The 273,089-nt window shown below is 44.6% G+C and overlaps 6 protein-coding genes and 1 long non-coding RNA gene across 19 annotated transcripts in view; 2 read left to right on the forward strand and 5 right to left on the reverse strand.

Moving 5' to 3' along the window:
- LOC144509333 (mediator of RNA polymerase II transcription subunit 30) overlaps positions 1 to 23,208 on the reverse strand; it is a 34,519-nt gene extending 11,311 nt beyond the window's left edge. The window contains exons 1-2 of the mRNA XM_078238012.1: positions 23,079 to 23,208; positions 14,256 to 14,485 (exon numbers count right to left, since the gene is read on the reverse strand). Coding sequence (XP_078094138.1) covers positions 14,256 to 14,468 — 213 coding nt within the window. The 5' untranslated portion in view covers positions 14,469 to 14,485; positions 23,079 to 23,208. The remainder of the gene's footprint in view (positions 1 to 14,255; positions 14,486 to 23,078) is intronic.
- A 3,535-nt stretch (positions 23,209 to 26,743) lies between these two features.
- LOC144509325 (proton-coupled zinc antiporter SLC30A2-like) lies at positions 26,744 to 52,276 on the reverse strand. 3 transcript variants are annotated; one of them, XM_078237995.1, is made up of 10 exons: positions 52,072 to 52,083; positions 49,152 to 49,288; positions 46,990 to 47,172; positions 42,730 to 42,938; positions 37,454 to 37,600; positions 34,306 to 34,459; positions 33,836 to 34,043; positions 32,819 to 32,924; positions 31,280 to 31,414; positions 26,744 to 27,440 (listed from the first exon to the last, which is right to left on the reverse strand). In XM_078237995.1, exons 3-10 carry the CDS (start codon positions 47,058 to 47,060, stop codon positions 27,295 to 27,297), a joined length of 1,176 nt encoding a protein of 391 aa, XP_078094121.1. In that variant the 5' UTR covers positions 47,061 to 47,172; positions 49,152 to 49,288; positions 52,072 to 52,083; the 3' UTR covers positions 26,744 to 27,294. The 3 variants fall into 3 exon arrangements, with proteins under 3 accessions (XP_078094121.1, XP_078094120.1, XP_078094119.1); XM_078237994.1 differs by lacking the exon at positions 49,152 to 49,288 and having other exon boundaries at positions 52,072 to 52,276; XM_078237993.1 differs by lacking the exons at positions 49,152 to 49,288; positions 52,072 to 52,083 and adding an exon at positions 51,691 to 51,869.
- A 1,087-nt stretch (positions 52,277 to 53,363) lies between these two features.
- LOC144509326 (E3 ubiquitin-protein ligase TRIM63-like) lies at positions 53,364 to 69,682 on the reverse strand. Of its 2 annotated transcripts, none has more exons than XR_013500450.1 (9): positions 69,239 to 69,583; positions 67,572 to 67,738; positions 64,599 to 64,767; positions 61,644 to 61,739; positions 60,447 to 60,680; positions 59,176 to 59,198; positions 57,834 to 57,958; positions 56,055 to 56,869; positions 53,364 to 55,661 (listed from the first exon to the last, which is right to left on the reverse strand). XR_013500450.1 is itself a non-coding variant. In XM_078237996.1 (9 exons), the coding sequence occupies exons 1-9, from the start codon at positions 69,395 to 69,397 to the stop codon at positions 54,744 to 54,746; spliced, it is 1,047 nt and encodes a 348-aa protein (XP_078094122.1). In that variant the 5' UTR covers positions 69,398 to 69,682; the 3' UTR covers positions 53,364 to 54,743. The 2 variants fall into 2 exon arrangements, 1 of the variants encoding a protein (XP_078094122.1); XM_078237996.1 differs by having other exon boundaries at positions 53,364 to 54,754; positions 56,807 to 56,869; positions 69,239 to 69,682.
- A 9,917-nt stretch (positions 69,683 to 79,599) lies between these two features.
- On the forward strand, positions 79,600 to 215,416 carry LOC144509334 (uncharacterized). Its single transcript, XR_013500452.1, has 3 exons — positions 79,600 to 80,089; positions 179,420 to 179,567; positions 212,545 to 215,416. It is a non-coding gene; the product is annotated as an uncharacterized LOC144509334 (long non-coding RNA).
- On the reverse strand, positions 107,370 to 142,265 carry LOC144509331 (dnaJ homolog subfamily C member 5-like). Of its 4 annotated transcripts, none has more exons than XM_078238004.1 (6): positions 141,867 to 142,265; positions 138,328 to 138,479; positions 121,983 to 122,100; positions 117,021 to 117,225; positions 114,948 to 115,059; positions 107,370 to 112,312 (listed from the first exon to the last, which is right to left on the reverse strand). In XM_078238004.1, exons 2-6 carry the CDS (start codon positions 138,368 to 138,370, stop codon positions 112,221 to 112,223), a joined length of 570 nt encoding a protein of 189 aa, XP_078094130.1. In that variant the 5' UTR covers positions 138,371 to 138,479; positions 141,867 to 142,265; the 3' UTR covers positions 107,370 to 112,220. The 4 variants fall into 4 exon arrangements, with proteins under 4 accessions (XP_078094130.1, XP_078094128.1, XP_078094129.1 ...); XM_078238002.1 differs by having other exon boundaries at positions 138,274 to 138,479; XM_078238003.1 differs by having other exon boundaries at positions 138,274 to 138,479; positions 140,962 to 142,265.
- Positions 179,756 to 207,469, reverse strand: LOC144509332 (dnaJ homolog subfamily C member 5 homolog). Of its 6 annotated transcripts, XM_078238009.1 has the most exons (6): positions 207,414 to 207,469; positions 207,086 to 207,215; positions 198,031 to 198,147; positions 188,950 to 189,163; positions 186,105 to 186,228; positions 179,756 to 183,949 (listed from the first exon to the last, which is right to left on the reverse strand). In XM_078238009.1, exons 3-6 carry the CDS (start codon positions 198,135 to 198,137, stop codon positions 183,852 to 183,854), a joined length of 543 nt encoding a protein of 180 aa, XP_078094135.1. In that variant the 5' UTR covers positions 198,138 to 198,147; positions 207,086 to 207,215; positions 207,414 to 207,469; the 3' UTR covers positions 179,756 to 183,851. The 6 variants fall into 6 exon arrangements, with proteins under 6 accessions (XP_078094135.1, XP_078094134.1, XP_078094132.1 ...); XM_078238008.1 differs by lacking the exon at positions 207,414 to 207,469 and having other exon boundaries at positions 207,086 to 207,226; XM_078238006.1 differs by lacking the exons at positions 207,086 to 207,215; positions 207,414 to 207,469 and adding an exon at positions 205,436 to 205,604.
- A 923-nt stretch (positions 215,417 to 216,339) lies between the features above and the next one.
- LOC144509328 (glucocorticoid modulatory element-binding protein 1-like) lies at positions 216,340 to 252,036 on the forward strand. Of its 2 annotated transcripts, none has more exons than XM_078237997.1 (9): positions 216,340 to 216,660; positions 222,799 to 222,887; positions 232,384 to 232,505; positions 233,040 to 233,143; positions 236,285 to 236,442; positions 241,040 to 241,165; positions 242,865 to 243,002; positions 247,014 to 247,136; positions 250,193 to 252,036. In XM_078237997.1, exons 1-9 carry the CDS (start codon positions 216,521 to 216,523, stop codon positions 250,912 to 250,914), a joined length of 1,722 nt encoding a protein of 573 aa, XP_078094123.1. In that variant the 5' UTR covers positions 216,340 to 216,520; the 3' UTR covers positions 250,915 to 252,036. The 2 variants fall into 2 exon arrangements, with proteins under 2 accessions (XP_078094123.1, XP_078094124.1); XM_078237998.1 differs by having other exon boundaries at positions 216,536 to 216,660; positions 222,747 to 222,887.
- The last annotated feature ends 21,053 nt before the right edge of the window (positions 252,037 to 273,089 follow it).

The following is a 273,089-nucleotide window of genomic DNA, read 5'->3' on the forward strand; positions in this document are numbered from 1 at the left end:
CTTTCATACAATGAGGTACGTTCTGAAGTGCAGTACCGGTTGTTACATCGGAAAACACGAGGCCTTCATGTCAGCCCGGGGACAACTGGCTCCTTCAGTTAAAACTGTCAGCTCAGTGGAGTGGAAGCCGGAGGGGGATCATCACGTGGTATCTCCTATTATTTGGACCTTCTCCTGAACCCTGCAGCTTGCAAAGTTTGGAGTCATAATTTGTTGGCAGTGTGAGTGGAGAGAGATATAGAAACATAGAAAATGGAAGCAGGAGTAGGCCATTCAGCCCTTCGAGCCTGCTCCACTATTCATTATCAAATTCAATATCCAGATCCCCCATTCCCCAGATTCCTTTAGCCCAAAGAGCTGTATCTAATTCCTTCTTGAAATCACACCATGTTTTGGCCTCAACTACTTTCTGTGGTAGTGAATTCCACACATTCACCATTCTCTGAGTGAAGAAATTTCTCCCCACCTCAGTTCTAAAAGGTTTACCCCTTATCCTCAAACTATGACCCCCTAGTTCTGGATCTTGCACCTTGGTGAATGATGGGACCAACCATGTACCTTGTTCAGCAGTGGGATTTAGTAATTGAGAAAGAAACAGAGAATAACAGAGAATGAATTAGAATCAAGCCAGATATAGAAAGAGAAATAAAAAGAAGGAAAGGAAGTTAGATTAAGCATGGGAGAGAGAGAGAGAGAGAGAAAAGACAAGAAATATTTATAATTGAAAATTTTAACTCCAATTTACCACCTTCAGGAATGAGAGTTTGCAGTTTTAGTTGTTCCCTTTCTGAGCTGGAGAGTTGGAGTGGCATCGCAGAAACATAAATCTTTTCATTTAAAGCATCCTTACGCCAGTGAGTACCAGCTCCAACTGTCTGCGCCCGCTTAGTGGGTAATTAACGTGAAAATGCAGCAATATCTTGAAGCTCCGCAAAGTGGGTGAGATGCGATGCCCCGTTTCTATGAAGCTAAAGGCAGAGTTGGTACAAATCATCCAGCAGCTCGTGCCAATTCGAAAGTCAAGCGACGTCTCGCCCTCTCTGCAAATTGCTGAACCATTGCTGGGCGGCACGGTGGCACAGTGGCTAGCACTGCTGCCTCCCAGCACTAGTGACCCAGGTTCAATTCCGGCCTTGGCCATGTGGAGTTTGCACATTCTCCCCGTGTCGGCGTGGGTTTCCTCCGGGTGCTCCGGTTTCCTCCCACAGTCCAAAGATGTGCAGGTTAGGTTGATTGGCCATGCTAAATAGTGTCAGCAGGGTTAGCAGGGTAAATGCGTGGGGTTACGGGGATGGGTCCTGGATGGGATTGTTGTCAGTGCAGTATCGATGGGCCGAATGACCTCCGTCTGCACTGTAAATCCCTTGATTTACACAAGGCGATCACAATGAATTTCACTGTTATTTTCCCAGTGAATTCAGTGCCCTTATTTCAGTTTCCAACTCACCAGTAGCTGTGCTTAATTACATAACTTAGGATGGTGCAAGGCCTCAAATACCGGCTGTACTAGCATATTACTGGCTGCACTGGAATGTTTCCTGCCGCACTGGAATGTTTCCTGCCGCACTGGAATGTTTCCTGCCGCACTGGAATAAGTAGGAATGGAACCAAGCAAAAGATACACACAGAGAAGACAGTTGAAGAGGATTCAGTTATAAAGGAAAACCTGGCTCCACATCCTTAGAGGAAAGCAGCTGAGAGGTAATCTGATAGAAGCAAAGAGAAGTGAATGGGATAGAAATAGTTGCTCTGAATTATTGCCTTAGATTAAACAGTAACATGAATACAAGTTCAACCTCAGGAGACAATTTTGAGATGGATTTAAGATGTACACAGCCAACATGCAAAATTAACAACGGACTAGAATAATACAATTGAAAACTATAAAGAATTAAATGCCTCGGAGGGAGACAGTTCAGCGGGTCAATGTGTAGATTCTATCCGGATAGATAAAATAGGCTGGGTTGAATTGGCTTCCATTTTTGCTTACCTATCTGCGGATTATAAGAACATTAAGAACTTTGAGCAGGAGTAGACAGTTTAGTCTTCAAACCTGCTCCGCCATTCAATATGATTGTGATAACCCCATGAGGTCCATGGGGAAATCACAGATTGATCTCTCTATGGGGCTCATTGAGTACGAGTTCCCCTATTTTAGTGTCACCTGCAAATTTGGCAATGGCATTTACAATTCCTGCATCCAAATCCTTAGTATAGATTGTAAACAGTTGGGGCCTAAGGACCAAAACCTGAGGCACCTCACTAATTACATCTGGCCCACCAGAAAGACCCATTTATCCTGACTCTCTGCTTTCTGTTGGTTAACCAATCCTCCATCCAAGCTAATAAATTAACCCTAACCCCATGTGAACTAACCTTGTGTATTAATCTTTCGTGTGGCACCTTATCAAATGTCTTCTGGAAGGCTAGATATGCTACATATACAGGATCCCTATTATCCACTTTATTGTTACATCTTTGAAGAACAAAGCAAATTAGTCAAACACGATTTGCCTTTCATGAAACCATGCGGACTCTGATGTATTGCATTTTGACTTTCCAAATGTTCTGTTATCACTTCCTTAACAATGGATTCGACCAATTTCCCAAGAACAGATATTAAACTAGTCTGTAGTTTCCTACATTTTGCCTCCCTCCCTTTTTGAATAAGGATGTCCTGTTAGCATTTTCCCAATCCACTGGAATCTTTCCTGCATCCAGAGAATTTTGGAATATTGCAACCAATGGATCCAATATCTCCAATGCACTTCCTTTAAGACCCTAGGATGTAGGCCATCAGGCCCTGGGGATTTGCCTGCCTTCAATCCCAATAGTTTGCTCAGTACTTTTTCCCTCGTGACGATGATAGTTCTAAGTTCCTCCCTTCCTATAACCTCTGCATTTTCTGTTACTAGTGGGATGGTACTCATATCCTCCGCTGTGAAAACTGAGGCAAAATATTGATTTCGCGTGTCAGCCATTTCTGCATTCCCCACTATTAACTCCCCAGTCTCATTTTCCAAGGGACCAACATTCACCTTAGCTACTCTCTTCCTCTTTACATGCTTACAGAAGCTTTTGCTGTCCATTTTCATATTTTGCACTATTTTTCTTTCATAATTTACCTTTGCTCTTTTTATTACTTTTTTAGTGACACTTTGTTGATCATTAAAAGCTTCCCAATCTTCCAGTTTGCAACTAGCCTTTGCAACAAGTGTTAGTTAAATTCCTTGCTTAGCCACGGAAGTCTTTCACCCCCCTCCCTCATCACCTTTCTTCCTTCCTGGAATATATTTTAGTTGGGAGGAATTGACTATCGCCTCAAGTATCTGCCACTGTTCATCAATTTGGGCGGCATGAGTGGCACAATGGTTAGCTCTGCTGCCTCACAACACCAGAGACCCGGGTTCAATTCCGGCCTTCGCTCACTGTTTGTGTGGAGTTTGCACATTCTCCCCGTGTCTGTGTGGGTTTCCTCCAGGGGATCCGGTTTCCTCCCACAGTCCACAGATGTGCAAGTTAGGTTGATTGGCCATGCTAAATTGACTCTTGTGGCAGGGGGACTAGGAGGATAAATTTGTGGGTTTACGGGCCTGGGTGGGATTGTGGTCGGTGCAGACTTGATGGGCCTTCTGCACTGTAGGCATTCGATGGAACTGTCCTACCTTTTAGTCAACTCGGGCCAAATCTGTCCTCATGCCTATGTAACTACCTTTGTTTAACTCCAGAATGTTAGTATGGGACTCCAGTTTTTCACACACAAAGTGAGTTTGAAATTCTGGCATGTTATGATCACTCTTCCCTAGAGGATCTTTAACTACGAGATCATTTATTAGCCCTAACTCATTACATAATACCAGATCTAGAATAGCCTGCCCCTGGTTGGTTCCACAACATGTTGCTCCAAAAAACAATCTCGGTAACACGTTCAATGAATTCTCCTTCAAGGCTACCCAATTTGATTTTTCCAGTCAATATGCACGTTAAAATCACCCACAATTCTTGCTGAACCTTTCTTTCAAGCCCTCAGAAGTTTTTGGTTTATACTGTGTGCCACTATGAAACTACTGTTTGGGGACCTATAGATGACACCACCAAGGACTTCTTCCCTTTGCTACTTCATATTTCTATCCAGACTGATTCCACATCTTGGATTCCAGTACCATAAAACATTTCTCACCACAGCACCGTTTTAAAAATCTCAATTGTTTTCAAATCCATTTATGCCACACCCCCTCCCTATTTCTGTAACCTCCTCCAGTCCCACAACCCTCCGCAATCTCGATATTCCTCTAATTCTGACCCCTTGCGCATCACCAATTTTCATCACTTCAGCTGCCAGGACTTCAGGCATTAGAATTTCATCCCTCTCGGCCATTTTCTCTCTTTCCCCCTATAAGTCTCTTCTTAAATTCTACCTCTTGGACCAAGCTTTTGTTCACCTGTCCTAATATCTGTGCTTGGATTTGTGTCAAACTTTGTTCGAACAGCACCTTTGTGAAGTGCCTTTAGGACCTTTCAATAAGTTAAAGGAACTACGTCAAATAACACAATTGACAGTCTTCAATACCAAAGCATTTACTTCGGCTCTCAATAGTTAAAAGGTAAAGGTAGATCTTGCACAATAAAATATAAAAATATAAAATATAAAACACTATATAAAAATACACAATAAATATACAAAGCGCAAACACCACAGCTGCTGGAAATCTAAATTTAAAACGAAAAAAGAATTGCAGACACTCTGGAAGAACGGAGAGAAATGAAATGTCACAAACTCAAAACTTTAACTCTGTTTTTCTCTCTGCAGATGCTACCAGACATGCTGGTTGTTCCCAGGATTTTTTGTTTTTATTTTAAGCTGGATCTGAACATGTTCATATGAGAAAGTAAAGTAAAGTGTATTTATTAGTCACAAGTAAGGCTTACATTAACGCTGCAATGAAGTTACTGTGAAATTCCCCAAGTCGCCACAGTCCGGCACCTGTTTGGGTCAATGCACCTAACCAGCACATCTTTCAGAATGTGGGAGGAAACCGGAGCACCCGGAGGAAACCCACGCAGACACGGGGAGAATGTGCAAAGTCCACACAGACAGTGACCCAAGCCGGGAATCGAACCCGGGTCCCTGGCGCCGTGAAGCAGCAGTGCTAACATACCAGGAGGAGCTTTCGCACCCGAGTGGTGACATTCTGCACCAATCTAAAATGTTCCACGTGTTCGAGACCGTTATGGAATGTTCTTCCCAGATTTCCACCTCTTTATCACGAGGGTGGAATTAACCATCTCTTCCTGAACCATATCGGGATGAGGGATTTTATTTATGTGGAGAGACTGCAGAAGTTGGACTTGTTCCCTTTAGAGCAGGGATGGTTAAGGAGGAGATTTGACAGCGATTTTCAAAATTATGAAGTGTTTTGATAGAGTAAATAAAGAAAAACACCAGGACACTTGGGGACCAGAGGACACAGAGATGAAGCAATTGGGAAAAGAACCAGAACAAGAGTAAAGAGAAGGTTTTTAAAAAACACAGCAAGTTCTGATGATCTGGAGGGCATTGCCTGAAAAGGGAGGTGGAAGCAGACGTGATAACTTTCAAAAGGACTGGATAAATACTAGATTGGTAAAATCTTTGCAATGCCAAGCAATGGAGTGGGAACAATTGGATAGCTCTCTCAAAGAGCTGGAACAGGCTCAGTGGGCCAAATGGTCTCCTTCTGTGCTGCATTATTCGAAAATTCTAAAGTCTTAAAGATGTGCTGGTTAGATGCATTGGCCATGCTAAATTCTCCCTCAGTGTACCCGAACAGGCGCCGGAGTGTGATGACTAGGGGATTTTCACAGTAACTTCATTGCAGTGTTAATGTAAGCCTACTAGTGACACTAATAAACAAACTTCTAGGGACACTTAGGAACACAAAACTTGTCTGCTGTCCTTCAGTACCACTCTTCAAAGTCTTTGTCCTACACCCATTAACAAAGGTTCAGATTCAGAGCCTGTGCTCATTGCTCCCGTCACCCACCAACAGATGATACAAACATTGTAAGCTAAACTACAGCCAGGATTGTTCATAAAGAGCAACTGCGTCCTCTGGTGGTTGAGGTACCATACTGCAAAAAACACAATGAAATATCGGCTGATTGGAACATCAGATCGCCTATCTTGGCATCATGTAACTGGGCACAGGGTGGGCATCTAGCTGTGAGGGCACATCCCTTTATATCCTATTTCTCTCCTAACAATAAGAAGTCTCACAACGCCAGGTTAAAGTCCAACAGGTTTATTTAGAATCACAAGCTTTTAGAGCGCTGCTCCTTCTCCACTCAACTGAGGAAGGAGCAGCGCTCCGAAAGCTCGTGATTCCAAATAAACCGGCTGGGCTTTAACCTGGTGTTGAGAGACTTCTTACTGTGCCCACCCCAGTCCAATGCCAGCATCTCCACATTATGGCTTTCCTAACAGAGAATGCATTTTGTCTCTTCTCAGAAGCTCTTCTCGCTGTGGGTTTGTTAAAAAAAAATCTTCTTTGAATTTTTACATTTTTTAGTTATAAACACAATGAAAAGTTGCTCGACTGGGGAAGTTAGCTGAAGGCAGAAGGTTCTGTAATTAAACCTCCAATGGAATGTATCCAAATTTGGCAGCCCGAGAATACAATGGATATGCTGCATTATGGGACCAGTAATACAAAGAGTGCAGGTTAAAAGCACACCATGGCAATTTGAGAACTTGAACTCAGTTTTAAAAACCTATACATAAGAAGCTGGTATCAGCAGTAAAAGTCACCCTGAAGCTGTCAGGTTGTCGTGAAAACCTAATACAAAAAGCAAAATACTGCGGATGCTGGAAATCTGAAATCGAAACAAAACTGCTGGAAATACTCAGCAGGTCAGGCAGCATCTGTGGAGAAAGAAACAGAGTTAACGGGTGGGATTTTACAGCCTCATTGGGGCGAGACCGGAAATTCCCACCCAAGGTCAATGGAGATTTCCGTTGTCGGACCCTCGCCCGCTCTGATTCCGTGGCGGGCAAGGTGGTAGAGTTACGGCCAACGTTTCAGATTGAGGCGACCTTTCACCAGATCATCGGAAACGTTAACTCTTTCTTTCCACAGATGCTGCCTGATCTGCCGAGCATGCCTTAGGAACCTGATTAGTTCACATTATCACCTTTAGGGAAGGAAATCTGCAGTCTTTACTCAGTCTGGTCTGCAACTCCAGTCCTACGTCAGTGTGTTTTACTTTTAACAAAGTGGCCCAGCAACCCTTTGAGTCATCTCTGGGGTAACTAGTGATGCCCACATGTTGAGAATAAACCTGGGGAAGAGTGCCAACAAGCACTATAACGTGGTTCTGAAGAGGAGTCAGATTCCACTTGAAATGTTAACTCGGTTTCTCTCTCTGACACTGCCACCAAACCTTCCAAATATTTCCTGCACTGTATGTATTTATTATCACCTTTGATAATGGGGCGGCACGATGGCACAGCGGTTAGCACTGCTGCCTCACAGCTCCAGGGACCTGGGTTCGATTCCCGGCATGGGTCACTGTCTGTGTGGAATTTGCATGTTCTCCCCGTGTCTGTGTGGGTTTCCTCCCGGTGCTCCGGTTTCCTCCCACAGTCCTCTCAAGAGGGTCGTGAGTCTTTGGAACTCTCTTCCTCAAATGGCAGTGGAAGCAGATGGCAGAATTTTTCCGTCCCACCTGCCATGGGAATCGTAGCGGGCGGGACACGGGCCAGGTTAAGGTCGGTTGACCTTGGGCAGGATTTTCCGATATTGGGGCGAGCGCGGCTGAAAAATCCTGCCCAGGATCTTTGAATATTTTCAAGGCAGGGTTGGATAGATTCTGGATAAGCAAGGGGTGAAAGGTTATGGGAGGTAGGCAGGAATGTGGAGTTGAGGTTATAAGAAGATCAGCCATGATCGTATTGAATGGTGAAGCAAGTTCGAGGGACCGAGTGGCCTACTCCTGCTCCTAATTTCTATGCTCTTATGTAATGAATGGCTCACGGATCCCCAATGTCGTCAATTTGTGATTCTCATCCTCGGATTCAAACAGATCCAGACACAAGGAGAGGGAAACCCCAGTGGAAGAGAACTTTGTGAACCATAGGCCCAAAATCTCCTCTGCTCCTGCAGGCATGCTGCACTTGTCTGTAATTATTCACGCACTGTATCCCAACATGTTAATTTCAGAAAGAAATCTAATTTGAATTGACCAATATGAGTAGCTCCTGCCGTCTCATAGAATCCCTATAGTGCAGGAGAAGGCCATTCAGCCCATCGAGTCTGCACCACCTCTCCGGCAGAGTATCCCACCTAGGCCCTATCCCTGTAACCCCAAGTATTCACCCCGCTAATCCCCCAACCTACACATCTTGGGATACTAAGGGGCAATTTAGCATGGCCTATCCACCTAACCTGCACATCTTTGGACTGTGGGAGGAAACCGGAGAACCCGGAGGAAACCCACGTAGACACGGAATGTGCAAATTCTACACAGACAGTGACCCAAGGCTGGAGTTGAACCCAGGTTCCTGGCACAGTGAGGCAACAGTGCCACCATTCCGTGCTCTCCCTAAGGAGCCTCACTTAAATTTCAGTTGCACAGTTCAGTTTTGTCCTCTGGTTCTACTGTTCTGGAGTGTTGAGCAGCAAGGACTTTGATGAGGCTTTGCTTGGCCACTAACAGGCCCTCAATGTTGAGTTGGAAGTTTCAGTGAGAGGGCCCGACTGTAACATAATCTTGAAGCAGTTTTTCATTTTTCCTTTCTGCTCTGGGTCTTTGACTAGGATTCTTTGTGTAATTTAATTTGATTTGTCACATGTATTAACATACAGTGAAAAGTATTGTTTCTTGCGCACTATACAAAGTATACCGTTCATAGAGAAGGAAATGAGAGAGTGCAGAATGTAGTGTTACAGTCATAGCTAGGGTGTAGAGAAAGATCAACTTAATGCAAAGTAGGTCCATTCAAAAGTCTGACGGCAGCAGGGAAGAGGCTGTTCTTGAGTCGGTTGGTACGTGACCTCAGACTTTTGTATCTTTTTCCCAACAGAAGGTGGAAGAGAAAATGTCCGGGTTACGTGGGGTCCTTAATTATGCTGGCTGCTTTGCCGAGGCAACGGGAAGTGTAGACAGAGTCAATGGATGGGAGGCTGGTTTGCATGATGGATTGGGCTACATTCACGACGTTTTGTAGTTCCTATTCATGTCGTGTTCCTATTTCATGTCAAGTGTGGACTCTTCTCATGAAGTTTGCTTTGGAATTTAATCAGCTGGTAGGATCATTAGCTTCCCCGGGCAAGCCTGGGTACTGGCGGGCAGGCACAGTTCATTCCAATGGGAGTCATTGGACACGACAAACAAGTACCTGATCTCATACCCAACCCAACAGCTGCCTGGTTTCAACCGTCCAAGAGTGGTCCACACTCAACAGGTTTAGGACTGGCCACGGCCCCTGCTTGGCCAACCTCCACAGATGGGGCATTAGCGCCAGCCCCCTATGTGCCAGTTGGAGAGAGCAAACTGCAACACATCATAGAAGAGTGTCGAACCCACGAGACTCCACCAGGCCGATCTACACTCAACACAGCAGGACTGGAGGAAACTGCTTGGCTTAGGGACTTTACATTCGCTAAATAAATAAATGAACTGTTCTGGACAATGGGGAAATAGCTCATCTTAGTTGACACTATCCAGGATCTTTGTGGTTTGTGTTGCTCAGTCACTGCACCGTTATGGGAGCTTGTTTCATGTCAAGTGCAGACACCTTGGGCACATATTTCCTGTTTTTTTCAATTGCAGCCAAAAGCTTAGAACTCACATTTGTGGCTTTCAAATGTCATTGCAATAATAAAGGCACAAATGTGCTGGCTGTGTCTCAATGGCCAGCACACTCACTTCACAGACAAAAGATTGTCGTTCCAAGTCCCACTCCAAAGCAATGAGCACATACTCAAGACTGACACTTGCACTACTGAAGCAATGCTCCATTGTCAGAGGTGCCACCTTTTGGATGAGATATTAAACAAAGTTGCTAAGGTCGCATGCGGCAAGATTCCCAGTCTCTGAGCTGCTCTTGCAGTCACAGTATCGATGCGGCTGGGCTAGTTAAGCTTCAGTTAACGGTGACCCCACTTCACCCAGGATGTTGATGGTTTCAGCGATTGCAAGTAATATCACAGAACGTGAATAGAAGATGCTTACACTATCCTCTTGAAGATGTTATTGCTCGGCATTTATTTGGCGAATAGCAATCACACAGTACACAATGGTGCTGGTAGTGCCACATCAGTGCCTGGCACCATGTGAAAAGGTGGCAGGTGGTAAGCATTTCCAAAGGGAGGGAACATGGCCATCAACCCTTGGTATTTGGTGGTACCCCCATTGCTGGGTCCACCGCTGTCAGTGTCCCGGGGTTGCTATTGGCCGGAGGCTGAACTGGACCAGCCATGTCAATGCTGCGGCTGCGGAAGCGGGTTGGGAGAGTTGGCTCACTTTCTGGCTCCTCCCAGGACCTGTCCATCATCCATGGGATGCGGGTCAAGGGTGTGGAGGAATGCTCTGTACTTGCCTGGATGGGTGTGGTTCTGGCGGCGATCCCGGGGCTGCTGTCCGGAGTGGAGTGGCCACTCCTTGGTTGGCATGCTGACTGTTGCCTTTGATGTTTGCTCACTCTGCAGTTCGGCGGTGTGCGCTGTGGCAGCTGGCCAGGGCTCCTACTGTAGCCCCACCCGAACCCTTTACGCTGTCCCCATCAAATACTTCCAGTACAGGTACAGCACACACGGTGGCAGTGGTTAGCACTACTGCCTCAGAGCACCAGGGACCCGGGTTCAATTCCAGCCTCAGGTGACTGTCTGTGTGGAGTTTGTATGTTCTCCCCGTGTCTGCATGGGTTTCCTCCGGGTGCGCCGGTTTCCTCCCACAGTCCAAAGATTGCAGGTTAGGTAGACTGGCCATAATAAATGCATAGAGGATAGTGCAGGGGGGAGGGCCTGCGTGGGATTCTCTTTTGGGGAGTTGGTACAGACTTAATGGGCCAAATTGCCTCTTTCTGCGCTGTAGGGATTCGATGGTACATCAGTCTAAGCCTGCATGTTGTCCAGGTCTTGTTGCATGTGGGCATGGACTGCTTCATCATGTGATTCATTCAGTTGAATATACATGTGGTACATTTTGTTGCAAAAACAGTTTGGATATGTTTAAATGAGTTTATAATCAGCTTTATTTTTCTCAATAATAAATCTAATTCCTAAAGCCCTCCGGAGTTCATGAGTAGGTGATATTCTTAAAGAGATCTCAAATCTAAGAATTCACAGAGCTTGAATAAATAACTGGTGTATTTAGACTGCTGTGCAGAAACTAAAATAGGGAGATTTAACAGAATTTGCCCTCCTGAACTCTTTAGAATTTACTGTTATAAAACCATTAGAGTGAAATAAATTCATGTATTTAAGACTATGGGATATATTTTAATCTTAACTACCCAGTTGATAAATCATGCCGTTTATAGACTAGGCCACTAGCAGTGATTTTAAATTGAAGGTGTTCTATGAAAGGCATAAGATCCACTTCACCAGACAACAACCCAGGTAGGGAAGATGAAAATCTGCCCTCTTTTGTGGCTAATATAAATATCAATCACATTTACTCAGACATTGAGGAAATGTGCCAGCTTAAGCCAGTGGTATCACATGGTTCAAAGTCAGTAGAACGTGACTTCAAGTCCTATTCCAACCTGGCAAATCCAACCCGGCCATTACTGCCCTGTCGGTCTACTCTCCATCATCAGTAAAGTGATGAAAAGTTTCATCTACGGCGACACTTACTCAGCAATAACCTGCTCACTGGCACTCAGTGTGGGTTTTGCCAGGGCCACACAGCTCCTGACTATAGTACGGCCTTTGGTTCAAACATGGACTAAAGAGCTGAACTCCAGAGATGAGTTGAGAGTAACTACCCTTAACGTCAAGGCAGCATTTGACCGAGAATGGCATCAAGGAGCCCTAGCAAAACTGGCGTCAATGGGAATCGGGGAAACCTCTCCTGCTCGTGAGAGTCACACATAGCACAAAGCATAAACTGTTGTTGCTGGAGGTCAATTATCTCAGTCATGGGATGTCACCACAGTAGTGTCCTAGGCCCAACCATCTTCAGCTGCTTCATTAATGGCCTTCCCTCCATCATAGGGTCAGAAGTGGGGATGTTCGCTAATGATTGCACAAAGTTCAGCACCATTCGTGACTCTCAGATACTGAAGCAGCCCTTGTCCAAAAGCGGCAACACTTGGACAACATTCAGGCTTGGGCCGATAAGTGGCAAGTAACATTTGTGCCACACAAATGCCAGGCAATGAGCATCTCCAACAAGAGAGAATCTAACCATTGTCCCTTGATATTCAATGGCATTACCATTGCTGAATCTCCCCCAAAATCAACATCCTGTGTGTGTGGGGTGGGGGGATTGCCATTGACCAGAATCTGAACTGGACCAGCCATATAAATACTGTGGCTTCCTTGGGCATGTTGAAGGCTGGGTATTCAGAGGACAGTAATTCATCTCCCGAATCCGAAAAGACTGTCCGCAAGTCAGGTGTGTAATGGAATACTCTCCACTTACCTGGATGAGTACATCTCCACAACACTTAAGGAGCTTGAAACCATCCAGCCTACTTGATTAGCACCCCATCCACTACCTTAAGTATTCAGTTCCTACACCACTGACGCACAGTAGCAGCAGCATTTATCATCTACAAGATACACTGCAGGAACTCACCAAGGCTCCTTCAAAAGCACCGTCCAAATCAGTGATCTACGAACTAGGACAGGGGTAGCAGGTGCATGGGTATACCACCATCACCAAGTTCCCCTCCAAGTCCCACAAGATCCTGACTTGAAACTATACCTACATTCCTTCACTGACACTGGGTCAAAATCCTGGAACTCCCTTCTTTCCAGCACTGTGGTGTTCCTACAAAACATGAACTGCAGCAGTTCAAGGGATAGGCAATAAATGCTGGCTTAGCCGGAGACACCCATGTCCTGTGAATAGTTTTTTTTTTTTTAAAGTGATTCTTGGATGCCTACTCCTCAGTTGCAAGATTTGTTCTGAATCCGTCCCATTGGCGATAGTGCCCTTTGTGATGGAGGTTGTCCACAGTTTGAATACCAGAATTCCTCTCCACAAGGAGAGTGAGGTGGGCATTCCTACATCGCCAACAAGTAGATTGGTGATGACTAATAAGTTTTTTCCTCACCACAGCCACAGGTGCAGTCTGGCAGACATGTCCTTCATGACGTGGCCAGCTTGATCAGTACTGAGTCACTCTTCAGCACTGAGTGATGTCCTTCATCCAAGGTAGATTCTGTGCTTTTGCTACCCTCAAGTGCTTCATCCAAATGATATTCGTCGTGAGAGACAGTGAGAGCAGGAGATGATAATCGTGGAAGATTCCTTTCTCCATGCATGACATGATGCTATGAGACTCCATTAGGGCTGAACTTAATGTTGAGGACCCCGAGCGCTACTCCTGAGTATTTACCACTGTGCTGGCACCTCTTCTGAGTCTCTTCAGCCAGTGGGACAGGACATGCCCAAGGATGCTGACAGAGGAAACTGGGATGTAATCTAAAAAGGTATAATTGTTTAAGTCTAGCTTTGTCAAGTTGCTGGTTGGATTGTCTGTGGGACAGCTCTTCCAGCTGTTAAAACTTAGCTATGTATCGCCATTTGATACAGCTGAGTGGCTCACTAGATTATTTCAGAAGGTAGTTAAGGGCACGTGTCTTCCCAGACGGATGTAAAGGGTCCCGTGACATTATTTAAAGAACATAGACGTTCTCTCAGGTGTTCTGGTCAATGTTTATCCCTTAATCAACAACGCCAATCAGATTTTTTTAGTCCTTTATGTTGTAGCTTTTGGTGGGAGCTTGATAGGTTTTTCCTACATTACAACAGTGACTATATTTCAAATGTATTTCATTGGCTGCAACACTCTTTGGGATGTCCTGAAGTTGTGAAAGGTGCTACGTGAATGCAAGTCTTCCTGAAACAAGTGCAAGTCTCATTAAAGTGTACAAATCAGGTTCCGGTGATGTCCTGGGGATCATTCACATACTCCATATATCTAATCCATGCTGTAACTTGGTGCGAATATTTTGTGCCTGAAATGGAAAGTATCCTATTGTTCAACACAACATCCCTCATTTTGCTGAGCAATAAATTAAGGGAAGGGAGAGACCAGTCACCTGCGTTGCCCGGAGCATGTGGAAGATGTCCATTGTACGCGCCACAATGTCCTGAACAGTTTCCTGGCCAACCTTGCAGAGGGTGACGCACGTGATCTCACGCAGGGCACTCTGCGGCTGCTGCGGGGGGACTGGCGCTGTGGGGTGGACGGGCGCTGTGGTCTGTGAATGCAGGCCGGGAATCCTCGGCCCAGCCCCTGGTAGAGTTGTCATGACCTGCTGAGGCAAACCTGCAAAATACAGAACCAGGAGACACAAATAAGCAGGTGATTACTCAGAGGGGTTTGGAGTTCAGAAGATTGAGGGGTGATCTGATCAGGGTGTTTAAAATGATTCAAAGGCTTGGCATTCCATTTGGTAGGGGAATCAAAGAAACAATTCTTAAAATTTGGACTCGGCTGATCTGGCAGCACAGTGGCACAGTGGTTAGCACTGCTGCCTCACAGCACCAGGGACCCGGGTTCGATTCCCGGCTTGGGTCACTGTCTGTGTGGAGTTTGCACATTGTCCCCGTGTCTGCGTGGGTTTCCTCTGGGTGCTCCGGTTTCCTCCCACATTCTGAAAAACGTGATGGTTAGGTGCATTGACCCAAATGGGTGCCCGACTGTGACAACTAGGAGAATTTCACAGTAACTGCAGTGTTAGTGTAAGCCTTACTTGTGACTACTAAATAAACTTTAACTTGCATTCATACAGCACCTCTAATTAGGTGAAATGTTCCAAGATAATTGAAAGACATGTTAACAAATATAACACCAAGATACAAGGAGATATTAGGACAGTTGTCCAAAAGCTTGGTGAAATGGTAGATTTTAAGGAGCATTTTAAAAGGAGAGAGAGGTGGAGGGTTTTAGGGTTGAGGAGCTAGGCATCTGAAGGCATGGCAGCCAACGGCAAAGCAATAAAAATCAGGAATGCACAAAAAATCAGAACTGGGAGTCAGAAATTTCAGTGGGTTAGAGGAGGATAGAGTCAGACCAGAAACAAAATCAATACTTTTTCACCACATTTCTTTCAACAGATAGGAAGATTCTGGAAATCCATTCATCAAAAGATTGTGGATTCTGAGGGGTCATTCGGAACTGGCATAATGTCCATTTATATTTACTGTGTAAAGCGTCAAGGAATATGTAGTAAAAGGTTGCAATAGACTTGAGGCACATTCAGCCATTATCTAATGAATGATGGAACTCCTATTCTTGTGCAATATCTGGTACCTTGCTCTGGCAGGCTGTGAGAAGACTGTGTACCCGTCCTTCCAACTGAATAGGCAGCAATCATGGTGAATGAAGAAATGGGGAATAACTCATCAAGGAAGATAATAAAAGAAGATTAAAGAAGTTCTCTAGATTTGGAGACGGTTCCATTAGATTGGAAAATAGTGAATGTAACTTCTTTATTCAACAAAGGAGGGAAACAGAAAGCTGCTAACTATAGACCAGTTAGCTTAACATCTGTCATGGGGAAAACATTATAAACTATTATTAAAGATGTCATAACAGGGCACTTGGAAAAATTATCAGGCAGAGTCAACATGTTCTTTTTGAAATGGAAATCATGTTTTACCAATTTATTGAAGTTATTTGAAAAGGCAACCTATGCTATGGATAAAGGGGAACCAGTGGGTGTACTGAACTTAGATTTCTAGAAGGCATTTCGTCAGGTGCCACATCAATGGCTATTGTAAAAAACTAAAAGTTCATGGTGTGGTGGAGGGGTAACATACTGGCATGAGTAGAAGATTGGCTAGCTAACAGAAAGGCGGCATAAATAGATCATTTTCTGGATGGTAAGATGTGATGAGTGGCGTGCCGCAGGGATCAGTGTTGGGCCACAACCTTTTCCAATTTATATCAATGATTTGGGTGAAGGGACTGATGGAGTGGTTCTTAAAGGTTCTGACAACACAAAGATAGGTAGGAAAGGTAAGTTGTGAAAAGGATGAAAAGGACATAAGGAGGCTACAAAGGGATATGGATAAGTTAAGTGAGTGGGCGAAGTTCAGGCAAATGGAGTACAATGTGGGAAAATGTGAAATTGACCATTTTGATAGGAAAAATAAAAAAGCATAATAAGGCATAAAGCATATTTTAACATGGCCCAATCCACCTAACCTGCACATCTTTGGACTGTGGGAGGAAACCGGAGCACCCGGAGGAAACCCACGCTTACACTGGGAGAATGTGCAAACTCCACACAGACAGCGACTCAAGCCGGAATTGAACCCAGGTTTCTGGTGCTGTGAGGCAGCAGTGCTAACCAATGTGCCACCGTGACATCCCAACTGTGCTGCCAAGCATGGTGGCACAGTGGTTAGCACTGCTGCCTCACAGTGCCAGGGACCTGGGTCTGATTCCCAGCTTGGGTCACTGTCTGTGTGGAGTTTGCACATTCTCCCTGTGTCTGCGTGGGTTTCCTCTGGGTGCTCCAGTTTCCTCCCACAGTCCAAACATATGCAGGCTAGGTGGGTTGACCATGGTAAAATTGCCCTTTAGTGTCAGGGGGACTAGTTAGGGTAAATGCATGGGATTGTGGGGGTAAGGTCTGGATGGGATTGTGGTCGCCGTAGACTCGATGGGCCGAATGGCCTCCTTCTGCTTCTGGTGAGAGATTGCAGCACCCTGAGACACAGAGGGATCTGGTTGTTCTAACGCCCAAATCCCCAAAGGTTGGCATGCAGGTAATTAGAAAAGCTAACAGAACGTTATTGTCATCGTGAGGGGAACTGAATACAAAAGTAGTGAGGTTATGTTTCAGTTATACAGGGCATTGGTGAGGCTACATCTGGAGTACCGCATATGGTGGTGGTCTCCTTATTGAAGGAAAGATGAAAACGCACTGGAAGCAGTTCAGAGAAAGTTTACTAAATCAGTACCTGGAATGGATGTGTTGTTTTATGAGGAAAGGTTGGATAGTCCAGGCTTGTATCAGCTGGAGTTTAGAAGAGCACGAGATGGCTTGATTGAAACGTATAGGGCGGGATTCTTCTATGTCTTTTACCCCGCAACCGCTGCCAGTGAGAACAGAGAATTTGGCGATCTGCCAAAACTCCATTCACTGCAGTGGGACTGGAAAATCCCAGCCACGGAAGAGGCCGGAGAATTCTGGCCATAGGGTCCTGGAGGGGTATAACACAGTGGACATGGAAAAAAATGTTTCCTCCTGTGGAAGAATCAAGAACGAGGGATCACGGTTTAAAAATAGGAGGTCACTCATTTAAAACAGAGGAGAAGAATTTTTTTTCTGAGGTTTGTGAGACTTTGGGACTCTTCTTGAAAAGATGGTGGAAGTAGAGTCTGAATATTTTTAAGGCAGAGGTAGATAGAGTCTTGATAAGCAAGGGGGTGAAAGGTTATAAGGGGTAGGTGGGACTTGAGTTTACATTCACATCAGTCATGGTCTTATTAAATGACAGTGCAGGCTCAAGGGGCCGAATGGCCTGCTCCTGTTTTACGTACATATTCAAAGATTAATAATCTTCACCTCAAAAGTTTCATAAGATAAAACCTCTGTAGCAATAATGATAGAGTAACAGATCCCATTTACCAACAGCTGTGGCTCAGTTAGTAGCACTCTCACCTCAGAGTCCAGGACTGGAGCAGAGGGATGAAGGCTAGCATTCCACTCCAGTACTGAATGGGTGCTGCACTGTCAGTGGTGCTTTTTTATCCCCGAACGAGACATTAAAAGGGTCTCCTATCTGCCATCTCAGGTGGATATGTGAGGTCCCATGGCACCATTTTGAAGTGGAGATGCCGGTGTTGGACTGGGGTAAGCACAGTAAGACGTCTCACAACAAGAGAGGCGATCAGGGAAGAGCGCTTCAAGGAAGGAGTTTTGGCAAAAGCCACGGCTGCCAATGGTGGAGTGAAATTGGGAATGTGCAAAAGACCAGAATTGGAGGAGTGGCAAGGTCTTGGAAGTTTGTAAGGCTGGAGGAGTTGAGAGATAGAGGGGTTGAGGTAACGGAAGGAGATAAAACACAAAGCGAAGATAACTTTAAAATGGAGTTGCTGCCAGAACGGGATACTGTGAACACCGGGATGATGAATGAATTGGACATTGGTCAGAGCTAGAATATGAGCAGCAGATTCCAGTTGATAGAGGGTGCAGAGAGGGAGGCTGGTCAGGAGTGTAGCAAAGCTGGAGATGAAGTTAACAACAGTAGCTGAGCTGAGGCAGGAATGGAATTGTTACTGTCATGTGCTATTGCCGTTTGGATGAAATCTTGTTCAAATAAGATGGCTGCTGTTTGTCTGCGACATGTGATTTGTTGCATGAAGTTTCAAGATTTTGACATGGGGAGAAGCTAAGTTTGTGCAGGTTTTGTTTGAATTTGTTTCTGATTAATTGTCCCGTGCTCTTTGGGATAGAATCTGTAAAATCTGTACAGTGCAGAAGGAGGTCATTCGACCCATCTACTGACTCTCTGAAAGAGCATCTTACTCAGGCTCCCTCCCCACCCTGCCGACATCTCCATAACCCAGCATATTTATCATGGCTAATTCACCTAACCTACACACATTTTGGGACACTAAGGGGCAATTCAGCATGGCCAATCCACCTAACCTGCACATGTTTGGACTGTGGGAAGAAAGCAGAGCATTCGGAGAAAAACCCCGCAGAGACGGAGAGAATGTGCAAACTCCACATAGACAGTCACCCAAGGCTGGAATCGAACCCGGGTCCCTGGTGCTGTGAGGCAGCAGTGCTAACCACCCTGCACTGTGATGCCCCTTTATATTTAGGCAAAGATAATTAATATTTAAGGTGCCTCTGAAAGGCAGCGTGTGCTGCTGTGAATTTCCAGATCACAGAATCAGCAGATAGTGCAGCATCAGAATGGAACCCTGCTGTTTATAGCGGCACAGAACCAGCAAGCATCTTGAATCATTAAAATACACGTGACCATAATCTGCCCCTTTTATTCTTTGTGCATTATTTGCATGGAATTCCAGAGTTCCCCCTGCCCCTCCCCTTTATTCTTCTTTAGTGGTTTTACATATTTCCTTTATTTGGATCTGGATGTCAGAGGCAAGACCATCCCTAGTTGTTCTGTCAATTGCTCTGACAAAAAGTCATCCAGATTTGAAACTTTAGCTCTGTTCTTTCTCCACAGATGTGGTCAGACCTGCTGAGATTTTCCAGCATTTTCTGTTTTAGTTTCAGATTCCAGCATGCGCAATAATTTGACTTTATGCCCTATTGATTGTGCTGCTATGTGTAGTGATTTGTGTGTCTATGCCCCCAGATTCCTCTCTTACCCTATCCCATTTAGATAAGTGTTGCAAGAAAAATGTAGCCTCCCAATTCTTCCTGCCAAGATGTTAAATTACCATTGACATATGCTGTCTGCGAGATTATGAACGTATTTCTACATTTTGTCACAATCCTCTAATAACTATACCCTCAGTTTGGCAAATTTTGAGAGACCCAATAGAAGTGTGTCCATTGATCCTGTACCAAAGGAAAGCCAGGCAGCGTGCCTTAATGACTATTGCCTAGTGGCTCTGACATCCATCATTATGAAGTGCTTTAAAATGTTAGTCATGGCACGAATCAGTTCCAACCTCCCAGATTGCCTGGATCCACTACAGTTCACCTATTGCCGCAAAAGGGCCACAGCAGACGCCATCTCCCTGGCCCTACACGCAACCATGGAACACCTGGATAACAAAGACACTTACGTCAGAGTCCTATTTATTGACTACTGCTCTGCCTTCAACACCATTATTCCTACAAAACTCATCTCCAAACTCTATGGCCTGGGGCTCAGCTCCTCCCTCTGTGACTGGATCCTAGACTTCCTAACCCACAGACTGCAATCAGTAACGATAGGCAACAACATCTTCTCCACGATCATTCTCAACATCAGTGCCCAACAAGGCTGTGTCCTCAGCTCCTTACTATACTCCTTATACACCTATGACTGTGTGGCCAAATTTCCTTCCAACTCAATTTTCAAGTTTTCTGATGACACCACTATAATGGGTCGGATCTCAAACAATGATGAGACGGAGTATAGGAAAGAAATAGAGAATCTGGTGAACTGGTGACACAACTATAATCTCTTCTTCAATGTCAACTTCAGGAAGCGCAGTGGAGAACATGCCCTTGTCTACATCAACGGGGAAGAAATGGAAATGGTCGACAGCTTCAAGTTTCTAGGTATCCAGATCACCAAAAACCTGTCCTGGTCCCTCCAAGCTGATGCTATAGTTAAGAAATCCCACCAATGCCTCTACTTTCTCAGGAGGCCAAGGAAATTTGGCATATTCACTATGACACTCACCAACTTTTACAGATGCACCATAGAAAGCATTCTTTCTGGTTTCATCACAGCTTGGTATGGCTCCCGCTCTGCCCAAGACCGCAAAAAACTACAAAGGGTCATGAACGAAGCTCAGTCCATCACGTAAACCAGCCTCCCACCCATCAACTCCATCTACACTTACCGCAGCCTTGGAAAAGCAGCCAGCATAATCAAGGGCCCCATGCACCCCGGACGTAATCTCTTCCACATTCTTTCATCAGGAAAAAAATACAAAACTCTGAGGACACATACCAACTGACTCAAGAACAGCTTCTTCCCTGCTGTGATCAGATTTTTGAATGGACCTACCTCGTATTAAGTTGATCTTTCTCTACGCCCTCGTTATGACTGTAACACTACATTCTGCACGTTTTCCTTTCCTCTCTATGAATGGTATGCTTTGTCTGCAGAGCGCAAGAATATTTCTCACTGTATACCAATACATGTGACAATAATAAATCAAGTCAAATGGACAGCTTCTTTCCTGCTGCCATCAGACTTTGAATGGACCTACCTTATATTAAGTTATTCGTTCTCTACACCCTAGCTATGACTGTCACACTACATTCTGCACCCTTTCCTTTCCTTCTCTATGTGCGGTATGCTTTGTCTGTATCGCGCGCAAGTAACAATACTTTTCACTGTATACTAATATATGTGACAATAATAAATCAAATCAAATCTTAGTCTTAAAACTTTCAGATAACACCCCCCCCCCCGCCAAAACAAACATGCACAGGGAATTCTGGATTTCACCTTGGCTTGGGTGAAACGGAAGTTCCCCTATTTCATTGCTAAACGACTGTGAAACGGATGCCTCCTTGTTCTGGAATCTTCAGCACTGTAGAGAACACAAGCCAGCTTTACGCGACCTGACCAGGTGTTTTAAGCCTTTCAAACCAGAGGCCAATTTCAACAACTCCTGCCCAAGGGCGGAATACATAAGAGAGTGATCTGTTTTTGTTACAAAGTGGTGACAAGACAAGGATGGGATGAAACTGCAGGGTCAGAGATGAGAGAAAAGGAAGCTAGGAACGGAGAGTGAAATGGAACAAACCTTATATACCAGTTCAAAACCACGAGCAAATATATTTAGTGGTCAAAAGAGCCAGTCAAATAATTCTACTTTCCTCTCCCTAGGCTGGGAAGTGCATCACTGGCCTAGGTCAAGGTAGCAGTGGTGGATTAACTACCACCCGGACCCCTAGGCTGAGCTTTAGTAAGGCCCCCTGACCTTGCCCCCTGACCCACCCTTCGTTGAATAGAATAAAGTGACAATAAGTGACGTGAGATAACTTATATCGTTGTACTATGTATAATGTACTACATGTATAATATCATAAAGTTATATGAATCAATTACAGCCCTTTTATTCATTTATTTTTCATTTTCTTTACATTTGTACTTTAAAAAGCTTCCGTGTTTTTTGGTTTACACAAGTGTCGATAACAGCATGTAAATCAACAGATCGAAGCATGTCTGATTCAATGTGCATGAATGCCAGATGACTAAGTTTCTCATCGCTCATTGTTGAGCAATAGATTTTGATCCTCTTCAGTGCCGAAAATGAACACTCACCTGAACAGTTAGTGATTTTTTTTGCTCTCGGGCCCCCTCCCTTGCGGGCCCCTAGGCTTAAGCCTACTCAGCCTAATGGTTAATCCGCCACTGCAAGGTAGTGGAGGAGTTTTCTTGTTTGGATAAGCCCCATATCACAACAACAGTGTCTTAACCCACGTGCGGAAGTGGAGAGGAAATTAGGGAGGGGGGGCAATTCTGACAATGCCTTAAATTGCAAACTCCCAATAACAAGACAATGCAGCCTCCCCCCTCCCCGAGGAAGTGTCCCCATTCCTCCCGCCCGCCGCGACAGAGGCAGCGACCACTCAGTGCTTCCCCAAGTGAAATGGGGATTCGCGCGCGTCCAGATAATTCGATCAAATCAATCCAATTCAATATGGTGTGTAAAAAAAAATGTCCTCGTGTGACTGCGCAGAGGAGTGAAGAGGAAGATAGGATGTTCTCAGGATACTGAGGATTGGAAAGGGCAACGAATTTGCCTCTGGCGGGGGAGAGAGACTGCGCCGATGGCCAGTGGAGTGGGTGGGATAGAAAGGCCAGGTCAGTTTCACCGCACTTGTCAATTTCAGGCGCGGCGCTGTAACAAACATTCGAACGCTGATGTAACAAATATTCGAACATTGGTTAAATCAACATTCCGAGGCAATGTTGCAACGTTCTAAACAAGTTGCTACAATGTATCGCAGCCTGTCCGACATTCCACAAAGCACCCTCCCCTCCCCAAAGTAGGAACACAATAAGCACCTCCCAGCCTTTTAATTCAGAATTCAAATCAAAGTCAAGGAACGATCGTGTCAGCGCGACATTGACTGGCACCAGAAATAAAACAGGACCGAATCTTTTTGTCTGCGAAAAGTTAGCACGTTTGCGGCTTAGGAAAGAATCGTGCCTTCTCTCCCCAAACAGATTGAAAGAATAAAACCTTTCACCTCTTTAAACTTCTAATCCCAAATCCGCTAGGTCTTCCCCAACTCCTCGTTTGATCTCCAGCCTTTCGGATGTAGAAAACAGAAACTTTCAACATTGTAACAGGAAACGGTCTTGTTGTTCGGGAACAAATCAGAGATCGAGGGTGGATGACTTCACTTCCGCATCGCGAAACATACTGTGTGTGTGATTGAATGAATTTTTGGATTGAGGGAGTTGGGGAATTAAATTGAGAGAATTGCTGTCTGTCCGCCTTTTTTTTTATTACAACGAAAAATAGCTTTTATCCAGAGAAGCTTTTGTTTTTATTTGGTCAAAAAATATCCTCTTTCTAAAGGGGCAGAGCTGTATCATAAACAAAGGAAAGTTATCAAATGAATGTCTGATACGTCTTCCACGCTCTCCAGTGCCCACCGTGCATGGAAATCTGTGGGTGTACGGGCAGGGTGGTACTCCTCCATCAGACATTGAGAAGACCACAGAGGAGTCAAGTGGACCCCCCTCCCCACGGGCTGGTGTCCAACTTGTGGAAGGTCACCTTGGTCAGTAGCAGACCCATGAGCAAATCGTAGAAAGAAACATAGAAAATAGGAGGACTAGGCCAGTCGCCCTTCGAGCCTGCTCCACCATTCATTATGATCGTGGCTGATCATCCAATTCAATAAGACACAGTGGTTAGCACTGCTGCCTCACTGCACCCGGGTTCAATTCCAGCCTCGGGCCACTGTCTGTGTGGAGTTTGCACATTCTCCCCGTGTCTGCATGGTTTTCGCCCGGGTGCACCAGTTTCCTCCCACACTCCAAAGATGTGCTGATTAGGTTGATTAGCTATGCTAAATTGCCCCTTAGTGTCATGGGGAACTCACTAGGCTAAACAAGTGGGGCTACGGGGATAGGGCTTGGGTGGGATTGTGGTTGGTGCAGGCTCGGTGGGCTGAATGGTCTCCTTATGCACTGGTCGGGATTCTATGAATAGTCTGATCCCACCTTCCTCTCCCCCATACCCTTCACCTCAAGTGCTATATCCAACAGCTTCTCGAAAACATTCAATGTTTTTGCCTCAACTACTTTCTGTGGTAGTGAATTCCACAGGCTGACAACAATCGGTGAAGAAATTTCTCCTATTTCTGTCCTAAAAATCTGACCTTCCCACTCACTCTTGCCTCTCGTTGGCCAAAAATCAGGAATGTGGGAAGAAAAGTGAAGCCGGGTGTCAAAGAGCATCCGCCTTTAAATAACAGAAGGCCTGCATCCTCAGTTATCATGGTGACACAGGCCACATGAAAGTTACAGGTAGGCTGAGGGTCCATGAAGGGACTTTTTAAAAACCCATAGGGTGATGGTAACTGCATCCCCAGTGGTGCAGGTTCCTCCATAGTAAGATCCCCATCACATCCCCCTAGATGGAACAACAGTTTGAATGGAAGATGAAGTGAGGGATTGTAGGATGGTTAGTGTGCAGCCAATCTCTTCACACACAGGCATTTCCTGAGGGATGGTTAGGGTGGCACAGTGGTTAACACTCTTGCCTCACAGCGCCAGGGATCTGGGTTTGATTCCCAGCTTGGGCCACTATTTGTGTGGAGTTTGCACGTTCTCCCCGTGTCTGCGTGAGTTTCCTCCGGGTGCTCCAGTTTCCTCCCACAGTCCAAAGATGTGCAGGTTAGGTTGATGTGGCAGTTTAGCATTGCCATTAGTGTCAGGAGACTAGCAGGGTAAATAATGGGTTTACAGGGATAGGGGCTGGGTGGGATTGTGGTCGGTGCAGACTTCATGGGACAATGGTCTCCTTCTGCACTGTATGGTTCTAAGATTCAGAAATCCAGGAGTTACATTTTCACTTTATAATTCAGTGAGGTTATACCACATACATAAAGCTGCATCTCCACTGCCAGACAAGGATACAGAGGATTGAGCATTTAATAGTAACTGACAAAGAATCATAAGGGAGTTGAGATTATTTTAAAAGTAAACACAGCTATGATGGTCAGGATTGCACTGTCTGCGAGGGTGAGTGGAAGCAGATTCAGTAGCTCTCAACAGGAAATTGGATAGATTACTTGGAGGGGAAAAGACCAGAGACAATGGAAGTGGGATTAAGTGGATGAATCTTTCAAAGAGCTGGCACAGGCATGATAAGCTCCTTCTGTACTGTACGATTCTAGAAATCTGGTCTGGTACACGCATGTTGCGTCCAGCTCAATATCATGAGTAGGATATTTATCAGAGTCCACAGGGAGTATAAAGGCTGTCACTTAAAGTACATGATGGTTATTGTAAACTAAGTTTCTGAGAAGGGTGAAAGTATTCTAAAAAAATACAACATTTCAATAAGACCTGCACAAACTTAGCTTCTCCCCATGTCAAAATCTTGAAACTTCATGCAACAAATCACATGTCGCAGACAAACAGCAGCCATCTTATTTGAACAACATTTCACCCAAACAGCAATAGCACATGACAGTAACAATTCCATTCCTGCCTCAGCTCAGCTACTGTTGTTAACTTCATCTCCAGCTTTGCTACACTCCTGACCAGCCTCCCTCTCTGCACCCTCTATCAACTGGAATCGTCTACTCATATTCTTGGTCTGATCAATGTCCAATTCACTCATCATCCCGGTGTTCAGTGTCCCGATCTGGCAGCAACTCCATTTTAAAGTTCTCTTCGCTTTGTGTTTTATCTCCTTCCATTGCCTCAACCCCTCTATCTCTAAACTCCTCCAGCCTTACAAACTTCCAAGATCTCGCAACTCCTCCAATTCTGGTCTTTTGCACATTCCCAATTTCGCTCCACCATTAGCAGCCATGGCTTTCGCCAAAACTCCTTCCTTGATCACCCCTCTTTGAAGGGGCTCCTCAAAACCTACCTCTTTGACCAAGCTTCTGGTCACCTATGGTAATAAATTACATGGTTCAGTCTCAGATTTTTCTTAAAAGTCACTCCCAACGTACACCAGAAAAGGATCTCACATCGACTTAGACCACATTGAGGTACAAGAGAGATGGATTGTCAATCCAGGTTATGTCTTGAACTCGGATTCATGCTCTGCATCTCCTGATTGAGAGATGCCAATTGTCATCAACTAGATTCAGAGAGATGCACTACAGAAATAGGCCATTAACCCTTAGAATCATATCATAGAATCCCTACAGTGCAGAAGGGCCTGCACCAACAACAATCCCACTCAGGCCTTATTCCCTTAACCCCACGTATTTACCATCCTAATCCCCCTGATACTAAGGGGCAATTTAGCATGGCCAATCTAACTAACCTGCACATCTTTGGACGGTGGGAGTTAACTGGAGCACCTGGAGGAAATCCATGCAGACACGGAGAGAACATAAACTCCAGAGTCATCCGAGGCTAGAATTGAACCCAGATCCCTGGAGCCGAGAGGCAGCAGTGCTAATCATTGTCACCCCTTAGTGCTGGCTCTTTGAAAGCATTGTCAAATTAGTTCCACTCTCCTCTTTCCGGACAGCCTTGCAAAATTTACTCCCAAGTATTTGTCCAATTTAATTTTGAAACTTATTACTGAATCTGCTTCCACCACCCTTTTAGGGCAGTGAATTCCAGATCATAACTCGCTATGCAAAATATTATTTCTTCAGGCTGCCTCTAGCTCTGTTCAAAAGATAATTGGCAAATCTAACACACAGATTTTGAGGTTACAAAATTTTATTTAGGTTCAGAACAATGTTTTTTTTTCTTTTAAACAGAATAAATATGAAAAGCCTGAACACAGGCAACAATGCAATGACATGGAATGATAAATGGATCTTAACCAGTGTCCACCTCAGTCTCCCATCACCAAGATTCAATTACGTTGATGGGAAAAAGCCAGCAGAACAGTCAGGTCTAAAACACATTACATCCATGTTCAAATCAACACAAAAGCTTTGTTCTCTCCCCCAGAAGACACCGACATACACAGAGAATGACTTTCCTCGTGAGAATTGAATGCTCATATTCAAATATCATTTTGATGTCTTATTACAGCAGGGCTCAATATGGACACAAAGACTTAAAATCCTTGATCTTGATGTGTGCTAAAAAAGTGGTCACTGCAGCCCACTCTCCCCACAGTGCTTGGTCAGTCAGCAGCAACACACACCATCTACTCAACTTATTCAGGTGCAATTCCCCGAGACATGATCTCAAGTGATGTCTCTTTCAGACATACGCACTTAAAGAAACGACATGCCCCGGTGAAAACTAGTCTCTAGGCTCCTGGCACTCCCGGCAATTAATCATATCAGCAGAGTAATTTTCGACTTGGATAGTGATGGAGTGGAAGTCAAACTTCCTCTGGAGCCTCTGGTTAGCTTCAGCCAATATAACCTGGGCATTCGCGTCGTCATCTGCAAGAAACACAACCAAAATAAATTAAGGCGGCAAATGAAACCTTGGGTCTTTATCTCGAGCAGATATTAGAATATAAAGGGTTGCAAATTATAGTACAGTTACATAAAGCTCTGGTTTGAACACACAAGTAGTTCAGGACATTGGACCTCAGGATGGGTGGATGGACATATTCACCAAGGAAAATTGTGCAAATTCATCAGAATACCAGGACTAAATGGGTTAATTACAGGGATATATCGCACGGACCAGGTTTGAATTGCCTTCAGTATAGAAGATTAAAGGTTGATTAAGGTATTTTTTAAAGTTTATTTATTGGTCACTAGTAAGGCTTACATTAACACTGCAATGAAGTTACTGTGAAATTCACCTCGTCTCCACAGTCCGGTGCCTGTTCATGTCAATGCACCTAACCAGCACATCTTTCAGACTGTGGGAGAAAACCCACACAGACACGAGGGCGGCGGAGGGGGTGGGGGGGTGATGCAGGGATGTGCAAACTCCGCACAGACAGCGACCAAACCTGGGAATCGAACCCAGATCCCTGGCGCTGTGAGGCAGCAGTGCTAACCAAAATTAATAAAATGGTTTCTTCTCCATCTACCCCATTTCCTCTAGTAAGGGAGCCCAAAACAAGGGGTCAAGGGGTAAGCATATCTAAATGCAGAGAGTAATGAAAATCTGGAATTCTCAACCCAAACAATCCAGGCCAAGGATTAAATGAATGTTTCAAATGGATATTTTGTTAGTCCAGGGTATTAAACAACCCAACAGAACCAAGGCAGATAGATAGAATTAAAATACGGAACAACCATGATCTAATTGAATGGCAGGACTGGCCAGAAAGACTGAAATATATCCTCCTGTTCCTATATTCCTGGATCACAACTTGCTCATAATGAGGAATAAATAAATGAGCGTAAACTAACTCAGAGCTGGGGGTCTCAATTGCATTGTTGTGTTGGTTATATGGGACGACCCAATAACACCTCATAAAATGCAAATTTGTTTCAGATAGTTTTGATCCAGTTTTAAATTACATTTATTATCAGCAGCCTCTCACACTGGTATAAGACCAAATGTTGGGCACACTAAAAGCTCTAAAGGTTAGCAGCTCTGGACATATTCCTAAAGGTTTGATCATATTTAAAAAAGTGATCAAAGAATTCATCCATTATAAAACTAACAGACTTGGGGAAATGGCTGTTTGACCAACAGTCAGGAATCATCCAATCAGGTAATGAAGAGTTTTTCTAACAGGTCATGGGGCACCACGAGGATGACGAAAGGCAAGAGTGTGGGGGTGGGGTGATTGGGGCAGCACAGTAGTTAGCACTGCTGTCTCTCAGCGCCAGGGATCTGGGTTCGATTCCTGGCTTGGGTTGCTGTCTATGTGGAGTTTGCACATTCTCCCCATGTCTGCATGGGTTTCCTCTGGGTGCTCCAGTTTCCTCCCACAGTCTGAAAGATGTGCTGGTTAGGTACATTGACCCGAACAGGCGCCGGAGTGTGCCGACTAGGGGAATTTTACAGTAACTTCATTGTAAGCCTTACTTGTGACTAATAAATAAACTACATTTACTGAAGATTGGAGATAATACAATCAAATTTTCAGGAATATACACAGAACTACTAACCTTAGCCAGAGGTTTTAGTGTGCCCAATCATCTGGTCTTAAACCAGTGTGGCTGCTGATAACAAATGTAATTTAAAACTGGATCAAAACTAACGGAAAGAAGTTTGCATTTATATAGCACCTTTGAACCCCTACAGTACAGGAAGTGGCCATTTGGTCCATCAAGCGTGCTCCAACAACAATCCCATTCAGACCCTATCCCCATAACCTCATGTACTAACCCTGTTAATCCCCCTTTAAGTGGGGAAAAATTATAAAAATGGTTACCTGACACACAAAATGGTTGCCTGAGAAGAGACATTAAGCAGGCACTGGCTTTTAGCACAGACAGCTACTTAAAGTTAAAACATGCAGCACAGACAGTTATTTAAAGTTAAAACATGCAGGAACCAAATGCTGCAGGAAGCCAGTCAGAGCTTGAGGCACTTTAAGATAAGGACAGGCCCAGGACAACAAGATCTGATAAGATGATCAGCCGTAGATGGGAACGTAAATGCAACAAAAACCAATCACTGTATGTATAGACCGAAACCAGTCATTGATAGAGGAAATGTATCCATTCTATGAACAATGCGATGTTAACTGCCCATGTCTGTACCTGTCTGATTGTAACGATGGGTTAACTATCAATCACCATGATCTGTCTACTCAACTATAACGATGTGTTAAATGTCTAATGTCCAGACTATCCATTATCTGAAAAGGTAAAAAAATGATCAACTGCTATTGTATGATTGAGAAGGTAGCTGCCAAGTACTGCGGAGTACCAGTGCTTTCTCCCCGAAGCTTCGTGTCCGAAATAAAACTGTGTTATTGAACCTCCAGTCTGACTCAGGTGGCAATTTCCCACAACACCCTGACAAAGTGACAATTTAGCATGGCCAATCAACTTAGCCCACACATCTTTGGAATGTGGGAGGAAACCAGAGCACCCAGAGGAAACCCACGCAGACACGGAGAATACATGTAAATTCCACACAGTCACCCGAAGCTGGAATTGAACCTGGGACTGTGAGGCAGCAGTGCTAACCATTGTGCACACCTTCAGCACCTCCCAAAAGTGCTTTATGCTAACTGAAGTGTAGTCAATTTTATGCAAGCAAATGTGAGGCAGCAGCATAGTGGTATTGTTTCAGGATTAGCAATCCAGAGGCCAGAGATAGCAATGCTCTGGGGACCCAGGTTCAAGTCTCATCACAGCAAATGGTAGAATTTGAATTCAATAAAAGCTAGAATTTAAAAAAACCTTTTGATAATGAAACCATTGTCAATTGTCATAGAAAAATATCTGGTTGTCTTAATTGCCATCCTTACATGCGACTCAAAACCTGCAGCAATATGGTTGACACTTAAATGCCCTCAAATGGCCTAGCAAGCCACTCAGTTCAAGGGCAATTAGGGATGGGCAATAAATGCTGGCCCAGCCAGCAACATGCACATCCCATTAATGAAGAAATTAGTTTAAAATTTTTAATTTAAACAAAAGAGTCAGGTTTGGGAATTTCCTCTGATTACTGCCACCCTGGCAGTTTCGCTGGAACAAGCTACATGAGGTGCTTAGGTAGAGTTTCAAAATTAGGTCAGTAGAATGGCTGAAATTCCCATCCTGAAATATTTTCTAATATGAATTGAACAGACACATGTTGGAGAGAGTATGGTATTGTTCCCTTTAAGTTTAAACAAAAAGAAAAACAAGTAACATTTATATAGAATCTCACAAACTCAGGATGTCCCAGGACATTTTACATTTTAAAAAGTACATTTTTGAGGTGCAGTTACTGTTGCAATGCAGGAAATGGAGCAACTAGTTTGTATACAGCAAGGTTTGACAACAGCACTTCTGATAACGACTAGATAATCTGTTTTAGTGATGTTGCTGGAGGGATAAATATTGGCCAGGGCACCAAAGACTCCCCTTCTCTTCTTTTAATAGCCTTGACATCTTTTACATTCACCCAAGAGGAGATGATGAGTCCCCACTTCAACCTTCCAGCCAATAGATGGTAACCATGACAGTGCAGCACTCTCTTAGTTCTACACCGACACCATCAACTTGAAATGTGTTCAGACCCCTGGAGTCGATCTCTCAACCATCTCACTTTGGAGAATGAAATACCACCAAGTCATGGCTGATAGTTTCAAAACACAGCTGAACAAACTTACAGCAATTGGTGCCAACAAGAAAACCGCACTTGTACTTACTGATGGCGATGTGAACAGATAGCACTGGCTGGTTGATAGTCAGTGCCCACATGTGGAGGCTGTGCATTGCCTTCACCCCATCAATTAACAGGAGTGTCTCTTTTACCTGATTAAAATCCATACCTCTTGGAGTTCCTAGATCAAAATACAGACCGCAGTTTCAGTGGGAATAATGCATGCAGGTGAATATACCCTGATCCCATGTCCTGATTCTTGTGCCTTGTTTCCCCTAATCACAGGTGAAAATGCCCACATCTCTTGCTTTCTTGTAACCGTCTTGGCTCCTTCCCTTGTATCAAACACTTCTCCTTAGCTTGTTTTAACTCCATATACAACCCAAATTCTGCCAAGACTCAAACCGCTCTCTTACCTGAAGAGGCTGTGCAACCTCTCCCACATTTATAAGCAGAACGTGAAAAGGAAAAGCATCCTCCCAATCGGGGATCCTTCATCTTTAACATGTCTTTCACCTGTCCCCTACCCCTCTTATAACTCTTTAGAATGATCCAATGCTCCTTCTAACTACATTTTGCTGTGAACAACCAACTTGTTTCACTGTGAGATGCCATTAAGGACGACAGGTAGTTGAACATGTGCATCTTAAAGCAAATGTTCCTTTATGAGCAGCCTATTTGCCCTCTGCTACACACCCACTCACTCACAGAGCCCAGACAGAATATTACAATATTTCCCTCCACTGTTATAAATACTCTCTACTAGTTGCTCTTCCCATTGAAATCCAAGACTTACTACATTATCTCCAACTCATCACTGAATCCCCCACCATCAACATCCTGGGGGTATCATTGATCAGAAACTGAAGTGGACTAGCCATGTAAATACTGTGGCTACAAGAGCAAGTCACAGGCTGGGAATTCTGTGGAGTAGCAGCTCACCACCCGAATCCACAAAGTCTGTCCACCTTCAGGAGTGTGAAGGAATACGCTCCACTTGCCTGGAGTCCAGCTCCAACAACACTCAAAACTTGACATAATCCAGAACTAAGCAACCCACCTGATTGACACACCATCAACATTCACTCCTTCCGCCACCAGTAGCAGCAGTGTGTACCATCTACAAGAAGCACTGCAGCAAGCTCACCGAGACAGCATCTTCCAAACCCTGAACCTCTACCAACTATGATGGATAAGAACACCACCACCTGCAAGTTCCCCTCCAAGTCACACATCATCCTGACTTGGAATGATAATCACTGTTCATTCACTGTCACTGGGTCAAAATCCTGAAACTCCCTTCTCAACCGCATTTTGGGTATTCCTACAAGACACAACTGGATTGGGTCAAGGTGGAGGCTCACCACCAGCAATCTGGGATGGGCATTAAACACTGGCCTGGCCAGTGACACCCACATCCCATGAACAAATAAATACATTAAAAACTTCTGAACCCACTTATCAATAATCACACCTTTCCCAAATCCATAGGCTTTAAAAAGCCAATCCCCTACTCTTTTCACTCTGATCTCCTTCATTTTTACCTGTTAATCAGAAATGTTAAATGTTCAATCTCTGGACTTGCCTTCCATTAAAATGCAGAGAACGTCCCTCAAAATGGATAAGGTGGTCCCCAGAACCAACACAGAGAAGAGGAAGGTACAGATTGGATCCACAATTTTATATTCAGGCTGTACACAAAATTAAAAGACAATTATTCAAATGCTGTGCACAAGCATTCAAGTCTTCCGATACATTAGGAGATTAAAAATAAACGGTCAACTGTATGTTCACAGGCCCCTGTTTGACTTCTGTGCCAAACAGGACCTGGTCAGTCCAGTCAGAGTGCTGGCCTGGCCATTCAAGCATGATTTTAAAAAAACTAAGGGCGAGATTCTCTGGCCTCCCCTCAGTGTTGCCGTTCACTGGAAGATCCCACTACTGTCAATGCAAGGAATTCCCATTGAAACCACTCCACACTGTCAGGAAGCCCACAGCAAGGGGTGCGCTGCCAGTGGGACCAGGGAATACTGCTGGTGTATACAACGAGAGAATTCCGGCCCAAGTGTTTTAAGAGGAAATCCAGTGTTTAGTGCAGTACATCCCAAATTCTTTCACCGTACAATTGGCAGCTGTGCCTCCAGCTGTCCAAATGTCAAGCTCAGGAATTCCCTTGCGATATAATTTATCTCTTTGACCAAGCTTTTGATCATTTGCTCTAATATGATTTTGATACTCACTCCTGAAGCACCTTGGATATTTCAGTAGGACTCCCCCCACCACCAGACAGTGGATGCCAATCCTCCAGCCATTATCCTGGAGTATCCATGAATTAAAAAGTTTCCCTAACACTGCTAGGAGCAATCTGGGAGAAAAGCATAGGAGCATAAAAATAATCTTTTTTTTAATGCTTTCATTTATTTGTTCTATAGTGTTGAAGATTTGTTTCTAAAGCAAAAAGACTTTCACTGTTGGCAGAGCTTATGTTACAAAGCCTCCAGGAGTATAGCCAACTAGAGTCGGTAACCCGACTCCAAACCCCCTTTGCAAAGTTACCAGTACCCCCTTTAAAAGACAAGTCACTCAAGTGTTGCCCTTGTACCTTAAAATAGATGACATAAGCAGCAATCAGGACACTGATGCTTTGTAACAGGTCTCCCACGACATGGATGAAGGCAGCTCGTACACTCGGGTTCACGTTGCCATTAAACTGTGATCCGTGGGTGTTCGACTCAGAGTCATGTACTCTGACCTCTCCTGCACTGCTGTGGCTGTGGTTGTGGCCAGACTGATGAAGGATGATGCCCATTCTGTGGGTGGATAGTATTAGTACTGAGTGTATAGCAAAGTCTTACGCTTTCAATATGCGCAGTAATACATTCAGACAATAGAATTGGTTGATGGCCCAAGTCTTCATATTTACACAGATGGGAAAAGATTGGGGGAAGTGGGGTGTCAGCAGGAAAAGTGACGTGTCGCCACCTGCTGAGTTTTCCCACCATATTTTTTAATCGAGCTGACAAAGCTCCAATTAAGTAACAAAACGCTACTTACACACAAGAGGATACTCACACAATATTGACAGCGACAGCACAGCCTGAGGTGATCAGCATAGCGCCACCCTCAATTTCATACTGTCCAGAAATTAGTCGCTCCACCGCCAAATACACAAGCACACCTGTCACCACCCAGATGGACAGCACAGAGATCAGAGCTCCTAGAATCTCTTTAGGACACCAGAGGAAAGAAGAGAGTGTTCATTTGTATAAAATAATTGGGAATGATAAGAACAAACATCTATAAATAAATACCATTAGATAACTATTTCCCTGCCCCAATTATAATGCACGAGATTACAAACATCGCTGATTTGACCAAATCTATGCAGTAACTTGACTGAATTTAATGTACCAGCGTGCCTTTAGAAACTGAGGGCCATGTTTCGAAGATAACTTGTTAAGATGGGATTGTTATGGTTTCAAGGTTCTTTTTTTTTCCCCTCTGCAAAAATATACTTTATTCATAAAATCTATGAAAGAAACATTACAAAACATTTCAAATTGTGATAACAGTAAAGTGTAATGATATTCACATTTTCTCCAGAGATCAAGATGCTCTCTGAGGTGCTTCAGTTTAGTAATGAGAACATTTCATTCTTTTCAATATTTTCATTACAGAGAACACAATTCAGTTCAAACTACATACAAATCAGTCACACAGTGCTTCAATACAGTTACATACATACAGTTACGATTGAGCACAGTCTGGGGGGTTTACATGGTTACCAGCCCCTTGGTGTACATTTGCTGAAATACCTCCCATTCAAAGTTTTTTTTAAATGTTTTACTCCATTCTTAAAAGCTATGAAGCCAATGCTCACAGTGGATTAGGCAAGGCTGAATCCATCTCCTTGCTTGCTCCAAAAACCAAATTCAAATTGAATCCAATTCATGGTCCCCACAAGAGCGAGACAAACTGATAAGACAAGATATTGCATCCCATCTTGGGCTTGATCTTAGCCAATCCCTTTCAAGGTATTATTCTTAATTGTAACAGTTTCTTCAGCAATCTAGATTTGAGCTGACTGAGCAACTGCCACTGTCTGTGGCAAGCTCAGTCAAGCTGATTGGAACTGGACAATGATATCAGACTAGAAAACCACAAGCTACAGTAGAAACATTTGCATCTCATGTAAGGGAGTGGTCTCAGAAATTCTGCAAGACAACCCTTCAAGTCGTTGCAAAATGAGGAACTTCAGCAACCACTGCAGAAATGATGTCAAGGCCCATTAGCTATAGATAAAGAGTCGAGATACCAAAGGGGGACTTTCACTAACAAGCTCTGTGACATGTATGTATAAAAAGATTGGCCAATGTACAAGAACAACAGTCCACAGACACTTATGGCTGGTGCAGTGAATCAGGCAACATGATCACAGAAAGAACCTCCTACTGCCAAATGGATCACTTGCTGGTGTTTATTTGTAATCATTATTGATGTAATTAATGAAACGGTTACCAAACATTTTGTCCCAGTTTGTCTGTTCCAACAAGGAGCTGAACTCAAGACCGTTTGATGAAAGTAAAGATAGCTATGTCTTAAAGTGAAGGTGGAAGGGTAACAAGAAAGAACTAAGATTATGAAAAGGTTTAATCAAGAAGACATCACCGTTTTTGGGGAAGAGTGAAAACTGCAAGTTAGAAATAAAAGATAGCAATCAATAAATCCAGTTAGGAATCTTACCCAAAGACTGGTTATGAGATAGAGCTCATTACCACAGGAACAATTGAGGGGAGTAGCACAGATTCATTAAGGGGAAGATTATGCCAAGAGAGGTAGGAGTAGGTCCATGTGGAGCATTAACATGGACCAATTGGCCCATTTTTGTGCTCAAGTTTTCTATCTCATTCCTTAGCTAAGTGACTGGCGACTAAACTTTTGAACACAGGAGGCGACCATTCAAACCCCTGTGTCAGTTCAGCCATTCAATTAGATCAAGTTCAGTCTGCACCTCAAGCGCTTATTTCCCCACATTTCTTACCAAACATCCAAGTTTCCAACTAGAACCAGCAGAGAGCAAAAGAAAATCAGACTTGTCTTCGCCAGCTCCCAATCCAAACAAGTGAAGCAAGTCACAGGCCAACTGTTGACACAGCTGGGAACATCTGGTGCATTTATCACCCATGGCATTGACTGGGCTGAAGCCTTAAACAAATTGTCCTGTAATTAATTCACTTTAGGATGCAACAGCTAGAAACCATCTCTTCAGCACTTCTAAAACCAAGTTGGGAAAACCAACAATTTGACTAGAGTCCCCACTCCCACTAAGCAACTACTTATTCCAAGACAAAAAAGGGCAAATATCTAAACAGCACAGTGGAGCTCCGAATCACCTTGCTACAGGGAGCAAGTCCACAAGGGGACCCACAGTCAGGGCTTGGTGGGATCTGGCCAACTGGAATCCACGGTCCTCCTCATGAGAGGTAAGCAAAAGGGATCAGTGATGACAGATGTGATACTCTAAGCTGCTCTCAAAACTACAAACTACAGAAAATGCACACGCAACTGACAGGACCTATCCGGAGGTAATGAAACCACATTACTGATCCCAGCTGTACAAGTATCTTGTTAAACCTTCAGGAGAAAGATTGGCTTTGACAAACAATGTCAGCCAGAAAAATATAACCAGGTGGGGTGTAAAATGGGTGGATAATTCACTGATTCCTGCAATCAATATCAACATCTCCATAATTTTACCCATTTAGGATTCACCTTTCAATACCTATCCAATGGCAATCTCCACTTGCTTTGCAAACCGATTCATTTTGTCATTTAATCTCTATTGCCTTTCGCCCTATCACAGACATTTTTTGTTCTATCCTACTTTCTTCCCCATCACATTTTCTGCATCGACTTAAAACAGGTTACATCTCTTTCAGTTCTGGCAAGGAATCATCAACCTGAAACCCTCTTTTCACAGATTTTGCCCAACCTTTTAAACGTTTCCTGCATTTACAGCATCCACAATGTTTTGCTTTTGAATTAATGATAACAAGGCCTGATTATCCCAGAGTAATCACAACCATTTTTGAAAGGAAAAGAACCGATTACAAATCGATTTACCCAGATTATCTCAAACAGAGGAATATATAACCGGTCACATTGTTGAGATGTCTCTCACCAGATCTAAATACAAACACCAGATCTGATCTAATCTCACCTGAACGATACCAGCCAAAGTTCATGGTTTTAGTTGCAGGTCGAGAAGAAATCCACAGAGAGAATAAACTGACGAGCATGGTGGCAAAATCGGTCAACAGATGAGCAGCATCTGTCATGATAGCCAGACTGTGCGCCAAGTAACCCCCTAAAAGAGGAAGATAGACGGTTAGCAAGGCTCAGAATTTGAAGTTTCAATATTCTCATGAATTATTACAAAATTCCTTATATCAAGGATTTCTACATTATCCATGTGGCTCATTTGTTCATCTTTCCTAAAGGTGATACCTCTTTCTGGGTCAGTTCCAGCACCAACTGCCCTCCCAAGTTATCATTCTGTAGTGTCAGGGTATTTGGGATTAAGGATTAATGTGGGACTAGGGAAACAGTACAGCCCACATTATGATGGAGCAAGTCACATGGGAATAGTAGAGTGTAGTAGCAACTCTGTTAGAGGACAGCATGAAGATAATACCTAGTTATGACTATCCTGTATACAAGTATATAGGTGTGCGTTATTAATGAGCAGTTATTGCTGAGCCATACAAGCCTCTAGACCTCTTCATGAGGGGAACATACAACCTTACAATACCGTGGCAACTTAATTCCCCAAGAATAAAGGAGTAAAGAAATTGCAGTCTGATCTGAAAGAGGTATTCCTAACTTGAAGACCTTGGGATACACAGGTGGAAATCACCCAAAATGCTCCATCACAGGCATGGAAGCTGTAATTCACGATCGAAAGCAGAGTCAAAGTAATCATGGGGGTGACTTCAATCTGCACATGGACTGGTTAAACCAAGTGAACACTAAAGCTGAGGAAGAAGAGTTTCTGGAGTGTGTTAGGGAAGGATTTCCACAGCAATATGTTGAGGAGCCAACTAGAGGACCAGCTATTCTAGATCTAGTAATTATGTAATGAAAAAAGGTTAATTAATAATCTAGTCGCAAAAGAAGCTTTAAGGATGAGTTACCACAATATGATTGAAAGTGAGGAAGTTCAATCTGAAGCTAGGATTTTGCAACTGAATTAAGGAAATTATGAAGGATTGAGGGACAAATTAGTTGAGGTAGATTGGGAAAATACATTAAAGTAGTATGACTGTGCATAGGCAATGGAGAGTCCTCAAAAAACTATTGCATAGATTATAGCATCTATACATTCCTTCAAGGTGCAAAACCCAAAAAAAGACAGTCAACCATGGCTGACAAAGGAAGTTAGGGATTGTATAAGATTAAAAGAAAAGAAAAGGCTTCTAACGTGGCCAGAAATTAGTAAATCTGAGGGTTGGGAGGTTTTGAAGAATACAGCAAAGGAAGGTCAAGAAAGTGATAAAAGGGAGAACAGAATTGGAATGCAATCTAGCAAAAACAACCACGTTCTGCCAAAGCTTCTATAGCTATGTATCAAGGATACATTTAGCTAAGCAAAATGTGGTTCCATTACAGGCAGAGTCAGGAGAATTCATATTAGAGATCCAAATGACTAGGGAGAAAGCAGAGTTGAAGGAAATTAATACAAGATTATATTGGAGAAATGAATGAGACTTAAAGTTGATAAATCCCCAGGACCTGATATTATGCATCCCAGAGTGTTGAAAGAGGTAGCTATAGAGATAGCGGATGCATTGGTGACCATCTTCCAGACTGGTACCTGAAGATTGGAAGGTAGCAAATGTGGAAAGAAAACAGGGAACTAGAGTCCAGTTAACCTATCAGTGATAGGGAAGTTGCTACAATCCAAAGGATGAAATGAATGGTAAATCTATGATTGTCCAAGTGTCCAATGGGAAATCGTGTTTGTCGAACTTGGAGCTTGTCGAAGATGTTACTAACAAAATTAGTAAGCAGAGTTGATGGATGTAGTATATTTAGACTTTCAGAAGGGTCTTGATAAAGTCCCCCACAGGAAGTTGATTAGCAAAATCAAAGCACATAGGATAGGAGGCAATATACTGGCATGGATTAAGAATTGACTAACAGGCAGGAAACCGTAGGCAATTCTCACATTGGTAGACTGTGGCTAGTGGTGTACTGAAATGATAGGTACTTGGGCCTCAGCTGTTCACAATTTATATCAGTGATTTGGATGCAAGGACCAAATGTAATATTTCCAAATTTGCAAATGACACAATGCTAGGCAGGAATAAATGTTGTCAGGAAGATTAAAATGGCAACAGGAGGATTTGGACAGTTTTAATGAGCAGGTAAGATGATGGCAGATGCAATGTAAAGTGGAAAAGTGTGAAGTAATCCACTTTGGTAGAAGGAACTGATGTGCAGAGCATTTCGGAAATGATAAATTAGAAAGTGTGGATGTATAAAGGGGCCTGGATGACCTTATCCACAAGTCACTGAAGACAAACATGCAGGTACACAAGCTATTAGGAAGGCTAATGGAATGCTAGTCTTTACTCAAATCCTCTTGTGATACAGGAGTAGGGAAATCTTGCTTCAATTGTATAGCAGCTTGGTTAGACAGCACCTGGAATATTGCGTACAGTTTTGACCCCCTTACCTCAGAAAAGAATATTATTGCCATTGTGGGAGTGGAACAAAGGTTCACCAGACTTGTTCCAGGGTTGTCGGGACTGTCTTCTGAAGGGGAATTGGACAAACTGATAGAATCCTACAGTGGAGAAGGGGCATTTGGCCCATCGAGCCTGCACTGACAACAATCCCACCTAGGCCCTATCCCCACGTATTTACCCTGCTAACCCCCCTGACATTAAAGGGGCAATTTAGCATGGTCAATCCACCTAACCCACACATCTTTGGACTGTGGGAGGAAACCGGAGCACCCGGAGGAAACCGATGCAGACACGGGGCAAACGCACAAACTCCTCACAGTCACCCAAAGCCGGAATTGAACCCAGGTCCCAGGCACTGTTGTGGAAGTTAGGTTACAAACAATTGTGAAAATTAAAGTTCCATAATTGTCAAAAAACTGTCAAGTAATGGAAAAGGATTATTAGTCAAACAAGGTCTTCAGTGAAGCCTTCAGTAATGCTGTCAGTAAGGCCAACGCTTACGTACTCAAGATAAGCAACCAAATCCAAAAACCTTGTTCCATAAACACTGCATTCCAAGACTAGGACACAGGATAAAAACAAAGAACACGTTTCCATGACAATTACCAAATAGCATGGTATGGACACATATTATGCCAAGGAAGGATTGGCAGGAGATAGTTTTCTATTGGATGAAAAAGGGCAAAAGGCTAAGAACAAAGAACAATACAGCACAGGAACAAGCCCTTTGGTCCTCTAAGCCCGCGTTGATCACATTATCTTATCTAGACCAACCACTTATATCTCTCTAATCCCCATTTGTTCATATGCTATCAAGATAAATCTTAAATGTGGCTAACGTATCTGCCTCAACCACCTCACTTGGCAGTGCATTCCAGGCTCCCACCACATTGTGTAAAAAAACTTGCTCCGCACATCTCCACTGAATCTTCCCCCCCCCCCCCCTTATAATTGTCATTTCTGCCCTGGGAAAAAGCTTCCACACCCTATCTATACCTCTCAATTTTATAAACTTTTATCAGGTCGCCCCTCAGCCTTTCCAGGGAGAACAATCCCAGTCTATTCAATCTCTCCTCATAGCTAATACTCTCCATACCAGGCAACATCCTGGTAAACCTTTTCTGTACTCTCTCCAAAGTCTCCACGTCTTTCTGGTAGTGTAGTGGAGGTGGATATGTATGCAAATGAAAGATTAGAAAAATTGCTCATTTCTCATTTGCTGTAATTAACTATAACTGCTAAATGTTCTGTATGAATCAACAGAGCACCCGGCAATACTTTGCTTGCCTCGTGTTTTCACTTGTGCACAAGTTATTAAAGCTTGGAAATTGAGTACTCTGGGCTTAAGTGTTGTCTGTACCCAAAGTCTACAACATTATGAGGCACAGTGCTAACCACTGTGCCACCCACAAACTTGACCTGTATCCTCTAGAGTTTCAAAGAATGAAGGGTGATCTCATTGAAACCTGCAAAATATAGGGTCGATGCAGGCAAGATTGGTTGGGGAGTCTAGAAGCACAATTTCAAAATAAGAGGAAAACCACCTAGGATGGAGATGAGAAAAAAATTATTTACACAGAAGATTGTGAATCTATGGAATTCTCTACCCCAGAGGGCTGCGGAAGCTCAGTCATCGAGTATGATTAAACCAGAGATTGATAGATTCCTCATCAACAATAATGTAGACAGTTATGGGGAAGTGCAAGTAAAAGGCATTAACTGTCCAATCAGCCTTGATCTTATTGATTAGTGGTGCAGACTTACTGGGCTGGTGGCTCACTCCTGTTCCTACCCAAGCCCAAAGGACCAAAGCCAGATCGTAAAAGGTTAAAAAACAAAAAGGCTGAAATAAACTTTTAAATTTAGGGCAATACTCAGGCAGCCCTGGCAGACATTGTTTTAACATACACAGTCTGAGGAACATCCCGGATGCAGAGTTGCCATCAGAACACACAGCAGCCGGGTGCAAATGAAAAATTAAAGAGAAGTCAGAACCAACAAAATGCTTCAAATAATTTCTCCAAGCTCAGGAAGGTAACTAGCTAGCCAACATGATCTGTTTAAAAGATTTTCTGTAGTGTAGTAGTGAGTCTGATAGAATTCAGCATGAAGATAACATCTGTATATAGTTATGTGTTTGTTGAACCATACAAGCCTCCAGACCTCAATGAGACAACTTGCAACATATTCCACAAGGATGAAGCAGTTTAAATAGAATAATCAATCCTACTAGATCCTATAATCTCACCTGATGCCTGAACACAGGTCAGTAGCCTAACCAGGAGTTAGAATCCTGGATAATTTCTATCATCTAACATTGTGGACAGCACTGTGGCTAGCACTGCTGCCTCTCCATGCCAGGGACCCATCGAGCCTTCATCGACAAATCCCACCCAGGCCCTATCTCCACGTATTTACCCTGCTAATCCCCCTGACACTGAGGGGCAATTTAGCATGGTCAATCCACCTAACCCGCACACCTTTGGCGTGTGGGAGGAAACTGGAGCACCCAGGAAGAAGCCCATGCAGACACGGGGCAAACGCACAAACTCCACACAGACAGTCACCCAAGGCCAGAATTGAACTCGAGTCCCTGGCACCGAGGCAGCAGTGCTAACCACTTTTTCTAAACTTACTATGCATAACTTGTCTGCCACATTTCCCACATTATGACACTAGCTACAGTGCTTTGCGACATCCTGAGGTTGGCAAACATACTATAAAAACAAGTTATTTCCTTCTTTACCTATCACTTCACCAATTATAAAGACTAAGCAGACAGCAGAAGCTAGATACAGCCTCCGACGGGCATTCTCTTTATCCACTTCCTTATGGTCTCCAGATGATTGGTTGGAATGGCAGTGCCGAGGCTCCAGTTGCTCTAGGGCAGTGTCCACATGGGTCAGACTGCCGTACAACTCATTTGAAAAGGTTTCACGTTGCTCCAGAGAAGTGCTACAAACCAAAAGAGGACAAAATGTAAGATTACATACAAACCGGAATAGATCATTCAACCCTTCGAACCCCTTCCGCCATTTGATCCATCTCTTTCCTGCTTTTTCTCCATATTCATAGAATCCCTACAGTGCAGAAGGAGGCCATTTAGCCCATCGAGTCTGCACTGACTCTCTGGCAGAGTATCTTACCTAGGCCCACCACCCCATTCTATCCCTGTAACTTCAACATACTTACTTCCCAGTCAGCGTTTTCTCTCTCTAGTACAGATTCAATTTGCCAATATGGTCCTCTGAGACCCAGATTCACTCTGCAAAGGGCTCTATCATCCAGTCTCCAAAACCATCTACTTGGCTCAAGCTATAGGCCAGGGTCCTATAATGTGAACAGTATGCTAATTGTCACTTTAGGTCAGAGTTTATTGCATTTGGTTAGAACTTGCAGAGCGCCCAAGGGCAATAAAACCAAAAGCAAATGTCTGATTATCTTGTGGGGGCAACCAACCTTGTTGATGTCACCCCCAGTCCTCCCTGCACTGGGGATGTCCCACAGTTTTAAATCAATTATTGGGGCCTTTATGTGGCCAGCCAATTAGTACACTCTGCCAGTTGTCTTCCAAAGATCAACCCCATTCTTACTCCCCATGGTGTTGAGACTCATTCTTTAGATTTCAACATTCTTGGATCCCACACTTGTGAGCCTTGGTTCAATGGGTAGCACTCTCACCTCTAAGACAGAAAGTTGTAGGTTCAAATCTCACTCAAGATGTGGGCATTAAGTCCTGACTAACGCTCCAATGCATTCTCAGAGGTGCTGTTCTTCATTAAACCAAGGCCCAGTCTGGCCTCTTAGATGGAGGGGAAAATATCCCATTGCACTAATCTGAAGCAGAGAAGTTCTTCTTGCTATCCTAAGCATTATTTGTCCTTCAATCAAAAAAAGAACACATGGCTTAACGTGTTTTACAGTGGGATCTTGCTGTGATATAAGAAACACAGCAGTCAGCAATTACACTTCAAAAGTAATTCTTTGGTTGTTCAGCACTTTGGGACATTTGATTGTCACACGAGGCACTAACTAAATGCAAATCTTTCATTCTTTTCCCTCCTATCAGATGCTAGCTTTTGAAAGCAAAATTTGTATCACCTGAGATCTGTTTCCTGATTTATTTTGTTTCATCCCTATTTCCCCAATCCTTTTTGTGAAAGGCGTTTGATAAGGTCCCCCATGGTCGGCTTATGATGAAAGTAAGGAGGTGTGGGATAGAGGGAAAGTTGGCCGATTGGATAGGTAACTGGCTATCTGATCGAAGACAGAGGGTGGTGGTGGTGGATGGAAAATTTTCAGACTGGAGGCAGGTTGCTAGCGGAGTGCCACAGGGATCAGTGCTTGGTCCTCTGCTCTTTGTGATTTTTATTAATGACTTAGAGGAGGGGGCTGAAGGGTGGATCAGTAAATTTGCTGATGACACCAAGATTGGTGGAGTAGTGGATGAGGTGGAGGGCTGTTGTAGGCTGCAAAGAGACATAGATAGGATGCAAAGCTGGGCTGAAAAATGGCAAATGGAGTTTAACCCTGATAAATGTGAGGTGATTCATTTTGGTAGGACTAATTTAAATGTGGATTACAGGGTCAAAGGTAGGGTTCTGAAGACTGTGGAGGAACAGAGAGATCTTGGGGTCAATATCCACAGATCCCTAAAGGTTGCCACTCAAGTGGATAGAGCTGTGAAGGAGGCCTATAGTGTGTTAGCTTTTATTAACAGGGGGTTGGAGTTTAAGAGCCGTGGGGTTATGCTGCAACTGTACGGGACCTTGGTGAGACCACATTTGGAATATTGTGTGCAGTTCTGGTCACCTCACTATAGGAAGGATGTGGAAGCGCTGGAAAGAGTGCAGAGGAGATTTACCAGGATGCTGCCTGGTTTGGAGGGTAGGTCTTATGAGGAAAGGTTGAGGGAGCTAGGGCTGTTCTCTCTGGAGCGGAGGAGGCTGAGGGGAGACTTAATAGAGGTTTATAAAATGATGAAGGGGATAGATAGAGTGAACGTTCAAAGACTATTTCCTCGGGTGGATGGAGCTATTACAAGGGGGCATAACTATAGGGTTCGTGGTGGGAGATATAGGAAGGATATCAGAGGTAGGTAGGTTCTTTACGCAGAGAGTGGTTGGGATGTGGAATGGACTGCCTGCAGTGATAGTGGAGTCAGACACTTTAGGAACATTTAAGCGGTTATTGGATAGGCACATGGAGCACACCAGGATGATAGGGAGTGGGATAGCTTGATCTTGGTTTCAGATAAAGCTCGGCACAACATCGTGGGCCGAAGGGCCTGTTCTGTGCTGTACTGTTCTATGTTGTACTGTTCTATGAATTTATTTCCTCCCCCTCATCTCCTTAGTCTGGTTCCTCAAGTTTGCATATCTGTGCCTCACTCAAGCGACCATTCTTCAGCAGCAAGTTGAGAAAGGAAAATATTTGACTGCCAGGAGCATCACAAATCTGTTTTACATTAGAGTCATAGAACCATAGAATCCCTACAGTGCAGACTGAGGCCATTTAGTCCATTTGAGTCTGCACCGACATCTGACCCATTTTCCCATAAGCTCATACTTTTACCATTGCTAACCTACACATCCTTAGACACTAAGGGGCAATTCAGCATGGCCAATCCATCTAACCTGCACATTTTAGGAGGAAACCGGAGCATCCGGAGGAAACCCATGCAGACATGGAGAGAATGTGCAAGCTCCACACAGACAGATAGTCATCCGAGGCCGGGAATCGAACCCGAGACCCTGGCACTGTAAGGCAGCAGTGCTAACCACTGTGCCACTGTGTGGTTTGGTCCATAATGTCCACAGCATTCAAGCACTGATCTATCCCAATCTTGTTTTCCAACACTTGGTCTATAGTGTTGTATGCTATTGAATTTCAAGTGTTCACCTAAATGCTTCTTAAATGTTGTGAGGGTTTCCGCCTCTACCCTTTCAGGCAGTGAGTTCCAGATTCCCAACACCTTCTGGGTAGAAAAGTGTTTCCTCACATCTCCTATAAACCTCCTGCCCCTTTAAATCCATCTTCTTATCCAACCACCCACTAACTGACATACACACGATTCCAACAGGGATGGCTGGTGAGCAACCCGGAGTTCAACTCTCTAATCATAGAGTCAGAGGTTTACAGCATGGTAACAAGCCCTTCGGCCCAACTTGTCCATACCACCCTTTTTAAGCCATGAAGCTAGTCCCAATTGCCCACATTTGGCTCTTATCCCTCTATACCCCTCCTAGCTATGTAACTGTCTAAATGCTTTTTCCATAGAATGAATCCTAGAATCCCTACAGTACAGAATTAGGCCATTTGACCCATCAAGTCTGTACTGACCACAGTTCCACCCAGGCCCTATTTCCGTAACCCCACACATTTATCCTGCTAATCCCCTGACACTAGGGTCAATTTAGCATGGCCAATCAATTTAACCCGCACATCTTTGAAATTTGGGAGGAAACCAGAGCACCCGAAGGAAACCCACAAAGACACGGGGAAAACGTGTAGACTCCGCACAGACAGTGACCCAAGGCCAAGATTGAACCTGGGACCCTGGCGCTGAGGCAGCAGTGCTAACCACTTTGCCACCTTTGTCTTTTAAAAGACAAAATTGTAACCACCTTTACTACTACCTCTGGCAGCTCGTTCCAGACACTCACCACCCTTTGTGTGAAAAAATTGCCCCTCTGGACCCTTTTGTATCTCTCCCCTCTTACCGTAAACCTATACCAATCGATTGTATTGTCCCCACACGGCCCTCAAACTGCTGAGCAGACCAGGAATGAATTGAACAAGCGTCCTATCACGCACCCAAGCAGTGAAATTTACTGAAAGGATCAGAAAAGTTTCCGAATTTAACAGTGAACCTTTCAGTAAATTTCACAAAGGGGTGATGCCGGTGGCTAGTCTGAAAAGTAGGGGCCCCGGTTGTTGCAGCTCTGGGAGTGAGAGGGGGAGGGAGAGAGGATCGCCTCCGATACATCCATCTATCACCACTCACCCGGCGGAGGGACGGCTTCCCGGGGGCAACGAATCTTTCAGAAGCGGCGAGGTCTCGCTCATCTCATCCATTGATTTCCAATTCCTTAGGAGGTAGAAACTTGTAGCAAGTTCCGAATATCACTTGGGGCGGTTCCCCCCAAAAAACAGGAAATCTCCTCCTGGATAAAGGCTGCAGAGTTCCCTGGGGGAGGGAAGGAATGATCAGGAGACCCGGGGACGTGTGATCTGGGTTATTTTATCAGTAGTTTAGGACCGTGTGGAAGAACTGAACTCGGCTCTCTCTATATATATATATGTCGTGTGCAATGGGGAAAAGATGTTCGCAAACTATTTTTGAAAGCATTTTAAAACAAAATAGGGGGCGAGCTGTTTAAATACCACAATTAGCCTGAAAATTGGGATCTTGCCGATACTCGTGTTACAAAAGAAGTTTTTTTTTAAATTGACTAATATGGTGGTGGGTGCGAAATTTAAATTGAAACTAACACGCTTACTCCCGGCTTCCTGGGATTAAAGTGAGGCGAGGAAAGGGTCAGGTAATTAATTCATCAATGCTGCTTCTTGTGTGGAGGCCACCCAGCCAGGAAAAGTTTCTCAAAACTTCTCGCATTGCGATGGCAATTTGCATGTAAATAGCGTTTTTAACATAATGAAATGTCCCGGACCTTTCACAGGGACAGTATTAAACAAAGTTTGACATGCTGCCATATGAAGTTGGGACTGTTTTCCCCGCGAGAAAGTTGAGATTTTAAAGGAAGTTTTGAAAATCATGATCCAGACAGAGTACATCGGGAGAGGGCGCAAATTAGAAACAATTGGCAAAAATGCACCATAGAAAACATTCTTTCTGGTTGTATCACAGCTTGGTGTAGCTCTTGCTCTGTCCAAGACCGCAAGAAGCTACAAAAGGTCATGAGTGTAGCCCAATCCATCAGGCAAACCAGCCTCCCATCCATTGACTGTGTCTACACTTCCCGTTGCCTCGGGAAAAACAGCCGGCATAATCAAGGACCCCACGCACCCTGGACATTCTCTCTTCCACCTTCCATCGGGAAAAAGATACAAAAGTCTGAGGTCACGTACCAACCAACTCAAGAACAGCTTCTTCCCTGCTGCTGTCAGACTTTTGAATGGACTTGCCTTGCATTAAGTTGATCTTTCTCTACATCCTAGCTATGACTGTAACACTACATTCTGCACTCTCTTGTTTTCTTCTCTATGAACGGTATGCTTTGTCTGTATAGCGCGCAAGAAACAATACTTTTCACTGTATACTAATACATGTGACAATAAATCAAATCAAAAAAGCAACAATGGTGACATGAGGGTGGTGCTGTGGCACAGTGGTTAGCACTGCTGCCTCACAGCTCCAAGGACCTGGGTTCGATTCCCTGCTTGGGTCACTGTCTGTGTGGAGTTTGCACATTCTCCCCATGTCTGTGTGGGTTTCCTCTGGGTGCTCTGGTTTCCTTCCACAGTCCAAAGATCTGCAGATTAGGTTGATTGGCTATGCTAAATGGCCCCTTAATGTCCCGGGATGTGTATGTTAGAGGGATTAGCAGGGTAAATATGTGGGGTTTCAGGGATAGGGCCTGGGTGAGATTGTTGTTGGTGCAGACTCGATGGGCCGAATGACCTCCTTCTGCATTGTAGGGTTTCTATGATTCTATGACAAAGGTTTTGACCAGCCAGTGAGAATGATAATCTGGCAAACCTCCAAGGGCATTGTTAATGCCTTCCGTGCCCGTTGGGCACTGTAGGGACTGGGGTGCATTATTGACCCCTTTAATCGCATTTTGATTTGATGTTTTAAGTTTCTTTTCCACTTTGTCCTTTGTTTCGGGCGGTTCCCCTCCTTTTGGGAGCTGCCTCTTTTAATTTGACCCCTCGTTAATTTGATTTAATTTATTTGGTTGGCCAAAAAAATTGTTAATCCGATAAACCGAGGCTGATGCTTTGGGGACAGGGGTTCAAATTGCATCCCGGCTGATGGAATTTAAATTCAATTGATGCAACTGAATGTAAAGCTAGTCTCAGTCATGGTGACTATTCATTGCCACAGAAGGCTGTGGAGGCCAGGTCATTGAGTGCATTTAAGACAGAGATAGATAGGTTCTTGATTGGTAAGGGGATCAAGAGTAATGGGGTTGCGAAACTTACCAGCCATGATTGAATGGTGGAGCAGACTCAATGGGCCGAATGGCCTAATTCTGCTCCTATATTTAAGGCCAACTATCATTGATTGGTGTTAGAAACTCATCCCACCTGGTTCGTTAATGCCGACAAGGCAAAAAAATCTGAAACAAAAACAGAAAGTGATAGTCATCCTGAATCCAAACATTGGCTCTATTGAAACTCCACAGGTGCTGTCAGACTTGCTGCGATCTGTTTTTGTTTCAGATTCCAGCATCTGCAGTATTTTACCTTTAGGCAAAGAAATCTGTCGGCCTTACCTGGTCTGGCCTCCATGTGACTCCAGACTCACACGGCAAGCCTGAAATGGCGGAGCAAGTCACACGGTTCAAGGAATGAGCAATTCTGGCCTTGCCAGCAATGTCTGCACCTCATAAAAGCATTAAAAACAAGAAAGAGTGGTTACGATCTGGAATGCGCTGCATGAGGGAGTGGCGGAGATAGAGGACTTTCAAAAGGGAATTGGATCATTATTCGGAAAGAAAAAATTTGCAGAGCTACAAAGATGAGGCAGAAAGGGAAAGTAGGTGAATTGCTCTTTCACAGAATGGACATGACAGGCTCAATGGCCTCCTTCTGCACTGCAACCATTCTACGATATCACCACTACTGAACAAAAGCTTGATAGTTGTAAGGAGTGCTGGAAAGGAAGAGAGTGGTGTGTAGAAGGAATTCCAAAGTTTAATATCTAGGCAATGGAAGGCACAAAGGCCAAAGCGGAGTGATTAAAATCAAGGAAGTGCCAAGGATCAGAATTGGAGGAGTGTAGACAGAGATCTCGATGAATAAAAGGCTTGCATTTGTATAGCACCTTTCACAACTTCCAGACATCTCAATGTGCATTATAGCCAGGGGAGTACTTTTTGAAGTATAGCCACTGGTTTAATGTAAATCTCAGAGGACTGCAGGACTGTAGAAGTTACAAAGATAGGGACGGGTGAGGCAATGAAGAGATTTGAAAACAAGGATGAGCATTTTAAAATCTAGCCAGGTCAGCCAACATAGGTCAGCAGTTGCAGGAATAATAACTGAATGCGACTTGGTGCAAGTTAGAAGTTTTGGATAAGCTCATATTTGCTAAGGGTGCCAGGTGCACAGCGTGCCAAAAAAGCATTGTATTAGTCATGTCTAAAGGTAATAAAAACATGAATGACGGTTCCAGCAGTGGATGACTGCTACAGAACTGACAATGCAGAAACAGGCCATTTGGCCCAAGTCATCTATACTAGTATTCACACAAGCTCCTCCCACCCTATTTCACCTCACCCTATCAGCATATTGTTCTAGTTTTGTCTCCCTCATGCAACCTCTCCCCAATCTAACTTTCTCCTTAATGCATCTAAGCTATTCATCTTAACCACTTGTGGTAGCAAGTTCCCCATTTTTATCAACTCCTTGGGTAAAACATTCCTCCTGAATTCTTCATTTGCGACTATCTTATATTTGTGGCCCCTAGTTTAGGACTCCCCTAATTTTCCCACCCTCCACCTTTTCAAACTATTTCACAATTTAAAAGATCTCTATTAGGGGGACTAGCTAGGGTAAATGCATGGGGTAGTGGGGATAGGGCCTGGGTGGGCTTGTGGTCGGTGCAGACTCAATGGGCCAAATGGCCTCCTTCTGCACTGTAGGATTCTATGAGGTCACGTCTGTTTGTTAGAGAAAAGAGCCTCAGCATGTTCAATCTTTCCTGTTGAATTTGAAAGCTCCACAAGGTGCAAATTATCAAAAAATGTTGAAACATATTCCCTCGTGACCCCCTGAGACAGCAGTCGAACCCCTCAGGCCACATTATCAATGCATTGCACACAATGCAAAGCATCAAATTCAAAGAATACTTCATGTTGAAATATAAAGTTTTGTAAATATTAATTGCTCAACATTCAGAGTTTGCAAACATACCACCTTATTTCTGTTTCTTTTATCTGACCACTCCTTCTGAAAGAATGCACTTGACATTATTGATAAGAAGTTTTTAAGTTTATTTATTAGTGTCACAAGTTAACACTGCATGTTAACACTGCAATGAAGTTACTGTGAAAATCCCCTAGTCGCCACACTCCGGCAACTGTTCGGGTACACTGAGGGAGAATTTAGCCTGGCCAATGCACCTAACCAGCACGTCTTTCGGACTGTGGGAGGAAACTGGAGCACCCGGAGGAAACTTACGCAGACATGAGGAGAACATGCAAACTCCACACAGACAGTGACCCAAGCTGGGAATCGAACCCGGGTCTCTGGGCTGTGAGGCAGCAGTGCTAACCACCCTGCCACCCTTAGAAACAGGAACAACAACTGTTCTGCCAGTGTTGGTCAGTTGTGCAGTTTGTCCTGTGAATACCAAAAGTTAGTCTTTGATTCTTTATGTTCGTGGAGCTATTGTGCTAAATACACCTGGATAAACCCTAGGATTTGTTCCTCAAACCTTTCCAACTCTTTTAAAAAGACGCTTAAAAACTTACCTTTTTGACCAAGCTTTTTGGTCGCCTGCTGTAATATATCTTACCTGATTTGATGTGAAATTTAGTTTGATAATGTTCCTGTGAAGCACCTTGGGGTGTGTTACAATGTTAACACACAATATGAATGTACATTCTTGAATAGCAGTGAAGTTACTGATAGATTCATATCATGCTCTAGAACTTATGTCTGCCGAAACCGATATTTTCTTTTCATTTGCTTTATAAGTTAATGGAATAATTCTTGTGGAAATTCTATGTGATTAGATCTTTTGAAGTAGTTTTACCCAGTGTGGCAAACCCATTGGCAAACACCCCTTCTTGTGACACTAAGAGTCAAATAAACAAATGCAATATTCAAACAAAGACCAGATAAAAACATAGGTACTCAGAGGAGCTGGCAACTGAAAGACCATTTGTTTCACTACCTTCTTTGCCTCTGCCCTTTGCACCTTGTGACAGCTTTGGGTCAGTTGGTTGCCCTCTTGCTCTGATTTTGAAAGTTCCTGGTTCAAGCCGGGTGAATGGAAGAGATCCCATGGTACTGTTGTGAAGAAGAGCCAGTGATGTATCCCCAGAGTACTGACAAATATTTCTTGCTCAATCAAGGGCAAAAGAAATGGATTATCCAGTCATTGTCAGATTGCTGTTTGTAGGACCTTGCTGTCTGCAAATTGACAGTTCCGATTCCTGCAGTTCAACAGAAACTGCACTTCAAAGTTCTTCACTGGGCATAAGGTGCTTTAAGATATCTGGCAGTCTTGGAAGATGCCATATAAATGCAAATCATTCCTTCTTTTCTACTGGCCTGTGTTCAGCTTTTGAATATCATGAGTTCTCCTCGTTACATCACCATGCTTTCTTCTTTGTTTCTTCTGGCCCTCCAACTCTGTCATGATCAACTATGTTCCCTCTGATCTCTTTTGCGGTTTGCTGGCCAAATAGGTGAGGCTTTGAAATCTCGTAGGCTGGCAAGAAGTTTCATTCAGCCCATTGCAACTGCGCCGCCATTCAACAAGATCATGGCTGAACTTCCGCCTCAACTCCCTTTTCCTATCCAATCCCCACATCTCTTGATTGTCTCTCAGGCAGGAATTTTACTGGCATGCCCGCCCCAGAATAGGGGTGAGTGAGGCTTGCAGAATGGCATTCTCAGTTGGCCTCGGGCAGGATCGTATGAACCTCGGGTGGGCAAGGCAGTAAAATACCAGCATCAGCGTTCATAAATCTACTAATTTCATTCTTAAGAATAATCAACGATGGAATATCCACAGCCCTCTGAGATAGGGAATTCCAAAGATTCACAATTCTCTTGAACAAAGAAATTTCTCCTCCTCTCAGTCCCAGGTGATAAGCTTTTCATTATGAGATTATGATCCCTTGTCCTAGACTCTGATGCTGGAGGAAATAATCCCTTAGCATCAATACAACCTGCCCTTGTAGTTTAACTCTAAGATCTGGGATCTTTATGGGGTGAATCTGCATTGTATCTTGTCCAAAACTAACATGATCTTCCTGAGGTGAGCTGTCCAGCACTGAACACAACATCAAATAAGGCCAAATCTTACATATTTATCAAAAGAAAGTTGCGGACAGTGCCCAGTGGATATTTTCCACGTCGGAAGTTCGCCTCATCAGAAGAGAGGAGAGAACTGATAAAGGAAATAACCCTCATTTACCAAAGACAAAAAAACACAAGAAATGTAGGTAACCTGGAGAATGTCATTTATAGATCAGTTTATTTATACTCAATAATTTCAAACAACGTACAGGCATGAAAATGAAGTAACTATCATAATGGAGCTTAAAGGCCATTTAAAACAGAGGTCTCAGGAATCATCTACAACCAAAAACCTCTTTTACTTTCAGATACTAGCCGCAGCATTTCTTATTTCTATTTCAGGTTTCATTTTATTTTAAGAACAATTTCCTGATTAGTTTAATCTTTCCTTCTTGTTTCCTTGCTCTACACTTGCCACCTCTAGTGCATTAAACTTCAGCTAAGTGCTCTGAGGGCAGTGGTCCTCAAACTGATCCTCTGATCTGAGGGGTCTTGGATTGACTGAGAGCAGGCAAGAGGCCAAAGATGCTGAGAATGGATTTGGGAGGCTGGGGAAGGGGGTATGAAAGAGCTGCTATGTCCAGGGGACATGGAAGGATGATCAAGCTCAGCTTTGTTTACTGAGTACAGCAACAGGGCCTTTAACAGACCTGGATTAAAGTCATGATGTAGTTACTGGCAGTATCCCATTGGCCGAAATGCTGCACAACAGGCATTGTGTCAGTGATAGTTGAGCACAGACAGGCCAGTAAACAAGAGAGGAGGAAGAGCAATGTCCTTAAACGCTCAGCAGTCGTGCAGCAAGTAGCCGGTGCCGGAGGATTACACCTGAAATGGTGCCAGTGCACTTAGTAGGAGCCACAGAGCCCTTCCTCGATGCAGGAAGAGCAATGACATGTTGTGTGGTGTACCAGGCACGTAGCTGAACCTGTAGGATTACCTTCCAAGTGATGGGAAGGTCCAAGTTCACTTTATCAGAAAGCGTTGGCAAAATTTCATGCAAGTCCCTTTAACGGGGATACTAATAGGTTTATTTTCAAAAATGCAAATTTTGAAGCAAGAATTTGTTAGAATTTAGTTGGGGTGAGGGTGGTCTGTGATTAATAACCTATTGCAAAGGATCCTACAATCCAAAAAGTTTGAGAACCATGCACTTCGGGAAGCTTTTGGTACAAGCATTTTGCCCTGGACTATATCGCAATGTAACAATGCTCAAACTAAAAAGCTTAATGGAAAAGCAGACATATTGCGAAAGGTGGATTTAAGCTATGCTGGCTGCTAAGTCTCAAATTGTTTTAAAAAAGTACAATGAATTGTTACTCCATTGCATTATATACAAAAATATATAAAATGTACAAAACCATTAATTTTGCACCATATAAAAACATTTTTTTTGCTTTTTTTTTCAAAACAGTTCTATGAACAAAATGAAACTTGTTGAACAAATTTGCCGCCTTCCTGTAATTTTGGGGCCAGGACAATCCCAAGGATTCACAAGAGACTTTCCACGTCAAAGGTTGTCAATTCGCAAAGGCAACATCACTGCAGATCTGTGGGAGGGGAAAAAGAAGAAAAACCATCACTTTGCTGATCCCCTTGCTTGCATTCTCTCAATCTTTTCCACTGACCCTCTGCTGAAGGTGCCAACCAAACGCCGGCTAGAAATATTCAAGGAGGTTTCATCAGATGCCCAGTCACCACTGGGGAAATGGGGAACACTGACAAACTTTCCCACTTCTGCTCCCCGTGATACCACCATACTTTTACAGTTTCTTTGGATTGATGGCCAGCTTCCTTGCACCCCAACTGGCCTGGCTATTGATGTCAAAGCAACATAAAGAGCCTCCCCTCAAATTGCTAAGCCCATCGTTGGCAGTGATCGAAGTTCCCAGTAGTTTGTGAAAGTGCTTATGCCAGGAGTGCTCCCCCACGCACCCTGCAGAGTTTCCAGCTCATAGATTGTTACTGTGGCTGACTAACATAGCGTTACAACCAAAACCCATGTTGCAATGTGATCTCGATGTCTGTCACACCACATTATCAATGTCATTGAGCTGGACAGCTATTGATATTTTTGTACAAGAGAACTGCAAAATTCTTTGACAGGGCCATTTGTCAACAATAACCAAAATCATATCAGCAACTTTTAGATGTTAAACCAGGGCCAATAACAGATGCACTATAAAACTTGGGATGAGGTTAAAGATTAACCAGTCAATAGTTTTATCTAAACAATTGGCAAGTGCAGAATGGGATTTCAACAGGAGTTAGTGAAATGAACCTAGACCAGTCGGATGATAACCTAATAATAATAACTCTCCGGCTAACCCAATGTATAATAAGGTCATGTATACCAAGGAGGTCCCCTGGTGTGGCCTGAGTTAACTGATGCCTGACTGAGCAACGTAAGAAGTCTCACAACACCAGGTTAAAGTCCAACAGGTTTATTTGGCAGCACTAGCTTTCGGAGCCCCAAGCCCCTTCTTCAGGTGAGCCCCCAGAAGGGGCTTGGGGCTCCGAAAGCTAGTGCTGCCAAATAAACCTGTTGGACTTTAACCTGGTGTTGTGAGACTTCTTACTGTGCTTACCCCAGTCCAATGCCGGCATCTCCACATCATGACTGAGCAACAGCTGGGAGCCTTATATTGGACATATTAGCCCCATACTAAAGGAGAGGGTTGGGGTTGCCATCAAAGTTCACCCATGGAAAATAGCCACTATATTAAACCACTCTCCCTGGCCACTTCTTCAAACTGAAGCAGACTATTTGTGACCTCAAAGGGATGGGGTTGGAAGTGGTTAGAGAAATAAGGAATCTGAACACAAACTTGGGAATTTTATAATGGAGACTTTGCCAGCCCTGGAGCTAATGTAGATTAGTGAGCAGGTGGGTGAAGGGTGAACATTATATAGAGTGTGAGTTAAGACACAGGCAGTAGAGTTTTAGGATGTGCTCCAGTTTGCAGAGATGCAAAGTAGAAGGCTGGTCAGGAGATGTTGCCCACTAAATAGCCTTTTTTTTGGTGCTTTTCGGTACTTTATTTCTAATCAAAAAAGCCAATTCAAATTCAGTCCAATCATGGTCCCCACATGAGGGACAAACAAGATTCAGGCCGACAAGACAAGACATTGCATGCCAACTTGGGATTCAATCCAACAAGATCCAAGCTGATAGGGTGAGACATTGCACCCCCTCCTGGGCTTGATCTAATGCTTCATCTTAACCAAAAGGCCAAGATGTCTTTGAAAGATTGCATCAAGTAAAGTCTCGGTTTAACATCATTGGCTGTGCTGATCCTTTACCCTTGCTCGGGAAAACCATGATCACTGAAGTCAGCACACCCCAAGTGCAATGGACTAGCCTCGTCCCCAGTCTGATCATGGTCTCACCCCCGGGAGATCAACCTTCTTGATTATTGACTCTCCCCACCCACTAAATAGCCATCTGTAACATTTAGCTGTAATGGTAATCTCATTAATCCCACTCGATAAAATACTGAGGGTGGCCTCTTTCTATGATGCCTACTGGATGTGCTAAGGTGCGCTTCAGTGAGACAGAGGCAGCCCCAAGTCTGATCTGACTAGAATGTTCTTTTTCTCACCTTCAGCTTGATCTTCTGCTTCATCTTCTCCCTCGGTCTCCACTTCTTCTAACTCCTCTCCATCTGGAGAGAGAACATGCAGATCCGTCACTCAACTTTCTGACTGGAGTATTTCCAAATCAGCATTTTGCATTATTTGCTTTGAACTATTATTGCTTTAAGTTGGTTGAAGGACAGTTTCTGGAAGATTTAGTGTTGTTCTTGAATAGAAAGTTTGCACAGTAGCACTACAGCATTTTTGACTTAAGTTTTAGATTAAAATCAAACCACTTAAATACCACAAATGTTGTTGGTGGGTACACCTGACCTCAGTTGGTAATTCCACTGGGAAAGTAGGAATGATTCTAATTGAACAGTTCTTACCTATAATGGGCCAAACAGCCTTCTAGTGCTGTATCATCCTATGATTCTATAAAAAACCCTTTAATTTATCTAGTACTATAATACATCTCTCAGAAATGCTTCAATTGTTTACTTATTATCCCTCATACAGATGAAATAGGCACAGCACAATGGGCCAAATGGTCTGCTTCTGTTCTGTATCATACTATGAGAAAATAGGCTCAGTCTCAAGGTCTGTGCTGAGTTAGCTACTCTTAGCCAAGGACCATAGTAGAAATGTAACAATTGTTTTCCAGATCCCTGGGTTATGGAGGGGGGAGAAAATCAGACTGGGTTCCCAACTGCTGGTTACTAGTCAGTGCCAAAACACGTCCCATAAGACAGCCAGTTTGGTCTTAGTCATCAGGCCCAACCCACATTCAAATAAACTGCTGACATTTACTATTGGATTGTATCAAGGGTTATGGAACCAATGCAGGTAGATAGAATGAAGATAATGATCAGCTGTGGTAAAACTTAATGGTGGCACAGGCTAAATGGGGTGAATGACCTCCATCTGTTCCTATGTTCTCTCCAATGGAATTTGCTGATATCCCATCATTGTGCCCACTCTGAATAGCATTGAATTATGGGGCATCTATTATACTTGGCCACAACATAACGCCAATAGCTACAATGATTGTACCTATTCCAAATGTTATATTTTTCAGGGCTTCCTCAGCTTGTTCCAGATCCACTGTAAACTGATCCATATTATCGTAGCCGTCTTCGTGTTTCGGTATGTGAGGCATCCTGCAGGCTTCAATAATCCTAGAATTTCAATTAAAGAAAATAATTTAGATGAGTTTGGACAGTAAGGGGCGGGGGGGGGGGGGGGGGGGGAGGTCAAAGGATATAGGGATAGAGTGAGAAAGTGAAGCTGAGGGGGAAGATCAGCCAGGATCTTGTTGAACATCAGAGTGGAATGGAAGGGTTCTATGGCCTCCTCTTGTTCCTTTATTTTTAATGGTCCCTGCACAATTCATTTATCAAATACTGCTCTTTGTTCAAATGAAAGAACTAATTGGTCATCATTGATAAAAAATGCAGGGAGGGAAAATGAGGAGATGTTTCCTTTGTTGTTATGATCTGGTGTGAAGGGATGGTGGGAGCAGATTCAATAATGACTTCCAAAAAAACAAATTGGGTAACTACTTTGTGGAGATTGCTGGGCTAAGGGGAAAGAGCAGTGCAAGTGGGACCAATTGGAGAGCTTTTTCGAACCGTAGATTGCAGGCATGATGGGCCAAATGGCCTCCTTCAATCCTGCATCATTCTCTGAATGTGCAGTCATATACATAGGATTTTCCAGCCGCGCTCACGCCAAGGCTGGAAATTTCCACCCGAGATCAACGGACCTTTGCATGGTCCACCTAATATTCTGTCCCGCCCATTATGATTCCCATGGCGGGCAGGACGGGAAAATTCCGCCCAAGATGTCTAAACGATAAGTGATCAGAAACTGTTTTTTGATGGTGTTGGTTAAAAAGAAAGAAAACCCTGCCTTTATTTAACACTTGTCATGACCACCAGACATCTCAAAGCACTTGCAGCCAATTGCTTTTGAATGCATTCACTGTTGTAAAGTAGGAAACGCTGCATCCAAAATAGTGCTAGATCGATGCGAGGTCTTTTCATTATCGAAGAGACTTTCATTGGAAAGCAAATGCAAGTGTGGACAGGGTTGGGTTCAGTTGTGATGCCTGCCCCTCGTCAATCAGCTGTCTGATTTTCACTGTTTTGACTCACTGAGCATGGTACCAGAGATTGACCAGTGCCCGTAATGGTTCATGTTCCAGACAGTGTTTAGGAAAGAAAAGGAAGAAGCTTGGCACTGCTCAGTTAATCCAATAATTCACTATGTTCAATGCTTTCCCTCAGAAAGTGGAAGGGACAATTGGGTTAAATGTGCTGGATAATTAACAATCTATTGTTTTAAATTAGGAAATAGTGAGGTGGAAGCTTGTTAACACTCAGATAACACTTACTTTTCCAGGAGCTTCTTTGCATTCTGTGGAAAGGAATAGAACATTGATTAGGTATTTGAATATTTTATCATTTAATGCAAAGAAAATCTTTCTCAATAAGCAATAAATCTAATAGTGCATTTGACAAAGTGCAGGAGAATATCAGTTTGTATGTATTGATTGTGTTCACTCCCTCTCTCTCCTGTTGTGCAAATAACAGGATGACCTTTATATGTTTACCAGGTTTATTGGTAGTTGGTAGCATCAGGACAAAGATGGGTGGCACAGTGGCAAGCACTGCTGCCTCATAGCTCCAGGGACCTGGGTTTGATTCCCCGCTTGGGTCACTGTGCGGAGTCTGCACGTTCTCCCCGTGTCTGCGCGGGTTTCCTCCCACAGTCCAAAGATGTGCGGGTTAGGTTGTTTGGCCACACTAAATTGCTCCTTAGTGTCCTGGGATGCGTAGGTTAGAGGGATTGGGGTAAATATGTGCGGTTATGGGGTTGGAGCCTGGGTGGGACTCTTATCGGTGCAGACTTGATGGGCTGAATGGTCTCCTTCTGCACTCTAGGATTTCTAAAATGGGATTATAAATATGAAGCACAACTTCCCCAAGAGCTTTAGTGGGTGCATCCAGGATGGTACTGAACTATATCTGGATAGGGGAAATAAAATTGGTTCCTCTCTGTCTGGATGTAAGCAGGGGATTTGAATTAAACTCAACTCTCCAGGGTTATCAAGAGGGATTTTTTCATTCATGTCTCTAGAGTGGAACTCAAGCAAAAATGCTACCCCCTAAACCACAGCTAACATGGTACGATGAGCTGCATGGACTTTTGTGAAGGGCTCTGTGTTGGCAAGGAACCCATTCCTTTTTTTGTCCATCACAAGAGGAATGGTCTTACTAATTTCGGAATGGAGAGAATTTACTGATGAGCCTAGGCTCTTTATGGTTGAGGTCAAGGACTGTGTAGGATTGAGTTTGGCTGTGTGGGCTGGCATTGAGTGTGATGTTGTGCATCTGGGTCGGTACTCCAGTGCAGCTGAGAGATGCCACATCTGTGGGGGGCTGCAGCATCAGAAGCGCAGTATGATCCCAAAGAGGAGGATGGGGAGATAAGTGGGGGTGGGAAGTGGGGACAGTACTAAGCATGTCAATGTTTCAATGTGTGTTACTAGTGCACAACATAACTCACAACAATATCCCTGCATGGAACTGTGCATTACTGGGTCTAAGATTATAGCAATGGATGTATTCAGGGAAGGGAATAAACAGTACAAGTGTCTCTTACAACGAGGAAAGTAGCAACTCCAGGCTCCTCCATGGATTGAATGGCATTTTCCACCAGCCCAGAGGAGACCTCTAGATGTTCTTTGTGTTGCCTGACCAGTTCCTTGGTGAATGCTACTCTCTCTTCCTGTTCCTTTGTAATTGATTGCAGCATATCATCTTTCCTTTGCTCCAGAATGGTGTATAACTTGTCAAACTGTTCCATGAGCACGTGTTTCTGGTGTCTGCTGTTCTCCTGAGGAAAAAAAAAATAAACCTTCACCATACAGCAGGCACTGTCCAGCAGCTGTCACCAGTTTGTATCAGATGTTAACACTGAAGTTATTTTTTCCTGAGGGACAGAGAACCCTGATTAGATTGTGTATGGATGGGGAATGCCTCATTGATTGATCAGTTATTAACGGGGAGGCGGAGACTCAAGATTTCACCAAAAGTGAGAGTTTTTGACACAGAGGATCGCCACACCACAAAGTGTCACTCAGTGACAAAGGCAGAATGATGGTTGATGTCAACCAGCCTGTAACAGCCATCCTCCTTACTGCGGGAGAGACTTGTGCAATGCTTTGCCAGGTATCAAATTATTGTCATCCATGCTTTTTAAATTTGTAGTCCCGTACACAACGAAATCGTATACAGTATTGTTTTACTTTTTGAATGAATTGCTCTGACTGGCAATTAATTCCTTACACTCACTCTTTTTCTGTCCCATTTTGAGGCATATTCCATTTACACTCACAGTTAACAATATCATTCATTTAGCTCCTTTATAGTAATAAAATGTCCCAAGGCATTTCTTGGGAGCACTGACAGTAAAATCTAATGAGATATTTAAACAGGTGGCCAAAGGCTTGGTCGAAGTGGGACATTTTAAGAAGCGCTTTAAAGGGAGAAAACTTTAGGGAGGGAATTTCAGGGTTTAGGGTTTCCTGAGCTAAGAAACCACTTAACTCTCTTTGTCTCAGCATTCTGAAGGAGTCATGAAAGAAAATTGGATTACACGCTGAAGGTACGTTCCCAATCCCTGAGACTTTTTAAAAACTGGTTTATTTTACATGAGCTGTTTTAAGAGAGGCACAAGGAACTCCACTCAATGTCAATGGTACTGATGAGATTAACCGTTGCCACAAAAGTGAGGGAAGAATGCAAGCATCTGTTTAAGGGACCCACTGCTCAGAACTTTTTGTCAGTTATACTATACCTCGATGTTTTTGCAAGTCTCTTCCAACTGGTCAACAATGACCTGGACCCTGTCGTTGCCAGCCACAAGCATGGCAATCCCATCAGTCAGTTCTGTCTGTGGAAATACAGCAGAGAAACATCCATGTTAGAAGGAGTGACTGTGAAATAAAATCTTGTCATTGACAGGAAGCATAAGGTTTGAAATAGGAAATCGTCATTCTTTTCTGCAAGCTTTTCTGCAATTGTTAAAAGCTGATTGTAAAGTGAGGTTGTGCTCCATTTTAATAATACAATTTAGGCCATTCACACTATATGTGAATTGATTTCAGTTCTGAGTTGAAACAAGTTGTATGGTGACACACAGATTTGAAACCCTCTTAGCCGAATTGAAACATCTAGAAGTGGCACATTATAAAAATCTTCGGAGTTCCTTTTTAAGCTGTTACAGACAGCTGGCTTTTTAAAACTTTATCACATTCATATTAAAAGTGCACTTCAGTGTAGTGTATTTATTGATCTAGAACAGTGTGATCCACTGTACAGTATTAGATCAACCTAGAGCATTAAATTATTCTGTATCCTATTGTGTGGTTTTAGAACAGAGAAGCTTCTGTGCAGATACTTAAGATGTGATGCTTTTAAAGATAACTGGGTTATGCATTACTGAACTCTGTTTTCTTGAACCAAGAGGATAAATTCAGATTCATGGAAAGTGTTGGCTTATTCAAAGAAAGGCAACCATTAGTTGATTTTTTTTTTCATCTGAAAATAAGTTTAACAGCAACAACTTTCAATTGGTTGTGCCTAGTGTCAGCCATGGCTCAGTGGGTAGCATTCTGAATTAGAAAGTTATGGGTTCAAGTCCTGGAGGAGGGACTGGAGCATAAAATCTAGCACTGAGGGAGTGCAGCACTGAGGGAGTGCAGCACTGAGGGAGTGCAGCACTGTCAGAAGCGCTGTCTTCCAGTTAAGATATTAAACTGAAGCCCCACCCCCTCCCCCTCAAAAGATGAACAATAGGGTGGTTGGCCTCAAGATCCTGGCCATTATTGACCCCCAATCAATATCACCAAAAAACAGATTATTTGGTGATGGCATTTCTATTTCTGGGAGGTTGTTATGCATAATGACTGTCACGCTTCCTGTGATATAACAATGATTGCACTGCAAAAGCATCCCATTAGCTGTAAAGCATTTTGGGATGTTCTGGGGTCATGAAAGCTGCTTTAGAAATACAGGTTTATTTTTAATGGCCCAATGATTTACAGCAATTAAATGATTAACATACTAAATGTTCCGCCTTAGCAATAGACTAATGCTTGGTATAATGCCCCTTCGTTTACAGGATAATGTAGACTCTGTTATTGCTTGGCAACACTAAGTTATATTTTGAAAATATCATGATAATGGGAATGACAATTGTGATGCATTCCTGAATGAAATCCTGGTAAATTTGGGTTGTTGATCAAGGTTATTTTGATGGGCCGAAGGGCCTCTTCTGTGCTATATGATTCTATATGGAAGGCCCCATTCCTGGAAGTGAAATTGGCAGAAAATTCTGCCCTGTAGGAGCAATAAGCCAACACTTTCCATGAATTGGACAATAAAGCAGCTCTGGTGCTCCCCCAGTGGCTGGGAAGCCAAGTGCACTGTTTGCCTGCAGGTCAGGAAGTCCCTAGGTTCCACCATGGTTTGTGTTGAGTTGGCTGACACAACCACTTGAGGGCGATACATTCTGTCTGGCTGCTCTCGACTTCAGGGGAGGGAAGGTCAGACAGAATCCCTGCTCCTGAACATTTTCCATTGAGTCCAACTGGAAACCAGGTGTCTTTGGACAAGTTTGGGTGCCACTGTGGCGACCTTCAAGGTCAAAAACAGCAACCAGCATTTAGTGCCAATCTCCCACGTGAAGTATATTTATTTGCATGAGATATGGTATTGGCCACACATACTCCAGTGACGACGGATGGCACCTTCTGGAGGGGCACAAGTCAAGGAGACACGAGTATGTTTTAAAAAGCACAATGCAGATTCAATTTCTCAGAGTAAGCAAGCAGACAAGCTGAAATGTGGGACGCCGTAGAATTCCCTCCTCCTTCCCACCATCCCACCAGCTGTCGCACTGCGACACTCTTGCACTAAAATTAGCCAGAACTTCAAGAGGGTTAATGCACAAGTTATTTTAACCCCTCATTGCCCAGGCATTTCTGAAGTGCTTTACACTTGTCGACCACATTGAATTTACAGGGCAGAATCAGCTCCAAAAGCTCCATTCTGGTGTTTATGCTCCACACAAGCTTTCTCTTGTCCTTTACCTCAACTCCCCCAACAACATTTCCTCTATTCCTTTCTCTCTCTCTCTCTCTCTCATGTTACAAACTGGCACAGAAGACCATTCGACCCATTGTGTCCATGCTTCTACCTTCCTTTTGTTCTGTGGAGATCAGAACTGTGCACAGTACTCCTATGTATGGTCTAACCAAAGCTCTATGCAAGTTTAATATCATTTTATTTAATTCATTTGTGGGACATGGGCGTCACTGACTGGTCCGCATTTATTGCCCATCCCTAGTTACCTGATTAGTTGAGAGTTAACCACATTGCTGTGGCTCTGGAGTCACATGCAGACCAAACCAGGTCAGGATATTAGTGAACCAGATGGGTTTTTCTGACAATTGACAATGGTTTTATTTATGGTCAACAGTAGATTCTTAATTCAAGATTTTTAAAAATTAGTTTCACATTCCACTGCCTGCCATGGTGGGACTAGAACCCGGGTCCCCAGAGCATCAGCTGAGTTTCTGGATTAATAGTCTAGCGATAATACCACGAGACCATCGCCTCCCTGTTTTTTGAATTCCATTCCTCCAGAAATGAGCCCCAGCGCTTTGCTTGTACTTTTTAATAGCTTTGTTAACTTGCCTTGATACCTTTAATGATTGTGCAACCCCCAAACCCCTCCTCCGAACCTTACCTTTTGCTGCTCAAATACGTTCTGTAGAGGGGCCACCTCACAATCCTTGTGAGCCCCGAAGACTTTGCACATTGAGCAGGTGGGAACTTGGCAAGTGATGCAGTAAATGTTGATCTTTTCATCCTCGTGCTCTTCACACATGGGCTGGTTGCCTTTTTTCAAAGGCTTGCTGGATATCAACAGAATAAATTTACTTTCATCAGTTAGCCAATCATTAAAAAGAACAGCTAGGAATAATGTCAATTACATAAACTTTGCAGCACAGAAACAGACTATTCGGCCAATCTGATCTACAGTGTTTGTATTCCACACAACCCTTTTCTCACCCTCTTCATCTAACCCTATCAGTATATCCTTTTATCCCTTTCTCCCTCATGAGCTTATCCAGCTTCCCCTTCGATGTAATTCAATGGAAAACTATGGATTTGTGGGCACCAATCAGAGCGAAAAGACAACTGTCTACACCCAAAATGTCTTTTTCCTTCCAGATGCCAATGTTGTGCTTTCCCACCACTCGGGGTTCTTTGTTTTGGTACCTCCAGAGTGATTGTGCCTATTTTTCAACCATGAGGATAGACTGACCACTACCTCAAACATCATTCCGCCACCTGTGGACACTGAAGTCTGCATCGACATTGCACATTCGACATACTAAAACATTAGAGGGGAACAGATCATGGGAAAACTGGAAACGTGGTTGAAAAGAATACGTTTTTGAGGAGGTAATCAAAGGTGTCGTTGGCGGTGGTGAGGGGGAATAGGGTAGGATCAAGATGGCTGAAAGCTCCTGTAGCAAGTGATGAGTGCATGAGGTGGAAGAATGGTGTTGTGATAAGGAGTGAGCAGTGGAGAGATGAGTAGCAGGCCAAGGTTGGAGGGACCAAAAGAGAAAATGCTGGAAAATCTCAGCAGGCCTGGCAGCATCTGTAAGGAGAGAAAAGAGCTGACGTTTCGAGTCCAGGTGACCCTTTGTCAGCTTTGATGGAGAGTTCCATAATTTTGATCAAACAACCATGAAAGAATGGTGATACTTGTCCAAGTCAGGACGAAGTGTGACTCGGAGAGAGACTTACAGGTGGCATTCCCATGTGACTGCTGCCCTTGTCCTTCTAGGTGGTGGAATTGTTGGGATGGAAGACCCATCCTCACACTGCCAGTCCTTTCTTATGAAGGCATCTCATTGGGCATATGTCTTATGGTCTTATGAGTGTCTTTAAGACAGAGATAGATAGGTTCTTGATTAATAAGGGGATCAGGGATTATGGGGAAAAGGCAGAAGAATGGGGATGAGAAAAAAATCAGCCATGATTGAATGGCGGAGCAGATTCGATGGGCCGAGTGGCCTAATTATGCTCCTATGCCTTATGGATGGCATTTTTGAAAATTGAAGTAATCCTTTGATACGATTTATTCCCTCTGCAACTGAATCTCAGAGACAATAATTGCTCATAAAGTTAAATCTCTCAAGATAACAGTTTTTGACATGTTGTTTCTTTTATATCAACGTATTATGACATTTGTGTGTGGATAAATTGTTCATTTCAAATCTAACAACTAGCAGCAATAAATAAGGTCAGGATTTCTTAAAGGCATAGCTCAGCAAACTTGGTTAGTTACTGGGCAACTATTTTTAAACACTTAGAAATAGCTGGGCTAAATAAAGTTTGTGTCATCGTTACCACTTGAAACATTGGCCAGATGACTTTGCAGACATTGATGCAGTGGAAAGTGACAATAACTAAACATGTTGCCAGGGAGTGAAAAGCATTCCTGAAGATGCTTTTGATCTGACTTTAATCTGAAATATGTGCCATGTAGGTCAACGTGCTGCTTTCTTTCCACCAGTGAAATATGAGAATGAAAGAAAGAAACTAATTATTTCATTTAGATGGCATCTGATCCTACTCTCAGGTATTCCCCAGTGCTCGAGACTCAACTAGTTACTTTTGAAGAGTAGCTACTGTTCTCCTTCAGTCTAATTAATATAGTCTATCCTTTGTTCACCCAAGAAATATTTCAGTCTGAAGGCACCACTTATATATTATCTTATCCTAATCTGTACTCAAAAATATCACGAAATGGAGAAAGGCTTTAAGGTTCTTTAATTTGTAATATCAGCACCTATACCATATCAAAATTCTTACACCTGCTCCTTCTTACATTCACATTTATAATGCTTATTATAATTTATAATACTTATTTAAACTCGTTTTTTTTTAAATTCATTCGTGAGACATGGGCATCGCTGGCTGGCCAGCATTTATTGCCCATCCCTAGTTGTCCGAGGGCAGTTGAAAGTCAAACACACACTGCTGTGGCTCTGGAGTCACATGTAGACCAGACCAGGTAAGAGCGGCAGATTTCCTCCCCTATGAGACACTCGTGGTTTTTCCAACAATCGACAATGGTTTTATTGTCATCAATAGATTCTTAATTCCAGATTTTTTTTTATTGAATTCAAATTCCACCATCTGCCGTGGTAGGATTTGAACCCAGGTCCCCAGAACATTAGCTGAGTTTCTGGATTAATAGTATAGCGCTAATACCACTAGGCCATCGTCTTCCCCATGGTCACACTGTAATTACATCCTCCTGTCAGTGGAGGCATTATAACAGTACCACAAATGAATTTATAGCACAGAAACAGAGCATTTAGTCCAAGAGGTGTTGGTGTTTCCTCCAACTCATCCAAGTTGGTGTTTATATCCCACATGAGCCTCCTTCCATCCTATTTTCTTCTCGCCAGATCAACAAGTCTGTCTATTCCTATCTATCTCTAGCTTCCTCCAAAAGGCATCCACTCTGATTGCCTCAACCACTCCATTTGGTAGCAAGTTCCTCATTCTAACTACTCGCTCAGTAAAGATATTTCTCCTGAATTCCTTACAGGATTCATTAGCAGCTGTCTTAATCTGACATCCTGTCCCTCACAACAGGCTTGATGCAGAAGGGGAAGGTGTTACCCATGCTAACCTGATGCCCTCTTCCTTGTAAATATCAATGATGTTCTCCACGAGTAGGTTTCTCTGCAGTCCGTATACCCCATGACGGTCCAGGATAACTTCATGTCGACAGGATGGGCACCTGAATCTGCCGCCAGAAATCATGGTACCTCGACCCTGCCAGTATGGATTAGCAGCCTAAAAAAGCACACATATATAAAGGTATGAACACACAAAATGTTTGGAAGCAAGCATTGCACCTAAACTGGTTACAGATGAGGTTGTATGGACTTGAAACATTAACTCTGTTTCCCTCTCCACAGATGCTGCCAGACCTGCTGAGTCTTTCCAGCATTTTCTGCTTCCATTACAGTATTAAGCCATATTAATGATATTTTTAAAATAAACAACTTTAGAAGATGTCATACAAAAGAATCATACAAAAACATTGTCTGAGAGGCCAAAAGGTTGTCTGATTTCAAGAAGAAATTAGATATAGCTCTTGGGGCTAAAGGGATATGGGGGAGGGGGAAGGGAGGATCAAGATATTAAATTCGATGATCAGCCATGGTCAAAATGAATGGTGGAGCAGGCTTGAAGGGCCGAATGGCCTAATCCTGCTTCTAGTTTCTATGTTTCTATGTTTAGTTTCTAGAAGGGACCTGCTGAGTTTATCTGGCATTTTCTGTTTTTATTTAGAAGATGTCATGCTTTTGTTTTAGAGCTACGGCTTTGAAAAGTTTTCAACAGAGTTAATTATCCAATAAAAAGTTTATTCAATTTTATATTAAAAATTCTCCCTATGCCTTAGTGAGCTTTCCTACATTTCAGTAACTATATCGGAAAAATATACTTCATTGGCTATAAAGCTCTGTGGGACATCCTGAAATCCTGCAAGGCGTTACAAAAGTACAATTCTCTCTTTCTATCCACTTTCCAATCTGGCTTTCTGGTAATAGTCCAGCTTTAATCTCAAATTTGTGTTAATTTAGCGGATTTCAAATGAGTCATCGGCTGAAGTGCTACAACTAGTTTCTGTGCCATTGGACTGAGGAAGCTGGGAGAAAAATTAGCCGTGACTTCTACTGGAAGTTGCACATTAATGGAATCAGCTCACAGCAAGACTGAGATCGGCTGCCATACTCTTGAGTATTGAACGGTCTGCTGACACTCACTGTCAAGGCTGACACATGAGTGAAGTATGAGGATGGGGGTGCGACAAACCAATAACATAAATTTGCATTTGTATAACACCTTTAGCACGGTGAAAACATCCCAAGGCACTTCACAGCAGCTGCACTGAATAATATTTGACGCATGGTGATATTCGGCCTGATGATCCAAATTGAACATCTCTGGGCTACGGTTACCCCAGTAAGAAGTTTAACAACACCAGGTTAAAGTCCAACAGGTTTATTTGGTAGCAAAAGCCACACAAGCTTTCGGAGCTCTAAGCCCCTTCTTCAGGTGAGTGGGAATTCTGTTCACAAACAGAGCTTATAAAGACACAGACTCAATTTACATGAATAATGGTTTACATGAATAACGGTTACCCAGCAAGGGGGGTCAGAGTTTTCCCAAAGAAACATTTCAAAGCAAAATGAGTTTGGCTTTTTCAAATGTTACTGTCTCTGGAAGTTTGGAATATTAAAAAAAAATTTACTGAATTTTCAATTAACTGAGTTTAAATGCACTGACCTGGAACACGTCATTGGCACATTTTCTGCACAGATTGTGCTGGCAAGGCAGGATCACAACTGGCTTTTCAAACATTTCAAGGCAGATTGGACAGATGAGTTGCTTCTCCAGCGTCTCCATCGTGCTGGATTCCCGAATTATACTTGACTGGAAATCCATCTCTAAGTATAGCGTACACCACTTCAAACCTGCTGAGTTGCTCTTTGCCTTTTTCCTCTCCCTGTGGCTCTCGTTCCTTTTGGTCGAATTCCTGATTAGTATCCGATGCTCCTCTTCGGTAGAGATTCAGTAGAGCTCAGGCGTTGTGATAAGATTACTCCTCGTTCCTTTTCTGTCTGGGCAGGGACAGCTCATGTCCTTTTTATAAGCAGATCCAGCGTCACATGATAGCCGGGGTCAGGGCAGTGGGGGATGGGGAACATAGCCCTCAACATAACTTTTCCCATATTAGAAACTTGCAACGTGAAACTGAGAACAAGCAGGACCCGGACATGCAATCACATGTGACTCTCAGCAAAACAACTTTCATCGAAAGAATAAATAAAAATAAAGTTGCTAAACATTTTACATAACTATAAACAGACAAAGGTGAGTTTGAGAACAGGTTGTCCAAGACGTCCAACAAAAACAATTTCAGTTTATTTATTGGTGTCACAAGTAGGCTTACATTAACACTGCCATGAAGTTACTGTGAAAATCCCCTAGTCGCCACACTCCGGTGCCTGTTTGGGTACACTGAGTGAGAATTTAGCATGGCCAATGCATCTAACCAGTATGTTTTTTGGACTGTGGGTGGAAACCGGAGCACCCAGGGGAATCCCACGCAGACACGGGGAGAACGTGCAAACGAATCCCACGCAGACACGGGGAGAACGTGCAAACTCCGCACAGATAGTCACCCAAGCTGGGAATTAAATATGGGTCCCTGGCACTACGAAGAACCAGTGCCAACCATTGTGCCACCATGCCACCCTAGAAAATTTTGAGAGCACTTTTCCATGGATTGAGGATAATCATGGACATTGGGCATGAAGGCAAAGAGCATCAGAACATTAAGAACATAAGAACATAAGAAATAGGAGCAGGAGTAGGCCATCTAGCCCCTCGAGCCTGCCCCGCCATTCAATAAGATCATGGCTGATCTGACGTGGATCAGTACCACTTACCCGCCTGATCCCCATAACCCTTAATTCCCTTACCGATCAGGAATCCATCCATCCGCGCTTTAAACATATTCAGCGAGGTAGCCTCCACCACCTCAGTGGGCAGAGAATTCCAGAGATTCACCACCCTCTGGGAGAAGAAGTTCCTCCTCAACTCTGTCTTAAACCGACCCCCCTTTATTTTGAGGCTGTGTCCTCTAGTTTTAACTTCCTTACTAAGTGGAAAGAATCTCTCCGCCTCCACCCTATCCAGCCCCCGCATTATCTTATAAGTCTCCATAAGATCCCCCCTCATCCTTCTAAACTCCAACGAGTACAAACCCAATCTCCTCAGCCTCTCCTCATAATCCAAACCCCTCATCTCCGGTATCAACCTGGTGAACCTTCTCTGCACTCCCTCCAATGCCAATATATCCTTCCTCATATAAGGGGACCAATACTGCACACAGTATTCCAGCTGCGGCCTCACCAATGCCCTGTACAGGTGCATCAAGACATCCCTGCTTTTATATTCTATCCCCCTCGCGATATAGGCCAACATCCCATTTGCCTTCTTGATCACCTGTTGTACCTGCAGACTGGGCTTTTGCGTCTCATGCACAAGGACCCCCAGGTCCCTTTGCACGGTAGCATGTTTTAATTTGTTTCCATTGAGATAGTAATCCCATTTGTTATTATTTCCTCCAAAGTGTATAACCTCGCATTTCTCAACGTTATACTCCATTTGCCATATCCTCGCCCACACACTCAGCCTGTCCAAATCTCTCTGCAGATCTTCTCCGTCCTCCACACGATTCACTTTTCCACTTATCTTTGTGTCGTCTGCAAACTTCGTTACCCTACACTCCGTCCCCTCCTCCAGATCATCTATATATTAGGGCAGGATTATTTTTTCAGGAGAATTGGAAGGCCGGAAGGGAGTTGATAATTTGTTGGACGTACTGGCTGGACCTGGGTTCGATTCCAGGCTTGGGTCACTGTCTGTGTGGAGTTTGCACATTCTCCTCGTGTCTGCGTGGGTTTCCTCCGGGTGCTCCGGTTTCCTCCCACAGTCCAAAGATGTGCGGATTAGGTTGATTGGCTATGCTAAAATTGCCCCTCAGTGTCCTGAGATGCGTAGGTTAGAGGGATTAGTGGGTAAATGTTTAGGGATATGGGGGTAGGGCCTGGGTGGGATTGTGGTCGGTGCAGACTCGATGGGCCAGATGGCCTCTTTCTGCACTGTAGGGTTTCTATGATTCTATGATAAAGAAACCAAGTTTGAGAGGGTTGGTGAATTCTCATGATGGTGAAAGAGTGGATTGAAGGGACAGGAGCCAGGAGTGAAATGGAGAAGCAGACTGTCTAGAGAGCTAGGTGTTCTTGTTTTCATTTAAAGTTCCCATTTGACATGTGACTGATATTAAAGAAAACATAAATCCCATTCACTAAATGCTTGCAAAGTTTCTGCAGCTGTCACATGTGAAATATGCAACAAATGGTGACCTTGCCAATGATACTGGCATCCCAGGAATTCATTTTTAAAAATTATAAACATAACCCCAGAATTTCCTCCTCATTTGCTTCCAGAGATAGCAACAATCTGGGGACAAGCCAATCACATGGTTTAAAAGATGGACGGGAGTGAGTTCTGAACATAACTACAATTCACCGCAAATCTCTTCAATCTTTGCATCCAGCTATCAAACTCTGTTTCCGAACAGGCTTCCACCTACAACACTGACCACCCTCTGACTCTCAACCACGAATATCCACCGATTGTAATTGTTCATCAGTCTCACCATAGTCCCAGACGACCATTGGCTGCTCTCTCCTTTGAGGGGGAGAACTGACTGGTGGTAATTTAACCTGAGGGTCACCACACCTCAGGCGATAGGCAAGATAGAGAAAGCAGGGCCTTCATGGATAATCTCAGCCGGTATGGGATTTGAACCTCCACGATTGGCGTCACTCTACATCTCTAACCAATCATCCAGCCAACTGAGCTAACCAACTCCCACATAAGAGTAGCAGGAATTGCCTAAAGATGCACTAATTCCCTTGTAACTACAGAGATCAAATCCAAAGGGGTTGTACGAAGGCCATTTACATTTCTAAGGCCTGGCCCTGACCAATGGTGACGATGAGTTGGAGAAGATAAAGGACTCCACAATCTGTTTTTATGAGATTATTAATGGTTGAAACATTAACCATGTCAATAACCTAGACAAAAGAATATGTAGCCTTTGTCAAAACCAAAGTGGCAAAATGGGAGTTATGTCATATGACTATCTGTCCACCTGCCCCATCCAAAAGCCGGTGGAACTTCTAATATTGTCTCGTGGAGCTGAAAGGCTCAGGCTGGCATCTACTATCAGCTGAGCAGCAGTAGCAAACCAGAGCTCTATTCAGGTTGAAATTACCTGGCCCTCATCTACACTTTCTACTGAAACCTCTGAACTTCTGTACCAGCACCCAGAAGACTAAGTCATCTCCACGTGTCGAGTCCATTGTGGAAGCCATCTGTACTGGAAAAGTGTCCAACATCCATCTCCAACCTGCCGACTCTGTGAAATAATTTACCATTAGTCTTAGATTCTGGACTCTGGACTTTGGTGAAACAATAATTCTTATTTTGTTAGTGGACTTTGCCATGTGCCTCCATCTGTTCTCTATCCCACCTTTATTGTATGAATTAAAAGAGGGGTGCGTTCATAGAATCATAGAAACCCCACAGTGCACAAGAAGGCCTTTCAGCCCAAGGAGTCTGCACCGACAACAATCCCACCTAGTCCCTATCCCCGTAACCCCACATATTTACCCCACTAATCCCTCTAACCTACACATCCTGGACACTAAGGGGCAATTTAACATGGCCAATGCATCTAACCTGAACATTTTTGGACTGTGGGAGGAAATTGGAGCACCCGGAGGAAACCCACGCAGACACGGGGAGAACGTGCAAACTCCACACAGACAGTGACCCAAGCCGGGAATTGAACCCAGGCCTCTGGAGCTGTGAAGCAGCAATGTTAACCACTGTGCGACCTTCCTCTCGCATTTGAGTGGCTGCAAATAAATTAACCCTTTTAGTTCATCCCATCTCCAGTTTGATGAGGAGTTATTAATAGAGAATTGGGTCACGCCAAAAGTAGTGGGTTGGGAAAAATACGCCACCACATATAAAGGGGGAAATAAAATATTAAAAAACATCTTTCTGTGTACAGACAGGTGGTGAGAGGAGAAATCAGGGCTGTTTAAGTTAAAACCCCTCTTAAAACCAACGTGAGTTTGCTGTTCTCTTGGGCCATGATAGTTTATCCTGATTTTCACCCATTTTAAGTTTGGGTGTATCCTACGGAGATCTGGAGGATGTTTGGGTGCAACTTGCCATTGAGAAAACAGCCATAACTTTAGGAGTAACTGCCGGGTCACGCCCAAAGGAAAGTTAAGCGTAAATTGATGAACCTCAAAGCTTCTGAAAAGCTCACCAATATCCCATTTGGTTCTGGTCATCGAGTTTTTTTTATTTGTTCATGGGATGTGGGCATCGCTCACTGGGCTAGCATTTATTGCCCATTCCTGAGGGCAATTAAGGGTCAACCACATTGCTGTGGGTCTGGAGTCACATGTAGGCCAGATCAAGTCAGGATGACAGATTTCCTTCCCTAGAGGACATTAGTGAACCAGATGGGTTTTTATGACAATTGACAATCGTTTCATGGTTATCATTAGATTTTTAATTCCAGATTTTTATTGAATTCAAATTTCACCATCTGCCATGGTGGGATTCAAACCCGGGTCCCCAGAACATTACTCTGGGTCTCTGGATTGCTAATCCAGTGACAGTATAACTACGCCATTGCATAATGTTTTTTAAGGGCAGTAATATTTTGCCAGGTGATGTGCAGTGCATTATTCTGTTGTAATTGCAAATTAGTGTAGTATCTGTCCCTTTAAGGCAACATAGCTTCGTGATTACATTTTGATGTCCAATCTGCTTAGACATATGTTGGGGGCAAATTGAAGGATAATGATAGTTGCTTGGCTGTGAATGGGTTAATTTTTCATCACATATTTTATTCTCACTTTTAAGGTTGTTCAGTTTTTTTAAGCATAGTATAACATTTAAGTGCAACTTCTGATGTTTGAAGTAATGCAGGCTCAAAATTGTGTTTTCTATGTATGAGCTGGTTTCTGTGTATTCAAGGTGACATCTATAACTCAGTGTGTAGCTTTCTTCCCTTTGAATCGGAAAATTATGGGATCATAGACCCACCCCAAAGCATTGGAGACCTGAACCCATGAGCTAGGCTGAAATTTCAACCCAGCACTGTGGGGGTGGGCTGGAGGTGCAGCATTGTCAGTGGTGCTGTTATCAGATGGGACATTAAACTGGAGCTCAGTGTATCCTTTCAGGTGGACATAATAGATTCCATGATGATATTTGAAGAAAAGAAGGGATATTCTCCCTGGAGTCCTGGCCAACATTCATCCCTCAGTCAATATAATTTAAAACTGCTTATCTGCTTTTTATCTCATTGCTGTTTGTGGGATCGTGCTGTGCAGAAATTGGCTTTTGCATTGCCTGCATCACAACACTTCAAAAGTGCTTAATTGCCTCTAATGCACTATGAGATATCCTGAGATTGTGAAAAGTGTAGGAGAAATGTAAACTCTTTTTCTTTCCGAAGGTTAGTGAGAGGAAATGGCTGCCTGGATGTTCCGAAATCAGGCAGGTTACCAACAGAGGAGGGAAAATGGGGCAGGAAGGCCTACGATCAAATCCCTGCTCTCGTAAGACCATAAGACCATAAGATATAGGAGCAGAATTAGGCCATTTGGCCCATCGAGTCTGCTCCGTCATTCAATCATGGCTGATACGATTCTCATCCCCATTCTCCTGCTTTCTCCCTGTAACCCTGCAGGGAATTTGTCTGTCCAAATTTAGGACATGTTAGTGGGGCCTGGGACCACAGAAACCTAGCAATTTCCTTGTCCTTGTACTAAATACCTCTGTTCCCAGGCAACATAAATGGAGGGATGTCAATAGTAGGTGATGGGACAGTGGCTGGAGTGAGAGTTTCTGGTAGTTGGCACTGCTCCCTCTATCAGCCTCACACACTTGGAGCGAAGACAAGTTGTTGTTTTAATGATGTTGTTCGAAATGGAAACACAGGAAGTCTTCCTGCTTCATTGAGGAGTGTGGTAGCTTGATGGTTATGGCACTGGGTCCAGGAAAACTGAGGTCCTGAGTTCAAATTTCCACCATGGCAAGTTGTGAAATTGAATTCAATGAATACGGTTATTTGTGGGTTAACAAAAATACACATGTTTTTAAAAACCCATTGATTCACTAATGTTCTTCAGGGAGAGGAATGCTTACCTGATCAGGTCTACATATAATTCTAGTCCCACACAATGCACTTGTCCCTTAATGCCCATTGGGTAAACTTGTCATTCATATCCTGAGAATAAATCAAAAGTAAGGTCAATAACAGATGGGGAATAAGGGAATCCCTGTCCAATGTGGAGCGGTTTTGTAGGTCAGTAGATCAGCATCTCATCAGCAACAATGAAGAAAAATCTGACAGCACCAAAAATTCAAAATACAAACACACGGATATCCGAAATAGAAGTAGACCATTCGGCCCCTTGAACCTGCTCTGCCAATCAATAAGATCATAGAACGTAGAACAGTACAGCACAGTACAGGCCCTTCGGCCCTTGATGTTGTGCCGAGCTTTGTCCGAAACCAAGATCAAGCTATCCCACTCCCTATCATCCTGGTGTGCTCCATGTGCCTATCCAATAACCGCTTAAATGTTCCTAAAGTGTCTGACTCCACTATCACTGCAGGCAGTCCATTCCACACCCCAACCACTCTCTGAGTAAAGAACCTACCTCGGACATCCCTCCTATATCTCCCACCATGAACCTTATAGTTATGCTCCCTAGTAACAACTACATCCACCCGAGGAAATAGTCTCTGAACGTCCACTCTATCTATCCCCCTCATCATCTTATAAACCTCTATTAAGTCGCCTCTCAACCTTCTCCGCTCTAAAGAGAAAACCCCAGCTCCCTCAACCTTTCCTCATAAGACCTACCCTCCAAACCAGGCAGCATCCTGGTAAATCATGGCGGACCTATTTGTGTTTCAAATTCCACATTCCAAACCATGCCCCATAATCTATGATTCCCTTGCCTAGTAAGAATCTAAATAAAATAGACCACCATGAGCAGAATAATTAGACCCCTGTGGTGCAGGCACAGAGGCAGGTGGTAACAAAACATGGCACTGCCAGCTAGCTTGCCAATTCCACAGCTGCAATCCACACTCAGACCATTTTCCCAAAGGTGGGATGTAGGGGGTATTGGGTTGTGGCCAGGCAGGAGGGCTACACCCTGTCAAGTGGCAGGTAGCTGATACAACTAATTAAAGACTTATTAAAGCCTATTGTCCTAGGTCTAGTGAAGCAATGGGGGACAGGACAGTGTCAAGAGGTGACCTTCCATTGGCAGAGAAGGGGACCCAGGCTTTCCTGTCTGCCTGGCTTCAGCCACAGCCACAGCTGAAAGTCATCTTTTGTTGGGGTTTCCACCATCCTGCGTTCCAAATCCCAGGGGAAAAATCCTGCTCCTTTCGAATTCCAAAAGATCTGACTCATTGTGCTGAAGCAGTACTGCAGTCTGCCACAAGGTGGCAAAACTCTGTTGATCCACTTCCCTTTGCTGAGTTCCTGAGGTCAGCCTTTTTGCTTTTGTTACTGTTGGCTTTATTTTCAAATTCCTTAGTAACCCTGCCTCTTCCTATCTCTGTAACCTCCTCCAGTCCTACAAACCTTTGCAACTCCCATGTTCCAGTTATGCCATTGTGCACATCCTTGTTGTTCATTGTTCCAGCACTGCTTTCATTCTGGCCCTGAGCTCTGAAATTTCCTCCTGATACTTTGCTGCCTCTCGATCTCTTTCCTCTTTAAGACGCTCCTTAATACTGACCTCACTTGTCCTAATATTTTCTTCACAAGCTTGGTGTCAAATTTTGTCTGATAATGCTCTTGGGATGTTTCACTACGCTAATGGAGATATATAAATGTGTGTTAATATTGCTATTAAATTACAGTGGTTAGCACTGCTGCCTCACAGTGCCAGGGACCTGGGTTCGATTCCTAATTTGGGTCTGTCTGTGTGGAGTTTGCACGTTCTCCCCGTGTCTGCGTGGGTTTCCTCCGGGTGCTCCAGTTTCCTCCCACAGTCCAAAGATGTGCGGGTTAGGTGGATTGGGCATGCTAAATTGCCCTTTGGTGTCGGGGACTAGCTGGGGTAAATGTATGGGGTTATGGGGATAGGGCCTGGGTGGGATTGTGGTCGGTGCAGACTCGGTGGGCCAAATGGCCTCCTTCTGCACTGTAGGGACTCTATGTTTTGTCATTAATACTCACAAGCCATGGACCTCTACAAAGGAAAGGAGATTACATGTGGGTACGCGTGTACAATGACAAGGGTTTCTGTTTAATCCAGGCTCGCTACAATTCTGCAAATATCGAGAATGTAAAAGAAAACTACCTTGGTTGAAAGAAATTCTTTGAGACCTGCATTCATTCACCTGCAGTAGCAGCTGGGATTAATTCATTGGGCACAGATTATCCTCATAAACTCAGTTCAGTTCCACACAGAGTGGTCCAAATATCAATTGATGTGAAGATCTCACTTCATGATCACTGAGTCGTGGACTCAGGCTTCTGGTCAGTTTTATTCAAGACCTACACTTGCACCATCTCATGTTCCTATGTTCAGGACCGACTCTGACTTTGCTATTGCAATATTCCCAGGAAGGGGATGGCAGTATAAGCAGAGGGTCTGCTGATCATTTAGGCATTGCAAGAGTTAATTGAGCCTCTAGATTTCTTAGAAAAAAGTCTTTCTGCAAAGTAACACACAGCCTTGGATTGCTTGTGTACAGTTTTGGATGGCATTGACATGCTAAAAGCAGACACTGGTTGTCACCAGAAAAGGACCCAGAGATATTGCAATTGTATAGGGAATTGGTGAGGCTACACCTGGAGTATTGTATGCAGTTTTGGTGTCCTTTCCTAAGGAAGGTTGTCTTTGCTATAGAGGGAGCGCAGCGAAGGTTTACCAGGCTGATTCCTGTGATGGCACGTCTGTCATATGAGGAGAGAGTAAGTCGATTAGGATTCTATTCATTGGAGCTTAGAAGAGTGAGAGGGGATCTCATAGAAACCTATAAAATTCTAACAGGGTTAGGGTAGGTTCAGAAAGAATGTGCCCAATGGTGGGGGAGTCCAGAACTAGGGGTCATAGTTTGAGGATAAGGGGTAAATCTTTTAGAACAGAGGTGAGAAGAAATTTCTTCACCCAGAAGGTGGTGAATGTGTGGAATTCATTACCACAGAAAGTTGTTGAGGCCAAAACATTGTCTGATTTCAAGAAGAAATTAGATATAGCTCTTGGGGCGAAAGGGATCAAGGGATATGGGGGGGAAGGGGGGATCAGGATATTGAATTTGATGAGCAGCCATGATCAAAATGAATGGTGGACCAAGCCCAAAGTGCCAATTGGCCTACTCCTGCTTCTAGTTTCTATGTTTCTATATCTTAGCTTTTTCTCTTAACAAAATAATGTAATCAAATATAAATCCTTTTTATTAATTTTCAGCATTAAGGTTTGCTGCAGTTAGAATTCCTGTCATCGTCAAAGCCCTGGGTTGTGTCATGTACCATGGAAGCGGAAACAAAGAACAGAAAAACTTGCGCTAATGTTGAAAAGGCAGGCTCAGCACCTGTGTCTGGAGTTAGAACTTGCATCTTGCTGTACTCTGAGCTTGGACGAACTGTGACTTCACTCTTGCAATATTTCCAGGAAGAAATAACGGTGGCAGTCAACAAGTGATCACATGACTTTGCATGTGCAACAATGGCAGCTTCTGCAACTGTTGATGAAAGATGAGAACCTTCAGTGTGCCAGCGGAACTTATCAGATGACATCCACATGAGAAATATCAGATGAAAAGGAGTGGCTAAAGGTTGTGCTGTCAACCAAAAACTTTCGCAAGGTCAGAGCTTACAAATCTTTGATTCACTATCTATTCTACCCTTCCAATCACAGTGGCCCAGAGCTAGCTGGGGTGGGGCATCACGTGGCACATCCAATAGCTTTTCCCTCACCCATCAGCTTGAACATCTTTAACTCGCTGGAAGTGTGAGATAATGCAGCGAGGGAATGGGGCACCTGGGACCTCACTGAAATACTGAACAAACTGTCGATCTCCTTAAAAAGTGAAATTTTAGAACTGAGACAGAAACGGAGGGAGAAGGAAATAACGTGAATTGGAGTCAAAGTAGTAATAAAAGTTTAAAGTTTATTTATTAGTGTCAGAAGAAGGCTTACATTAACACTGCAATGAAGTTACTGTGAAGATTTCCTGGTTGCCACACTCTGGCGCCTGTTCGGGTACACTGAGGGAGAATTTAGCTTGGCCAATGCACTTAATCAGCACGTCTTTCGGACTGTGGTTGGAAAACGAAGCCCCCGGAGGAAACCCATGCAGACACAGGGAGAACATGCAAACTCCACACAGTGACACAAGCCGGAATGAAACCAAGGTCCCTGGCGCAGTGAGGCAGCAGTGCTAACCATTGTGCTACTGTGCCGCCCCAGAGAAGAGAAATAAAGAGAAGGAAAGGTAAATTGGATTAAGAAAGAGAGAGAGAGAAAAGAAATAGAATTGGAAAGAAAAATTATAAACACTAAAAATGTGACCTTTATTCATTCTCTGAAAACAATTTAATACTTTTTGACTCCATATTTTAAATGAGTCCTTCTCTGGGCAGAAAGGCTTTGCAAGAAAATAAATCTCGTCATTAACATTTGGCGGCACGGTGGCACAGTGATTAGCATTGCTGCCTCACAGGCTAATTCAGTTCAGTTTCTGATCAATGATAACTCCCAACCAGAAGATTTTCTCCCAATTCCCATTGTCTCCAGTTTTGCTAGGGCTCCTTGATGCCACACTCTGTCAAGTGCTTTCCAGACGTCAAGGGTAATCACTCTCACCTCAACTCTAGAATTCAGTTCTTTTGTCCATGTTTGAACCAAAGCTACAATGAGATTAGGAGTTGAGTGGCCCTGGCAGAACCCAAACTGGGCATCACTGAGTTGGTTAATGCTAAGCAAGTGCCGCTTGATAGAGCAGTTGATGACCCCTTCCCTCACTTTACTGATGATCAAGATTAAACAGATAGGGTGGTGATCGAGTTAGATTTGTTCCGCTTTTTATGTACTAGATGTATCTGGGCAATTTTCCACATTGTTGGGTAGATGCCAGTGTTGTAGCTGTATTGGAAAATCTTGGCTAGGGCTGCGGCAAGTTTGGGAACACGTCTTCAGTACTATCGCCAGAATATTGTCAGGGCCCATAACATTTTTCAGTATCCAGTACCTTCGGCTGTTTCCTGTTTCACATGGAGTAAATCTAATTGGCTGAAGATTAGCATCTGTGATGCTGTGGACCTCGGAAGACTTTTCTTCTTGTTCAGAGTAGCACATCGGGGGTTTTAAACAGCAGTCTTTGGGCCAAAAGCTTGGATTCCATTGGATGTGACTGTGATCCTGGTTGCCGTCAGCTGTTTTCCTCCAGTACAGGACTACCCTGCCACAGATATATAGTTTATTCCTTTTAATCTTGTCTTATCTTATTAACTAATCATAGAATTCACTCTTTTAGCATATAAGAGCAACATCCGTTCTTATTTCCCATTTGAAATTCTACCCTCTATATCTTTAACTCCTGCAATTCTATGCCCTATCGTTCTCCACTTCACTTAAATATGTATCTGTTCACCCTGCTACTGGGCTAATCTGCACATCAAAAGCTCTCTGTGCAGCTGAATCCTTATCATTTCGTTCTAACCAATTCTTTTACCTTCATGTTATCCCAACTTCTTGACAATAGTAACCTTTAAAGGATAAATATTTGAAAAGGAGCAATGGAGACTAATTGCAATTCCCACAAAAAGCCAGTATAGACACAATAGAATCTATGTCCTCTTTCTGTGCTCTATCATTCTATGATCCTCCCTTGTCCAGAATATTGTCCTGACCCTGAAGTGTCAGGGTCATGTCCATGGTTACATACATTCGTGGAATTGTGTGGCATGTTAAAGTTGCATCATAGTTTAGCAGCTATGGGTGAGGGTGGGGTCAGTGGGGTCAGGCAGGGTGGAATGGGAGAAATGATGGAGACCTGACACCAGGCGGCAACATCAGTAGTACTGAGCCAGAGTGAAAACCATAAGGTCCCAAGAGTCGAAGTCCCTTCAATGATCGAATCAAGAATTGGGTCTGGTTCCCCGTTGAGATTACTAGCTGGTACACTCTCCCCAAGCAGCATCTCACTCACCTGGCAGATCCTGGATTGGGGCCACCTCCTCTCCAGCTATCCTTCTTCTGTCATGAGGTTCTGGATAGGAGGAATTTAGTCTTTAAGTTGGAGTTAACTAACCCATAGATGGTTAAGCCCATACAATTTACCAATGTAAGAAATCTCACAACACCAGGTTAAAGTCCAACAGGTTTATTTGGTAGCACGAGCTTTCGGAGCATTGCCCCTTCATCGGGTGAGTGATTTACCAATGTGGCAGCAGAACATTGTAACATTAATAATAGGAGGAGGCCATTCAATCCCTCGAAGCTACTCTGCCATTCAACTCGATCATGGCAAATCTGCACCTCAGATACATTTACTTGCATTTGCTCCATAACCTTTGATATCCATATCCATTTAAAATCTATTGATCTGAGTTTTGAAATCTTGGGTTGTCTCTGAGCATTGCAGCTTTCTGGGGGAGAGAGTTCCAGGTTTCCAAGACTCTCTCCCCTTGCTTCAGCTCATCGGCTGCTGAAATTCTATTCCTTACCACTCCACACCTCTAGACTTGAAGGTTCAAATGCAATCCAGGCCATCTCTGAATTTCTGTCCTCCATAAACTCAAGGTCAACTAAAACTGCCCTGGTCCTTACTCACATGAGTACCATCCACCCCTGTGTTCACTGACCGGGCGGGCAGTTTAAATTCTCATCCCTGTTTCCTAATGCCTCTATGGACCCAATCTATGTAATTTCCTCCAGTCCTACAATTCTCTGAGCCATCCACACTTAATCCAATTCTATCCTCTTAAGCCTTCTGCTTTCAATCACTCCATCATTCCATCACTCCGTGAGGCAGCACGGTGGCACAGTGGTTAGCACTGCTGCCTCACAGCAAGAAGTTTAACAACACCACGTTAATTAAATATCCTCACAGCACCAGGGACCCGGCTTCAATTCCGGCCTTGGGTGATTGTGTGGAGTTAGCACACTCTCCCTGTGTCTGCGTGTGTGTGGGTTTCCTCTGGGTGCTCCAGTTTCCTCTCACACTCCAAAGATGTGCAGGTTAGGTGGATTGGCCATGGTAAATTGCCCCTTAACGTGCAAAGATATATAGATTAGATGGATTAGCCATGGTAAATATGCACAGTTATGGGGATAGAACAGGGGAGAGGGCCTGGGTAAGATACTCTGTTACTCTGTTAAAGAGCAGGTGCAGACTCGATGGGTGTAAGGATTCTAGGATTCTATTCTATGATATCATTTCTGGTCTTCCCCTCAATTGTCTGGACCCTAAGCTCTGGAATTTCCTCCCTAACTCTTCCCCACTCCTTTCATCTCTTTCCTCATTTAAGATGCTCCTCAAGCAACAACTACAATTTTGAATGGGTTTTGAGTAATCGGCCCTGGCATCTCCATAGGGGGATGGTGGCTCCAGATCTAATTTTGTTTGATAACATTCCAATGAAGCGTCTTGGGATATTTAATTGCAGTATACAATAAATATATATATAGTATGTAGTGCTATATAAATACAGGTATTTATATTGTTAATCCTTTGCATGGAAAGGAAATATCCTTCAGCAAATACCCAAATGATGCCCACTCTCCCTGCTCCCAAACCACCCCCCCAATAAAAGATACTCATGGGTTGAACAAAATGCCCTTGCATTCCATCCCATTATGCTAGATTGTCAGTGAGCTAATTTTAATAGCATTACCTCACGTGCTCTGGAAACAAATTTTAAACCTGTGCTGTAACCCACTGTGAATCATTGAACGAAGGCACATTGCTCATTGCGTGCCATGTCAGCTGGTTGAAGAGCAGAGATAACAGGGTGACGGTTATTATTAAACATTCCTAAGGGTGCGCGACTTGATTCAGAGTCTGGAGCGATGGGTAATTTTACAGCAACTTTGCAGGAGGAACCACAGTCTGGTCATTCGGGATATATCTGGTCATTTGGGTGGCACGGTGGTTAGCACTGCTGCCTCACAGTGCCAGGGACCTGGGTTCAATTCCGGCCTCAGGTCACTGTCTGTGTGGAGTTTGCACATTCTCCCCATGTCTGCGTGGGTTTCCTCAGGTGCTCCGGTTTCCTCCCACACTCCAAAGATGTGCGGGTTAGGTTGATTGGCCATGCTAAATTGATCCTAGTGTCAGGAGGATTAGCAGGGTAAATATGTTGGGTTATGGGAATAGGAGCTGGGTGGGATTGTGGTCGGTGCAGACCTAATGGGCTGAATGGCCTCCTTCTGCACTGTCGGGATTTTATGATTCTGTGATATCAGACAGAATTTGATGATGGGGGGATTGTGGTTGGGAGCGGGGTGGGTGGGGAGACAGTGAGTGAAAATATCAGGAGATTAACATCCTTCAACCCCTTGGCTTGCAGGGACCATTTGTTTCCTGAGCGTTATGTGATTATTTTTCTCTTAGTTTTTCTCCCCTCGCTCTGAAGGCTTGAAGCTCCACCTAGAGATCATCACATGGATTACCAGCCCCCGCCCCCCCCCCCCCACACCCACCACACCCCCGCCACACCCCCTCCTCCTGCCCCGGGGTCTCACTCCTCATGGTGTTTTGCCATTGGTGAGCCTAGAGGGTGAGTTTTAGTTTTGGCAGTCGATTGGACCATGCAGTGGGATCAGGCAGGCATCACAGCTGAAGCCAGTCCTGTTCTCAATCAAAACACTCTTGGCTAGGGCTTCACTGGATGACTTTCAGAATAAGAAGTCTCACAACACCAGGTTAAAGTCCAATAGGTTTATTTGGTAGCAAAAGCCACTAGCTTTCGGAGCGCTGCTCCTTTATCAGGTAAGTGGGAGTTCTGTTCACAAATAGGGCATATAAAGACACAAACTCAATTTATAAAATAATGGTTGGAATGCGAGTCTTTACAGGTAATCAAGTCTTAAAGGTACAGACAATGAGTGGAGAGAGCATTAAGCACAGGTTAAAGAGATGTGTATTGTCTCCAGACAGGACAGTTAGTGAGATTTTGCAAGCCCAGGCAAGTCGTGGGGGTTACAGATAGTGTGGCATGAACCTTCATGAACACTTCAGCGGTCACGGGCATTCGGCCTCTGATCTTTGGGTAAGCGTTCTCCAAGGCGGCCTACACAACACACAACGCAGAGTCGCTAAGCAGAGACTGATAGCCAAGTTCCGCACCCGAGAGGACGGCCTAAACCGGGATCTTGGGTTCATGTCACACTCTCTGTAACCCCCCACGACTTGCCTGGGCTTGCAAAATCTCACTAACTGTCCTGTCTGGAGACAATACACATCTCTTTAACCTGTGCTTAACGCTCTCTCCACTCACATTGTCTGTACCTTTAAGACTTGATTACCTGTAAAGACTCGCATTCCAACCATTATTTTGTAAATTGAGTTTGTGTCTTTATATGCCCTGTTTTTTTGACAGAACTCCCACTTACCTGACGAAGGAGCAGCACTCCAAAAGCTAGTTGCTTTTGCTACCAAATAAACCTGTTGGACTTTAACCTGGTGTTGTGAGACTTCTTACTGTGTTTATCCCAGTCCAACGCCGACATCTCCACATCATGACTTTCAGAAGCCAGGACCCTGCTGAGTGCTCCCATTCATAGTCCAAGTGCACTGAGCCAATTGTAACATCCCAACTTTGGCAATCTACAGATAACTTATTTATTTATTTTTATTCATTCATGGGGCATGGGCAGCACTGGCTGGCCAGCATTTATTGCCCATCCCTAGTTGCCCGAGGGCAGTTGAGAGCCAACCACATTGCTGTGGCTCTGGAGTCACATGTAGGCCAGACCGGGTAAGGACAACAGATTTCCTTTCCTTAAGGACATTAGTGAACCAGATAGGTTTTTCTGACAATCAACAATGATTTCATGGTCATTAGTAGATTTTTTTGAGATATTTTTCATTGAATTCAAATTCCACCATCTGCCGTGGCAGGATTCGAACCCCAGTGCCCAGAACATTAGTTGAGTTTCTGGATTAATAGTCTCATGATAATACCACTAGGCCACCACCTCCCCTTTTGTAAATGTGGATATGGGAATTTTTGATGGAAATATGTATAAGGGTAATTTGGACAATGGGTAATAGTGGCAAATGATGATATTGATTCAACCACCCAGTATATATTTCCATTGTAAATCTCCATTACATATCCATCGAAGTCAATGGAAATGCAACATTTAGAGAGATTTATAATGGGCAGCCATTTAATATTGCCAATTTACAACCATCACCAAGATCTTTCAAATGCAAACTGAATTACACCTGTGTTTCCCAGTTCAATTATTTCCCCACCCTCTACCTGCACTCATGGCCTGGGATTTTATTGGGTGGCAGTAACTCTTTCCACTGGCTGGAAAGTTTGAGGGAACCACACTCATTCTTCCAGGAAGCAGCCTCTTAACTAACTGATTCCATAACTTCTCCAGAACTAATGTTCAGCTGCCAGGCTGATAGTTCACTGGTTCCTCTCTCCCACCCATCTTCAAGAATGGAGACACACCTGAAATTTTTCAATCCAAAGTTACAAGCCCTAAAACTACAGAGCTTTTGAAAAGTAAACTTAATGCATCTGAAAGCTTTATTCTGTATTTGACCCGTGCCAGCAGTGTTTCGGTAGGGTGCTGTGCCAGGCAGTTTGTGTCTATGTTTATAGAAAGTCTAGCCTTGTTTATAACAGAGTCTGTTTGTGTATGTGTGTGTGTCTGTGTGCGCGCCTGCATGCGTGTCAGATGGATATATGTGTGTGGGCAGTGCAGTGTGTGAGATGGCTGTATGGTAAGTATGTGGCTGGATCAAAGATAGGATTATGTGTGGTATGTATGTGTGTGTGTATGCTTGATGGGTGAAGTGTGGGTGTGTTTTGGGGTTTGTAGACAAGTATGTGCCTGGGGTGTTTATGGGAGTAAGTGTATCAATGTGAGCATGTGCAGGGGGTGGTATATGGGTGGGAGTATGGACAGGTGGCACAGTGGATAGCACTGCTGTCTCACAGCACCAGGGACCTGGGTTTGATTCGTGGCTTGGGTCACTGTCTGTGCGGAGTCTGCACATTCTCCCTGTGTCTGTGTGGTTTTCCTCCAGGTGCTCCGGTTTCCCCCCACAGTCCGAAAGACATGCTGGTTAGGTCCATTGGCCATGCTAAATTCTCCCTCAGTGTACCCGAACAGGCGCCGGAGTGTGGCGACAAGGGGATTTTCACAGTAACTTGGAGTGTTGACGTAAGCCTACTTGTGACACTAATAAATAAACTTTTACAACTTTAAAAAAACTTTTGGTGTGTATCTATGGCATGTGATATCAGTGTGACGGTGTGTAGGTGTGTTTGTGTGAGGGGGTTGGAAGGGGCAGGTGAGGGGTGGGGCATGTTATTTCCAGTATATGTTCAATATGTACAATTACATCAGCTGTTTATGAGTTGGTCAGGCCGTTTACTTGCTGCTGTAATGGGAACCTCAGCTAATTTAAGATATGTAGTGGAGGTCAGATCAGACTAAAATAAGAACACTTTAAATCACTCTGTCTTGGTTGTTGCAGGCTCTGGGAGTCATTTGTCATCTTAACACAGACATTGGAGTATATTTGTAAAAGCATATTCTTCTCTGGACTAAAACTAAATACTAATCAGCCTGATTGGCGATTTGGAATATTGTTACACCTTAGGGAGAGAGGATTAAGGGGAGATTTAAGGTGTTCAACACTGTGAAGGGTTTAGACAATAAATAAAGGGAAATGGTTGTAGTGACAGGAAGGTCAGTAACCAAAGGACAGAGAAATCGGCATAGGATCCAGAGGGGAAATGAGGAGAATTTGTTTTATACAGTGAGTTGTTATGAGCTGGAATGCGCTACCTAAAAGAATGCTGGCAGCAGATTCAACTTGAGCTTTCAAAAGGCAATTAGATATACACTTTAACAGGGAAAAATTGCAAGACTTTGGGACAACAAATAGAATCATAGAATCCCTACAGTACAGAAGGAGGCCATTCGGTCCATCTAGTCTGCAATGACTCTCCAACAGATCATCCCACCCAGGCCCCATCCCCGCAGCCCCACGCATCCACCCTGCCAATCCTCCCAACCTATACATCTTGGGACACAAAGGGGCACTGTAGCATGGCCAATCCACCTAACCTGCACATCTTTGGACTGTAGGGGATACCAGAGCACCCGGCGGAAACCCATATAGACATGGCAAGAACATACAAACTCTACACAGACAGTCACCCAAGGCCGGAATCAAACCCGGATCCCTGGTGCTGTGAGGCAGTTGGATAGTTCATTCAAAAAGCTAGAACAGGTACAATGGGCCAAAAGGTCTTCAATCATGCTTTATAATTAGATGATGCGACATCACTCTATATATCTGCGGACAACTGCCCGCTAATAATTAATTAACCTACCATTGAAATCCTTTCTAAAGAATCCATTCTCCTCTCACCTGTGTTTGATTCACAGAGCTGCTGGTGAATCAACATCACATTTTACAATGCTTCCAATTTCTATTTCTATTGAAATTCAGTGGAAATACTGTGCTGAAGAGGCAGCCTGCTGCGCTGAAGACCTGGAGTGGGCCTTGAACCCACAATCCTCCCATCGGAAGAAAGCAGGCCATACAGTATCTCAAACCTGTCCTTTCATCATTTAGATCATGATTGGCCTATAGCTTAACTACATTTATCCACCTTGGGTTCTGTAACACTCAATATACTGGCTCCAAGAAATAGCAGTCTCAGTTTTGAAATGAACCCCAGTCCCCACAGCTTTTTTTGGGGGAGAATTCCAGATTCTGTGAAGAGATATTTCCTTATATCACCGGTTATGCCCTTGTATTCTGGACTCCCTGCTCCCTGAGGAATTAGTTTCTCTCTACTTACCCTATCAAACTTATTAATTATCTCATGAACACCTCAGTTAGATCAATGCTTTACTCTTCTAAACAACTGCGACACTCGTGTATCTTTAAGAAATGTATTATTTTTATGTCATGTTCCCTGCAGTTAAACAGCTTTGGTTTTTGTAACTATTGCCGGGCTGTCTGGTTCGAAGTCCTTTTATTGCTGCTTCAGTGGTTTAAATGGTTTTGTTTATTCTTATTCTGGACCTCAGATACTTTCTGGGATTTGTTTTATGACCCCGCATTGTTGGGGGGGAAGACTGGGTGGCAGGTCATGTGCTTTGGACAGTTTTTTATCTTCATAGTGAATTCAAAGTTTCACTTTCCATTTGGCTGCTAGCTGCTGTTTTAGTCAGAACCTGTCCTGGTTGTCAAGTGGCAGGTAAGTTTTCTCTTTTTCTCCCTGGTTTTGTAAATTCTGCTGGCCAGCTGGAAGCAAGATTTCTTGCCTTCCTGGAGTGAAAATTCTGCTGTCGGTCGTTGACTAATTAGTTCCTCGAGTCTCCTCTTTCTCTCTCCCTGGTGTTTTGGGAAGCTGTTCTGACTTCAAGCTCTTGTGTGTGCGTGTGTGCGTGTGTGTGTGTGTGCGTGTGCGTGTGTGTCTGAAGAGAACTGCGGCATCCAACCAAAGGACTAAGTTCCAGCATCACGTGAGCATTTGTATTTTCTGTGCTAAACCTGGGTTTTGTTTCGTTGAAACATTTCATATATTTGTTAAGGCCTATGCAATATTATAGTTGTTTTTTTCTTGTTCGTAATTGGTAAAAGTCGTTGCTAATTTTCTTTCCATACATGTTAACTGTATTCTTAAATAAACTTTTTTTGATAAAAGCTCCCTGGTGGGTCATACCTGAAGTGAAACATCTCATGCTCACCCTGGCCAAATTCAAGTTGCAAAACTTATGATCCAGGCGGACTTCATAAAACACTTTGGAGTTTCTGATCTGAATTATAACACAACAAGGAAACACAAGCCTCATTTGTGCGACCTGATCTCTTAATTTAACCCTTTAGTCTCTTCTCACTTGATAACGCTAAGCACGGGAGGCGGGATGGGGGAGTGGGGCGGTGGCTGTTTACACTGAACATGGGGGTGGCACTGTTTACATTGGGCACAGGAGGGCACAGTTTAACTCTATACTAAATTGACCCTAGGGCAGGAATTGTACTGGCACGCCCGCCCCGATTCTGGGGGCGGGCAAGGCTCGGAGAATGGCATTCCTTGTGGGCCTCGGACGGGATCGTATGAACCACAGGCGGATGTGCCGGTAAAATTCCACCATTGGTGTCAGGGGGAATAGCAGGGATCAGCAGGGTTATGGGGATGTGGCCTTGATGGAGAGTGCTATAGGGGCAGGCTCGATGGGCAGAGTAGCCTCTTTCTGCACTGTAGTGTTTCTGACAATAATGGCACCAATGAAAGCTCACACTCCAATTCTGGGTTATAAATAATCAGCTTTAAATGGGCATTGTCATCGTGGCTATGTTTATTTATAAAAAGATAAAATAATAATGTGAACCAGGTGGAAGTACGTGTACTCCATCATTTCATGTCAGCTCCCTTGGATGAGGAGAAAAAAATAAGTCTCCTCCCTCCCCAAACAAAAGACAATTTGATGAACACTTTGCCAGAAAGTCACTTGACCTTTAAGATTACTTTGATTTTCCCACTTCCGCTATCCCATTAGTTTTATTGAGTTTCAAGAATATCATAAAAATCCTACAGTGCAGAAGGAGGCCATTCGGCCCATTAAGCCTGCACCGACAACAATCCCACCCAGGCCCTATCCCCGTAACCCCACTCATCTACCCTGCTTGTCCCACTGACACTAAGGGGCAATTTAGCATGGCCAATCCACCTAACCCGTACATCTTTAGACTGTGGGAGGAACCCAGATCACCCGGAGGAAACCCATGCAGACACGGGGAGAATGTACAAACTCCACACAGACAGTGACCCCAGGCCGGAATTGAACCCGGGTCCCTGGCACTGTGAGGCAGCAGTGCTGACCACTGTGCCATCGTACCACCCCATGCAGTTGAGGACCCTGTCAGGAGTATTAAGAGTGCAGGTTGCGTCAAGTTGTTAAATCCAGCAGTACAGGGAACTGCATTAGAATCAAGCCACCTATGGGAGCTGTGTCTGTACAGCCCAGAAACACCTGCTTTCAGCCCAACAATCTACGCCAGTGTTTATTCTCCACCTCAGTCTCCACCCACTTTCCTTCATTGAACCCCATCAACATATCAGATTCCATTATTTCTCATGTGTTTTTCTAACTTTCCCTTAAGTGCAACAATGCCATTTGTCTCAACTACTCCATGTGTTTGCAAATATCACATTCTCACAACTCCCCGTGCCAGCTATTACTCCCAATCAGTGAACATTGGGAGCCCTCTCGGTTAGTCAACAGGAAATATGCTGGGGTCACAGCAGACTGCAGCCTGCACAGACAGGAAACCGATCTAATTTTGTACCGATTGTTTTGAAGGACCCTCAGTTGTGGTACTCGCCCCACCACCTGCTTATCGGATGGAACTAGCCCCAACCCTGTCCTCACAAGCTGCCTCGGGTTGCCAAATGTGGTTGGGCATATTTCTGAAGATTTCATTACAAAACTTACTGCCTTGAGCTGCCCGCCCTCACACCCCCACCATTGGTTCACCCCACTGAGCACACTGCCTTCACTCGACCAATTGGAAAGTGAAGAGACACATGGGCGGATTTTCATGCCAGCAGTGCGGTTCCCGGCGGTGGACCTGGCAGTGGGCAGCATTGCCACTTGGCATTTGGGGCAGAAGCGCCTGGTCCGAACATTATTATATGGCAGTTGGCTAATTAACTATTTGGTCGTGCAGACTCGAGGAATCAAGGGTTGGGGCAATCCGGCGAGCACCGGTCCTGGTATCGGGTGAAGGGACCACAGGTCCTGGTGCTTTAGTGACAGCAGCCAGACCTGTCTGCTGTGCCTGAGAGCTTCCTGCACCCTCATGCCAGCTGCTGTGAGGACCCATCTTTTAGCATAGAGGGGAGGCGATGGCCTAATGGTATTATCATGAGACTATTAATCCAGAAACTCAGCTAATGTTCTGGGGATCTGTGCTCGAATCCCACCACGGCAGATGGTGGAATTTGAATTCAATAAAAAATATCTGGAATTAGGAATCTACTGATGATCGTGAAACTATTGTCGCTTCTTGGAAAATTTCATCTGGTTCAGTTATGTCCTTTCGGGAAGGAAATCTGCCATCCTTACTTGGTTTGGCCTACATGTGACTCCAGAGCCACAGCAATGTGGTTGACTCTCAACTGCCCTCCAAGGGCAACTAGGGAAGGGCAATAAATGCTGGTCAGCCAGCGATGCCCATATCCCACAAATGAATAAAGGAAGGAAGGAAACCTGCTGTCCTTACCTGGTCCAGCCTACCTGTGACTCCAGAGCCACAGCAATGTGGTTGACTCTCAACTGTCCTCTGAGGGCAACGAGGGATGGGCAATAAATGCTGGCCAGCCAGCGACGCCCATGTCCCACGGACAAAAAACGAACACCCTTTACCCCCAGACCATGGGCCATCAACTCAGGGTTTCACTTGTACAGTCAAAAGAACAAAGCAAGAGGCTGTAAACAGGGATGTCACAGTCAAAAGGGTGGCCCCACGATTCAGTCAAATGCTTCTCTGCAGGTTCTCAGATGGTGCTGCCCTTCCCCATGGATGGCAAGAAAAAACTCTTCAACCTGACTAAGCAAGCCTAAGCAGAGATAGCAATAGAGTGCAGCAGCTATAGGGTCCAACAGTACACCTGGGTCCAGTGGCGAAAGCGGGTCAGTGACCTTCTCCACACTGCCAGGTGTGATTGAATCCTGAGTGCACTGAGATTTACACGTGCATAACATAAGGTGGGCCTCAATGTGGAGAGGGATCAGTCAGGAGGGCTGAAGATTTGTACGCCACATCAGCAGCGGCTTCATGAGAGATGGCTGCATCTGGGTGTCAGGCAACTGCCTCTCAGTGCCAGCACCCTGCAATTCACTCACCCCTAATTTCCCTTGAAAGAATGGTGATGAGTCACATTCTTGAACCACCTGCAGTCCATCTGGTCGGGGTCCACCCAGAGTGCTGTTAGAGAGTTCCAGGAATTTGACCCAGCGACAATAAAGTAATGCTATCATAGATCCAAGTCTGATGGTGTGTGACATGGAGGGAAGTTGCAGGAATTTTTTTATTCATTCGTGGGACATGGCGTCGCTGGCTGGCCAGCATTCATTGGACATCCCTAGTTGCCTGAGGGCAGTTGAGAGTCAACCACATTGCTGTGACTCTGGAGTCACATGTAGGCCAGACCAGGTAAGGATGACAGATTTCTTTCCCTAAAGGACATTAGTGAACCAGATGAATTTTTCCGACAATCAACAATGCTTTCATGGTCATCAATAGATTCTTAATTCCAGATTTTTAAAAATTGAATTCAAATTCCACCATCTGCCGTGGCGGAATTCGAACATTGGACCCCAGAATATTAGCTGAGTTTCTGAATTAATAGTCTAGCGACAATACCACTAGGCCATCGCCTCCCAATATGGTAATATTCCCGTGCATCTGCAGCCCTTATCCTTCTGTGTGGTAGAGGTTGTGGGTTTGGAAGGTGCTGTTGAAGGTACCTTGGTGAGTTGCTGCAGTGCATCTTGTACAGGTACACATTGCTGCCACTCTGCATCAGTGTATTTAAGGTGCTGAATGGGATGCAGATCAAGCAGGTTGCTTTGTCCTTCATTGTGTTGGGCTTCTTGAGTGTTGTTGGAACCACATAAATGGTGGACAGGCTTTGGGGAGTCAGGGGATGAGTTATTCGCTGCAGCCTCTGACTGCTCTTGGAGACACAGTATTTATATGGCTAAGCAAGTTAAATTTCTGGACAATGATTATCCCCATTGTTAGTAGATTCCATGTTGGTTGGTGAAACAGAAACCAAGACACAGAGCTTTTCTTTATTGAGGGAGTTTATTGACTTGTTCAGTCTCACAGCTTTCCTCCCACACAACCCAGTGTCCCAGCTATCCCCTATTTATACTCTTTCAGTAAAACAAAAATCAATAAGTTAAACAAAAATCAGTAAATGAGAGGGGGAACAGCCCCTGGCGGGGCATTGTAACTAAAACAAAAAGGTGAAATGAAACTTGACTAAAATATCATTCTAGAGGGTAATGAAGTACCCCAGCTCCAAAGTTGCCCACCAGTTGCGAAAGCCTCAAGTGTACAGGTGGACACCACATGCCCTCTTTCCAGGGCCACCTGGCTATCAACATAACTACAGTAGAGGGGTATTCAGTCAGGTCAGGTGACCACCTCGATCACCATCGATCTTTTGATGGACACCTTGGCCAAGTCCAGGAGTAGGCTTACAAGCAGGTCCTCCTCCCTTCCTGCCCCCCTCCACACCAGGCGACCAACGATCAGGAGCGTGGGGCTGAAGTGAGACGGCTGACACTCCGCATACACATGAAACACTGGCTCCCCTTGGCCCCAGTAAACACATGCAGCCTGGGAATCTGTGAACTATTAACCATTAACCCCAAATGCTGCCTTGATGTCAAGGGCACTGACACTCAATTCACCTCTTGAGTTCAGCTCTTTTGTCCATGCTTGGACCAATGAGGTAAGGATCCCAGTGGCCTGAGTGGAACCCAAAGTGAGTGTTGGTGAGCAGTTTATTGCTGAGTAATTGCCACTTTATAACATTGTCGATGACACATTCAATCACTTTATTGACATTTGAGAACAAACCGATGGCCGGGTTGGATTTGTCCTGCCTTTTGTGGCCAGGTCATACCTGGGCAACTTTCCACATTGTTGGGTAAATGCCAGTGTTGTAGATGTATTTGAACAGCTTAGTTTAGAATGTGACTAGTTCTGGGGCACAAGTACTACTGCCAGGATGTTGTCAGCGCTTGTAACCTTTGCTGTATACAGTAGCTTCAGCCATTTCTTGATATCACATGGACTGAATTGCATTGACAATTCTGGTGTCTGTGACATGGGGGAAATCAAGAGGAGGCTGAGATGAATCATCCACTCGGCACTTCTGGTTGAAAGTTAGTTGCGTCAGCCTTGTCTTTTGCACAGATATACTGGGCATCCCCACCAATGAGGATGGGGTTGACTGTGGAGCTTCCTCCGTGAGTTAGTTTAAATGTCCACACCATTCATAACTGGATGAGGTCGTACTGCATAGGATCGCTTAGCTCTGGCCATCACATCCATGCATGTTGTTTGGCATGCAAGTAATCCTGTATTGTAGTTTCACCGTGTTGACACCTCATAGATATACCTGGTGTTGTTCCTGGCGTGCCCACCTGCAGTCTTCAATGAACCATTGTTGATCCTTACTTGATAGTAACAATAGAATGATGGATTTAAAGAACAAAGAACAAAGAAAAGTACAGCATAGGAACAGGCCCTTCGACCCTCCAATCCCGTGCCGATCGTGATGCTCTAGCTAAACGAAAACAAATCTTCTGCTCTTCCTCGATCCATATCTCTCTATTCGCTCCCTATTCATGTACCCATCCAGATGCCTCTTAAATGTTGCTAATGTGCCTGTTTCCACCACCTCCTCTGACATCATATTCCAGGCACCCACCATCCTCTGAGTGAAAAACCTCCCCCGCACATCTCCTTTAAACTTTCCCCCTCTCACCTTGAACCTGTGCCCCCTTGTAATTGACAATTTCACCCTGGGAAAAAGCCTCTGACTGTCCACCCTGTCTATGCCTCTCATAATTTTGTAGATCTCTATCAGGTCTCCCCCTCAGCCTCTGTATTTCCAATGGAAACAATCCTAGTTTATTCAACCTTTCCTCATAGTCAATGCCCTCGAGACCAGGCAACATCCTGGTGAACCACTCTCTCCAAAGCTTCCACGGTCCTTCTGGTAGTGTGGCAATTTACCTTATTATGAGGCTACACATTGTGGTTGAATACAATTTTGCTGTTACTGATGATCCATAGCAACTCATGTTTGGATCAGCCGGATCTGTTCTGAAATTATCCCATTTAACATGGCTGTTGTGCCACAAAATATGATGGGTGGTCTTCTCAGTGTTAAGGTGGGACTTGTCTCCATAAGGACTGTGCGGAGCTATGTCCTAATATTTCCTCACGTGACCCGATATCAAACTTTGAAGTTTGAAAATGCTTCCGGGAAATACATTAAAGGCACTTATATAAATATAAGTTGCTGTTGCCAGTGTAAACTAGGGTAGAAATAGCTGCATCTCTTTAATCTGAGTCCCATTCTGTGCCTCAGTAGAAAGTCTCCAGAACCTGTGACAGTGGGGACTGACGTGAAGTGCTGTTGACCTCATTCTGCGTTGGGTCCTGTTGTTTCACTGTTTGCCTCTGGTTGCTATCGGAGCACCTGTTATTTTGTGCTGTCTCTGTTTGTGTTTGCGCTATTTAAAACATCCAAATGCCCTGGTTCGAAGAAGAGGTTGACGAAGGGAGGGCAGATTAAAACAAGACACCAAATCTGCCATACCGCTGCCGTACCTCGTTACAGCCCCAGACACTAATAAGAACAATGATATTTTACTGTATTCATTCCCGTGAAATTTGAGTTTTCTTTAGGGCAGACCCAACGCAAATCCTCTACTTAACGCAGCAATTTGTACTGTTTTATTTTTTCTCCCTGTTCCCATTTTCCCCCTTTAGCTCCTTGAAAGTGCTGCCTTATATTGAGACTGTGGCTCTACAGCCTCTGACAAGTGCAAACAACTTGCATTTATATAGCTCGTGTAACATAGTAAAAATATCCCAAGGTGCTCTCCAGAAACATTATCACACAAAATTTGACACTGAGCCTTCTAAAAGAGATACTTGGACAGGTGACCATAACTTTGGCCTAACAGGTAGGTAGGAGAAACCTGTTCTGATGAAAGTTCATCCATTTGAAACAATGGCCAAGACTGTCTGGTCTCACCTATGGCAGAAAGCATCGAGGCAGCCAAAAGTCCATTGGCTTTTGGCAAGAACGGAAAATCCTGGCCATTAATTCTGTTTTTCTCCCTCCACAGATGCTGCTTGACCTGAATATCTCCAGAATCTTCTGTTTCTACTTCAAGTTTTAAGTCTTAAAGGTGGGAAAAGAAGTATTGAGATAAGGATGTTTGGAAGGAGGGAATTCCAGAGATTGAGGCTTAAGCAACTAAAAACAATAATTGTGGTAGAATTAAGGGGAGGTGGTGGCGTCGAGGTATTGTCACTGAACTAGTAATTAAGAGACCCAGGGCATGACTTGGGATCCATGGTGATGTGGTTGACTCTTGAGTCTCCTCTGTAAATTCATTAAGAAAATAAAATCAGGGATGCTAGATTTTTGGGAACACAGAAATCTTGCAGGAAGTTACAGAAATAGGCTTGGATTGCTTGAAACAAGGAAGAACTTTTTAAATTGCAGCATTGCATTGGGAACCCTCTCAAATGGCTATTGTCATCTTTGTACCGACATGATGAATATTAACCATGAAGAGACAGCATGAATCAGATTTTCCAGCGATCGGACATCTCTGAAAGCCTGGCCCCCATTAATAGCAGGTGTACGTGATTCACAAAGAAGGGAAACCTGAACTCAGCAGAACCATTTGAAATTAAAGCTAAGTTCAAACAGAACCCATTTTTGTATTTCCAAGGGCCTTAATCCACAGTATTAGAGTTGCAAGTTTATGGATGTTGTAGGGTAATTTGAGATGGCCAATTATGTTTCAATTTGAACAATGTAAAACTCATGAGGCAAGTATCTCTGCATAAAGACGTAACATTTATTTAAAACAAAAACACAACAAGCAGCTGCTCAGTGATCACAAAAAGGGCTAAGCAGTTCTGGAATAGAGCAGCAGAACATCTCTGATGATTCTACTGTCTCCAATCAAAAACAGATCAATTATAGATTTTCCTATTGATCATTCCTGCCTCATATTAGTTTAAAATCAATTACACTCAGTAAACATACATCAATAATAGTTCCTGACGTATTCCTCAGCCAGTTACATCCTACCATTTAGCATAATGATATTTCATTTGTCCATTCAACCCGGACACTAACTCCCATCTTGGCTGAACTCACTTCCCTGTTGCTAAGTAACTATAGACGCTCATCATAGAGGTCAAAGTGAACATTCCCACCAGCTCACTGCCAAGTTGAATAGACATGTGATCCTGCGTCCAGGTACGCATCTATTCTATGTCTGGGCAATGAATGTCCCTATTCATAAAGTTGCAAAGTATGTTCCATCACCAGAAACTTTCTGATATGAATTCTGTAAACTGCTAGGATTCCCAGGCCTTTGGCTCTGAACTCTTCACATTTACCATCATCCTTACAGCAACCTGCTCTTGGCTGAAGTGAACACTGATTCATACAATACTTAAAATACATTTTAAAATATCAGTAATAGCTTAAAATCATAATGACTTGTTTGATTCTCTGAATGCATTTATACATGTGTGGACCATCTGTCTCATTAGCTTATTAACTTTGTTTCAAGAATCATTTAACTCTTTACTGGTAGTACTGTCAGTGCCTTATGTATTATGTCTATAACCTTATTAGCTGATTAATAACTTCCCTCTTCAATGGAGGGGAGGTAAATGCACTTGAAGGACAGATGAGGTCTGCTTAAGTATCATGGCTTGGATTTATTTAAATTTCCAGCCATTTAAAATGAAAAAAAACTAGGTTGTATCTGTCAGTTAGAGTAAGAGAAGTCATACACTGCTGGAGCTCATTAATTGACAGGCCATTTGGTGCAACTTCAAAAAACTTACCTTATGTTCCTGCAGTTTCAATAATATCGCTGTTGATATTCCCAAGGGTTGTTTTTATAGCTGAGCCCATTATGAATGTTTGGTTAAGTTTTTAAAGCTCTGATAATGCTTAACTTAGTGGGGACCTGAGTTCACATTTTGATTGACAGTTTTAGATGACGATTAACTAATTAGCTCTCTTTGATAATGGTTCGTGAAGAGTAGTTTGTTTTTATAACACATTGACCCTTAAAGGGATTTAAAACCTTTGATGTGGTTGCATGACTGAAAGTTTTTCCTGTATCAGGTGTGTATTAGTGGTGGTGATGATGTGTTACCATTCACTCAAGAAGTCCATGTTTCTGTGACATCGTGCACATTTACATGTGGGTTGCAGTCTGGAGCTATGGATAGTGATGGTAGAGGTTCCAAGATTTTTATATCATATGGCTGACCAGGAATCTCTGCCACTCTCACTGCCTGTTGTTGGTGTGTGTTGGAACGATTTGTAGATTGCCATTGAACCTGTTTGGCCACATTATGAATGTGCCTTCTTTGACCATCAAGTCCTGAGGTAGGATTCAAAACTTCAGTTTCTGGCTCAAGAGACAGAGATGATACCTGTTGTGCCACAAGACTTCCATGTATACATGTAAGAGCTCAATTAGATTGTTTGAAGTTTATTTTGACTTTCATCCCCACATGGCTCCAGAGGTCTGCCCATAGCGGATGCTGGGTGAGTGGTATGAGGTGGCATGGGGAGTGAGAGTTGAGGGCTAGAGTACCTAACAGCCTTTAATAAAAATGGGCCAAAGTTTCAAAGAATCAAGGCAGGACTTCTAACTAGCCCACTTCAATACTTACCCACCATGACAACCCCCGACTTGCCGCTGGGGATGTCCAATTTGATTATCCGCCAGCCACCACCTCCCTGCCCCGTGGTGAAAATTGCATCTGACAAGTGCCTTCATATTGAGCTAAGTCATGCTATCCATCTCAATAGTTACAATCCATCCTCATATCCTATCCTTCTCCAACATCCACAACTGTGCACTTGCATTGGTCACTGACTGGTATCCAAGCTGATCATTTCCTGTTCACTCCAATGGTGTTGAGGCCAATTGAGGAACTGCCACAAAGACTCTCATACCAGTTGATTCATTTAACAAAAATGGATAATTGGAGCAAAGATTTCCTGGTCTATATGGCACCATAACGCAGCAGAGGATGCATTTACCCATCCAGCCATTGGGGACCAGGCTGTGATCTCAATGATAATCTGAACCCTTTTGCAACAACAGGTACATGCAATCCGACAGCTTGTCCCAGGTTGGTTCAGTCAATTATACACTCATCTTTCAGTTGGAAGGTTAACTTTGAGCCCCATACCATGGACTGAGGACATGACATAACTTTACATTCCAGTGCCACACTGAGGGACTGCTACATTTCCAGAGATGTTGTCCTTCAGATCAGATATTAAACTGAGCTCCAGGCTTTTTGGTCAAGTGGTATGATATTACTTCCCCTGGTGCCCTAACTGTGATTCCTCTCTCAATGAAAAACTGATTCATCTTGTTCTTGTTTGTGAGACCTTGCTATAGGTAAAATGGCTGACATTTTGGTGTACAAAACAACAGTCATTATACATTAATTAATTTGTTGTGTTTGAGTTGCTTTGAGACATTCCTGAGTGCTTTATGAATCCTTTTCCAATGGATATTCTTCTCTCAGTGTGATGTCACCAATGTAAGAACAGTGGTTAGCAGTGCTGCCTCACAGCGCCAGGGACCCAGGTTCAATTCCAGTCTCAGGTACTGTCTGTGTGGAGTTTGCACGTTCTCCCTGTGTCGGTATGGGTTTCCTTCGGATGTTCCAGTTTCCTCCCACAGTCCAAAGATTAGGTGGATTGGCCATGCTAAATTGCCCCTTAGTGGCCCAAGATGTACAGGTTAGGTGGATTGGCTATGCTAAATTGCCGCCTTAGTGTCCAATGATGTGTAGGCTAGGGGATTTGGTGGGGTAAATGCATGGGGTTACGGGGTTGGAGCTGAGGGAGGTTGGTGGGCCTGGGTAAGATGCTCTGTTGGAGAGTCTGTACAGCTGGGCTGAATGGCCTCCTTCTGCACTGTAGGGATTCTATGATAAGAAATAGAAGCCAGAGTAGGCCACAGAGCCCATCAAACCTGGTTTAACTTTCAATATGATCATTGCTGATCTTTGGCTTTAACTCTACTTTCCCACGCACTTCCCATATGCCTTGATTCCCTGAGAGACCAAAAATCTATCTATCCCATCCTTCAATTTAGCCAATGTTAGAGCATTCACATCCTTTCGGAGTAGAGAATCCAAACATTCCCAACTCAGTCTAGGTGTATAAGATTAGGAGGGGTATGGACAGGGTGGATAGGAAGCAGCTGTTCCCCTTATTTGAAGGGGAAATAATGAGGGGGCAAAATTTTAAGGTGAGGGGCAGGAGGTTTAGAGGTGATTTGAGGAACTATTCTTTCACCCAGAGGGTGATAGGTGTCTGGAATGCACTGCCTGAGAAACCTCACAACCCTAAAAAAAGTACATGAATGAGCACTTGAAATGTCATAACATTAAAGGCGAAAGGCCAAGTGCTGGAATGTGGGATTAGTGTAGTCTTGTCAGTGCATATTTGATGGGCCGAAGGGCCTCTTCTGTATTTTATGACTCTATCACCTTTGAATGACAATATTTCTCATCTCATTTTTAATTGATTGACCCCTTATCCAGGGTCTGTGCCCCCATCCACTAGGAGAAATAACCTCTCAGTGTCTACCCTGTCAAGATCCTTCAGAATCTTGTGCATTTCAGTGAGATCATCTCTTATTTTTCTAAACTCCAGAGAGTATAGGACCAATTTACTCCATTTCTCATCATAGGAAAACCCACTCATCCTGGCGATGAGTAGTCATGTCATGGAGTGGTTTAAGATGATTTATTAAAGACTATGAAGGGAATTTTCCTGTCCCGCTTGCCACAGAAATTGTAGCAGGTGGTGGCAGACCATGTAAAAGTCCATTGACCTTGGGCAGGATTTTGGGGTGAGCATTGCTGGAAAATCCCACTCTAAAGCTATGGGAGTCCGACTTAAGTCATCAAGGCCAGTCAGAGTACATAATTCAGAAATACACAAGCAGTTATAGTTTCAAATTCGATTACAAGTAATTTGCATCTACCAATTAAGGCATAGAAGTTATCTCTATCCACTCACAGTTATTGATTAAGGTTACATCATGCATACATAAGGGTATAGCATCCAATTATAACTTCTGCATGTGAGATCATCAAGCAATGATAGCTATATCTCTGACCAATGGTGCATCAACCTCCGTTTCCATTGTCCCTGGTTCCAGTGGGCAAACATGAGCTGCAGCTGTACATCGTTCAATTAAATGGTCCTTGACCCTTATCTGGGTCTGCTTTAAGCAAGACCTGTTATTTGCACATAGTTTTTCCTGTGTGACTGAGATTCAGCTTGCAGTTTATGTGATTTTTAAACTTGTGTGATTATTAACTCTTTCACCATCTCAGCTGAAAGACAGCACCTCCGACAATGCAACACTCTCTCAGTACTGCACTGAGACTGGCAGGTCCAGATTATGTGCTTCATTCTCTAAAAAGGGAGTTGACCCAATGACTTTCTGACTTGTGGGTTAGAGGGCTGCCCACTGAGCCAAGGCTCACCCCAAAATCCTGCTGAGGTCAATGGACTTTTACATGGTCTGCCACCGCCCACTACAATTTCTGTGGCAGACAGGACAGGAAAATTCCCCATACAGTCTTTAATAAATCATCTTAAACCACTCCATGACATGACTACTCATCAGTAAGAAGTCTAACAACACCAGGTTAAAGTCCAACAGGTTTATTTGGTAGCAAAAGCCACTAGCTTTCGGAACAGGCTGTCCCTTCGTCAGGTGGGTGGGAGTTCTGATCACAAACACAAAGACACAAACTCAATTTACATGAATAATGATTGGAATGTGAGTCTTTACAGCTAATCAAGTCTTAAGGGTACAGACAATGTGAGTGGAGGGAGCATTAAGCATAGGTTAAAGAGATGTGTATTGTCTCCAGACAGGACAGCTCGTGAGATTTTGCACATCCAGGCAGGTATATCCCTCAACCGGGATATTGGGTTCATGTCACACTATCTGTAACCCCCACAACCTGCCTGGATGTGCAAAATCTCACTAGCTGTCCTGTCTGGAGACAATACACATCTCTTTAACCTGTGCTTAATGCTCCCTCCACTCACATTGTCTGTACCCTTAAGGCTTGATTAGCTGTAAAGACTCACATTCCAATCATTATTCATGTAACTTGAGTTTGTGTCTTTGTGCCCTGTTTGTGATCAGAACTCCCACCCACCTGACGAAGGGACAGCCTGTTCCGAAAGCTAGTGGCTTTTGCTACCAAATAAACCTGTTGGACTTTAACCTGGTGTTGTTAGACTTCTTACTGTGTTTACCCCAGTCCAACGCCGGCATCTCCACATCATGACTACTCATCCCCAGGATGAGTAGGTTTTCCTAAGATGAGAAACTGAGTAAATTGGTCCTATACCCTCTGGAGTTTAAATTGTATCATCTGGCTGATGTTGCAGCTGAAGTTTTCTGAGACTCTGCACCACATCCAAAGGATGGCGTATGAGTATAAAAAAGATATCTTGTCAAAGTTTTTTGTTTTGCACTCATCAGGACAATCACAAGAATACCAATGTCAGGGGAAACAAGAACTTTATACTGTATGAGAAGAGAGTACAGATTGGTTGACAACTGGACTCTGATTGGTAGAGTGTTGTCAGAGAGAATGCACTAGTTATTAATGATTGACAGTTAACTGCCAAGCATGCTTTGAAAAAATAAACCAGCTTGACTCTGGTCAAGGCATTGTCCTGAGGAATGAACCAATGAATGGCTATCACTTATTTTGTTTTGCTGAAACAGACGCAATGTGCATATGTGTTCTTTCTGTCTGCAAAGAACAGGGCCTAGTGTATTAATAAATGTAGCTTCTAGTACACACAAATGTGCAACATTGTGAACCTTAAATTGGTTGTCAGTGAAATGTTTAGCACATTGTGGATTATTTAACAAATGTTGTCCAATGGCGGAACCACAACTAATGTTGGACACTGTGTCCTGAGTTTTGCAAGCATGGACTGGTTAGGTACAGTCTGCATCTTGGCCTTGCGAACAATGGAAGAGATGTGCAGTTTGATTTAATGCGTCATTTTTTTGGATCTACATGCCTAGCATCACACTGACACTGAAATTCACATACCACGATAGGGGCGGCATGATGGCACAGTGGTTAGCACTGCTGCCTCAGAGCGCTAGGGACCCAGGTTGATTCCCAGCTTGGGTCACAGTCTGTGCAGAGTCTGCACGTTCTCCCCGTGTTTGCGTGGGTTTCCTCTGGGTGCTCCGGTTTCCTCCCACAGTCTGAAAGACATGCTGGTTAGGTGCATTAGCCATGCTGAAATTATCCCTCAGAGTGCCCGAACAGACGCCGGAGTGTGGCGACTCGGGGATTTCCACTGTAACTTCATTGCAGTGTTAATGTAAGCCCACTTGTGACTAATAAATAAACTTTACTTGATACTCAGTTGTATGATGGGAAGAACGTCTTTTTGGCTTGACAGCAGCATCTTATTAGTGGAGAATACCACTGCTGTTACTATTGCAGCATGAAACAATTAGTTTCACTTGTTGTTCAAATTTTTCAAATGTCTTTGCCCTTCCAGGATAATTTGAGGTAGACTTGACACTTTTCAGGATAGAAAGTGATGGCCTTAGGCCCAGGCATGGGTTTGCGTGTGAAACAATTCGATTGGAGTGGCCGTTAACCAGCTGGAGAACCATGTTAAACGGACAGCAATCAGCCTGTTTTATTTTTCTGGTCCTTGACTTTGGTTGTCCAACTGCTCACTCAGGCTGTTTTTAAACAGGCTGCATAATCGGGAGAAACATAAATGGAAACAGTGTGATCTTGTCCACTGCTGCTCATGTGTCGACTGTCACTCTAATGTGGTGGGAGGGGGGGTGGGATGGGATGGGGGGGGGGGGGGGGAGGGGAGGGGGAACAGGAAGCTTGCAAGAGCTTAGGGGCTTTTTAAAACCATGTCTTCAAGAGCCATCTGCTCCAATCATACACACTCCCCCTTGGCTAAATGTCAATCTAGGTCAGAAGCTTTGCACTCTCAAAGATTGTTGCTATAAGCAGGCAACTCCATTTAAAGGGATGAGTCTCGACTAGCTCTTCGATGGCCTCATGTATTTTAAAAGCCAATTCGACTGTTACTGTAACAGCTGTAGCACTCCCTTGATTGAAAAAGATGGAGCCACAAATCTAAGAGCTGTATGTTTTTGTGACGCTGCGCACCAGTTTTGAGTATCGCACCACACGTGTGACACTTCATACCCAGTTAATGATTCTGCTGAGAGTTCTATCATTTTCATTTTTCTCTCTGGGTGTCACCCATGGTTCAGTCAGTAACATTCTTACCTCTGAGTCAGAAGTCAAGTTGCACTCGCGAAACTTGAGCACATAACCTAGGCTGAGGGAATACTGCACTGTTAAAGGTGCTGTTTTTCTGATCAGATGTTTAACCAAGGCTCCGTCTGCCCTCTCAGGTGGACATGGAAGAGTTGATGCTACTAATTTGAAGAAAAGCAGGAGACTTCTGGCCATTGTTTAACCAATATCACTGAAACAATTTGCCTGGTCAAAATCACATTGGGCGAGATCTAACGGCCCTGTTCATTGCGGGTGCAAATTCCGTGATGACCACTAAATCTCACAAGAGGGTCAAAATGGGTTTTTGCACCAGCGAGATCCCGGTTTGAGATCTTCCCCGCTCCCTGCTGGTGAAGTGGTCGGGCTTGCATCCAGTGAGGGAGTGAACCTGATTTCCATTAATTAGAATAAATTTCAGTATAGTTTAGGGCTTGACACTGCATTACCTGCTCACAATGTATCCTCCAACCTCCCCCCCCTCCCGGCCCCCAGCAGCATGATGTCACACCAGTGCGAAACACACTGGTTTTCATAGAATTCCTACAGTGCAAAAGGAGGCCATTTGGCCCATCATGTCTGCATCGACCCACAATTCTGCCCAAGCCCTATCCCGGTAACCCCATGCATTTATCCTAGCTAGTGCCCCTGACACTAAGGGGCAATTTAGCATGGCCAATGCACCTAACCTGCACATCTTTGGTCTATGGGAAGAAGCCGGAGCATCCAGAGGAAACCCGTGCAGACACGGGGAGAATGTGCAAACTCCACACAGGCAGTGACCCAAGCCAGGAATCGAATCCTGCTCCCTGTGAGGCAGCAGTCCTAACCACTGTGCCACCCCTCTCAAAAGCAAGAGGTACCTGGAGGCCCCAGGGGTTGATGGACAAGGCTAGGCGTTGCCCGCCTGGCACCCTGGCAGTGCCCCCTGATGGGGGGGCGGTGCCCCAATGTTGGCGTTGTGGTTGAGGGGGGTGCCCTGATGCTTGGAGGGGGATCCCAATCTCCGTGGGGAGGGGGGGGAGGGGGGGGGGGTTTGTGGGATCCTTATATGTAACTTTGGGATGGGGCACCCTTTAGAAATGATCTCAGAATCCCAAATCTGCCAGTGTGTTTAGGCCCTGCCACCCATAGCCAGCTGTGTGACCCTCACCTGCAGAGAGTGCTGTTTAATCAGGCAAGATAAAGTGTCTGTGAAGCCAGCAAGTTTCATGCAGTTTTTCTCGCCTGATCCAGCACTCAGTGAAATTTTGGGGAAAGTCCACCCATTCTGTTTGGGGGAGTTTGATGTGTGCAAATTGGCTTTTGTGTTTCCTGAATTGCAACAGAACTATGCAAAAAAAAACTTAATTTTCTGTGAAATGCTTCACGAAAGATGCTATAGAAATGCAAGTCTTTCTGATTTAGAATGGAAGAAAGCACAGTCCTGGTTTCGGGGACCCCCAGTGGGGATCAGTTCCACATTCACTGGTTGCCCCACTCCACCAGCAATTCTACATGAGCCGGACAATAAATGCTGAGACACAATTCAGACATGGCAGCATCGCAATGAGCTTCCGTGAAAAGTTAGCCTAATAGTTCTGGGTGCTACAATTCAGTGAGGGATTTTCAATTGCTTGTGTATAATCCTCTTGACAACAGTTTTGAATCATCAGTCTGTGTCTCTGATGAACTAAAAGCTGTGTCTTTTACACACTGCTTCACTGAGTTTGCGTAGCTTACATCTAACAATTAACCCAAAGCATGGAGGTGTCAGTTATGGTTCAGTGGGTGACACAACTGTCTTCAGTTCAAAAGGTTGCGGGTTCAAGTTCCAACTTGGAGCGTCAAACACAAAATCTAGGTTGACGCTTCTCATGCTGAGAGTGCTGCCTTTCAGAGGAGTCTTCTTTCAGGTGAAATATTATATGGAAGCTCTATCTGCCTCTTCAGGTAAAAGGACCGCAGTGCACTATTCCTTTAGATTATGGCCAATACATACCTCAGCTTTGATCCAAAGGAGAAAATGCTGGAAAACCTCAGCAGGTCTGGCAGCATCTGTAAGGAGAGAAAAGAGCTGACGTTTCGAGTCCAGGTGGCCCTTTGTCAAAGATGCTTTGGCAAAGGGTCACCTGGACTCGAAACGTCAGCTCTTTTCTCTCCTTACAGATGCTGCCAGAACTGCTGAGGTTTTCCAGCATTTTCTCTTTTGGTTACAGATTCCAGTATCCGCTTTCATTCAGCTTTGATCCATATCGCTTGTGTAAGATGTAGCCTTCTAACCGTGACAGGCTACTCTACTGTTCAGACATGAGAAATAACAAGATAATTTACAAAGTTCACCAATGCCTTTTTTAGATTGAACAATACAATACACCCATTAGCCATATACACATTAACAATACATCCGTCAGTCACAAATGCATTTCAAGAAATCATACACATGTTTACCTAACAAGTGGTTAACTTTCAGCCAATCATATTATTCATTAGCTAACCAAACTGCTTTAGCTTAAGCATTGAATCACCTTTTGCAATGATCTTTAATCCCTTTCTTCTCCAGCTGGACAGGATGGTTCATTGACAAGATCTTACTGTCCTATCAAATTCCAGTCTCCACTGCAATTGTCCAATGAGATTCCTTTGAATATATGTTTAAATTCCTTCAGTAACTTTTGATTTCTCTGGATATTGCATGATCTTATTTCACACTGTTGCTTAGAGAATCAAAGCCAGAATTTATCTGACAATGCATATATAGAATCCCTATGATGCAGAAGGAGGCCATTCGGCCCATCAAGTCTGCACCACTCTCTGACAGAGTATATTACACACGCCCTCTCCCTTGCCCCACACAGGCCCTCACCCTTGCCCTATCCCTGTAACCCCACACATTTACCATGGCTAATTATTCTAACCTACATTTCTCAAGACACTAAAGGGGCAATTTAGCATAGCCAATCCACCTAACCTATACATCTTTGAACTGTGGGAAGAAACCAGAACACCCGGAGAAAACCCACGCAGTCAACCGGAGAATGTGCAAACTCCACACAGATAGTCACCCAAGGCCGGAATTGAACCTGGGTACCTGTTGCTGTGAGGCAGCAGTGCTAACCACTGTGCTACTGTGCCGCCCACATATAGATTTCACCTGTCTTCTGGTTTCTCTGTATTTCAAAAGAAGCAAACTGACCTTACCAATCAAAATCAATTTCAAATCTCCTAAGATAACTGAATTAGCATTTTTTTAAAAACATATCAATCTCTTATCTTCATATTCCCAGGAGTTTTTCTGTGTATGTAAAATTCCTTCTGAGTTCTGCCTTGACATCAAAGTAAACATGTCAGTTTATTGGTTTCAACTTATTTTATGACATTCACCTCATTTCCTAAACATTCCATATTTTTACATGTTACAGACCAAGACCTCTGTAATGGAAAAACCAATCCTGCAGCTGTTACACCTGCTTTCTATATTTCATTTAAACCATCGTTGCTTCCCTGGGTTGAATTGCTTCCGCAAATCTTAATCACAAATTCTGATTAAAAGAATGGTTAAACCAAGTTAAAAACATTGGTTTCTTTTACTTGAAACCCTACTAATAAACATTGTGGGCGCACAGTGGCACAGGTGGATGGCACGGTGGCACAAGTGGGCGGCACGGTGGCACAGTGGTTAGCACTGCTGCCTCACAGGTTCGATCCCCGGCTTGGGTCACTGTCTGTGACCCATAGGGATGAATTTTCCCATTCTGCGCGCCACGGGAATCGGAGCAGGCGAGGGGCAGACCATGGAAAGGTCCGTTGACCTCGGGTGGTATTTTCCGGTTTTGGGTCGAGGGCGGCTGGCAAATCCCGCCCATGGTTTCGAGAGTAGGACTTTAACCCACATACTTCTGATTCAAAACTGTTACCCATTGGGCCACAGCTATTTGATATTTGTAAACTTATTACTTTATACAGTTAACAGAAAGAGGCAATAGTAATTACAGCATTAATGGTATGCATTCCTTTAATATATTTTAATGAATTAGTGCACACAATGCATGTACTGGGGGGAAATGGGGATGTGGTGAAATGAGAAATGGACTCATTCCCTACAGAACAGGAGATGTGAAACTGTAACATTTACCCCAGGATGATGAAGTAAGGGAAATAGCTGCCCACAAGTGACCAAGGGAGCGAATTGGTCTACAAGTGATTTAGTCAGCCAAGAACATTAGGTTGAAATAAATGCTGCAACACAGATGGTAGAGCTATCAACTCTAATTTCATGACTGGCGCAGATAGTTCAAATATCTCTTAAACTTGTCATTAGACTAAAATTCCCTGAGCTGCGAGGAATTGGTTTACAAGGTTTTAAGCACGGGTCAGAGATTTCAAACATGATCCCTGAATCCTTTCCCCATGATCATGGGATGATGGGCGGCTAGTTGGGCCACATTGTTTCCACTTCCCTTTCTTCATTAGCTTGGGAAAATATATTTCCTCTGTATAATGGTTCTGTCAAAATCATCCTCCAAATTCTCCGACCTCTCTGCAGCGAGACCGTGGCATGAACGGCAGGTAAGATCACACCCACAATGTTTTGGCCCCAACTACATTCTCTGGTAGTAGAGATACAAATTCATTCAAATGATGTCTGGATATACACCCGAAGTACCTTAACCTGCAGGGCTAAAGACCAAATGCCGGAAAGTGGGATTAGGTTGGGTGGCTAATCTTTCAATGGCACAGACACGATGGGCCAAGTGGCCTCTTTCTGTGCTGTAAACATCCTTTTGTTATATGAATCGATTGGAGGACACAATTCAGGTTGACACTCCATGTTCAATACTGAGGAGGTGCTACACTGTCAGAGGTGGTGTCTTACAAACACAAAGCTACATTGAGACCCTGTCTGATATCTCAGGTGAAAGCAAAAATTCACGTGGCACTTTTTGAGGAACAGCGGGGGAATTCTCACCAACATCCTGGCTGATATTTATCTCACCAAAAACAGCATGACCATTTATCACACTTGCTGTCTGTAGGATCTTGTTCATTTGCTATTAGATTTGTCAGTGTAATAAAGGTTCTTTCTATCACCTAGCAGATGTGAAAGGTGAAATATAAATGCATTACATTTTTAAAAACTTCTTTTTGCAGACCTGCCAAAATCAACTGTGAGCTATGCCCTTAGCTGCAGAGGCAACTCAAATTTAGATTTAATTCTCAGGCTGTGAAATTGTCTTTTCACAATTTTACGTGGCAATTTTATTCATTGGATCCTGTTCAGGGCAACATTGACGTACTAAAACCCCAGTCACCAGAATTGGTGCCAAATGCCTCCATGGTTACCAGGTGTACAAGCAAGATTTCATTATTTAAATAATTATTTACCCACATTCCTTAAATATCTTAATGGTTTTCTGTTTTAAAGTTTAAATAATGTCCACAATTCTATAATGCAAAAAAACCCCATTTATTCTGAGTGTTACACCCTGATAACTGGAGGCAGAGCAGACTGATCTCGGAGCAGAGACTGAGGGAAGGGTTGGGTTGGAGGTGGTGTTTGGGGGGAGCAGTGCAAATGGGGAATGTTACAAGTTCCAAAGGGGTAGTGGGCACATTTTTGGCACACGGCATTGAAGGGAAGGAGAGATAAGACACAGTTGGAAGTGTGTGACCTTTGGGACCATTCTGATGGATGGACATGACCTTCTCCAATCCTGATGTGGAGATACCGATATGGGACTGGGGTGGGCACAGTAAGAAGTCTCACAACATCTGGTATTTGGTAGCATGATCTTTTGGAGCACTGCTCCTTCATCAGGCGACTCACCTGATGAAGGAGCAGCGCTCCGAAAGCTCGTGCAACCAAATAAACATGTTGGACTTTAACCTGGTGTTGTGAGACTTCTTACTGTTCTCCAATCCTGTACAGAACTGTTTCTTTAAATCTGCCACTCATGAGACAGGGATGGAGTTGGAGATTGATTGACTGAAGGTGAGGCGGTGAGGGTCATGACCCTGCAGTGACTCTGCCACTGCTGAGAAAAGTGGGACTGAGCCAATGGTAGTTTGTGGACCGTACTTTATTCCTTAAAATCCATTGTTGATTCAGTGGACAATAATTTTATATTATCACCCTTCGTTATGCAGAGAGTGGTGAGAATCTGGAACTCCCTGTCACATAAAGTGGTTGAAACAGAGACCATTGACGTATTTAGTGGAAAGCTTAATGAGGGAAAAGTAAATAGTTGGATGGGGAGGGTGGAGAGAGTCAATTCGAGTGGGAGGAGATCTGTGTGGAGTATAAACACTGGCATAGAGCAGTTGAGTAAAATGGCCTGATTCTGTGCTTTAGATTCAACGTAATTCTATATAATATTTTGGAGGAAGGGTGTATCTATTATCCCTTCATGTTGAAGGAGATTCCTCGACATTTGCTTGATTCCCTGAGAGAACTGAGGAGCAATTTTCCACAGGTTCCTTATTCCTGAAATAGGCTCCTAGTTTGTTACTCCAGGGAAGAATGAGGTGTAAGGTCTACTGGGATAGAAACTTTTTTTCCCTACTTTTTCATTTGCAATTTAGAAAAATAATTAATGAAATAGGGAGACAAAGCAGAATGTGCTGAAAATTAAAACATGACAGATGGACGCGGTCACACAGATTCAAGTGGGGGAAAGGATAGTTCCTGAGCTCCTAGCGCAATGGACAGATCATGACCAAGCATTAATAAAGCTTTGGATTGTCTGCAGAGAAAGGAAGATGATTTTGCAATTGGGGGTTAGGGAGCGGGGGTGGAAGTGGTGCTCAGGGGTGAAGTGCAAGGGTGTTGGGGGCTGGGGTCTGATCTAGCTTTAGCACAGAAGTGGACACACAGAAAGGTAGAGGGGAGACCATCACAGGCAATTCTTGGATTGAGAGATTCAATGGAGGAATCTGTCACAGAAAGAACTTGGGATGGACAGACACGCCTCGCAGCCCAACAGAAATTGCATCTGTGGTTGATCATAGCCCAAGGTAGAATGGATTATGCATGGTCTGTGGAAGGAATGAGCTTCATGGACGAAATGGCCTTGTGTGCTTTAGGCCCTTAAGATATCTTTATCGAATGCTAGATGATGGAAAATGTTGACTTGTTTCAGAGGTTCTACCAAGTTTTAGGAGGATTGAATTGGGCCATGATCTCCACTGAAAACAAATATCTGAATTCTCCCTAATTCATTGTGCTGTAGTTCTGATCATACTCCCGGTTTAATGGACTGGTTTCCCTGGTGCCTGGCTGATGCAGGATAGGGTTTGAAGCACCTGAAACAGAAAATAAATGTAACATTAAATGTAAAGGCATTAAAATAGTAAGAATTGCGTTCTGCGGGAACTACTTTGGTCTCTGATGCATCAGGTTGTGCATTTGTGATGCCATTGTGCCTTTAAAGAATGTATTTTAATCATGTTTCTCTGCAGGTTTTTTAAGCAGGCCTGTTTTTTTAGTATTGTTGCCGTGATGTCTGTTGAAGGCAGATAGAAAGCCTTTTTGTTTATTTTTAATCTGGGCCTAATGCAATGTCCTGGAGTTCTACGACCCTTTTGAATTGTTGGGGGAAGACTGATTATGGTCAGGTTGTTCCTTCACAGAGGAATCATAGAAACTAGAAGCAGAAATAGGCCATTTGGCCCTTCGAGCCGAATCCAAGGATTCACTTTCAGTTTGGCTAGTTAGAAGCTGTTCCAGACTGCAAGCAGTGTGTTTCTGGGTCTCTCCTTGGTATTGGAAATTTAGCTCTTGGTGGCTGGTTGGCCAGTAACTAGAAGCAAGGGGTGCTTCCGCCTCTTGAAGCGTTTGCTGGCTAAAAGCTAGAGACAGTAAGAAGTCTAACAACACCAGGTTAAAGTCCAACAGGTTTATTTGGTAGCAAAAGCCACTAGCTTTCGGAACAGGCTGTTCCTTCGTCAGGTGGGTGGGAGTTCTCCCTTACTATGTTTACCCCAGTCCAACACCGGCATCTCCACATCATAAAAGCTAGAGGCCAGTAGTGGCTCTATCTCTTCTTCAAGGTGTGCTGGAAGCTATAGGACGGGGAGGTCAGAGTATCTGACTAAATCATAGCAGGTGTTGTAAAGCTGCAAGATCCAGCATCATGTGAGCATACTTAAGCCTAGAACTGGGGTGCATATTTGTAGGGGTTCTTGTGTTGGAAAAGTATTCATAGCTGTTAAGGCTTATATAATATTATGTAGTTTTTTCCTTGTTAGTAATTGGGAAAAGATATTGCTAATTGTCTTATTATATGGTAACTGGATTCTTAAATAAACGTTGTTTGATAAAAGCTCCCTAGTGGGTCACTTGAATTATACCTGGAGTGGAAAGTGCATACTGGTGCTAAAGTTCAAAGTGCAAAACTTAAGGTCTAGGCTGACTCCATAAAACAGCTTGGAGTTTCTGCCCTGGATTATAACACATTGAAAACCATCCCAAAGCCTTGAGAACATAATCCAAGCTAACACTCCGTATGCAGGTTAAGGGGAGTGAGTGCAGGACTGTCAGTGGTGGCAGCTTTCCTATGAGACATTAAACTCAGGCTGCATCATTATTATCACATTATTATACAAATTGACTGACCCATTTCCATATCTATTAAAAATGACTACACCAACTGTGTAGCACGAAGTCCAGAAGGTTGGTGTTTCAATCTTTGTTTTACACCATGTTAGCCCATCTCAATCGGGGAAGTCTTTGAAACCCAATAACATTAGAGAGCAAAAATAGCCATTTGATTCATCATCCACAGCACTCATCAGCATATCATAGAATCATAGAATCCCTACAGTGCAGAAGGAGGCCATTTGAGTCTGCACTCGAATCTCTACTTCGAGGTGTGCTGGGAGCTATAGGCCAGGGAGGTCAGAGTTTCAATTCTCCATCCAAAGGGTTAAGTCACAGCAGGTGTTGCAAAGCTGCAAGATCCAGCATCACATGAGCATTTTTAAGCCTAAAACAAGGGGTGCATGTTAATAGGGGTTCTTGTGTCGGAAAAGTATTCATAGCTGTTAAGTTTCAGCCCATTGATTCTGCACCGACCACAACCCCACCCAGGCTCTATTCCCGTAACCCCACATATTTACCCTGCTAATCCCCTGGGTCAATTTAGTATGGCCAATCCACCTAATCTGCTCATCTTTGGCATGTGGGAGGAAACTGGAGCACCCAGAGGAAACCCACACAGACATGGGGAGAATGTGCAAACTCCACACACACAGTGACCCAAGGCCGGAATTGAACTTGGGTCCCTGGTGCTGTGACGCAACAGTGCTAACCACTGTGCCAATATCTATTCTATTAACCCATTATACAACACTCTGACTCTCCCAACAAAATGTGGCCCTCTAATACCCTAATCCAAAGACTGTCATCTAGGAATGCATAAACTGCGGTTCACCTCATCATCAGCCTGTGGACAAGGGAAGTATAAGGTCAGCCAGGTTTCTAATTAGTCATGTCCTGGTCAGCTGCTGGAAAGAACAGGTTTTTGGAGAATGGGCAGGGACCAGGTCAGGCTCAGCTGAATTTGGCCGTTCAGGGGTGAAGTCAGGAAGCAGTTCTTCACACAAATGTTAGTGGAAATCTGGAACTCTCTCCCCTAAAGGCTGGAAGTGCTGGATGGACAATGGGAGTTTCAAAGTTGGAGACTGATGGAATTTTGTTGGGTAAGCGATACGGATCCCTGGTGGGTAAACAACAGTATTATGATACAGATCAGCTGCGAACTAATGCAATGTGGATCAGGTCTGAGGGGCAGAATGGCCTCCCCTGTAGCTATGCTCCATATTCCGGTGAGAATCAACACCTTTAGGAAGGCAGGGTGAAAGTCAGATGGATGGACACAGGAGTTAGCATTTTCAAACAAATCTTTAGCATGCGCCTCCATCACTGTGTGTTCCTCACCTGCAGCAATGTTGGGATTCCAATCATTAGGATCAACCTTTGGCAAACACTTGCCACAGCAGGAACAACAACTGAAGCAGCAAGTGATGATCGTACAGAAACGGGCACAAAGCTGCAAGACAAGCAAAAGCAATTCAATGCACAATTACAGAAAGAAAATTCCATAGGAACTGAGACCAGGCATTGCTTTGTTCTCCTTCTTGAACACGTGGTCCTGTATCCCAATAATAAGGCCACCAAACGCAGTGCCAGTTTTGGACCAGACATATCTTTCAGTATACCATTTTATGAGCAAGTGGTTATTTGGCTGGTACTGCAATTGATTACATTTTGTTAATTCATTCATAGGACATGGGCATCACTGGCTGGCCAGTATTTATTGTCCATCCCTAATTGCCCAATGGCAGTTCAGAGTCAACCACATTGTTGTGGCTTTGGAGTCACAAGTAAGCCAGACCAGGTAAGGATGGCAGATTTCCTTCCCAAAAGGACATTAGTGAACCAAATGGGTTTTTCTGACAACTGACAATGGGTTCATGGTCATCAGTAGATTCTTAATTCCAGTTATAGTTTTTATTAAATTCAATTTCCACCAGCTGCCGTGGCAGGATTCGAACCCAGGTACACAGAACATTAGCTGAGTTTCTAGATTAATAGTCTAGCAATAATACCAATAGGTCATCGCCTTCCCCTTTTGTATTAACATCTTTAACTATCCAGTAGCCTATCAACTGTAGCTGATCTCATTGCAATTTGACCATTTCTTTGATACAATAGGTCTTTGAGTGGTTAGAGGCCTTAGTGGATGTGTAAACCACGTGATACCTTGAAGGCTATTTTTCTTTTGATTTCACAATGCCTGCAGGGGATTTGAGCCTCTTTTTTTGATGGTTAGATGATGGTGGTAGGAAGGAGTTGTATTGATCAGAAATGGGTGTTTGCATGCAAAGCCAAATGGTGCAGAGTATTAGAGAAATAATGACAGAGGCAATTGATTGTTCGTGAATTTCTGTAACTGTCTGCTGCCTAAAGTTTGAATGGTAGTCAATGGTAGCTATGCAGACGCTGCGACAATGGATGAATGAACACCGCTCGACAATCACCAGGCAAGACTGTTCTCTTCCTGTTGGGGAGCACTTCAGCGGTCACGGGCATTCGGCCTCTGATATTCGGGTAAGTGTTCTCCAAGGCGGCCTTCGCGACACAGGACGGCGCAGAGTCGCTGAGCAGAAACTGATAGCCAAGTTCCGCACACACGAGGACGGCCTCAACCGGGATATTGGGTTCATGTCACACTATCTGTAACCCCCACAGAGTTTCACTGGCTGTCTTGTCTGGAGACAATACACATCTTTTTAGCCTGTCTTGATGCTCTCTCCACTCACATTGTTTTGTTTCTTAAAGACTTGATTCGTTGTAAGTATTCGCATTCCAACCATTATTCATGTAAATTGAGTCTGTGTCTTTATATGCTCTGTTTGTGAACAGAATTCCCACTCACCTGAAGAAGGGGCTTGCAGCTCCGAAAGCTTGTGTGGCTTTTGCTACCAAATAAACCTGTTGGACTTTAACCTGGTGTTGTTAAACTTCTTATAAAGTTTGAATGACAGATCAATCGGGATGTGTAAACCTGAAGTTATTGGTACGAGAATGAAAGTAGAGTAAGGAATGCTGAAAGATAATGAGATTGAGGAAAGGAAATGAAAGATTGGATGCAAGGGAAGAGAAATCAGAATTAATTTGAGTTTTGATCAAACTCAAATTCAGAACTGATAACATTTGTGGATTCTCCAGTGAACTTGCAGTTTTTGCTGCCAGTGTTGCTGTGTTTATTGTTGTCAATAAAGATTATTACCAGATACTTAAATCTGTTAACATCTACCTGTGCTATAAATACTAATATTTTGATCAGTAATTTGTATAAGGGCACTCATTTTCAAACATTAAATCATAGTATGATACAGCAAAGGAGGAGGCCACTTGATGACCAGTGATAGGATGATTGGAAGTGACAAAAGCTCCAAGAATGTGTCCAACCAGTGTTGGCAACAGAACACCAGCAACATAGCTCACCTTCATGCAGCAGTTATTCTGTGAGGCCAGGAAGTTATCCCCATCCTTCTCAAACATTTGCAGCCCGGCTGAACCATACGAATCATAAACTTGCTTCTTCTTTTCGTCAGACAGTATGTCTTTGGCTCTGTTTATTTCCTGGAATCGCTGGGCTGCTTCGGGGTTATCTGGATTATTATCCGGGTGATATCTCAGTGCCAACTTTCTGCATTACAACCACACACAGAATCAGTGACTGTCAAAATAATCTTTGACACGGGCACCAGCTATCCTTCCGAAACTATCCCAGTGCTCATCTAGACAGCCTTTCATCTTCCACCCTCCATAAACTTGAGCTCACACAAAACTTTGCTGCTCATAGGGCGGCACGGTGGCACAGTGGTTAGCATTGCTACCTCAGCGCCAGGGACCTAGGTCCAATTCCAGCCTTGGGTCACTGTTTGTGTGGAGTTTGCACATTCTCCTCGTGTCTGCGTGAGTTTCTTCCAGGTGCTCCGGTTTCCTCCCACAGTCCAAAGATGTGCAGGTTAGGTTGATTGGACATGCTAAATTGTCCCTTAGTGTCAGGGAGACTAGCTCGGGTAAATATGAAGGGTTACGGGAATAGGGCTTGGGTGGGATTGTGGTCAGTGCAGACTCGATGGACCAGCTGGCCTCCTTCTGCACTGTAGGAATTCTATGACTCTATATCCTAATTCACACCAAGTCCGATTCGTTCATTACCCCTGTACTCACTGAACAACATTTGCTCCAAGTAGAGCAATACCTTACTTAAAAATTCACCATCTTTCTCTTCAAAACTGCACTGACTCTCTGACAAAGTATCTTACCAAGGCCCCATCCCTGTAACCCCACATATTTACTCCTAATATGTTTATCCTGCTAATCCCCCTAACCCGCACATCTTTAGACTGTGGGAGGAATCCGGAACACCCAGAGGAAACCCACACAGACATGGAGAGAACATGCAAACTCCATACAGTCACCCAAGGCTGGAATTGAACCCAAGACCCGGGTGCTGTGAGGCAACAGTACTAACCACTGTGCCACCATATCACCCTGTGACATTGAACTATTTTAAAGATGCCATGTAAATGAAAGTTGTTGTTGACATTGATTAGCGGGTGCTGATTGTTCATTTGTTAAATATGCTGCATGATGTAGTGTAGAGTCACACAGATTGTGGCAGATCCCAGGTTTGATACTCAACTCTGTGCTGACTTAGTGATTTACCAACTAATGCAATTAGGGGGACTATTAGTGTTGTCATTTAATATGATTCATCTCAGGTAAATTATTACTGTGGTGATCTTGTTCAAGTGACAATGGAGGCAGTAATGTAGCTGGAGAAAGATTATTTCCTCTGGCGGAAGAATTCTGAACAAGGAAGCACAAACTTAAAATTAGATCTGGTTCCTTGAGAGGGTGACACCAAGAAGAACTTCTTCACACAACGAACTACTCCAAAAAAAGCCGCTGAGGCTGGGAGTAATTTAAAATTTTAAAACTGAGATCAATAGATTTTGTGGTCTGAGGGAATGAAGTGAAATTGGCGGGTGATTGAAGCTTAGATCCCTTTCTCAGAGGGTCTTTAGTCCATGGCTTTTTCTCCCCCCAAGAGAAGTGGAGGCAGGGTTGTTTCATATTTTTGAGACAGAGTTCGATAGAGTCATAGAGGTTTATAGCATGGAAACAGGCCCTTCGGCCCAACTTGTCCATGCTGTCCCTTTTTTTAAACCCCTAAGCTAGTCCCAATTGCCCATGTTTGACCCATATCCCTCTGTACCCATCTTACCCATGTAACTCTCTAAACGCTTTTTAAAAGACAAAATTGTACCCGCCTCTACTATTACCTCTGGCAGCTTGTTCCAGACACTCACCACCCTCTGTGTGAAATAATTGCCCCTTTGGACCCTTTTGTATCTCTCCCCTCTCACCTTAAACCTATGCCCTCTCGTTTTAGACTCCCCTATCTTTGGGGAGTTCTTGATTCTTGATTGACAAGGGAATCAAAGGTTATAGTGTTAAACAGGAAAGTAGAGACCACAATAGATTTTATCAAATGGCCGAGAGGCCAAATAGCCTATTCCTGCTCCCAATTCACATTTTCATGTGTATGTATTTATGACACTGTCAGGATGACAAGGGAAACCCCTCTATTACGTATGAGCTGAATTGCTCATGGGTGACACTAAGAGAGTGAGGCAATAGTATCACATTTTGTTTGCAAACAGGGATGCATCCCAAACAGGGATGCATCTAAAGCACAAAATCCATTCAGAAGCTAACTGCCATCTCCCGTGAAGATAATGGGAGCTGATTATCATCTCAGCAGCAATGATATCCTGTGAGCAATGCCCCAGGCTGTTTTGTGGATTTTCCAACCTCTAAGAATATACAAAGACTGGGACAAAAGCCAACTGCAAACCTTAGTCAATGTCAACTAGTACTAGATGTGTCAGCGTGTGACACAGGAGGAAAGCTCACAGACCCCGACAAAAGTTTTGCAAGTCACTCTCTTGCCCTCTGATTGTTGAAGCAAGCCAAGTCAGCAAAGCCACAGCTGAAAAGGAAACAGGGCAGCTTCCCAGCTAAACTGCACAACACTGGAACCTCAAAACCAACTACTTTGTCAGCACTGCTGGAATCATAAATCACAACAGCTGCAACATTACATCAGCTACTCCTCACAAATATCAAAGGCTGATTTTATTTTTTCTAAACTTATTTTGGACTGAATTCTCATTTCAAATCGTTGTGAATATATATTTATGGCAGCATGGTGACAGTGGCTAGCACTGCTGCTTCACAGCTCCAGGGATCCAAGTTCAATTCCAGCCTTGGGTGACTGTCTGTGTGGAGTTTGTACATTCTCCCCATGTCTGGGTATATTTTCTCCTGCACTTCAAGGATGTGCGGGTTAGGTTGATTGGCTATGTTAAATTGCTCCTTGTTGTCAGGGGGATTAGCAGGGTAAATACATGGGGTTACGAGGATACAGCTGGATGGGATTGTTATTGGTGCAGGCTCGATGGGCCGATTAGCCTACTTATGCACTGTAGGGATTCTATGATGTATCCATGTGCTTTATCATTTTTCTCACATTCAGTCGCTAATAAACTCACTCTTTAACTCAAGAAAGCCTGATTAAATTGGCTCCTTTTAAAGTAAATATATTGGGCTGGTTAATTGGTATCCGCAAGGGAAATTATCCTTTTTAAATTAATCTGTTGAGACTAACCAAGGGAAGTTCAATAAAGGAAGGAACCCATGGACCACAATCAGTAAGGATAGGTAATGACACCTCCTCCACGCTTATCCTCAATATCGGTGCCCTGCAAGGTTGTGTCCTCAGCCCCTTACTATACTCCTTTTACACCTATGACTGTGTGGCCAAATTCCCCTCCAACTTGATTTTCAAGTTTGCTGATGACACCGGTGCAATGAGTTGGATCTCAAACAACGAGACGGAGTACAGGAAAGAGATAGAGAATCTGTGAAACGGTGCGATGACAATAATCTCTCCCTCATTATCAGTAAAATGAAGTAGCTAGTCATTGACTTCAGGAAGCGTAGTGGAGGACATATCCCTGTCTATATCAAAGATGATGAAATGGAGATGGTTGAGAACTTCAAGTTTCTAGGTGTCCAGATCACCAACAATCTGTCCTGGACCCTTCATGCGGCGCTACAGTTAAGAAAGCCCACTAACGTCTCTACTTTCTCAAAAGGCTAAGGAAATTCAACTTGTCCACGAAGACTCTCACTAATTTTTACAGCAGCACCATAGAAAGCATGCCTTCTGGATGTATCAAAGCTTGGTATGATTCCTGCTCTGACCAAGACCGCAAGAAGCTACAAAGGGTTGTGAACGTAGCCCAGTCGATCACGCAATCCAGCCTCCTATCCATTGACTCTGTCTATACTTCCCAATGCCTCGGGAAAGCAGCCAGCATAACCAAGGACCTCACGCACCCTAGATAAACTCTTTTCCACCTTCTTCCTTTGGGAAGAAGATACAAAACTCTGAAAACATGTACCAACCAACAGACTCAAGAACAGCTTCTTCCCTGCTGTCATCAGAGTTTTGAACGGTCCTATCATATATTAAGCTGATCTTTCTCTTCACCCTACCTGTAGCTGCAACATTATATTCTGCACCCTCTCCTTTTCCTTTTTCCCTATGTACTTCATGAGTGTTATGTTTTGCTTGTATAGTGCGCAAGAAACAATATTTTTCACTGTATCCCAGTACATGTGACAATAAATCAAATCAATCAACCAATCAATCAATCAGTTCATCCTTTCTCATCTGGGGAAACTCACCTGGGGACAAACAGATCAATTCTGATACTATTTAATGGCTCAGGGGTCTTAATAGCCTCCCCTGCTCCTATGTTCTGTTGAGGGAAATAATGAATATGATTTATTACAAAAATTATTTCTGGGCAAATAACAAGTATGGGTTATTAAGGGATCTCTTTAAATGTCTCATCAGAAGAGAATAGGGAATCTATGAAAAACTGTTAGGATGTTTAAGTAAAATTCCATAATCAGAACATGTTGATGTAAACAGAGACTGCTTACGTGGGTGAACAGCTAGCTCGTATGCCTCGTGACCTCTGTAACACCTCAAGCTGGCAGTACATTGCCAAGCCTGGTAACAACAGGAGATTAGGAAGACAGATCATTCTTGGAGCAACAGACACCCTGCCTCGCGGTGTCTGTTAATTGCTTAATGTGAATCTAACATAGACAGTGCTGGAATTCAAAACAATATACTGCTTACGTGATTTTTTTTACTGTATAAATATGCCATGGTTCATCGGCTGGGCAGAGTCTGCTACAGGAATCTCTCTGAATTAGTGCGCTCGCTGCATATGTTTGAAAAATAAAGTGATCACAACCTGTTCTGAGTCTCCTGTGATTAGCTCATAAGAAACCAGCGTCAACAGTTCCTACCTATATGCTTCTTCAACATCTTCTGGCGAAGATTTCTTTGGCAAATCGAGAATCCTGTAGAGACTTTCAGCAGTTACCGACATTGTTCGTTCATGTCTGTTGGCCATTGGAACTTCCTCTGTAAAGTGAAGACAATGTGAGAGGTTAACTGGTAGTTGCCAAACCCCCTTCTCTTTGATGGGCTTTAATGAAAGGGCAATGCATGGTTCACTCCTGAGGCTGAACATAATGGAGGGAGGAAATTCAGGCCATTTATAGGCTGTCAGATTTACATTAAAGCATTGGAACAGGGGGTGAGGCAGAGATGCCTAGGTCGGGTGCATCAAAGGATTTATTTACATTTGTCCTAGGTTCAACCATCTTTAGCTGCTTCATCAATGACCTGCCATCCATCATAAGGTCAGAAGTGGGGAGGTTCACTGAATATTGTACAATATTGAGCACCATTCGTGACTGCTCATAGAGTCATAGAGGTTTACAGCATGGAAACAGGCCCTTCGGCCCAAGTTGTCCATGCTGACCTTTTTTTTTAATGATTAAGCTAGTCCCAATTGTCCGCATTTGGCCCATATCCTTCGATAGACATCTTATCCATATAACTATCAAAATGCTTTTTATAAGACAAAATTGTACCTACCTCTATTACTACCTCTGGCAGCTTGTTCCAGACGCTCACCATGCTCTGTGTGAAAAAATTGCCCCTCTGAACCCTTTTGTATCTCTCCCCGCTCATCTTAAACCTATGGCCTCTAGTTTTAGACTCCCCTACCTTTGGGAAAAGATATTGACTATCTAGCTGATCTATGCCCCTCATTATTTTATAGACTTCTATAAGATCACCCCTAAGCCTCCTACTTTCCAGAGAAAATGTCCCAGTCTCACCAGCCTCTCCTCGTAACTCAAACCATCAACTCCAGGTAGCATCCAAATAAATCTTTTCTGCACTCTTTCTAATTTAATAGTATCCAGAAACTGAAGCAGTCCATGTCATCTAAGGAGCTCTAGATTGGTTTGTCCTGCCTTTCCCCTTAGTGGAAATATACCTTGACTGTGCCTACCTATCCCTCCATTGAAGGTAGCCTGTTGTTTCTGCTGCTAACCTTTGATTCCAGTTTAATCAGGCCGGACTCATTCTTACTCCACTGAAGTTGGCTTTCCCCCCAGTCAATTCTTCTTCCATACTTAGCCTAAACTTTATGATACAATGATCACTGTTCCCCAAATGTTCTTATCCTGACATTTGGTCCACTTGGCCCAACTCATTCCCAAAAAACAGTGCCTCCTTTCTCACTGGACTGGAAACATAAGATGGAGACAATTTTCCTGAACAATTTTCCAGAACTCTCACCCTTCTCTGCCCTTCCCATTCTACTATCCCAATCTCTATTTGGACAATTAAAGTCCCCCATTATAAATACTGTACTGTTCTTGCATCTCTAATTTCCTTACAAGTTTGTTCCTCTACATCCTTTCCTCTAGTTTGTGGCCTATAGGCTACACCAAGGAATACATTGCAAATTTAATTGAAGATCCCAACACCACTGTGATGTCCAGGCCGGCGATCGGGGGGTTGGGGGGTTTGATCGGCTGGGGTGAGGGGCGGGGGGAGCCTGCCTCAAGGAGTGATCAGCAACAGGTCTTGATGTCCATGGGTGGGGGTGGGGGGGGGGGGGGGGTGGGGGGGAGGGGGGCGGACCTGACAGGAGATCTCCCAGTACACTGGGAGATCGGGGCACCTGCGCAATGGCGCCCTCGAGCTCAGCAGTTGGCTTCACCGGCAAGATTAGACTCCACCCCGCTGCCTACTGACGAGAATCACATCCTGACACTTTTTTTTTGACTAAGTGCCATAAGATTGCTTTTTTTTAACTCACCCAAAAAACAAGTCTGAAACTCCCCCTTTTCCCTCACTCATTCTGCATTTACAATTCTTTTGATATATATCATATCCAAGTTAAATCTTTCAGGAAGATTTAAGCTCAGCCAGCTCCAAAGAATAAATAATGTGTTTCACAACTGTTACAGAACAAAGAACAAAGTACAGGGACAGGCCCTTCAGCCTTCCAAGCCTGTGCCCATCATGATGCCCTAACTAAACTAAAAAAAAACCTTCTGCCATAAATACTTGTAGAACATAGAACAGTACAGCGCAGAACAGGCCCTTCTGCCCACGATGTTGTGCGGAGCTTTATCTGAAACCAAGATCAAGCTATCCCACTCCCTATCATCCTGGTGTGCTCCATGTGCCTATCCAATAACCGCTTAAATGTTCCTAAAGTGTCTGACTCTACTATCACTTCAGGCAGTCCATTCCACACCCCAACCACTCTCTGAGTAAAGAACCTACCTCGGACATCCTTCCTATATCTCCCACCATGAACCCTATAGTTATGCCCCCTTGTAATAGCTCCATCCACCCGAGGAAATAGTCTTTGAACGTTCACTCTATCTATCCCCTTCATCATTTTATAAACCTCTATTAAGTCTCCCCTCAACCGCCTCCGCTCCAGAGAGAACAGCCCTAGCTCCCTCAACCTTTCCTCATAAGACCTACCCTCCAAACCAGGCAGCATCCTGGTAAATCTCGTCTGCACTCTTTCCAGCGCTTCCACATCCTTCTTATAGTGAGGTGACCAGAATTGCACACAATATTCCAAATGTGGTCTCACCAAGGTCCTGTACAGTTGCAGCATAACCCCACGGCTCTTAAACTCAAACCCCCTGTGGTGAAGCTTTCCCTGGGATTCATCCAAGAATTTTCCATCATAGTTCTTCCAGTGAGAATCCTCAGTCGTCTTGTTTTCCCTCTGCCCATCAGTGGAAATAATCTTTCCTGTACATTGACAATATGGGCTCCAGGTTTCACTCTATTCATTGGCTGCTTCTTTATCAGGGACTCTCCTACTCATCATCTTGCCGTCTTTACTCCCTTCTCTTCGTCCCATTCCCTAGTCTCCCTCTCCTCATGATCTCCTTTTCCAAAAAAAGGCAAAGCTCCATTTTCCCTCTCTTCCCCTTTCCTCATCTCCCCTCACTGCCCCATTCACCAGTCTCCCTCTGTCCCACAACCTTTTCTCCAACCCCTAACCACCCCACCCTGAATCTTTTTTTTATTCATTCAGGGAATGTGGGCATTGTTGGCTAGGCTGGCATTCATTGCCTATCCCTAATTGCCCTGGAGGAGGTGGTGGTGAGCTGCTTTCTTGAACCACTGCAGTTCCAGTGCTGTTAGGGAAGAAGTTCCAAGATTTTGACCCGGCGACAGTGAAGCAACAGTAATATATTTCCAAGTCGGGATGGTGAGTGACTTCCAGGTTGTGGTGTCCTCATGTGCCTGCTGCCCTTGTCTTTGTCCTTCATAGTCATGGTCTTGGAAGGTGCTGCCTAAGGAGCATTGGTGAGTCCAGGATCTTGTAGATGGTTACACACTGATGCCACTCTACCCCAGCGGTGCAGGGAGTGAATGTTTGTGAATGTGGTGCCAATCAAGCGGGCTACTTTGTCCTGGATGAAGTTGAGCTTCTTAAGTGTTGTGGTAGATGCACTCATCCAGGCAAGTGGAGAGTATTCCATTACACTCCTGAACTGTGCCTTGTTAACAGTGAACAGACTTTGGGGAGTCAGGAGATGAGTTACTTGTCACAAGATTCCTAATCCCTGACCTGTTTTTATAGCCACAGTATTTATATAGAACATAGAACGTAGAACATTACAGCGCAGTACAGGCCCTTCGGCCCTCGATGTTGCGTTGACCAGTGGTACCAATCTAAAGCCCCTCTAATCTACACTATTCCAATATCATCCATATGTTTATCCAATAACCACTTGAACGCTCTCAACGTTGATGAGTCCACCACTGCTGCAGGCAGGGCATTCCACGCCCTTACTACTCTCTGAGTAAAGAACCTACCTCTAACATCTGTCCTATATCTCTCACCCCTCAGTTTAAAGCTATGTCCCCTCGTGCTAGCCAACACCATCCGAGGAAAAAGGCTCTCACTATCCACGCTATCTAATCCTCTGATCATCTTGTATGCCTCTATTAAGTCACCTCTTAACCTTCTTCTCTCTAACGAAAACAACCTCAAGCCCCTCAGCCTTTCCTCATGCGATTTTCCCACCATACCAGGCAACATCCTGGTAAATCTCCTCTGCACCCTTTCCAACACTTCCACATCTTTCCTATAATACGGCGACCAGAACTGTACGCAATACTCCAAATGCGGCCGCACCAGAGTTTTGTACAGTTGCAGCATGACCTCCTGGCTCTGAAACTCAATCCCTCTACCAATAAAAGCTAACACACCGTACGCCTTCTTAACAACCCTATCAACCTGGGTGCCAACTTTCAGGGATCTATGCACGTGGACACCCAGATCCCTCTGTTCATCCACACTACCAAGTATCTTACCATTAGCCCAGTACTCTGTATTCCTGTTACTCCTTCCAAAGTGGATCACCTCACACTTTTCCGCATTGAACTCCATTTGCCACCTCTCAGCCCAGCTCTGTAGCTTATCTATGTCCCTCTGTAACCTGCCACTTCCCTCCGCACTGTCTACAACTCCACCGACTTTAGTGTCATCCGTAAATTTACTAATCCATCCTTCCACTCACTCATCCAGGTCATCAATAAAAATGACAAACAGCAGTGGCCCCAAAACAGATCCTTGCGGTACACCACTAGTAACTGAACTCCAGGATGAATATTTCCCATCAACCACCACCCTTTGTTTTCTTACAGCTAGCCAGCTGGCTGGTCCAGCTCAGTTTCTGATTAATGGTAACCCCCAGGATGTTGATAGTGGGGGATTCAGCGATGGTAATAAATGGAAGTCAGGAGAGATGTGCAATAGACAGCCTATTGTCACTTGCTTGTTGTACATTATTAAACAAACTCAAAACTACTGTCAGGTTGTTTAAAATTGTTTTGGAAAGCAAATAAAAAAAACATTTTAAAATAACTTCAAAACTATTCACAGTAATAAAAACAGAAAATGCTGGAAAATCTCAGTAGGTCTGACAGCATATGTGGAGAGCTTGGAGGCCATTGAAGCCCTTGGGTAGACATGGCAGGGCAGTGCCCATCTGTCAGTGCCAACCTGGCATCCTGGAAGAGTCAGATGGGCACTGCCAAGGGAGTTGGGTCCAATTGGGACATGAAGGTGGTCTTGAAGGGGTGGGCATGATGGAGGTTCAGGAAGGGGGATCGTGAAGAGGATCATGAAGGGGGATCATGAAGGGAGATCATAAGGGAGACCCATTGGCAGGGCCCCAATGCCTCGATGCTGCAATCTATATTTGGGAGGTGGCTGGGGAGACATGCCTTCAATGGGGTGGGGTGGGGTGGGGGTCCCAATGTCTGTGGAGGAGGGGGGGGTCTTCACTTTCATTTTGAGATCGGGGCGCTCTTTAAAAATGACGCATAATCTCTGTGAAGCCGGGCTTGCCCGCGTGCTTAGGCCCCTCCCTCTCAGAACCAGTACAAAACTTACCCCTCTCCCAAAAAATGACTAAGGGCGCGATCTTACCAGCTGTTCACGCCACGCTCCCGCTGCAACAAGGTCAGAGAATTTGGCGCCCAGCCAAATTTCTGTTCACTGCAGTGGGATGGGAAAATCCTGCCAACGTGAGCGATGATAAGATTCTGGCCTAAGTGTGGGAAAACTGTGAGCTGATTCACACCGAACATGCGGGCATCAATAACACCGGTCTGTTCATCCAAAATGACACATTTCTGGGGAAAATTCCACCCACTGTCTTGGTGATGAGACATTGTTGGGTATTTTCTGGTCCTGCGAGTGACAGGGATCATCGCAGGCAGTTCGGGTCAATTTAGAGAGCAGCAAAAAGTCAATAGATTTTTTTCAGGTGGGCCATTGTTGAACCTGGTTCTATTCTCCTGAACTGAACAGTGGAACAAAGCAGTCAGAGGCCTTGCTCCAGATTGCTCTCCAGTGACCCCTGTGGGTCTGTATGAATAGTAAGAAGTTTAACAACACCAGGTTAAAGTCCAACAGGTTTATTTGGTAGCAAAAGCCACACAAGCTTTCGGAGCTCCAAGCCCCTTCTTCAGGTGAGTGGGAATTCCCCACTTAGCTGAAGAAGGGGCTTGGAGCTCCGAAAGCTTGTGTGGCTTTTGCTACCAAATAAACCTGTTGGACTTTAACCTGGTGTTGTTAAACTTCTTACTGTGTTTACCCTAGTCCAACGCCGGCATCTCCACATCAGGTCTGTATGAATATCAGTGGTGACGTGCCTGTCAGCAACCCACATTAGCAGGGCGCCATGGGCAGGATTTTCCAGCCTCGCTCCACCCATGTCTGGAAAATCTCACCTGAGGTCAACAGATCTTTGCATGGTTCGTGTCCCGCCTGCTACGATTCCTGTGGAGGGCGGGACGGAAAAACTCCACCCCATGATGTTGAGGGGGGTTTGTGGAAGTAGAGCCACGAAAGAGACAAAAGGGGATTGGAGGGAACAACACTAATAAGTCAGCCCTTAAGCCAATGTAACATATTAGAGGAGAGGGAGAGATGGTTCATATTGCAATAGATAGAATAACAGATGAAATGTCCTTCTCAGTTGCACCATACTCAATGCATTGTCGTATCCAATCCTTACAAATTTCATTATTTACCATGATCTGCTCAATGACTGGTTAGTCCAGTTTTTGGAGTTTGGATGATCAGAAATTTCCAAATTATAAGTACTGTTATTAAAAAATCAGTTTTGACTCCAAAGAAGTGCATTTTTGCCATACGCTGCAGGTAGTTAAGGTTTGCATCCTACTCCCACATGCACCCTATCCCCTCTTACCCTTTCCTCTCCTGATTCTATCCCCACCTCTCCACATTCCCTCTCAACAGTTAACCCTCTCAGGTTCTGCTGGTCTCCCACTCACCTGCTCTCCCATTGTTCCCTTATCCCATTCTGCCTCCACACTTGCCTCCATTCTTCCCCATTACCACTCCCCTAATTTCCCAGACCCTCTCTCCTGGTCTCCCTTTCTTTCTTTCCCACTCTTCTGCTGCCCATGTGAGCTAATCCTCACCCCACTCCTCTGATTCCCCTCTCTTCCACTGCCCCTCTTCCCCTGGTCCCTTGCTCTTATTTTCCCCTTCACTGCATTCCATCATTATCCCTCCACCGCAGACTCCAAGCTGGCTCCTCATCAGTCTTTGATCTTGTAACATTTACACCAATATTCCATCAATCACAGCCGAGAACCGGACATGAGGCAGCCCTGACCCAATGTACCTGTGCACTTGGAGTCGCTAGGAGCTCTCACGCAGACAGTACTCCACTTTCTTACCTTCAGTCTTTAATCGGATTCAATGAGTGCAGACAATAACTCCACTGGCTAGATTATGACTTGGAATGAAACCTTGTACGGGGACTTCCTGAATTCTACTGTTGAAAGTCTGTCACGTACATGTAACAAGTCTTCTGATCAGTGCCAATCAGAGACAGAAACTGTGGGCAAGGTTCTCCCAAAAGTGCTGAATAGGCAAGAAATCTGGTGTAAATCACGACTGTTATTTCAGTTCAACTTCTGAACCAAATCTCCCACACTCTGTGCAATGCAGAGGTCACAATCGTGAATGTCATTAAAAGCTCGGGCTGGGGGGGGGCCTATTCACACCAGAGTTTGACAGTTCCGGGCCTCTGCACCTGCGCAGTGGCCCCGATCTGTCAGATCGCAGTTTTCTGGCCAGCTGGATCACTGGCCAGCCTAGGATCCTCGCACTGCTGCCCCCCCAGCGCCCCCACAGCCTGATCGCATCCTGCACAAGCATTCCCGGGCCATACCCGACCCACCGTCCCAGAGCACCCCGATCTCCAGCACCCGCCCCCCTGCAGTGGTGATCCCCCCACCTCGGCAGACACTCCACCTCCCGAGAGGGAGACCTCCCCACAGGAGGCAGACCCCCCCTGGCAGAACACCCCCCAGCCCGCGCCAATGGCTGGCCTCCCTCCAGCCCCGACCGATCCCAATGCAGAGTGGCAGCAGGACCCCCCACCCCCACTGATCACCCCCCCCAGGCCCCACCCAAAATTTCCCACTTGGCACCACCCACGATAGGCCCCATCCCATCCCTAGCCCCTCAGTTCCATCCCATTGCCCCCACCCTCTTGCCCCTAAGCCCCGCCCCTTGGCCCCATCGGGCATCGAGCAGTGACAAGGTGCCCTCTGGGCATGGGCACTTTGCACAGGCTGGCACTGCAAGGGTGCCCATGCCAAGGGAACACTACTCTCCACCATCTGATGACCTGGGGGGCCCCGATTGTCTCCCACTAGTTCCCCGCAAATGGGGAGCTCCTCTAAACCCCACCAGAATGAAATACTCCTGGCAGGGTGGGAGGTGCTATCGGGCCTGGAGAATTCTGTGCCAGGCCCAATAATCACATTTAAAATACATTAAAAACAGACTTAAATGACTTACCTCTCTTCCCGCCGGTTTCCAGCGCGGTCCCGACTGCGCCTGCTCTCTGGCTGTGGGAGACGCGCAGGCATCAGGAACGCATGAGCGAATCCTGTGAAATGGCCAACATGCGATTTTCCCCTCCCAACGCGCCAAAAAACATGCACATTGGGATGGGAGAATCGGACCCTGCTTTTCAGATTAGGAGGCATAAGACACATCCTTCTAATTGGTGTATAACATAAACAATACATTGTTAGATTCACTGAGAAAGTCCATTTCAACAACCACAGTGGCTCTGTTCACACACACACATCGAGGTAGGAACAATATAAAATTATTCCACTTACTAACTTACATTACAACCTTTCACCCTGGTAGCAGTGTGAACAGGAAATATGTTAAGGAAAAAGCCTTACGGATAGAGACACAAAGGAGGGCTACAATCAGAAGAGCTGGAGTTGATACAGACACAAAAAGAAAGCAGAGACAGAAAAAGGAACACCAAGAACCCTTGTGAGGAAAAGAAGCAAATCACTTTCAAGAAGAGATCATTTTTCTGTTTGGCGGAAGCTAGGGTTAGAACAGAAATTTTGAATTAGACAATTCTATGGCTAGACTTCAGTTTTGCCAGAACCAACCAGGCTGTTCAAAAAGATTTATTAAAAGTAAGATAAAAGAGACCCTTGGAAACCTGTGTCATCAAGACTGTCATGAACCTAGCTAAGGGGATTCTAAAAGAGGATGCCATTTGAGTGATGACAGTCACTGGAGGGTCTTAGGTAGACTGGGGATGTCTTTGCAGGTGACTCCAGGACCAAATCCACCGAGTGAGAAGAGTGAGAGATTCTGGGGGCCAAGTTGAGGATTCTGGGATTGCCCGTGATGCCACATTTGTGCGGGGAAGTGGTAATGAATGCTTGTAACCTCACTGATACAGGCTGGACAGTCCTGGGTGAGGCCATGGAGGGATCTGCAAATGAGGAAAAAGATTTCATAATAGATCTTCAAATGAAAATGCATTTAAACAGCAGCACCTCCGCAGGACACCAGAGAGTGCTTCATAGTCAAAGGAAAGCTTATGAAGCATTTTTATGCATGGAACAGCAGCCAATTTGCCAACGTGGTAATGTTGGGCAGTGCACTGAGAACTCCCCTGCTCTTCTTCAACGTAGTGCTACGGAATCTTTTACATGTGCCTAGTGATGCGCTATCAATTAGGCAAAAGACTACTTGTGTGCCAATACAACTGTAGGCTTTTATTCATTACAGAACCAGGAGCACATCCCAGCAGGTAACCGACCCGAACTGAACAAGGGGGAGGAAACAGCCACCTTTATACTAGGTGACAAGGGGAGGAGCCGGCAGGGGATGTGTCCAGGCATGACAAACACACAACGGTGGTCCAGGCAGTACAAAAGCGCAACTGAAGTCCACCACATTCACCCCTCCTTCAAAAAAAAACATGGGGTGAAGCGGAAACAATGTCGCAAGTTCAGACGATCTGGTGGCTTGATCCGCCGTTGCGATCGTCGTAGTGCAGGTTGCAGAGTCGTCCGAGCAGGGAGCGGTGTCAGCCCAGGCTCCAGGCACTGAGCGTCGAGAGGAGGCGCCAGGTGGTGTGAGGCAGACCCATCCGTCGTCCCGTCCAGTAGTCGGGTACTGGGTGGCGACGGCACCGGCGACTCAAGCGAGCTGTACATAGGGGTGAGGGGAGTGAGCTGTGGCCCTGGTGGTGTATGGAGAACAGAGGGAACTGGGGCTGGGGGGGTGGAGGGACGTAGTGGGCTCTGGGCGCACAATATAGGAGACTGGGACTGAAGGGGGGAGGGGCGTAGCGGTCTCTGGGCGCACAACACAAGGGACTGGGACAGTGGGGCGGAGGGACGTGGTGGCCTCAGGGGCACCTGCGGGTGCCAAGTCACGGACAGAGACTGTGTCCTCCCGCCCATCATGGTACGCTACATAAGCGTATTGAGGATTAGCATGTAGCAATTGGACCTTCTCGACCAAGGGGTCTGCCTTATGGGTCCGGACATGCTTCCGAAGCAGAACGGGCCCAGGGGACATCAGCCAAGCTGGGAGCGAGGTACCCGAGGAGGACTTTCTGGGGAAAGTGAACATCCGCTCGTGAGGGGTCGTATTGGTCGCTGTACACAAGAGTGACCTAATTGAATGTAGTGCGTCCGGGAGCACGTCTTGCCAACGGCTGACTGGAAGGCCCCTAGACTGTAGCGCTATAGGCCTGCAATCCGGGGTGAGATTATCGAATAAAGGGGGGGGGGGGTAATCTTGAGGGTCGAGAGACTGCAGGTGGTGAGCGGGGGGCGCCTAAGTAACGGCGCATTGCAGACAGAGAGCGGGGAGGAAATCTAACCCAGCAGTACAGCTGCACAGAGTCGCGGCAGCACGAGGAGCCGAAAACGCTCGTAGACTGTGCCCTGTACCGTCAGAGTCACCACACAGCACCCAAGGACCTCCACTGAGTGAGAATCCGAAGCCATGGAGATTGTCCGTCTCCAGGGCCGCACGGGAAGGGCATATCGACGCACTGTGCGAGGGTGTATAAAACTCTCTGTGCTCCCGCAGTCAAACAGGCAGTTTTCTACATGGTCGTTTACCTTCATCTCCATCATTGACTTGGAGAGTTGGTGAGGCTGAGATTGGTCCAGACGAATCGATGCAACCGTCGAACCCGGTGAGTATTCATATTCGTCCGCGTCTGATGGCGTCACGGATGAAGTTTCCTGCTCGGCGCGCCTTGATGACAGCACCCAAGATGGCGATTTCCGTGCCGCCGACTGTATCAAAGATGGCAATTCCCGCGCAGCCACTGACTGCATCAAAGATGGCGATTCGCCCGCAGCCACTGACTGCATCAAAGATGGCGGCGCCCGCGGAACACACGTGGTGCCACGAGGCCTCGCGATCGGCTTCGCCCGGCAGACTTTGACGAAATGGCCTTGCTTACCGCATCCGGAGCAGATCGCATCCTTCGCTGGGCAGCGACGCCGAGGGTGCTTGGCTCGGCCGCAGAAGTAGCATTTGGGCCCCGCTGGAACAGCCGCCACAGTGGAACCGTCGATGGAACGGGGTGCAGGGTAGGTCCCGAGATTGCGGGAGGCCACTTCTAGGGATTCAGCTATCGTGGCCGCTTGCTGGAGATCCAAGCCACCCTGTTCAAGCAGGCGCTGCCGAATGTAAGTAGACTCAACACCCGTGACGTAGGCGTCCCGGATCAGGTCCTCCATGTTCTGAGCGGCTGAAACAGCCTTACAGTCGCAAGCTCGAGCTAGAACCCACAGGGCGCGCAGAAATTGGGCGCACGATTCTCCTGGCTGCTGCCTGCGAGTAACGAAGAGATGTCTGGCGTAGACCACGTTCGGGCTCTTTCGAAACTGCCCTTTTAAGAGTTCTATAGCGTCCACGTATGTAGTAGCATCCTGGAATATACCGTAGACTGCATCACTTACCCGGGCGCGGAGCACGTGGAGCTTATCGCCGTCGGAGTCAACGACCGCAGCGGCGTCGATGAATGCTTCAAAACAGTCCAGCCAATGGTCAAATTTATCAGAGGCTCCGACCTCTTGAGGGTCCAATGTTAACTTGTCGGGTTTTAAAAGCTGCTCCATGTCGGTCAAAGGTAATGAATAAAATTGATGCGCTATCAATTAGGCAAATGACTACTTGTGTGCCAATACAACTGTAGGCTTTTATTCATTACAGAACTCGGAGCATATCCCAACAGATAACCGACCCAAACTGAACAAGGGGGAGGAAACAACCACCTTTATACTAGGTGACAAGGGGAGGAGCCGGCAGGGGATGTGTCCAGGCATGACAAACACACAACGGTGGTCCAGGCAGGACAAAGGCACAACTGAAGTCCACCACACCTAGGAAGGCAGACAGACTCTGTTTAGTGTTTCAGCTGAAAGAGAACACTTTTGACAATGCAGCAATCCCTCCGTACTTCACTGAGAGAGTCAGCAGAGATGATGTGGAGATGATGTCTGTGGAGTGAGACAAATTCACAACATTCTGACTCAGACACAGCCGTGCTAACAGTGAGTGACATGTGACACTCAGGTCTGGGGCAACGTTTATTCATTTCACTGCATCACAATTTTAGAATAAAGAAATAATGACCAGGACTCAGATTCAAGCTTAGGAATTTATTTAATCAATAAACATTTATTGTTTATATGTACTTTATTAGCGTCGAAGGTTAGTATTGACGGTTCAGCCACAAAAGCAGTACAGGTCTCTATTTATGTGAAGAACACCCCCTAGTTTATAGTGATGGTATTTCCATTGCTTCCTCCCTAAAGTTGAATGGCCATGATGAGTGCTTGGATCAGTCACCTGGTGGTTTAAAGAATAACTATACTGCTTAGAGTCATACAGAACAATAACACTCCAGGTTCAATCTTTGCATTGACCACAGTCAAAGCAGCCGTCTGTGATGTGATGCTCAGTCTCTCCGCTCTGGGCGAGGGGAAGGGAAAGGAGAACCAGCACTCCCAGTTTTAATCTCTCGCCAGCTTGGATTAGTGGCAGCACTTCCACATCTCCAAGTACTCCCAGCCTGAAAGCTATGGTTCAATCATTGATTGGAGCACCTTATCCAGGAAGGGACATGTCAGAGATACTGGGCAGAGCTTTCTGCTCCTGCCAGTGGCGGGATTTGAGGCGGGCAGGGGCACAATATTTGGTGAGATGGCAAAAGTTAATTTTCTGCCAGTAGGAAATTCGTTTGGAATTTTGATCCTCTGGCTTTGATGGCAGGTTGTTTCCCACTGACCCATGGCACTTTTGCACCCTTTGGATATCATAAATATTCATTAAAAATACAAAATGCCAGAATCACACCTCTGTCCAAATTCAAATGCCCCACTCGTGAATAATTAGAATGCTGGCCAGAACTCTACCATCTTGCCTGCTACGGAATTGGCACGGGTGAGGGTCCGACAACGGAAATCTCCAAGACTCGCCGTCGGAGTCGACGACCGCAGCGGCGTTGATGAAGGCTTCAAAACAGATCTCACCCAAGCGAGGCCATAAAATCCCACCTGGTGTGTTCCAAGACTGTGTTTAAGTGGTGTGTAGCCAGCACCCTTCACTTTAAAAAAAAATTTATTCATGGGACATGGGCGTCGCTGGCTGGCCAGCATTTATTGCCCATCCCTACTTGCCTGAGGGCAGTTGAGAGTCAACCACATTGCTGTGGCTCTGGAGTCACATGTCGGCCAGACTGGATAAGGACAGCAGATTTCCTTCCTTAAAGGTCATTAGTGAACCAGATGGGTTTTTCCGACAATTGACAATGGTTTCATGGTCATCAGTAGATTCTTAATTCCAGATATTTTATATTGAATTCAAATTCCACCATCTGCCGTGGCGGGATTCAAACCTGGGTCCCCAGATCATTCGCTGAATTTCTGGATTCATACTCTAGTGATAATACCACTAGGCCACCGCCTTCCCAGTGTCTTTGAGGAACACAGATGCTTTTCTTGCCTAACTTTCACAGTGGTACTGCAAGATTCAGTTCTTCTATGAAGCTGTATCACGACTGGTGCACAGCAGACAATACCAGCTTGGATGGAGAAAGCAGAGGCATGAATGGGGTTGGAGGTGGTGAACGAAGCCAGGGAGGGAAGGATGGAACACAGATACATGACTGAAGGGAAGGGGTGTTGACAAAGCTACAGAGGGTAGTATTGCAGACAAACCTCGGATTGAGGCCACACTGTTCGGTGTAGAATCAGAAGACAGTCCTCGTGCTTAGGGGTCATGCCAGAGGGCTCTTATGGTATGAATGCCTAGGTCCCGGTGCTGTGAGGAGAGAGGCCTCTCTGGGCACTGATGTTTGGGCATGGTGAGCAGGGTGTGGTAAATGTGCTACTCATGGGGGTGAGAAGATTTGTATTGGGAAGTAGGTGGCACAGTCATGGAAGGCATTTGCATCCAGCTAAGGGCGGCACAGTGGTTAGCACTGCTTCCTCACCACCAGTGACCCAGGTTCGATTCCCAGCTTGGGTTACTGTCTGTACGGAGTCTGCACGTTCTCTCCGCATCTGCGTGCTCCGGTTTGCTCCCACAGTCCGAAAGACATGCTGGTTAGGTGCATTGATCATGCTAAATTCTCCCTCAGTGTACCCGAACAGGCGCCGGAGTGCGGTGTTAATGTAAGCCTACTTGTGACAATAATAAATAAACTTTAAAATACTTTAAGTGGGAGTTGATAAGCCATAGATGAATATTGATTGGCTGGTATCTTTGAAAGTCAAGGTACATTTGCCCTCAAGATGGGAAGGAGTCAGGTTGACATAAGACATTCAACATCAAGAGAAAAGGAAGCAGAAGGGAGGACAGGAATAGCAACCAAAATGATGATTGATTCCATGGTTAAGGGGAAATAGGGGTGTGAGGAAGTAGGGGAATTTGGATGCAGTGAGGATGGAAGATGATAGGAGAGACTTGGTGGGTAAGAAGAACCCATCATTTTGATTAGGAGCTGGAATGGTGCAGTTGAAAACGAAGCTTGGAAAAATTGCACAGGGAGGGATCTGAGGTTGTGTGGGAGGTGTCAGCGACTGCAATTTTGTGCTGATTGAAGGGTCACCTGAATAATTATCAGCTCATGTTCTGCAGATCTTGGCTCAGCTGAGATCTGTTAAAATGTATCTAATGCCAATCGAAATGGTTTGGCACATAGCCATGCGAGAATTTCATGCGAGAATCTGTTAAGATTTGGGGAAACATTTAGGGGAGGCAGTGGCGTAGTCACTGGACTTGTTAAACAGTGACCCAGGATTAATGCTGGGGACCTGGATTCGAATCCCACCAGGGCAGATGATGAAATTTGAATTCAGTAAAAAAAACAATCTGGAATTAGAAGTTTAATGATGACCATGCAACCACTGTCGATTGTTGTAAAAATCCATCTGGTTCATTAATGTCCTTTAGGGAGGGAAATCTGCCATCCTTACCCAGTCTGGCCTACTTGTGACTCCAGACCCACATGATGTGGCTGACTCTCAACTGTCCTCTGAAATGGCTGAGTGAGACATTCAGTTCATGGGCAATTGGGGATGGACAATAAATGCTGCCAGCCAGTGATGCCCACATCCCATGAAGAAATTTTTAAAAAGATTTGGTCTGATTGCCCAACTCTCTGTAATAGAAGTATGTGGAGAGGGAAGGGAGTGCAGGCAATTAAGGGGTCACGGCTTATACATGACCCCAAACAGCAAGGAAGATTCCATTCTGCCAGATGGGGTAGGGATTACTCCCCCTGACCTGTGCTAGGCCATTTCTTTTAATGGAGCTTCCCACAAGGCAGAGAGAACTTGGAACAGCTGGACACTCTTAGACAATCCTGGGCGGATTGCCCCTATAGTATCCAGCTGACACTCCTCCCTCTGGGTACCCGAGGGTCCCTCCCTGACTCCTTGAGGAGTAGGAGCACATGGAGGGAGGTCGAGGTGCCCCCTCTCACCAAGCCACAGCTAGAACGCACTCATGACTAGAATGATGGTGTGCAGGTCCAAGCTCAGATCCAGCAGAAACTGCCAGACCTGGGACTCCATGGCGGCTGCCATCGTTCGATTGGCGACCTCGATGCGTTTGCATGCCAGAGCCACAACATCAGATAGAACATCAGACAGACTCATCAGCTTTCGTTCTTATCTGCTGACAGCCACTGATGACTCCGCCTGATCTTCCCCAGCCTCACTCTGCATCTCCAACTTAGCTCTTAAGGCCAATTTCAGAGTTCTCAATGGAGGCCCCATCTTCAGCAGTCCTCTAAGTGCCAGACACCTTGACTCTCACTGCCTCCACCTGCTGTGGACTCATACCTGTGAGGTGTTCACGAATGAGTGACCCCTTGAGCCGATAGAATTGGGACCCACCGAGGTGTGTGGATCTGTGCTGATGGAAGGTGTAGGTGAACATAATGATGAGTCTTCTTCAGTTACCTCCTCCAGATCTTCATCAGAGGTGTTCTGGGGGCTGGAGCTGACGTGTTGGCTGATGTGCTGCCTCCATCTTTTCTTGCTGACGGCTAAAATAGAGAAAAGAGATAATTAGTTATTGGCTAGACAGGCACCTACATTATAAATCATTCAGTCATTGCCCATGTATGGTCAATATCCACTGCATGGACACTCACTGGCTTGTTGGGAGAGGCCGTACTCAACTTCTACACAGGAATAGTTGCTATCCTCACCAGCGATCTCTGCTGCCTGTTCCTCAGAGAGGATGGGTGCCCTCAACTTTGGCATCCCCCCTCCAGTCTGGGATCTCTGTCTTAAAAGGGAGGCCTCTTATTTTAAAAATATACCCCTTAGTTTTAGCCCAGTTTGAGACCAGTGAACCTTCTCTGAACTGCTTCTAAAGCAATTATAATTTTTTGAAATAAGCGGACCAAAACTGCATGCAGTACCCCAGATGTGCTCTCCCCAAATCCTGTACAGCTGTAGTAAAACCTCCCTCCTTTTATATTCCATTCCTCTTGCAATAAACTCCAACATTCCATTTGTTTTTCAATCTCTCTGCATATTTTCTCTATGGGCAGGATTTTACGACCTGGCTCGGGCAAGGCTCGTAAAATGCCACCCGAGGGCAACGCCTGCTCCGATTCCAGGGCGGGTGAGGCGGTAAAATTCCGGCCTATGTGACTCATGTACTAGGGCACCCAGATCCCTCTGTACCACTGAGTTCTGCAATCTCTCTCCACTTAAATAGTATACTGCTTTTCTATTCTTTCAACCTTCGTGAACAAGTTCACATTTATCCAGGTTAAATTCCATCTGCCAAATTTTTACCCACTCACCTTTGCAGACTTTCTACCGCCTCTTGATAATTTACTTTCCCACCTATTTTGGTGTCATCGGTAAATTTAGCTACTGTACATTCAGCCCCTTCATCCAAGGTGCAAAACATTGAGAACCCAGCACTGATCCCAGTGGCACCCCATTGGTTACAACTTGCCAATATGAAAAATATCCATTCTCAGCTTCTTTATAGCCAACCATTTATCCATGTTAATAGATTACCCCCTACATCATCTGCTTTTCATAGGATCCATGGAATCCCTTGCGTGCAAAAGGAGGCTATTTGACCCATCAAGTCTTCACCAACTCTCTGAAAGAATGTTTACCCAGGCCTACTCCTCCCCCTCCACCCCACCCCCCTCCCCACCAACCCCCACCTGCGTCCCCCCACCCCATCTCCATAAACCCATGCATTTAGCATGGCCAATCCAGCTAACCTGCACATCTTTGGACAGTGGGAGGAAATCGGAGCAAAACCACGCAGACACGGGGAAACGTGCAAACTCCACACAGACAGTGACCCAAGGCTAGAATCAAACCCAGCGCTGTGAGGCAGCAGTGCTAACCACTGTGCCACCATACTGCCCATACTAAGTTTAGCTTATTTCATATGAGCTATTTCAGATGGGATATAAGGAACTCCATTCAATGTAACTGGTATTGATGAGATTAGCTGTTGCCACAGAAGTGAGGGAAGAATGCAGGAATAATTCTAAGGGACCTAATTCTCTGTAAGTTATACCAAAACTCGATGCTTTTGTATGTCTCTTCCAAATTGTTGACAGTGACCTGTAGCTGCCATTCATAAGCATAATGATCCCATAAGTCAGCCACTCAGCTTAGGTCTTAACACATTTATCATACAGAGCCAACATCACACTGACCCTAGGCCTGGGGTCATATGCCTTCTTAGGGTGATACTGTACCCAGTCCTCTATTAATCCTGCATATACCAGAATCTTATATTGCACCCATGACAGTCGAGGATAACTTCATATCAACAGGATGGAGACCTGAAACTGCTGCCAGATATCATGGTACCTCAACCTTGTCTGTATGGAGACATTGGCTTTAAAAGCACACAAAAACATGTTTCTGCATATACAACATTTTCTACAAAATACACCAGCACTGAACCAAATTTATTACAGTATTAAACTATATTTGTTTTTTTAATAAGGAACTTTAAAATGTGTCATCAATTTTTCAATTTATTGAATTAAAATGCTCAACATAATTTCACATCATTGAAGTATAAATGTTTAAAGTTAAAACGTAGTTAGTGATGTAATGAAGAAAAACTCATTCAGACATAGATTTTTTTCAATGTTCCAAGCTTCCAGAGACAGTAACATTTGAAAAAGCCAAACTCATTTTGCTTTCAAATTTTTCTTTGAGAAAACTCTGACTGATCCCCCCTTGCTGGGTAACCGTAGCCCAGAGATGTTCAATTTGGAACATTCAGATCATTTGGATCAGTCAGAGTTTTCTCAAAGAAAAATTTGAAAGCAAAATGAGTTTGGCTTTTTCAAATGTTACTGTCTCTGGAAGCTTGGAACATTGAAAAAAATCTATGTCTGAATGAGTTTTTCTTCATTACATCACTAACTACATTTTAACTTTAAACATTTATACTTCATCAGCTATAAAGCTTGATGGTCTATCCTGAGGTCCTGAAAGGTGTTACAGAAATACTCTCTTTCGACCCACTTTTCAGTCTGCCTTTCAGGAAAGGCGACAGCGCTGAGGCCACAGGATCCAGGTTCAATCTCAAGTTTGTGCTAATTTAGCAGATCTCAAATGAGGCATCGGCTGATGTGTGCTACAGTTAGTTTCAGTGCCATTGGGCTGAGGAAGCTGGGCGAAAAATTAGCTGTGGCTTCTATTGGAAGTTGCACACATTTGGGAATCAGCTCATGGCTGGACTAACATTGACCACCATATTCTCAAGTACTGAGCGGTTTGCTGACACTCAGGGCAAGATTTTCCATCCGCGTTCGCCCCAAGACCGGAAAATCCCGCCCAATCCCGTCAACGGACTTTTGTATGGTCCGTGTTGTGCCCGCTACGATTCCCGAGGAGGGCGGGACGGGAAATTCCGCTCTCTGTCTGAGTGAAAGATAGAACGGGGAAGCAACAAGCCAACAACATCAATTTGCATTTGTATAGCATGGTGAAAACATCGCAAGGCACTTCACAGCAGCTGCACTGAATAATGTTTGACACATGGTGATATTCGGACTGACGATCCAAATTGAACATCTCTGGGCTACGGTTACCCAGCAAGGGGGGATCAGTCAGAGTTTTCTCAAAGAAAAATTTGAAAGCAAAATGAGTTTGGCTTTTTCAAATGTTACTGTCTCTGGAAGCTTGGAACATTGAAAGAAATCTTTGCTGAATTTTCAATCAACTGAGCTTAAAAACACTGACTTGGAACACGTCATTGGCACATTTCCTGCACAGATTGCGCTGGCAAGGCAGGATCACAACTGGCTTTTCAAACATTTCAAGGCAGATTGGACAGATGAGTTGCTTCTCCAGCGTCTCCATTGTGCTGGATTCCCAAATTATACTCAGCTGGAAATCCATCTCTAAGTATAGCGTACACTTCAAACCTGCTGAGTTGCTCTTTGCCTTTTTCCTCTCCCTGTCACTCTCGTTCCTTTTGGTCGAATTCCTGATTAGTATCCGATGCTCCTCTTTGGTAGAGATTCAGTAGAGCTCAGGCGTTGTGATAAGATTACTCCTCGTTCCTTTTCTGTCTGGGCAGGGACAGCTCACATTATTTCTGTAAGGAGTTCCAGCGTCACATGATAGCTGGGGGTCAGGGCAGTGGGGGATGGGGAACATAGCCCTCAGCATAATGTTAGGGCAGGGCTTTTTTCAGGAGACTTTTTTGAAGGCCGGAAGGGAGTTGATAAAGAAACCAAGTTTGAGAGGGTTGGTGAATTCTCATGGTGGTGAAAGAGTGGATTGAAGGGACAGGAGCCAGGAGTGAAATGGAGAAGCAGACTGTCTGTAGAGCTAGGTGTTCTTGTTTTCATTTAAAGTTCCCGATTGGTGTGTCCCAGAGTATTTGATATGTGACTGATATCAAAGAAAACATTAATCCCATTCACTAAATGCTTGCAAAGTTCTTGCAGCTGTTGCATGTGAAATATGCAACAAATGGTGACCTTGCCAATGACGCAGGCATCCCAACAATTCATTTTTTTAAATTGTAAACGTAACCCCAGAATTTCTTCTTCCACAGTGGTTAGCACTGCTGCCTCACAGCACCAGGGACCTGGGCTCGATTCCCGGCTTGGGTCACTGTCTGTGCGGAATTTGCACATTCTCCCCGTGTCCTTGTGAGTTCCCTCCGGGTGCTCTGGTTGCCTCCCACAGTCCGAAAGACGCACTGGTTAGGTGCATTGGCTATGCTAAATTCTGCCTCAGTGTACCCAAACAGGCGCCAGAGTGTGGCGACAATGGATTTTCACAGTAACTTCATTGCAGTGTTCATGTGAGCCTACTTGTGACACCAATAAATAAACTTTAAACTTAAAGCATATAGTATTCTGGGCTTTATTAATAGGGGCATAGAGTACAAGAGCAAGGAGGTTATGCTGAACTTGTACTAGACATTAGTTAGACCTCAGCTGGAATATTGTGTACGGTTCTGGGTTCCACACTATAGAACAAATGTGAATACATTGGAGTGAGCACAGAAGAGGTTTACAAGAATGGTTCCAGGGATGAGAAACTTCAGCTATGAGGATAGATTGCAGCAGTTGGAGCTGTTCTCCTTGGAGAGAAAAAGGCTGAGAGGAGATTTGATAGAGATGTTCAAAATCCTGAGGGGGCTGGACAGTGGAGATAGGGAGAAACTGTTCCAGCTCGTAAAAGGATCAAGAACAAAAGGGCACAGATTTAAAGTGATTTGCAAATGAAGCAAACGTGATGTGAGAAAAACTTTTTCACACAATGAATGGTCTGGTCTGGAATGCAGTGCCTGGAAGTGTGCTGGAGGCAGGTTCAATCGAGGCATTCAAGAGGGCAATAGATGATTATTTGAAGCAAAATAATGTGCAGGGGTACTGGGAAAAGGCACTGGAATGACACTAAACCATGATACTCTTTTGGAGAGCAAGTGCAGGCATGATGGGCCAAATGGCCTCCTTCTGTGCTGCAACAATTCTGTGGGCCCGATTTTACCATTTTCATTCTAAGTGCTGAATCTGGGTGCAATTCAGATCCGACTTGGAAATCTGCTTTCAGGCGCCCCCATACACACTTAGCCTGAAAAAAAATCGCAAGTCTGAATTGCGCTGTGGGCGGGGCTTAGCACGCCCGAAACGCTGCTGCTCTGATCGGAGCTTTGAACTGCGCAGGCGCAGTAGGAAAAAAAAATTGAAAAACACACCCCTGTCACATCGCTCCCAGGCCGCAAAAAGCGGATAAAGCGGCCCAGGAGCGATGGCCCCCACAGATTTCGTCCCCTTCCCCACAACATAACTGTCCCCCTTATCCAACCACCCACCCCCCCACTACCCAGACTGATCACGACTCTCTGCCCCCTTCCCCACCACCGATCGCACACAGAGTGGCAGCGGACCTCCCCTGCCCCCCGTTCCCCCCCCCCCCCCCAACCGAGATACATCTGGCCTCCCTCCTCCTGCCCCCCCAGAGAATGATTGGGCCTCCCCCCCTAGAGAATGATCAAGCCTCCCTCCTCCCCCCCCCCCCCCCCCCCCCCCCACCAATCAAGCAGACAACGATCTGGGCTCTCCCCCCCACCAGAGATCCATCTGACCCACCTCCGCCACACCCCCCCACCCCCACCCCCCTGCCACCAGAGAACCATCTGGCCTCTCTCCTCGGCACCCCCCCCACCCCGCCTGCCAGAGAATGATCCCGCCTCACCCCCCGCCCCCCCCCCGCCCCCTCCACCGCCACCAGAGAATGACCGTGCCTCCCTCCCCCAGATCTGGCCTCCCTCCCCCCCACCACCTCCCCATCCCCAGACAGTGATCTGGCCTCCCTTCCCCCCATCAGACGACAATCGGAACTCCCTCCCCCCCCATCAGATATACATCTGACCTGCCTCCTCCTCCCTCCCCTCCCTCACCAGAGAATGAGAGCCATTGGAAGCTCTGAACTTACCTCTTCAGAAGCTGGGCAGCCCATTAATTCAATTTAAATGCATGCAAATCGCGTTAATGACCTCACGCTTGACTTTACCAAGATTTCACACCCGAAAACGGGCGCGACGGAATGGTAAAATCGGGCCCTGTGTTTCTGGGATTTGCACCCAGAGATACCCAAAATCTGGGGACAAGCCAATCACATGGTTTAAAAGTTGGCCACGAGTGAGTTATGAGCATAACTACAATTCACCGCAATTCTCTTCAATCTTTGCATCCACCTTTTAAACCCTCTTTCCAAACAGGCTTCCACCTACAACACTGACCACCCTCTGACTATCAACCATCTTACCACACCAGCCTCCCAGGCACAGCAGGAAAGAAAAACACTTTTTCTGTCCTTTTAACTGCAATCGTCTAAGAATTTTTTTTTTTATTTCTCACTCTGAATTAAGTATCTTTTGAATGGATTTTTTTAAACAAAGTACAATTCACATTAAAAATGATGAAACGTTCCCTGAGCGGGCGTTCGTACACACAGTAGCAGGAATTCTCCAACCTCACCCACAACTGGGATTCTCCGGCCCCGCAGCAGTGAACAGAGAGTTGGCTGAGCGGTGGGTGGGTTGGGGTGGGTTGGGTGGGGGCGGGGGCCGTGAGGCATACAACATTGGAGAATTCCGGCCATTGTGTCTTGTCTATGAAGGACAGTTAAATGAGAAGAAACCAGTGAAGCGACTCAAAGAAGCAATATAAAGTGTGAATTTAGCGTTTCCTTGGGCTACAATTGCTCCCACTGATTTTCACTCATTTTAAATTTGGGCGGATCCTAATGGGATTGGGAGAACATTTGGACTTAACTTGACTTGGCAAAATGGGCCAATAATTTCAGAAGCAACCTCAGAGGAAACTTAAAGGATCATTATGAACTGATGAGCCTCAGAGTTTGTTCTAAAATGTTATTCAAGATCCAGTTCTCCAGTGCATTGGTCATAGCAAGTTGTAGAATATATGTTTTCTGAAGGCAGTAATTTTATGCCAGCTAACATGCAATGCATTATTCTGTTGCAATAGCAGGTTTGCTGGTTAACTGTCCCCTTTAAGACCAAGCTGTCCAATGGTTACATCTTGAAATCAATTTGAGGTTCAATCCGCTTAGACATATGTTGGGAGCAGATTGAAGGATAATGATGGAAAGCAGTGAAGGTGGATGGGACAGTGGGGAGGGCAGGGGGTGGAGGGGGGGGAGGGGGTGGAGGAGGAGAAGGGTGGAGGGGTGGCGGGAAAGGACATACGGAAATCCCGTCGGAGAGAAGGGCAGTACTTCTTCAGGGTAGACATTCCTGAAAGAGAAATGGCAGTGAGTTAAACGCTGGATAAAAGCAAATATCAGTTTTGGCAAAGTGTCGTCTGGACTTGAAACATCAGCTCTTTTCTCTCCTTACAGATGCTGCCGAACCTGCTGAGATTTTCCAGCATTTTCTCTTTTGGTTTCAGATTCCACCATCCGCAGTAATTTGCTTTCATTTATGAAGAATAATGATTGTTGCTTGGCTGTGAATGGGTCAATTTTCCATCACATTTTATTCTCATTGTTCAGTCTTTTAAGCAAAGTGTAACATTTAAAGTGCAACTTCTGATATTTGAAGTAACGCAGGCTCAAGATTGTGTTCTCTATGTATGAGCCAGTTTCTGTGCATTCAAGGTGACATCCATAACTCAATGTGTAGCTTTCTTCCCTCTGAATCAGAAGATTGTGGGATCATAGACCCACACCAAAGCACCAGAGACCTGAACCCGTGATCCAGGCTGAGATTGCAGTCCAGCGCTGTACGGGTGGGCTGGTGGTGCAGCATTGTCAGTGGCGCTGTTTTCAGATGGAACATTAAACTGAGGGCCAGGTGGACATAATAGATTCCATGATGATGTTCAAAGAAAATAAAGGATATTCTCCCTGGAGTTCTGACCAACATCCGTCCCTCAATCACCATAACTTGAAACAGTTTATCTGCTTTTTATCTCATTGCTGTTTTTGGGATCATGCTGTGCATAAATGTACTGTTGCATTGCCTGCACCACAACAACGAATACACTTCGAAAGTGCTTAATTGACTCAGAAACACGCCAAATCGTCCATTAATTATTCAGCTGGGTATTGTGCGCCGTATTCCATGGCAGGGCAGGCCTAATGGTGTATAGTCCACTGTTGTATCCAGGTGCCACATTGAAAAGTCGCCCAGCATCACTGACCCACTATTGAAGAAAGGCAGTGGACCTCCTGATAGGGTAGATAGATGACTGGGACATTCTGATAGACCGGAAGATAGACCCCTTCCTGGACACTGAATCTAGAAGATTGATGTACAGATGTTCCCGTGATCCACTGCTATGGTGTTCCGGGGTCCAGGATTGCCAGCGGTCCCCATCCTGATGTCTGGAGGCATCCTCAGGAATTGTTCAAGTGAATCCCAACATCTGCACGCCACATTTTCCCAGGCAGGAGGGCTATCCATTGACAGGTCAGGCAGCTCGGTGGCACAGTGGTTAGTTCTGCTGTTTCACAGTGCCAGAGACTCGGGTTCGATTCCTGGCTTGGGTCACTGTCTGTGCCTAGTCTGGGCGTTCTCCCTGTGTCTTCATGGGCTTCCTCCGGATGCTCCAGTTTCCTCCCACGGTCCAAAGATGTGCAGGTTAGGTGGATTGGCTGTGCTAAATTGCCCCTCAGTGTTCCAAGATATGTAGGTTCGAGCTTCCTAGCAGCCCTCCAGCTTCAAGATCCTCATAGAAGAATCATAGAATCCCTACAGTGCAGAAAGAGGCCATTCAGCCCAATAGGCCTGTACTGACAACAATCTCACCCAGGCCCTATCCCCATAATCATGCTGTTGACTTCTCCAACACTGCCCGATGATCTCTTAATTGGAAGACGAACCTGCCCTCTGGCCATTAATTGGTCAATTCAGGGAAAATCACTAATGAGTGAGTGTTCCACCCACACATTGCCGGCTTCTTACCCTGATTTCATGATTACAGTGGTGTTCCAAACCCCAGGGGAAAATCCTGCTCCATTCGGGGCGGCACGGTGGCACAGTGGTTAGCACCGCTGCCTCACATCGCCAGGGACCCAGGTTCAATTCTGGCCTCGGATCACTATCTGTGTGGAGCTTGCACATTCTCCCCATGTCTGCGTGGGTTTCCTCCGGGTGCTCCGGTTTCCTCCCACAGTCCAAAGATGTGCAGGTTAGGTGGATTGGCCATGCTAAGTTGACCCTGGTGTCAGGGGGATTGGCAGGGTAAATATGTGGGGTTACAAGAATAGGGCCTGGGTGGGATTGTGGTTGGTGCAGATTCGATGGGCCGAATGGCCTCCTTCTGCACTGAAGGATTCTATGATTCACTCAAATTCCAAAAGATCTGGCTCACTGTGTTGACACAGTAAGAAGTTTAACAACACCAAGTTAAAGTCCAACAGGTTTATTTGGTAGCAAAAGCCACAAAAGGTGTGGCTTTTGCTACTAAATAAACCTGTTGGACTTTAACCTGGTGTTGTTAAACTTCTTACTGTGTTTACCCCAGTCCATCTCCACATCATCACTGTGTTGAAGCAGTACTGCAGTCTGCCACAAGGTGGCAAAACTCTGTTGATCCGCATCCTTTTGCTGAGTTCCTGAGGTTAGCCCTTTTGCTTTTGTTACTGCTGGCTTTATTTTCAAATCCCTCAGTAACCCTGCCTTTTCCTACCTCTGTGACCTCCTCCTTCCCGACAACCCTTTGCAATTCCCATGTTCCAGATATGCCCTTGTGCACATCCTTGTTGTTCATTGTTCCAGCATTGCCTTCATTCTGGCCCTGAGCTCTGAAATTTCCTCCTGATACTTTGCTGCCTCTCAATCTCTTTCCTCTTAAAGATGCTCCTTAAAACTGACCTCACCTGTCCTAAATACTTTCTTCACAGGCTTGGTGTCAAATTTTGTCTGATAATGTTCTTGTGAAATACTTTCAGATGTTTCACTCTGCTAGAATTGCCATTAAATATGGGAAAAATAAGATAAGAAAAAAACTAAGTGGGCATACTTAGTGGGATAGATTTTCACAGAGTCTGTCAGGGGATTCACGCCGGTAAGGGGGAGAGGTGGGGCCTAATCTCCCCTGAGAGGCCGGCAACAGCACGCTGAGCGGGTCACTGTGCATTGGCCCCCCCATCGCTCTCCTCCCTCCAGGTTGGCAGTGCCAGGGTGCCAGGTTGGCACTGCCCAAGGAACTCCCCCCTAACCTGGGGGGCCTCAATGTCCTTTTCACCATCAGCGAGGCCATCACACCTGGTTCCCCAGACGATACCGTCCCGGGCTTGCTAATGATATTCAAACGAAGATTTAAATATCTGCCTTGCACTGTTTCCTGGCACGAGGCTGATCATACCACAAAAAATGGCCCGGGAAAGTTGTGACCAGCTGGACGCCGATCGCGAATCCCTCTATAGCCCTCCCGCCAGTATTTCGTGCCTGTGGAGTTTGGAAGAGTGATGGGTGACTTGAATGAAGGATCTAACATCCTGAATAGTCTTGACAAGGTGGATGTGGAAAGGATGTTTCCTCTTGTGGGTGAGTGCAGAACTAGAGGACACATTTAACATTGAGGGTTGTCTCTATAGTTTCAGAGTTGAGGAAACTTTTTTTCTATCAGAAGGTCGTGCAGCTTTGAAACTCTCAAGCGGGGCCATTGAATATCTTTAATGGAGAGGTAGATAGATTCTTATTAGGCAAGTGAATCAAAGGTTATCCGGGGTAAATCGAAATGTGGAATTCAAAACACTAATAGATGAACTATGAACTGATTGGCTTGAGGGTCCTAAAGATAGAATCATAAAAACCCTATAATGCAGAAGGAGACCATTCAGCCCATTGAGTCTCCACCAATCCTCTGACAGAGTATCTAAGGGCGGCACGGTAGCACAGTGGTTAGCACTGCTGCTTCACAGCTCCAGGGACCTGGGTTCGATTCCTGGCTTGGGTCACTGTCTGTGTGGAGTTTGCACATTCTCCTCGTGTCTGCGTGGGTTTCCTCCGGGTGCTCCGGTTTCCTCCCACAGTCCAAAGATGTGCAAGTTAGGTTGATTGGCAAAATGTCCCTTAGTGTCCTGGGAAGCGTAGATTAGAGGGTAAATATGTAGGGATATGGGGGGAGGGCCTAGGTCGGATTGTGGTCGGTGCAGACTCGATGGGCCGAATGGCCTCTTTCTGTACTGTAGGCTTTCTATGATTTCTAAGTTTAAATTTTTGTATTACTGTCACAAGTAGGCTTACATTAACATTGCAATGAAGTTACTGTGAAAATCCCCTAGTTGCCACACTCTGGCACCTGTTCGGGTACACTGAGGGAGAATTTAGCATGGCCAATGCACCCAACCAACACGCCTTTCAGACTGTGGGAGGAAACTGGAGCACCTGGAGGAAACCCACGCTGACACAGAGAGAATATGCAGACTCCGCACAGACAATGACCCAAGCCGGGAATCGAACCCGGGTCCCTGGCGCTGTGAGGCAGCAGTGCTAACCACTGTGCCACCTGCCCTCTCCCCTGCCATATCCCCGTAACCCCCCACAGTTAGCATGGCTAATCCACTTGACCTACACATCTTTGGACTACATCCACTCCTATTTTTCATATGTTCATATTTTTTGTCGTTTATACTCCCAAGCTATGGACCTCCCTAAAGGCAAAGAGATTACATGTGGGTATGTGATGTATCATGTACAATGACAAGGGTTTCTGATTAATCCAGGCTCACTACAATTCTGCAAATATCGAGAATATAAAAGAAAACCAGCTTCATAGGGCTTTGTTTGACACTAGCCCGGAAAGAATTCCAACTGTAATTAAATGCCATCAATCAATCGAGGAATAATGGGACAATGCAAATGAGAGAAATTCTCTCGAAATTTCAGATGCTGACTCTAAAAATATTGAAAAAAGATTGAGAAGGTCATGTGTCGGTCACAGCCTTGGAGTTTCTGCTGATGCACGGTTCTGGGTGTCATTGGCATGATAAAATCATACAGTAACTGTCCCCAGAAAAGTATGATGTGGAGATGCCGGCGTTGGACTGGGGTAAACACAGTAAGAGTCTGTAATCACAGTAAACACAGTAAGAGTCTGTAAACACAGTAAACACAGTAAGAGACTTGATTAGTTGTAAGTATTCGCATTCCAACCATTATTCATGTAAATTGAGTCTGTGTCTTTATATGCCCTGTTTGTGAACAGAATTCCCACTCACCTGAAGAAGGGGCTTGCAGCTCCGAAAGCTTGTGTGGCTTTTGCTACCAAATAAACCTGTTGGACTTTAACCTGGTGTTGTTAAACTTCTTGCCAGAAAAGTACCCAGAGACATCTTAGCTTTTTCTCATAATCTCAATTTGAAGACACGTGCTGAGGATTTTTAACGTAATAATGTCATCAAATATAAATCCTTTTATATTGGCCTGGCAGGGGTGAAACCATGATCTGGCAGGGGACGCGGCTAGCCCATTGCACTGGGGGTGTTCTGACGCCTGGGATGGTGGTTTCGCTGATCTAGGGTAGAGTAAGCGATCAGGGCAGCCAATGAGGTCAAACCAAGGCTTTACCTGATTCAAAGCCATCTCGGCCTTTTGGCTAAGATGAAGCTCAGGTCAAGCCGAGGGGCCGGGGGGGCTGGGGGGTGGGGTGGAGGGGGGGTGGGGTGGGGGGTGGAGGGGGGATGGAGAGGGGGGTGGAGGGGGGGTGGAGGGGGGGTGCAGGGGGGGTGGGGTGGGGGGTGGAGGGGGGATGGAGAGGGGGGTGGAGGGGGGGTGGGGGGTGGAGGGGGGGTGGAGGGGGGTGGGGGATGGAGGGGGATGGAGGAGGGGTGGGGGCTGGAGGGGGGTGGGGTGGGGGTGGAGGGGGGGTGGGGTGGGGGGTGGAGAGGGGGGGTGGAGGGGAGTGGAGGGGGGTGGGGGATGGAGGAGGGGTGGAGCTGGAGGGGGGGGGGGGGGCTGGTGGGGGGATGCAATGCCTCGTCCTGTCAGCTTGGATCTTTTTTTTTCAAGCCCAAGATGTGATGTATATTCTTATCTTGTCAGCTTGGATCTAATTTGTCCCTCATGTGGGGACTCTGATTGGACTTGATTGGCTTTTTTGATTAGGAATAAAGTACCAAAAGGTATTAAAAAAACCCAAATATAAATCCTTTTTATTTAATGATGTGGCGATGCCGGCATTGGACTGGGGTGGGCACAGTAAGAAGTCTCACAACACCAGGTTAAAGTCCAACAGGTTTTTTTGGTAACAGGAGCTTTCAGAGCGCTGCCCATTCATCGGGTGTTTAATTTTCAGCATTAAGCTTTGCTGCAGTTAGAATTCTTGTCATCATCAAGGCCCTGGTTGTGTCCTGTGTACCATGGAAGCAGAAACAAAGAACAGAAAGAAAGAAAGAAAGAAAGAAAGAAAGTGTGTGGAACTGCTGCCTCACAGCGTCAGGGACCTGAGTTCAATTCTGGCCTCAGACCACTGTCTGTGTGGAGTTTGCACATTCTCCCTGTGTCTGCGTGGGTTACCTCCCATACTCCAAAAATGTGCGGGTTAGCTTGATTGGCCATGCTAAATTCCCTTTGAGTGTCAGGGGGATTAACAGGATAAATACTTGGGGTTACGGGGTTAGGTCCTGGGTGGGATTTTTGTTGGGGCAGGTTTGATGGGCCGAATCGCCTCCTTCTGTACTGTAGGGATTTTATAAGGAAAGACTTGCGCTAATGTTGAAAAGGCAGGCCCAGCACCTGTGTCTGGAGTTAGAACTTGCATCTTGCTGAACTCTGAGCTTGGACGAACTGTGACTTCGCTCTTGCAATATTTCCAGGAAGAAATAACGGTGGCAGTCAACAAGTGATCACATGACTTTGCATGTGCAACAATGGCAGCTTCTGCAACTGTTGATGAAAGAGGAGAACCTTCAGTGTGCCAGCGGAACTTATCAGATGACATCCACATGAGAAATATCAGATGAAAAGGAGTGGCTAAAGGTTGTGCTGTCAACCAAAAGCTTTCGCAAGGTCAGAGCTTACAAATCTTTGATTCACTATCTATTCTACCTTTCCAATCACAGTGGCCCAGAGCTAGCTGGGGTGGGGCATCACGTGGCACATCCAATAGCTTTTCCCTCACCCATCAGCTTGAACATCTTTACCCTGTAACTTGCTGGAAGTGTGAGATAATGCAGTGAGGGCAATGAGGCAGCTGGGACCTCACTGAAATACAGGACAAACTGTCTATCTCCTTTAAAAGATTTAAGGACTGAGTGAGAAATGGAGGGAGAAAGAAATAATGTGAATTGGAGTCAAAGCAGTAATAAAAAGAAATAGAGAAGAAAAGGAAAATTAGATTAAGAAAGAGAGAGAGAGAAGAGAAACAGAAAAGGAAAGAAAATTTATAAACATTAAAAATTTAACCTTTTTAAAATCCAAGACAACAATTTATTTCCGTTTTCATCCATATTTTAAATTATTCCCTTCCTGGGCACCAAATCTGCTTTACACTGCAGGAAAGAAATCTCATTATTAACAAGATACTTAAGCTGTGACCCTCCCCCCACACTTGGTTATCTGGAAGAACAGTAAGAAGCCTCACAACACCAGGATAAAGTCCAACAGGTTTATTTGGTAGCACAAGCTTTTGGAGTGTCGCTCCTTCTTCAGTACTCGCCTGAAGAAAGAGCGATACTCCAAAAGCTTGTGCTACCAAATAAATCTGTTGGACTTTAACCTGGTGTTGTGAGGCTTCTTACTATGCTTACCCCAGTCCAACGCCGGCAGCTCCACATCATATCTGGAAGAATACAGGGGAAGATAAAACAAAAAAAGGAAGTATATGATAGGCACAAAGAACTAAGCATTACAGGTGGCCGAGATGAATATAGGAAGTGTAGGGTCAAAGTAAATAAGGAAATCAAAGAGAGGGCATGAAAAAAGATTAGCAAGTAAAGTTAAAGAAAACCAAAGATGCTCTATCAATATATTAATGGTAAAATGTTAGTTAAGGAAAAAGTGGGACCTATCAGAGATAAAGAAGGGAACTTGCGGGTAGATGCAGATGCTGGGGTAAGGGTTTTAAATAAATATTTTGTCTCCGTGTTTACAAAGGAAAGGGATGATGTGAACAAAGTAGTGCAGGAGGAACATTGTGAGGTATTGGATGGGATAATCATAAAGAGGGAAGAAGTACTCGAAGGGTTGGAATCCTTAAAATTTGATAAGTCACCATGCCCAGATGGATTGTTTCCAAGGCTGCTGAAGAAGGTCAAGGAGGAGATAGCAGATGCTCTGAGGATGATTTTCCAATCCTCACTAGATACAGGGGGAGATACCAGAGGACTGGAGAAATGAAAACGTAGTTCCATTGTTTAAAAAGGGCTCGAAGGAAATGCCAAACAATTATAGGCCAGTTAGTCTTACATCGGTGGTGGGCAAATTAGTAGAATCAATCCTGAGAGACAGGATTAATTGTCTTGTAGAAAAACATGGACTAGTCACAGATGGTCAGCATGGATTTGCACAATGTGATCGAATTCTTTAAGGGTGTGACAAGAAGGGTTGATGAAGGTTGTGCAGTAGATGTTGTGTACATGAATTTTAGCAAGGTATTTGAGAAGGTCCCACATGGTAGATTGGTCAAGAAAGTAAAAGCCCATGGGATACAGGGTAATGTGGCAAACTGGGTCAAAGGTTGGCTTAATAACAGGGTAATGTTCGATGGATGCCCTTGCAAATGGAAAGTTGTCCCACATGGGAGACTTATTAAGAAGCCTAATGCACATGGGATGCAGGGTGATCTGACAAGGTGGATTCATAATTGGCTTAGCGGTAGGAGACAGAGGATGGTGACAGACGGCTGCTTTAGCGACTGGAGTAAGAAGTCTCACAACACCAGGTTAAAGTCCAACAGGTTTATTTGGTAGCACAAGCCACAAGCTTTCGGAGCACTGCCCTTCATCAGGTGAGTGGGAGTTCTGTTCACAAACAGGGCATATATAATGGTTGGAATGCGAGTCTTTACAGACCAGTGACTAGTGGCATACCACGGGGATCGTTGCTGGGCCCCCTATTGTTCATCATTTATATAAATGACATAGATGACAATGTGGGGGTGGGATCAGTAAGTTTGCCGATGACACAAAGATTGTTCGGGAGGTTAACAGTGAGGTTGAGTGTTTTGGGCTACAGGAAGGTATAGATGAGATGGTCAAATGGGCGGATAAGTGGCAGGTGGAATTTAACCCTGAGAAGTGTGAGATGATGCACTTTGGAAGGAGTAATTTGACAAGGAAGTATACTGTGAAAGGTCTGACACTGGGAAGTTCCGAAAGGGACCTTGGCGTGTTTGTCCATAGACCTCTGAAGGCGGAAAGGCAGGTTAATAGGGTGAAAAGGGCATATGGCGCACTTGCCTTTATCAATCGGGATATAGATCACAAAAGCAGAGAGGTTATGATGGAGTTTGGTGAGGCCACAGCTGGAGTACTGTCTGCAGTTTTTGTCGCCACATTATAGGAAGGATGTGAACACCCTGGAGGGGATGCAAAGGAGATTCGCCAAGGATGTTGCCTAGGATGGAACATTTAAGTTATAAAGAGAGGTTGGATAGGCTTGGGTTGTTTTCTCTGGAGCAGAGAAGACTGAGGGATGACCTGATTGAGGTGTTCAAGATTATGAGGGACATGGACAGGGTGGATAGGGAACAGCTGTTCCTCTTAGTTGAAGGGTCAGTCAGTTACGAGGGGACACAAGTTAAAAGTGAGGGGTGGGAGATTTAGGGAGGATTTGAGGAAAAATATTTTTACTCAGAGGGTGGTGACGGTCTGGAATGCGCTGCCTGGGAGGGTGGTGGAGGTGGGATGCCTCACATCCTTTAAAAAGTAGCTGGATGAGTACTTGGCACGCCATAACATTTAAGGCTATGGACCAAGTGCCAGCAGGTGGGATTAGGTGGGCAGGTCAGGGCCTTTCATGCGTTGGTGCAGACTTGATGGGCCGAAGGGCCTCTTCTGCACTGTAGGATTTTGTGATTCTGATTCTGTGATTCTATTTCAAGTGATGTTCCATGTGGTTCGGTGTTGGGACTGTTTGTGTTATATATTAATGATTTGGACGTGAATGTGAGGGGCATGATTGGAAAATTTGCAGATGATACAAAGTTGGCCGAGTATTGGATAGTGTAGCTATAATCTACAAAATGATATCGATGAGTTTGTAGAGTAGGCGGTAAAGTGGCAGATGGATTTTAACGTAGAGAAGTGTGAGGTAATGCACTTAGGAGGTCAAACTGTTATAGGGAATACGCAATAAATAAGAATACATTAAGAAGGATAGAGGAAGTGAGAGATCTTGGTGTAAAAGTACACAGGTCCCTAAAGACAGCAGTTCAAATAAACAAGATTGTAAAGAAAGCATATGGAATGCTCTCCTCATTGGTAGAGGTATAGAATATAAAAGTAAGTTTATAATGTTGGAATTGTATAAAACACCGGTGATGCCACAACTAGAGTATTGTGTGCAGTTCTGGTCACCACAGGACAGGAAAGATGTAATTGCTCTGGAAAGAGTGCAGAGGAAGTTTACGAGAATGTTGCCAGGGCTTGAACAGTGTAGCTATGAGGAGAAATTGGATATATTTGGAGTTATTTTCCTTGGAACAAAGAAGGCTGAGGGGTGACTTGATTGAGGTGGACAAAGTTATGAGGGTAAGGTATGGAGTGGACAGGATTGTTGGAGAATTCTAGAACGGGGGATGTAGATTCACGATAAGTGGCAGTAGGTGTAGAGGGGACATGAGGAAGAAATTTTTAACGCAGAGGGTGGTGGGTGTCTGGAATTCACTGCCCGTGCTGGTGATGGAAGCAGAGACCTTAAACTCTTTTAAAAACGTACCTGCATCTGCTGTAAGTTACAGGCTCTGGGCCGGGTGTAGGAAGATGGGATTAGAAAGAGCACCTAGGTGTCCTCGGGCTAGCATAGACAAAATGGAGCGAATGTCCTCCTTCTGCGCTGTATATTTTCTATGGTTTCTAAATACCAGACCTAATGTTCTGTGGCAAGTTTAATGGACAATCGACGTGTAACAATTTCCAAAAACCCATTGAGAGGCTAAGGATGAGTTGTCTTTCTCTTGGGACTAACAGTGGAGCGGTACAAATTGTCCAGCAATGTGTAGAAATTCATAGCTCGTGACCAATATCTACGGCTTGAACATGCTGGTTGATTTTCTCGTTAACAATGGCAAGCGTCATGAACTCACCACGACCTTTGCTGCAAAATTGGGGCCATTATTCTTGCTCATTCTGTGGACCCGTACCTTCCACTGGCTGGGGTTGGATGGCACATCAATTGGCTGCTGCCAAGCGGTCTTCACCTACCAACTCCCAATATCCATCCCTTCCAAAGTTAGTATAAGGTGTACCCTTTTCTATGATGGGAGGTACGTTGGTGAGGATTAATACGAAGGGTAAGACTGTGATTCCAAGATCGTAGTGAGGAGCTGCACTTGCAGGAAGTACAGGTTGCAGATAGGGAAATAACATTGATTGTACAAACCCTGCTCTCTGTGTTGTAACTCCGAGCTGAGAGTTTCGGCTTGTGGGATGATTCCCATTTTTGCCCTTTCGCACCCCTCAGAAATGTCTGAAGGAACAAATAAGTTGGGAGTCCAAGTTCACAAATCTCTAAAAGATAATCTGCAGACATAAAAAAAGAGTATCTTAAATATCTAAAAGGGACTAGAATGGAAAAGGAATGAAGTCATATATTTTTCCCCTCACCCAGGAGATTACATGGCCACCGGAGGAGGGCGGGGGTGGCTGATGGCAGGGAAAGGGCAGGGGGAAACGGCTCGCAATAGTAAATGTCTATTCATAATGCTCTAGGCATTTTTTTAAATTGATCCTTTCATGGGATGTAGGCATCACTGGTAAGGCCAGCATTTAGTCCATTCCTAGTTGCCCTTGAACTGAGTAGCTTGCTATTTCAGAGGGCAGTTAAGAGTCAGTCACACTGCAAAAACCACATCATGAGTGTGGAGGAGGCTTGATGGATCAGCTGGCTTTTCCAACCCTGACATTTTTGAAAGGAAATATATCAAAGTTACACCAAGTTGCTTGGCGATATAGAATTTGAGTATTGATGATAAAAGGGACAAGTTGTCAAAGCTTTTTGTCTCACTCTCATCAAGACAGACGCAAGAAAACCAAATTTCATATTTTAACCAGTCAACATCCCTTTTTCATGGATTATAAATTGTCATTCCCTTTGAAATTTGGCATTCTTGCATCTCTACTGATGAGTGCAAGACCAAAAGCTTCAACAGCCCATCTCTTTCTTTCAGCAATGCTAAGGTTACAACCATAGAACAAGCTATTTGACCTAACCAGGTCTGCCTGTGTTTACCCTCTGTATCAACGAACAGTTCTCAAGGCATCTTCCCATATCCCTACAATCTCCTCTTCATTCATTTACATGTCCAATCGAACCCTTCCCATTTCACCATTAGGAAGGTGAAAGGTCAGTGGAAGCCCCAGGTTCAAGCATCCAGATGGTCATTGATCCTGGAGTAAAGGATAGGAACCTGGGGGTGTAGAAGAAGTTGACAAGGCTGTTTTTAAAAATAAATGGGTTTATAAATTGATACATAGAATACAAAAGCAAGGAGGTTGGGTTAAAGCTCCATAAGTTACTGCTTAAACTTCAGCTGTGGTATTACAACCAATTCCGAGCGTCACTCTTAGGAACAATGTCAAAGCCTTGGAGAGGGTATAGAGATGATTTACAAGAATTATATCAAGGTGGTAGTAGCAGATTGAACAGTAAACTTTAACAGGAATTGGATTCAGAGTCTGAAACAATGGTGATTTGACCTTTAAGATTACTTTGATTTTCCCACTCCCACCATCCCACAAGTTTTATTGGGTTTCAAAAATATCCTTGTTTACACAGTTGAGGACCCTGTCAGGAGTATTAAGAGTGCAGGTTGCATCAAGTTGTTAAATCCAGCAGTACAGGGAACTGCATTAGAATCAAGCCACCTATGGGAGCTGTGTCTGTACAACCCAGAAACACCTGCTTTCAGCCCAACAAGCCTATGCCAGTGTTTATTCTCCACCTCAGTCTCCACCCACTTTGCTTCATTGAACCCCATCAACATATCAGATTCCTTTATTTCTCATGTGTTTGTCCAACTTTGCCTTAAATGCAACAACGTCATTTGCCTCAACTACTCCATGTGTTTGCAAAGATCACATTCTCACAACACCCTGTGCCAATTATTGCTTCCAATCAGTGAACAATATCCAGCTCTGTCGGTTAACCGAAAGGAAACATGCTGGGGTCACAGCAGACTGCAGCCTGCACAGACAGGAAACTAATCTAATTTTGTACCGATTGTTTTAAAGGGCCCTCAGTTGTGGTACCCACCCCACCACCTGCTTATCAGATGGAACTAGCCCCAACTCTGTCCTCACAAACTGCCTTGGAACAGGGTTGCCAAATGTGGTTGGGCACATTTCTAAAGATTTCATTGCAAAACTTCCTGCCTTGAGCTGCCTGCCCTCACATTCCCATGATTGGTTCACCCCACTGAGCACACTGCCTTCATTCGACCAATTGGAAAGTGAAGAGACATTTTGTTACCCGGTTGGATGATTCTTGCCTGTCAACCAAACAGCCTTTTCTCCTCCTCTCGGGTATTTTTTTACATAATGAAAGGAATGTTCACATTTTGTAAGAAAAATAAATCAGTTTTTGTTTAATGCCCCAATGATTTTTCCCCGTGGACTTTGTTCACTGCAGTATCCTGGAGATTAACCTTCAATTCTGGAGACTTCTGGCAGGTTGCATGACAACTTATCCTCAGGTGCTTGCTGCATTACCTCATCCATTTGGACCTATGTTTATATCTTTGATACTGTACAAATAAACAAGATCCAGTTAGTGCTCACTCAGTTACAGGTCCCAAGGTTGCCAAACACAGTGTCTCCTTACCTTCTAGATGTCCTACCACTCCTCCACACCCTCACCCCCACTTTCACTCCATTCCACAGGGGAAACGCAGCCATGTGATGTTTACAACTCTTGGATGACGAATGCAGAAAGGCAGCTTTCACCCCAGGGATACCCAGCAGTCTGCCACATCCAGACTATTGCAAACTGTTCTGAGTAGGGTACGCAGCTCCAGCTGGAGTTTTTAAAGTTTTTTTTTTAATTTAAAGTTTATTTATTAGCGTCACAAGTAGGCTTACATTAACACTGCAATGAAGTCACTATGAAAATCCCTAGCCGCTACACTCCGGTGCCTGTTCGAGTACACTGAGGGAGAATTTAGCATGGCCAATGCAACTAATCAGCACGTCTTTCGGACTGAGAGGGGAAACCAGAGCATCCAGAGAAAACCCACACAGACACTGGGAAAATGTGCAAACTCCACACAGACACCCAAGCCAAGAATCGAACCTGGGTCCCTGGTGCTGTGAGGCAGCAGTGCTAGCCACTGTGCCGCCATTTTGGACTTGGACAGACGCAGAGAACAACTGTTAGATCTTTGTCTCTCTGGATTTTCCCACTCCTCTCTAATGCACAGTAAATAATAATTTTAATTCTGAGTGGTACTTTAAGATATTTGTACATGTGCTGGGATTGGCAGCACTGGTTGGGCATCTTCATGGCTGTTTCATCACATGACCATCAGTAGCATACACTTCTGCTATTGGCTGTCCAACATGTCCATTCTTGCAGGACTCCTCCTGCCCAGAGCCAATCAGAAACGAAAAGAACTCTTCAGTAATCAATTGATTGCTTCTTGACTGCCAGTCAAACAATATTTTTTCCCATGTCCAATACTCTTAACTAATAGGTAAAAATGTTCAAAGAATTCTTTCATGAAGGCAATTTTTAATACCCCAGCCAAGTTCGTTCTGACGTTGCTCACAGCAGTATCCTCAAGATTAGTCTTTAGCTCCTGGTGATTCCAGAGTAACCTTGGAGGGTGAGCAACCCTAACATATACAAAGAACCTTTTTTAAAGTGTGTGTTCTTTAAATATATCAGGTTGACTCAGTCAGTGGCACGCATACCTCTCTTTATTCACTCTCAGAATGTGGGCATCACTGACAACTTGGGCATTAACTGGCCATCCCTAGTTCCCTGGAGAAATTGGCAATGGGCTGATTTTTTGAACCGCTGCGAGTAGCAGTTGGATATGACTGAGTGCCTTGCTGGACCAATTCAGGGGATATTTAAGAGTTGACCGTGTTGATGTTGGGTTGGAATCATGTATAGGCCCAAACCATTTAAGGATGGCAGGTCTCCTTCCCTGAAGAACATTAGACAACCGGTTGGATTTTTACAATAACCTGACACCTTCATGGGAGGTTTTATTAATACCAGATTTTTATTTCCATTTTTTTTAGCTGAATTTTTGTTCTCAACCTGCCATGGTAAAATATGATTATCAGTCCTGCCCTTTGGATTATTAGTCCAGCAGTATAATCACTGCAATAATCAGAAGATTTAGCTTCGGGCTCCATTCCAGAAATAGAAATATTGACTTAATTTGATTTATTATTGTCACATGTATTGGATTTACAGTGAAAAGTAGTGTTTCTTGCGTGCTATACAGACAAAGCATACGGTTCATATAGTACATAGGGGAGAAGGAAAGGAGAGGGTGCAGAATGTAGTGTTACAGTCACAGCTAGGGTGTAAAGAAAGATCAACTTAATACGAGGTAGGTCCATTCAAAAGTCTGATGGCAGCCGGGAAGAAGCTGTTCTTGAGTCGGTTGGTACGTGACCTCAGACGTTTGTCTCTTTTTTCCCTGATGGAAGAAGGTGGAAGAGACCATGTCCGGGGTGGGGTCCTTAATTATGCTGATTGCTTTTCTGAGGCAGTAGGAAGTGTAGACTGAGTCAATGGATCGAATACGAATTAGATGAGTACCCATTACTGAGGAAGTGGTACAAAGAACAATACAGCACAGGAACAGGCCCTTCGGCCCTCCAAGCCCGTGCCGCTCCCTGGTCCAAACTAGACCATTCTTTTGTATCCGTCCATTCCCACTCCGTTCATATGGCTATCTAGATAAGTCTTAAACGTTCCCAGTGTGTCCGCCTCCACCACCTTGCCTGGCAGCGCATTCCAGGCCCCCACCACCCTCTGTGTAAAATATGTCTTTCTGATATCTGTGTTAAACCTCCCCCCCTTCACCTTGAACCTATGACCCCTCGTGAACGTCACCACTGACCTGGGGAAAAGCTTCCCACCGTTCACCCTATCTATGCCTTTCATAATTTTATACACCTCTATTAAGTCTCCCCTCATCCTCCATCTTTCCAGGGAGAACAACCCCAGTTTACCCAATCTCTTCTCATAACTAAGCCCCTCCATACCAGGCAACATCCTGGTAAACCTCCTCTGTACTCTCTCCAAAGCCTCCACGTCCTTCTGGTAGTGTGGTGACCAGAACTGGACGCAGTATTCCAAATGCGGCCGAACCAACATTCTATGCATCTGCAACATCAGACCCCAACTTTTATACTCTATGCCCCGTCCTATAAAGGCAAGCATGCCATATGCCTTCTTCACCACCTTCTCCACCTGTGACGTCACCTTCAAGGATCTGTGGACTTGCACACCCAGGTCCCTCTGCGTATCTACACCCTTTATGGTTCTGCCATTTATCGTATAGCTCCTCCCTACATTATTTCTACCAAAATGCATCACTTTGCATTGATCAGGATTGAACTCCATCTGCCATTTCTTTGCCCAATTTTCAGCCTATCTATATCCTTCTGTAGCCTCTGACAATGCTCCTCACTATCTGCAAGTCCAGCCAATTTTGTGTCGTCCGCAAACTTACTGATCACCCCAGTTACATCTTCTTCCAGATCGTTTATATAAATCACAAACAGCAGAGGTCCCAATACAGAGCCCTGCGGAACACCACTAGTCACAGGCCTCCAGCCGGAAAAAGACCCTTCCACTACCACCCTCTGTCTTCTGTGACCAAGCCAGTTCTCCACCCATCTAGCCACCTCCCCCTTTATCCCATGAGATCCAACCTTTTTCACCAGCCTACCATGAGGGACTTTGTCAAACGCTTTACTAAAGTCCATACAGACGACATCCACGGCCCTTCCCTCGTCAACCATTCTGGTCACTTCTTCAAAAAACTCCACCAGGTTAGTGAGGCATGACTCCCTCTCACAAAACCATGCTGACTATCGTTAATGAGTTTATTCCTTTCTAAATGCGCATACATCCTATCTCTAAGAATCTTCTCCAACAACTTCCCCACCACGGACGTCAAGCTCACCGGCCTATAATTTCCCGGGTTATCCTTCCTACCCTTCTTAAATAACGGGACCACATTAGCTATCCTCCAATCCTCTGGGACCTCACCTGCGTCCAGTGACGAGACAAAGATTTGCGTCAGGGGCCCAGCGATTTCATCTCTCGTCTCCCTGAGCAGCCTTGGATAGATTCCATTAGGCCCTGGGGATTTGTCAGTCTTTATATTCTCTAACAAACCTAACACTTCCTCCCTTGTAATGGAGATTTTCTCCAACGGTTCAACACTCCCCTCCGAGACACTCCCAGTCAACACATCCCTCTCCTTTGTGAATACCGACGCAAAGTATTCATTTAGGATCTCCCCTACTTCTTTGGGCTCCAAGCATAATTCCCCACTTTTGTCCCTGAGAGGTCCGATTTTTTCCCTGACAACTCTTTTGTTCCTAACGTATGAATAAAATGTCTTGGGATTCTCCTTAATCCTGTCTGCCAAGGACATTTCGTGACCCCTTTTTGCCCTTCTAATTCCCCATTTGAGTTCTTTCCTACTTTCTTTGTACTCCTCCAGAGCTCCCTCCGTTTTTAGTTGCCTGGACCTAACATACACCTCTCTTTTCTTTTTGACCAGTCCCTCAATTTCCCTGGTTATCCACGGTTCTCGAATCCTACCCTTCCTATCCTTTTTTACAGGCACATGCCTGTCCTGTAGCCCTAACAACTGTTCTTTAAAAGACTCCCACATGCCAGATGTGGATTTACCCTCAAACAGGTACATTTCTGAAGCAGCAAATTTTGAATGAAGGGTTAAGAAAAAATGGCTCCAGGATTCCAGATAGACATTGATGATCTTTTGGCACCATATGGAGATTCTATTCTGGTCAACAATCATCCCGCAACCTCAAAGTAATATTTATTGGTCATTTATGCTACTGTTTTATATGGGCTCTTGCTGTGTGTAAAATATTGATGCTTCCCGACAAAAGAGTGTGTAATATTAATTATATTCCAAACACTTTGAGATGTTTCTGAGAGATGTAATACAATACCATTGAAATATAAGCCTCTATTAAACAAGGTGAAGGGTAACAGTTCCAAGGAATTGAATATTTTTCTATTTTTCGCAACTGCTGTCAGCACTTCCTTTTTTCCACAAATATACTTTATTCATAGAATTTGTAAAAGTACATTGCACAACAGTTCAAATTTGACATTACATAAAATCCAATAGATCAGTTTCTTCCAATTCAGCACCTGAGGAGGCTCATTACCCTTGCTATTTACAGTGTACATTTGCATTTCAAGTCAAACATTCTTTGGTGCATGCAGCCAACTGGCTTCCAGCTCCTCTGTATGCTATGGTGGGAGAGTCTTAGAAAGTGGCCTTTCTCCAATGAGCCATGTGGAGGCTTCCCCAGGCTTTAGTGTGTTCCTTGGCGTGTGCTGGTAGACCTGGACTTTAGCCGTTCTGTGTTTCATCTTGAATTTGGGGTCGAGACGGAGTTTCTTCAACTTTAGCCGGTTTCCCTCAGAAAGCTACTTTAATTTGTACTTGTAAAAACCATTCTTGTTTCCTTACAGATCTATACACACTTCAGTAACTCTACAAAAGATTATGAGTGGAATTCTCCCCAAAAAAAACTATGCGTCCAACTTGCGGGAAAAAGGGAGTATTTCCCATTCATTTTTTGGGCGTACTTTCCAGAGTGAATCTCCACCACTCAGAGAAATTCAGACTGCCTCAGCGTGATTGATTCTGGCAAGCGGGAGATGGGACCTATCCTGCCCGAGAGGCTGACAGCAGAGCACTGAGCAGGTCACTGCACATGTGCCAACCTGTCAGCATGGAGATCAGTGTTTGCACAGTGGCCCCCCCCGCCCCATTGCTAGCCTCCCGATCGCTGGCCCACCGATTGCTGGCCAGCCCCGCAATCCCCCCATCGCTGGCATTCCAACGGCCCCAATCCCTTGATCGCTGGCCTACTGGACCTCCCCAGGCCAGCCCCTATGACCCCCGCCCTTCCTCCAGCCAGCCTAATCTCAGCCAACCTGGTGCCCAGTGGGCAGTGCCAAGGTGCTGGGTGGGCAGTGCCAGTTTGCCCCTCGGGCAGTCAGGGTGCCAGGCTGGCACTGCCAGGCTGGCACGGCCCAGAGGGCAGATCCCTTACCCCGACCCCCCAGGAGAACCTCAATGGCCTCTGCTTCCTCCAGCAGGGTTAGGGTGCCTGTTTCCCGTTAGTGGGGAGCATTTGTAAATGCTGCTGGAGGGAACCACTCCTGGCCAGGGAGAGATGCTAGCCCGGAGAATACCATCACGGGCCCGCTAATCATATTGAAATTCTCATTTCAATATGATAATCAGCTCCACGCTGATTTCTGGCGCGGAGCTGATTGCGCTAAAAAAAGCATCTGGGAGATTTCCAGCCAGCATAACACCGGTTCTGAACTTTGCAACAGGCTGGTGACTCCCAGCCCTGCAGTACAGCAGGCCTGGAGAATCCCGCCCTATACTTCTGCTTCTTTCTAGAGTTGTTACTTAATCACCTCACATTGCATCATAGTTATGCCAGCAGTTACATCAGTATCAGTGCTGCTGATATTAATCATTTTCTCTACTGTCTATAATACTCAGTCTGTAATAGCTCTTTATACTGTAAGACCAGCATGTTTCAGGCAGACAGAGGAGCGTCTTTCACAAAGCTGATGGTCTTCCAGCCGCAGTTGATGTTTATCTTGGTGTGTGTCCCTGGGAACAGCCGGTAGAGCACTGAGTTACCTCAAGCGTAACAGTGCTGCTTGGGATTAACCTCAAGAAACACCACTGCATCTCTTTCCAAACCCCCCCTGCTTTGCAAAGACATAGTCCACAAGAAGGTGAGCATTAAGCACTCCTGATTAGATAAAAAACATGGGCGGCACGGTGGCACAGTGGTTAGCACTGCTGCCTCACAGCGCCAGGAACCCGGGTTCAATTCCAGCCTTGGGTGATTGTCTGTGTGGAGTTTGCACATTCTCCCTGTGTCTGTGTGGGTTTCCTCTGGGTGCTCTGGTTCCCTCCCACACTCCAAAGATTTGCGGGTTAGGTTGATTGGCCATGTTAAATTTCCCCTTAGTGTCAGGGGGATTAGCAGGGTAAATATCTGGGGTTACGGGGATAGCACCTGGGTGGGTTTTTTGGCGGTGCAGACTCGATGGGCCGAATGTCCTCCTTCTGCACTGTTGAATTGAGAACGCTCCTGGAAACCATTTAAAAGGTGCTATATAAATCCTTGTTGCCAGTGTAAACTAGGGTAGAAATGGCTGCTAACAGGTCTGTTTAATGTGAGCCCCATTCTGTGCCTCAGTAGAAAGTCTCCAGAACCTGTGACAGTGGGGACTGACGTGAAGTGCTGTTGACCTCATTCTGCGTTGGGTCCTGTTGTTTCACTGTTTGCCTCTGGTTGCTATCGGAGCACCTGTTATTTTGTGCTGTCTCTGTTTGTGTTCACGCTATTTAAAACACCCAAACACCCTGGTTCGAAGAAGAGGTTGACGAAGAGAGAGCAGTTTGAAACAAGACACCAAATCTGTCATACCACTGCCGTACCTCATTACAGCCCCAGACACTAATAAGAACAATGATATTTTACTGTATTCATTCCCGTGAAATAGGATCCATGTAGAGTTTTTTTAGGGTAGTCCCAAGGTAGTTGCTTTACTGAAGAGGCTTTTATTTTATTTATTCTTTCATCATACGTGGACACATTGGGCAAGGCAGTATTTGTTGCCCATTCCTAGCTGGCTTTGAATAAAGTGGCTCGGTGGGACAAGATTGCTATTCTGGTCAGCATTCTTCCCCGCAATCTCAAAGACATATTTATTGGTTATTTAGCTTATTGTCTTATATGGAATCTTGCTGCATGTAAAATATTGAATTACATATAGGTCAGACCACGTAAGGATGGCAGATTTCTTTCCCCAAAGGACATTCGTGAACCAAATAGATTTTTACAGCAAAAATAGTTGCCACGGTCACCATCACTGAGACTATCTTCTAATTCCAGATTTATTTATTCATTGAATTGCAATTAGGTGACCTGACGTGATGAAATTTGAGCCTGTCTGTCCAGTCCAGTGACATTATTTTTTATTTTTTATTTATTTATTTATTAGTGTCACAAGTGGGCTTACATTAACACTGCAATGAAGTTACTGTGAAAATCCCCTAGTTGCCACACTCTGGTGTCTATTCGGGTACACTGAAGGAGAATTTAGCATGGTCAATGCACCTAACCAGCGCGTCTTTCAGACTGTGGGAGGAAACCGGAGCACCCGGAGGAAACCCACGTGGACACAGGGAGAACGTACAGACTCTGCACAGACAGTGACCCAAGACGGGAATCAAACCTGGGTCCCTGTTGCTTTAAGGCAGCAATGCTAACCACGCTGCCACCTTATCACTATATCACCATTATATTTCTTGCACTGAGGATATGGTTCTGCAGCTGCTGATAACAGTAATATGCATTTACATAGCAATCTCCACATGTTAAAGTCACCTCAGTGTGCTTCGCAGGGGCCACATAAGGAGATATTAAGGCAGGTGACTAAAAGCTTTGCCAAGGTTTTAAAGAGAAACCTGTTCTGATGGAAGGTCATTGATCTGGGACATTGGGAGGGATTTTTCTGACCCTCCACGGAATGTTTTCCAGCGGTAGAAGTGGCTCGCCGTTGTTCATTGGCAGGATCTTTTGTCCTGCCTATATCTGAGGTGTTTGGTGTGGCTCATCATTACCCCACGCTCCCCATAACCCCACGTATTCACCTGACTGATCCCCCTGACAATAAGAGATAATTTTAGCATGGCCAATCAACCTAACCTACACATCTTTTTGGACACCAAGGGGCAATTTAGCATGGCCAATCAACGTAATCCTCACATTTTTGGACTGTGGGAGGTAACTGGAGCACCCGGAGGAAACCCACGCAGACACGGGGAGAACGTGCAGACTCCGCACCAGCAGTGGGTCCCATGATGCACCAGAACCCACCCGCCTAGTAACTTCATTTTTAAAAGATGCAAAGAATTAAAAACAGAATCCCCCCCTCAATTAACACGGAACAGCCCCCACCCAGAGCACCCCCCTGACAGTATCCCCTGGCACTGCTCCAAGCACTGCCCCCAGCATGCCTGGGCATGATCTCCTCCCTCTGAGATGTACTTACCTGCACGCCACTGTAGTTTGGCTCACCAGGTGCAAGTCATAGGGAACCTTTCATGATTCACATTGGCTTGCTCTCAAACCGAGGTGAATGCACAATCTAACAGGGATGAGGTGGGAGGGGGGAGGGGGGATGGGGGGGCAACTATGAGGTGCAAAGGCGACCCTCGAAAATGGGGGCAGAAATTCCCCCCCCACCACCCCCCCCCAGCTTCTGTTTCTCTCTCTGCAGATATTCCTTGACCTGCTGAGTATTGCCAGCATTTTCTGTTTTCATTTCACATTTTAAGGAGCAGCTTAAGAAGGGAGAAAGAGGGAGAGATGTACAGACGTCGAGGGAGGAAATGCGTCCTGGGCAGTTAAGGCATGGCTGCCAAATGGGGATGCGCAAGATCCCAGAATTTGAAGAATGCAAAGATCTTGGATGGCTAAGGGTTGCAGGAAGTGACAGAGATATGGAGGATTAGGCCAAGACGGGACTTGAAAACAAGATAGAAAATGTTTTAATTCTCTGGATTGGGAGTCAATAAAGGTCAGTGAGCACAGTGGGTGATAACCCGTGGTACCCCTCTCAACTTATCATTTTTTAATTTATTTGTGGGACATGGGCATCGTTGGCTGGCCAGCATTATAGACCATCCCTAGTTGCCCTTGATTGATTCAACTGAGTGGCTTATTAGGCCATTTCAGAAGGCAGTTGAAAATCAACCCACATTGCTGTGGTTCTGGAGTCACGTGTAGGCCAGACCAGGTAGAGATGGCAGATTTCCTTCCCTAAAGAACATGAGTAAACCGGATGGATTTTTCCGACAATGGACAATGGTTTCATGGTCATCAGTAGATTCTTAATTCCAGATATTTTTTATTGAATTCAAATTCCACCATCTGCCGTGGTGGGATTTGAACCCAGGATCCCAGAACATTAGGCGAGTTTCTGGTTTAATAGTTCAGCGTCAATACCACTCGGCCATCACCTCCAAATTGCAATGTGTGCACCTAGGTGTTGAATATCAACATTCCCACCCAACCATAGGATACAATGCAGTGATCTAAATGATAATCTGAACCTTATTGCACAAAGGTGCACCCATACAATCCAATAGCTTGTGTCAGCTTGGTTCAGTTGGTTACATATTATCTCTTGGTTGGGAGGTTGTGCACTTGAGCCCCATACCATGGGTTATTGAGTATACGATTGAACCTGATATTCCAGTGCTGCAGCAAGGGGAATGCTCCATTGCCAAAGATGTTCAGGGCGATTCTCCCATTCCGACCCGCTAGTTTTTTGGTGGGTCGGAATGGGAGACGCGCGCGTGTGCCGATTCGCGAGATTAGTGAATTCGTTCCCGACGCATGCGTGTCTCCCACAGCCAGAGAGCAGGTGCGGTCAATACCGTGCTGGAAACCGGAGGGAAGATAAGTCATTTTAATCTATTTTAAAACTATTTTAAATGTGATTATCGGGCCCGGCACAGAATTCTCCGGGCACGGAATTCTCCGGGCCTGATAGCATGTCCCAGCCCGCCAGGAGTATTTAACTCCGGTGGGGTTTAGAGTAGCTCCCCACTTTTGGGGAACTAGCGGGAGGCCCCGCTGGAGTGAAGGGGGGCAATCAGGGCCCCCCAGGGTTCGGGCGGTGGTGGGATGGTGCCGCCTGGGCATGGGTGCTCTGGCAGTGCCTGCCTGTGTCCCCTGGCACTGCCCAAGAGGCAAAGTGTCCATGCCCAGGGGGAACCTTTGCACTGCCCACCAGGCGTCAGCCAGTGCCAAGGGAGCAGGGTCTAGGGGTCACTGCCAAGGGGGCAGGTCCTATTGTGGGCAGTGCTTAGGGGTGATCGGTAGGGGTATCAGTGGAGGTGGGGGTCCTGCTGCCACTCTGCATGGGGATCGGTCAGGGCTGAAGGGAGGCCAGCGATTGGGGCGAGCTGGAGGGTGTGGTCTGCCACAGGGTCTGCCTCCCGGGGTGGGGGGTGGTGGTCAGCAGGGGGGGGTCTGTCCGGGGGCAGGGGGGGGCACGTGGGGGGGTGATCGTCACTGCTGGGGGGGTGGGGGGCTGGAGATTGCGTTGCTCCAGGATGTGGGGGGTTGGGGGGGAGTCGGGGCTGGTCCAGGAATGCTTGTGCAGGCCGTGATTGGGTCATGGGGGTGCTACGAGGGGCAGCACTGTGGGGGACCTGGGCTGGCCAGCGATCGAGCTAGCCAGTAAGCTGCAGTCTGACAGTTCGGGGCCACTGCACATGCACAGAGGCCCGGAACTGTCATACTCTGGTGTGAATAGTCCCCCCAGCCCCCAAGCTTTTAATAATATTCACAATTGTGACCTCTGCAGTGCAGAGTGTGGGAGATTCGAGTCTGAACTCCCACTGAGAAAACAATCGTGATTTACACCATTTTTCCCACCAATTCAGCACTTAGAATTTTTTTGGGAGAATCGCCCCCTTTATATTTCGTACCCGATATGAAACTATTCCATTCAAATGCAAGATTCCTTGACATTATTCAATAAGGACTCGGTGCTCCCTGGTGTCCTAACTGTGATTCCTTTCTAATGAAAAGCTGATACATCTTGTTTGCCGGATCTGATAAAATGGCTGATATGCTGGGTCAAGAAAACAATAGTCCTTGCAGTTTAACACAATTCATTGTGTTTGAGTTTCTCTGAAACATTTCTGAAAGAAGTGTTCTGTGAGCCTTTTCTCAATTAACATTCTTCTCTCACTGTGAAATGTCACTAATGTGCAATGACAAAGCACATCTTGTAACTGTGAAAAAAAGAGCTTGCATTCCTACAGTGCTTTTCATGGGCTCAGGAGATTTGAAAGCACTTTCCAGCCAATTAACTACTTTGGAAATGTGGTTACTGTTGTAAAGTAAGAAACCCGGCAAGCAACTTCTACCCACCACCCTTCCCAGCCACTGGGGAGGTCCCACTGCTCTTATTAGAAATAGTGTTGGGGGATCATTTATCACATTCACATTTCACGTTCAACTGAAAGGGCAGATGGAACATCAATTTACCATCTCAACAGAAAGACAACACCTCTGACAGTGCAGCATTCCCTCCGTATTGAGCTGGGAGTATCCACCTAGATTACGTGCTCTTGTCTCTGGGAATATGGGAGTTGACTCTGCAATCTTCTGATTCATTGGCAGCTTACAGAGCCAAGGGTGATATCTTGTAGACTTTTTTGTTATTAAGAATGATAGATATTTGACAGTGGTTCTATTTTGAGGCCAATCCTATTTGGTTGAAGTTACAGGTAAAATTTTCAGAGACTTGCAACTCACTCAACAACAGATAATGAGTGCCAGCTCTCCAATTTTTAACCATTGGTTTTAGTAAATGAGACAAAATGCTACTTGGGAGGCCTTGTTGGGCATGTGAGCTTTGGGAGTAATTACCTTGTGTCATGATGACAAGGCATTTGACAAGGTGCCGCACCAAAGGCTGCTGCATAGGATAAAGGTGCACGGTGTTACAGGTAATGTATTAACATGGATAGAGGATTGGTTAACTAACGGAAAGCAAAGAGTAGGGATAAATGGGTGTTTTTCTGGTTGGCGATCAGTGACTAGTGGTCTGCCTCAGGGATCAGTGTTAAGACAGCAATTGTTTACGGTTTACAGATGATTTGGAGTTGGGAACCAAGTGTAGTGTGTCAAAATTTGCAGGTGACACTAAGATGTGTGGCAGAGCAACATGTGCAGAGGACACTGAAAGTCTGCAAAGGGATGTAGATAGTCTAAGTGAGTGAGCAAGGGTCTGGCAGATGGAGTACAATGTTGGTAAATGTAGGAATAACAGCAAAATGGACTACTATTTAAATGGAAAAACATTGCAGCATGCTGCGGTCCGGAGGGATCTGGGTGTCCTTGTGCATGAATCACAAAAAGTTGGTTTGCAGATGCAGCAGGTAATTAAGAAGGCAAATGGAATTTTGCCCTTCATTGCTAGAGGGATGGAGTTTAAAAACAGCGAGGTTATGTTGCAGCTGTATAAGGTGCTGATGAGGTCACACCATGAGTACGATGTACAGTTTTGGTCTCCTTACTTGAGAAAGGATATACTGGCACTGAGGGGTACAAAGGAGATTCACTAGGTTGATTCCGGAGTTGAGAGGGTTGGCTTATGAGGAGAGACTGAGTAAACTAGGGCTATACTCATTGGAATTCAGAAGAATGAGGGGAGATCTTCTAGAAACATATAAGATTATGAAGGGAATAGATAAGATAGAAGCAGGGAAGTTGTTTCCACCGGCAGGTGGAACTAGAACTAGGACGTATGGCCTCAAAATAAGGGGGAGCAGATTTAGGACTGAGCTGAGGAGGAACTTCTTCACACAAAGGGTTGTGAATCTGTGGAATTCCCTGCCCAGTGAATCAGTTGAGGCTACCTCATTGAATGTTTTTAAGGCAAGGATAGATAAATTTTTGAACAGTAAAGGAATTAAGGTTTATGGTGAGCGTGGGGGATAAGTGGAGCTGAGTCCACAAAAAGATCAGCCATGATCTTATTGAATGGCGGAGCAGGCTCGAGGGGCCAGATGGCCTACTCCTGCTCCTAATTCTTATGTTCTTATGTTCTTATAATGATGACCATGAAACCATTGTCAATTGTTGTAAAAACCCAACTGGTTCATGAATGTCCTTTGGGGAAGGAAATCTGCCATCCTTACCTGGTCTGGCCTACATATGACTCCAGATCCAGAGCAATGTGGTTGACTCTTAACTGTCCCTCAAGGGATGGGCAATAAATGCTGGCCCAGTCGGCAATGCCCATGTCCCATCAAAAAATATATTTAAAATAGTGCCAATCTTGAAATGGAGACTGGAAGGTAGCAATTGAATATTACTAAATGATCCCAGTAACCTTGAGGGACGAGGACTAAAGTCAGCTCCTGATTGCTGTCCAGCGAATCCTGGTGGAAATAACTCCAGGTTTCTGTCAGGCAAGTACACAACTGGATCTAACTTTGATGAATTATCCCATCAAATGTCTTGCTGATGCTCACACCAGAGGTAGGGATACTTGGTGAGTTACCCGGAGAGAGGTCATGTCAAGATTTAGCCTCCTCAAGAGTGAAGGGGAAAGAATGAAACATCCTCGCAAAAGGAAACATTGACCAGTTGGAGAACTGTGTTAAACAGACAGTAATCAGTCTGTTTTATTTTTCTGGTCCTTGACTTTTGTTGTCCAACTGCTCACTCAGGCTGTTTTTAAACAAGAGAAACATAAATGGAAATAATATGATCTTGTCTGCTGCTGTTCGCGTGTCGTCAGTCAATCTAATGGAGGGACAGGGTGCTTGCAAGAGCTTAGGGGCTTTTTAAAACCATGTCTCAAAGAGCCATCTGCTCAGTCATACATACTCCCCCTTGGCTAAATGTCAATTTAGGTCAGGGACTTTGCACTCTCAAAGACTGTTGCTATAAGCAGGCAACTCCATTTAAAGGGATGAGTCTTGACTGGCTCTTGGATGCCCTCAGACATTTCCAAGCCAATTCGGCATCTCCACTGTTACTGTAACAGCTGATGTACTTCCTTTGTTGAAAAGGATTGAGCTACAAATCCAGGATCTGTATGCCTTCATGAGGCGGTACCACCATTTTGAGTGTCACAGCACATGCGTGACATCACACTGCGAGTTAACAGAGGGCAGTTGGTGTCTTTCTGGTCGAGAGTTCTGTCACAATCACTATTTTGCTCTTTAGGTGTCACTTGTGGCTCAGTTAATATCACCCTCACCTCTGAGTTAGAAGGTTGTGGGTTCAAATCCCAATCCCGAGCACAAAATCTAGCTTGATGTCCAGCATTGTCTTTTGGATAACAAGTTTAACCGAGGCTCCATCTGTTCTCAGGTGGAAGTAAAAGATTCAATTGCACTAATCTGAAGAAGGACAGGGGAGTCCCAGATAATGGTTATCCTCCAACATCACAAAATCTGAGCATCTGGTCAAAATCACAAAGCTGATTTTGGGATCTTGTTGTCTGCAAATCATTTGCTGCCTTTCCTAAATTACAACAGTGTTCTATGTTTAAAGAAATTGCTGCAAAATGATCTGAGAGGTCGTAAAAGGTTCTATAGAATTACAAGCTTATCTTTCCGACTTAAAATACAGGAAAAATACAGTCTAGGTTTCAGGGATTCCCAGTTGAGAACAGTCCCACAGTCACTAGTTGCCCACACTCCACTGGCCATTCCACATGAGAAGTTTAACAACACCAGGTTAAAGTCCAACAGGTTTATTTGGTAGCAAAAGCCACTTTTGCTACCAAATAAACTTTGGCTTTTGCTACCAAATAAACCTGTTGGACTTTAACCTGGTGTTGTTAAACTTCTGACTGTGTTTACCCCAGTCCAACACCAGCATCTCCACATCATTTTTCATGAGCCAGATAGTGTGCTGAGACACAATTAATACATGGAGGTAGCATAATGAGCCTCTTGGAAAATTTAGCCTAATCGTTCGGGGTGTTACAATTCACTGAGGGATTTTCAATTATTTTTTGTATGATTGTCTTGAAAACAGTTTCTATAGTCAGACCATGTCTCCTTATGGACTAAAAGCTGCATCTTTCATGCTCTACACTGAATTTGTGTAGCCAAGGTCTAACGATTAACCAAAATCATGGCGCCATCAGTAATGGTTCAATGAGTAGTGCAACTGTCTTGGGCCAAATGCGGGCAATTGGGACTAGCTTAATGGTTAAAAAAAGGGGCGGCATGGACAAATTGGACCGAAGGGCCTGATTCCATGCTGTAAACCTTTATGACTCTATGGGCCCTATTTTACCATTTTGATTCCTAGTGTGAGCGGACTTGAAACTGGGAATGTTTCAGATCCGACCTTTAGACCTGTTCTCAAGCGCCCCCATACACACTCTGCCTGCAAAAATATCAGCGAGTCCAAATCGTGCTGCACAGGCCTGTGGGTGGGGTTAAACGCGCCCAAAACCCTGCAGCCCCGATCGGCACCTCCAACTGCGCAAGTGCAGAAAAAAAAATGATAGAATGCCGCACACCTGCCACATCCCTCCCGAGCCGGATAATGCCTTCCTCGGCCCCCACAGACATTGCCCCACTCCCACAACATTACTGACCGCCTTATCCCCCCACCCCCTCCACCACCCAGACCAATCGAGGGCCCCTTCCCCCCCCTCCCCCCACCGATCTCAGGGAGAGTGATCCACCCTCCCGCTTCCCCCCCAATAATTTCAGGCAGAATGGCAGCGGGCCCCCCTTCCCCCCCATTGATCTCAGGCAGAGAGCCGTTGGACGCTAGGCACTTACCTCCTCACTAACCTTCACTGATGGAGCGCCCGAATCGGACTTATATGGAGCATGACTGTTTCGTGCCGAATCTGGATGGGCGAACGCGGTGGTAAAGGGGGAAGTGCTGGTAGAATTGGGCGTGCAGCCCATTAAGTCAATTTAAATGCATGCAAATGTATTTAAATGGCCGTCGCGCCCGTTTCAGGCACGGTCCCGATCACGGCCATTTTCAGGCCTTGGTAAAGGGGGAACCGGTGCTGAGGCGGGCATGGCCTGACTTTACCCAGTTTTTGCACCCGAAAATGGGCGCAGCACGATGGTAAAATTGGGCCCTTTGACTCTAAAAGGCTGCGGGTTCAAGTTCCAACTCAGAGACTTGAGCACAAATCTAGGCTCTTAAGGCAGTAAAGAGAGAGTGCTGCACTGTCGGATGTGTCGTCTTTCAGATGAAATGTTATACAGAATCTCTGTCTGCCCCCTCAAGCGGATATGAAAAATTCCACCACACTATTTCTTGCAGGAAATGGGGATGTGCAGAAAAGATTAATGAGCTCAACTGGACTCACCACATAAACACAGTGGCTACAACAGCAGGTCAGAGGCTAGGAATACTGCGGCGAGTAGCTCAGCTCCTGACTCCCCAAAGCCTGTCCATCATCTTCAAGGCACAAGTCAGGAGTGTGATGGAATACTCTCGACTTGCCTGGATGGGTGCAGCTCCAACAACACTCAAGAAGTTTGACACCATCCAAAACTGTTTGCTTGATTGGCACAACATCTACATCTGCTTCCTCCACCACCAACGCTCAGTTGCAGCAGTGTGTACTATCTACAAGATGCACTGCAACAATTCACCAAAGATCCTTAGATAGCATCTTCAAACCCACAACCACTTCCATCTCGGAGATCAAGGGCAGCAGATACACGGGAACACTGCCACCTGAAAGTTCCCCTCCAAGCCTGGCTTCCAAGTCCTAACTTGGAAATATATTGCCGTTCCTTCGCAGTCGCTGGGTCAGAATCCTGGAATTCCCTCCCTCGCAGCATTGTGGATCAGCCCACAGCACATGGACTGCAGTGATTCAAGAAGGCAGCTCACCACCACTTTCTCAAGGGCAACTAGGGATGGGCAATAAATGCTGGCCAGCCAGTGACGCCCAAGTGCCACAAATGAATAAAAAATTTCTATAGAAAATTCTGTGCTTCCATCATCCTGGAGATGTGAATCTGTAACATTTACCCTGGGGTGGTGAAGTAAAGGGACCTATAGCTGTCCACAGATGACCAAAGGAGCTAAATTGTCTACAAGTGAATCAACCAACCAAGGATATTAGGTTGAAGTAGATGCTGCAGCACAAATGGTAGAGCTATCAACTCCAATGACATGGTTGGCACAGATAGTTCAAATGTCTCTCAGACTTGTCATTGGACTAAAATCCCCCAAGATGAGAGGAATTGCTTTACAAGTTTACAAGGTTGTCTGTACAAGTCAGAGATTTTAAGTATAATCTCCTGAACTGTTTCCCCACTCCTCCCCATGATCAGGGGATGATGGGGTGGCAGGCCACACTTTCCCCTTCCTTTTCTGAATTAATTTGGGAAGATACATTTCCTCAGTTCAATAGTTCTGTAAAGATCGTCACTCTGTCCTGAAATACTAACTTCACAAGTTAGACATGTGCTGGGATTTTCCGCCCCTGTTTTCATCGAGTGGAAATGGCGGCGGCGGGAGTGTAGAATTCAACAAGATCCAACAGGAGCTTTTAAGCCATCGGGATTTTGTGTTCCCCTTGTCCCTAGACCCTGCCAATAACGTAATAGGGTGCCCACCATGAAAGGATGGGAACCCCTTTACCACACATTTCAATATCATTCGCGGGCATCCCCACTCTATTGACCCCATATCTGGATCTCCCCCTGCCAATATGATGTCACATTGGAGTGGTTTACAACAGCTTTTGACAAACAGGGACCAGGCAAAGAGAACCCGTCGGGGCACACAAGTAAGAACATCCAACAGCTCCTTGGGGAAAGAGGGTCACATCCAGGCCTCTGGGTCCATGAGGGGGGTATTCCTTGGGTGGGGTGGGCATGTGCATTGGGGGCAGGGGGGTTCCCGGGTCCATGGGGGAGCCAAGGATGCTGGCGGGTTAGGCTCAGAGTCCATGCCCGCCAACGTGACATCATGCAACCCTCCTCCAGGATTGTTTTGGCCAAGTATCAAAACATATGGTGGTGGGAAAAGCCGGCAGTGGAGTCAGCGGGCTCACACATTGGGTGGGATTCTCCCGTGTCATCTGTGCCTACCCCGCTGCCAGTGAGAATGGAGAATTGGGCATTCCAGCCAAAACTCCATTCACTTCAGCAGCACCGGAGAATCCCAGTCGCGAACGAGGATGGAGGTTTTCGGTACACTTTTCCCACCTGAGTTGACACTTAATCAAGAAAATCCGGTCGGAGCGTCACAGAGAGGACAGATCAGCAAACAAAACTGTTTCTTCAATTATTCTCGAAGAATATAGTAAACCCAGGGCAGGTGTATTGGGGTCATGCTCATTATTCTATCAATCAGATTCATGATAACAAGTGGGAACCCTTCCAATTCAATCCCAATTATAACCATACAAGGCTATGGACCAAGTGCTGGAAAATGGGATTAGAATGGATTGGTGTTTGATGGTCAATGCCGACACGATGGGCCAAAGGGCCTCTTTCCGTGCTGTAAAACTCTATGGGCGAATTCTTACCAAAAAACGGCAGAGTTTTGGGACCAGCATGAGAAACGGAGTGTTTTTAGTCCAAAGCTTACAACTCATTAGCATGAACTTTTATTCCCAGGGTTTGCGCCACTCCAGGGACACGTTCCCTCTGATTCACCCACCGCGCAAGGACTTAACTGCTGCAAGCACTGGGGAACTCCATGTAAATGGTTCCCTAGCACTTGCTCCTCAACAACTGCAGGGGATGGCAGCCAAGAATCCAGCACCGTGCTTCACCGAACTGCTCAATGGAGTGGCACAGAGAAAGGAAACCCACACCCCAAGAGACAGCCATCCAGCAGGGTGCCCAGCCCCGGGGGGTGGGGGGGGGGGGGGGGCGGCGGGAATGCAGTGGCAGCCCTGGAAAGCACAAGCACACTGCAGTGTCAAAACAAGGTAAATGATCTTCTTCGCTCAGTCAGGGTAAGTGAACAACCCCCAGACTCCCAGTGGACGCCCAATTCCTGCCCCTCCTTCCTATGGAGGAGCCCAGGGGCCCCTGGGAACCCGAAGGGAAGAGGATCAGTAGGAGTACAGCCTGGGACCCTCCAGTCAGGGGATCCTAGGTGCCTTTGGTCCATTTGACACTCCCTGTCCCTTGAGCTACACATCTCCAGCCCCTGACACCAAGGAGGGAAGCAGTCAAACATCCATGCTGCTTGAAAGCAGGCCTGGTCCCTCAAGGTCCCAAACCCTCAGGGGATGTCCGCCAAAGTCATCTCAGGCCAAAGGGCGTGGAAGTCAGCAGGCCGCCTCAACCTCAGCTGTGGATCCTGGGGAAAAACCTAGACGTAGTGGGTGAAGAAGATTAATAAACTGTAGACACTTAGTGAGCATGGGTGAATGTAGGCATTGTTGCAGTAAGGTCACCATTTTGTTCCAAATGTTTGTCAATAAATTTCACTTTGTTCACCCAGCGCCTCCACCCTGTGTGTTCATACTTCCAAGCTTGAGGAACCACCGCACTCACCCGGCAGCTCATCCCTGTAGACTGTGAGAATGGCAGTGCTATGTCCCTCCCACCCTCTTGTCAGTCCCCACCAAGGAAGGACACTCCCTCAGCTGATATGGACAGGAACCCAGGAAGGAGGAAACAGAAAGGGCTGCCTGCACACCAGCCATACAACCCCTGCAGAGCAAGTGGTGTTCTGATATGAAGGGTAGAGGTTAGCAAGCGAGGAGCTCCCCGAAATGGCGATTCTGGGACCCCCGCCCCCCAGTTGAAATTATCCGTGTCGCCCGAGACCCCTCTGGTGGCCCCTGAGCATTTCACACTGCGGAGAGTGCTGACGGCCTGAGCGCTCACCTCCCAAAATCCCCCTCGGAGGTGCAGGCACCAGGTTCACGCTTCTGTAGACCTGTTGTAAATGGCACTGACGTGACGTTCTGTGCAGATTCAATATCTGGAGAGACAGTGCTCACTAATGACATGCTAACATATTAAAATGAGCTTTCTGTGTCCCACAGGGTGTTTTACGGCACACCGCCAGTGAGGGGTCGCTAAGATCGGAACTCGGAAACTCGCCGGTGCGAATCTCACTCTCCGGATTTTGCACCCGTGCACCATTCTTGCAGACGGAGAGTGCAGCCCCAAAATCACCCCACATGTGCCTCTGTAAGTGATATCTGTGGTCAGAGGATGTGAGGTGAAATGTAAATGCATAATTTTTGAAACTTATTTTCTTTTTGCAGACTTGTGAATGGCTCAATTTAAAACCAAAATCTTCAGTAAGCTGTGCTGTTAGCCACTGAGTCACTTCAAATTTACATACAAGTTGTCATTTTCACAATAACACGGCACTTTTTATTCACTGTATCCTGTTCAGGGTGGCATTGATGTATCAAGGTCCCAGTCACCAGAAATATTGCCAAATGTCTCCATGGTTACAAATTGCACAAAAAAGATTTTAATATTTAAAGAATCATTTACCCTCATGTCCTAAGTATCTTCATGCTTTTCTGTTTTAATTTTCTTTAAATGTCCACAGTTCCACAATGCAAAGGAAGATCCATTTACTCTGGGTCTTACACCCCTCAATAGCTCGACAGTGAACAGACTGATCCTGGGGCAGAGGCAGAGAGAGGGGTTGGGTTGGGGGTGGTGTTGGGGGGAGCAGTGCAAATGGGGAATGTTACAAGTTCCAAAGGGGTGGTGAGCACATTTTTGGCATGGGGCATGGAAGGGAAGGAGAGATAAGGTACGGTAGGAAGTGTGTGACCTTTGTTTGGGACCATTCTGGTGGATGGACACGGCTTTCTCCAATCCTGTACAGAACTGTTTCTTTAAATCTGCCACTCATAAAACAGTGATGGGAGTTGGAGGTTGATTGACTGAAGGTGAGGTGGGTGGTTAGGGTCAAGTTGAGGAAAGTGGGACTGAACCCAATGGTATTTTGTGTACTGTACTTTATTTTTTGAATCCATCGAAGATTCAGTGAACACTTGTCCAGTCATTTTACATTGTCAGCCTTTGCTATGTGGAGTGGTGAGGATGTTGAACTTGCTGACAGATGAAGTGGTTGAAATAGAGAGCATTGATGCACTTAAGGGAAAGCTTTAGCGAGGGAAAAGGGGAGAGATGGATATGGGGGCGAATGGGGAGAGACAATTGAAGTGGGAGGCAGTTTGTGTGGTGTTTAAACACTAGCATAGACTAATTGGACAAAATGGCCTGTTTTTGTGCTTTGATTCGATGTAATTTTACATAATATTTTGGAGGGTTAAGGAGGAAGAGTAAATCTTGGTGCACCATGTTCCAGATTCCCAGGGCTTTGTCTGATTACCTTATGGAATTGGGAATTAATTTCCCATAGATTTTTTTTCTGAACTTAACTCCAGGTTGTTCCTTCAGGGGATGGTGAGATATAAGGCCTGCTGGATAAGAGGAGCTTTCTTTCTCTCTCTTTTCTGTCCAGTTTTGCAAAATAATTGGTAAAATAGGGAGACAAAGCAGAATGTGCTGCAAATTAAATATGACAGGTGGACAAGGACAAACAGGGAAAAGAAACATTTACAATAGAGGTCAGGAGATCTTAGCACTGAGAGACAATGCTGCTTGCAATAGACTCTGCGTGGGATAGTGGAGGCAATACTCTTAGAATAATTTTAAAATGTTCAACATCTGCACAGTAAGGTGGGGTGGGACAGCACTGTGGGATTTTTTGAATGGGTACATTAAAATACGATGCAAATAGCCTTATTTGAACTTGCCCGCTGAGCTTGTGAATGTTAAGGCAACAGGTGGATCAGAGAGTCAAAATATCTGATTCCCATCTTTAAAAAGACATGTAACTAGAAATTAACGTCAGCTGTTAAACTGTTTGACAAAATGGCACAGGGTTGAAAAATAAGTTATATAGCTATAAACGGAAATTCCAGTGAGACATCTGGTTCGATCATCTCTTGAATAGGCAATGGTTCCGTGGGTTGGAATTTTCCGACCATTCATGCCGGCAGGATTTTCCCATTCCACTGTAGTGAACGGAGATTTGGCTGGCCGCCAAGTTCTCCGACTTTGCTGCAGGAGGAGCGTGGTGTGAAGGGGCAGTAAGATCTCGCCCATCGTGTTATCCAGTTCTACAGCCAGCAACTGGATAGAGATGTCACACATTTACACAGTGCCTTAAAAGTTATATAAACGTCCCAAGCTGGTTCACATGACTGATTATCAGTCAAAATTCGAAACCAAATCATGAGAAATATTGGGGCAGGTGACCAAAGACTTGGTCAAAGGGGTAGATTTGAAGGAAAATCTTCAAGAAGAAAGAGGGTGAGCGGCAGTGAGGGAGAGGATTATGGAAGGAATTTCAGACCTTAGGCATAGCTGCCCATGTGGAATGATAGAAATTCGGGAAATGCAAAATTGTAGGAATATCAGGATCCTGGAAGACTGGAGTAGCTTACAGATGCAGGAAGAAGCTGAGGCCATGGAGGAATTTGAACATAAGGATGAGCATTTAAAAATGGATCAGGAGCCAATCTAGGTCAGTATGCACAGCGGATGATGCATGAACAGAATTTGCCCTGAGTTTTGAGTGAGCTTATAGTTACTTTAATGTGGAAAAAAACATCTCAAAAAGCTTCCTTATCCACAGTGAATACGGATTATGCCATTGGGTTATAAACACGAAAGAGGTTCTGACTCCCGCAATGTATTCAAGCTGAATTTCTCCAAGTTCTTCACCTCCATTCATACATTTCAATGGGGCCACTCAGCCGTGAGGGGAAGTTGAGGTACCGGCTTATCCTTATCCTCCCCAACCCAGAGATACCACGTCTGCTGTACTCCCTCAGTTCAGTAAACTCTGCACCGGATGCTAATTGAATGTAGGAGCTTCTAGGTTTAGAATTGCTCAGTATCTTGCTGGGCAAGGCATTCACCACTTAAACCAATCCTGCATTAGGGTAATAGCTACCTGCATATTCCCGACATGGGCCAATCATTGAGGCTCCCTACTAGTCATGCATCTTCTTCAGCCCTCATGTGTTTGATTTTTTAAAAGCCCAGACCATTTCCTTTAAAATAATCTTCATTGAGTGGCCCTTTGTTTAATATAAAGACAGTAATTGAAGTTTTATGTGCAAGGCAGTGATATCACCTCAGGGCCCATTGTACTGTATTTCAATATTTCATATTTTCTTCATTAATTGCATTGAGCTGAGCCAAGTGCAAGGGTGGAGAGGGGGTGCAACGCTCAAACAGAAACCTTATCCTCAGGATATCTGGGACATAGGTGACCCCTTCATACCAGAGATCAGAACCTTAAATTGTGAGGGCAGGCTACATTGTCTGGGCAAGTATTTCCTAGAAGGTTGAGGGATCAACTAATCAATGTTTCCAAAATGATTAAAGGATTCCCTAGGATAGATCGCAAAAAATTGTTTCCCCTTGGTGTAAAGAATCCCGAACTGACTGGTAAAGAAATTAAACGGCACCTGAGTGTTCAAATCTTCATATTATTTTCCAGTGATTAAAAACCATGAGATGGAGGTCAGCCATGACATTGTTTGCAAAGCAAAATGTACAGAGCAGTTAGGTGCTGAGGTACAGGAAAAGCATTAGATGGATATCAACTGTGCCCCTGTCAGCCAATTTGTGGCATTAGTAAAATCACTGTTTATAGTTTAGGACTAGAAACCTAGAGGCCCAAAGTTCAAATCCTACCGTGGTAAATTGTGAAACAGAATTCGATAAAAGAGGCAAATGCACTGAAAAATAAAAATCAACCAAAATGCTTTAATAAAGGGAACCTGCTGCCCCTACTTGCTCAGAGCTATGTCTGACTCTAGCCAATAGGGATGATTGTTAGTGCCCATTTTCTCAAGGCAACTAGGAATGGGCAATAAACATGGTCTTGCCAGCTGAGAACAACAACAGTGGCAGACCCCTGAGTATGGCCCAGGTTAATGCCAAGCAAGTTTGCTACACCCATTGCACTGACCTGTAAGACATCGTCTTCATATCTAATTTCAGCTGGCCTTGATAGTTCCTGAGCTGCTGGGATAATGGAAAGATCATGGCCGAAGGTGAATTAAGCTTTGGATTTTCTGAAACGGGAGATGATTTTTCACTCAGCGTGAACATCGGGGGCAATTCTTGGATCCAGAGAGTGGACTCCCAGTGGAGAAACCTGTGTCAAAAAAGAACTTGGGATGGACGGACACACTTCTCATCCCTACAGCATCTGTGGTTGATCAAAGTCCATGGTAGAATGGATTATGCATGGTCTGTGGAAGGAATGAGCTTCATGGACTAACTGGCCTTGTGTACTTTAGGCCCTTAAGGTTTCTTTATCGAATGCTAGATGATAGAGAATAGTGACTTATTTTGAAAATTCTACTAAGTCCTCAAAGGGTTGAATTGAGCTATCTCTGCTGAAAGCAGATGTCCGATCCCTCCTTATTTGACTGCGTTGTAGCTGTAATCATACTCCTGGTTTAATGGACTGGTTTCACTGTGTATGGTAAATGGCTGATCCAGAATAGGGTTTGAATCATCTGCAACAGAAAATAAATGTAACATTCAAAGTAAATGCAATCAAATAACAAGGAATACGCTGTGTGGGAACTTGGATAACACTTTGGTTTCTGACATAAAGGTTGTGGGTTCAACACCCACTCCAAAGTCGTGAGCACCTAATCTAGCTGGAAGAAATTGCTGAGGCCTTGGCCAAAATCTTTGTATCCTCTTTAGCCACTGGCGAGGTACCGGAGGATTGGAGAGTAGCTAACATTGTTCCTCTGTTTAAGAGGGGCAGATGAGACAATCTGGGAAATTACAGCCTGTGAGCCCTACATCAGTGGTGGGGAAATTATTGGAGAAGATTCTTAGGGACAGGATGTACTCACATCTGTAAGAGGATAGGCTTATTAGTGAAAGACAACATGGTTTTGACTCACAAACTTGATTGAGTTCTTTGAGGAAGTGACAAGAAAAATTGTCCAGGGCAGGGCAGTGGATGTTGTATACCTGGACTTTAGTAAAGCCTTCGATAAGGTTCCTCATGGCAGACTGTCACAGAAGGTGAAGTCATATGGGATCTGAGATAAGCTGGTAAGATACAAAACTGGCTTGGGCATAGAAAGCAGAAAGTAGCATTGGAAGGGTACTTTTCTAACTAGAGGTGTATGACAAGAGGTGTTCCACAAGGAAGAGTGCTGGGACCTCTGTGTGTAATATATATAAATGATTTGGAGGAAAATGTAGAGGGTCTGATTAGTAAATTTGCAGATGATACAACAATTGGGGCAGTAGCGGATAGTGAGGAAGATTGTCAGAGGATACAGCAGGATATAAATTGGCCGGAGACCTGGGCCGAAAGATGGCAGATGGAATTTAACCCAGACAAATGTGAGGTGAATCAATTTGGAAGGTCTACTGCAGGAGGAAAGTGTCCAGTAATTGGAGAGCCCTTATAAATATTAGCACACAGAGGGATCTAGGTGTGCAGATCCACAGTTCCCTGAAGGCGGCAACTCAGGTGGACAAGGTGGTCAAGAAGGTGTATGGCATGCTGGCCTTCATCGATCAGGGCGTTGAGTATAGGAATTGGAAAATCATGTTGCAGCTGCATAAGACTTTGGTTAGGACGCATTTGGACAATTCTAGTCGCCACACTACCGGAAGGATGGTGACGCATTGGAAAGGGTGCAGAAAAGATTTACCAGGATGTTGCCTGGTTTGGAGGATATGGACTATGAAGAAAGTTTGGACAAACTTGGATTGTTTTCATTGGAGTGTCGGAGGATGAGGGGGGACCTGATAGAGATTTACTACTAATGGAGTGCTGCACTGTTGGAGGTGCCATCTTTCGGATAACATATTAAAACTTATATTCATTGTCACATTACTGCCCAAATTGGCTGGTGCCTTTTCCTACATTATAACAGTCACTACACTTTGTAAGTATTTCATTCGTTGAGAAGCTTGTTGAGGCTCCCATAGAAATCTATTCCTCTAGTCCCTTACTCACCCAAATATATATTTTCCTCTACTGCCCTATCCCCCACCAGTACCCTAACACTCCCAGCAAGACCCATCCCCCAATATCTTATCTCTCCTACCAAACCTGATTCCTCTAGTACCCTAACCTCTCCCATTGAAACCCATTCCTCCAGTACCCTAACTTGAAACCTATCACCTAGGAGTGCATGGTCTGCAATTCACCTCAGCAGCAACCTAAGCATTTCTCACTTCTAATCATGTCCTTGTCACCTACTTGAGAGCATAGGTGTTTGGAGAATGGGCAGGGATCAGGTCATGTTCAGCTATATCTGGCCGTTCGGGGTGAAGTCAGTTCTTCACACAAAGATTAGTGGAAATCTGAAACTTTCTCCCCTAAAGGCTGGGAGTGCTAGAAGGACGATAGGAGTTTCAAAGTTGGAGGCTGATAGAATGTTGTTAGGTAAGAGATATAGATCACTGGTGTGGAAACAACACTATTATGATACAGATCAGCTGCGATCTAATGGAATCTGGATCAAGTCTGAGGGGCAGAATGGCCTCCCCTTGTAACTATGCTCCATATCTCGGTGAGAATCAACACCTTTAGGAAGGCAGGGTGAAAATCAGATGGATAGACACAAGAGTTAGCATTTTCAAACAAGTCTAAAGGATGTTTAGCATGCACTTCCATCACCGTGTGTTCCTCACCTGCAGGAATGTCCTCTTGGCTCGAATTGGTTCGATCAACCTTTGGGAAACACTTGCCACAGCAGAAACAACAACACAAACAGCAGCAACAGCAAGTGATGATCATACAGAAATAGGCCAAGAACTGCAAAACAAGCAAACAAGTCAGTGCACAATTACAGAAACCAAGTAACTGAGACCAAGCATTACAATCTTCTCCCACCTAAACCCAGGGACCTGAGTCCCAATACTAAAGGCACAAAATGCAGTGCTAGTTTTAGACTGGGCATGTTCAATTTTTGAATGGACCAATTTGTTAGGAAATGGTTAATTGGATGTTACTGCAATTGATTACACTTTATATTAATTTCTTCACTTCAACTATCCAATAATTCTTTGACTCTAGTTGATCTCATTAAAGTTGATATAAACAGATCCTGTAACTTGCAACAAATCTTTGAAAGATTGGAGGCCTGATTGCTGTGTGGAACACATGGCATTATGTAGGCTGACATATTTCCGATGGTTAGATGAAGGTGGTAGGAAGGAGGTGTATTGATTAGACAAAAGTGAAATGGTCCAGAATGGTGGAAAAATAACAGTCAAAGTGATGGATCAAAGGCATTTGATTGTTCATGAATTTCTGTAACTGTCTTCTGCCTAAAGTTTGAATGACAGATCCATTGGGATGTGTAAACCTGAAGTTATTGGTACGAGAATGAAAAATAGATTAAGGAATGCTGAAAGATAATGGGAGATCATGTGGCGGTGTCCTAGTGGTATAAATCCAGAAACTCAGCTAATGTTCTGGGGACCCAGGTTCGAATCCCGCCATGGCAGGTGGTGGAATTTGAATTCAATAAAAAATATCTGGAATTAAGAATCTACTGATGACCATGAAACCATTGTCGATTGTCAGAACTCCCATTTGGTTCACTAATGTCCTTTAGGGAAGGAAATCTGCCATCCTTTCCTGATCTGGCCTACATGTGACCCCAGAGCCACAGAAATGTGGTTGACACTCAACTGTTCTCAAAGGACAGCTAGGGATGGGCATTAAATGCTGGCCAGTCAGCGACACCCATGTCCCACGAATGAATAAAAAAAATAATGAGATAGAGGAAAGGACATTAAAGATTAAATGCAAGGGAAGGGAAATCAGAATTAATTTGAGGTCTGATCACACTCAAATTCAGAACTGATAATGTGTGCAGATTCTCCAGTAAACTTGAAAGTCTTTGCTGCAAGTGTTGCTGTGTTTGATTATTTTCAAGAATAGTTATTGCCATATATTTAACTAATCTGTCACTGTTTACCTGGAATGCTATAGATACTATATATTTTGATGAGTAATTTGAGTAAGAACAGCCATTCTCTTGCATAAAACAAGATACAATGCAGAATGAGGCCATTTGGCCCATCTCCTCTTTGAAAGTGCTGTCCAATTAGGCCCACACCTCTGCTTTCCCCCCAACCCTGGAAATGTTCCCATTTCAAATATTTATCCAATTCCCTCCTGTAAGTTACTACTGAATCTGCTTCCATCACAGTTCAACATTGTTTAAAATATGAATAAAATACACATCAAAAGCCAGGATTTTTAAAAGTATTTTTCCTCCTAATTTTCATGATAGAACTTGTCAGTTATTTGAATTTTTTCAATTAGTTTTCATCAGCTGCAAAGCAAATTTCAGGGGATTCTGCAGCTATAGTCTAGAGTGACCAGAAGGACCAGAAATTAGGCTGGAATCCTGATGTACATCCCCTCAGTATTGCACCAAGGTATCAGCCTGGATTCATAGAATCTCTACAGTGTAGAAGGAGGCCATTCAGCCCATTGAGCCTGCACTGACAACAATCCCACCCAGTCCTTATCCCTGTAGCCCCACATATTTACCCTGACACTAAGGGTCAATTTAGCATGGCCAATCAACCTAACCTGCCCATCTGTGAACTGTAGGAGGAAACCAGAGCACCCGGAGGAAATCCATGCAGACATGGGGACAATGTGCAAACTCCACACAGTCACCCGAAGCCGGAATAGAACCCGGGTCCCTGGCGTTGTAAGGCAGCAGTGCTAACCACTGTGCCACCATGCCTTCCTGGTCTCTGATGGTCTCTGATGGTGGGCACACTGCCATGGAGCCAAGGCTGATACTTAAGCAACAGAGGATCTGAAGTTGAAAATGAATAGGAGAAGACGGATTAAAGTTTCACCCTCCAATGTCAAGGTGAGTTCAGGGTTGTGTCTGGCTGCAATGGCACAATATTTGAATAATCTCCAATCCTCACCATTTTATACGTGGAGAATGGTAACTTGGCCAAGAGACTGGAGGACATCCAATGGCTATGGAATCTCAACTGATTCAGGAAAAAGGCAGGGAGAATGGAGACACAATTTGGAACATATATGTCACTTGACTCGTGGTCCCACTATCCCACAGCAAGTGCATTGGCACTCTGGGCAAAATAATCATGGTGATGGGCTGCGGTTGCCAGCTCTCCAGGATTGTGCTAGAGACTCTAGGAATTAAAGCTAAATCTCCCAGACACTGAGAGCAAACCCTGAGAGAAAATAATTATAGGGGCACTTAAATAAAACATTGCTGTGTTTTATTTTCATTTTCTTTGAACACTTTTATTCACACCTCATGTAAATAAACTGGAGATTTGGGATGAACGTATAATGAAGAATCATCCAATCGGGTAACCAAAAGTACATGGGAAGGTGGGGTAACGCAAGAATGGATGTGTCAGTTCACCAATGATAGGAGCATAGGGACAGAGTGATTGGAAGTGAATGGTTATGTAACAAAATCTATGTCCAAACAGTGTTTGCGACAAGAGGCGCAGGACACCAGCTCACCTTCACACAGCAGTTATTCTGTGAAGCCAGGATGTTTTCCCCATCCTCCCCAAGCATGGCGGCCATCTGCAGCCCGACTGAGCCATAAGAATCATAGATGCGCTTCTTCTTTTCATCGGAGAGTATGGCATTGGCTCTGTTTATTTCCTTGAATAGGTCGGCTGCTGCGGGGTTGTCCAAATTTTTATCCGGATGGTACTTCAGTGCCAGCCTTCTGCATTACAGCCAGACACAGAATCAAATGACAGCCAATAAACAGTGACACAAGAACTGTAACACAGGCTCGAAGAGCTCAGCGCTCTGTCCTGAGCTAGGGGTGATTCCCTCACTTGGGATGTCTTCAGTTTAAAACAGTTTATTTATTAGTCACAAGTAGGCTTACATTAACACTGCAATTAAGTTACTGTGAAAAATCCCCTAGTCACCACACTCCAGTGCCTGTTCGGGTACGCTGAGGGAGAATTTAGCATGGCGAATGCACCTAACCAACAAGTCTTTCAGACTGTGGGAGGAAACTGGAGCATGCGGAGGAAACCCGCGCAGACACAGGGAGAATGTGCAGACTCTGCGCAAACAGTGACCCAAGGCCAGGAATCAAACCTGGGTCCCTGGCGCTGTGATACACAGTGGTAACCACTGTGCCACCGTGCCGCCACCAGTAGGGACCTTTCCCTCCTGAGTTTGCATCGCCCTCAACCCCAATTCTTGTGCCTCTTCCTGGAATGCTCTCTCTTTCTCCCTGTCCTGGAATTCTTTTTCTTTAAATTCTACCTCAAATCCCTGCCGTTCCAGCTTTGCTAAGGCTGGTCTGCCCGTTTCAGTTCCTTTGGGTTCAATGTCCAAATGGTTTGCCACATGTTTCGGGATGTCCATTTTCCTAGCTTTAGGATGGATCTCTGGTTCTAAATGCCTTGCAAGAAGTAGAGCTTTTAAATTGTCCCGGGTTATGTCACCCTGTTCTAAGAAGGTCCTGGCTTAGAGTGTGGACATTTTGTTAGTATTCTAGCACCACAAGAAAACCTGTAATGGAATTTTTAAACTACTTCTCTCGATCAATTTGGTTCCCCACTTCCAAGTTCTCTCATTTGACTGTGGGTCAATTCAAATGCTAGTCCCCAAGTTTCTGGCACAAGCAGGTGAGGAGCAGTCAATGGGCTCCTTTATTTTTCTCCTCCTTGTTTGGCTGCAGCAGGATTCTTTTGTTTAAAAGATTCCGTGTGTACTTATCTGTTTATGTGCTGTGATTATTAAATAAATAGTCAGGCAGTTTAACAAAGTATGGAGTTAGCTTTTTCTTACACTAAAAAATGAACCAGAATCTTAAAAATACGTCACAACTTTCACAAACTTACACACGCTCAAAATCCACAAACGCAAATACTGATTAGAGAGTAGGAGGGGATAGTTTGGGCCAATTAAAGTTCATTTAAAAAGTTCACAGGTCGTTGGTCGTTTGTTTAAAAAAGGTTCCAAAAGAAATCCGGGAAATTATCGGCCAGTAAGTTTGACGTCGGTGGTGGGCAAGTTATTGGAAGGTGTGATACGGGATAGGATCTACAAATATTTGGATAGACAGGGACTTATTAGGGAGAGTCAACATGGCTTTGTGCGTGGTAGGTCATGTTTGACCAATCTATTAGAGTTTTTGGAGGAGGTTACCAGGAAAGTGGATGAAGCGAAGGCGGTGGATGTTGTCTACCTGGATTTCAGCAAGGTCTTTGACAAGGTCCCTCATGGGAGGTTAGTTAGGAAGGTTCAGTCGCTAGGTATACATGGGGAGGTAGTAAATTGGATAAGACACTGGCTCAATGGAAGAACAGTAAGAAGTTTAACAACACCAGGTTAAAGTCCAACAGGTTTATTTGGTAGCAAAAGCCACACAAGCTTTCGGAGCTCTAAGCCCCTTCTTCAGGTGAGTGGGAATTCTGTTCACAAACAGAGCTTATAAAGACACAGACTCAATTTACATGAATAATGGTTGGAATGCGAATACTTACAACTAATCAAGTCTTTAAGAAACGAAACAATGTGAGTGGAGAGAGCATCAAGACAGGCTAAAAAGATGTGTATTGTCTCCAGACAAGATAGCCAGTGAAACTCTGCAGGTCCACGCAACTGTGGGAGTTACAAATAGTGTGACATGAACCCAATATCCCGGTTGAGGCCGTCCTCGTGTGTGCGGAACTTGGCTATCAGTTTCTGTTCAGCGACTCTGCGCTGTCGTGTGTCGCGAAGGCCGCGAAGGATTGTGGGTTAAGGGTGAAAGGAGAAAAGTTTAAAGGGAATATTAGGGGGGGCTTCGTCACGCAGAGAGTGGTGGGAGTGTGGAATGAGCTGCCGGATAAAGTGGTAAATGCGGGGTCACACGACAGCGCAGAGTCGCTGAGCAGAAACTGATAGCCAAGTTCCGCACACACGAGGACGGCCTCAACCGGGATATTGGGTTCATGTCACACTATTTGTAACTCCCACAGTTGCATGGACCTGCAGAGTTTCACTGGCTGTCTTACAAAGAACAAAGAACAGTACAGCACAGGAAACAGGCCCTTCGGCCCTCCAAGCCTGTGCCGCTCCTTGGTCCAACTAGACCAATCATTTGTATCCCTCCATTCCCAGGCTGCTCATGTGACTATCCAGGTAAGTCTTAAACGATGTCAGCGTGCCTGCCTCCACCACCCTACTTGGCAGCGCATTCCAGGCCCCCACCACCCTCTGTGTAAAAAACGTCCCTCTGATATCCGAGTTATACTTCGCCCCTCTCAGCTTGAGCCCGTGACCCCTCGTGATCGTCACCTCCGACCTGGGAAAAAGCTTCCCACTGTTCACCCTATCTATACCCTTCATAATCTTGTACACCTCTATTAGATCTCCCCTCATTCTCCGTCTTTCCAAGGAGAACAACCCCAGTCTACCCAATCTCTCCTCATAGCTAAGACCCTCCATACCAGGCAACTTCCTGGTAAACCTTCTCTGCACTCTCTCTAATGCCTCCACGTCCTTCTGGTAGTGCGGCGACCAGAACTGGACGCAGTACTCCAAATGTGGCCTAACCAGCGTTCTATACAGCTGCATCATCAGACTCCAGCTTTTATACTCTATACCCCGTCCTATAAAGGCAAGCCTACCATATGCCTTCTTCACCACCTTCTCCACCTGTGTTGCCACCTTCAAGGATTTGTGGACTTGCGCACCTAGGTCCCTCTGTGTTTCTATACTCCTGATGACTCTGCCATTTATTGTATAACTCCTCCCTACATTATTTCTTCCAAAATGCATCACTTCGCATTTATCCGGATTAAACTCCATCTGCCACCTCTCCGCCCAATTTTCCAGCCTATCTATATCCTGCTGTATTGCCCGACAATGCTCTTCGCTATCCGCAAGTCCAGCCATCTTCGTGTCATCCGCAAACTTGCTGATTACACCAGTTACACCTTCTTCCAAATCATTTATATATATCACAAATAGCAGAGGTCCCAGCACAGAGCCCTGCGGAACACCACTGGTCACAGACCTCCAGCCGGAAAAAGACCCTTCGACCACTACCCTCTGTCTCCTATGGCCAAGCCAGTTCTCCACCAATCTAGCCACTTCTCCTTGTATCCCATGAGCCTTAACCTTCTTAACCAACCTGCCATGTGGGACTTTGTCAAATGCCTTACTGAAATCCATATAGACGACATCCACGGCCCTTCCTTCATCAACCCTTTTTGTCACTTCCTCAAAAAACTTCACCAAATTTGTAAGGCACGACCTCCCTCTTACAAAACCATGCTGTCTGTCACTAATGAGTCTTGTCTGGAGACAATACACATCTTTTTAGCCTGTCTTGATGCTCTCTCCACTCACATTGTTTTGTTTCTTAAAGACTTGATTAGTTGTAAGTATTCGCATTCCAACCATTATTCATGTAAATTGAGTCTGTGTCTTTATATGCTCTGTTTGTGAACAGAATTCCCACTCACCTGAAGAAGGGGCTTAGAGCTCCGAAAGCTTGTGTGGCTTTTGCTACCAAATAAACCTGTTGGACTTTAACCTGGTGTTGTTAAACTTTTTACTGTGTTTACCCCAGTCCAACGCCGGCATCTCCACATCAATGGAAGAAGCCAGAGAGTGGTTGTGGAGGATTGCTTCTCTGAGTGGAGGCCTGTGACTAGTGGTGTGCCGCAGGGATCGGTGTTGGGTCCATTGTTGTTTGTCATCTATATCAATGATCTGGATGATAATGTGGTCAATTGGATCAGCAAGTTTGCTGATGATACAAAGATTGGAGGTGTAGTGGACAGTGAGGAAGGTTTTCAAAGCTTGCAGAGGGATTTGGACCAACTAGAAAAATGGGCTGAAAAATGGCAAATGGAATTTAATGCAGACAAGTGTGAGATATTGCACTTTGGAAGGACAAATCAAAGTAGAACATACAGGGTAAATGGTAGGACTCTGAAGAGTGCAGTTGAACAGAGGGATCTGGGAATACAGGTACAGAATTCCCTAAAAGTGACGTCACAGGTGGATAGGGTCGTAAAGAGTGCCTTTGGTACATTGGCCTTTATAAATCGGAGTATCGAGTATAAAAGTTGGAGTGTTATGGTAAGGTTATATAAGGCATTGGTGAGGCCGAATTTGGAATATTGTGTACAGTTTTGGTCACCTAGTTACAGGAAGGATGTAAATAAGATTGAAAGAGTGCAGAGAAGGTTCACAAGGATGTTGCCGGGACTTGAGAAGCTGAGTTACAGAGAGAGATTGAATAGGTTGGGATTTTATTCCCTGGAGCGTAGAAGATTGAGGGGAGATTTGATAGAGGTGTATAAGATTTTGATGGGTATAGATAGAGTGAATGCAAGCAGGCTTTTTCCGCTGAGGCTGGGGGAGAAAAAAACCAGAGGGCATGGGTTAAGGGTGAAAGGAGAAAAGTTTAAAGGGAATATTAGGGGGGGCTTCTTCACGCAGAGAGTGGTGGAAGTGTGGAATGAGCTGCCAGATAAAGTGGTAAATGCGGGGTCACTTTTAACATTTAAGAAAAACTTGGACGGGTTCATGGATGAGAGGGGTATGGAGGGATATGGTCCAAGTGCAGGTCAGTGGGACTAGGCATAAAATGGTTCGGCACAGACAAGAAGAGCCAAAAAGCCTGTTTCTGAGCTGTAATTTTCTATGGTTCTATGGTTCTATGGTTGCTTTCGTATCCGGCTGGAGATATGATTCGATGGACTTGTTTTCAGAGTTGAGGAAGTTTAAAGTTGTAGCTGCTATTTTCTTCTTCTCTGGGGACACTGCTGAAATTGAATTCTTCCTTCTTAAAATCTCTGTCTACTGCAACAATGAAGGCACAATCAAATTTAGCAGACAGGGCCCAGGCTTTAGATGGGGGGGGGGGGGGGGGGGGGGAGAGAGAGAGAGAGAGCAGGGGGCTTTCTCTCCTTCATTCAACTGCTGCTGATGTCCTGTCCCAATCATGTGCTTCAAACGCACACAAAAGGCTTGGTTGGATGTGTGACTTTTCTCCAACCACCAATATTTGAAAATAAAGTAATTGCATTTTCCAATAAAAACTTCACTAGCTCATCTGGAAACATTTCTTTAAAAAACATTTGTGGGGGGGCAGGGGGAGTGTGGTGGCAATTCTCCCATCCCACTGTGCTGCCTTTCACAAACCTACACACGCTCAAAAACCACAAACGCAAATACTGATTAGAGAGTAGGAGGGGATAGTTTGGGCCAATCCACATCATGACTGCCTTTGTAGGGCAGTGGGCTGGGAGACTCGAGCGGAGGCTGTTTCACGGGTTCCCCGCTGGGCACCACAGCCTCCGCGCAGCACCGGATTTCTGCCACTGTCAGCTCCTCGCCAGAAAACTGCCTACTGTATTCAAGATGTAACTTCAATCTACTTTAAATAGCATTAGTGGGCCCAGGGCTGAGGTCTCCGGGCCCACTAGTCCCTCCCCACGCTCCACCCCCTCCAACCCCAGCCAGGAGTATTCCACTCCAGTGGGGTTTACAGTAGCTCCCCACTTGTGGGGAGCTGGCGGCCCGACCTGGCTAGAGTGAAGGGGGGCAATCAAGGCCCCCTAGAGGGCGCTGGGGGGTTGCCCCCTTGGCATTGCCACCTTGGCAGTGCCAGCCTGGGCCCCTGGCACTGCCCAATGGAAAAATGCCAATGCCCAAGGGGCATCATGGCACTGCCCACCAGGCATGGGGCAGTGCCCAAGGGGTGGGACTTAATGGGGATGGGGCCTGATGGGTGGGGGGGGGGGGGGGGGCAATATGTGGGGGTGGGGGTCCCGCTGCCACTCTGCAGTCAGGATTGGTGACAGAGGGAGGAAGGCCAGCAATTGGGGCTGGCCATTGAGGTGGGGGAGGGGGAGGCCTGACGGGGGGGTTGGGGTTTTGGGCGGGGTGCTGCAGCAGGGGGATTGGGGCTGCGGGGGAGAGGGGGACGGGGTTGCCAGAGGAGTAGGGAGGATCGGGAGATCAGGGCTTGGGGGGAGTGCGGGGTTGAAAGCTGGCCCAGGCATGTTTGGGGGGCCAGCGATCGGGCCATGGGGGGGGGGGAGGGGGTCACATGGCCGGCAATGCGGGGATCGGGGGCTGGCCAGCGATTGGGAGGCCGACAGACAGGGGCCACTGCGCACACGCGATCTCGGCGCTCACAGATCGACGCATGCGCAGTGGCCTGCTCAGCACTATGCTGCCGACCTCTCCAGTGGGAATCGGCCCTGCCCACAGATTTTCACGTGAATCGTGCTAGGGCTCTCTGCAGTGCACAGAATGTGGGAGATTCATTTTGAAATTCCTGCTGAAAAAAACAACGTGATTTACTCCAGTTTTTAGGCAAATTCGACACTTAGAATTTTGGGGGGAGAATCTGGTCTTTTTTTCAATTAATTAACCTTTGAATGGGAAATGGGAAGAGGATTGTTTACAAGTCCCCACGAAAGCCATTGCCTGCAATGGATTTTGCGGACTTCCTGTCTCTGGTGTAATTTAATTTGGCCATCCTGCTGTGGATTTGAAATTACTTGAGTCTGTCTCAAAGGAAATCCGTATTCTAAAAAGTCCAATATTTGGCACATGCATATCTTCATAACAGACACCAACTATCCTTCTTAAACTATTCTAGTAATCTGCTGGACAGCCACCCACCTTCCACCCTCCATAAACCTGAACTCATACAAAACCTTGCTGCTCATATCCCAATTCACACCAAGTCTGATTCACTCATTACCCCACGCTCACTGACTGATCTGCTAGGCTCCTAGTCTGGCCATACCTCAATTTAAATATTCTCCATCTTTCTCTTTAAATCCCTCAATAGAAACATAGAAAAACTACAGCACAAACAGGCCCTTCGGCCCACAAGTTGTGCCGAACACATCCCTACCTTCTCGAGGGATGTGTTCGGCTTAACCCCTTTCCTTTCTCTTTAATTTTCTCTGATCTCTGCACTCCCCCAATTCTGGCCTTAGGTGCATCGTGGCTGTGCCTTCAGCTGCCTAGTCCCTAAACTCTGCCAGTCCCTCCATAAGCCTCTCTGCCTCTCTCTCCTTCTTTGAAACGTTGCTTTTGCATGACTCCCTGTCAAATTTGTTTGATAATTGCTGCTGTGAAACACCTTGTGCGCAATTTTACCTGCCGCTCTCGCAACACTCCCACTGCAGCGAGGTCGGAAAGTTTGGCATCCAGCCAAATCTCCATTCACTGCAGCGGGATGGGAAAATCCCACCGGCGTGAACGGTGGTAATATTCCAGCCCTTGTGACATTTGCCACTTTAAAGGTGCCTTATAGATGCAAATTGTTGTTGATTGCAATTAGCTTGTGCGGTGGCACGTGTCACACAATGTGGTACAGAATCACACAGACTATGGCAGTCCCAGGCTTGACACTCAATCTGTGTTGAATCAGGAGAACTATCAGTGTGCTAATTAACACGATTAATCTCAGTTAAATTAAAATATTATTACTGGGATTATCTGAACCAGATGCTCAAGGTGATCAGAGGAGGTACATATGAAATAGGAACAGAAGTAGGCCATTCGACCCTTCGAGCTTGCTCTGCCTTTCAGTAAACTCATGGCTGATCTGTTGGTGTTTCAAATACCACATTCCCTTCTATCCCCAATACTTTTGATTCCCTTGTCTAACAAGAATCTATTTTCCCCTACCTTAAAATATTCAATAACCCCACCTCCACCACCTTCTGAAACAGAGTTCCAAAGTTGTACAATCCTCTCAGTGAAAAGAATTCTCCTCATCTCTGTCCTAAAAGGGCAACCCCTAATTTTAAATCGTCTTTTAAATAAGTAAGTGCCCCCTACTTCTGGACGCACCCACAAGAGGAAACATCCTTTCCACATCCACCTTGTTGAGACTGTTCAAGATCTTATACACTTCAATCAAGTCACCCCTCACTCTTCTAAGCTCCAGTGAAAACAAGCTCAGTCTGTCCAGCCTTTCCAATCAGAGATGGGAAGGTAAATACAGTAAAACTGTTTAAGGCAGGGGTAAATAGACTCTTATTAGGCAAGGGAATCAAAAGTTATTGGGGATAGAAGGGAATGTGGTATTTGAAACACCAACAGATCAGCCATGAGCTTACTGAAAGGCAGAGTAAACTCGAAGGGTCGAATGGCCTACTTCTGTTCCTATTTCGTATGTATCTCCTCTGATCACCTTGAGCACTTGGTTCAGATAATCCCAGTAATAATATTTTAATTTAACTGAGATTAATCATATTAATTAGCACAATATGGTGTTGTTCCAGACCATCTTCTCTGGTCTGGAACAAGAGGCCATAAACTTAAAATTAGAGCTAGACCCTTGAGACAGTAATACCAGGAAGCATTTCTTCATTCATTGGGTTTTGGAAATTGGCACTCTCGTACCCGAGCAGCTGTTCAGGCTGGAGGAACAACTGGAAATTTCACAACTGAGATCGGTAGATTTTGTTGAATCAAGGTCTTGGGGAGATTGGGGCAATAATTGATTATTGGAGCAAAGATGCAGATTAATTCTGTTCCACTTTAATGGCAGAACAGGCTCCAGGGTCTTAATGGATTCCTCTGTTCCGATGATCCTACCTATAAGCTGCTTTGACCTCTTCTGGTGTCGATTTCTTTGGCAAATTTAGAATCCTGTAGAGAGTTTCACCACTTGCCGAATTTGATCGCTCACGTCTGTTGGCCATCGTAGATTCCCTTGAAAAGTGAAGACAATATGAGTGGTTAACTAATAGTTAAACCCATAGAACTCATAGAATCCCTACAGTGCAGAAGGAGGCCATTTGGCCCATCGAGTCTGCACCGACCACAATCCCACCCAGGCCCTACCCCCATATCCACCCACTAATCCCTCTAACCTACGCATCTCAGGACACTAAGGGGCAATTTTTTAGCATGGCCAATCAATCTAACCCGCACATCTTTCGGACTGTGGGAGGAAACCGGAGCACCCGGAGGAAACCCACACAGAAACGGGGAGAACGTGCAAACTCCACACAGACAGTGACCCGAGCCGGGAATCGAACCCAGGCCCCTGGAACTGTGAAGCAGCAGTGCTAACCACTGTGCTACCGTGCTGCCCCCTTCTGTCTGACGGGTTTTAGTCAAAGTGTAATGTACGGTTCATTCCTGGCATGGACATAATGGAGGGAAGACACAGACTCTTAGAGCACAGAGGGAAGCCGCTTAAACCAATGTTACTGTGGTGGCTCTTGGAAAGATTTATCTACCATTCTCAGGGCATATAGAATGGGCAGTAATTACTGCTTTCTGGTATTGCCAACATCCCTAAAGCAAATGTAACTAAATCCTTTGATGCACCTAATCTAATCTTTACCACTCAGCCACCCATCTCTGTCTCACCTTCTGTTCCAGTGCTTTAATCTGACAGCCTATAAAGGGCCTGAATTTCCTTGGGCTTCCTGTCACTGTAACTTTGCTGGATATGTGTTGTCAGGAAGGCCGACATAGGGAAAAGGGCCCCAATGCAGCAGCAAATACGAACATGGCACCAAAAGGCAGGTCATTGCTCCTAGAATCCCGACAGTGCAGAAAGAGGCCATTCAGCCCATCAATTCTGCTGTGACTTTCCAAAAGAGAATCCCACCCTGGGGTTCCCCCCTCCACCACCACTCCATCCTCTCCCCATAATCCTGTGCATTTACCATGGCTAATCCACCTAACCTACACATCTTGAGACACTAAGAGCCTGATTTTACCATTTTGATTCTAAGTGCTGAATCTGGGCGCAATTCAGATCCGACTTGGAAACCTGTTCTCAGACGCCCCCCAGACGCACTCAACCTGAAAAAAAAATCGCAGGTCTGAATCACGCTGTGGGCTGGGCTTATCACGCCCGAAACGCTGCTGGTCCGATCGGAGCTCTGAACTGTGCATGCACAGTGAGAAAAAAATTTGAAAACTGCGCCCCTGTCACATTGCTCCTGGGCCGCAAAAAGCGGATAAAACGGTCCGGGAGCGAAAAGCGGGAGCGATGGCCCACACAGATATCTCCCCACCCCCACAACATAACTGTACCCCTTATCCACCCCCCCCCCCCCACTACCCAGACCGATTGCGACCCCCTGCCCCCTTCCCCCCCACCGGTCGCCCGCAGAGCAGCAGCGGTTCCCCCCCCCCCCACCATCTGGGCTCCCCTCCCCCCACCCAAAGAATGATCTGGCCTCCCCCCACCCCGAGAATGATCGGGCTTCCTCCCCCGCCCCCCCCCCCCCCCCCCCCCCCCACAGAGAATGATCGGGCCTCCCCACCCGCCACCCCCCCCCCCCCCCCCCCCACCCGAGAGAATGATTGGCCCCCCACCCTCCCTCCCCCAGAGAATGATCGGGCCTCCCCCCACCAACCAGACAATGATCTGGCCTCCCTCAGCCCTCCCTCCCCCCCTCCCCCCCCACCCCCAACAGAGATACATCTGACCTGCCTCCTCCCCCCTCCCACCCCCTCACCAGAGAATGATCTGGCCCGCTTCCCTCCCCCCTCCACCACCGATCTGAGTTAGAGAGCCGATGGAAGTTCTGAACTTACCTCTTCAGAAGCTGGAGCATGTCTGTTTCGCGCCGAATCTGGATGCGCGAACGCGATGGTAAAGAGGAAAATGCTGGTGAAGTTGGGCGGGCAGTTCATTAATTCAATTTAAATGCATGCAAATGCAAATGGTAAATCGGGCCCTAAGGAGCAAATTGGCATGGCCAATCCACCTGACCTGTGCATTTCTGGATTGTGGGAGGAAACCAGAGCACCCAGAGGAAACCCACGCAGACATAGGGAGAACGTGCAAACTCCACACAGACAGACAATCACCCAAGGCCGGATTCAAACCTGGGTCACTGGCGTGTGAGGCAGCAGTGCTAACCACTGAGCCACCCATATGGGTCAAGTGCTTGAGCCTGTCCATTTGAGCCATGTTGCTGCTTGTTAGAGTGTATGGTCCATGCACGTACACTATGAGAACTCTATATCCACCAGGAAATGTAGGGCATTAGGAAGTGCCTTCCCTCTTCTTAAAAAAATGTAATTCTCATTGCGGCTCTTTCTTCCTGGCCGGATTGTCCTGAACATTCCTGCCTCTCTTCTGATGTCACATCCCACGTTCTGGATGATGTTACTCAGGTGCTGCGCACTCTCCTCTACCCCCCAGAATTTCCATACCCCGTGCACAGTGATAGACGGTGAGTCAAACAGGCTACTTGTTACACTCTGGGGTGATACACCACCAAGCACAATGGCCACCTAATGCTCATACAAATAAATTCCAACAGGACACCATGGAAACCCTTTAGGGCAGGAAGGACAGCTGAATTTCGTCTTTCATTCTTTAGGTCTTGAGGCAATCTCCCCTCCACCACCACTCCCTGAAGTCAGCTAACTCAGGACAAGATCTGCGATTGGGCTTGAAGCCCCTGCTCATCTGTAAGGCTCAGGAAAACCACAAAGAAAAATGCTCAAATACAGAGGGCGCCCAGCTTGGGTCAATGTCTGTGCGGAGTTTGCACATTCTCCCCGTGTCTGCGTGTAGTCCCCTCCGGGTGCTCCGGTCTCCTCCCACAGTCTGAAAGATGTGTGGGTTAGGTGGATTGGCCATGCTAAATTGCCCTTTAGTGTCAGGGGGTCCAGCTAGGGTAAATGCATGGGGTTATGGGGATAGGGTCTGGGTGGGATTGTGGTCGGTGCAGATTCGATGGACCGAATGGCCTCCTTCTGCACTTTAGGATTCTATGATTCTTCATCAAGTATATGCAATAGCATGTGCAGAAGCCATGTGATCAGATGTCACATGAACAAAGGGCAGCACGGTGGACCTGGATTGGATTCCAGCTTTGGGAGACTGTCATGCTCTCCACATGCAAACTGCGTGGGTTTCTTCCGGGTGCCCCGGTTTCTTCCCACAGTCCAAAGATGTCACATTTGGTGAATTAGCGATGCTATATTGCCCCACAGTGTCCCAAGATGTGTAGATTAATGGGGTAAGTACATGGGGTTACGGGGATAGTGCCTGGATAAGATGATCTGTCGGAGAGTTGATGCAGACGCGGTGGGCCAAATTGCCTCTTTGTGCACTGTAGGGATTCTCTGAAAATATCAGGCTATCAAACATTCAGCCATGTCTCCAATCAGAATTGGCATCTACAAAGTGAATACTTCTTCCATGATGTGAATTCTTTATAGGAACCAATCGAGGGGTTTCAGGTGGGTTTTAATGGACTCCCACAATCCAAAAGCAAACACACTTGCTTATCCCATTGGATGTCAGCCTGTAATTCTGAGCAGCTCTGGGTCTCCGCACGCCAAGTCTTTCTGGAGCGCGATCGGAACCTGGAAACTTCTAACTCTGAGGCCGGAATACTACAGCGCTGGAGCCCAAAGCTGGCTGTTACTGAACTGTTTACTGTTTACTCCAGCAGCTGCCAGATCCTGCGCCTTTGACAGGAGCAAAGTCAAATGCTGTTTAGTTTCATCTTATAAGCACACTTGTTTAAATCATGGGATAGGGTATCAGAAATCCACTGAATCTGGGCAACTTATCAACAGAATGTCGAATTTACCCACCAGGTCTGAGTTAAACTCATCACAAAGTTTTAAACCCGGCCAGCTCTAAAGAAAAATAATAAATAACGCCTTTCATAACCTCAGGACTTCCCAAATCACTTCACAATCAATGGAGAAATCTTTGGAATGTATTCACGTCCGGGTTGGGGATATCCTTGGAGGTTTCATCTTCTGATGTTCCCAGTGTTTAAGTTCTGTCTGTGGGGCACATGGTACAAGCTGCCTGACCACGTGATGTCTGATGAGCTGACTTCCCCAAATGTTGTTGCACTTACTGCATAATGATGCTCCCCCCCCCCCCCCCCTCTGCCCACTCGATTATTACTGCACAGGACTTTGCACCAGATACTGGTGGGAGAGAAACTCTGAGAGCCGGGAATAAAGAGGGAAAACAGCAAGCAGGAGTAGGGAAAACCGAAGGAGGAGTAGGGAAAACTGAGGGCAGGGTGGGATTTACAGAACGGAAACCAGAGTTGGGAAGAACATTGATTTCACCAGGAACTAATAGCCATTCAATTAAATTACGCTGATAACCAATAGTAAAACTGATAAAACTGAGGTTTCCCTCAGAAGCAACAATAATATGAAAACTCACTGATAGTCTAAATGTTTCTGTAATCGGGATATCACCCAATATTCTACTGACGTCCAGTAGTAATTCTTGATTCCACTGTAATTCACCCTGAAAACATCATCAGTACACACACACACACTACTTTTAACAGGCTCCATCTCTCTCCTGATCTCCATGGGATTTAGTATGAACCAAGGTTCTGTGTGAAGGTCATGACTCTGAACTGGAAATCTCAATCCGAACTGATCTGTCTATAGCCTTCACCCCACCCGGCACAGACAGACCTGAACCAAACCGAGCGATCACACAAACAGCCGTGGACTTGAGGTCTGGGTCACTTCTCACAGGGCACATTATCCAAGCCTCAGCTCAGCTTCAACATTTCTAAAGCACTCCCTGTTCTTGAACTAAATGGAATAATAGAAATCAAAGCACAGGAGGATTCCATTTGATGCCTGGTGCCTTTGCCAGCGCTGGCATTCACTGCAGTACACCCCATTTCCCTCACTCCACCTGGGTCCTTTTATATTCCTCATTTTCAAATGCTTCCTCCAATCCTTTAAAAACATAGAATCATAGAATCCTACGGTGCAGAAGAAGGTCATTCGACCCATCGAGTCAGCACCGACCCCAATCCTACCCAGGCCCTATCCACATAACCTCTTGTATTTACCCTAGCTAATCACCCTCTCGGTACGCCTTGATCATTTGGGGCGGCACGGTGGCACGGTGGTTAGCACTGCTGCCTCACAGCTCCATGGACCTGGGTTTGATTCCCGGCTTGGGTCACTGTCTGTGTGGAATTTGCACATTCTCCCCGTGTCTGTGTGGGTTTCCTCCAGGTGCTCCGGTTTCCTCCCACAATCCAAAGATGTGCAGACTAGGTTGATTGGCCATGCTAAATAGCCCCTTAGTGTCCCGGGATGTGTAGGTTAGAGGGATTAGCGAGGAAAACATGTGGGGTTGTGGGATAGGGCCTGGGGTGGGATTGTTGTCGGTGCAGTCTCGATGGACCGAATAGCTTCCTTCTGCGTTGTAGGGTTTCTATGATTTCTATGACATTAACGGTCAATTTACCATGGCCAATCCACCTAATCCGCACATCTTTGTACTGTGGGAGGAAACTGGAGCACCCGGAGGAAACCCGTGCAGTCACGTGGAGGATGTACAAACTCCACACAGACGGTGATCCAAGCCAGGAATCGAACCCGGGTCCCTGGCGCTATGAGGCAGCAGTGTTAACCACTGTGCCCGCCCTTTCTTTTCGAAATTATGTTCAAGATTTTTCCTCCATAACAATTTCTGGTGAAGCTTCCCCTGGGTTTCATTCAAGAATTTTCCATCATGGTTCTTCCAGTGAGAATCCTCAGTTGTCTTGTTTCTCCTCTGCCCATCAGTGGAAATAATCTTTCCTGTACATCGACAGTATAGGCTCCAGGTTTCACTCTCTTCACTGGCTGCTTCTCTCTCAGGGATGCTCCCACTCATCACCTTGTTCCTTCTTCAGCTGCTGCCACTCCTAGCTTTTTTGAAAATATCAGCACCCATTCTGAGGCTGTTCCCCAGTATCCCTCGCTTCTCAAATAAAACAGAAAATGCTGAAAATACAGGTAGCATCTGTGGAGAGCAACAGAGTGAACTCAAAGCTCCATTCCCCAGTCTCCCTCGCCCCTCTATTCCCAGTCTCCATCTCTCCCACATCACCTCACTGAAGCCCTAATCTTCAGTAACCACCCCCATCCCACCCCCCCGATTCTTAAATGGAAATATAAGTTGGGAGAGATATATGCCTGAATTCTATTGGCACACCCGCCACGGAATCAGAACGCGCGAGGCAGGAATTTCCAGTCACGCTCGAACAAGGCTGTAAAATCCTACCCGTAGGCCGGAATTTTCCAGTCTCTCATGCCCCACTACCACTGCCAGTGAGAATGGAAAATTTGGCACTCAGCCAAATCTCCATTCACGACAGCAGGCCCGGACACTCCCAGCCACGGGCGAGGTTGCAGCCATACAACAGGCAGCCAATCCTCTATTGCCTGTTATATATCGAAAAAAAATCAAAATTACTTCCAGGTTGTCCAAAATTGTTTTGGAAATTTCTTTTTTTATATACCTTCAATACTGTTCACGGTAAGTAATCTTTGTGTAAAGCTGCAAAATGGTCAAACATTTCAATATATTGTACTCTTTAAAAACTATTAATGGTTTTGGTAATATTTACAGCCTTCCACTTAAATGTAGTGAAGATCAAAATAATCATCAGGGACTTGAGGACAGAATCCAGGCTGAAACTCCTTTGCCAGTACTGGGGGAGTTCCGCACTATCTAAGATACTGGGTGAGATTCTCTGGCCTCCCAGATGTATGTTTCCCAGCAGCGGAAGGTGGCGTGTTGTTCGCTCACGGTGGGATTCTCTGGTCCTTCTGCTGTCAATGAGATTTTCCTTTGATGACACCCCACACCGCCGCAAAATCCGCAGGCAAAGGGTGTGCTGCCGGCGGGGCCAGAGAATCCCGCCGGGGTGAAAGGCCGTAGAATTCCAGCCGCTATCTTTCAGATGGGATGTTATCAGAGGCCCCATCTGCCCTCTTAGGTGGATGGGAAAGATTCCACAGTGCTATTTTGAAAAAGAGCATTGGCGTTCTCCCTCACTTCCTGACCACCTTTTATCCTTTAACGTCAACCATGAGCAAGATTACCTGGTCATTACCACATTGCTGTCTCTGTGAGCTCACTATGCACAAAGTGGCTGCTCCATTTCAAAAACAATTAGACTTCAAGAATACATCATTGGGTGTAAGTGCTTTGGGATGTTCTGAGGTTGTCAAAAGTCTTTCTTACTGTTTAATATCACGATTGGGCCAGACCCCCGGTGTAGTGCTGGTGAGATTCCGTGGTTGAAGTGAAGGCATCCAATTTTACTCCCAGTGGGGCATTTCTGAGCGGTGAATATAGTACAACCTGGTCCTATAGTTCTGGACTGAATAAAGCTGTCATGGTGCTTCTGTAGGGATTGTTCTCCACTGCCCTCTGCTGAAACGTGTATGTGTCTATATGAACATTCGGTAGCAACATTGTGCCCTTCCCTACTCCCGCCAGGGATACACAACAACCATAGCCCACACTCCAAAGAAACCCACAAAAGTGAGAGCACCTGTAAAACCTGGGTCCCAAAAGAGACGAAAGGGGCTTGGGGGATAGGACCAAAATAAAATCTGTTCCTAAACCAGTGTAACATATTCGAGGGAAGGGGGACATGTCTGGTGTTGAAATAGAATAACAGATAAAATGCCCATTCTCAGTTACATGATACTCAATGTATTGTAATATTCAATCCTTACAAATCTCACTGTTTATCACAATCTGTTCTTTGATTAGCCAGTCCAGTTTTTGGAGTTTGGATGACCAGAAATTTCCAAATGTAGATCCCGTTGTTAAAAATCAGTTTTGACTAAAAATAAGTCCTTTTGTTTCCATTACAATTTATATTTGCAAGGTTTGCATCCTACTCGTAGAATCATAGAATCCCTATAGTGCAGAAGAAGGCCATTTGGCCGACCAAGCCAGCACCAACAACAATCCCACCCAGGCCCTATCCCCATAGCCCATGTATGAACCCTGCTAATCCCCTGACACTGAGGGACAATTTAGCATGGCCAATCAACCTAACCTGCACATCTTTGGAGTGTGGGAGGAAACCAGAGCACCCAAAAGAAACCGACACACAGGGTGAACGTGCAAACTCCACACAGTCACCCAAATTGAACCTGGCCAACCACTGAGTCACCGTGCTGCCCACATCTGCTCCCTCTCTCTCCTCATCACCTTTCTTTTTCTCACTCTCCATCTCCACCTCTCCACATTTCACCTCCACACTTAGCCCTCCCATGCATCGTTGATCTCCCATTCTTCCTCTATCCCACTCTGCCTGCGCATCCCCTCCTCATCTTCCCTTCTTCCCTCTCCCTCATTCCCACTCCCCCAGTCTTCCATTCCTTCTTTCCCTCTCCTTGTGCTCTTCTGTTCTATTCTATCTTTCCCCTCCCCCCCACAAGGTCCCTTCTCAATCACCCTCTCTCTCTCTCCCCTTTCCTCCGCCCCTTGCCCTCTCTTGCCTCCCGTTCCCCCATTCTCCCTCTACCCCACCCTCTGAGCCTATTTCCCGTCAGCTTTTGAGCTTGTCAAGTGTACAGCTTGTCTACGAATATTCCAGCTATCACGGCAGCTCTGGCCCTATGTACCTGGTAAGAGTTTTAACAACACCAGATTAAAGTCCAACAGGTTTATTTGGTAGCAAATACCATTAGCTTTCGCAGCGCTGCTCCTTCGTCAGATGGAGTGGAAATGTGCTCTCAAACAGGGCACAGAGACACAAAATGAAGTTACAGAATACTGATTAGAATGCGTACCTGTGTACCTATGTACCTGTGCAGAGAGAGTCACTAAAACTCTCACTCAGACAGTGCTGCATTTTCAATGTGGTTCCCTTACCTTCAGTCTTTAACTGGATCCAATGTATGCAGACAATAACTCCGCCGGCTGGATTATGACTTGGCAAGAAACCTTGTACACAGACTTCCTGAATTCTGTTGCTGAAAGTCCGTCCCTTGCATGTAACAACCTATGATCGGTAGCAAATTGAAAGAGAAACTGTCTTTCAGAAGGGAACATAAGACACGCCTTCCTGACTGGTGTATAACGTAACAAACAACACATTGTTAGATTCATTGAGAGAGTCAAATTCAAGTACCATGGGGTGGCTCTGTTTGTACATGCGGCACCCAGTGTGAAATTGAGCTATACCCAGGGTAGTACCAACCTCAATTCCTGACCAGCATCTAGTTAGTTCATCTGAAATCATGGGGCACTGGAGGTGTAAAATTGGTCTCGATAGGCCTTGGGCTCACTTAAGGAGACAATCATCTGGGGCTCCCTGCAACCTGATCAGCATCAGCATGGTAAGTGTGAGGTTGTCAAGTGGCTTGGGCTGTGATGCTCTTCATTGTTGAATAGTCAGTACAGAATATCTGAGCTCTCAAAGGATCATTGGGCAAGTTATCAGTATATATAACTTACTCATTATATACAAACAAAATATAAACAGATCAGCCATAATCTTATTGAATGGCGGAGCAGGCTTGAGGGGCCATACAGCCTACTTCTCCTATTTTGTATGTTTGTATGTTTGTACTCCTGACTAGGTAGGAACAATGTACAGTTATTCTGCCCACTAACTTAACCATTGAAATAAACTGTCTAAAAACAGCAGAGAAAGAAATTTCACATGAACCCAGAGTTGCATTTCAACTTACAAATCTCTACAGTTTAAAGATTGCTGCAAAGCAAATTAAATCAGAATATTCTATCACTATGGCTCACTGAGTAGGTAATTATGATGTCAGCATATTCTATCACTATGGTTTCAGTAATGAGTTCAAATGGGCTTCATGGGATCTATTAGAAAGATGCCATGGTTCTTGTTATAGGAGAATAAGATTAAATGGCTTGGAGGACTTTTTTCATATGTCGAGCTAACATTAAAAACTAGCAGCAAAGATTATTAAGTGTCAGAGGGTAGATAATCACCTGTGGAAATGTCCTGCAACATTAATTTGCGTCTTTGGGAGGGGGTGTGAGGAGAATTTTGCGATAAAATGCAGAATTGCAGAAGCTTCCTTGGACAAAGAGGAATAAGGCAGCTGCTGATGGTTTCAAGCTGTGTATCAGAGCATTCCTATGATGCTTGCATGCCCTGCTGCGAGGTTCTATCTGTGCTGCGTTCAGTCTGTCGGGGTGGGGGGGGGGTAACTGTTGCTGTTATTTCTCTGTTGTGACGGATAGAACTGGTGCTGATCAAAATAGTTGGCTCCTCCACCTCCCCCTCCCCCCCACCCCAAACCCTCACAAGAAGCAGTGCCGACCCTTCAAGTTGCCTCGGACCTCCAGAAATTAAAGATTAGTCTCCTGGACAATGTTGTAAGTCTCTGTCACGCAGAACCACTGTGCTCACTAATCTACAATGGCCCCCGGCCGTTAATGCCTTGATTTTAAAATTCTCATCCTTGTTTCCAAATTCCCCCTTAATCTCCGCTTCACCCTCCATTCCAATTTCTATAGCCAACCTGCAGGCCTTAGAGTTCTCCAATTCTGGCCTCTTGCACATCCTTGATTTGAATTGCTTCATCATTGATAACGATACTTACAGTTACCTAGGCCCTAAGCTCTGGAATTAAACCGTTATGCATCTCTACCTTTCTCTCTCTTCCTTTAAGATGTTTTTTAAAACAATCTACCTTTTTACTAACTTCGGGTCAGCTGGCCTAATACCACCTTATGTGTCTCAGTGTCAAATGTTGTTGTTGTTTTTGTTGTTACAGCTGATACAGACCAGATAGTCCTCGAAGGGTGAGCCCAGAGATATAAATGTAAATGAGGAACAGGATTTCATGGTTAATCTTTAAATGAGAGTGCATTTAGATAGCACCTTATCACATCCACAGGTCATCCTAAAGCCCTTCATGGCCAAAGCAACATTTTTTGAAGTTCCTTAATTCAGGGAACACAGCAGCCAATTTGCCAACTGTAAGAACCCACAAACGAGCAGATAATCTGTTTTAGTGAGGTTCGTTGTGCGATAAATTTTGGATAGGGGACTGGGAGAACACCCCTAGTCTTTGTCAAAATAGCACCATTAAAGTTTATTCATTATTCTCACAAGTAGGCTTACATTAACACTGCAATGAAGTTACTGTGAAAATCCCCTAGTGGCCACACTCTGGCGCCTGTTCAGATACACTGAAGGAGAATTTAGCGTGGCCAATGCACCTAACCAGTATGTCTTTCGGACTGTGGGAGGAAACCGGAGCACCCAGAGGAAACCCACGCAGACATGGGGAGAACGTGCAGATTCCGCACAAACATTGACCAAAGCCGGGAATCAAATGGCGCTGTGAGGGAGCAGTGCGAACCACTGTGCCACCAAACATTCACATGAGACAGCAAGCAACAATTTAGTTTAATGTATCAGCTGAAAGAGAACTCATTTGACAATGTAGCACTCCCTCAGTACTTCACTGTGAGAGTCAGCCTAGATTTTGTGCCAAGATGCCCTGAGTGAGACAAATGTACAACCTTCTGACACGGAGAGGAGAGTGCCACCAATGAGTGTTGGCTGACATTGTTCACTCTCAAACCGCAATTCCAATAAAATTGCAGCAAAAAAGATCTAAAAAAATAAAGGACTGAATTATGGGCTACTTAAATTGATGATTTTTGTGGACATTTTGTGTATTGGATAGTAATAAATAAGATGTGTGCGCGAGACTTCTTGTGTTGGATTCAATTTACTAGTGGAATAGTGACCCCTGTTGTACACCATGGTGATGTGATGAGATGGAGATGTGATGAGGAACAGATCCGCACCATTTAAATCATTTTGCTAAATGATCTCCAGGAATAGACTGGAGTAAAATGATGCAGTTTCCGTTTGTGCTAAAAATCCCAGGATCAATGGATTTTTTTCTCGATTTTCTATTCACGTGGGAATCATGAGCATATGGATTTACACTCCGTGCTGGAACTGCAGGCGTTGGAGTAACGTCGGCAAAAGTGTGGGAACAGCGAATGAATCACAAGTGGAGTTTTGATACTGATGATGAATTAATTGGAAACTTACACAATCAATAGCTTCACATCACTAAAAGTAGAAATAAGTTGATTGCTGTTTTAAGACAACAGCTTTCTGGTGTGTGGATTCTATTTGCATACTTTAAGACAAAGAACGTCACCCCCCCCCCCCCCCCCCCCCAGTTTAGCAGTCTTCCTCTTCCGTTCTCTACCTGAAGGCAGGTCCAACCCATACTGCTATAAACTCCACCATGGGGTGGGACAAGGAGGCAGGACTCAAATCCATCCCACCCAGAATGAGGATCAAACCCCATGCTGTTGGCACTGATTCACACTGGCCACCCAGCCAACCAGTCTGACTTGCTGTAGTAATGTACACTTTTACATGTTGTAGCCCAGAGCTATGGATAATGATAGTAGAGGCTTCAATCTCCTTTCTCACATGGCTCTTCCTGCCTGCCATTGATATACCTTGGAAGGATTTACACATTGATACTCAACCTGTTTGGCCACATAATCTGTTTTTTTTTTGCAAAATTGTACTTGATTCAAAAGTCTAAAGGAACATTACAAACAATTCAAAGTGGCCATCACAGAAAGTGCAATAATATTCAGGATCTCTGCATACATCATGTTGCACTCTTGAGGTTCTTCAGTACAGTCAGGGAAATGTTACAGACATTTTAGAATGGTCATTACAAATGGTACAACAGTGTTTAAGTTGTTTACCTGGAACAAGTTGCCCTCTGAGGTGCTTCCATACAATTGTAATACATGTAATATTCACTGTATAGATTCAATGAGTTATATAGCTCGAAGGAGGTCTGTACAATTCACTCCCCTCAGTTCACAATGGCTGAAAGTCTTAGACAGCAACCTTGCCCATTGTGTCTCCACGATGTCTGCTCCAAGCTTTAGTGTGCCTTTCAGCACGTAGTCCTGTTTGGCCACATTATCAATGAGCCTTCCTTGGCCGTCAAGTCCTGTAGTGAGAACTGAACCCAGAGCCTCTGACTTAGAGGTAAGAGATGCTACCCATTGCACCATAAGACCACCTCCTAGTTCAAGAATGAGCCAAACATATTAAAATTTATATGCATTTAACACACATATAATTTCTCTTAATGCAGTTAATACATTAAAGATATAGACTAAAAATGTTTAGAGGCCCTTCTTATGTGACCACACAAGGGGGAATATGTTAAGTGCCGATTTCCTAATATAGAGCAAGGTTTCACAGAAATTATAGAACTGTTATAGTGCAGAATGAGGTCATTTGGCAAATTGTATCTTGTAAACAAAATAAAGACTTGCATTTATATAGCACGACCATTGGAAGTCTCAAAGTGCTTTTTTTACTTAATTCGTGGAACATGGGTGTCACTGGTAGGCCAGCATTTATTGCCCATCCCTAGTTGCCCGAGGGCAGTTGAGAGTCAACCACATTGCTATGGCTCTGGAGTCACATGTAGGCCAGACCAGGTAAGGACAGCAGATTTCCTTCCCTAAAGGACATCAGTGAATCAGATGGGTTTTTCCGACAATCGTTTCACAGTCAACAGTGGATTCTCAATTCCAGATATTTTTTATTGAATTCAAATCCTACCATCTGCCGTGGCAGGATTCAAACCCAGGTCCCCAGAACATTAGCTGAGTCTAATAGTCTAGCAATAATACCACTAGGCCAATGCCTCCCCTTATCTGCTTTATAACCAACAAAGTATTTTTTGGAGTATAATTGTTATGTCTTCTGGTTCCTGTAAATTGAAAATAATCACACTTCAGGCTGAAAAATCTGTAGCGTCACCAAATGTGTTTCTTGCTGCTCCCTATGTGACTATTGGACTGATACATTATTACCCAGCACATGATAGCATTGTGAAATTGAATGTGGCACTAACATTTAGTTCCTAGCTCTTTACAAATAACATAACAATATAACTAATCACTGTTGTAATGCAAGAAACGTGGCTGGCAAAACGCACACCACAAAATTCCACAAACAACAATCAGATAATCTGTCTTGGTGAGGTTGATTGAGGTTTGTCATCAGACAAATCATAAATGAATACTAAATTGGTGCACCAATTTGTGCAGGCCTGCATTTAGCTTTGTGTTTCTTAAACATCTTACATATTATTTTCCTGCATTGCAACTTCAGATGAATGGAAGGAGAACAAAAGAAATACCGCAACTGAAAAAGTCAAGAAAACAAAATTATAAAACCACATTCTTAAAATATTTTTGAATAAATTACAGAAAATAAAAATGTCGATCTTGTGATGAAGCTGAAATATCTTATCTTACTTACTCTACTTCCTCAGGAGGCTAAGGAAATTCGACCTGTCCACTACGACTCTTACCGATTTTTACAGACACACCATAGAAAGCATCCTTAACGGATGTATCACAGCTTGGCATGGCTCCTGCTCCGACCAAGACCGCAAGAAACTACAAAGGGTTGTGAACGTAGCCCAGTCCATCATGCAAACCAGCTTCCCATTTACTCTGTCTACACTTCCCTCTGCCTCAGAAAAGCAGCCAGCATAATGCATAATCAAGGATCCCATGCATCCTGGACATTCTCTCTTCCACCTTCTTCCGTCGGGAAAAAGATACAAAAGTCTGAGATCACGTGCCGACCAACTCAAGAATAGCTTCTTCCCTGGGTCATCAGTCTATTAAATGGGCCTATCATATGTTAGCTGTTGTTTCTCTACGCCCTATCTGTAACTGCAACACTGTATTTTGCAACCTCGTCTTTCCTTCTCTCCTATGTACTCTATGAATGGTATGTTCTTGTCTGTATAGCGTGCAAGAAACAATACTTTTCACTGATCCCAGTACATGTGACAAAAATAAAGCAAATCTAATTCATCTAAAGTTGGAGGTCGGGAACTCCAGTTCCCAACAAGCTTCAGACTGTTTGCGCATGTGCCGGCTAGGAAATAGCCTCCACGTGTGCTGGTCAGTGGTACCGTATTCTTTTGGCCAAGGACCAGACTTGTGTGCCTGTGCAGAGAAGAGAAAGAAATAGCCTGAAAAGAAGGCCCGATGGCCTGAGCTGGGGCACCATTACCAAATAGATGTCTCAGGGAGCAGGAAATGGGATAGGACAGGAAGAAGAACTCAGGTAAGGGACAAAGCCAGGGGAGAGGACTGGCTTCCCTTAAGTGAAGTAACAGGGGCATAGTAACAGTCTCTGAATACAAAAAACAGCACCAGAGAGCAGACCTTAAGCGAAGCGGGCACAGGAACTGCCCTGAAGATCCAAGAAGGCAACCAAAGGTTGGTGATTCCATGCTGTGGGACATTGGGGCATAGGTACCCCTATAGAGCAGTCATCTTCTGCCTGGCATGGCTGAAGATCTGAAATTGTCCTTGGAAAATGACACTTGAGCGTATTTGGGAAAGAAATCTCAGGAGGCAAGAGTGAAATCCTGGGAAATGTTCCGCTGTTGAAACAACCTGGGTGGGAGCGACATTTAGAAACAATTCCAAGGTGAGATCTTCAAATGTGGACTTTGGAAATGCTCCTGAGAAAGACAAATGTTTCAGTGAGATTTGTGGGCACACAATTTTGCAAACATCTGGGTGGGTTTTTAAAGAAATCCATGGAATCTGCTTTGGTTACTCCTGTCATTCATTGGAGAGAGTTCAGTTTCTATCAGAGAGTGAAGACAGAGATTTTCAGCTCTCCGAGAAGAAAGCGCTACAGTAGTTGACCGAATAGTCAGTTATAGAACTCAGTAAAGTGATCAGTTTGGCACAGGTGCTACTGGAAGACTGAGTTTAGAGTGTGGGTTTTGGGTGACTTGGAGAGAGATACAATTTGGGTGAAAAGCATCGAGCAAATGCCCAGGTATTTACTGGAAGAAAGCTGTTTGCAACTGTCCCAAGCAAGAAATCTTTTTGTGTCAAGCTGGTGGCAATTCTTCATTGGTTTATGTATCTGTAAAGATATTGCTGGGGTAAAGGAATAGTGTGAATTTGAAGCATCTTCTTGTGATTGTATTGAGATCTTTCCAACCATTTTGTCTGGTGTAATGTAGTCCTTGTTTAATAAATGCCACAGAATCACAGAATTGTTACATTGCAGAAGGAGGCAATTTGACCCATCATGTCTGCACTGGCTCTCAGTGTAATTCCCCTGCCTTTTCTCTGCAATCCTACATATTGTTATTCAAGTAATCATCTAATGCCTTCCTGCATGCCTCAGTTGAACCTGCCTCCACCACACTTCCAGGCAGTGCATTTCAGACCCAAATCACTCGTTGTGTGAAAAAGTTTTTTCTCAGATTCCATTTGCTTCTTTTGCAAATCACCTTATATCTGTGCCCTCACATTCTTGATGCTTTTACGAGGGGGAACAGTTTCTCCCTATCTGCTCTATCCAGTCCCCTCATGATTTTGAACAACTCTTTCAAATCTCCTCTTAGCCTTCTTCTCTCCAAGGAAAACAGCCCTAACCTTTCTAATCCATCTTCATATCTGAGTTTTCTCATCCCTGGAACTATTCTTTCAAACCTCTTCTGCAGTCTCTCCAATTCATTCACATCCTTCCTATAGTGTGGAGCCCAGGACTGTATGCAATATTCCAGCTGAGGTCTAAATAGTGACTTGTATAAGTTCAGCATAACCTCCATGCTCTTGTACGCTTTGCCCCTATTAATAAAGCCCAGAGTACTATTTGCTTTACTAATAGTTCTCTCCAGCTGTCCTGTCACCTTCAATGACTTAAGCACATATACACCCAGGTCTCTCTGCTCCTGCACCCCTTTTAGAATTTTACTCCTTATTTTATATTGTCTCTCTATGTTCTTCCTACCAAAATGCATCACTTCACACTTCTCTGCATTGAATTTAATCTGCCACCTACCTGACCATTTCATCAACTTGTCTATGTCTTTTTGAATTTCTACACAGTCCTCTTCACAGTTTACACGACTTCCAAGTTTTGTATCATCTGCAAACATTGAAACTGCCCCCTGCACACCAAGATCTAGATCATTAATATATATTAGGAAAAGCAAGGGTTCCAATACCAACCTCTGGGGAACATCACTACAAACCTCCCTCCGGCCCAAAAAATATCCATTGACCATCACTCTCTGCTTCCTATTATTCAGCCAATTTTATATCCACGTTGCTGCTGTCACTTTCATTCTTTGTATTAAAAGTTCACCAGTAGACTCCAATGAACTCGTTCAGTAACTTTCCTTCTTGGTTTCTGAAAAGAAGTTAGGATCTATCAAGCCAGGTTTCACTCTGGGATCTGATTTGTCCAGTATCAGCATCAGCTGTTTTCCTAACAATCTTAAATTGTTGAAGTTTTTTTTAAGCTTCAAATTTATTGGGTGACACGGTGGCACAGTGGTTAGCACTGCTGTCTCACAATGCAGGGACCTGGGTTTGATTGCCGGCTTTGGGTGACTATCTGTGCGGAATTTGCACGTTCTCCCCATGTCTGCGTGGGTTTCCTCCGGGTGCTCCAGTTTCCTCCCACAGCCCGAAAGACATGCTGATTAGGTGCATTTGCCATACTAAATTCTCCCTCAGTGTACCCGAACAGGCGCCGGAGTATGGCAACTAGGGGATTTTCACAGTAACTTCATTGCAGTGTTAATGTAAGCCTACTTGTGACACTAATAAATAAACTATCCTTCTCTAACATTCGCAAACGTGCACTTTCTTGATTGGTCACTGACTGGTATCCAAGCTGATCATTTCCTCCTCACTCCTACTGTAGCGGAGATGTCGGCGTTGGACTGGGGTGGACACAGTAAGAAGTCTCCCAACACCAGGTTAAAGTCCAACAGGTTTGTCCCAGGGATGAGACTCACCTGATAAAGGCGCAGCACTCCAAAAACTCGTGATTCCAAATAAACCTGCTGAAGTTTAACCTGGTGTTGTGAGACTTCTTACTGTACTCCTAATGTAAGCCTACTTGTGACACTAATAAATAAACTTTAAACTTTGATGAGTGCAATAGCATGATTGCCAGTATGAAATATGGCGGCGCGCTGAGTGATCACAACTCGAAGTGGGCTGAAAGACGGGACGTAACACGTGATCCTGACGTCACGGGGGACGTCATCGCGTGATGACGTTGCGCCGCACCGACGCTGGCAGGGAGACGTTGGTGACGGAAAAGCGCCGAAGCAGCGAGCGCGGGGCCTCGGCCGTTTTTTGGTTGTTGAGCGGCAGTCAGAGCCCGCGGTTGGGCCGCCAGGCCCCGCAGGCTCGCTCGGAGGCGGCGGACGATCGTTCGGAGCGAGAGAGGAAAGCGGGGAGGGAAAAATGGCGAATGCGGCCGAGGTGAACGCGGTGACTGTTGGGGATGTGGTGGTGGTGAAGGCCGAGCCCGCCGGTCTGGAGGGGGAGAGCTCGGAGGAGAGCAAGACCCAGGTCATCCTGCAGCTGCAGCCGGTCCAACACGGGTAAGGAGCGGCCTGCCCCGGCTGACTCCAGCCACAGCAAGGCCTGGAGTATAGCCTGGGGCAATGAGAGACACTGCACAGTCACATTCAAATACATTTACTATATTAAACCATAACTGTAGTGAGACTATGGAAACACTGATATTGAACCCTGATGCATTATAATATGTTAATACGTTAAAATATAGGATTAAGCTATAAATACATTGAGATAGATCTGATGCCCAGAATGTGGGGGCGCCTGAAGCCCAGAGCGGCGAATCTGGGGGTGCCCGAAGATTAGAGTGGCAAATGTGGGGATGGCTGAAGCCCAGAGTGGCAAATGTAGGGGTGCCCGAAGCCCAAAGTGGCAAATATGGGGGTGCCTGAAGCCTGGGGTGGAAACTGTGGGGGTGCCCGAAGCCTGGGGTGGCAAATGTGGCGTTGCCCGAAGCCCAGAGTGGCAAATGTGGGGGTGCCTGAAGCCCAGAGTGGCAAATGTGGGGGTGCCTGAAGCCCAGAGTGGCAAATGTGGGGGTGCCCGAAGCCCGAGGCAACAAATGTGGGGGTGCCTGAATCCCGGGGTGACAAATGTGGGGGTGCCTGAAGCCCAGAGTGGCAAATGTGGGGGTGCCCGAAGCCCGAGGCAACAAATGTGGGGGTGCCTGAAGCCCGAGGCAACAAATGTGGGGGTGCCTGAAGCCCGAGGCAACAAATGTGGGGGTGCCTGAAGCCCGGGGTGACAAATGTGGGGGTGCCCGAAACCCGGGGCGGCAAATGTGGGGGTGCCCAAAGCCCGGTGCGACAAATGTGGGGGTGCCCGAAGCCCAGGGTGACAAATGTGGGGGTGCCTGAAATCCGGGGCGGCAAATGTGGGGGTGCGCGAGGCCCAGAGCAAAAAATGCGGGGGTGCCTGATGTGAAAAGCGGCGAATGTCGGTGCCCTGGGTGGTGGATGTGGGTGTGCCTGACGCCCTGAACGGCGAATGTGGGGATGGCAGACGCTGTAATTGCCCAGAAAGTTTAAGCTTTCACAATCATAGAATCCCTACAGTACAGAAGAAGGCCACTCGGCCCATCAACTCTGTACCGATCACAATCCCACCCAGGCCCTATTCCCTTAACCCCACACATTTACCCTGCTAATCCCCTGACACTTGGGTCAATTTTAGGATAGCCAATCAACCTAATCTGCACATCTTTGGACTTTGATCACTGGCGATCACTCCAGCATCTTGTCCACCATATATTGAACTTCATTAAAATAAATACATTATAATAAGACAAGTATGTTCGGAAGTAAATATGAAACAATGCATGTTAAACAAATTATACAACAGTTAATTTGAATTTCATTATGCAACTAAAAATTCAATTCTAACATTAAATTAAGTACATTAAAATTTAAGCAATAAACTAAAATTGGTAAAACTAGCCTACCAATATTTTAAAAATACAACTAAATTACTAATATTGCATTATAATTGTTATAAGGTTAAATTGTAAATCCATTCAATTACAAGTGTTCAGCAATAATATAAATGTAAAGTTATAAACAGTGTAAATATTCATATACTATAAATAAAATATTGTGAAATGCATAGGAATTAGACTTGGCAGAGATATGGGGAGGCCAAAGCTTAGGGCCCATAAATGTAAGATAGCCACGAATAAATTTTAATAAGGAATTCAGGAAAGTGGTTAAAATGTAGAACTTGCTGCTACATGGTGTGGTTGTGGCGACTAGCATTGATGCATTTTGAGGCGAACCTAAATAAGCATGTGAGGGGGAAAGGAATAGATGGTCAGGTAAGTTAAAGTGGGAGGAGGATGGTATAGACCATAAACATTGACTAGTTTCAGTAAATTCTCTGTAATAACTCAGAAAAGTAAAAGCAAATAAAATTCAAATCTGCAGCATAAATGCAAAAATGTAGATAAGTACATTAAATTTAAATTGGCATCAAACATTAAGTTTTAATATAAACATAGTGTAAATAGAGTTATTTTAATAGATTACATTTTGAAAGCTCAAACACATTTGTTAAATGGTGAATTAATACTTTTAAATAGTAAAATACAAATCATAAAATAAAATGTTAATTAAATACAAGCAAGTTTAAAAATCAAATAAATTAGATGTTAAAGTTGCTATAAGTATGTAATTTAATAAAAAGATAATTAAAATTAAATCTGACAAATATAATTTGGAATGCCATCTTGCATACAGAAAAAAAATCTTGTAAAAAGTACATAGACTTGGAAGCCATTTCTCGAGAGACCTGAACACGCACAATTCAGGTTGGCAAACCCAGTGCAATGCTGAGGATGCTGCATGGTCAGAGGCTTTAAGATGAGGCCTGAGAGAGCCTGCCCTCTCAGGGGACATAAAGAAACAAGTAGCATGAAAGGAACGCATGCAGAGGAGTTCCTGCTGGTGTCGGGCTGATGTTTATCCCGCTGCAAAAATCACTGAAAATAAAGTGATCTGGTCATCATCTCATTTCTATTTGTGTGAAAATTGGCTGCCGTTTTTTCAACAGGTGAATTACACTTTTAAAAAAAGTACTCAATTGGCTTGGGTGGGGTGGGTGGAGAGAAGCAAAATACTGCACCTGCTGGAAATAAAAATAAAAACATAAAAAGTGGAAATACTCAGCATGTTAGGCAGCCGCAAGGAGAGAGAAACAGGGTTTATGTTTCAGATCACTGACCTATTGTCCAAAAGAAATCTTTTAAGAATGACAGCACAGAAGTTCAACCCCTTGTGCCCATCCTGCTGGTAGCTCTTCAATTGGACCTGTCCACTCGAACCACATTTCCCTGATCTCTGTCCCATATCTTTTTGTATTCATTTTCAAGCAGGTCCTATTCCATGTTGCTTAATGTTATGGCCTTGCTCCTAATAAATACATTTTTAAAACCATTTTCGTTTGAAAACATCTTGCAACTGGAACCCTTTTGAAACATTTTTCCTGCTGGGGAATGTTCATCCAAGTGCCAAATTACTCTTAAAAAAGAAATGCAGAAAGTCTCAAATGATAAAGAATGGCCCAAAGTCCATTTCTAACCGAGGTATAATTTGCACCTGAGATTCCTGTGCTACGATATGGTTCTGGTGGGTGAGGTGTGATGCCAGCTTACTATTATAGAGAAAATTGGGGGAGATGGTGGTATAATGGCAGTATCACTGGAGTAGTAATCCAAAGGTCCAGGTTAATGCTCTGGGGGCATGGATTCAAAACCTACCACAGCAGCTGGTGGAATTTGAACTCAGTTAATAATAAATCTGGAATATAAGGCTAGTCTCGGTAATGGTGACCATGATAACTGTCACCGATTATTGTAGAACCCATCTGGTTCATTAATGGCCTTTAGGGAAGGAAATCTGCCATCCTTACTTAGTCTGGCCTACATATGACTTCAAACCCACAGCAAAGTGGCTGACTCATAATTGTCCTCAGTTGAAGGGCAATCAGAAATGGGCAACAAATGCAGGTCTTTACAGTGATGCCCACATTCCATGAAATAAAAAGGTTGAGCAACTGGGTCTATCCAATGTTCCTGGGTGTCTCCTGCCTAGTGTGGTGGTCTAGGGGAGACTAATTTTTAAAATATTTATTGTCAGATATGGGTGATCCTGACGAGTTCAGCATTTATTGCCCACTCCTGAAGGCATAGAGTCAACTATGTTGTGTGGGATCAGAGGCACATTGGGCAGGCCAAGTAGATGGGCATGAGGTGAACCACTTCGGTTTTTTAAAGACAGTTTTCAAGTTTTACCTTGTGTGCCTGCCAACAAACGGTCAGATTTTAACGAATTAAATTTTCAATCTGCTCTGGTGAGATTTGAGCTCTTAATCGCTGGCTTGCTGGTTCACTATCATAAACTAAATTGCAGAGCAGCTATTCCCTGCTCCATTGGTATGATCTGTTCTGGCAAAGAGATGCAGTTTCAAACTTTAAAAATGGCTTTATTTTGCTGCTTCAGTTGGGGCTCTGGCATATGAGCCCACTTTTCCATAGTCAGACCTGCTTGCAACATGCACTGGGGTGAGTCCGATGATGTAATTTTCCTGGCTTCCTCTTTAACATTGACACGGATGGGGGAAGTAGCTGATAAGCCCCTTTCCTCTCCTCGCTGGATTTTGTTTTGCTGTTAAAAAGTGTGGTGTGACTCTAATCTAATGCTGGATCTGCCAACTCCCTTCCATTCCAACTCCCAGGCTTGTACCATTCCAATTCCAGAAATTTCAGCATTTTGCTTCTTAAAAAAGGATTACACTGCCATGGCATTTATCCTGCTGGACTGTTTTATATAGATGCATGCAGAGTGTAGACCTGGATTGGCATATGCCAATTATGAATTACCCCAGGGATTGTCTTGTTTTTTGCAGTTTGTACAGTGTTTCTGGGAGTTGTGCCAATCTACAACTGAAGCCATGGCCTCGAGGTCAAGTGTGGTGAAAATCCAGGGCTGCCGTATGTTTGATCATTGTCAGTGCCTGTAGTGCAGGAGTGTGAGGTGATTGCTTCAACGAGGAGACAGTTGGCTGTGAATGTGTAAAAGAACAGTGTGTGTGTGTGTGATATTGGAAGTCCAAGTGAGTAGCTGGTGCAGGTACGATGGGCTGATTGATCTTTTGTGCTATTCTAAAATTATAACATTCTGTCTTGCATATAAATCATTTTGTGAACAACGTAAGATCTCCAGCAATTACTTTTTTGAGGGCAAGTCCATGTTATTCCCTCCATTGATTACATTCTCTGATATAAACCAGGGGAACCTGTGTGGTCCTGACATTGTTGGCAATCCACCATTTTTCACTTATTCTGCAGGATGCTGTCTTCTACTCACCAAAGACCTCCAGCATCTAAAAAAATGTAACAAAAGGAAGTTAAATTATATCTCCAGATTAAACAAGGAAGCTGTGATGTTAGTGTGGTGTAGTATTAATCCCATATCCTTCTTAACGCAAGTCTGTTGCAGTACAGAGACCAGGGTGATGTTGGGCTGAATTCTTATTCTATACTGATTTAGATTTCAGTTGGAGTTAAAAATACTGCAGTTGTCCTCAGCACTTCTGGGCATAATTTCTGATCACCATCCATTGACCCATTGCTGGAGACTATATGTGCATGGATGTGGGAAAAGGACATAATCACACTAAGCTACTGTGCTCGCATGGTCATATAGCTGACCTACGTTTTGTTGAGGAACTATATGGAATTCAGCACCTTCGGGAATGGAAAGGGGAACATTTCAGGGGATTGTTTTAAGCTTGAAATCCAAGCAGCTGCTTTAAAGTATTGCTGGCCGTTGAGGATCAGAGCATTATGTTGTCATTTGGCATCTAAAGTTTATTGACATCAACATGCTGCTGAGGGAAAAATATCACCATCAACTGTGTTTGTGTGTGCATTAGCTTGTGAGAAGGCTGTAAATTGGAGCTTATGATGAGGCCGTGAGCTTATAATTGAAGTTGACACTAGAGTGCAGTACAATGTCGTACTTTGGATTCTAACAAACTGTGGTCTCAAATGTTCTAATGTTAAAAGATCTGTGGCATTGTTTCAAGGAAAAGCAGGCCTTTTGCTTGGAGCTTCTTTGATGCTCAGGCCAATGTTCCATCTGCATAAGTGAGTGCAGCCAAAAGAAATTAATTGTATACGTCACTGAGAAATTTCTCACAATGTGCTGAAATACTATATAAATGCTAGTTTTTAATAATGAGCCAAAACGTTTTTGATGTGATCTTCATTTATTCATTACATTGCATTGATATCCACATGTTCTTCATAACTCAATGCTTTTCCAGGCACAATCTCAGGTTGGTTGGAGAGAATCCAAAATGGTTGGATCTTTTTCCACTTGAGGTATGTGTGTAATTGCTCGCGGAGAGTTGGAGCAGATGTTTACAGCAATAAGGGTGTATGCTGGGCAAAGTGTTGCATGCAATCAGTGTGACAGTTGCAAGAAGTGCCTGTCACAAACCAAACTTTCAAAATACCAACACCAAATTTTGGTCAGTTGGTGCATTTTACTGAACTCCCAGTGACAGCACTATATTGTTTTGACTAGGCTACTTTCCATTTATCTTTGTGCAGTTGTTGATTCCTGTACTTTGGACTGACCCCCCGTTTGAAATTATTCCAATAGCATGTGTGAAGAAGGAGCAGAATCGAATTGCAATGCTTCAGTTGTGACCGTGGAGACTCACACTTTACAGAAGCTAGCAGACGGGGAAGGTAAGAGTTCAGACTATTTCTATGCATAACAAAAAATTGGTTATTGCCATTTGAGTTTTGTTTGCTTTAAGGTTTGAACATCCAAACATTGCTAAATAAATAGGATAAGGTAACAAAATTTCTTTGTCTTCAAGGTTAAGGGGTTACAGGAGTAATGTTTGTTGAACGTTTGACGTTACAGTTTGATTTCAGCAGTATTTTAAAGCAACATAAACACGTTCTGTACAGTTTAACTTTTAGGCTACATATTAAAGAGGAGGAAAACTTTATAGCACCATAGGAGGCTGTCCATGTGCTGGTACTAGCTTTTGAACTGCTCTGAGTTGTGCAGCACAGCAACAGACTAATTTGGTCTTACTTGTCCGTGCTAGTGTTTATGCTGCCCACAAGCCACCTCCCACCTTGCTACATCTAACCCACTCAGTGCGTTCTTCCATTTCTTCCTTTCTTGTGTTAATCATGCTTGTTCTTGAATGCATCCATTCTATTCACTTCACCTCTACCCTGTGGGGTAGCAAGTTCCACATTCTAAACTCTCTCTGGTAAAGAAGTTCCTCCAGAATTCCTTGTTAGATTATTTGTGACTTTCTGTGTGTAAAGTTTGGTTTCAGTTCTACTCTTCACTGCCGATTAAAACATTGGCAACTCCTCAGCTTTCTCTTTTCTAGCAAAAAGAACCCCAGTCTAGTCATTGTTCCCTGATAGGTATAACACCTCTCAGTTCTGGTACAATTCTGGTAAATCTTTTGGCCCTTTTTCCAGTATGTCTAAGTTTTTCTAATATGGACACCTGGGCTGTGCTCATTAGTACCAAGTTGTCAAACCAATGTTTTTCATAAGCTTTACACAATCTCTGCACTTTTCAGTTCTTACACAACCTCTCCACTTTTCGGTTCTATTCCTCGGGGAAATTAATCTCTTAATTTGTTTGCATTTTTTATGGTCTTGTTAACCTGTGTTTAATGATTTGTGAATTCTGTACCCTTAGGTCCCTTGTGTTTCTTTGTCCATGGAGTATTTGGTCTCCTTAAGCTTTGTACAAAATGTACCACCTCGCATTTGCCATATTGAAATTTGATTGCCAATTGCATGCCCATTCTGCAAATTTATTACTGTCTTCTTGCATTCTTTCTCAGTATTAATGATACCTCTAATTAAAACCCCTTTCTGTTCGTTCCCACTATACAGGTATCCTGATCCACAAATCCAGTCAGTGTACTATGATCCCCTTTCTGTTCATTCTTTCTTGTTGAGAGTACGGTTCCAAAACCCCACCCTTTGCTGCTGTACAAAATTCTTAATCCAGATTAATGGTCCAACAAAAAAAGAAATCTCTGTATAGCAATATCAAAATCAGAACAGACACTCTAGTGGATCTAGAACTTTAAATCTGTTCATCTAAATATCTCTGCAACAATGAGTTTGACGGTTTCCTGCACAATTTATGAAAATAGTGCGGACTATGTGCTATTACTATGGCTTTATTGGAACCTAAACTCAATGCGAACGTAAGATTAATAGCTGCTAAAAGAAGACTTTTCATTATTCTTTCCCATTAACAGATCATTATTCTGGCATCACTGAATAAATTGGGGGTGAGGGAGGCACTTAAAGACTTATTTCTGAGTTGAACATTTACATTAAAAACAACTTAATCCTTTTAGGGCACAGTAAGATGGCATTTACCAAATTAAATGTTTCCTACCATTTAATTACTTTAAATGAATTCTACAAGGTGCATTTCCAATGAAGGAATATCCTAGTCCTTTTTCTCACGTTCTTGAGATAATCCTTACTCTGGTGTCTCAAGACTTGCATGGGACATTAAAAGCACTATAAAGACGCAATTGTTTTCATCGCAAGTCAGTTAAGTAGATGAAGTTGAGCTGCTTTTTCTCAGACTTCACTTTTTGCAGTTGAGGGGAAGGGAAGGGGTTAATCAATCCTGTCCAGTCCTTTAAAAAGATGATAACCAAACCATCACACCACATTGCATTTCTCAGTTAAGCCAGACTTCAGTTGATTATTCAGTAGGTAACTATTCTGTTTGGGCGAGGTTAGCTAACCTGCAGTTTGTGCTGTTTGGCTGTCCTCAAAGCCCCTTGGACTGAGGAAGACAAATTCTGCCATGATTCTCTTTGCAGTTGCTGTACAGTGACCTGAGCTGGAAAGTGTGTCCTGTGATCCAGCTTGGCTCTGATCAAAATTATAGCCTGCCAACACTCATGAAGATTGTCACATGGGTGAGATAATGGAGGGCAAATGGTGTCTGTGGAGCTGTACCCCAACATCAGTAAGTGCATTCAGGAGTCAAGAGGCTCTGTCAGGGATATCAGCAATGGTACCCTTGCATGCTGTTGCTCTTGCTTGTGTTCCTTCATTTCCCAGTCAGTGGTGGCATCTGGTACTCTATGTGCAAGGCTTAATGTCACTTTTTCTTCTGCTTAATAGATCCATTAGAACTTTATTGTTCACCTAGAGCAACATTTTGACAAGGATCTGCTGCCAGAGAATCAGTGTCAGTTCAGAAAAAAGTTGGTGTTTGTAGTTAGACCACTCCAGGAGAAATGCCAAGGACTGAACATAGACCTCTACACCATGTTTATTGACCTGACCAGAGCATTTGATACAGTCAGCTGTGAATGCACTTGGAAGATAATGGAGAAATTCAGCTGTCCTGAAGCAATGATTCAACAGTTCTGTGGAGAGATACTAATGCAGTTCCTGGGTGGCTGAGTGTCCTGAGCCATTCCTGGTCACTGCAGATGGTAAAACCAGTCTGTGTGCTAGCGCTAAACCTCCTCAGCATATCCTTCTCTGCCACGCTTCTCAATGCTTTCAATGATGGTGATCCTATCATTGTAGTTGGGTATCTCATGGATGGGAACCTGGTCAATCTGAGACAAAGTCAAGCAAAGACCAAGGTCATCATGGTCATACTTTGCTATTTCCTGTTTGCTGCTGACTGCATTAGTTAACAGTTCAGAGTTGGACATGCAGTAGAGCATGGGCTTGTTATCTGAGGCATGTGACAACTTTGGCCTCGCGATCAGCACAGAAAACCGAAGTAATGTACCAGCCTGCTCCAGGAAAACCCTATTTCGAGCCCAGGATTTCACTCCATGACCTGTCAGAAGTGGATAAGTTCACTTACTAAGGCAGCGCACTTTCTCTCAAGCTGACTATATTGACGATGAGACATATAGAAGAATAGCCAAAGCAAGTGTAACCTTCGGCAGACTTTGAATATCAGTCTGGGAACAAAGAGGAATAAGTTTCCCTACTGAACTGTAAAGCAATAGTACAGCCTGCTCTACGCATACCAGATTTGGTCTTGTGTACCACCACTGTGCCAAAAGCTCAACCACTTCTTCATCTGAGCTGCCTTCAGAAGATTCTGAAGATCACGTGGCAGGACAAAATATCAGACGTTGAAGGTCTTTACCCAAACTGGCATGCCAAGCAATCACACCATCTTGAGACTGTGAAAACTAGGTTGGGCTGGTCATACAGCCAGACTGCCTGACACTTGCTTACCAAAACAAATTTTCTGTGGAGAGCTCGAGTCTGGGGTACAATCTCATGGTGGTCAAAGGGAATGCTACAAGGACATTCTGAAAGCTTGACGTAGAAGTTTTGATATCAAGTTTGTGTCCTAGGTGAAGCTCGCCCAGGATTGCTGCACCTGGTGCAATCAAATAAAAAATGGTGTGGCACCTTCAAAAGCAATCTCATATTAAAGGCAGAGAAAGCCTCCAAGTCAACCAAAACTCAATCGTCTGCAGTATTTTGTCCTATTTGCAGCACAAACTTCTGAGCACAGATCAGCTTTAGCAGTCACCCAAGTACGCACTAGAATCTTGCCAAACGCAGCAGGTGAACATATTCAGCTTCACCTCAAAGGATGAACAAGAAGTAGTAGATCCATTGGAATCTTGTTGGTACATTCAAAGTTTTAAGTACATCATTCCATTTCTCTGTGTATATCTGAAGTAACTGCTACTGACAGATTCTGGTGTTCTGATTTGAAATGTATTTACCCAACAAGGCAACAGTACTAAAAGTAGCACTTTGCAAATCTCCAGACTCTCAACACATCAAACAGGACAAGCCAATGCAATAAGTGCAAATCTAAATGTGTTTCCTGGCATCCATGCCCATTTTAAGAATATAGGAAACAGGAGTAGGTGTAGACCACGTGGTCACTAAAGCCTGCTTCACCATTCAAAAAGACCATGGCATATCTACCTTGATTCCTCTATACTGCCCACAGTCTGTAGATTGAACATCCCTTCATTGAACTGCTGGAAGGATTTGACCTGATCTGTGTAAATTGACCCCTGATCTCTGTTTTATTTTCTCAGCACCCTTCTCGAGTCAGTTTTCCGTGAAACTAAGAGTATTTCCAAGAAGGAATTTCTAACAGCGTGGAATGGGGGAAGGTCAATACTTGAATCAATAGAAGACCATCAAGCAGCAGAACCTTCACTTGCAAGCCAAATCAGATGAAAGCATGAATTACTCACTGATATTTATCTCTGTCTGGCTTGGTGCAGTGTACCTCACAGGCAGGTATGGCTCAGAAGGTTGTGCTTCAGCTCTCACTCCAGAGACTTGAGCATAAAATCCAGAATGATTCTCCATTGTGGCACAGAGAGTACTGCCCTTTCACTCTCGAATGAGACATTTAACCAACTTACAGTAAAAGAGATTATCTGTTTGCAGGAACTTGCTGTGCACAATTGACTGCTACATTTCCTACATTAGAACTACCCTTCAAAATATAGTTCCTTGGGACGTGTTGAGGTACTGAAAAGTGCTTTATAAATAGATGCAAGACTTTCTTTTACAATGCTGTTGATCTATCTGTAAAGATTCCAGACCACTTCTGGTCTTGACTCTTGATGCTACAGGCAAATGTCTTGCTTGCAGTGAGGCTGGGTGGTGGCGGCGTAGGGTCAGGTGTTGTCGGCATATGGCCGCAGGGCAAGACCAGCAGGCAGTGTTAAATAATAGACCTACTCAGCTGAAACCATGCAATTGCTGATGAAGTCCAGAGTAATAACCAACGTTTCTATTGGCATTCATCTCTCTCTCATACAACTAGGTACAGGAGTGCCTCCTAGTCATATCCTACAAGAAGACCATCAACATTTGGAAAGGAAAAAGACAAGGGGGAGGAGAGTGAATGGGAAGAACAGGGAGGCTAAGAAGGTAATGAAGGAGAGGGAAGAGAGTTAAAGTGTAGTTTGGTTTGGTTTTATTTTAAGTTACTGAGGATACATTCCCTTGAACTCCTTACTCACAAAGCATATTTGCACCATTTAAAGTGCATACCTCATCTTCTGATGGCCTGGTTAGTAAAATCACCGCCCCATGTAGAACTAAGTCGCAGAGTAGGCCTGGGTTTGTTCCCCAGTCCCTACTGCTTTCAGCCTGAGTATTCGGCTGGACCTCTGCATCATTAGTCAGTGGGACAAAATTTGACATGGTTTCTAATTACTGTCCAGCAGCTCCAACCAGAAAGTATGCATATGCTGTTTGAGTTTGTTTGTAATGCCAGCCTGCCAACACTCCCTAGACTCAGAACATATATCTGACAGCATCTGTTACCTATGGCACAGTAACCCAGCGAGGTATCACAAATAAATATATCAAATTGCACTGTACTGCAGTCCTAGAAGGGAACAGTGGTGGAAAGTTTTTGAAGAACCTGATTAATGAGTGGAAATTGGACCAGGAAAGTGGATTTTTTTGTCATTTGATGTAACTGATGTGCGATAACAATATAATGTAACGGTGTTTGTTAATTACCCAATCCCTCTGGATAGGAAAGGCTTTGAGCTTCTGATATTTTGTTCCTTTAATCTTGTAGGTATGATTACTACGTGCACTTCCTGCAGTGGTTAAAGTCATTGAATGAAGCATGTAAATAAATTTCATATCAGCATAGGCAACAGCTGCAACCCTTTAGACTAAGGCTCGTTGTAAGGTCCTGAGGGGATTTATTTTACTGAAGGGCTGCAGCAGTGTGCTGGGCACTGATTTGCATCTCTGGTTGTTTCCATCCACCCCATACTTCTCACATTCCCAGTACTGGCCCAGAACAGCATTTTCCAACGAGGAGTGGAAAGGGGGAATTGTTAAGACAAGTGGGAGCAGCTGAAGTGGTGGTCTGGGCACGGGATGCCTGGCTCTTTCTGCAATTAGGTGATGGGAGTAGGAGGACATTGTTTTTGCTGTGGCACAAAATGTTTATAAATGTGATTGTGTCTGAGCCTTTTGCATTAATTTTCTTCACTACTTCCTTGAAAGCGCTGTCCATGGGTGGAGTGCAAATTTCCTGGTTCCTAGATATTATAAAGGCTATTCTTCATACATAATTATAAGACAGTGAGTGTTGACCAAGTTTCTTCGGTCATCTGTCCTAAATATCTCCTTTGTGACTCAGTGTCAGATTTTGTCTGCTAATGCACCTCTAAAACATCTTGGAACTTTTTTTAACTTATGGTATTGGCACTTATGATCCTGGACCAAATCCCCAAGTATTTTGTTACAATCTGGTTAGGACCAATAACTTTTTGTTTAAAGTAGGCAAAGTTTGAGATTCAGCATATTTGCTAAGAAAATAAAGTCTAGAAGATTCCAAGCTTTCTGAACAAACAAAATAAACTTTACTATGCAAGGTTAGAACGGTAAAACATTTTGCAATGTCTTTTTGTACCTCATGCAAATCCTGAATGTTAGAGTAGAATCATCGAATCTCTACCGTGCAGAAGGAGGCCATTCAGCCCATTGAATCTGCACCGACCACAATCCCAACCAGGCCCTATTCCCGTAACCCACATATTTACCCTGCTAATCCCCCTGACACTAGGGTCAATTTAGCATGGCCAATCAACCTAACTCGTGCATTTTTGGACTGTGGGAGGAAACTGGAGCACCTAGATGAAACCCACACAGACACGGGGAGAATGTTTTGCACAGCGACCCGAGGCCGGAATTGAACCAGTGTCCCTGGCGCTGAGAGGCAGCAGTGCTAATCACTGTGCCACCGTGCCAGACAAACTGTGGCCCAACACCCACAGTACACATTAAAAAGCAAATGTGACCAAGAAAGTCTCCTGAGATTTCTCATCAACCCACCCAGATGTCAGCAAACAATGAGTCAATTAATCTTGTTGAAACACTCTCTCTCATGCGGGCTTCTAGTCATCAATTATAACGATCTAGCCTTGGAATTCTTTCCAAATGTTGCTCCAACTCGGAATACCTCAACAGTGGCCCACTTTGCAGGGTTTCAAGCCCATCTCCCAAGGCTCAGTCCCCCTGGATTCCCAAGTCTGCACTTCACCAACTCACAAGCACAACTTCAGCTTTTGGGCCACACGGAACAGAACATGACTGCTCCAAGGGGCTACGTTTGCAGCACGGAATCACCAATCTTAAATTGTCTTCTCCAATCTCCAGGTCTTCTCCCAAACCGTCAAAAGCCACTCAACTGCAGCAATTCTACTACTTGGAGCCTCATTGCTCCTTTTTGTTTTCTGGTATCTCTCCCTGTTCCATCTGGAACTCTTCTGGAATCTCACCCTGTTCCTGGGCCACATGATCAGGGTTTCACACCATTTTCTTTCTTATGTGGGTGCACTGGACCTGCGCCCTCGGACTAAAGAACTACAAATGCTCACTCCTGGTCCACATATGTGAGCAAAATCCCAGGACATCCTGGGAAGTGTAGTTCCCAGCCTCCACTCAGCGATAAGGTAAGTTTGGATTTGCAACACTCTTACTTATTGTTAGTTGTGTTGGATTGGCGGAGGGGGGCTGGGGAGCAGGGTAATTATTCCACCATAGTGTATCACGAGTGAGGCTGAATTTGGCATTTAGAAGTGGAAATACCAGCAGGAAGTGAATAGTAATGATCAGAAGTGAGTCAGTGGATGGGGAGCAGGGAGCACACTGACTTGTTTTTCTCTTATGGACTGAAGTACTGAGGCCTCTTGCATTCTAACTGCCAACCCCTCAGATCAGCTAAGGTGGCTCGGGCTGGCTATTGTACCCTCTGTCTAGTTCAGTATCATATTGGGTGAATTAGCTGATCAAGTTTTTCAGGGGCAGCTAATGCTGAGCATTTCTGACATGGACATCTGTCCTCAAGTAAGTTGGGTTCTTCTGAGTAAGAATATTAGTTACATAAAAGCTATAGTTGATGGACATTCTGAAGTAACTGGCTTGATTCTGAGAAGTGACTTGCAACGTTTGGAATCCAGTGCTTGATTCAGGCATGCAGTTAGCTGGAGTTGGCTGGCTAACCACCAGTTCGGAGCAGTCTGATCTTGTGTTACCTTTTCTAGCCACGTTCCTAGTAATAGTATTGGTGCAAAGTTATTTTAAACCGTATCCATTTCGTTGCTCATTTGTGCAGTGGCGATTATGTGCTTGCCGTTGGCAACTGCTGGCAACATTTAGCTTTAAAGAATTCTGTAACTGTGCATGTAAAGGGCTGAGTGTCAAATCCACTACTACATTTTGAATTCAGACCAGACTGATGAGATGAGTCATCAACCAGCTGTGAAATCCTGAGTAAGGTGAGTGTGAGACAATTTCAACCCAGTTGCAGGTGGATGAAAGTTCACATCACTAGTCACACGGCTGTCGTCTCCCACAAATGACAGAATATCTATTGGGGGAAACCAAGCTATCAAAACAAAATGGTATGTGGTATGTGCAAAGTGATGGATTTTGTACCTGATCTGTACTATGGTTTGGTCTTTGTGTGTTTGGTGGAGGAACTGTTAAAGGAGCTCAATGCTTGCATGTTAATCTGTACTCATTTGGAAGTGCTTGATTGGGGCATTGTAGAAGTAGCTTTGCATCTAACCCACTCTTTGTTTCCTGCTTACCCTGGGTGCCATTTGTTTTATTCCTGTTCTTTTCCCTTTGAACCAAATTCCATTCATTGAGCCTTTACTGCTGTCAAATAAAGCCCCTCCCTATCTCTGTAACTCCAGCAGACCTATAACCCACCTGAGATCGCTGTGCACCTCCGATTTAGACCTCTTGCACATCCCTGATTTTCATCATTTGCCATCGGCAGCAATGCCTCAGCTGCCCTATGCTCTGAAATTCCATTCCTAACCGCTCTGCTTCTCTACCTCTCTTCCTTAAGACACGTCTTAAAACTTGCGTTGTCACCTATACTAAAAATTCCTTAAGTGGCTTGACAATGTTCCTTTGAAGTGCTTTGGCATTTTACTAAGTTAAAGGCATAATGTAATTCGTTGTTGTAAACTGGTCACTGGAAAAATAACTGAAAACAGGACATGGTACCGATCAAAAAGGTAGATCCCTTTTGCAATGGTTTTCACCAGGTATGACCTGGAATAATCGCAGCAAGTTTTTTTTTCCATTACTCTGGGTGGGTTGCAATGAATGTTTGCAGAGATGCAGTGAAAATTTACAGTATATAAAGGTGTATTTTTTAAAATTTCAGATATCTGCAATGAGCTGAATGAAGAAGTTGAAATTGCTTATCCCATTACCTGTGGCGAAAGCAAAGCTATTCTCTTGTGGAAGAAGTTTGTTTGCCCGGGTATTAACGTGAAATGTGTAAAGGTATGATGGAGATAAAAATGTTCTAGTTATAAGTGTTCTAAAATTTCTGATAAATTTCCTACTCTTTATCTTATTGAATCATGCAGACCATGAAAGACTTGTTTTTGATTTCTGGCTGATGCAGAGTTGGCAGATCTCAAACAGGATAGCAGCAGGGGTACCTCAATTGCTCTAAGCCCTTGTGGTTGGGACAGGGCTGCTACTTCTGGCTGTTAATCCCACTCCCATATGTGTTCGAAATGTGGTTCTGTTGTATTGCCTCTAAAGGGTGAATGGTCTGCTGCTGTCTAGGTTTACAAATGTTAATGATCCCTTGTGCAGCAAATGGAGAGCTCAGCATTCCCCAACATGAATCAGTACCTCACTTTCAAGATTCTTGGGGGAATCTGCATGCATGTTTTAGTGTGTCTGTGTATATGTATGCCTGCGGTATCCTAGTACCAATGTAGACATCTCTTTCGCTTGTGCAGTATGTGACCAAAGGTGCCAATATTTCCAGTTCTGAATGAATTCTCCTGGTTTTCCTTTTTTCAGTTTAATGATCAACTCATAAGCCCAAAACAGTTTGTACATCTGGCAGGGAAGTCTACACTGAAAGACTGGAAGCGAGCAATTCGAATAGGAGGTATCATGTTGAGGTTGGTACCATTTTACAAGGATTCCTGTTTCTCTTTGCTTGAACAATGATCTTGAGGATAATGCTGTCTGGATTATTCGTTTTGTTAATTTTCAAATATGTTTTTCTGTGCTAACAACCAGATTCCTTGAGCTCCTTACTGTCAAATTCTGACTACTAAAGATTTTCATAGTCCCCTTTCCCCTTCAAAGCCATTGTCATCACCTGCATTTAAAAAAAACTCTGAATCCATTCTTCCGGTCTAACTATTGCCCCATTTCTAATGAGCACAATGAGCTACTGACCTTCAGAGACCAAGGGCACCCACGTTTGATTCCTTATCTGTGATGGATGAACTAGGATTTCTCTTAGTTCATCCTGCAGAGTTTATCATCATTTGGACCCTGCTCTCTGCAACACCTATCTGAGCACATAATCTAGGTGCAGTGCAGTACTTCAGCGAGTGCTGCACCTTTGGAGGTGCTGTACTGCAGATGAGATACTGAACAGAGACCCTGTCTGTCTGTCTCAGGTAAAAGGGATAAAAGATCTTGTGGCACTATTTTGCAGAAGAGCAAGAAATATTATCCACTGATGTCCTGGCCAACATTTATCCCTTGACCAACACGATTGGAAAAACTGATTATGTGGTCTCATTTCTGTGTGTAAATTGGCTGCCATGTTTCCTACATTACAACAATGACTATGCTTCTAAGGTACTCAATTTGCTGTAAAACTATAGGGTGACCTATAGCCATAAAAGGTTCAAATGAACACAATTCCTTTCATTCTTTAAACCTCTTTTTTTTAAAAAAATCTTCAGTATTCATCTCTAAACTTTCTCCACTTGACTCAATGATCCGTTCTTCCTACTATCCTATAAGCACCTTGGAATGTTTTTTTATTAAAGGCATTGTAGAAATGCATGCTGTTGTCAGTGGAATCCTAATAAGATCTTCTTTCTCTCTTGTTCCTTCTGAACTTTAATTGCGTCATTGTCAACCAGCACACTCGGACTCTGCCCTGCATCCTTGTTGTATGAGATCAAGACTGCCCTTTTACAGCAATTCAGAACTGTCCATCCTGTATCCTAATCGTTTAACATTAGTGTTTTCCTGCACAGTTGGATCTTTTTAGCTAAGTTTAACTTTTTAAATGTTTTTAAAATTTAATAGTTTTGTGGTCTGCAACTATCTGAGGGCTGGTGGCACCTCAGCATGTTTCCCTTGGGGAGTTCCCATCTGGATTATATGTTCATGATTTTCCAGTGTGTGCATGAAAGACGTCAAAGCTCCTTCGCGGGTAATGTGTGTTTGTAAAACTCTGCTGTCAATTTTTTGTCACCTCCCACACTGCTCTCCTGAACGCTGTAGTGAATCCCCTATAATTGGTAGCAACCACTGCCAAGAGTGTTGTGCTGAACTGTCAACCAGCACATGTTAGTCTGCAGCAATCTTGATGAACCTATAATGCTTTATTTACACTAGTGTTGGTAGCATTGCCTCCATAAAGGCTTTTGATGGGTTATTCACCCATGGTGCAGAGCTGCTTCAAATACTTTCTGCTGAGGGTGGGGAATATAGTTTAGGGAGCTGAATCTCCTGTGATGACTATGACAGTAGTGACCTTACATGTGCTTGTCACTGTTCCTGTGCTTGGCTGCTGGTGCTGTGACCTCTGCCCTGCAACATAATTCAAATGGGAGCGGGAGCTTTTCTGTTTGAAACAACCATTTTCATGGAAGATGAGAAGTAAATTTGATTTGTGGGCTTTTAGAGCTTTTGACTCACTTTGGTATTTATGGTACAAGACTAGGTCCATGCTAACAACTGTCTATACTCACACCTGAAGAGTGACTACCTTAGTAACGTGAGGTGCTGTCAATACGATCCTCTATACGTGACAGTGTCTTCAAGCAAAAGAGCTAGAGAGAACTGTAAAGAGGAAATTCCAGTGGAGCATCACTGGTGTTCTGATGTGACCTTGCTGTGGCATTGGAGCACTTGGATTAGTAGTTTATTCATACTATTTTTTAAATTGAGGACCCAGGCTAAGTCACAGTACAGGGCACTACTAAGTTGATAAAAATTTAAAAATTAGTAATTGAAGGACACCTATTTATTTCTTGTTTTAAAATCCTGTAGATTGTCAGAATACTGAGGGGATTCCACAGTTTTGAAACCGTGGGAAGGTTTAGGAGATGACTCGGAGTTCCTGATTTTAATTGTACTGCGGTGAGAGTCTGAGAAAATGTTGAAAGGGAAAAATATGCTCATTAATTCAAGTGACGGGAACTCTCCCGGGTTCTGAATGGCAGCTGGAATAATCCGGGGGGTGGGGGGAGAGACAATAAAGCCATTCTGCCCACTTTGTCCATGCTAGATCTTTGAAAAAGTTATCCAATTAATCCCACTCTCCAAGTTACTGTCCAATAGTCCTGTAAATTTTTCTCCGACTATTTATCCAATTCTCTTCTGAAAGTTATCCAGTTGCTTCTACCACTCTTTGTTGCTTTTTGCTGGGGGCACATGGGAGCAATAATGAATCCCAGCTCAGACCAAATCACAATAGGGTCGACTGAATGAAAGCCCAGAGGCATGTACGGCATCCAGTCTGAAAGGATGGTAGATTATGGTGTGATAGTTGGCAAGTCCCCCTGGCCTGCATCATGTGTAGTCATGATGTGGAGATGCCGGCGTTGGACTGGGGTAAGCACAGTAAGAAGTCTCACAACACCAGGTTAAAGTCCAACAGGTTTATTTGGTAGCAAATACCATAAGCTTTCAGAGCACAGCTCCTTCGTCAGATGGAGTGGATATCTGTTCTCCAACAGTGCACAGACACAGAAATCAAGTTACAGAATACTAATTAGAATGCAAATCTCTACAGCCAGCCAGGTCTTAAAGGTACTCATTGTCTGTACCTTTAAAACCTGGCTGGCTGTAGAGATTTGCATTCTAATTAGTATTCTGTAACTTGATTTCTGTGTCTGTGCACTGTTGGAGAACAGATATCCACTCCATCTGACGAAGGAGCTGTGCTCCGAAAGCTTATGGTATTTGCTACCAAATAAACCTGTTGGACTTTAACCTGGTGTTGTGAGACTTCTTACTGCATCATGTGTGCCAGTTTTCTAACTCTCTCTGGATGCATTTATTTGCAGGAAGATGATGGATTCTGGGCAGTTGGACTTCTATCAGCACGACAAGGTTTGCACCAATACCTGCCGCAGTACAAAGTTTGACCTTCTAATCAGCAGTGCAAGGGCACCGGTTCCCAGCCAGCAGAGCAATGTGATACAGACCCCTACCTCCATGGACGGTGAGTACAATGTGACAGAGATGAAGGGAGAGGACTGCAAGTGGTGGAGATGTGAAGTAGAATTAGGGAGATGTGAATTTGTTGTGATCACATGGCTTGCTTTCACCAGAACTGAAGGAGTCTGCATTCTGTACCTGCTTTGTGTTTTCTTTATTCATTTGAGTTTGATGCAATGGCAGGTTTCATAGATTGGGACAGAAAGTGCTCTGAAAGGCAGAAGTTTTGTCAATGGTTCAGGTGAGATCCTTGACTGAAAATTATTTTGGAATGCTGATTTGCTCAAGTGTGCATTTGCCTCATTTTGGATTTTTTTGTTATCAGCTTTTTAAAAAATTCCTGTCCTGTGCAATGTGGTCTAGTGGTTCCATCACTGGACCAGCTCATAGAACATGAGTGCAAAACTCACCATAGTAGTTTGAACATTTGTATTATCTTTTGAAAATCTGAAAATGTAACCTTGAAGCTGTCAGATCGTTGTTAAAAACCTTTCCTCTGAGAGAAAGAAACTTGGCATCTCTCCCTGATCTGGCTTACGTGTGAATCCAGTCCCACATTAACTTGGTTGATTCTAACTGGCTTCCAACCTAACAAAGCAGTTAAAGGCAATTAGAGATGGACATTAAATGCAGGCCTGGCCAGAGACAGCCACATTGCGAGAATTAATATTTATAGAACAGCTGAGAGGAGTGGGAGTGTATATGCAAAATGCGCACTGCGAGGCAGCTTGAGTATTTTGTTTTCTTTTGATTCATTCATGGGATTGGATGTCACTGGTAAGGACACCATTTTATTGCCCATCTCCTCATTTTCCTTGAGCTGGTGATAAGCCACCACTTGAACTGTTACAGTCTGTGTGGTGAAGGTACTCCATAGTCGGTTTGGAATTCAAAGATTTTGGCCCAGCAGCCATGAAGGAACGGCAATATATTCCCAAACCAGGATGGGGAGAAACTTGCATGTGGCAGCGTTCCCATTCACCCACTGCCCTTCTCCTTCAAGGTGATATAAGTCACTGGTTTGGGAGTTGTAATGTGGAAATGCCGGCGTTGGACTGGGGTAAGCACAGTAAGAGTTTTAACAACAGGTTAAAGTCCAACGGGTTTATTTGGTAGCAAATGCCATTAGCTTTCGGAGTGCTGCTCCTTCGCCAGATGGAGTGGATAGCTGCTCACAAACAAGGCATACAGAGACACAAACTCAAGTTGCGGAATACTGATTAGAATGCGAATCTTTACAGCTAATCAAGTCTTAAAGATACAGACAATGTGAGTGGAGAGAGCATTAGGCACAGGTTAAAGAAATGTGTATTGTCTCCAGACAGGACAGCCAGTGAGATTCTGCAGGTCCAGGCAAGCTGTGGGGGTTACCGATAGTGTGACATGAACCCAAGATCCCGGTTGAGGCCATCCTCGTGTGCGGAACTTGGCTATCCGTTTCTGCTCAGCGACTCTGCGCTGTCGTGTGTCGTGAAGGCCGCGTTCTCCAAGGCTTTTATTGAGAGTTGTAGTCAAAGCAATCCTGGCATGTTGCTGTGTGCATGTTTTAGGTACGCACTATAGCCACAGCTCGCCAGTGCTGGAGGAAATGAATATTTAAGGTAGTGAATGAGGTGTTGATCAGCAAGCTGTTTCTCCTGAATGATGTCAAGCTTCTTGGGTGTTGCGGAGCTGAGCTAACCCAACCAAGCTGAGAGTATCCCAAATGGTGCCTTGTGGAAGGTGGTAAACATTGGCTGGTTCTGGGTAGGGACTGTTTCATTAGCTGAAGAGTTAACACTGTACATTCTTCAGTGATAATCCTCACTTTTGATCTTGTGGTTGAGGGAAGTTAATTGATGAAGCAGCTGAAGATGGTTAGGCATAGGACACTACCCAGAGGAACTGCAGTAATGTCTTGGGGCTGAGACTATTGGCCTCCAACAACCACAATTATCTTTTTGTGCTAAGTACATTTCCAACCAGTGACGAGATTTCCCCTGATTCTCATTGATTTCAAGTTTGCTCGGGCTCCTTGATGCCAGACTGGATTAAATCCTGTCTTGATCTCAAGGGCAGTCTACCTCACCTCCAGAATTCAACTTTTTTGTCTATGCATGGACCAAGGCTGTAATGAGATCTGGAGCCCAATAGTACAGGAGCAATAGTTAGCCAGATTGGATTTGTGCTCCTTTTTGCAGACAGGACATTCCTGAACAATTTGTTGGGCAGATGTGACTATTGTAACTGTACTGAAATAGCTTGACTTGAAATGCAGTTAATTCTGGAGTGTAGTTCTTCAGTAGTACAGCTGGGATGGTGTCAGCGCCTTTGCTGTATCCAGTATGCTCAGCTATTTCTTGATGTCCTGTGGAATAAATTGAATTGGTGGAAGACCCACATCTATGACACTGGAGACCTCAGCAAGAGGCCGAGGATGGATCATCCACTCAGCATTTCTGAATGAAGATGGTTGCTGCGCTTCATGGTTGCCGTGTATTGTACTCATGTTGTGTTCTGCCATCCTTGAGGATGGGGATGTTCATGGAGTTGTTGCCTCTGGTTAGTAGTTTAATTACCCACCGCCATTCAGCATAAGATGGGGCAGACTGCATTGCTTTTATCTGGCCCCCTTGGGTGTAGGATAGTTTAGCTCTGTCTGTGGCATTCTGCTTCCGCTGTTTAGCATGTGTGTAATCCTGTGCTGTAGCTTCACCAAAACCTATTTTTAGGTATAGCTGATGCTGTATTGGGCACGCTCTTCCATAGTTTCCTTTGAACCAGAGTTCGTCTCCTGACTAGGTAATGATAGAGTTACGGACAAGAGGTAGAATACAGTTCTGCTGCTGCTATTGACCTGTAGCACCTCATGGATGCAAAGCTTTTGGTTGGTAGATCTGCTCTGAATCTATCCCATTTAGCACAATGATAGTGACCTACAGCACTATGGAGGCGCTTCTCCGTGTGCAAATGAGATTTTGTCTTTGCTCAATCCTACCAATACTGTCATGGACAGATACATGTATAATAGGGAATTGGTGAGGATGAAGTCAAGTAAGTTTTCCCTCATGTTGGTTTCTCACCACCTTCCACAGACCTAATCTAGCAGCTGAGCTTTCAGGATTCAAAAAGCATGATCAATAGTGAGCTAACTGATCCACTCTTGGTGATGTATGGAGGTGTTTGTCGAGCTTCTGGAGACACATAGGCCAGGTTGGATAAGGGCAGCAGATTTTCTTCCCCAAAGGATATTAGTGAAGCTGGATTTTTATGATGAACCGGTGGTTTCATGATCACCATAACTGAAACTAGATTTTTATTTCATTTTAATTTAGTTAACTAAATTGAAATTCCTTGGTTTGAATTTGAATTCCTCTTGCACTCACTCAGCTATGCACTCACTTGCTCATCTAGGCTGTTGGATTACTGGACCAGTAAAATTACCACTACGCTATTGTACTCCTGTATGTGATCGGCGAGCTCTTAGCACAACCAGATTCTGTACATCTGGCGTCACGCAAGTTCCATGACAAAACTGCTCTAATAGCTGCTCCTTGGAAGTTGCACATATTTGTCCCTCCACTGAGCTGCCTTGTGTTTAGTACATTTAAATATTTGTCACTCTTAATGCACTGTGTGCTTCTTGGGGGCTGGAATGCCTGACCCAGCAGTTATTGAAGGGTTGCCAACTACCCCACCCCAACTCACTCTTTGGCCTTTAATGTCAAAGAAGTACACACTTTCACAAAGCATGATCCTATTCAAATAAATAGAATGTCACACAATATTTTTTATGGCTTCCCCTCAATTTCTCCTTCTAAACAGGATATGTTCAAGGTGCACTGCTGAGGCTCGGCTGGTGTAGTATGAGAGGATCTCCAGTCAAAATAACAATTGGGGCCTTGATAAACCACTGTGCAGCCTCTGGGCAAACTGTCAGCTGCGCATTGTGCTGCTCGAATAAACATCAGGCCTCCAGGCTCAGGCATACAGTTCTTTATCGAAAGTGCTTCATTAACTACCTTACCTTTTTGAGGATTGGAAAATATTGAAAAGGCTGAATGGCGTCCCTACTGATGGACCATTTCTGCTTGACAGATTGGGGGGTATCGGGGGCATGCATCTGAGCAGCGCAAAGGTAGGAATAGGCTAGATGTTAGACAGTTCTGTTTTTTTCCTAGAGAGTAATGTGCTTCTGGAGTACACTGCGAGTGTCTGTTGTGGATGCTGATCCTTTAGACCTTCAAGAAGGAGCTGGTGAGGTTCCTAACTGGGCAGGGATTGCGTTATATCAGTTAATGGATTACCAGTTAACATATCTATTGCCTGAGGGAGCCTGCAAGGAATATTGTAGAATTTTTTTCATCCTTATTTTTCGATTACACTGGGTTTAGGGTTGGGGTAGAAAATGTTTTATCACGATGCTTCAGGAATCATGTGAGGCAGGATTGATAGAGCAGTTAATCTTTTCCTGCCATCTTTATCATTATGTGGTATTGCTCCTTAGTGAAGAATGGTACAGTGAGGTTGCAGGCAAGAGGAAAGGGGAAGAGTTTTAGTCTGCTCTGACAAAACCAAAAAAGTATAGTTACAGTCTGAGGATTGTCTGTTCATTTTTGCAGGTAATGGGGCCCACATCACTGTGTCTGAAGAGAACACTGAAGAGTGCATCGAGTGGAGTCCAGCTTTGACTACAGTTGCGGTCACTACAGAAGATTTAAACAGGAAAGATGGTGAAGAGATCTCTGGTGAGTTCAGTGAGCCTATCTGAGCTGTAATCAAACTATAAAACCCATGTCAGAATGCTAGCATTCTAGCTGATATTGGGCATCGTTGTTGGTACAGGAGGGATCCAAATGCTTTTTACAAATCATTAAGGAAGCTTTATTGGTTATAAAATGTTGCCACTCCAAAACATTGTACCAATTAAATGCATTACCTTGGTCTCAGTATGTAGACCAGCAAGTCTTGCGTTCAGTCCCCAGAATGTGCTGATCCTGGCTGTAGTTCGCCTTAAGGGACAAAATCAATTTGACCTGCAACTAAAAAGTGAACGTAATGCATATTACATGCTATGGGGACTTCTGATGAACATAACATTCGATTTTGGTAGGAAATTATGAGGTTCAATAGCCTACCAAAATCACTGTGTAGAATTGCACATGAATAGGGATATGGTTGAGCACTGACGATTGAAAAGGGGGAATCTTTTGTTTTATTCCTTGACCAAGAGTTATGGAAAGTCGATCCTTAAATGGATTTTTCATAGCACGTAGAATGATGTGTTGTCTGAAAAAAGAAAGGGATGTTAATACCTTGAATGCACAATTTATTCTTCAGTGAAGATGGAATTATGTTGCTTTAAAGCCATAAAGTCTAAAGACAGACTTGAGTTCAGTTATTATGAAATTGTGCAAATTGGAATGTGGTCATTTTTGTTAGGCTATGCTTCAGAATCTCAGAATGTTTTAAGATTGTTTTGCAACAGATAGGTGTGTTCTAGGTATGTAATTTTATTACTTTGAGTCATGACCATTGAATGATCAACACAATGATCAAAAGTAGCTTGGCACTTTAAAGACCACTGGGAATTTTATAATGTTGGCAATAATTTCTGCAATCCTCCCTTTTCCAATGTAAGTGCATCTGTAGGAACAGGGTCAGGTTTAACTGAGGGGCTTTCTTTGGTAGAATCACCCAGTCACATTCACTATTTGGACCTAAATTTGAGGGACAGGCACTTTGGGAAATAGAGGATTGTGAAGGAACATCAAAGTAGATTAACTCCCCGTTCATTTGTCATTTGTGGGACCTTGCTGTGCACAAATTTGCTGCTGCATTTGCCCGCATAACTTTAGTGACAGTACATCAGAAGTAGTTCTTTGGCTCTGAGGTGCGTTTGCATGTCTTGCAGTCCAAGGGAATTTTGTTTTCGGTTTTCTACACTTCTGAATGATAGAGTTACTGGAAACAAGAAGAAGGTATAATGGATCTCAGTCTCATACCTCAGTGCCTCCGCCCTCCAACACACACACACCGGCCCGCCAGCTGTTTACTTTCACATGTATCTCCACAAGGTTGAAACGTGTAGAAAAGTGATGGCTGGATGAGTTTTTTCAATGAGCCACCCAGCTTAGGAAGGTTTTGGGTTCAATCCTTGGTGTGTTCTGATCAGCTGAGCTCTCAGAAGGGATGGCAGTGGGGCTGATACAGTTGGGTTGATTATTGCTGGACTGGAGAGGGAGAACATTGAAACAGAAGAGCAGGAGCAAGTGACATGTTACCATCAAATGGTTTATGAAAGTCTGTTTTGGAGGAAATGGAAGTTGAATCTTTGTTTCACAACTACTGTCAGCGTGGGTTTCTAAAATATTCTGAACCCTCATCCTGGACTTAGTATGCTGTTGGAATATTAAATTTCTCAAGTGGTTTTATTTCTTGTTGCAGAGGATACCCTGGCCTTCTGGAAAGGAATAGCAGATGTGGGTTTGCTTGGAGAAGTTGTCACAAACATTCAGAAGGAACTGATGGAGATGCTAGCTGGTGTTCAGCAGAGAATGGGTCAGACTACCCTGCAGATCACAGGTAGGTGACGGAACATTTTGCTGCATTCTGTTCAGATTAAATAGAGTTCTTGTGATGGTGGCTTCCAGCCCAGCACCTCTGTATAACCCTTCACTTGAAGATTCTGCAGAGACAAGCTTTGAAAGAACTGTGCCAGTGTGCCCCTGTCTCACCATTCCACTACCTAATTAACCAACTCAGTATTTCTAATGTGAGGCAGAAGTCAAATCCCCTTGTTAACAACAGTACAGATCAATTACTCCTATGCTGTCTTTGCTGGACTCCTATCCTCTACCAACTGCAGCTTGCCTTAAGACTCTGAACAAAGAACAATACAGCACAGGAACAGGCCCTTCGGCCCTCCAAGCCCGCACCGCTCCCTGGTCCCAACTAGACCATTCTTTTGTATCCCTCCATTCCCACTCCGTTCATGTGGCTATCTAGATAAGTCTTAAACGTTCCCAATGTGTCTGCCTCCACCACCTTGCCTGGCAGCGCATTCCAGGCCCCCACCACCCTCTGTGTAAAATACGTCCTTCTGATATCCGTGTTAAACCTCTTTTTTTCTTCCCCCCCCCCCCCCCCCCCAACCCCACCTTGAACCTATGACCCCTTGTGAACGTCACCACCGACCTGGGAAAAAGCTTCCCACCGTTCACCCTATCTATGCCTTTCATAATTCTATACACCTCTATTAGGTCACCCCTCATCCTCCGTCTTTCCAGTGAGAACAACCCCAGTTTACCCAATCTCTCCTCATAACTAAGCCCTTCCATACCAGGCAACATCCTGGTAAACCTCCTCTGCACTCTCTCTAAAGCCTCCACGTCCTTCTGGTGGTGTGGCGACCAGAACTGGGCGCAGTATTCCAAATGCGGCCGAACCAACGTACTATACAACTGCAACATCAGACCCCAACTTTTATACTCTATGCCCCGTCCTATAAAGGCAAGCATGCCATATGCCTTCTTCACCACCTTCTCCACCTGTGACGTCACCTTCAAGGATCTGTGGACTTGCACACCCAGGTCCCTCTGCGTATCTACACCCTTTATGGTTCTGCCATTTATCGTATAGCTCCCCCCGACGTTAATTCTCTGCTGGCTCTGTCCATTTGAACAATGATGTGGAGATGCCGGCGTTGGACTGGGGTAAACACAGTAAGAAGTTTAACAACACCAGGTTAAAGTCCAACAGGTTTATTTGGTAGCAAAAGCCACACAAGCTTTCGAGGCTCTGAGCCCCTTCTTCAGGTGAGTGGGAATTCTGTTCACAAACAGAACTTATAAGACACAGACTCAATTTACATGAATAATGGTTGGAATGCGAATACTTACAACTAATCCAGTCTTTAAGAAACAAAACAATGGGAGTGGAGAGAGCATCAAGACAGGCTAAAAAGATGTGTATTGTCTCCAGACAAGACAGCCAGTGAAACTCTGCAGGTCCACGCAACTGTGGGAGTTACAAATAGTGTGACATAAATTCTGATTCTAGGATCGCATGATAAAGACTCAGGAGGAAAAAAGCAGAAATATTTATGTGAAATAGTGTGACATAAACCCAATATCCCGGTTGAGGCCGTCCTTGTGTGTGCGGAACCTGGCTATCAGTTTCTGCTCCGCGACTCTGCGCTGTCGTGTGTCGCGAAGGCCGCCTTGGAGGACGCTTACCCGAATATCAGAGGCCGAATGCCCGTGACCGCTGAAGTGCTCCCCAACAGGAAGAGAACAGTCTTGCCTGGTGGTTTATGTCACACTATTTCACATAAATATTTCTGCTTTTTTCCTCCTGAGTCTTTATCATGCGATCCTAGAATCAGAATTTATGTCACACTATTTGTAACTCCCACAGTTGCGTGGACCTGCAGAGTTTCACTGGCTGTCTTGTCTGGAGACAATACACATCTTTTTAGCCTGTCTTGATGCTCTCTCCACTCCCATTGTTTTGTTTCTTAAAGACTGGATTAGTTGTAAGTATTCGCATTCCAACCATTATTCATGTAAATTGAGTCTGTGTCTTATAAGTTCTGTTTGTGAACAGAATTCCCACTCACCTGAAGAAGGGGCTCAGAGCCTCGAAAGCTTGTGTGGCTTTTGCTACCAAATAAACCTGTTGGACTTTAACCTGGTGTTGTTAAACTTCTTACTGCATTTGAACAATTCCAGTTCATCCACCATCTTTGTCAACTTACATTAGTTCCTGGACTCCCATTACCTCAAATTTGAAGCTTGTGCCCTTATCCTTAATTCGTATGAGGCTTTTCTTCCCGGTCTCTAACCTGCTACAACCCTCCCAAGCCCCTTCCCTTCCCAGACACACCAGTCTTCTAACTCTGACCTCCTATCCTTTCCCTCACCGCTTGTAGCTGTATCTTTATCTCGCTACACCTCCAGAATTCTCTCCTTAACCCACTCAGCCTCTTGCAGCTCTCTCCTTTAAGATCCTCAAAACAGGTTTCCTTGACCAAGTTTTTGGTAATCTCCCCAAATCTCACCTTCTCTGACTCGGTGTCAAGTTCCTTTGTACCTTGCTTAAGCGTATTGGAACATTTTTTACTTGAAACATCAAAATGTCAGTTAAATTTGTAACTTTATATTCATGGTTTTCTATTCTCTTTCCCCGCCGCCATTCGTGTCAGTTGTAACTTAATGCAGCAGTGTCCAGGGTACATATAGATTTTAAGACCTGACAATATAGCCTTCAAAGCCCAAGCAGTCCACTCCTATATACAGTTATACACCTTCAAACCGTCTTGTTTACCCTTATTGCGTCAAGTCCCTGGAAGTTTGAAGAGGGAGGTTCTTGGCATTGTTGCTTCACTAGTGGATTAAACCTAAATAAAAAAATAATTAATTGTTGGGTCCAACAACTAAAAGACACACAGATTAATTTGCGGTTATATACTTTACAAGTGGCCCGTCACTTCTTTAACTTATACCTAAATGGTTCGTGGAGACAAAAGATTTGGACACTTTTCTCGATCTAATCCATGTCCGTATAATTTGGTTAACAATGCCTGTCTAACTAAAATCTATAATTATGGTGGGTCATTGTATTTACTTTAACCTGTTTATAAATCTGTAGACCACTTTTGATAAGCTTCTGAGGTGGCTGCAATATAGGATCATAGGATTCTACAGTACAACAGAAGGCCATTCGGTCCATCGAATCTGCACCAACTACAACCCCACCTAGGCCCTATCCCCGTAACCCCATGCATTTATACTTGCTCGCCCCCCCCCCCCTCCCCGACACTAAGGGGCAATTTAGCATGGCCAGTCCACCTAACCTGCACATCTTTGGACTGAGGGGGGAAACTGGAGCACCCAGAGGAAACCCACGCAGACACGGGGATAATGTGCAAACTCCACATAGACAGTGACCCAAGCCGGGAATCGAACCCGGGTCCCTGGCGCTGTGAGGCAGCAGTGCTAACCACTGTGCCACCCTACTTAAATCTACGAATACAAAAGCAATATACTGTGGATGCTAGAAATCTGAAATAAGAAGCAAAATAGCTGGAAAAACTCAACAGGTCAGACAGCATCTATGGAGAGAGAAAAAATTAACATTTCAGGTTGATGATCTTTCAATAGAACTAAAACCACTGCTTGATGTAATGTGAAGCCGTCGTGTTCAGGAATGTTAGAAGGTTTGATCCCCACTCTATCTTGAGTTAATTATTGATGAAGCTCTAGTTGTGACACTACTCGAGTGGGGAGAAAAATAATCAGAATTCCTACTCCTGATTATTACCAGCGTTGCCTGCTCGTGTCTGTGAATATCTGGTTAGAATATCAGGCTTAATCTGATGTCCTCGACAGTTGAATAGCCTGTTGATTCTGCACATGAAGGAGAATAGGCACTTGCATGAGGTACTGAATGGTTTCCAGATACCACAGGATTATCCCAGCAATGGTCAATGCCTTCAGGAGAAGAGAACTGGAACTCAGGCTGAAGGAAATGTGGTCGGTTGATCCACATTCTGGATTAAATAGGTATTGCAAAGTATTTGTGCTTTGGTTTCAGATGCTGCTGTGCTGAACAATATGGCGCACACTTTTGGCCTCCTGGAGACTGTGAAGAAAGTTTTGGACAAAAGGAAGAGTCAGACCGATCAAAGCCAAGAACAAATTCATAGTGATCTTGCAGGTAAGTTGTCTTTTCCCTCACTGCCCCCCATGCCCCCACGTGAAGGTAACGACTGAATCAGAACATTGGTACTAGGGTGAAGGGGCCACTTGCTGTCGGGCATCTGCCAGAACCGCTGTGAAATCTCTCAGGTTTTGTGAGGGTTAAGAGGAGATGGCTCGCCCTCCAGGGGAGCACCTGGTTACCACTCAGCCGCTTCCCACAAATCAATCCTCTGATTAATGCAGATAGTGAAGGATATTGCCAATTAAAAAGTGGCTTCAGGCTTCAGACACTCCTGTTTCAGTCAATATTAGTCATTCTTATTCCAGGTGCACAGGAATATTAAGTTTCTCAATAGTTCTGTCTTACTGAGAAAAGCCTGCTGCCTTAAGATGTCGCCCTGTTTGCTGCTGCTGACTAAAATTCTGTATCAACCATACAGGGACTGGGTGCCCTTCATCAACTACTTTTTATAAGCTACTCCCAGTGTCTGGCCCATTCATCCCAATGGCACTGATGACCCATAAATCCAGAATTAATTTCTTGTTGGGATAAGGGAGATATATGGGGCTGTCATGTTTTGTTTTGCAAGCTCCTGTCCCAAACCTTTGTTGTCCAGAACTGTACCTTGAGATCTCTTGTCAATTATTAAAAAACTCCTGCCCCAGCCTCTAAAATTCGATGCACTTGAACAATGCGCCATCCCGAAATATTTAACTGAATCATTAGCGAACAAAATCTGACACCCAGCTACAAAAAGTGATATTAGGGCAAGCGACCAAAAGCTTGGTCAAAGATGTAGCCTTTCGGGAACATTGAAAGAGAGAGTTAGTGAGGTGGAGACTTAGGGATGGAATTCCAGAACTCAAGACCTAGGCAGCGGTTGGGCTGTGCAAGATGCCAGAATTGAAGGAGCACAGAGATCTAGAAGGTTTGTAGGACTAGAACATAGAACATTACAGCGCAGAACAGGCCCTTCGGCCCACGATGTTGCACCGACCAGTTAAAAAAAAACTGTGACCCTCCAACCTAAACCAATTTCTTTTCGTCCATGAACCTATCTACGGATCTCTTAAACGCCCCCAAACTAGGCGCATTTACTACTGATGCTGGCAGGGCATTCCAATCCCTCACCACCCTCTGGGTAAAGAACCTACCCCTGACATCGGTTCTATAACTACCCCCCCTCAATTTAAAGCCATGCCCCCTCGTGCTGGATTTCTCCATCAGAGGAAAAAGGCTATCACTATCCACCCTATCTAAACCTCTAATCATCTTATATGTTTCAATAAGATCCCCTCTTAGCCGCCGCCTTTCCAGCGAAAACAATCCCAAATCCCTCAGCCTCTCCTCATAGGATCTCCCCTCCATACCAGGCAACATCCTGGTAAACCTCCTCTGCACCCTCTCCAAAGCCTCCACATCCTTCCTGTAATGTGGGGACCAGAACTGCACACAGTACTCCAAGTGCGGCCGCACCAGAGTTGTGTACAGTTGCAACATAACGCTACGACTCCTAAATTCAATCCCCCTACCAATAAACGCCAAGACACCATATGCCTTCTTAACAACCTTATCTACTTGATTCCCAACTTTCAGGGATCTATGCACACATACACCTAGATCCCTCTGCTCCTCCACACTATTCAAAGTCCTCCCGTTAGCCCTATACTCAACACATCTGTTATTCCTACCAAAGTGAATTACCTCACACTTCTCCGCATTAAACTCCATCCGCCACCTCTCGGCCCAACTTTGCAACCTGTCTAAGTCTTCCTGCAAACTACGACACCCTTCCTCACTGTCTACCACACCACCGACTTTGGTGTCATCAGCAAATTTGCTAATCCACCCAACTATACCCTCATCCAGATCATTAATAAATATTACAAACAGCAGTGGCCCCAAAACAGATCCCTGAGGTACACCACTTGTAACCGCACTCCATGATGAATATTTACTATCAACCACCACCCTCTGTTTCCTATCCGCTAGCCAATTCCTGATCCAATTTCCTAGATCACCCCCAATCCCATACATCTGCATTTTCTGCAGAAGCCTACCATGGTTAACCTTATCAAACGCCTTACTAAAATCCATATATACCACGTCCACTGCCTTGCCCCCATCCACCTCCTTGGTCACTTTCTCAAAAAACTCAATAAGGTTAGTAAGGCACGACCTACCTGCCACAAAACCATGCTGACTATCACCTATCAATTCATTACTCTCCAAATAACTATAAATCCTATCCCTTATAATTTTTTCCAACATCTTGCCGACAACAGAAGTGAGACTCACCGGTCTATAATTCCCGGGGAAGTCTCTGTTCCCCTTCTTAAACAATGGGACAACATTCGCTAACCTCCAATCTTCTGGTACTATACCAGAGGCCAACGACGACCTGAAGATCAGAGCCAGAGGCTCTGCAATCACTTCTCTTGCCTCCCAGAGAATCCTTGGATAAATCCCATCCGGACCAGGGGATTTATCTATTTTCAGACCCTCCAGAATATCCTGCACATCCTCCTTATCAACTGTAATACTGTCTATTCTACTCCCTTGCAACCCAGTGTCCTCCTCAGCTATATTCATGTCCCCTTGCGTGAACACCGAAGAGAAATATTGGTTCAATGCTTCACCAATCTCCTCCGGTTCCACACATAACTTCCCTCTGCCATCTATAACTGGCCCTAAACTTGGTTATAGAAATGGGGAGGGATGAGGCAAGAAATGCAGAAGAGGTGGGGCAGAGGGGGAAGAGATAAGAATGGTAAAATTAAGTGTTTTCTACATGTTACATTTTTATATAGTTACATAGAGAAGGAAGTTTCTTTTCCTTCAAAGTAGCTGTTATTTCCTTGCATTATCCTCCTTTAATGATCCATTTAGTGGTATTACACGTGCTATATAAGAGTGCTTTAATACTGATTGAGTTAAAAAAGTGTAACAAATACTGAATGAGCAAAAAAAATGCAACATGAACACGTGCAGTTAGCAGTGTTGAATTAGATATTGAATACCGCATCTATTTTCCTTCCCCATTTCTTATTCCATTCACTTTCCAACAACAGAGCTAGAACGTCAGCTGGAGGAGCAGAGGAGACGAGCCAAGGAGCAGAAACTGAAAAACCAAACTCTGCAAAACGTGGTACTGATGCCGATTGCTACGCCCAAGCCCAACAAGCGTCCCCGATTGCAGAGACCCGCCTCGGCCACCATCCTAACCCCAACCACCACTGTCCAAACACCCCAGTTCACCGTCATATCACCTATTGCCATCACTCCAATAGGAACAAACTTTTCTGTCGCCAACGTTACAACCATGCCTCTGGCCATTGGCCAACAGTCCAGCCCCGTCACTGTACACACACTGTCGGGCGGGTCCCAGCTCTTCACCAGATATGCCGGTGTGGTCTCCGCGGCCAAGACAACTGCCTCTGACACGGTCACCATTCATCCTGCCTCCAGCCTCGCCCTGCTGAGCACAGCGGCCATCCAAGACAGCAACACGATCACTACCATGGCCGGCATGAACATGGGCCCCATGGAACTGGTCACTGTGGACTCCGGTCTGGTGTCTGTTGTTCAGAGCCACGGTGTTGACCATTCAACAGCAGAATCACAGACTGTGATTGAGATTCATCCTGGGCCAGAGATGGACTCTGACCCAGACGGTGCAGCAGAAGCAGAGTGTGATGACAAGGTGCCGGACACGGACAACGAAACCCAAATACAAGCCATCGAAGTTGTGACCCAGGAGGAACAGCAGAATGAGAGAAATGATGAAAATTAATTAAAAACAAATTTGAGTTATTGAAGTACTTGCTTGGCTGTATCTGAATGTACTGTTACCAAAACATAGTTATGTGTAAAAGGTATGAATTTCAACGCGAGGATTTTTTTTTTTAAAGGAAGGAATGCAATACTATAATGCATTCTTTGTGCTGTGTTCCGCCTATTCAGCTGGACCCTCAACCTTGGATCAGAATATGCTCCAGTTTGCCTTGTTTTGCAAGCTGCTAACGACCAAGCGGTGTTTGGGTAGCATGTTAGCATCTTGACCTTAGCGATCTCACATTGTCTGTCCACCCCCCCCTTCCCAGAATAACTTGTAAAGAGGATGCAAGCTCAGGTTCACTGATGTAAATTAATATAAGATAAATACACCACCCACATACTTCCAATTGATCACCACAAATCAGTCGACACTGACGATTCCAACGCCAGATGGGTTGATCTGGTTTTACTTAAGCCCAAGGATGATGATATTCAATTTTGATTCTTTCCTTAGTTGGGCTGGGGTACTTTTGCTGCATGAAGCAAAAGTTTTAAGGTTGAGAGTCGGTGACGAAACCGACTCAAAGAAGTGTTCAGAGGCAATGCTGCATTGGGTACTTAGAGGAGGTTTTCGGAGGCAATCACTACAAACGCAACTGATGAGAAAGATACTGCTGCAGCTGTTGTAAATCTGAAATAAAAACATGAAACTGCTGGAAATGCGCAGCAGATATGCCAGCATCTGAAGAATTAAAACACGATTCCGTGTCTCTTCAGCTTAGAGAGAGATCCACTTGTAAAACATTAACCTGTCATCTCTATTCAGGTGCTGCCGAACCTTGCTGTGTGCTTGTATTTTTACTCTTTTAAGTGTAACCCTCTTGCATATCCTTGCCAAAATTTGAACGGGCCTCATTTGTGTAAGGGCAGCTTCAGTGTATCTCCTTTCCAATGATGTTTTCAGAAGTTTCTTAATGTGAGCCTGTATTGTTTTCATTTGCTTCTTATTATGAATCCACACTATGTACATTTTTTTTTTACTAAACCAACAAAAGATGCATAGCATTCCTGTATAACAATTAAATGCATGTGACAGAAAGGTGGTTGAAAATATTCAAATGCTTTTATTTACGCGTCATGTCTGAAAATACTTTTTTTTTCTTTTTGTAATTCCACCACCTCACAACCCTTGCTACCAGTTTTGTTGCTGGCAGATGGATACCAAAACCTAATTTAGCATTGATGAAAGTGATTTCAGATATCGATAAGCTGCTCTTAGATGAAGCTACAGATCACTACATCACTGCAGCACTTCTGAGCTTGGGAAGGCTGCTGTCCATTGTCCCTTGCCGGGATGTGTACCAAAGTTGGCTAAACCGTTTGGTTCGTGAGTCACATTAACCTATGGGGAGTTTACCCACAAAAGAAAAACACAATGCTGGAAATATCAGCATCCATGGAGAGAGACAGTTAACACTTCAGGTTGATGACCTTTCAGCGGGACATCTGTTTTGGGTAATCTCAACTCGATTCCAGTGGTTATGACAAATTGTATTAATACAGTGCCTTCAATGTAGTAGAATGCAAGGATCTTCACAGAAAACTAATCAGATAATGAATGACACCGAGCCGAAGAAAGACAGTTGACCAGAGTTTTGACAAAGATTTTTAATGAGTGCTTTAAATTACAATAGTCTCCAACATTATAACACTTCAAAAATACTTATTTGGCTATAAAGTGGTTCGAGACATGCTGAGTTTGTGGGTGGTCAATACAAGTCTTTTATTAAAGGTGGAGAGACCCCTATAAAGGCAGATGATTTAGAGACAGAATCCCAAAGCTTAAAATCTAGGTATCTGATGGCATGGATACAAGGAAAAGGTGAAGGAAATTGATTTGTAAAAAGTGAGAATTGGAGAATACAAATAGCCCCGGAGAAAAACTGTCTTCTTTACTGCCAATTCTAGATCTCCAGTGTTGGTCGAGAATTGGATAATTTGAGAAACTGAAAAACTTTTGTTGCATTCGGAGATGCCTTCTCCGGCTAAGGCATATTGAGTCAACACAACAGCAATTTGTGTTGGCTGAGCCTTTTTCTGGTCCAAAAGTGGAAAATATGTTCAGCTTTTCATTCCCTGAACCCAAAAAACATAGACAAGTGATTATAAGTTTATTTTTAACTGATCGTATAACCTCCTGATTCTGCTGAATAATTGGATGAAATTTGTTTATGGGTTACTCGTTCTCATTTACAGATTACCCTAACTCTCTAATTTCCTCGCATGTTCCTCATTGTATGCCTTTCAGTCCGCTGACTGGGCTTTTGTGCATCCCACTTTTCCTGAGCATCTTTGGTGGTGGTGTTTTCAACTCTCTTGGCAATACTCTCTGGATTTCAGTCCCGAATCAGTAGCCCTCTCATCACCTTTGAAAGTCATCTTAAAATTGAATTGGCCCCCATGTTTTTGGACACTTTTTTTTTAGATCTTGCAGTACTGCTTGGTGTGTTTCTCGGATTGCTAGAAATAACATTTGACAAATGTCCTTTAACCTACATTAGCCATCTCTCGTGGCTCTGTAGAGTTTTATACTGTGATTTTTAAAACATACCCTTTTTAAATACATCTCTTAAATTGTGTTATAATTTATATCTCCATAGGTAAATTTAGCATTCCCATATTGTATCAACTCACTATGTGAAAAGAATTTCCCTCTTCTGTTAAGTTTTTTTTAAAGTTCAAGTTCATTTATTAGTGTCACAAGTAGGTTTACATTAACACTGCACTGAAGTTACTGTGAAAATCCCTTAGTCGCCACTCTCTGGTGCTTGTTCAGGTACACTGAGGGAGAATTTAGAATGGCTAATGCACCTAACCAGCACATCTTTTGGACTGTGGGAGGAAACCGGAGCACCTGAAGGAAACATAGTAAGAATGTGCAGACTCTAAACAGATACTGACTCAAGCCGGTTAAACCCAGGTCTCGAGCGCTGAGGCAACAGTGCTAATCACCATGCCGCCAGATTTTTTTTTTAGTTGCCAATCTTGAGCCTATCCCCTCTTTACAAATCTACAACCAGGGGAAACAATATTTCACAAGGTGGATAAGTGGAGTTGAGGTACATATCAACTGTGATCTAATTGAATTGGCGGAGAAGCTTGAGGGGCTGGAAGAAAATTTGACACAATCTCACGGAGTTGGGGGTAAAGTGTTAGCGTGGATTGAGGATTGGCTATCTAACAGAAAGCAGAGTCGGAATAAATGGGTGCTTTTCCGGTTGGCAATCAGTGACTAGAGGCGTGCCTCAGGGATTGGTGCTGGGGCCTCAACTATTTACCATATACATAGACGATCTGGAGGAGGGGACCGAGTGTAGGTAACAAAGTTTGCGGATGACAGAAAGATGAGTGGGAAAGCAAATTGCGTGGAGGACACGAATCTGCAGAGAAATTTGGATAGGCTAAGTGAGTGGGCAAGGATCTGGCAGATGGAGTATAACGTTGGTAAGTGTGAGGTTATCCACTTTGGAAGGAATAATAGTAAAATGGACTATTATTTAAACAGTGAAAAATTACAACATGCTACTGTGCAGAGGGACCTGGGGGTCCTTGTGCATGAATCACAAAAACTCAGTTTGCAGGTGTAGCAGGTAATCAAGAAGGCAAATGGAATATTGGCCTTCATCGCGAGAGGGATGAAGTATAAAAGCAGGGAGGTCATGCTGCAACTGTATAGGGTACTAGTGAGGCCGCACCTAGAGTACTGTGTACAATTTTGGTCCCCTAATTTAAGAAAGGATATATTAGCTTTGGAGGAGGTACAGAGAAGGTTCACCAGGTTGATTCCGGAGATGAGGGGGTTAGCTTATGAGGAGAGATTGAGTAGACTGGACCTCTACTCATTGGAGTTTAGAAGGTTGAGGGGAGATCTTATAGAGACATATAAGATAATGAAGGGGCTAGACAGGGTAGAAGCAGTGAGGTTATTTCCACTTACAATGGAAACAAGAACTAGGGGGCATAGCCTCAAAATACGGGGGAGTCAATTTAGAACGGAGTTGAGGAGGAACTTCTTCTCCCAGAGGGTAATGAATCTTTGGAATTCTCTGCCCAATGAAGCAGTAGAGGCTACCTCGTTAAATGTGTTTAAGACACAGATAGATTTTTAACCATTAAGGGAATTAAGGGTTATGGGGAGCGGGCGGGTAAGTGGAACTGAACCCACTATCAGATCAGCCATGATCTTATTGAATGGCGGAGCAGGCTTGAGGGGCTAGATGGCCTACTCCTGCTCCTATTATGTTCTTAAAACAATTCACAACTTGAAGGACTGATCGCGAGCAAAGGTACTTACGGCATTATTTACTCGATAACATTTTGTGGGAAGTCAAATGGACAATTAATGCACAAATTCAACAACCTCATGATACTGACGTTTGAAGGCAAAGTGCGGTTTTGTAACAGTAACATTAGAGTGGCACAAATCATCCAGCAACTTAGACTCTCTTCCACCTTTTTCCATCCGGAAAAAGATACGAGAGTTTGAAAACATATACTAACAGACTCAAGAACAGCTTCTTCCCTGCTGTCATCAGACTTTTGACTGGTCCTATCATATATTAAGCTGATCCTCTCTATACCCTACCTGTAACTTCAACACTATATCCTGCACCCTCTCCTTTCCTTCTCCCCTATGTACTCTACGAACAGTATGTTTTGACTGTATAGCATGCAAGAAACAATACTTTTCAATGTACCCCAATACATGTGACAATAATAAATCAAAGAAATTTGAAGTTCACAGAATACCACCTCCACACCACTAGTTATTGCATGATTTGTGTTGAGGTGCAATTACTTTCCCAGCATAGTCTGTTCCTATGTAAAATGTGAGTTATTGTGTAGTAATTAATTGATGTGTGGCTAGAACACAAAAGAGGAGGAGGTTTTGCCACAGCTGTACAAAGTCCTGGTTAGTCCACATCTGGAGTAATATGTAAAGCTGCAGCATCTTGGAAAGGATATATTAGCTTTTATATATAAGCATAGCTTTTTCAGTGTTGCCAAGGCTTCATGGGCTAGAATATGAGGAAAGTTTGCATAAACCTGGCTTGCTGTCCATATACAAGATAAAAGAGTGATTTAACTGAGATCATTAGAATTTTGAAAGAAGTTAATGGGGTTGTTTTCTGCTGATGATGAGAGTTCAGGACATCTCGACATAATCTTAAAATCAGAGCCAGGGAAAACAGCTGTTCCGAATGATTTTCTCATCCTCTCGGTTCACACATGGCCACTTGGGTGAGGCCAGCATCTTCATTAGAGGGATGGAGAAAACTGGAAAATAAAAGAATATTAAAAGAGATAAAAATGATAATCCATTGGTCAGGCTATTCTTAGAGTGCGTATGTTTACCCAACCTCAGGGCAGCAAACTATCTTCTAACCCATGGCTCTCACATATGCAACTTCCAATCATTTGATTTTGGAAAGGCCTGTAATGATTACCATTGTTTCATCAGTGGATGAGGATTTAGGTGCCAGCATTGACTCATTCTTCTCTGAGTCAGAGGGTTGCAGATCAATCCTCCAAAGACTTGGGTACGTAAGCCAGGCTTGTGCAGTACCAAGAGAACACTACAGGCATGAGATGTCTTCTGAATGGAGGCACTATATAGAGGCTCTGTCAGCCCTCTCAAATTGATATAAAAGAGCCAAGGGACTATTTCACAAAACAGCAGAACAATTCTCCCTGGTGTCCTGCCCAACATTTATCTGTTCATTAATCTCATTGCTATTCGCAATGTACAAATAGGCTGCCACATTTCCTACATTACAATGTGACTGCTTCGAAAGGGATTGGCTGTAAATCACTTTGGCATGTCCTGAGGTAGTAACATGCTCTATGTAAATACAAGTTTTCCCTTTAAATCAAAACACCCAAGATCTTTAGTAACAAGATATGTGGGAAAATAATGGAATGGGATTTTAAACTTTTTATAGACCACAATGAATTCAAAAAGCTTGACCATCCTACACTGAGAACCAACCACAAAGATGTTCAAAATGCGATGATACATGGAATAACTGAAAACTGGATCAGATGAATTTGCAGATTGAAAACTCAACATTCTTTTCAATTAGTATTGATACATGTATCAAGATTTCTAATCATGTTGATGTCTGGCGACATTCTACAAATTATAAGGTAATGCGAATTCAATTGTTCAGGATTATTTAAGCTAGTGTATTGTGTGACATTTGTGTACCTTTAAGAAAGGTTTTTCTTTAAATCATGATCTCTGGAGCTGTCACAGGTTCAGTGTTTCTCATTCTTGCTGAGCTGTCTACCAGATGTCCTTTTATTGCAACTTCAATAGCTTAAATGGGGTCTGTTTATTTTAACTCGGGGTTGTTTTATGATCCTGCATTGTTAGGAGGACAGACATGTGTTTTTGGACAGTTTTTTCCTTTCCAGTGAGTTTAAGGTTTTAGTTTCTGTTTGGCTGCAGTTAGAGTTTAGTTTTAGAAGGGACAGCAAGCTGACAAAAATTGTTTCTGTTTCTCCCCATTGTTTTGGAAATTCTGCTGGTCATCTGAAAGCAAGGTCTTGCCTTTCTACAGGGGGTAATGTGCTGTTGGCGGCTAGCCTAGAGTCCCTGGTGCTTTTGGGAAGCTGTTCTGACTTTAAACTGTTCCGAGTCTATCCAGAGAACCACAGACTTCATCCGAAGGACTCAATTCCAGTATCACATGAGCATTAGTCTATGCTATATTAAACCTGTTTGAAGGGTCTTGTTTGTGGGATTGGTTTGATGGGGACAGTTCCTATATTCGTAAGGGTTAACCACATTATCGTGGTTGTTTGTTTGTAATTGATAGAAGTTATTGCTAATATTCTTACTATACATGTTAACTATATTCTTAAATAAACTTTGTTTGATAAAAGCTCCCTAGTGGGTCATTTGAATCATACCTGAAGTGAAACCTATCATGCTTATCCTAGCCAAATTCAAGATGCAAAACTTATGGGCCAGGCGGGTTCCATAAAACACTTTGGAGTTTCTGACCTGAACCATAACAATTGAGTAATTCCAAGTTGTATCTTCCAGAAATTCCAAGTTACTGCAACATCATGGAGAAGTGAAAGACGATAATCAAGGTCGCTGTTTATAGAATAGTAGAGAAAGGTGCCATTCAATCCATTGTATTGTGCTGACTCTTTGAAGGTGTTATCAAATTAGTTGCGCTCCTCATTCTTCGCGTAACTCTGCAAATTTCTCCTTCGCTTGGCTTTCACAGAAAAAAAATAAGAAATCAGATCTCAAAGCACCCATTAGAAGAAAATCCTCTAATCCCATGTAATAAATGTGTACAAAAGTATAAAGCTGTTCCAATATAAGTTTAGCAACCTGAAATGTTAACTGTGTTTGTCTCCAGCCAAACCTGTTGAGTATTTCCAGCATTTTCAGTTTTTATAATAAATATGTATTTTGACATAGATCAGTCACCCTATAACAAACTATTTGGGAATAATTGTAAATGATTGGAATATGATAATCAAATGCTGAGATTTTCCAGCATTTTCTCTTTTGGTTTCAGATTCCAGCATCCGTAGTAATTTGCTTTTATCCACTCTCAATCACCGCCACCCTCCATATGCTCTACCCCTCCACACTCTCCCTTCCCCACACTATCTCTCTCCTGAGACTCTCTTTCACCCTGCCACATTCTCTCTCCCCCAGATTCCCTCTCTCCTCACACTCTTTCCCCTTTTCTCATCATACTCTTCCCTTTCTCCCCATATTCTCTCCAACCACACACTCTTCCTCCTCCCATGTTCACGCCATCTCTCCCACATTCTCTCACTCCCCCACATTCTCTCTCCCACACCCTTTCTCTCCTCTCTCTCTCTCTCTCTCACACTGTCTCCAGTCACTCACTTACTCGGGCGCCAGTGAGCTGCATACTTCTGGCTGCCTCACTCGGGCCCCACACCACTGCTCCAGTTGCCTCATACTCTGGGCCCTGAAACTTACTTTCAATAGGGGCGGCACAATGGCACAGTTGTTAGCACAGCTGCCTCACAGCACCAGGGACCCCGGTTCAATTCCGTTATCGGGTCACTGTCTTTGTGGAGTTTGCACAATCTCCTCGTGTCTGCGTGGGTTTCCCCCGGGTGCTCCGGTTTCCTCCCACAGTCCAAAGATGTGCGGGTCAGGTTGATTGGCCATGCTCAATTGACCCTAGTGTCAGGGGGATTAGCAGAGTAAATATGTGGGACTACAGAGATAGGACCTGGGTGGGATTATGGGCGGTGCAGACTCGATGGACTGAATGGCCTCCTTCTGCACTAAAGGGATTCTATGATTCAATGAATCACCATCCCACTCTTTGCAGCTCGTCCAATCACAGGTTGGTTGCTCTCTGATTTGGTGTTGATCGGCTTACTAGTGAGTCTAAGAGGGAGGAACCAGCCTGTAATTTGATCTGAGCAGCTTTACAGCATTTTGCAAACATCAGTCCCTTGAGTGTCCAGGTTTGTTGGACCACATTGAGTTTACAAGCCTTCTTGAATTCACTGATGCCAGAATGGCACTACATCACTAGATCTAGTTATTATCTCATTGCAGCTACTGGGCGTTGGCTGTGTGCAAGTTAGCTGCTGCATTTGCAACAGTTTTCAAATATAATTGAATGGCTGTAGATAAAGCGCATGGGATGCCCTAATGCTGTGAAAGATGCAACTTCTTTTTATTTTCTAACTGATAGCAATGGCAACAGCACCAACAATGCAGCATTCCCTCAGTATCACACTGAAGCACAAACTAAGATTGTGCACTTGAATTGTTGACGCCAGAATCTTCTAACTTAGTAATCAAGAGAGGTAGCACTGGACCACTGGCAGAATGGTGCCAGTATTACAAATGCATCCTCGTCCTTCTCCTCAATGCTACCCAGTCACAGAGTGTTGCACTACGATGTCATGAAAGCCCAAGTTACCCACTCTAAAGTGATGTTAACCTCCAAAATTCCCCAAATAGCACCACAAAGCAAGATCCCTCACTATTGCTGCAAAAATTAGAAACATTATCCTGGTGTTGGCAATCTCCAAGGTCCCTAATCCAGTTCTGTCAAGTGTTGCCAGAAAGGGACTATTTCATTTCCTGGACAAGTTAGAATCATAGAATCCCTACAGTGCAGAAGGAAGCCACTCGTCCCGTCGAATTTGCACTGACAACAATCCCACCCAGGCTTCATCCCCGCAACCCCACACATCTAACCCGCCAACCCCCCTGACACTTATAGACAATTCAGCATGGCCAATCCACCTAACCAGCGCATCTTTGGCGTGTGGGAGGAAACTGGAGCACCTGGAGGAAACCCACGCAGACACGGGGAGAAGGTGCAACTCCACACAGACAGTGAACCAAGCCGAGAATTGAACCCGGGTCCCTAGCGCTGTGAGGCAGCAGTGCTAACTCCATGCCACCGTGCCGCCACCGTGATCATCCAATGAAATCAGAGATGTATTTTCCAGATTACTTTTCCCCTAATTTGCTTAGGTTTTTAATCTTTTTTTTGTCCCCCCCCCAGGAAACTACTGGACTGCAGGCAGTTGAGAAAATGTTATATTGTGTCACACTGGGTCTCACAACAAAAAATTATATTTATATAACATCTTTAAGATAATAAAATGATTTTGAGGCACTTTGCAGGAGGATTATGTGACAGAATGTGGCACTGAACCACATTGAGGTACCATGATAAATGATGAAAGGTGTGATCAAATTGGTAGGCTTTAAAGAGAGACTTACTGGAGGAGAGAGGGAGGCAGGAAGGTTTAGTATGGGACAGGCTACATTCATCAATTGCCAAAGGGGTTGCAGCACACAAATCCCGGGGCTGAGCATGGACTTTTACCATCAGAATCAATCCTGAATGGAGAAGACACATATTGAAGCACTCTGTATATTGATTGAGTTAGTTAATTAATAGTTGTTGTTGTTGTTAACCTGGTAGTTGCCAATCATTACGATGATCACATTGGTGATGAGGAAAACAGAAGAGCTTGAAATCGCAGTAAAAAGTGTAAAGGAGACCTCGTTTTAAATGGTCCAGTATAAATCCACTCGGGTCCAACCTGCAAAGAGGAAATCAGCAACATGTCTATCTTCGACAAATTAAAGTTTAAAATTTATTTTTTATTGTCACAAGTCGCCTTACGTTACTGTGAAAATGCCCGAGTCACCACACTCCGGCGCCTGTTCAGGTACACTGAGAGAGAATTTAACATGGCCAATGCACCTAACCAGCACGCCTTTCTGACTGTGGGAGGAAATCGGAGCACCTGGAGGAAACCCACGCAGACACGGGGAGGATGTGCAGACTCCATACAGACAGTGGCCCAAGCCGGGAATCGCTGGCGCTCTGAGACAGCAATGCTAACCATTGTACCACCGTGCCACCCTGATGCAAATTCCAAGGACTGGGTACAGTATGGAGCATTTGCAATATTTTTTCCAGGCTAATGGAATAGAAGGGGAATTCCAATGGAATTAAGCATACCCAAACAGTGCCATTTCACCCCTTGTCTAGAACAAAGAACAGTACAGCACAGGAACAGGGCCTTTGGCTCTCCAAGCCTGACGATCACGTTGTCCTGTCTAGACCAACCGCAAAGTCTAATGGGCTCACGGAATGCGTGGTACAAACGTTTGAAGGCTGGCATGAAGAAATTATGATCGGTGTCCCTTGAAACAAATTTAGCAAGATTCCTGCTTGCTTACAGGACCACCCCGCATAGGACCACTGGAATAGCTCCTTTTGAGCTACTGATGGGTTGTAGTTTGACAACCAGGTTGACCCTGGTAGTTCCAAGTTTGGCGGGGAGGGTGGAGTCAAGGCAGAGTATGCAGAAAAGGAACCATGATTCATCAAGAGTTGTGAGAACATTTGAGATAGATGATTCAGTATTTGTAAAAGAAATTTTGGCCAAATTGGCTCCCAGATTTTGTAGTGGCCAAAACCGTCCAGTGTCCTATGAAGTGGAAGTTCACGACAAAATTCTAATGAAACACTTAGATCATTTAAGAAGATGAGAGTCATCTCAAGGGCAAGTGCTGTAGCCTCCTCCAGTTGTGCCTGCTAGTAGCATTGCCACAGCATTGCCTGTTGCAGAACCAAGTGTTGATCCCACTGAAAACCCAGGAAATAGTGGAAAGTGATGTGCCTGTAAAGAAGAAAGGCAGGCTCAAGAAAGTCCAACTGAATCTACCTCTACAGTTGAATCACAACCAGTTGAGCTACATCGCTCCCAAAGAAAGCAAAAGTCCCCTGACTGAACTGTGTTAAAAATATTGTTAATGTTGTGTGGATAGTTTAATTCTTCAAGGTATTGTGTAATAAGGGACTTAAAGCGGGCCGAATGTAGAGGCGATGCTTTTTAAGGATTAAGTGTCTGGAGGTCATGTGACCCGATTGCCACTGGGGTAGGAGCATGCGAATCCCAGAGATGAGTGCAGGCTTCTATCATCAGAATTGATCCGAGAGTTGAAATGAAGAAGATACATATTGAGGCATTCTGTACATAGTTTGAGTTAGTTAATAAATAGTTGCTGTTGTCAACCTGGTAGCCGCTGTGATGATACTGTGCTATTAATATATCTTATGTCAAGCTTTAAGATGCAGTGTTTTGTTACAAGCAGTCGGTATGTGTGGAAGGAATACAGCAGATGCTGGAAAGCAGGATAATTACTCATTTTAGCCATGTCAGAAGGCTTAATGAGTTTTTGTCTCCCAAAAAAAGGACCCTTGGGGTGTTTTCTTGATTAAAGTAATGGAAGGTGAGTTGGGTATACAGTATCATATAGTCGTGTGATATTAGGTTAATGGGAAGAGCTAGTTTTGAAGCTGAGAAAGACAGCTTTCTGTTCAGTTGCTGGAGAGGTTTGTTTAAAGATAGAAGCCTATAAGCAACTCTCTCTCTCTACAAAATCTCTCTGGAAGCTCCAAAGCTGTTACCCAAGTCAAAGCAAGTATGCCTGGAGTCGCTAACTATTTTTAAAGTGGGGTTTACATCTATAAGAGAAATATTGCCTAATTGGAACTGAATAGTGATAAGTTAGAAGTTAAGAGTTGATTCTTTCATGATTCAAGATTGTTCAATTGTTAATAGCTAAGCTGTTTCAGTTTGTTAGAGTTATACTTAAACTGTGTTCTGAATAAAGATTGTTTAGATTTTAAAAATCCCTCATTTGTCAGTGGAATTACTCCTGGAGTGAAGCATCTTTTCCTCACACTTATGCCAAAATAGAAAAATTTTTGGGGTCCAGTCTGGTTTCATAATATACCTTGGGGTTTCTGATCTGGCACCCTAACACTGCCAATCATTCCGATTATCACTAAGGCGAAGTTACTTATGAGTATTTTAAAGTTCTGTCCCTCAAAGGGTTAAGAGAGCTATCTAGACACTTAAGAGTAATTATTCGCTCAAATATGATGAGATGTGTAACATTACCAGGTGTGTTCAGAAAATTACGTCACGAACGATAGGCGATGCTATGAAAAGAAGTAGAATTGGTAAGAACGCAGTTAGAACTCAAATAGTTTGAATATGAGAGAAGAGCGAGAGAGGAAAGGGAAGACATTTTCCAGAGAAGAATGTGTGAACCGGACGGGAAGATAAAGGCAGTCAAAGCATCCCGTAAAATAATGCTCAGGAGCAGTAAGGAAAAATCGCTTGAATCAAAAGAAGCTAAAAGGGCTGGAGGAAGCCAGCCAGGATCTGAAGGAAGCTAGCCAGGATCTGAAGGAAGCCAGCCAGGATCTGAAGGAAGCTAGCCAGGATCTGAAGGAAGCCAGCCAGGATCTGTAGGAATACAGGCTACCCGGAATGGTTCAGAGGTACTAAAGGGGGTAGTAGAGCCAGTAAGTAGCTAGGGAAGAGCAACTTGCAATCGAAGAGGCAGGGAACAAGCAGCTAAAGTCTGCAGCAAGGCAGAAAGTTGGAGAGTGTTCAGGGGCTCCAGAGGAAACAATAGAACCAGTGGGGGTTGAAGTTAAGGAACAGCTTCTGCAATTTACAAAGGCCAAGGTTAGTTCTGTGTCGTTACTGAAGGTCTAGGCGAGACTGGTGGAATTTAAACCAGGCAAAGATGATGATCTGGCAATTGAGTTGGTAGCTACATTTTTTGCAGGGTTCAACAGGGACCAAGTGAACTCCGAGACAAGCAAGGGGACAGTGAGAGGGGTGGCAATACCAGCTACAGAGTTCCTGGAAGTTAAAAGGGCCGGCAGGAGTGCAAAGAAACAAGGTAGAACCTGAGCATGTTAAGAGAGCCAAAGACAGGCTAGCAATCATAAAAGAGGTCTGTGAGGGGCCTGTAAAGGGTAAAAAGGATAGGAGTGGGCCAATGACCTGTTAAGCAGACAGCTTCAGGGCAGGTCTAAACATGAACAAGGGGAGCCCCTGAGCCAAGAAACAGATAGGGCGGGTGTAATAATTCTTGTTCACCAGTTAAGGGAAAAACAACATGTTTATTTAATGGTAAAGGCTACACAGAGGCTTGCAGCCTCGTGGTTGCAACCAGCTCCCGAGATGGTTCAGGAACAGAAACCCGAGCTCACCAGGGTAATTCCCCCACCCTGCTCCCTGATTGGTTTCCCAGGTCACGTGATCATTGCTCTGCAGATTGATCCTCAAGGAACAATCACCACATCCCTCCTCCCTAAGTCCCTTTAAACAAATGTCAATACTCAATTTACACAGCCCAAGACAATTAAACACTTAGTACATGAATTCAGTCAATTATAAAGTAAGTCTTTCAGAGGTTTCCGAATCCTTGTGGAGCAGCACAACTCCTCTGTCTGGGGCACTTGCACAGGATTGCTGTCAGCCAAAACCACAATGACAGGTGCCTCTTCAGGTACAGGCAGTTCAGTTCTCTGTTTCCATGGAAATGTCAGTTGTGCCTGCCACAGGACTATCGGATACTTCAGTGCTTGGATAATCAACAACATTCCCAGATGGCAATGTAACCCCTGATGCCAGGACTGTCTCCTGGGGCAACACCCCCTCTCTCAAATGGTCCACATGTTTTCGGACGATCCTTCCTTCTTCGTTCACCTGTTATCATAAAATCCCTTTATCGTCATAGATTCCCTATGCTGCAGAAAGAAGCCATTCAGCCCATGGAATCTGCCACCGACTCTCTGAAAGAGTGCCTTTTTCCCGTAACCCTGCACATTTACCACGGCTAATCAACCTAATCTTTGGACTGTGGAAGGAAACCAGGGCACCCGGAAGGAAACCCACACAGACACAGGGATTTGCACAGTCACCCAAGGCCAGATTCGAACCCAGGTCCCTGGCGCTGTGAGGCAGTAATGTTAACCACAGCGCCAGTGTGCCACCCAGGGGTTCAGTTTTGGATACCACGGCCCCAGGGACCCAACTTGGCCCACTTCCAAAATTCCTCACATAACAATGTCATCCACTGAAAACAGCCAAGTTGACTTCGATGAATCAAGGCTTGGATTCTAACTGCTTTGGCTGGACTCTACCCTCCCTGGCAAATTTGGAAACACGAGGGTCAGTCTCCATCTGAGACAACGGTTCATTAACAGCTCTGTTGGTGGGACTCCCATGGTTTCATGTGGAATGGTCCTATAGCTCAGAAGGAATCATGAGATTCTGGTCTCCAGGGTCCCTCAGGCCTGACTTAAAGGTTTGGACAGCTCGTTCAACTAGTCTGTTGGATGTTGGGTGGTAAGGCGCAGTCCTAATGTGCTTGATGCTACTGAGGGTGGTGAAGTTCTGAAACTCAGTATTAGTGAAGGCTGTTCCATTAGCAGACACTATGGCCGGAATTTTACCGCCCCACCCGCCACAGGAATCGGAGCGGGCGAGGGGCAGACAATGGACCTCAGGCAGGATTTTACAGTCTCGGGATGAGTGAGGTCGTAAAATCCCGCCCTATAACTTCAGGTATTTTATGGGTGAAAAAACATTGGTGTAATTTCTCAACCATAGAGTGCGATGTCGAAGACTTCACCCCAAACACTTCCATCCACTTTGAATGTGCATTGGCAAGGAGAAAAAACATTGTGCCCCTGAATGGACCAACATGATCAATGTAGACTCGTACCCAAGGTCTGCTAGGCCACTCCCAATGATGCGGTGGGGCTGCAACAGGCAATCTTTGTTGCAATTGGCACTGTTTACAGTGCTGGACTGGACTCCCAACGTCGGCATCAATGCCAGGCCACCAGACATAACTCTTGATGAGCATCTTCATCTTAGATATACCTGGATGGGCATGCTCTTCCTGGTACAGGGATGACTACACTTGATCCTCAAAATATGATGCCAACTCATCTTTTCATGGTTTCATCTCTTCAGAAACTGGCTCATTAGCCCAACCCATTAGTATCTTGCCCCTCATTTTGGATAGCAGTGGATCCCCACTGGTCTAGTGCTCAAGCTATTTCATTGGAGTAGCAACAAGTCCAACAAATTCAATGCCATGACATTTTCCTGTGGTACTAGGGGAAGGTACAACACTGTCATGCAAAGGTGGGCAACTAAATGCATCCGCTTTGGCTCTGTGTGTTCTAGGCCGTCGCTTGAAGGTATATTTATAGGCAGAGGGGATTACTGCCCGTTGCTGAATTCTTGCCAATGCAATTGGCTGAATAGTCTTGTCTCCTTATAAAAGACTCAAAAGGGGTTTGTGATCAGAAAGAATAGTAAAGTGCCTACCATACAAGTACTGGTGAAATTCTTGACACTAAAAACTACTTTCTCAATCTTTTTCAATTTGTGAGTAGCCTTTTTCGGTTTCTGAGAGGGTTCTCAAGATGTACCCTATTGGCCTTTCAGATCCGTCATCCATCTCATGGGACAATACTGCACCAATGTCATGTGGAGAGGAATTACAGATTAGCACCAATTTCTTAGATGGGTCAAAATGTACTAATAAGTTTGAAGAATGCACAAATCACTTTACTCTGTTAAAAGCTTCTTTCTAGGATGTCTTTTAAAACCAAAGCTGGTACTTTTTTAGCAGCATATGCAAGGGGGTAAATAATATCAAGAAATTTGGTGAAAACACCCATAGTAATTCACCATTCCTAAAAATGGCTTGTGTTCAGATGTGTTTTGAGGGCCGCTGCCCCATTTATGGCTGCAATCAGCTCCCGAGATGGTCAGGAACAGAAACCCGAGCTCACCACCCTGCTCCCAGATTGGTCATGTGCCCCTTACATTGCAGATTGATCCTTAAAGGGGCAATCACCACAGAGGGAGATGTCTCACCAGGTTGAACAGCCATAAGGGTGTATGGCTAGAGTTGAACACTTGGAGGTGGTAATGTTCTGGGAGATGTCCAACAGGTTTATTTGGTAGCAAAAGCCACGAGCTTTCGGAGCACTGCTCCTTCGTCAGGTAAGTGGGAGTTCTGTTCACAAACAGGGCATATAAAGACACAAACTCAATTTACAAAATAATGGTTGGAATGCGAGTCTTTACAGGTAATCAAGTCTTAAAGGTACAGACAATGTGAGTGGAGAGATCGTTAAGCACAGGTTAAAGAGATGTGTGTTGTCTCCAGACAGGACAGTTAGTGAGATTTTGCAAGTCCAGGCAAGTCGTGGGGGTTACAGATAGTGTGACATGAACCCAAGATCCCGGTTGAGGCCGTCCTCATGTGTGCGGAACTTGGCTATCAGTCTCTGCTCAGTGACTCTGCGTTGTCGTGTGTCGTGAAGGCGACCTTGGAGAACGCTTACCCGAAGATCAGAGGCCGAATGCCCGTGACCGCTGAAGTGTTCCCCAACAGGACGAGAACACTCTTGCCTGTTGATTGTCGAGCAGTGTTCATTCATCCGTTGTCCTAGCGTCTGCATGGTCTCCCCAATGTACCATGCCTCGGGACATCCTTTCCTGCAGCGTATCAGGTAGACAGCGTTGGCCAAGTTGCAAGAGTATGTACTGTATGTACCTTATCTGAACAGCCACCGGAGTGTGGCGACGAAGGGATTTTCACAGTAACTTCATTGTAGTGTCAATGTAAGCCTACACGGTACATACTCCTGCAACTCGGCCAACGTTGTCTACCTGATATGCTGCAGGAAAGGATGGCCCGAGGCATGGTACATTGGGGAGACCATGCAGACGCTATGAAAACAGATGAATGAACACCGCTCAACAATCACCAGGCAAGAGTGTTCTCTTCCTTTTGGGGAACACCTCAGCGGTCACAGGCATTCGGCCTCTGATCTTCGGGTAAGCGTTCTCCATGGCAGCCTTCACGACACACGACAGCGCAGAGTCGCTGAGCAGAGACTGATAGCCAAGTTCCGCACACATGAGGACGGCCTCAACCGGGATCTTGGGTTCATGTCACACTATCTGTAACCCCCACGACTTGCCTGGGCTTGCAAAATCTCACTAACTGTCCTGTCTGGAGACAATACACATCTCTTTAACCTGTGCTTAATGCTCTCTCCACTCACGTTGTCTGTACCTTTAAGACTTGATTACCTGTAAAGGCTCGCATTCCAACCATTATTTTGTAAATTGAGTTTGTGTCTTTATATGCCCTGTTTGTGAACAGAACTCCCACTTACCTGACGAAGGAGCAGCGCTCCGAAAGCTCGTGGCTTTTGCTACCAAATAAACCTGTTGGACTTTAACCTGATGTTGTGAGACTTCTTACTGTGTTTACCCCAGTCCAACACCGGCATCTCCACATCTGGGAGATGTGAACAGGGTAAGGGAACGCACATTCCTAGACAGCAGAGGGTGCTGATGACCCAGTGCTCTGCTCGATCTATGGCTTCTTGGCATATTTAAATGCAGAACAAGGAAATTCCCAAATAGGCCAGGGAAGAGTGTGTGTGATGCCCCACTTAGCTGAAAAGCCACAGCGCACAGCAGCCGAAGCTAGCCCAACCCCTGTGAGTGAAGGTATCCCCAAAGATATTTTTCAAAGAGGATTGAGGGACTTCTGTGTGCTCTGTTTCACAATGACATGGCTCACTCCTGCTTCACCGGATTGTGCCCAACAGCCAGGGGGCTTCTCAATCCACCGAATGGACCATACAGCGGCCTCAGGCAAGGCTAGGAGAGGTGGGGTCTGCCTCCTAATCAGCACCTCATGGTGCCTCGACGTAGCAGCACTGGTGAGTTTCTGCTCCCCGGAGTTAAGTTAAAGTTATTTGTGTCACAATAGGCTTAAATTAACACTGCAATGAAGTTACTGTGAAAATCCCTTAGTCCCACACTCTGGCACCTGTTCTCACTAAAATCTCCCTCAGTGTATCTGAACAGCCGCCGGAGTGTGGCGACTAGGGGATTTTCACAGTAACTTCATTGTAGTGTTAATGTAAGCCTACTTGTGACACTAATAAATAAGCTTTAAAAAATCACTCTTCCGAGGGCAGTGTCCCTTCACCAAATTTAGATTTATTTACACAGTAAGCAACACTCAGCCAGATACTTCCTCATACAGAACGTAAACCCAGAGTGCCAGTAACCCTGACACTCCACATTATGTACACATGCAGGACTCCCTGACTGGACAAACTATTACTGCTTTGTTCTGGGAGCTTGTATTCTAAGAGGTCCACATTGTAGGCCTCGTTAAAGTCATTACAGGCAGGATATACCCAATTCCTGTTTAGAAAGTGCTGTACGCATCATGTTGCGAGCAAGCCTGAAAGAGGACAAATGGGTAAATAGAAGCCAGCACAGATTTGTTAAAGGCAAATTATGTTTGACTAATTTGATTAAATTCTTTGATGGGGGGTAACAGCAGGTTGATGGGCTAATGCAGTTGATGTGTAAATAGGCTTTCAAAAAGCTTTTGGCATAATTGACTTATTAGCAAATTTTAAACTATGGTGTTAAAGGGACAATTGCAGTGGGCGGCACGGTGGCACAGTGGTTAGCACTGCTGCTTCACAGTGCCAGGGACCCAGGTTCGATTCCCGGCTTGGGTCACTGTCTGTGCAGAGTCTGCACGTTTTCCCCGTGTCTGCGTGGGTTTCCTCCAGGTGCTCTGGTTTCCTCCCACAGTCTGAAAGACGCGCTGGTTAGGTGAATTGGCCATGCTAAATTCTCCCTCAGTGTACCTGAACAGGTGCCAGAACGTGGCGACTGGGGATTTTCAGAGTAACTTCACTGCAGTGTTAATGTAAGCCTACTTGTGACAAATAACAAAAAAGCTTGGACACAAAAATAGCAAGTTTCAAAAAACAGAGAGTAGTGGTGAACAGTTACTTTTCAGTCTACAGTGTTGTTCCCAGAAATTAGTATTAGGACTACTCTGCTTTTTGATATATATTAAGTTAGACTTGGGTATAGAGGGCCTATTTCCAGAGTTTTCAGATGTCACAAACCTATTAGTAAATGCTTAACAGGCTAGTAATTGACTTCAGGGGGGCATAGATACACCAGTAAAAAGGCCAGTCAGATGCAAATGAAATTTAACACAGAGTGTGAAGTGATTAATTTGGTAGGAAAAATAAGGAGAGCTAATATAAAGGAAAGGGTACAATTCTGAAGGAGCACAGGGACTCTGGGGTGTAAGTGCACAAACCATTGTGAGTAGCAGGCTAGATTGAGAAAAGTATGAATAAAGCATTCAGGATCCCGTGCTTTGTAAGTTGGGGTGTAGAGTACAAAAGCAATGACGTTATGATAAACCTGCATAAATTACCAGTTTGGTCACAATTGGAGAATCATGTTAGGGTTGTCAGCTGCGATGAAACGTATTTCTGGAGGTGATATTGCATGACTTGCCCTCACACTCCAGCCATTCATCGGCCAGCACTCCCTTCCTTGTGACGGACTGCCTGCTTGCTGCAATTTCATAGAATTTCATAGAATCCCTACAGTGCAGAAGGAGGCCAATCGGCCCCTTGAGCTTGCAGAGACAACAATCCCATCCAGGCCTCACCCTGTAACCCCACGTATTTACCCTGCTTATCCCCCGACACTAAGGGGCAATTTAGCATGGCCAATCAACCTAACCTGCACATCTTTGGATTGTGCAAGGAAACTGGAGCACCCGGAGGAAACCCATGCAGACACGGAGAGAACGTGCAGACTCCACACATACAGTAACCAGAGGTCAGGGTCAGCACGGTGGCACAGTGGTTAGCACTGCTGCCTCACAGCGCCAGGGACCCAGGTTCGATTCCCGTCTTGGGTCACTGTCTGCGTGGAATCTGCACGTTCTTCTCTTGTCTGCATGGGTTTCCTCCGGGTGCTCCGGTTTCCTCCCACAGTCCGAAAGATGTGCTGGTTAGGTGCATTAGCCATGCTAAGTTCTTCCTCAGTGTACCCGAACAGGCGCCAGAGTGTGACGATTAGGGGACTTTACAGTAACTTAATTGCAGTGTTAATGCAAATCTTCTTGTGAAACTAAACATTAAACTTTACCTGGGTCCCTGGAGCTGTGAGGCAGCAGTACTAACCATTAGAAAGGCTCATTTCTTCCCACCGCCCTCCCCACAACAGCCCCCCCCCCCCCGCCCTCCCCACAACAGCCCCCCCCCCCCCCCGCCCCGCCCTCCCATGACCATTTTCAATATTTTTATATCCCTATGCCCCTGTGATCTTTTTCCAAGCTTACACAGGGCTGGTATCCTGAAATTTGATCTTCAACTCCTGGAGCCTCCAGGCCAGTCCTGAAGGGTTGGCCTGGAGGCTAGGTTGTGTCCTGTCTTCAGCACTACAGTTTAGGAAGGATGTGGATAGATTGAAGAAGCTGGAGATGTTCAGAAGTGGGTCTTACCGGGAAATGTTGGAGAGTTTAGGTTTGTATCCGCTAGAGTTTAGAAGAGCAAGAGGTGACTTGATCGAAACCTTTAAGATCCTGAGGAGTGTTGACAGGATGGGTGTGGAGTGGATGTTTCGTCTTGTCAGAGAATCTAGATCCTAGAACTAGGGGTCGCTCATTTAAGACAGAGATGAGGAGAAATGTTTTTTCTCAGACGGTGGTGAGTCTCTGGAACACTCTTCCTCAAAAAGCAGTGGAAGCAGAGTCTTTGAATAAATTTAAGGCAGATTTCGATAGATTCTTGATTAACAAGGAGGTGAAAGGTTATCAGGGTTGGCAGAATGTGGGTTTAAGATTACAATTGGATCAACCACGATTTTATTGAATGGGGGAGTAAGCTCGAGGGGCCAAGTGGCCTACTTCTGCTCCTAATTCTTCTGTCCTTGGCAAAAAGAAGATTCAATAGGAGGTTTGTGCTAAACAGAAAATGGATGTTTCACCTTGACAGAGAAAATGCTGGATAAACTCAACAGGTCTGTGGAAAGAAACAAGAATCATAGAATTCTTACAGTGCACAAGGAGGCCATTCAGCCCATTGAGTCTGCATCCACCCAGGCCCACCACCCCCCTCCCCCCGCCCTATCCCCGTAACTTTGCGCATTTCCCATGGCTAATCCACCTAACCTACACATCTTTTTCGACATGGAGGGGCAATTTAACATGGTCAATGCACCTAACCTGCACATCTTTGGACTGTGAGAGGAAACCGGAGCACCTAGAGGAAACACACGCAGACACGAAAGAATGTGCAAACTCCACACAGCCAGGCACTTGAGGCTGGAATTAAACCCAGATCCCTTGAGCTGTGACGCTCTCCCCTGTGTACTCTACAAATGCTATGCTTTGTCTGTATACAATACATGAGACAATAATAAATCAAATCCTTCCACAGAACTCTTCTGTTTCTAATTCAGATTTCCACCATCTGCAGTATTTTGCTTTTATTTGAGATGTGTGCAGCCTTGTGACACTGCCTGTGGCATATCCAATTCCTCTCATAGAATCTTACAGTGCAGAAGGAGGTCATTCGGTCCATCGAGTCTGCACCGACCACAATTATACCCAGGCCCTATCCCCATAACCCCATGCATTTACCCTAGCTAGTCCCCTCACACTAAGGGGCAATTTAGCATGGTCAATCCACCTAACCCGTACATCTTTGGACTGTGGGAGGAAACCAGAGTGTCCAGAGGAAACCCACACAGACATGGAGAGAATGTGCAAACACCACACGGACAGTGATCCAAGCCAGGATTCGAACTCTCTGGTGCTCGGAGGTGTCGATAGCTCTGAGGTAGCAGTGCTAACGACTGAACCACCGTGCCGCCCGCTCCATTCTTAAA

Source organism: Mustelus asterias, chromosome 21, assembly GCF_964213995.1.
Source record: "Mustelus asterias chromosome 21, sMusAst1.hap1.1, whole genome shotgun sequence".
NCBI classification, from domain to species: domain Eukaryota; kingdom Metazoa; phylum Chordata; class Chondrichthyes; order Carcharhiniformes; family Triakidae; genus Mustelus; species Mustelus asterias.

Coding starts and splice junctions, on each gene's coding strand:
- LOC144509325 (XM_078237994.1), bottom strand. CDS start 47,060: ATGGATGAGATGAGCGAGACCTCGCCGCTTCTGAAAGATTCGTTGCCC. Junction 34,460..37,453: donor CTTTGGCTGGTATCGTTCAG/GTGAGATTAGAT, acceptor GGTGTCCTAAAG/AGATTCTAGGAGCTCTGATC. Junction 34,044..34,305: donor GCTGTCGCTGTCAATATTGT/GTGAGTATCCTC, acceptor ATCCACCCACAG/AATGGGCATCATCCTTCATC.
- LOC144509326 (XM_078237996.1), bottom strand. CDS start 69,397: ATGGATTTCCAGTCAAGTATAATTCGGGAATCCAGCACGATGGAGACG. Junction 61,740..64,598: donor ACGTATTTGAGCAGCAAAAG/GTAAGGTTCGGA, acceptor GTATTTCCACAG/ACAGAACTGACTGATGGGAT. Junction 60,681..61,643: donor AGACTTGCAAAAACATCGAG/GTATAGTATAAC, acceptor TTTTTTCCTCAG/GAGAACAGCAGACACCAGAA.
- LOC144509331 (XM_078238002.1), bottom strand. CDS start 138,370: ATGTTCACCTACACCTTCCATCAGCACAGATCCACACACCTCGGTGGG. Junction 122,101..138,273: donor CATTCGTGAACACCTCACAG/GTATGAGTCCAC, acceptor TTCACTTTACAG/AGGAAGTTCCAATGGCCAAC. Junction 115,060..117,020: donor AGAATAACTGCTGCATGAAG/GTGAGCTATGTT, acceptor CTTGTCTTGCAG/CTTTGTGCCCGTTTCTGTAC.
- LOC144509332 (XM_078238006.1), bottom strand. CDS start 205,506: ATGCCTTCACTTCAACCACGGAATCTCACCAGCACTACACCGGGGGTC. Junction 198,148..205,435: donor CCCAATCGTGATATTAAACA/GTAAGAAAGACT, acceptor TCACTTTTCAAG/GGAATCTACGATGGCCAACA. Junction 186,229..188,949: donor AGAATAACTGCTGTGTGAAG/GTGAGCTGGTGT, acceptor CTTGTTTTGCAG/TTCTTGGCCTATTTCTGTAT.
- LOC144509328 (XM_078237997.1), top strand. CDS start 216,521: ATGGCGAATGCGGCCGAGGTGAACGCGGTGACTGTTGGGGATGTGGTG. Junction 216,661..222,798: donor CTGCAGCCGGTCCAACACGG/GTAAGGAGCGGC, acceptor TTATTCCAATAG/CATGTGTGAAGAAGGAGCAG. Junction 222,888..232,383: donor GAAGCTAGCAGACGGGGAAG/GTAAGAGTTCAG, acceptor TTAAAATTTCAG/ATATCTGCAATGAGCTGAAT.